This window comes from Astatotilapia calliptera, chromosome 13, assembly GCF_964374335.1.
Source record: "Astatotilapia calliptera chromosome 13, fAstCal68.1, whole genome shotgun sequence".
Lineage (NCBI taxonomy): Eukaryota > Metazoa > Chordata > Actinopteri > Cichliformes > Cichlidae > Astatotilapia > Astatotilapia calliptera.
The window spans coordinates 24,860,964-25,149,321 of NC_137434.1; the positions used below are offsets into that span (position 1 = coordinate 24,860,964).

At 39.0% G+C, this 288,358-nt stretch overlaps 10 protein-coding genes across 15 annotated transcripts in view; 5 read left to right on the forward strand and 5 right to left on the reverse strand.

The window, feature by feature from the left end:
- Positions 1-1,309, forward strand: part of cgasa (cyclic GMP-AMP synthase a) — a 4,884-nt gene extending 3,575 nt beyond the window's left edge. The window contains exon 5 of the mRNA XM_026189477.2: positions 478-1,309. Within this exon, the coding sequence (XP_026045262.2) occupies positions 478-823 (346 nt within the window). The 3' untranslated portion in view covers positions 824-1,309. The remainder of the gene's footprint in view (positions 1-477) is intronic.
- A 600-nt stretch (positions 1,310-1,909) lies between these two features.
- Positions 1,910-16,414, reverse strand: ddx43 (DEAD (Asp-Glu-Ala-Asp) box polypeptide 43). The gene is made up of 17 exons (XM_026189476.2): positions 16,026-16,414; positions 15,767-15,822; positions 14,061-14,178; positions 12,569-12,736; positions 12,176-12,257; positions 10,777-10,936; positions 6,703-6,821; positions 6,428-6,538; positions 6,197-6,338; positions 5,174-5,274; positions 4,881-4,968; positions 4,030-4,157; positions 3,789-3,898; positions 3,477-3,615; positions 3,310-3,397; positions 2,282-2,443; positions 1,910-2,170 (listed from the first exon to the last, which is right to left on the reverse strand). Exons 1-16 carry the CDS (start codon positions 16,342-16,344, stop codon positions 2,297-2,299), a joined length of 2,076 nt encoding a protein of 691 aa, XP_026045261.1. The 5' UTR covers positions 16,345-16,414; the 3' UTR covers positions 1,910-2,170; positions 2,282-2,296.
- A 241-nt stretch (positions 16,415-16,655) lies between these two features.
- On the reverse strand, positions 16,656-133,306 carry kcnq5a (potassium voltage-gated channel, KQT-like subfamily, member 5a). The gene is made up of 17 exons (XM_080288167.1): positions 132,529-133,306; positions 50,544-50,634; positions 46,759-46,885; positions 46,018-46,193; positions 44,717-44,842; positions 43,346-43,456; positions 43,092-43,187; positions 39,419-39,507; positions 37,252-37,278; positions 31,555-31,608; positions 29,222-29,463; positions 27,875-27,983; positions 23,686-23,817; positions 23,309-23,425; positions 21,904-22,008; positions 20,770-20,896; positions 16,656-20,544 (listed from the first exon to the last, which is right to left on the reverse strand). Exons 1-17 carry the CDS (start codon positions 132,867-132,869, stop codon positions 19,459-19,461), a joined length of 3,156 nt encoding a protein of 1,051 aa, XP_080144293.1. The 5' UTR covers positions 132,870-133,306; the 3' UTR covers positions 16,656-19,458.
- Positions 133,307-136,644: 3,338 nt separating this feature from the next.
- On the forward strand, positions 136,645-147,577 carry cnrip1b (cannabinoid receptor interacting protein 1b). 4 transcript variants are annotated; one of them, XM_080287871.1, is made up of 3 exons: positions 136,645-137,218; positions 138,522-138,666; positions 141,160-141,963. In XM_080287871.1, exons 1-3 carry the CDS (start codon positions 137,040-137,042, stop codon positions 141,577-141,579), a joined length of 744 nt encoding a protein of 247 aa, XP_080143997.1. In that variant the 5' UTR covers positions 136,645-137,039; the 3' UTR covers positions 141,580-141,963. The 4 variants fall into 4 exon arrangements, with proteins under 4 accessions (XP_080143997.1, XP_026046925.1, XP_080143999.1 ...); XM_026191140.2 differs by lacking the exon at positions 141,160-141,963 and adding an exon at positions 146,074-147,577 and having other exon boundaries at positions 136,663-137,218; XM_080287873.1 differs by lacking the exon at positions 141,160-141,963 and adding an exon at positions 146,074-147,577 and having other exon boundaries at positions 136,663-137,218; positions 138,522-138,654.
- Positions 147,578-148,812: 1,235 nt separating this feature from the next.
- On the forward strand, positions 148,813-179,729 carry LOC113034593 (calcineurin subunit B type 1). Of its 2 annotated transcripts, XM_026189284.2 has the most exons (6): positions 148,813-149,093; positions 163,202-163,241; positions 173,807-173,983; positions 175,180-175,239; positions 175,640-175,824; positions 177,355-179,729. In XM_026189284.2, the coding sequence occupies exons 1-6, from the start codon at positions 149,091-149,093 to the stop codon at positions 177,400-177,402; spliced, it is 513 nt and encodes a 170-aa protein (XP_026045069.1). In that variant the 5' UTR covers positions 148,813-149,090; the 3' UTR covers positions 177,403-179,729. The 2 variants fall into 2 exon arrangements, with proteins under 2 accessions (XP_026045069.1, XP_026045071.1); XM_026189286.2 differs by lacking the exons at positions 148,813-149,093; positions 163,202-163,241 and adding an exon at positions 172,979-173,096.
- A 170-nt stretch (positions 179,730-179,899) lies between these two features.
- Positions 179,900-183,734, reverse strand: pno1 (partner of NOB1 homolog). The gene is made up of 8 exons (XM_026189283.2): positions 183,597-183,734; positions 183,093-183,407; positions 182,187-182,333; positions 181,992-182,075; positions 181,605-181,665; positions 181,348-181,465; positions 180,771-180,841; positions 179,900-180,158 (listed from the first exon to the last, which is right to left on the reverse strand). The coding sequence occupies exons 2-8, from the start codon at positions 183,288-183,290 to the stop codon at positions 180,091-180,093; spliced, it is 747 nt and encodes a 248-aa protein (XP_026045068.1). The 5' UTR covers positions 183,291-183,407; positions 183,597-183,734; the 3' UTR covers positions 179,900-180,090.
- On the forward strand, positions 183,665-191,069 carry dnaaf10 (dynein axonemal assembly factor 10). The gene is made up of 8 exons (XM_026189282.2): positions 183,665-183,850; positions 184,820-184,920; positions 185,162-185,292; positions 185,409-185,510; positions 186,345-186,460; positions 186,947-187,081; positions 190,065-190,162; positions 190,257-191,069. The coding sequence occupies exons 1-8, from the start codon at positions 183,665-183,667 to the stop codon at positions 190,462-190,464; spliced, it is 1,077 nt and encodes a 358-aa protein (XP_026045067.1). The 3' UTR covers positions 190,465-191,069.
- A 281-nt stretch (positions 191,070-191,350) lies between these two features.
- LOC113034590 (uncharacterized) lies at positions 191,351-202,196 on the reverse strand. Its single transcript, XM_080288327.1, has 16 exons — positions 202,045-202,196; positions 201,719-201,860; positions 200,109-200,189; positions 199,739-199,853; positions 197,841-198,016; positions 197,272-197,493; positions 196,619-196,812; positions 196,327-196,449; positions 195,856-195,993; positions 195,395-195,644; positions 195,060-195,261; positions 193,821-194,055; positions 193,418-193,542; positions 192,919-193,070; positions 192,136-192,358; positions 191,351-191,543 (listed from the first exon to the last, which is right to left on the reverse strand). The coding sequence occupies exons 1-16, from the start codon at positions 202,194-202,196 to the stop codon at positions 191,404-191,406; spliced, it is 2,670 nt and encodes an 889-aa protein (XP_080144453.1). The 3' UTR covers positions 191,351-191,403.
- Positions 198,103-204,910, reverse strand: LOC145419559 (putative membrane protein Bcell_0381). 2 transcript variants are annotated; one of them, XR_013900851.1, is made up of 10 exons: positions 203,953-204,910; positions 203,667-203,874; positions 203,255-203,421; positions 202,403-202,774; positions 202,045-202,175; positions 201,694-201,860; positions 200,813-201,004; positions 200,552-200,637; positions 200,109-200,189; positions 198,103-199,853 (listed from the first exon to the last, which is right to left on the reverse strand). XR_013900851.1 is itself a non-coding variant. In XM_080287564.1 (4 exons), the coding sequence occupies exons 1-4, from the start codon at positions 204,109-204,111 to the stop codon at positions 202,727-202,729; spliced, it is 582 nt and encodes a 193-aa protein (XP_080143690.1). In that variant the 5' UTR covers positions 204,112-204,910; the 3' UTR covers positions 202,386-202,726. The 2 variants fall into 2 exon arrangements, 1 of the variants encoding a protein (XP_080143690.1); XM_080287564.1 differs by lacking the exons at positions 198,103-199,853; positions 200,109-200,189; positions 200,552-200,637; ... (1 more) ...; positions 201,694-201,860; positions 202,045-202,175 and having other exon boundaries at positions 202,386-202,774.
- c1d (C1D nuclear receptor corepressor) lies at positions 204,510-207,160 on the forward strand. The gene is made up of 5 exons (XM_026191114.2): positions 204,510-204,647; positions 204,900-205,029; positions 206,097-206,163; positions 206,326-206,381; positions 206,470-207,160. The coding sequence occupies exons 2-5, from the start codon at positions 204,904-204,906 to the stop codon at positions 206,659-206,661; spliced, it is 441 nt and encodes a 146-aa protein (XP_026046899.2). The 5' UTR covers positions 204,510-204,647; positions 204,900-204,903; the 3' UTR covers positions 206,662-207,160.
- The last annotated feature ends 81,198 nt before the right edge of the window (positions 207,161-288,358 follow it).

A 288,358-nucleotide genomic window follows, 5' to 3' on the forward strand; every position in this document is an offset into this window, starting at 1 on the left:
CCAGCGTCATCATCATTGCAGCTTTTTGTGTTATCGATGCTTTTGTTGAAAACTGGGGGCCTCATAGGTTTAGTGTCGGCAGACTCTGTAGTCGTTCACTGCTCCTAAATACAGTTCTATTACAGGTTTGCTTTTTGTCACAAATGCAGCTGACATGCCCGCATTTCCATGGTGATAAGGGTGCGCTACAGAGTCGTGTGTTAAACAAAGCATCGAAGCAAAGATTTTTTTTTTATTATTCAATTGCTGGATGAATCATTGCAGCTCTATATTAAACACAAACACACCCCTATATCTCCATCTCTAGACACTTATATCCATCCATTTCTATGCACATATACCTCTCTCTCAACTCAAGAAAGTAAGCAGACTGAAGAAAATGTTTGATATGTTTAAGGATTTCTTACCTAATGTCATGTTGTGAAAGTTTAATTATCCAAGGTCCCAAAATCTCTGTATCTTTCTCCTTGCACACAGAAAGTCCTGTCTGAAACTCCTAAAGCACCTGCTACATCTGCTGAAGGAAAGGGATTCTTCATTTGACAAGTTTTGCTCTTATCATGCCAAAACTACACTCTTACATGCCTGTTGCTTGCGAACTGATGACAACAAGTGGAGAGTCTCAGACCTGAGCGACTGTTTCCAGGTGCTCCTGCAGGACTTTGAAGGTTACTTGGAAAATGGTCAACTATGCAACTTTTTCATTCCAAGTCAGAACCTGTTCTCTGGTATTAGAGTTTGCAAAGGTCTGTCCGATGCTATCAGGGAGGAACGCCGGAAAGGCTTTCCTATTTTTAGGGAACAACTTAAAAATGGAAATTAATTAATGCACATCTGGACTCGTGATTTTTGTAAGTCCTATAGTGTCTTGATGCATGCTCAATCAAATGCTGCATCCAAATAAACAGAATCAACTTTTTTGGGAAGTCCCATTGTGTTTACAATGCCTCAAATAAGCACAGGCAATCCAGCAACTATGCAAATAGTTTGTTTTACCGATTTCATTGCTTTAGTTTTAGTTATCTTATTTCCCCTTAATCATATCTGTACAGTTGAAACTTTAATTTGCAGCTTTGAGTTTTGATGTGATTTTGTTGTTTTCTGGTTTGCAACCCATTTGTAAGAAATGTTACTCGTAAATTGAGATTTAGGAGAACAATAACACAAGTACTAATATACTTTTCTTATTACATGTTTCTTTATTATATTCTGACTGAATCCTTAAATGTATCGCTTTATATGGTCAATGAAAAGGTGATGTCGTTTGCTGATTAATAGCTGACATATTAAAAACACATTACATTTGTAAGCTTTGTTAACTGACTTTTACTTTATTGTGAAGCCAGACGATACCTCTTATTTGTAAAATATATACACCTTAGAATGGCATCTTAACTGGGGCTGAAAAAAAACGTAGTGATTGAGGACAATAAACGCACAATTTTTCAGCTTGCTTACAACAAGTGCTGACAGGCTCAGTTTTTGCACTTCTATTTTAGATTTAGCCATCAGACTGGCATAACATAGCTGACTCATTAAGTTTTGAAATACACATTTTTATAGGAATGAACAGCAGTGTTTGTGCTTAGATTTTCTTATAAATCAGATCTCCAAGTAAACTGATGTGGTCAGCAGACTAAACATCTTGAGCAAGTAAAGCAGACAAGCTGTTGAGCTTAACGCAAACCATCACTTCCTGTTTGACAATTTTTTTTTCCAAAAGACCTGACTTTTCTCTTTTTCCATGATATTATTATTTCCCCCCCAAATTATGAGCATTTACCCCCAACAGTGTCCATGTAATTTTTGACCATTAATATAGGCAATTAAGAAAGTAGATTCAATTATTACCACAATTCTATGGTTAAGTTCTAAAGGAAGAAGCCATTAATGCATGCACAACATGTCATTTCTTTTTAAGATAACAATTTATTAAACTTTCCACAACCAAGAGATAACACAAAATATTCTGAATGATAACAGACAGAAAAGTTTATGGCAGAGAAAAATGTGCATTTTAAAGTCTTTTAAGAGAAGAAAACAATTAGGTGAAAGTTGCCAAATGATCATAGATATAATCCAGCAAGCAAACCTTTCAATAACAGAAAATAAAGAACTAAAATGCACATTAAAAAGAAATAACACAGGTAGATTGAGACCTTGCTCCAGCCTGTGGAGAAAAGGATAAGAAAATGAACATTCTCATAACCATGTGAAATACAGTAATTTGACTGTTAATTCCTGTCAGAGTAAGGTGGAGGAACATGGCGGGAAAACTTACATGGAGAGCTCTGTATTAGAACCCCCAGTTTTGGCCGCGGTCTGTTCCACCATTTCTTCTCCCTCCTCCTCGCCCCTGTCCTCCCCTTGGATTGGACATTTCCTTCTCTTTCTTGTGCTTTTGATACCTTTCTGCCATAAGCAACAGCTCCTCTGGGATATCCTGCAAAAGGATTTGTTAAGACTATCAGTTTTTAGCTGGAGGGAATTTGGATGGAAGTCTTTGATAAGGTTCCTTATTACTCCGTATCAAAAGGCTCATTATGATGGGAATCCTCCTGTGTGTTGGAGAAACTGTGGACACCAACGAGCACATCACACCCATATTATGTGGGACTGTTCTTTGCTACGGACCTACTGGAAAGACATTCATGGTACATTACAAGGCATTTTTGACTGTACATTCCCTTTGGACATGAAGACAATCTTTTTTGGTTGTATACCGCAGAACTGGTCTAAAAATGATACATGTCTGTTAAGAGCTTTACTTGTTGCAAGTAAGAAAGGTATAACTAAGAAATGGTCCTTGCAAGATATACTGACCTTGTCATTATGGTGGGAAATTACGCTAGAGATTTATAGGATGGAGGAGGTAACAGCTTATGTCAATGACAGGGTGGGTTGGTTCCATTTGTGTTGGGATAAGTGGGTCCTATATGCCAATACCCATAAGCCGAATCTTCTTTTCAAAGCTTGAAACCACCAACCTAGCTAACTGGTCACTCCCGACTGTTTTTTCTTTTTTTTTTTCCCCTTCTCTTTTTTCTTTTTCTTTCATTTTGTTTTGTTTTTCCCTTGTAAATTGTGTTGATTAATGCCTGTAATCACCTTCGGGAAGTAATAGTTTAGAAATAAAGAATTAAAAAAAAAAAAAAAAAAAAAAAAAGACTATCAGTTTGTCAGCTGTATTATAATATAAGTACACATGCACAGAATTCTCAGGAATTATGTTACATTTTGAAGGAGAAAAAAAAAAGTCTACTCAATCAAAAGTGTATTTATGTCAACACAAAATATGTTTTTGCCAACCTGTCCTGCTCGCTCCATGATGGGAATTAGCTCAGGTGCCATTCTCCAGTTCTCTCTTGTCACCAGGGTCACAGCAGCACCTGAACGTCTGAAACGAAACATGCATCAACATCACAAGCTAGCACAAGCACAGCCTGGCAGTAAAGTCTGCATGCACACTCTCTTACCCTGCTCTGCCAGTGCGACCTACACGATGAACATATTCCTCGATGTTACGTGGGAAGTCAAAGTTGAAGACGTGTGTTACGTCATGGACATCCAACCCTCGAGATGCCAAATCTGTGGCCACGAGGATACGAACTCGACCTGGAAAAAGATACAACACTTAATCTGTCATAACTTCAATCCAACAGCCATTATTTGTGGTAGTCTTTAGTTTAAAATAAGACCACCAGCTACACACAAAAATGTGTTTCCATTTTCTCTGCTAGTGCCATGCAGACTATTTTTCAAAGCACTTTTCCCTTCACGTTACATACCGTTTTTAAAGTCCTTGAGAGCTTCTTCACGGTCACACTGTTCACGGTCACCATGGAGACTCTGCACAGCCAAACCTTGAAGGCACATATCACTGGACAGGTCATCAACTCTGATGTTGAACAAAAATGGAAACGAGCAAAACAAAGGACAAGCGATTAAAGTGGGTACCAATGCTGATGTGTGTTTATCCAAATGTAACAGTGGTGAACAGCCACAACTATGAACCAACTCCGCACTTACGCAAGCTTCTTGCCAACAAAGATGATTACTTTTTCCTCCGGTTGCATGTTTCTGATGAAGTCAAACAGATACGACTTTTTCTCCTCTTCGCGAACAATCAGCACTGTTTGCTGCACCGTGTTAACAGCCTGACAAGAATAGAAACACAGGAAGCATGTAAACAGAATCCAAACGGGCATACGCTATTTAGAACTTTAAAGTAAATAACATGTCTGCCAAGAATAAATGAACAAATTCTCAACTGTCAGACATGCAAAAGTCAGACAGAAACCATCTCTCCAGTATCCAGCTAACTTTTAGTTTTTAAGTCACTAAACAACCATGTGAAATACAGTAGTTTGATTGTTGTTAATTCATCCTTCTTACCTATCCTAGCTGTATTTATTTATACTCCAGAAAGAACCATGAGGTCCAGTTCAAAGCTAATGTTAACCATTCCACGGTCTAAACTTAAATCCTGTGGCAACAGAGGCTTCTCCATGGTAGGTCCCAGACTCTGGAATAGTCTGCCTCTAAATATTAGTGCTGTGCAAACCCTGGAACATTGTAAATCTTTACTGAGGATACATTTTTATGGACTGTCTTTAGCACATGTTGACCCAAGAATTTTGTTTTAACAGCCTTAGTCATTGTTGTTTTAGTTATTTGTATTGTATTATTCTTTCTTTTATATTTTTATTTCATCATTGTTGTGCATTTTACTTATTTCAATTGCATTTTAGTTTGTGAAGGATGAGCTGTTGTAAATGTGCCATATAAATAAACTTATACTTGACGACCTTATGGTGGGACAATATACAAAAAAAATAGTCAGGACATTTAAATCACTGATTGGATTCATTTCTACTTACAGCCAAGTCCAGGGTGCCCACATAAACCATCATGGGATTCTTTAGGTAGGATTTGGCCAGTCGTCTCACACCTGTGGGCCAAGTTGCACTGAAACATGAGAAATAACGGGCATAGAAAGGTTGTTTTAATTTCCATACATACATTATATTCTACAACTCTGGATGAACACCAACCAATACTTGATGGTTTTCATGTTTAAAGTCAACCATTTAAATGCACTTGTTCCTGAATTGGATGTGTTGTGTGTTCATGTGGTCAGTTTCATCATTAACTGATGGCAAATTGTTTATACCTGGTCATGACAGTCTGTCGATCTGGACGGATGTCCAGAAGAATCTTCATAATTTGGGGTTCAAAGCCCATATCTAACATACGGTCAGCCTCGTCCAGCACCTTTTTAAAAGAGCAGTTACTAAAGACAGCGCATCTCGTTTTCACCACACACACACAACATGAGTACGCCAAATATACAAAATAAAACCCACCTACTATGCACCATGTGTCAGCAGCCAGTAGATTACATGTTTACAAGCCTCAAGTATACAAGTATAATTTTCTGGGCCCAAAAAAAGCCTGGTTGATTATGGTGTAAACCAGCGGTCCCCAAGCTTTTTTGCGCCACGGACCGGTTTATGCCCGACAATATTTTCACAGACCGGCCTTTAAGGTGTCGCGGATAAATACAACAAAATAAAACTAATACCAGTACTGAAAAAAAGAAGATTTATTCATAACACACGTGAAAAGACCCAGGAAAACTGACTTGACGATAAAAAAATAATGCTAAAAACCGATAAAAACCCTGAAAACCATACATTTCACCCCTGAGCCTCAACTCTCGTGGCCCGGTACCGGTCCGAGGCCCGGGGGTTGGGGACCAATGGTGTACACTGCTAGTTTAATCTATAAGACTATGGCACAAATTACTAGAAACTTATACATTATAATATAAATCCATCCATTGTACGTGCAAGTATGCCTACTAGAAAGGGATACTTTAAGTCTATGAGAAATCAAATTTCACAAACAACAGTTTATCTGCATACAGACAGCTCTGATTTTACCTTCTTCTTAATTTGATAATCCTTTCGCTGGCTGCAGATTAGAAAAGTTAAAACACATTGGTAATTTTAGATTTAGTTTTAGATGTGGATCCTTGCTATGACCTGCGCAGATATTTCTACACCTATTGTTTACGCATTTAATTAGGCTTCCTGTCAAATGCTACAAGAACACTTTCATGGGCTTTTTTTCTACACTGTGGACCAACACAAGCTTTGAGGAAAGCAAACATGCATAGACATAAAGAGCTGACCAAGTAGGTTATGGAGCGGAGGTTGATGAGCTCATTCATCTGTAGGTCATTGAGGCGGCCGGGTGTAGCAATCACGATGTCCACGCCATCCCTCACTAGGTTGATCTGGCCTCTCCTATCACCTCCACCATAGATACAGATACTGAGAGAGATGCAGAAGGAACAGTCGTTATCATGCCCTCTCTACATCACATGATCATTGATTTTAATTTATTTTTAGTGACTTATGACCTTTTGTAACCCTTATAGCGGTACTTGTTGCACTCTGCTTCAATCTGCAGGGCCAGCTCTCTGGTAGGAGTTAGCACTAACATGCCTGGACCATCCCGCTCAGCTCTAGGTCTACTCAAAGGACAAAAAGATAAAGATTTAATAGAGGAAGAGGCAAAATTATTGTAGGTATCCTCTTCTGAAAGGAATTGAACAAAACAGCGCTATCTATTATTTGAGAACGTGGCGCCAGTTACACTCAGATTGTGCTAAAAATAAGGTTTTTCTACACTCACACAGGCTGCCCATCCATGTGGATGAACCCCGGCAGCAGGTAGGCCAGTGTTTTCCCTGTTCCAGTCTGAGCGATGGCTATCAGGTCCTCGCCACTCAGTAGCACTGGCCACGCTTGAGACTGAAGAAATATTAAAAACTATATTTTAAAAAGTCATCATCATATATAACTCCACATCTGGTATAAGACTAACTTTAATGTTAGCATGTGAGAAATAAAATAAATAAATAAAGATTACCCAAAATCTTTTATATGGAGACTATGCAAGAACAAAAACAACATTTTTTATGATATATATAAAAAAAAATGATACGTTTTAAAATATGTGTTTAGGTTAGTCGCATGTTAGAAACCTCCTGTTGAAGAGACAGAAACTGTTTATTCTGCAACTGAAAAAAACTCCAAGAACATATTGAAGCAAGTATGTATTTGTCATTACTGCAACATCATGTCAGCAGGCTTGTGCTTACATTGTTGTGCAGTGTGGAGCTATAAATAGTGATTCATTGTACAGAACTGGTTGTTCCACTACATGTAATATTGCTTTCAATCTGACCAGATTCCTACTGTGAAATGAAAGTTAAATCTGGAAATGAAAGTTAAACTTTGAAAGAGAGATGGTGTTTCATTTCCCTATGCAGCATACCATCATGAATTCTGATGTGACCCAAGTATGAAAAGAAAGTACTCCATGGCGTAGGTTCAGTGTGAAGGGCGGGAAATGTTTTATTACTGTTAATAAAATTATTTATAGCTCATCTTGCCCAGTGCTTAGGGTAAGATTGAGTTTCTGTCTGTGCCACTGCAAGGACTTTACCCTGATACTGTAAATAAAATTAAACTGAATCACCTGTGGTGGATGAGAACAGATAACGAAATCAGTCTCTAGTGCATTCTGTGTTTATCCTTTTATTAAACGGTTACTGGCTCAGTGGCTTGCTCTCTATTTCTGCTGCCATCCCAACTACTTGCTCATTTCCATTCTCTACATCTTCCGTTGTAATAAAAATGAAATCCAGCATGACAGAGCTCACTGTAATTACATTTTGCTTATTTTATTGCGGTATACTCTTTGTTGCTTTCGTTCTGCTACGTGTACCCGAGATGTGGTAATACACAAATTTCCCCATGTTTGGATAATTTAAATCTTATCATACATTAGGTGCTCAGTCACTGAAGGATGCTTCAGGCATGTGAGAAGCAGGGTAATGTCAAAACCTCTCATTATTTATGTTTACTTTGAACAGTTTCTTTAAATTTTGATTAAAAACCCAAATATTGTCTGTTCCAAAACAAGTAACAACCTACACGGGATGCTCTAGTCACCACTGGTTGATTTTACAAATGCAGATTTAACTTTTTTCAATTAAAGATATTTGTGACCTTGAAACAACAAGCTAAACATTTCTGAGGGCCTCCGGATGTCTGGAGTTTTGATCTCCTCCATACCTGCTTCATGCCCTGGAGGACGGGGCTATGGCGGCCCACACCCTCTAACAGGTCATTACATGTAGGAATCTTTTAAAAACAAGCGCGTCCATGCTCACAGGTGTACACACGGGTGCTCACACACACACACACACACAAACTACACCCTTTTTGGATCCTACCTTAAAGCACACTGTGCGCTGTCGATCTTACGTGCTGCACAATAATGTTTTACATTTAGTATTTACTGTTATATTGCCATAGATCATCATGATGTTGTTTATTCTATTGCTCTAGTCTTCTTCTGCTTGTTTTCTTTTTTTCTCAACAGGTGATCCAGGAAAAGAGGGGGAAAAAAAAAAAAAGGGGGTGATGAAGCAGATTTTCATTGTCTTTTCTCTCTCTCTTTTCTCCTTTTTCTTTCCCTCTCCTTCTGTTAACTTTCTTCTGAACTTTTCTTCTTGTTTTTCTTTCCCGTCCCGAGTCCAGTCTGGCCTGATTACAATAACTTAGAATAAAAATAACTAATAAAGATCAAATAAACTATGACAATCAAGTGGGCCAGTATAGCAAAAGGCCCACTTGGGAAAGTAAATCTGTTGGGCATTTTTCTTGGCCTTCAGACAATAATTCTGATTGCTACAGTGCCAGACAGGACACACACACACACACACAAAAAAAAAAAAAAAAAAGCATACAGCTTTAAGTGTTTAAGGTATGTGCTAACTAAAAGCAAAGACAAGATGATAGTTTATTAAATTTTTAATGAAATTTGCAGATTGTTTCAGTGGAGTTTAATAAACTCAGTCCTCTGCTCCTTGCTCGCTCAAATATAACAGTACACTGGAGTAAATTCTCTAACATCTCACACTTCTGTTTAATCAGTTTTCGGTTTGACGTTTATTCAGCTGTGTAAAAACTATAACTTTAATCTGAGCCAAACCAATTTACTCATTTTTAAGTTATCCGAGTGACTTATATATCATGTTTAACCTGAGTAGCGAAAGACTGCGGGGTCTGTGTTCGCTGTTCTTTCCGGCTCTAGTGAGCCTTGACCTCCCGGTCAGCTTGTCTCCGAAAATGTCGGAGGACTTTTGCAAATATGCGATGTCTTGATAGATTGAACAGACATTTGAAGTAAACACAACTACATTCTCGCCTGAAAATATCTTAAGTTTATTTTGTGACGCAGAAAGGGTAATATTAAAACTAAGTAGCTGCCGCCATTGCTGGAAACTGGAATTGGCTGAGCTGCGTTAATTCTGGGATGAGCTGGGCCACAAAGGATACACCCGACCAGTCTTTGAAATCTGGGGAAAAGTAGGACGCATTTGCCATTTTGAAGAGTCTTTGAATTTGGACAGCCTTCATCACATCGCTGTCACGTAATCGCCCTTTTAATGTGGCCTACGAAGGATGCAGCCCCTGAATTTGGACACAGCTACGATACCGGAGACTGCTTCTTCTTTGGCGTTTAAGGTCAGCTGCCATCCTTGTACATGCATTGCTGCCATCTTCTGTTTCAGTCTTAAATCCTACTATCCTACTGGGGCGATCGTGGCTCAAGAGTTGGCAGTTCGGCTCGGACAGTCTTGGTCGTTGTGTCCTTGGGCAAGACACTTCACCCGTTGCCTACTGGTGGTGGTCAGAGGGCCCGGTGGCGCCAGTGTCCGGCAGCCTCGTCTCTGTCAGTGTGCCCCAGGGTGGCTTTGGCTACAATGTAGCTTGCCATCACCAGTGTGTGAATGTGTGTGTGAATGGGTGAATGACTGAATGTAAGTGTAAAGCGCTTTGGGGTCCTTAGGGACTAAGTAAAGTGCTATACAAATACAGGCCATTTACCATTTACTTATTCCTGCGTCTTTCAGGATCTTAGAAAGCTTCAAACGATGCGTCGACTATTAAATTAGTCGTCAACGATTTTGATAGTTGACTAATCGTGGCAGCCCTGTTATATAGCAACTTCAGTTAGTGAGAAACTGGAAGTAAAACTTAGAATTACGTTTAACACAGTGAAAACCTTTAAAAATGAAAAGATTAGATCAAGGAACTCAATGAAAGTTGTATTGTGTGTGTGCGGAGAGAAAAAATGCAATTAGGGTTTTTTTCCCCCCCCTTCTTAAAAAAAATAAAAAGAAAAGAAAACTACACATGATGCCACCTACAACCGATTTTCAGTTCTGCTTCTTGGAAAGACTACAACAGTTACTGGCTCAGTTCCAAGAATTTATAATAAAATAGGCTGAGTTCCTGTTAAAGCTGACACTAAAGTCAAACACTGGATTTACCCACAGCAGAAACAGGGCATGTCACTACAGGTGCATATGTCATTGCAACACACACACTAACAGATTTGAAAGTTTTTGTTCCCAAACCCACCTACAACACATTTACACAACATATAAGGTAAAGAATCTCCCTGTTTTACCAAGAAACATTTTACACATAAAACAAACTAAAATATTTGGTTTTACACACATCTGAGAATTCCAACAGAGAGATTTGTGCTAATTCAGATTCATCTGATTTGGCACAGTCAAAATATTTATCATTACAACTTATTAATAAGTTTATAAGTTTAAATATGGTTAAACTCATAAAAAACAAACAAACAAAAACAAAAACTGCTATGGTGCCACGATCATACCTGGATGGGGGTTGGTTTGGTGAAGCCAACCCGGTCAATGTTTTCCATGATCTCTGGATAAAGCTCAAAGGCCTCAAGAAATGTGCGACAGGGATTGGGAATTTGCCGTTTCTCTTCTTCCTCGTTCAGGTCATCCACAAAGATATTGTTGTTCTCCTTCCTGAGGAAAAGGTGTAAACAAACATGAAAACAGATTCAAAGTACCAAGTACCATGCTAAACGCAGATGAATACCATGTGTTTGGTTCCAGGTTAAATATCAGAAACATGACAATAAATTGAATAACTGTGTATTTTTTTCCATCCTCTTTTAAAAGGTGATCAATTGTCAGTGTCAAATTTATGCCATTAGATAAAAAGCACATACAAAAATAAAAGCACAGACATTAAGGGGAAGGTGCTCCAAATTCAAAATGTACCAAATATAAAAACGCCAAGAAAGTCAGAGTGGGAGACTCCACTCAATCAAGGGCAGACTTTAGAAAGAGAATGATCACAGGCACAACCCATAAAGCCAGAGAGCAGAGTTCTAAAAAGTAGTTATTTAGATAAACCCACCACATACCCTTCTTGCTGAGGAAAAACAGTCCAACAAAAGTAATGTTACAGCAGTTTTTGGATGAAAAATCCAACCACTCGGAGACTGTCCGTCTGTATTTGAACTAGGGATGTGCGCGAGTAGTCAACTAATTGTTGCTAATGTCACCAGTGGCTACCAGACGTACTAGTCGTTTAATGTAACTGTCAACATTTTAATTGATGCCCAAATGCTGGTAAATTGTTGAGTCTTAAATTTTATGGAGCCACCTGCCACCAGGTGGAGCACTGTTGTTGAGAAATGCCACAGCTCTGTTAATCTCTGGGCCTTGCTCATGAGTGAGCGGAGCCGGGGATCAGAGGGATTGGTGCTGACCAGATGGCTTCAGTGATGCAAACGCTGTCTGTTACGGTGAAGAGAAACCTAAGTGTAAAAGCAAAGCTCTCGATTTGCTGGTCGATCTACCCTACCTACCCTCACCTATGGTCACGAGCTCTGGGTATTGACCAGAAGAACCGAAAGAATGAGATCATGGATACAAGCAGCAGAAATGAGCTTTGTTCTCAAGTTACGGCATTCATAAGATTTTCAGAAAACCTAACCTCTGACCTTAAGGTCAAGGTCACTGAGATACTCAAGATTTTAGTAGAAAGACTTCTGCTATAAATTGAGTTATCACATTCACAAACTTAAGGTATTGTTGTCAGCATGGTAACCTAAGTCTTTTATGGCTGGTGTTATAACATCACGAAAAGCACAGAGGAGATCTTCCTTTCTGAACTGGCTTAAATTTTGTTTATACATGTAAAACCCTGTCATATGGAAGTACATGGGCATATGACCAAGAACCACTAAGATTTACCTCCATTCACCAACTTCCTCTGCTGTAAGCACGGCCACACTCGGTGCCTCAGTGTAAAACTTCTTTTTGATAGGTGGGATGTCTGAAGAAAGCAAAAATATCACAAAATAAGTTTAGCTTTGGATAATTATATTTGCAAATTTATGTTTACATATTTGAGGGTAACTTAGCATTAATAAACTGTACGATTTTAGCCATTTTATAGGTATGGCACATGTGCATGGGGTTCACAATTTCCATCCCCAACACCAAAAAAAACAAAAGTCTTTAACTTTAGCGCACGGTTTAATTTCTAATCAATTATCCTACAATAATGCCAAATTAAGCTATATCAATAGCTAAATAGTTTTGAATAAGAAGTCATGTGCCCTTTTGACAAATATGATCACTTACCCTTCCACTTGAGCTCCTTATACTTCTCCTTGTTCTCCCGGATGGCGTCCCAGTCTATGGATGGACGGTCCTGGACAACATTTGCAGCCTGCAATTCAGCAGTAGACCAGACAGAGCCATTCTTTTCCCCTCCACATCTTCCTCCATACTCTTGTCCTCTGCGAGAACCTGAGAAGAAAATCCATATTTTCATAGTCATTCACTAAGAATCAAAAATTCATATCATTCATTTCAAACAGTTAACAGATCATCTGCAGAGGATTGGCTTATTTGGAAAGTTTCAGTCAGGTTTCAGAGCCCATCACAGCACAGAAACAGCTTTAGTGAAAGTTACAAGTGATCTTCTTATGGCCTCTGACAGTGGACTCATCTCTGTGCTTGTCCTGCTAGACCTCAGTGCAGCGTTCGTTACTGTTGACCATAATATTATATTAGAACGATTAGAGCACGCTGCAGGTATTACAGGTCTAATAGATGCCAATTTGTTCATCTAAATGGAGTCCTCTTCGCACACTAAGGTTAATTATGGAGTTCCACAGGGTTCAGTGCTAGGACCAATTCTGTTTACATTATAAATGCTTCCCTTAGGCAGTATCATCAGAAGACATAGCAAACATTTTCACTTTACATTTTATCCATGAAGCCAGATAACACACCTCAAATAGTTCAACTGCAGGAATGTCTTAAAGACATATAGACCTGAATGGCCTCTAATTTTCTGCTTTTAAATTCAGATAAAACTGAGGTTATTGTACTCAGCCCTGAAAATCTTAGAGATATGGTATCTAACCAAATTCTTACTCTGGATGGCATTAACTTGGCCTCCAGTAACACTGTGAGGAAGCTTGGAGTCAAGCCAGAGGTTTCTTCCTGTTAAAAGGGAGTTTTCCTTCCCGATGTCACCAAAGTGCTTGCTCATAGGGGGTCATATGATTTTTTGTATGTAGTATTGTAGGGTATACCTTACAATGTAAAGCGCCTGTTAGGTGACTGTTGTTGTGATTTGGCGCTGTATAAATAAAACTGAATTGAATTGAATGCAGTGCAGTAATGAAATGTGATACAACTGCGTATCAGCAAAAGTCAGAACCTTATGTAGCAATCTATGGGACAAAAGCTCAGGTATACATAACATCTTGCTTCAACTGACACAGGCTTCTTATTTAGGTACAACTCTCACTATGAGCAAAATAAAGGTGGAATTAAATGCTGTGAAGGAGATATTCAGATTTATGTTAATCTCAGAAATATAAAGGTTGGGTCAGACAGAAAGCAAAACAAATTCTTGTCCACTGTATTAACTTAAAATGGCTCTAATTTACAATAAAAAAAAGTATATTATGTAGTATTTGTACTAAAAACAATTTCCTTTTTTGGTGAATTAAAAAAAATGTTAGTGGAAAAAATATTAACCAAGAATCCCAAGGAAAATTGTTTTGAAAACATCATCATTTTCTAAAAGAAAAGAAATTCAAATAAATAAATTTCACACCATTACAATATTGGGAGTTGCCCTCTGCCACCAAGTCTTCGATCATCTCTTTGGCCTTCTGCTGTGCTGCAGTGGACCCAAAAATGACTACCTCACCTTCATAACCTCCCTTGTTTATCTGAAAACACAAACAGAATAGTAACAAAGACGGTATAAGGATAAAATCTTACATATTTCCTGTGCACTGAATTAGTTCTGATATTCACATTTTTAGTAAATTTGGCTGCGGGATTTTAAACTTCTCACTCGTTCTAAAAATACTACCATTTTGACTCATCTTCCCAATAAGTTTTCAATATATTTTGTGTTCAAGCCTTTTAGAAACAGAGCTAAAAACTATATCTTTTATCATTTACAGTCAGTACCAGAAGTTACCATTGGATAGCAACTTTGATGGTTTGATGGCATTTTAAACTTCATGCACTCAGATTATAAGTGTTTCTAACACTTATAATCTAGCATCTATAATCTGAGATTTGAAAATACACATGGGGGACAAAATATTAAGAACATTTTAAAATATATTGCAGTTCTGAACACCACACACACACACACACACACACACACACACACACACACACACCATAATACAATTTTTAAGACCACTTTACCGATATTTGGCAATTTAAAATGCCTTTCCCCACCTTTCAGAGCCATGACATATTTCCCTGAATATCATTCATCTTCTTGTTTACACTCTGCTTGAATCAGCTGGTTGTTGATCATTACTAACAGAGAAGATAAACAGTACCCTCTGGTGGACAAACTATGAAACATCACTGATAACATGGTTGAAGGGCATTTCTCCTGTCTTTTCTAAAATGTTTTGATTTACTGGTTTTCATAATGCAGATAGCAACAGACTGGTAAATAGCCAATATCAGCTGATACTATCAATGGAAATCTAAATCTTTTAGGCATGTAACCTAAATAATAAAGTAGAATGATCATTTTTTAAGTTAAAAATGAGCAAAAAAATGTACACGTTTTCCCAATTTATGGCAGAACTTTATTGGATTTTAAAGGTATGGGCCCACCACACACAAACTGGTAGGTGGAAGTTGGCAACTACAATATTCCCTCAGTCTGCTTTCTTGTTCCTTCCCCAAGCCAGGTAAACCCATTTAAAGAAAACCTCAGGAAAAGGTTGACAAATCTATATTTCAGCAGTTCACTCTGAGCATGCTGACATTTTGCTCAAGCTTATGCCGAATTTGAGCTTGTTAGCGAACATGTTGAGAATAGGCTGGTAAACCTGAGATTGGCCCAATTTTTTACATAAGTTTTGAGTGTGTGCTTTGCTTCTTACTTCGGGTGTTCAGTTTTAGAAGGGAGTTTGATTTAGCGCCACAAAGGAATTTCTTAGGAAATAGGAAAGAGGAAACGCATTGTTGCCCAGGCACAGCATTGTTTGCCCTAACACCTCTCCCAACACACAAGCACCCAAGAACCCAAACGTGATACAATGAATTCATAAGAATTGGAAAAGGGGAGGGGACAGAGTGGAAAGGGAATGAAGGGAAAAGATAAGTTAATGAGAATCCATTCAAGGCTCAAAATTGTGTTTGTCATCAGGGCATTATCAAGTCCAAGTTAAATAACCATATCTAAACAAATTAAAAGTTCAAGCAGTTTTTGTTTTTCGCTTCTAAACTGTGATTTCCCATGATTTGTTGTACTAGTTTAACACAACATCACCAACTTGCCTTAATTCTTGCGCCAGATTTCTCTTGAAGTTCACGGATTGTGGCTCCTCCACGACCTTTTAACAGAATAAAATGTGTTTTAGAGTCTAAACCTGCAGAACCTCCAGGGTATAGGCCAACCTCATCACCTACACAGCTTCTTCGCGCGGACCCATCAAATCTAAGCTAACGCTAACAACACAACTAAATGCAGCTTTGCTAAGACTGTGAAAGACTTGTTACTGTAAATTTCATCTCCGCATTAATTCTGACAGCGTACCTATTACTCTTCCAATTGAAGTAGTTTCCACTGTGATAGTCAGAGGCCGGGAAGACTCTTCTTTGCTAAACGTCGTCTGTCGTCCGGGGTCTCCACGATCACTTCCACCTCCCCACTTGTTGACCTCGGGACCCGGGCCGCTACGATTAGCTCTCCTCTCCCTTGGGGCTCCAAATTTGGTTCCATTTTTCACACCGAAAACAACATTTTCCCTTTGACGGTCATTACATGAAAATTTCCAATCGGCCGAAGCCGGTTTTGTAGCAGGTTTGTAGATAGCAACTCCGTCCTGGTCGTACTCATCCTCCCAATCAGACATTTTAAGCTTGGCTACCCAACAGCTACCTACGCACTACTTCAGTAAGCGCAATTAACGGTCGAACAGTGAATTCGCGGACGGCGCCGCGTTAACGTCCTTCCCGAAAAGTTAGTTTTTCTAAAACTTTTTCATAAATTTACATCAGACGTAGAAAATTGTGAAATTTCAGATAAAAAGAATGCCTAAGAAATATCCATTTGTTAATTACCCTACCGTTTAGAGAGTTGAAGGCTATAGATTCACAATGTTCCTTTGTCTTCTTATAAATAAGATTAAGAATTTCCACCAAAAAAGACACAAAAACAAAAAAGTTCAGATAACCTGTACTTTATTAATGAATAATAAAATTCTTTGCATTTCTCATCCAGAGAACATAGTGTGCACTTTAATAAATTAATTTCAAAGAAATAATAAAGTTAACATTATCAAGCTTTAAGGCCAGTTGTGTAATAAATTATCGTTCAAGCAATACAGAAATGGTATTATTAGCCATCAAAGCCATATAAAGTCTGTGACCAAGGCGACATAACTTAAGTGAACTGGATGCCCAACTGAAAAGCAGGAGTTTGACTTCAACTATACAATATGCATAGTCTGTAGGCAAACGAGGCCTTTATAGCTCCGTGAAGAAGAAGAAAATAATAGGAGGATTCTCAAGCAATATACCGACAGCAAAAATAGGCATGTTTTCTTTGGGAGGGGGAGGGCAACAATTGCAGTTTTTAAGGTTGTCCCATCTGTGTTTGGTGTTTTGCTTCATTGTTGCTTATGGATTTGGCCTGTTCTCATTTTTAACAAAGCTCAATCAATAGCTACAACTCAAATCTATGTCAATATTACATAAGCATAAACTACAATGTCACATTTCCAGGTCAATCTCAACAGAAACACACTGTGCTTTCATGATGACAATATATTTTATCATACCAGAACAACTTCTGCATGGTCTATAAAACACTTTAAAATCAGTCTACAAGTGTTAGCAGTTGTCATTTGTCAGAAGATAATACTCGCTATATTCTTTTATAGGATGTTAATATTCTAAGAAATGCACTTAACTCTCTGGGGATATAACAGAAAAAATGATGAATAAAAGGACACGAATAGCACAAACAATACATTTTAAGACTTCTGTGACAACATACAAAACAAATCAAAATGACTAACAAAAATGAAGATGGCTGACATAGTTTTTGTGCATAATTCTCATTTAAACACCAGTCAACCTATCTAAAAGAAAGAAAGGCAGCAATACAAACACTGTTTATTAAGACACTTTCAAGACACCAGTTTTTCAAAAATCTAACACTGAAAACATACAAGCCTCTACATCTCCTTAAAGATTAAATGTACCATAATATAAACGGTCCACTTTAGTCATTTTCGAGATAGTGACAATAAAACCCAGAATGGTTAAATATTCTAATTAGGACTGAGGTGAGTGAGGATGAAGTGCGTACCAACATCCTGGTGAAAAGAGTCCTTATATAAGCCACATATAATCTCAATCTAAGATCAGTCTTCATCAGAGAAGTCACAGAAAATATCAATGAGGTTTTTCTAGTTTGATCACAACGAATGGCCTTTAAATGTTGTAGTTTTGTCATAAAATAGTAAGTGGGTTATCCACATAAGTAGCAACAGAGGTTTTAACTTCTATCAAATTAGTTCAGATAATATTGATCATGTAGGCAGACTTTGTTCGTACCGTTTTGTTAAAAGTTTGGAGCAAACATTATTTTGACATGCAGATGGAGGTCTGAGTCACCAGGAAATGCATGAGCACTTTTGAATTACAGCTTAGACATGCAGCATCTCATGCTTGGCTGAGAAAGCCCACTTAAAAGTCTACCACAGTTCAATATTCAAAACAGCTGCATCCAACTTACTGGGCTACTATCCAAACCAAGTGGGAGAAATTCCAACACTTGTTTTAAGTCAGTGCTGATAGGACATTTCTTCCCATTAGGTCTGCTGCATTCAAATTTAGTTACAGTTTGCTGACAGATTAGACCAACAATCCAACCACATCAACATTAACAAACACTTCAGCAATTGTAGGAAATGAAGAAAACGAGATTTCTGTAGTCTGCACACATGCAACCCTGGTTCAACCTTTAAGTTTTTATACTTCAGCTGTTTTTCTCACACCAGGCCTCACCCTTTATTCCCTTTATTTATATTTCGTTTTTCAAACTGTCCATGTAGTGATATGTATGAAAGCATAGAGTAAGTAAAAGATGAAATTTTAAGTTGCCAAAGACAGACAGTGAACTAGCAGAGTGAGTGACTCTCTGCTTCTTCCAAGAAAAGTTCTTAGTCAGTCTCAGCTCTTTGTCATGTTGGCCTTTCTTAGAGTAGTAGTAGTTATTGTTAATGGTCACAACTGTCAGAGTGTAAAAGAGTTCGGCGGATGTGCATGTACATGTGATTGCTGGTTTCACCACGTGCGTAGAAGCTGACCAATGAGTTAGAGTGAAGTAGTTCTGGCTGTGAGACAGTTATTCAGCATTCTTCTTCCATTATCCTTTAATTTGTAAAGTGAAAAGTTAGACTCGAAACTGGGTTTGCTGCTGAGTCAGACTCAGCAAAAATGTAAAATTGTTGGACAGTAACCGTTTCTCACAATGCGCCCCATTATTTGATTGGCATCTACAGCTTTTCCAACAAGTCTGGATCTAGAAATAAAATTAGGATTCCTTCCAAGATTCCTCTTCAAATTAAGCATCTTTTTCTTTAATTTATGATAGTAAATATGAAAAACTTGGTCATTTTTGTATAAAAACAAAATATTGTTTTTCCAGTAAGGTTATTTTCATTTTTGTGTATTGATTGTATATTTTGTCTTACATGAGTATGGCCACTTGCATACATACGTGTACATTCATTTACTGTATAGGCTGTAGTAATTTTAGTACCCTATGAAAAGTGTGTATGCAACTGGGAATAAAAGTGTTAGACAAAATATCAAAACATTGTTCATATAGAAAGGATTTATTTGTAAAACTTGCAACATAATCTGTTTACTGCCCTGTAAAAATATTTTAAAAAGTGGCTTCACCCACAGTGGTGTTTACATACAGTATGGAAATGTGTGTCTGTCAGTAAGTGTGGTTATGCCAGCTGTATGTGTGAGGACTGACTGAGAAACTCTGACTTTCCTTTTGGGTGAGGTGCAGCCTCCTCCACAGTCTTTAAAAGGTCTGAGGTGCTGCTTCCAGGTCCCTGTGACAGGAAGTCGAAATGTTCCTCTGATGTTTGTAATTTGCACTCTCTAATAAAGAGTTTTGTATCATCCCAGTTGTTAAGATCATCATGGGCAGTGCTGCGTTCGCTACCATTGCTGCTGCTGCTGTTGTTGAGTGCAGAGGAGAGACCAGGGGCACGGTTGGTCAAAGGTTGACTGAGGTTCTGCACAGAGATCGACTTCCCAAGACCACCTTCCCAGTCTGAAGCCCTCCCATCTGGGCTCGAAGAGAGAAGCAGCAAGGGCTTCACCTCAAGGCTCATGTGCCTCCTCCAGACCCCCTCAGCTTTCAAGCCAGGCTTCTCCCGCAGCTGAACCGTTCCCTGGCCAAAGGCTGCCTCGTTGTCACCTTCTTGGTCAGAATCCACACCGCATCCTACAACAACAGAGGGGCCAGAGCTTTCCTCGTCCACTGCCACTCCATCTGTCAGATCATCTGAGATCGGGTCAGCAGGGCATCGGAGGTGAGAGGGATGTACCATAGGGGGGAGTTGAAGAGTGAAATTCCCCGTCGAGGAAGGTGGGGGCGGCAGATCAGGGAAGTGTGCTTTTTTCGGGGTACCATTGGTGGTGACCAAAGTTGGATAAGGGCTATCAGGGGGCAGCAGAGGTGATGGGGAGAGCGAGGCTGTGGATGGTGGATAGGATGGAGGGGCTGAGTCCGGAGGAGCATCATCATCAGCTGGTGCCAGTATGAGCCGCAAGCCTCTCGGGTTGGGATTGAGAGAACGACGCATGCCGCCACTGTTGTGTCCTCCGCTTCCAACAGGCTCACCTCCCTGATGGGAGGGAAGATCCCTGCCAATGATTGAGGTCGGGTAGTCCGAGTTATGATGCTGGTTCTCCAGCTCAAACAGGGGGAGGGAGGAGAGGGTGAGTGCTGAGGGGCCTTTCTGTAGGACTTGGCGGTAAATATCCAGCAAAGAGTCCAGCTTTGATTCAATGGAAGTTACCTAGGCACAAAAGAAAAGAGAATAAGAACCAAGGCTGAAAGAGCTGAATACTATTCTGTAAATTTTCTGGGGGTTTCCAATACAGATAAATTGATACTGTTAAAAGCAAAATTTCACAGGTATTGGTCAAGAGCCCAAACAAATCACCAACAATGTGAGGTAATAAAAGTTTATGAATGCATTTTACATGCATTCTGTGTTCCTTTTTTTTTTTCTTAAACCCACCTGCCTCTCCACCTTACACACACGTCCAAGCATGCTCATGCCCTCTAGGGAGTCTCCATCTGGGTGCAGTTTGTCCCTCATTTTTTTATCCACAGGAATCTGGCCTTTTCCCAAGATCTGATCCACCCTGAGATACACACATACATTAGGATTATTATACTAGAAAATAATGACGTTGTAATATAAGAAGGCATCCCTGCTGTATTTCAGGTTATCTGCAGTCAGACAACAAACCTAAAGCAACGGAAGGCTAAGGTTAGGGTTAGTAAAAAAAAACCCACACATGGCTTGAGTGAATTAGTGCTATAGTATAAAAACAACTATGGAAAAAAAGGAGGAAAATCTATGGGAAACTCAATTTTAGGATCGGATGTAATACATTTTGTAGCAGTTTGTTTGTGTTTGCATTTTTTATTTATTTTTATTGAATATAAAGCATATTTAATAAAAAAAAAAGAAGCTCTGAGTGAGCTGCTTCTTGCAGTGCTTGATTTAAATTATTGTCAGATTATGTCAGAGTATTCATTCAATGGCTGTCTTTGTTCTCTGACAGTTAATTATGTTCAGTTAGTGAAGTTAATTTCCATACTTTGAGTTCCAAAGTAATGCACAGGTGCCTGTTTTCACTCAGGAAAAAATAAAAAGCACATCCAAACCGCACACAACTGCATACAAATCAGCAGCATTCACATACAATAATGTTTCCACTCTCTGATGAAAGGAGAAAGAATGAAGTGTGGAAATACAGATGAGATCTAATGTGATGTCAGACAGCTGTGTTTGGGTTTGTTTGCATTTACTTCAAATATTTATGTGTCAGACACGGTTAATAAAAACCTTACCATGTGGATGGAGTTTAACATATTAAAATCATCAAGTTTTGGGTTAAAATAAGGAATTGAATTGTACTGGAATTTAATTTGCCTTTCAGTTATTGTCAAAACCTTCTGGTATTAAGTACATGTTCTACTGTAAACTCCAACCATCTGGTTCTGCGGGAAGGTTAATACATTTCAGATATTTTATATCTGCTCGCAGTAACCCGATTGCCACTGCTATAGCACTTATTAGCAGCTATGGCTGCATGTGGCAGGATTTTAAAGTCTAAAATTAAATTAAGTGAAATAGAATAACCCTGAGCCAGAAAGCTTCTTCATGTGGTTGCTGTAATAATAGTGTAGTGCAGGAGAGGACATATTCCTTGGCTGGGTGCGACCAGAGTCTGCTGCACTGGCCAGTCTGGAGATAGGAAAAAAACTGGATCAGGCACTTCTCTCTGACTTAACACCATGAAGCTTTAAGCACAGGTACATAAATGAACAGATACACACAGAGGTGAAGGATGGCATTTTCAAATGAATGATTTTTTGTTTATGAGGCCGCCTAATGCCGACTGAAACACAGGTCGACTGGCAAAAAATAGTATTTCTCTACAAGGTGATTCCTAAAATGCTTTTAGTCAAAAACATGGCATGTTTCAGCATGCTGTGCAGTGTGTCCTGCAATTAAGGAAACTGGACAGATAGAGGACAAAAGAAGAAGCGGTAGGCCTAAAACCATATCTACTGCAGAAGAACAACATTTAAATGTCTATCATTAACAAATAGGAAAAAAAACTGTACAAAGACCTGACACAGAACTCAAGATTTGCATCGAGCCCTTCAGTTAATCCAGCTATTGTTTGATGTTGCCTCATCAAAACCTATCTCAGTAGAAGGGTGGTAGTCAATAAGCCATTGCTAAGGAAGGGAAAAAGGGAGAAAGCAAGAACTGGTGTTATTGAGTGATGAATCCAAATGAGAAAAGTTTGATTCAAATTGTCAGCGGTCTATACTGAGGAGGTCAGGAGAGAAGAAAACACTGACTGTACACCTATTTATAAATAACGTGGTGGAGGCTCTGTCTTGATTTGGGGCTGCATTTCAGGCACTGGTGTTGGGGATCTTATCAAAACTAAATTACAAATGCAGATGAGTACCATCAGATTTTAATCCACTGTGCAATACCATGCGGAAAGCAATGGCTCAATTCATCAGCTTGACGATGATCCCAAACACACTGCTAATGCAGTCAAAGCATACCTGAAAAGAAAACCACGCACCATCATAGACTGTAGGATCATCTGGACAGAGAATAGAACTAAAGGCAGCCAACATCCAAAGAAGAGATTTGTAATGTCCTTCAAGAATCTGGAAAACTATTCCTGAAGACTGCTTTAAGAAAATACTAGAAAGTTCACCTAGAAGACTTCAGTCTGTGCTGAAGAATAACGGTGGTCATAGTAATGTGTGGCATGAAGCTATGTGTATGCCATTTTGACAGACTTTTCACCTAGAAGGCCTGTGTTTTCTATGTGTCCACTTATTAAGTCAGTGAAATGATTACTGCACCAAGATTGCTTCAAGTATTAAGATAAGTTATATTTGTACATTTGGCTGAATTAGTTCAAATACATCTAAGCATATGCAAATTCAAACTGGCTGGCAAAGTTAGTAGGGAAGCGTTTGGCAGAAGGATCAGAAAAGGGGGTGAGTCTAACCCCGGTGTCGACCGTTTCCTGCTGGTCTGGCTGTAATATAAATGCAGGGAGGGAGAGGAAAAGGTCTTTCCACGGCTGCGCAAAGGCCTTGGAGGAGGACCCACTACAGAGTCTAGTCTGGGAGAGAGAGGGAACACACATCTACACATATGTATTTAGTTTGGAAAAGAAATATGTACTTAAAAGAATGTTAAAGTTTAAAGTTAATTTATAATGATTTTCTGTGACGTGCTATATAACCTATAGCGTTAGCTCGAATTGCAGCAAAATCAACACATAGCAGCTCAGGTTATTGATACATCTATAAATTCCTTGATTTTGAAAGCAGGAACACAGAAATCTGTCAATATCAATCAATGTGCATGCCGTTTCCTGACCTGGTCTGAAGGCTCTTGATGCGACAGAGCATATCCAGGTGACCTGCAGAGTACTGCTCAATCACGTCCTTCACATCATACGGACGCAGCGTCTCCTTAAACTTCTTCTTTGCTACGTGGAACTTCATGATCCTATACATGCAAAAGACAAATACACACACAGTGATTGCTGGGAGTCAATTTAAGTGAAATCTAGGGTGTAATTACTAAACACCACCATTAGGTGGCAGCAGTAAGTTTGAGAAAACCTACAGAGAGGTTCTTGTGCTTCACTGTTGATCTTTTCTTTTTGGAGTGTAACAAAGATAACACAAAATTTCAAATACTTTCTGAAGTATCTGATGGAAAACCAGTGCGTAATGGCGAATTTGTGAAACCTGAGTGTAATTTTCTTTCTCCTTTTATTTGGTGAACAGAGCCGCTGCTGAGTAATAATATTGATCCAGGTAAGGAGATCTATGCCTCTTGGTTCATTTAGAGTCCCCAGTGGTTTCTGGTAGTTTCCCACTGCCTATTTTTCTCACTGCCTAAATGGAAGCAGCAGTGACAGATGACCCTGTGTAATAACAGCCCTGACAGAGGAGGGGGTCTCCAGCCCTCAACCCGACACCCTGGGAAAACCCTGGGATCTGGCTGCCCATGGAGAATGGCCTGCTGAGTGTGCAGACCAGCCAGGGTTAGGTGGCAGCAGCATAGCTCGTAGATGGGAGTTTATCTGTGCAACTGTATGTAGATCTAGAAAGAGATGATGATGGTGATAGAGGGGTTTAATAAGCTTCATTATACAAAAGGATGATATAAAGTCTTTGCATGTAAACCCCTAAACTTGACAATAATCCAGATCAGATAAAAGAATGATTGAGTGGATACTGTTACTGAACTATCAAAAGGTTGACAGAATGATTTCATTCGCTTAAAGAGTGGATTACAAAAAGATTCCACTCAAACTGTTACATAACTGACTACTCTCCATTAGGCCACAACGATAAAATCTGGTAAATGAAAAATCTGACATAGAAAGAATACAATTGAGTTTAAGATCAATTGTAAGATACCTCAGAAATGCATAAACAAACTTATAGCAAATGCCTGGAGAAACAAATGTGAGGTTCTAAAGGGGTTGTAAGTATACTTACAACCCCTTTAACCATTTATATTAAGTGCATGTGCTTATTTTTCCATAATTCTATATAAAGATGACAACTGAACAGAAGGAAAACAAACAAAAAAAAAGCATGGAACAAAATGCAGGGATACTAGCAGTGGCAACAACTATTTGAAGATGGAAAACTGAAAATCATAATTTGGCTTTTTATCTTGTATCAATAATTCAGAGCTTTTATTAAGGGCATGCCAGGGGTTTCAGGTTTTCACACATGATTCATTGTCTTTTTATTACTGAACTATTATTGAACCCCTGCCTTAAAAAGCTGATAAATGTAAATTGTTTTAATGGTTTTTAAATGCTGAATTTATCCAGTTTTTACCTCGTCAACAATCTGTCTCTTTATTATATGGAAACAATCGAATTCATGATCTATAAAATTGAGGCAGCAAAATTTTAATTCTTAGTAAACCATAGAAAATATAGAAACTACAGCTAAGTAGGCCATTTAAAAAATACTTCATTCATATATGAAATTAGACATTTGCACAATGAAAAAAGGTGAGAAGAAGCGGTGGAGTGAGAGAGTCATCTGGTGCCAGTAGGATAAACACTTGTTCACAGGGTGCCGGTGCCAGTGAAAGAGAGCAGGCTCAGCTAGAACACATCTACACACTATATTCATGCACTATAGCAGTCATAAATACGGGTCAGTGCCGTCACATTACCAGTTGATTGGGAAGAAACTCTTGACTTTAGAGAGCACAGGAGAGGTAAAACTACTAAGATAAAAAATAAATATGTGATCAATAGCAGTATTATTAGTTCCAACATGCAGGACATATATGTAAAAGTAGACAATAAATCTACTCAACAATTTAGTTGGATTGCTGATAAAGGGTAATCTCAAACTTCATTTCAATAAACCATTATCTTTTATAACCAATTATAAATAATGGGTTTTATTATTAGCACAAACACTTTAGTTAGTCTGATTAAAAGGACTAATTTAGCATTTTGGAAAATATTCTCACTTGCATAATTGTTAAAATTAGTACAATTTAGCATTTAGCAAAGAAAAATACTAATAACATCATCCTCTTTAATTTTAGTTATTATTACCGTTACAGTTTCAGCACCAGCAGCTTGTTACACACCAAGTGTAGACTTTGGAAACCTGGTGCTTCTGTGCAAGAAACTGCAGGAACATTTTCTGGCATGTCTTGCTTCAGAAGCCAAAAAGAGCTCATTTGCCACTTTTTCATCAACAGCAAAAAAAAAAAAAAAAAAAAAAAAAATACAGCTTAAGTAAGGGTCAGCCAAATAGCATCACCAAATCCCTACTAATTGATTTTCCCTGAAATTGCTTAACATTCGATTTGAACTTGATTTTTTCCTATGCCTGCTTCTGAGAACTACTGGTATAATATTCTGAAGTCTACTAATTAGTTGACTGTTGGTCTGCTGGCGGGTGTATATGTGGTAGTATATAAAGAGTTTCAGCGTTCTGCTCTATTCGTAGTTTAATCAAATATTTCTGTTAGGTTTAGACTTTCTGATTTATTTTCTAGTGCTTCAGAATTATTTGGCACAGGGTTAGATCTTTGCATGTTGTCCTTGTACCTGTACTGCTTCTCTCCAGCTACCCCAGCGTCCCTCAGCTTCTCTGCTGGTTAAGTTAACTGGCAATTATAAATTGCATTTTCTCTTCACTTATATTTAACTTCCTATTTTTCACCTGGTTTTCTGTTCCCCACCTGCAGAGGTTCTGCAACCAACCAAAGACTCTACTCCCCACAGTTTAAGAACCACTGGTATAATATATTGCAGCCTGTAATTTAGCTAGCTATTTGTCTGTTGGCTGCTCTTTAAAGTGCATATATTAGACTAATCAGAGTTTCATGGTTTTGTTGAATTGGTTCAGACCGTTCTCATCCCCAAGGCCTCAATTAAAGCTGTTTTGTTAAAAGCTTACGTGGCTTATTAAGTCAGAAGGTGTCCTTTTGGTGGGTTGTGCTCTTATGGCATTAGTGAGATGGGGCTGTCACTCCCAACTCATCAGCAGGTTTGCCAGGAGCATATTTTAAACCAAACCCCAATCTTTTACTGAATTTAGTTTTCAGTGCCTAAGCCTAACCAACAGATGACAGTGAAAGTAACATGTAAAAAAAAGCTAATGAGAAAAGCACAAAGGTCCCAAAAGGAAATCTGTGAGATCCTCTTTCCTTACAAACATGCAGCTGTCACTGCCTCCTAATCCTGACTTTGTAAGGACCATTATCTATGGTGACACTGACACAGCTGATTCTAACGCACTAAGACTCATGTATACTGCAGAGGCACAAAGACATCTCAAAAAATGGAATTATATTATACCCAGGGATCCAAATGTGCGACGTGCAACATCACTGCAATCTCCTACCCCTAACAAAATGATGTTTCCATTATTGCTGCTTTGAACTAGAGCTTAGAAATAGTTGTAGTTTCAGGGTTAAGAGTATATGATAGAAGATAAAGGTAGCCCACCTGACACCACAGATGGTTTGTGCACTGCTTTTAAAAAAGGCCTAAATTTGAAATTGTAATTTTGTTGCCATTTTTTAACTAGACAGCAAGACAACAAGTGGGTAGAGCTCGGGAGTTATCATCTTCACATTTACCAAAATATGTGATTTATTTTATCAATCTTGCCATCCAGTTCTCTAAAAAGCAATTATATATCTAAAGTGTTAAACAACAAATGAAAACAAAAGCTGTGAAAAGTGAGACGTGACTGAGTTTTGGCACCTAATGTGAGTGAAGAGGATAATGGATAAAAGCACGATTTTGGAAAGCTAACTGCAGAAGTGACCTCCCTATCTGTCTTATTTTCGTAATAGTACTCCCTATTTTCGACATTGTAAGAAAATTCAATAAAATCTTCTTGAGTGTGACTGCATATTAGCATCTGAATGTGTTTTTGCTGGTTCTTTCTTCTTCAAAAAAGAATTGCTCGCCCAAAGTCTTCAAGCAGTTTGGTGATTTGGGGTTGATTTTGATTACCTCATAAAGCACTCATAAAGTTTATTTGGAGCAGGACCTCACCTGACAGCTCTGATGACAGCCTTGAGAGGTGCTGATAGATCCTCCACAGTAACATCGCAGTGGCACCCTCGCTCATCAAAGGATTCCTCTGTGGTCATGCCTGTGTCCACTGAAAGAAACAGAGTGTTGAGTCATCAATAAATGTTGCTCTGCTGAAAGCATCTGCAGTCTTGAAACTCAAAAACCTTTTGCAACTTTCTGCAAGCTGGAAGAGAAAAGAGTCTGTGAGAATGTTTCCGAATGATACTATTTTGACTTTTAGGAGGTGAAAATCTATATTGTGTTTGGGATATTTAAGACAGGAACAAAGAAACTGACATATTTTTGCCACCTCCGCGATATAAGATGGAAGAGGAGGGTGTATATCCTTGATACTACCGATAACAATTAGAGTGGGAGATGTGGACCTGAAGAGGACTAAATAAGCATTATAAAATCATCAATTTCAAAATTCTATGGAACCTCAAGTTATAGCATTCACAAGATTTTCAGAAAACTTGACCTCTGAACTTAATCTAAAGGTCAAGGTCACTGAGATTCGAACTTGTCCAAAATTTTTAACAGATACACCTGTGGTATAAATTTGAAGCTGCTATGCTGCTTTGTTCTCGAGCTATCACATTCACAAACTTGGGTGTGGGTGGATGAGAAACCCTGGCTTGTAATTCAGTCAGGTTGTGGTCAGGACTCTGTGCAGGCCAGCCAAGTTCTTCCACACCAAACTCGCTCATCCATGTCTTTATGGACTTTGCTTTGCTCTGCTTGTTAGAACAGGATGCGACCATCATAAATGGTTACCACAAAGTTGGCAACATAAAATTGGCAAAAAATGACAACAAATTAAACTGGACATAGCAATAACAAATAATCAGCTATATTAACAATGAATTGTAATGTATGGATTTCCTTAACCAAATTTTTACCAAACTATAATTAACCACAGGGCAAAATGTTTGTTTGAGGAAATGAACAACCTTGGCACAGGAACGATGGCATAGAAACTTGGAAGAATGGATTCCACTAAATCTCTTCTAATCATATAAGTCTGAGTGCAAATGTCACACAGTCAGTTAAAAGACTGAACCTGAAAGGAGGCAGGGCAGTGATCCAAAACATATCTCGAACTACTTCACAAATTTAGGGGTAAGATAACTGGGTTTTCAAATGTGCTACAATACTGTTGAATTTATTTTACTTAACTTTTTTGGGTTATATTTAAGGTAATGTCTTGAAAGGTGTAACTCCACAGGGCATTTTACATATACTCCCATATTTCTTCCATATTTCTCTGAAAGTGTCATTTGTCAGATATTGGTTTGGTTGGTTACAGTAACATTACAAGCTCACCATCTGGGACAGCTGTACGAGGCTGGCTCTTCAACCTCAGAGACGGCCTAAACCGGGTCCGATCATTGAAGCTCCAGCTCTTCTGCACTTTGGCAGGGCTGCCGCCCATCAGTTCTGTGCTGCCCACCATCTCGTTGCCAGGGGAACAGCGTTGGCGGTCATTCATGGACGTCTGCCGACTCTTCATACTCTGACCACGAGGGCTCGCCATGCGGACCCGTTCCTTAAAGCTCAACTTCTGACTGCATGGAGGGAGAGAAGACAAGAGAGAGAGAAAATAGCAGAGGAGCAGAGAAGATGACAGCGGATATGGTGAGAAACATTCATATCAGTAGAAAGGAAAGAGGTAATATAGTAGGAAAGTAGGAAAGATGTGCGAGAGAAAAGACACGGGGGGGGGGGGGGGGGGTAGGAGGGACAGAAAGAATGATCAGATATAGAGAGGAAAAAGTGAAGAATGTGAGTTAAGGATTGAAGTGACAAAGAAAGAGCTTATGTGTGACACAGATTGGGGTTCAGAGAGAGACACTAGGAGAGAGACAAAAAGGGGATGCTGTCAACACCTATTTCCCCTCAGAGAGTGAGAAGAGTTCAGAGCTCAGACAAAGGGCACTGTTCTGTCTTTTCCTTTAGACCAAACATCATCCATCCAACTGACATGCCCAAAACACCAGAACAGTGCCAGACTGCCTACCAAGCCACCAAAAACAAACCCTCAGTGATCCTGAGGTGTTGTAATCGTCATTCGCAGCTGAAGCATAGTAACATTACCGTCATCACCACGGTCATTTTTAATCGACATTAAACAAATGACACCATTATTGAGAAAAAGCCTCTAAAATTTCTAGATGGTGCTTGATCTTTTATGTTTTTGGACAAAATCTTAATTTAGATTTTATTTTCTTTACTTGCAAAAAGAACAAGATTTTTCCAAGACGAATGTTGTTGCCAAATCGCTTCCAGCATGGTAATTAATAGTCACAGGTAAGTCTACTAAAACCAGTATCAAAAGGTTAATCATTAATGAGGTTTTTTGAAGCATATAACTGTTTAATGTAGTTATTTATGATCACATTTTCACTTTTATTTCTATTAAATCAAACAAACTTGGTCTTCCTCTATCACCCCAATTTTTGTCAGGCTAAATAAATACCTAATGATATCACAAACATTTAAAAATGACAAACAAAAATGAAATTCATGACATAATGTTCACATCTTTGGAAACCTTTAAGGGGCTGCTGGGTATGCAGAAAGTTCAAAATCAATGAGATGCACTGCAGCAAACTATTACTGTATGCTTCTTGGGCAAATTGATCAGCATGCAATGCAGCAGATCGATGAGAGAGATGCAAAGCTCCAGCACAATTTCCATGCCAAAAAAAATCATCTTTTTGTTCAGACCACAGTATCTCACCTGAGATTCAGTGATCAATTTACCAATTTATCTACTATTGTTTCTTGAAACTTACAGACCTGTGCAATATTACCATTCCTTTCTCTTACTTGTGTAGCAACACAATTCAGTGCTGCAATGCACAAGCTAAAACTATAAATTATCACTGAGCAATACAGTAACGATGTGATATTATACACGTACTGTTATTAATAAACAGAAATAAAAATCCAATATTGTGGACTGAGACAAATAGTTGGAGAGAAATAGATCTTTTTGTGTTATCATAGTTTCCATCATTGATTGGCATAATGATTTAAATGGGAGGTACAGCAGTAATGTAACAGTGACGTTAACAGTAAATATAGAAGAGCTACATATATGCTGTTGAGAGATAATTTAGGATAACAAGCCCAGATCCATGATTTCCTTATTTTATTAAAGTGTCTCCCTGAGAAACTAGTATAAATATCCATAATTTGCAATTAAATGAAATCAAATTAGGAAAGAGTCGTGACAAGCAGCATGCCATAATGTCAGTTTATTGAATCCTTTTAAGAACAAAAGGGGTTTCAACATGCAATTTGTTTACTGCTGCAATTTTTTTCCTTAATCATATTAAGGAAAAAAAAAAATTGGTATTGCTTTTGAAAATAGTACCTTGTAAAACAAAGTCTACTTCTGCAATGACTTTAGGTGGAATTCCCTTTAATTTTTAATGCAGTAACAAAGACTTGTTTGGGATAGACAGGCAGCAATAGTCAAAGAGACAAATTCCTTTATGGGATAAAAAAATAACCGGGTAAGGAAGCACTGTAAGAAGGCAGTTAAGTGGGGTTCTCTTTGTTCTCCTCCATGCCATTAGTCATTCATTCTCACAAGTTACTCTAAGGGCTAAGGGCAGGGCAGAGAGGATGCTGGGTAGTACTGTAGGTACCTCCTATATTTCCGAGAATACCTTCTGAAGAGCCTTCCATTACTTAGACCCTTACTAGAGCACAAGGGACAGATGAATGAAATGGAGGGAAAGGGATGGAGAAGAAAGGGATAAATAAGGGAGGATATTAAACCTGGAGCAGATTTCAGCTCACAGTGGAGAAATTCTCTACAGTCAATATTGATGCACAGCAAACACAGGGGCAGGGGATATAATTCAAAGAGGGATGGGAATGGGTATAACCACCTGTACTCAGTTTTCCCTCACTTTTGGGAAGACAAACATATTTACAGTACAAATCCAACAAATTTCCTGTCGGTGCCATTGTTGTTGGATCCCTGAGCTGCAGAGCTGGAGTCAGACTGGACATTTATCAGAATTTAAACTGACAGTTTATTAGTACAAAGTATGTCCAACTGAATCTATGTGCAAATACTGCATCCAATACAAGCAAACCAAATCCATATGTTCTGTCTCCTCTCCTCCGTTGTCTAAAACTTTAAATTAAAAGCTGCCATGCTTGCCAGTTTATTTGGCCCAGTTTGAAGTGAATGCTGGTTTTTCAACAGTGTTGTGGAATAAATAAATATTTTCACATGAACAGTGTCATTGCAAAGAAATGTTTTCTTATCAGGAAGGAGGTGAGTCGGCTAGAGATATAATTTCACACTTAAATGATGAGAAATAGTTCTCTGGTTAAAAATAGACAAAGGAAATGTTAGAAAAAAGACAAATTCTTTGGAAGTCTACCTACTACTATCAGTGGGATTGAGTTATACTTCACTGCACATGGAGGTATGAACACACACACACACACACTCTCACACACACCTGTCTATACGCATAACCTAATGATTAAACCGCCGTTAATCTTTATTTCATGTTTCTTTTCACTGCCAATATCCAGCACACTTATGCTCAGCATGATGCCTGCTGTAGCACTTTGTGGTGCGCCTAATGTTTACTACTGCTGGTGTTTACAAGTCTGCTTACACAAAAACCACCAGCCGTTTACCACGGCACCTACCGCCGCCAAACAGCCACAGTTGGCAGTCTGTAAAACCACTAATAACAGAGAGTGTTATGAGTTCCCTTGGTGGAGGAGAACATTTAGAAGAGAAGCAGTGTCATAAAAGTGTGCATAATTATGATTAAACGAGTGTAAATTGTTTCTAAGAAAGGAAAACCTAATTAAACACAGTCTTTTAAACAGAAGGATTTCTGGGGAATTAATGTTGTTGTGAAAGCAACAAAGCCTAATTAAATGCTATTTTGTTTAAGGATGAGAAGCACATTTGCTTGTGTGTTTGACTGAGAGTGTAAACTGTTTTTTTTATATACGTATGTGTGGTGGTGTTTTAAGTTTAAATGCCTTAAAAAGCTGCTGTCTCAACATAAGGTCCCCAAATGTTGCCAAAGAAGTGCTGCACTGTAAAAATTATACTAGCATAATTAAACTCACAAATCTTTCTCTGTCTTTTTCCCCTCTCTGAAATCCTCTATCTCCCCTCTCCTCCCTCTTTTTCAACTTTGGTCTGTCTCTTCTAGACTTGTGTTTGATGAGTTATATAAATACAATCCCAATGGAAAATGTGCGTCATGGTACAGACATGGTACAGGCTCCTGTGTTTGAAGAAGGGTGTGCGTTCATATGCACACACACACACACACACACACACACACACACACACACACACACACACACACACACACACACACACGCAGACACACGGCAAAGACAATCACCATCACAGTTTATGAACTGAGATAGAAAATTGAGGTAAAAAAAATTGAAAGAAAAAACATTCTGTTGTTTCACAAGATTGTTTGAAAGTAGCACTTGTTTGCTGAGCAATTGCTCATAATTAAAAAATTGTCTCCATTACCACACTTCTGCCTACCTGACTTTTAAATTCTGCACAGTCTCTGCACCATATGTGTGCCTGCATGTCTGTATGTGTGTGTGTGTGTGTGTGTGTACCATGTTTACATATCTTTATGGGGACCAAAACTTGAATACTACTACACTTGTGGGGACCAACAGTCCCTTATGGGGACAAAATGCACGTCCCCATGAGTTTGAAGGCATTTTTGAGACTCAAAATGTGGTTTTACAGTTGTTCTCAAATGCTAAAACACAAAAGCCAATCCTCTAAACCAGGGGTGGGCAACTCCAGGCCTCGAGGGCCGGTGTCCCTGCAAGTTTTAGATGTGTCCTTGAACCAACACAGCTGATTTAAATGGCTAAATTAGCTCCTCAACATGTCCTGAAGTTCTCCAGAGGCCTGGTAACGAACTAATCATGTGATTCAGGTGTGTTGACCCAAGGTGAGATCTAAAACCTGCAGGACACCGGCCCTCGAGGCCTGGAATTGCCCACCCCTGCTCTAAACCAAATGACCGGTTGTCTAAACACATTTACTAAATCTAGCCATCATTTACCAATATCATAAACACATGTCACATGAAGACACAAGTCACAGAACACAATCCTCCGTCGTCATAAATCTAAACACATCTTGCCTTGCTAAAACACAAGTTGCAAAAGAACTCTGCTCATCTTCTCAAATGAAAGCTCATGTGATGCAACATGCTTGCCACAGTCAGCAATATTTGAACACAATGAACAGACCTGGCGTGACGTCATTCATTACACACAACGACTCAAAATTGAAGACACCTGTTGCTAATGCTGTGACCACATGTATAAAAGCAAGTTCAGAGTGCACAGTATGCCGAAGATTCCAAACACACAATGGATGAAGGCAGAGTCAGGGAAGAGGAAGTCGATGCAGAGGAGGGAGAAGAGCTGGCCCTGGAAGAAGAGGAGCAGGCCAACGAGGAAGAGGAGCAGGCCAACGAGGAAGAGGAGCAGGCCAACGAGAAAGAGGAGGAGGCCAACATGGGAGAGGAGAACGTCCAGGAGGGAGTGCAAGACAACCTCGCACCATCATTACGGACGAGATGCGAGCAACAGTCATTGACCGTGTCATTGTCCATGGCATGACAATGGCTGAAGCAGGACTAAGAGTCCGTCCGAACCTGAGTAGGTTCACCGTGGCCACCATTATCAGGGCATTCAGACAACACAACAGGTATTGTACTCGTTTGCTTTCTTTGTCACAATAAAGTTTTACAAACCTGTGAAAGTAGTCTATTGGTTTCAAATCAGTTGTGACTGTATTGTAACACATGCCAATTGACAACACATGTTTCTTTCTTTAGAGTTGAAAGAATGCCACATAGAGGTGGGAGGGTTGCCATATTTACAGCAGCACAAGAAACCCTCATTGTGGATATGGTTCGTGGGAACAACCTCATCAGACTCCGGGAGATCAGAGACAAAGTCATTGCCGATAATGTCAACTTTGAGAGCATTGACGATGTCAGCTTGGCCACAATAGACCGAGTTGTCTGGTGCAAAAAGACGCGGATGAAGCAGGTCTATAGGGTTCCCTTTGAGCGCAACTCTGCGCGACACAAAGACCTACGTTACGAGTATGTGCAAGTAAGTATCCATGTTCACAGTACAGTTAGTGGACATACTGTGTTGCTCAGTGGCCTACATTACTTCTGGACAATACTGTGCTACCTGATTGACTGTTGTTCTGAACACCTGTGCACTTTCACATTTTCACAGAGGATATTACAGTTGGACGTGATGACCAGACCTCATGAGTACCTCTTCCTGGATGAGGCTGGCTTCAACCTGCAGAAACAAAGGCAAAGAGGCCGTAACATCATTGGCCAAAGAGCCATCACTGAGGTCCCTGGCCAACGGGGGGTAATATTACCCTTTGTGCGGCCATGGGTTTGGAGGGGCGTGTCCACCGGCATGCTGTCCTTGGGTCTTACAACACCCAACGTCTCCTCACCTTCCTAGAAGAGCTAAAAGACATCCTCCTGGACCGCCAACAAGACCATCCTGGGCCCGCACATCACATTTATGTGATCATTTGGGACAATGTCCGCTTCCACAGAACAAACCAAATCAGAGAGTGGTTCACCACCAACAGTGACCACTTTTTAAACGTCTGTCTGCCACCATACTCCCCTTTCCTGAACCGTATAGAGGAGTTCTTCTCATCGTGGAGATGGAAGGTTTATGACAGACAACCATACACAAGAGAGAACCTAAGGGCAATGGAGCTGGCCTGTGTTGACATCCCAGCGGAGGCCTTCCAAGGATGGATTTGCCATTCCAGGGCGTTTTTCCCGCGGTGCCTGGCAAGAGACAATATAGCCTGCGATGTGGATGAGGTGATGTGGCCCGATGCAGCACAGCGACATGATGCCGCACAGTGATTGTGGTGTGTGTGGTGTGACTAACTTCACACCCTGATCATGTTTTCAGGAGTATTGTTGTTTGCAATAGATTCTTTTTGTGTTACAGTAGTGTACGTACATGCAGGATTTTCTATAGATTTATACTCTTCATATGAAACTCACAAATCTAAATGCCTAATCCTCTGCAGAGATCTATGACGATCCGTTACTGTATGGTTTCTAAAAATATGTAATTATGAAACAAAGAACCTTCTCACAAATTGAGCATTGTGTTTTCAATTGTTTTGCTGTAGTGTGTAATGATGTGTATATTGTTTACATTTTTGAAAGCTTCAAGCTGCTCTTTTGGTGTGAAAGTTTGAGTTTTGCAGTGGAAAGGTGTGGTTGTGTTTATGTAGCTTTAGAAAAGGGTGTTGTGTTTAGACATTGGGGAACATGGTGGAAACATTTGAAATGTGTTTTAGCATTTGAGAAAAACCATAGTGTCATGGTTACAATTAGGTTATGGTTAGGTTAGAGTTAGGCATTCATTTCTGATGGTTAGGGTATGCAGGTAGGGAAAGCATTATGGCAATAAGATGTTCCGACTAAGAAATGAAAACAAGATTGTGTGTGTGTTTCGAAACCTGTCATTCAGTCTATTTCAAATTTGCTAAGTATATCGCCTGGGCCCTGAGGAATTTCAGTGTCTGTTGTTGTTTGAATTGAATTGATATACCTTTATTAGTCCCACAAGGGGAAATTTCATATTGTTGGGTTGAGTGCTAGTCTCATTTGTGACCTCTTAATTATGTCACTGTTTTAGTTCAAATCAATGAACTGCAATATATTAGCAGAATTTCCTAACAGTGAAAATAAGTAAAGGGTGACACTGCACATCTGGTTTTCTTTTATCAGAACAAATCAGCCTTGATAATCATTAACTGTCCACTATTGCTCATTACCCTTTTTATGTTGTATCGTAACACTGCAGCACAGCCTCTCTCTTTTTGAACAGTTTTTCTCCTCTCCAATTCATCTGGGCAATATTGTACATTTAGCATATGTCAAATCAAAACTATGGCTAGATTCTGTTAAGTAATGTGAGGGCAAATAAGGGTTCAGTCATTCCATAAATCAATAAAGAAACCAAGAAACTGAGCCTTTTGTCTCTGCCCTTTGATGTCAGCTGCAATCTGCAATAAATGTCACTAAACAAAAAAACCATCCATTTCTTATTTGTCAACACAATCAAATGACAAACGAACTAAGACTGGAGTAAACAACCAGCTAATCCAGATAAGAGCAGAAATCAGTCTATAAAATGTGTAAGTCATTAAACAATCGTCTAAATAATCGAACAATTGTATCACATGTTAAGTTGTTTACGTGTTTGTGTCTTTGTCAGTATGAGCTGAGAGTCATACAAACCTGTAAGTAGCCTCGCCCTGCTCTTTCCTTTAAGGGTTAGTGGGGAAAAGAGGAGAAAAAGGGAGAGAAATCAGTAACCCAGCAGATTAAATGAGGATTGTAAAGATGTTGCCATTAATGGATATGGGAAGCATCAAGCCAAAAGGAGGCAAAAGGAAATAAATTTGAGTCCAATGGTTTAATTACTTTCATCACATGCAAGCAGCCATGCACCACAAGGCTAAATGTTAGGTAAAGGATAGACATGGAAATCAGAAAAGTACAGTCATGGTTTTTTAGGACTCTATGAAGTCCTGAGAAAAAACAAAGTACACCCTCACTGCTTCTACAGTAACTAAGAGGATAAGTAGCAGCCAGGTGCATGTGACTAACTGATCATCAGTAAGTGTGACCACCTCTATAAAAGAAGTATTTTGGCAGTTTCCTGATCTGGATCATTCAGCTACATGTTAACACAATGCCACAATCTTCTCAAGAGTAGATTTCAAAGCAAATTCAGCGCAGAGTTAGACCCTGCAATGATCAGCAAAAATACGCACAAAAAAGAGCTACATGTCAGACTCTACAGGCCTCAGTAAGCATGTTAAGTTACAAAAAACAGCTAAAAATCGATGGCTTATTTAAAGTGTTGCCAGAGGAAAGCCTCTTCTCTGTGAAAACATTACAACACCATGGTTTAGCTTTGCAAAGTTGCATCTTAACAAACCAAAAGACTTAAACAATTTAATTTGGAAAGACTAGGCTAAAGTGGAGCTGTTTGGCCATAATGCGAAGTGCCATGTTTGCAATAATCAAACAGCATATTACCACAAATACGTCGTACCAACTGTCAAGCATGATAGTGACCATGGCAACTTGCACTCATTGAGTTGACCATAAAGTATACCAAAGTATTCTTGAGTGAAACATGAGGATATCTGTCTGACAGATAAAGCTTACCCTAAACTGGGACACGCACCAGTGCAATGATGCCAAGCACAAAGTAAATCTATGAAATAGAAAACAATCAAGGTGCAGTCAAAGTCCACACTTCAACGTGAATGAATGATTCAATTCACATAGCGCCAAATCCCAACAACTGTCACCTGAAGGATTTTTAAACAAATGTCCACAAACCTCACAAACTGAAAAATTCTGAAAAACATGTGAGAGGCAGATGTGAATAGAAAATGATTAACTTAAGTTACTGTTTCTGAAGGTGGTTCTCTGAATCATGGGGTGTACTTTTTTTTAACAGGATTGCATACAGTCGTGTGGAACCTTTCCCCCCCCCCACAAGACTGGTTGTATACTGGCACAGCTTCAAAAATGCAGGACAAAACAAATATTAGTACATCGCAAAACTCACTCATATTCATGCCAGCTCAATATTTCTGTCTGACTTGCTGAAAGTAATGTGCTAATTTTACCCAGGCTGAATTCATAGTTTAATTAAACATCAAGTCAGCTAGAATTTGAATTAATAGCATCTCATAATCTTTGGCATCTTTTAAATTTGTGCTACAGTCCAAAAAATTAAAAAAGTACTTTCTTTCTTTTTAATGTTGAAATGACCTTTGCCTGCATTTTCTTTTAACCTGTCTGGCAGGCATTTTCAGCACTAAATATTTACAAAATGTACTCAATAGTGAAAGTTATGCCATCAGCAAAACATTCCAGAGTTTGGTATGCTTATGAAAAAAAGAACGTTACAATGATTCATAACAATGAGTTATGCAATGAAACAGCAGCCAAGGTTACACCAGAGGAGGTGAACACACACCAGGTGAGGAGGAAAAGATGAGAAGGAGGGCTGAGCAGCAGAGGCCATGATTGTAAGTCTGTAAGTTGTTACCTACTTGGCGGGGCTGCAGGTATGCAACGCCTTCAAATGAGGCTTCCAGGTAGCAATGGAAACCGAGTTCTCATCAGCAGCATAACTACGCCAGACACACTACGTGCAGAGTCAACAGGATAAATAAAGTAATGATAAATCGAACAATAAATGGAGCAAAAAAGGGGTGAGGGAGGATCATATAGGTTGGGTAGGAAGTGAGAGAAGAAAAGTGAGGAGGGAAAAAGAAAAACCTGATTAGTTTTCGGGGGGAGTGTTGATGCGGTGCGGTTGGGGGATGTTGAAGGGAGGTGGGGCAGTGATGGTGGTGGTGCTGGTGGAGGGGATACATGCCTGAGGGGGGGGAGAGCGCTTTGGTAGTGGTGCCAGGTGGCTCTGAGGTAGGGACGAGCACCGTCGGTGGAGTACATACGCCAAGCTGCCTGGGTGGGGGAGGAGCAGAGATGGACAAGACACAAACACATTCACATGTGCACACGCACGAACACACAGAAATGACACAAACTTGGTGAGGAAAAATAGACTGAGGTTTATGTGAAAACGTAACTTCCAGTTTAAAAGCCTGTAACCACCTGGCAGATATTGTGGAGGTTGTCCGTACAGACATGAAGAGTAAATTGTGTCATTTACAGTCACTGTAGTTAATTTGACATAGTTTCTCAAAGATATGAACAAAAGTGTGAAACCAGTGTTCTAATGCTATTCCATATTAACTTCTACTTAGGCAAGGAGTTTTTAAACTTTTGTCAAAGCAATGCTAAACTACAGAGACAGAGTGCAATCTGTTATATATGTCTAAAACATATCTGTATAAAATGCAAACATGGGCTGAAATGCTAACAAAAAGCATCAGGTTTGCTGGATTTCACAATATCAAAGGATTATTTTAGCACCATATGGCTATTAGCTGTAGGAAATCTAATGCTAGCTGGCCTAAGAAATATAATAAAATTAAAAATATCTTGGAGGCCTACCTTGGAGGAATATACCAGATTGTATTTGACCTATCAGTGAGAAATGTGCCTTCTACCTACATAAGCATGTTGACTCTCAGTTTTCCTATTTTTGCTTTTAATATGGTCTTTATAAAGGTTCAGTCATTCCTGTATTTATTTTTTTTAATTTCAGCAGCTTTTAAAAAACATTTGGGTTTCTTTAACCCGTCGTAATACTTTCACACAAACATCTGCTCTTAGGCATTTATCAGTTTATTGCTGGCAGATGGAAGTGACAAGGAGACACAGCCGCCTAATACAAAGAGTGTGGAGAGCCGTGAATTGTTTTCCTTTTAGCTGTGCATGGATTTAATTGCTCTTTGTCGCTATGGTGATTGTACATCAGAAATTAAATGGCTTCTTGGCATTTAGATAGATAGATATAATTTTATTTCGAACATGCAAATATAATTGAAATAACAGCAGAAAAAACAAAAAACAAAACTTAAAAATCATCAAGTTTTCATGTATATATCTATGTCTACAAAATATATGTGCTTTTAGTTTAGCATTTAGGCTAAACTAAAAGATTAGGACACCTTCTAAATTCAGTGCAGGAGAAATATTAAGTGCAACAGACTGTTTAAATTTATCTATGGAAATCGCGTGTTTGCTGGTAAAGTTATCAGCAAGTTGTAACAGTGGGGCAGGATGAGACATCAGTGTGTTTAGGGTGTTTGTCAGAGCCAGTGATGGACACAAAGTACTCTTTATACATCATCTTATTTAACTGAGCCGGTCATACAGTCTTCTATGCCAGATTAACAGTGAACCTAATTCAAAAGTAATAACTGATGAGGCCACAAGCTGTGTGCCACCTATCTTTTAAAGGTTGCTTCCTTTACATCGTCAACCATAATTTACTTGCAGCTGACTCAGCCTCCTCAAACTTGCCAGGTATGGTTACAAGATTTCAGACATGACTTGGAAAACCCAAATATAAACACTTCACACAGACAGGATGGAAAATTAACACTGACCACCTGCCAAACGCTAGTCAGTTTTGGCTGCTGATTATTATGTGGACAGTTTTTTATCATTTATAGATTCAATCTTGTTCTGAAAATTACACAAAAAGTTATTTGGCAAAACGACCATGACAGATGTTGAAATTTCGAATTGACCAGCTGTGAAGGCTTGAGGACAGTAGTAATATTCTGTTATGCACACACAGAAAATAGCGATTAAAAGCAGGGAGAGCTGCGTGAGATGAGGGGAGTGAAGCGACAGAGTAATGACGCCGTCCACATATTTAACACTTCACAGGTGCTTCCAAGTTTCCTTTTACCTGTTGAGGAAAATGTTATGAACTTGGCAGATAACAGACAGTGACCAGATACTTGATACACAGCCAGTAAAAGAGGAACAAGACCAACACACTGGATTAATTGTTCACTTAGTGGGTTATTAAGGATCAGTTGGGCTCCAACTGGATTTCGTCTATGCTAACAACAGATATTTATACATAACAAGGAGATCAAACAAAACATTGGTTTGATTTAATGAATTATTCATATAAATATTTATGAAAACTTTACCCATATCATCCGACTACTTATTTGGAAGGGAAAAGCACCCATACCATGTGTGCGCATACAGTGAGAATAAAGTGGATCCATAATGCTATGTATAAATTATTTACTCATTTATTTTCATCAGGAAGATGCTGTCAAACAGATGGCAAAGTATCTAAGAAATTGTATCTTAATGTTACCATTAATTATTCACTAAAACACATGATATGCACCGACATATGCTCTATTTAGAACATAAAGAAATTACAACGGCATTCCCTGAGCTATCAGGTTGATATTAAGACCAGACTGCTGCATGTGACCAACAGTGAAGTTTAGTTTCCATTGTTTGTATGCTTTAGATTTCCTTTGGTTTAGTTTGATTGACATATTTACATTACTATGAGATAGTTCTTTACAAGCATGACAATGATCGCTCGGTTGCTTCGTCAAACGACTGACAGCGGATATGGGACAATGAGGGAAGAAAATGCAAGACTTCTTGGCCGCATTTGTAGATATCCTTGGAAAGGGAAAGATCTTGTCAGGCTACTATGACAGTCTAGAAACCCCTTCATTAAGAAACAGATGCAAATGATGACAGACAGTTTGGGTAACAATTTAGATTTCCAGATTTCCACTTCCAAATATGCAGTTTTAAAACTGGGTCAGCAGTAGAGTTTTGGATTTAAAGTGTGAGGAAGTTTTTGTCTAGCTGTGTCTAACAGTTGGCGAACTTGATACTATCATATTATCATAACTGATACAGATTAGAACAACATTCGAAACAGCAGCGTGAGACTCAGACGTTCGAGTTTGGATTCTATTACTGACCGGAAAATTTCAGAAAGTAGTGCAAGGTAGTTCGTAAGATAGGAGAAGGTAGACAGAACAGACAAACGCCTACACAAAAACAAACACATGCAGTCTCACAAATACATGCAAAAAAGAGACACACACACATTTAGCTGCGCACTTCAGGGAACACACTCCACAGCAGATATTTATTGTTCATTAGCAAGCAATGCAGCTGGTCTTGTCTATTACAATAAGTGATAGTTTGAAGGAGCGTCCGCCCAGGGAATGATCGCCATGGAAACGGCTCATAAATCCCAGCAGTGTGTGTTGCAGTTGGACCTGAGAGTCGGCAGTGTGCCTCACACACTGTTAGTCATCACCAACTACACCTTGACAAGGCCGAGAAGAGCATAATACACACATACACACACACACTCACATTAAGTACGCTCTTAATGAAACACCCCTACAGTAATAGAAGTGATGCACACCTGCACTTCAACAAAGGGTAAAGAGTGGACACACTCATGCTTTTATTTAAAAACAGGCAAAACGGACGTGAACTACGCACAAATCCATGAACATTTTCACATAAAGGGAATTTTTTTTTCTATTCACACTGGTACTCAGCTGCTTCTACTGAAAAAAAACATCAGTCGAGGTGAGGTGTGTTTGTTCTCTGCATGTCTGAGTATCTACCTGGATGAGGCTGGCAGCTGGGTTCCTCCTTTTTTCAAAGTGCTTTTGTCGATGCTGCTCCTGCACCTTCAGGGCAAAGCCTGAACCTAGGATGCCCTATGTGGAGAAAACAAAGACACACACTGAGTTTAAACTTGAAGAAAATTCACCATAGAGAAAATAAAGCACCTGCTCTTATTTGTGTAATATGTACAGATTATTTTGAAGAAATACAGAAAGTGTAATCAGTCATTGCGCCACGATGTTTTACTCACAGCTGGCAGGGCAAAGAAGGAGATCCCCAGCAGAGCAAAACACGCTGATAATAACCGCCCCGTCCACGTCTGTGGGGTCTTGTCACCGTAGCCAATAGTTGTAAGGGTGATCTGAAAGTTCAGAGGACACTACTCAAATAATCATAGCCAACATCATTTTATTTATACAATTTAACTCACAGGATGAAGGAAATTATATTTTTGCACACTGAAATAAAAGAGACTCAACGCTTTCATATACACAACAGATATGAACATCAAAGCATGCATCACATTCACAGTATTGTAAAAGCGTACAAGTACAAGTAGAGACTGAGATGTGCACGTTTATGTACTGTCTGCTTTTTGGTTTTACTTCCTCAAATTTAACTGATATTCTTACAAAGACTGAAAAGTGCACAGAAGCAGTTCACATTATTTTATTACATTTAACAAAAACATCTTGCCTTCAAGGTACCACATTCCTATCTACATGGCTATAGTATTATTTGTTAAACTTCATTTCAAATGAATTTCCAAATATAAGTGATATTAATAATTTTTATAATCTTCAATAACCGGTAAAGACAAGAGTTAATTACTTTCAAACAAATTTCTCAAATGCACTTATTAAACAGAATTAAAGAACACCAACATCTGCTGAATGGCACGCTGTGCATCTCCCAAATGTTCATATTTTTCCAACCAGGGAATAAAAGATTAATCAGTGTGAAGGAAAATATCCTCAGCATTTCGAAAGCTGTGTGAAATGCAGGTTCTAAATCTGTGAAACTGGCTTCTGGATCTCTGTTTTTTCACCTTAAAATTAAATGTATCTAAACTTGAGCTTTTAGCAAGTATAATACTACAGTTTTTAGTGTCTACCAGACAGAATCTTCTCCAAGGTCGCAGCATGTGTCATTCCCACAAGCCGAATAGGCCAGTCGCACCTGGCCGCAGGAGAAAATTGACTTTATTGATTGGGCCGTTTCTTGTTTGTGTGTTGTCTGTGTCCATATTTTCAAAGGAGGAAACAGTGCGGTATAGCCAGCCAAGTGTGAATTTAAAGACCATTCTTCCTTGTTTTTGTATTGCAGGTGTCATTAAGGTCACAGACAAACTATGAAAAGAAATATGTCACTGCTGCAAGATCAGAGCGACAAAAGTTTTCTTTATTTTTTGCATGTGAAAAAATTATGATGGGTTTGGAATATTTTAAGAGTTAAGAGTTCATTTTAAGAGTTAATACAAATGATTCAGCTGTCATTCAATTAAGTTATGGTTATTTTAGCTGAGACTTCAGGATGTCACAAACAGGACTAAAATAATTTTAACCGGCTGTGTTTTACAGCATGCCGTGTGCCAGGTTAGTGTGCATCTCCATGTGCTCACCGTGCCCCACCACAGAGCATCAGCGTAGGTGGCAAACTCCTTGTTGAATTCTTTCTCCACCAGATAGACCAAGAAGGAGGAGAAGATCAACACCAGAAACCCTATATACCAGGCAGTCACCAGCTCCTGCAAGAAATACAGATAAAAGATCTTTATATTTTCATAAAGATGATTTCTAACCTTGTGCTGCAAACATGGTGAAAGATATTGATTGATTTTTTCTTTTGAATATAATCGCTCCCTATTGAGATTTTCACCACTCCACATAAGTCAATAAGTAACATTATTATCTTTTCCCCACTTTTCAACTTGGTTTGTGGTATGGAGAAAAAAAACAATATTTTTCAATGAAAATTTGGTCAATTTAAAGTTCACTGCACCAACAGTGAATACAGTACAAAATAAATATGAACATAAATGCATAAACAAGACGGATGGTCACAATATCAGGAGTACATGCAACTGGCAAATAAAAGAAATTACATCTGCATATAATATATCAATCAGAACAGTAATAGCATACTTTATAAAGTACCTGTGAAAATGGTGATTAAAAACTAGCACTAACAGATTGTCAGGTGCCATATAACAACTCAACAACATTGCATTGATGCTATTTTAAATAAATGTGACAGTTTCCAATTAGCTCAGTTTGCTGATGTAAAATCTCACTGCAAGTTTCAAGTCTTACAGAAGGATGTTGGCTTTGAAATGATTTTTTTTTTTTTTTTTTAACAAGGTTTACGGAAATGGCGACAGGCTGCTCACATTAAATCAAAAGTGGCCCTGACGAACTGCTCTGCTGCCCTTTTAAGCAGGTGAGACTGCAGCTTTATTGGAGTAGGTACTGGGGCCAGTCCAAAGAGCAGCTCAGCAGTAGAACGAGCAAGTAAAATGTCCAGTCACATTTTAGACTTCTTTGACAGCTAAAGTTACTTAATGCTTTCAAGCTTTTAAGTTAAGGTTTGTGTAAACAGTCATTCCAGTAAGTCTGATACAAAGTAGTTTAAAGCCAGCTCCACTTCAGCCGCAGAAACAGTCATAGGTTTATTTCTGTATTTGAAATAATTTAGATGATTAATTACATTTTGTATACTATATTCGTTTAATTAACATACAACAGTGATTTGTAATACACAATAAAAGAGGTGGGTTGTTAGCAAATGTAGCAACACACACCATTAGCAAACCTACAAAATCAGGCCACCTAGTGATCTAGACAAACACACACAGATCCAAACACCTCTCTATATGTTTAGTTGTAGATAGACTCCTGAAATGACTGTTAAAAAAAGCCCTACCTTACTATGTGCGTAAACTACAGATCCAAGCAGTTTCCAGGTCCCTCCCCTACGGTCCATGCGCACCATGCGCAGGATCTGAAGGAAGCGAAGGCTACGCAGCGCAGATGTGGCAAAGATGTTACCCTGGCTACCAGCTGAAACCACAGCAACTGAGGCGATAAGTACGATGATGTCTGGGGAGTAAAAGAGGGAAATTAAAGGTCATGGGTTTCACAATATTAGTAACAGGAACTGTGGTTGACTCACCTACTTTCTAAATCCATCCAACCTGCCATCCGTCACCTTTAAAACAGCTACTTATTCGCTAGAAGCTGTTGTTTTCCTTTTATTTACATGTTTACATAAGTCTTTGTTTGTCATTAAATCTACAGCTTTAAGATATCATACGTATTTTGTCTCACTGAATTTCCCGAGAATATTGACGTCTTCCTTGCTTGAACACCAAAGTAAGAACTGAGAACTGCAGTCTTTTAAAAATGTGTGTTTTTATGTTCTACGCATAGCTGTGACAGTGGTAACTGTACCTGTAGTAACTAAGGGAAGACAAGTTTTATCAACATTGTTGCAACAAAAGTATAACTTCCTACTTATGAACCTGTTTATATAAGAAACTATATGTAACATCACAGGAAAGATATTAAAAGAACGCTATACAAACACAATTAAACTGTTTGGAGTTGTGAATGGCTGCATCCATAAATTGTACAGTTACATAGCAACATCTTCACACAGACCTACCTATGACACAAAACGGTTTTCTGGCAAAGCGGAGACGTCCCTGCCAGCCTCGATAGCGGCAACAACAGCCAGCACTCCATATTCGGATGATGTACTCCAGGCCAAACACTACAATCATCACAAACTCCTGCAGGATGCATACACAATAATTCACACACTTGAACCTTGTAGCATCATAAAAATAGTCAAACACCACAATCATCACAAACTCTCGCAGGACGCACACACAATAGTTCACGCTTGAACCTCGTAGCATCATAAAGATAGACTTAAAAAGTTATTCTTTCAATAGCTTTTTTCAAAAAGTCAAAAAGGTAAATCTGTAAAAAAAAAAAAACAATCATCACTTACACTATAATCACTGTATATTTATGCATTTTAATGAGGGTAATTTAAAGTCACTACATGAAACAAGTTGATGTTCCTGACAGGAAAAGAAAAGGTGCAGTTAACAACATTGTTAATGACTGTTTACCATTAAGGTGAGCCAGGCCCTTGTTTGTTTGTTTTTTTCCCCATAATGCAGACTGATTCACTATTCAGACTTACAGTGATAATTCAGTGTTACAAGGCCATTAACACGGTTAATGGCTAAACTTGTGCTTTTCTTGCTTTGGTAGTAAAGATGTCTGTAATAAGAAAGACAACTTTACTGCAGATACTTTGACTCATCATAACAGGGAAAGCCTGTTTAAAGTCTACAGTGCTTCGTTTTTTGTTTTTTGTTTTTTCCAGATAAGCGACTAACAGCTGGACTAAAGCCTGCCAAAATATTTGTTTTCAAAATACTTGTTTTCATGCTGATAATTAGCCACAATTATAACAATTCTTTGAAAATATAAACTTTACTTTGGAGAATGTGGCCAATGTACTGGTCCATGTCCACATTAATGCTACAGGAGATGCTCAGCCATGGAAACCCATGATATGATGCTCCTAGTGCATTTTTTGTGTTGCTGTAAATGCCAGAGGTTTTGAAATTTCCAGTTAATGAGTCTTCAGAGCATTGGGACTTGGCGACCCTGCTCTGTAACTTCATGGCCGAGTTGCCCTGGTTCCATCAAGGCTTTAACTTTGCAATTATACCATTTCATTTGATCGTGGAATATCTAGGAGGGAGGAACCTTCACAAACTGATTATTATTGATCTGATTATTAATATCTTATTACAGTACCATGCTCCAATACTGAGCTCTTTTAAAAGATCCATTCTTTCACAAATTTTTGTAAAGGCAGACTGCATTGCTAGGTGTGTGATTCTAATCACCTTTGGGACTGTAAACAATTGAATTCAAAGATTAAGAGGTGTGGCCAAACACTTTTTTCAACATACAGGGTGGGCCATTTATATGGATACACCGTAATAACATGGGATTGGTTGGTGATATTAAAGTCCTGTTTTTGGCACATTAGTATATGTGAGGGGGCAAACTCCTCAAGATGGGTGGTGACCATGGTGGCCATTTAGAAGTCGGCCATCTTGCATACAACTTCAATTCAATAAGAGGAGGGCCATGTGACTCATCAAACTTATTGGTAATGTCACAAGAAAAACAATGGTGTTCTTGGTTTCAATGTAACTTTATTCTTTCATGAGTTATTTACAAGTTTCTCTTTGTTCACAGCCATTGACATGTCGAAGAGGTTAACACCTGAGGAATGGATCGAAATTGTGTTGATATCTGGTGAACGTAGTAACCGGGTCATTGCAGCAGATTTCAACGCAAGACACCCTACGAGACCACCCATCTCCCATGCTACAGTCAGCAAACTGCTTGCTAAGTTTCGTGAAACTGGACGCAAGAAAAACTGTCACTAATGAAGAAACATCAGTGGCTGTCCTAGCTTCCTTCAGCAAGAGCCCACAGCGTAGCACTCGCCGCATGTCACTGGAGAGTGGCATTAGTCGAACATCCCTTTAGCGGATATTAGCTACTCACAAATGGCACCCTTACAAACTCCAGCTACTGCAGCATCTCAACGAGGATGACCCAGATCGGCGCACAGAATTTGCAGAATGGGCAAAACAAAAATTGGAACAGGACCCTCAGTTCACGCAGAAGATCTTATTCAGTGATGAGGCAAACTTTTATGTGAATGGTGAAGTTAACAAACAAAACCACCGCTATTGGTCTGACACTAACCCACATGGATGGATCCCTCCAAGACTGTTGGAACAACAAAAGTGATGGTTTGGTGTGGTATATGGGGTACAACGATAATGGGTCCATTCTTCATCAATGGAAATCTCAAGGCCACTGGATATTTGAAATTGCTACATGATGTGTTTCCCTCTTTATGCACTGAAGCTGGCACGTTCCCTGAGTTTTTCCAGCAAGATGGTGCACCACCACATTATGGGTGCCAGGTCCGAGCATTCCCAGATGAACAGTTTCCTGGAAAGTGGATTGGTCGTCGTGGGCCAGTTGAATGGCCCTCAAGGTCTCCCGATCTGACCCCCTTAGACTTTAATCTTTGGGGTCATCTGAAGGCAATTGTCTATGGTGTCAAGATACGAGATGTGCAGCACCTGAAACTACGGATACTGGATGCCTGTGCTGGCATTTCTCCTGCGGTGTTGCTATCAGTGTGTGAAGAGTGGGAGAAGAGGGTTGCATTGACAATCCAACACAATGGGCAGCACATTGAACACATTTTATAAGTGGTCAGAAACTTGTAAATAACTCATGAAAGAATAAAGTTACGTTGAAACCAAGCACACCATTGGTTTTCTTGTGACATTACCAGTAAGTTTGATGTGTCACATGGCCCTCTTCCTATTGAAAAAACAAAAGTTGTATCCAAGATGGCCGACTTCTAAATGGCCACCATGGTCACCACCCATCTTGAGGAGTTTGCCCCTTCACATATACTAATGTGCCAAAAACAGGACTTTAATGTCACCAACCATTCCCATGTTATTACGGTGTATCCATATAAATGGCCCACCCTGTAGAGTATCTTGCTGTTAAGAACTTTGACATATGAAACATAAAGTCATAGTCAGCTTTTAGCTAAAATCTAAAGAGATGAACCAATAAAGGTTAAAAAAGTGACAAAACTCCAGAAGGTCACTGTGCTTACATAAAAGTGTTATAAAGTAATTACTCAGTATAACAGAGTAAGCCAACAGGATACCCCATGTTAATCAGTGAGCTTTACAAGGATTTAGAAAGTCTGCTTTTCAAATGTATGCTAACCTTAGCTATCTGCTTTCCTTTCACTTTTCTCGTGCAAGTCTCATAACTGGAAATAACTGTTCCTTTAAAAAATCGGACCAAATCCAAATAATAGGAAGAAAAAATACTGTATGCCACTACAGCTCCACTAACAAAAAGTAGTTATATAATATTGGTTATACTGTGTATAATGGTACACTGTGTGATCTGTCAGTCATCCACAGTGAGCTTCACCATGAGCACTTCATGAATATCTCTGCTGTGCAAAAAGTAAAACTGTTTTGTGTTATTTTTGCAATATCTTTTATTTTTTCATCACTATCTTAGCTGACAGATTTGTTTTCTGCTCAAGCATGTCCAAGGTACACACTGTTAAAACTGGCTGATTTAACAAACTGATTTAGACACACACACACACACACACACACACACACACACACACACACACACACACACACACAGTTATTTTACTGCATGACTTTATCATAAAATCATATAATGTAAACCCACCTATTGAGTCCAACTATTTGTATGAGTGTGTGTGTCTGTGCATGTATGTGTCAGTGCAGGTGCATTTGTGTGTGGTTGTTTTCTTGTGTGTCCTACCAGGATGAGCAGGCAGTGCGATGAGAACTCCTGGTGAGCAGGGATGGTGGAAAACACAGAGAGAACTAGACATCCGAATACCAGGATAAACCTTTGAAGACAAAACAAACACACACACACACACACACACACACACACACACACACACACACACACACACACACACACACACACGCACACGCACACGCACACGCACACACACACACATATTAATACAAAACATATATGTGTGTAATAAAGGTGATTTAGATCGTCGTAAAGGTTTAGACTCGTTAGCTCAGGGATTCTCTGGAAGTGATTATTTTCCCCCCACCAGGCTACAATCTGGATTTAAACTGTTAAGAGCCTTATTAGTTTCTGACGAAACAATGTTTACAGCTTCAGCATCTTTTATTTTATTACAGCACTGTAATTTAGTGAATGGAGGGAAGGCAAATAAATGGTTATCACAGTAACAATAAGGCCTCAAAAGATTGTAAATACATTCTGTTGTTGACTAGTTATCCTAGGGTTATCCTTTAAAGGGGAGCCATTATATTAATTTCCAGCTTAATATATTTATTACTCTACTAGAGCAGGTTGGCGTGATTTCCTGTTTGAAATGAGCTGTTTCTTCCTTCTTCAATGATCCTTATCTGGTCTACAATGGCCCTTCAGTTCATTTCAAAGCCCTTTCTGGATGGATGTAAACTGCATTTCGTTGCCTTGTACTTGTGACGTGTGCAATGACAATAAAGTTGAATTCTATTCTGTTCTAATTCTATTCCGTTGTGATCTTATCTTAGTTATTGATCTTAGTTATCTTAGTTAGTGATCTATCTTAGATATATCTACTCTCACTTGTATCATGCAGAGCCAAGAATACAAAAATTGTGTGAAACTGAGCATCTAGAGCTCGCTGGTTCATAGAGATTATATAGACACTGAGCTTAGTATTTATATTTCACAGGAAAAAACCCACACAGAAACAAATAAAAAGCTAAAATATCAATATAAAGGGGGGTCACTGGAAAATCTGTATGTCAGAGCTGATATCCCACAATCTGTATGTCAATCCAAAACTGAATCCAGTCGTGAATAAAAGTATTTTGTAATTTCTTCTTTTTCTTCTTCTTCTTCTTCTTTTGGATGCTCCCTTTAGGGGTCGCCACGGCGTATCATCTGCGTCCATCTCACTCTATCCCTAGCATCCTCCCCTGCCACACCAACTTTCTGCACATCCTTGTAATTTGATTTCTGATCGTTACTGTAAAGCTTGAGTCATAATCAGAGTGGAACTGTGGGGTATGGATCTGGAATAACTCTAACGTACTCAGAGTAAAAGCTCCAATTTCTAATGCGTTGTTTCAAATGACAATATAGACTCAAACTACATCACTGGTGCCTGCAAGGAAACCACTCAGTCTCTTGTACAGTAAGTCATATGGCAACTTGGTTAATGAGCAAATACAAATTAAAATTCACAAGGCCGCTTCCAGGCAACATATGCACCGACTAGCAGTCCCAGCCTACTGTTCTTCAGAGTAACTCTGAACTGTTTTTGTTTTTTTCCAAGACGCCATCTGTCTTTCTGATATTTATGTGTTTATGGTCTCATTCCCACAGATTTTTTTAAAGGTTTCTTTTCCAGTCTTATTCCCTTTCTCATTTTCGGGACCCTCGCTCTTACTTGTCTCTTTAATATACCAAATTGTTTACTGGTCCCTCCCACACTGTTTCCCTCCTCACCTCCCATCCTCCAACTGTAATCTCTCCTTCCTTCAGCCTTCTGTTTCTCTGGACGCATTTTATTTTCTCTCTTCTGGCTTCCTTGTATAATTGATGTCAGGATTTATTTTCCATGGGATCCACAAGGAATATGAAAAGTGAGGTGAATGCTCATGTGTGTACCTGGCTGCATGCTTCACAGCAGCAGAGGACTGATGGTTCGAACTTCCAGCACACATCTGTATCTGATACTGGCTCCTTGTCTAATAGCTCTTTACTGTCATGCAGACAGACAGCATGAAGAGCACATTTAAAAACAGCATCCAGTTGTGATAGAGAAGTTTGTGTGTTGTTGGTGTGTCTGTGTGTGTAACCACAGATCGTCAGGATAACTTGTTAAGAAGTATTTAGTATTTATTTATTTATTGTCATTGTCAAGAACAATGAAATTGCGTTTGGGGCTTCCATACAACCCAAAAAAAAGAAGAAAATAATAAATACCCCTTAAAACCCAAGTGTACATATTTAACCCAGTGTGACTCCAATGCAATAAGACAATCCTTAGCAATAATGTTCGTAGAAATTCAGACAAAGACCTGAGAAACATGACAAAATACAACAATGCAACCCATTCAATATTATTGTACTGTGAGATATGATATCAGATATGATAGTTATCTATTTAAGAAAGAGGGGGGGGGGCAGGAGGGGGAAGAGAATAAAGATATGATGCACCAATGCAGACCAGTTCATTGCTATTAAGAAGTTGGATATGGTTATTGTCCGTGAGAGGGGGGCAGAGAGTTCAGGAGCCTCACAGCCTGTGGATACAGGCTGTTGGCCAGTCTGGATGTTCTGGCCTGTATAGACCTGTACCTTCTCCCTGAGGGCAGCAGATGGAAAAGGTGGCGCGCAGGGTGATGTTGGTCCCGCAGGATACTGTGCACCCTCCTCAGACAGTGAGTGGGGAAGATATTACTGATCTCTGGCAGAAAAGTAAAAAACCAGGCATAGGTAATCCTTTAGACCTGGTCTGAAACAGGTCAGGTTTTAACATGACTTTCCTAATGATTTTTGTTAGGCGTTAGCAGTTTGGGAAGTGTCCAAGCTTGCGGTGGATCATTTCTATCTCTCTGCTCCACCTCGTTCACTGCAGTGACAACACACTCCCAGGCAATGTGTTTGGTTTTGTTTGCCAACCCACTAATTTGACCACTAAAAATGATGTGCTGACTGGCTTTAATCAGTCAGCTTATCTTTGAAAAAATGTGCTTTTCCTGTTAGGATCATGACCATTCCTAACTCAGTCCAATTCCATTTAAGAAACTAGATGGCAGGTTATGTCATTGTATCAGGACCAATCAGGACTGAGGACTCTCCCATAAAGGAAACCTACCTGTGGTTAGACTCTCACTCTCTCCTTGCTGATGACTATTTGGCATACCTGGGGTGCCGCTCTTGAGCAATTCTTTTGTTTTTAAAAGGTTTGTGGTGGGAGACAGAGGACTAGGTAATTTTCACATGTAGGTTCTTTTCTGTTAGACACAACCTAATGGTCTCTTTCCACATTTTGTACAATCTTGAATAATTTTCTTCACTTTCACAAGGACTCAAAATTATTGTGGCTGTCCCGTTACTCCCTCCGTCCAACCAGGGGTCATAACAGTGGCTGTCAAGACGCCACAATTACATTAAAACTTGACTGAAAATGAGTAACTACATGTCTTATAGAATGATGAACCCAAATGTGAACTTTTGGTTCAAATAAATATGCCTGGAGGAGATCAGTAGAGCTGGCTACAACAGTGTAAACAAAATTATGTTTTTATGAATGCAGTAAAGGATCGTCACATTTTGATCCACCATGTAATACTATTTAGAAAATATCTGCTTGGCAACAGCATCATCAATGATCCCAAACATAATGGCAGTGCAGTAACAGCATAATGATGGAAGAACACACAGTGGAGCACTATCAGTCATGAACTGCCAAGAGCAGTGAGGGATCATGATGACAGCACAAGATGCAGCAAAGATTCAAAGAAGAGATTTGGACTGTCCGTCAAGACGCCTGGAGAAGTACTCCTGAAGACTACAAAAACACTTTCTGTAAAAGCAGTGTGGGATGTTCCAGATCTCTTGTTTATGGAAGAGACCAGATCAACTTCCCTTAAATGATTGGATGGATGCATTTATGTATATGTACTTCTACCACTCCTCTCCTGTCTCATTTATGTTTACTTTATGGAGCAAAATATATCCTAGCTTGTAACACATCCTTCAAGTGTGGCTATTTAAAGAATTCTCCCTCTAATGTTGCAGCACAACATGTTTTTTCATTGCTAGAATGCTATGAATGCTTGTTTCTTTAAATTATTTATTTATTTAGGCTGGTGAGTCCTGAATTTCAGCAGGAAATTATGAATATGAAGACAAAAGAGTTTCTGAATCATGTGCACTGGTTTCAACATTTTAGAAGGTAATATCGCAGAAGTTGGCTTGTAACTTCAGAGGTAAGCAGTAGTGCTCTTCTTTGTCTTGCGATCTAGCTGACCTTTCAGCCAATCTGACACCTTTTGGAAACACAGATAGCTTCACTAAACACGCCACTCTGAAAATTGACTTACAAAAGTTTTTCAGAGATACCTAGAGTCTGCATGCAGTGGTGTATATGTAGGCCTTATTCCACACACTACGTTTTAGAAACATAAAAATGCATCACTAGCACATTAATTGCGTGTTTGCATTGGTACTCTTTGTAAGAGCATGTAATTTTAGAAGCAATGACATGTACAAATTATACTGTGATGTGATTTGAAATTGGTTAAAGAATTTTTCTCCAAAATTTCTTGACTTAATAAAGTGAAGCCTGGCTAAATTTCAGTGTCCAAATGTAATTTCTAAGGCTATTTTGTATTAGACAATTGCATATTTTCAAGATGTTTTTATTTTTCATCCTCATGTTTCAAGTATATTTTCTTTCTAATAACATTTCAGTACCAGGCTTTTAGTGAATAAATAAAATGAATGAACGGTTTAGTGTACTGTGTGAAAATAGAGCAATGAGAGACCTTGATTACAGCCTTTGGCAAAATCAGAGTGAATAGCTCCTGCAATTTACAATCGGGGACTATATGAATAACTTTGGAAACACACGTTATTATTCTTTGATGTTTATAACAACACAAGCAGAGGCATTCTCGATGAACGCTCCACGCTATATTTACAATGGCAGCAGTTTTCATTTTTGAGGAGAGGAGATGCAAAGATCACCCATCACATCAGACAGCTCTTTACCATTTGGTGGACAGGTACTGGATCTGTGATTTCAGTCATCAGATGATTATTGTTTAGACATGCTGATGAGAAGAAGGCATGACTGCGGGTTTCTGAGTCAACCGTGTGATTATGAATAATGAAAAAAGTCTAATGAACTCTCGGCTTTCTGTGTTTAAAAGTGGCATAATTTTACATCACTCATCTGAAATCAGCATAGTATCAACATTGCTTTAAGCATCCAGGAACAGTGTGTGTTTTCCATCTGTTGCATCTCTTGTCGGACATCGGTTGATGATGAAATTATTCAGTGGATGCAGGCAGACATGACGAACAAGGAAGAACTGATGAGAGATATAGTTGATAACAGTTCCTTGGTGAATTTGCCACTTTTTAAAAATAGCTGCACAAATAAAGTAGAAGTGCTGAGATCTGTGTAGCTCATTCTGAGAAAGCTGAGTGTGCAGAAACAAGTATGTATTCAGTACAAGTATCTCAAGCAAGGCTCTCTATTAAATATATTTTTAGTTTTCGTTAAGGCTATTGAGAAAATGCTGATACTATTGCGAATAACTTATAAAACAGATGTTTCACTTGCTGGGCCCACGTCCTTATTTTATGTTTGACAGCAATTGGTAGATAAAGGTTAAGATAAAGATAAAGGCTTGGACATGAATTGAGCTGATGTTTGGGGAAGGCCTTGAAGCTGACTGGCAGTGGCTCCCGGGCCGATCCTCATGTATTAAATAGAAGTGAAGAAGTTAAAGAATTAAAAAGGGCAGGGAGGGTGGGGCACGTAAACGAGAACGAACAGCTTGTAGAATTGGGGGAACATATATAGATGAGAACTGGAAGGAGCGTGTTTGGAGGTGTGGGCCTGCTCCTGAAATTCAAATACTTTATCTCCAAATGTTTAACAACACATTGTGAAAAACAGATCCAGTGGTTTTAAAGCAGCTACTTGTCTCAAATTATATAATTAAATTAAAAAACTTGTGATCCTGACTTTGAGAATTTAATAGATGTTGGCAGTTGACTAGCAATGCTGAAACTTGTCCTTGCTTGAAGTCATCTTCATGTAAGTGTTTGGAAAGACATATTTTTAGCATTTGCAAAATGCTCCATCGTATGGCATTTCTTGTAAAGATTGAACAGTATGCCTCTGTGTTTAGTATGAAGACTTTAATGTTACTGGCTCAGTTTAAACTAAAGAATTAGACGTGATGATACATATTTGCATAAGTACAAGTTTTCCATCACCTCATAGCTCAATATCCAACTCAGGCACAAAAGCAATATTAATTAATATCAATATTAACCTAACGGGCGATTTGTGTGTCGTCTCATATATGGTTCATATAGTTGTTGTTGCTAAAAACGTTGCTGTTTACTGACATTAGCACCAAATGTTTAGAGTCCATTCAATTTCACAGTGTTCCTCTTCAGAACATTTGTGGTGGATGTCCCAGTTTGTTAAATGTCAGCCAACTTTGTTTATTAGGTTGCTCTACTGCATGCTGGCCAACTTCTGCATCACATTGTCAGACCAACATGTGGTTAAGTTGGTGCTTGACACTCTCAGTAGAGGACTGCAGGTTTGATAGTTTGCCCCCCTTGGTGCATATGACACAGACTTATTTACTGCTGATGAACATCTGAGGAACTGCACTACTGTACACACACACACACACACACACACACACACACACACACACACACACACACACACACACACACACACACACACACACACACTCCTCCACAAGGTGACAAGCTGGCAATAATGCCAAAAAAGCCAGGAGAGTGAGGTGAGTATGTGAGTAATCAGTTCCCTGGAGATTTGCAGCCTGGACTCCCAGGGCGGTTTCATTACAAACATGAGATCTTAAAATAGAAACAAGGTAAGTAGGCTACAACAGGAAACAAACAGTAGCTGCACAGCAGTTTCCAATTTGATGACTTTTAAAAGTTGTTCCTTCTTGACAATGTGTGTATAGCAAAATTTAAAGCTACACAATTTGTTATTTCTTCCAAATATGTACCTCCAACTTTACAGGTAACTAGAAGGATTTCAACTGATTTATTTGTGGGAAATTACTTTCCCACTTTCAGATTCATGTGTAAAGTAAACTAAATTTCTGATATCATCAGTGCAAAAAGTTATAAACTGATACGAACAAAGCAGATATAGTCTTGACACTGGAGAGAGGACCACTTGACTTTTCTCTTTTCTGTGGATAATAATTTGTCTCTGACTGGACATGGAAAGTGGAAGAAGGTTTAAAGTCATCAAGCAGCTTATGGTAAGATGTGTGCATCTGTGTGTGAAGCACAGATATGTTTGTGAGATGTAAAAGCTTGCAGTATGCACATACTAACATGATACGGTTGGTTTAAACAAGTGTGGGGAGCAGCCAAGTAAGAGAGCACGCATGATGTTTTTATAATTAAATAAGAATCTGAGCATGGATGGAGAAAGCGTGGTGTGTTTCTGTGTCTCTGAGTGTGTGTGAGAGAGAGAGACAGACTGGGTACGTGAGAGGTCAAGGTTTTCCACACAATGCTGTCTGGTATCATTATCTATTTCCTTCTTTCTTTTTGTGCCAGCCATGCATACCCTTTCAATCAAGGGAGTGGAACCAGAGGGGAAAAGATTGAAATGGAGAGAAAAAGACAAACTGAGAGAGCTGACGAGACTACTCACTTTGGAGAAGTACATGATGTTCCTCATAATGTGTCAAGTTAACAAAACAAAAGAAACAGAAACAAGAAACAAAAGAGCAGCAGAGAACTCGGTGGTGGATTAAAGGGGAAATACTGACTCCCACAAATCAAAATGATTGAACAATATAGGAGTTAGTTCAGCAGGTTCTCCTGGATGAAAGCAGCAGGGCTAGTTGTGGCTGTAATGGGAAGACACAGCTCAAGCTATAAATACTATATATCCAAATAAGAAAGTCCTGGTTAATCGGTATATCTCTAATGAAACAAGACAGGGAGATAGAGATGAAGGTAAGGGGAGCAACTCTTTCTTTTCAGTCTTTTTGTCTGCCCAATCTCTTACTTTCTCTCTGGACCTACTGTGGACCTCTCAGGTGTCACTGAATGATATCACACACACACACACACACACACACACACACACACACACACACACACACACACACACACACACACACACACACACACACACACACCGGTAGATAAAGAGCCAAAAGAGATGACAGAAAGAGATGAAAAAGCAAGATGAGGGAAAGAAGGAGGCATAGTCAGAAAGAAAGACGGAGCCAGGGTGATTCTTTGCCAGCAGTCTATTAGTTAATCCCTGTGTTTATCCAGTCGAGTGCAGTATCTTACCTGATGATGGCAGTGATAAAACATACGGTTTTATTTCTAAGCAACTACCTGACCAAACACAGCCGGGCCAAGGACATGGCGCTGCACGGCTCTACAAGCCTGTGAAAGAGTTGCAAGGCTTTCTCCATCGAGCCTTTCTCCACTAAAAGAAAAACGCAAGAAGATGTAATAGTCGATCTTTAAATCTCAGAAGTCAAATATATAGGTGGATGGAACATACCATCTCATGTCAGGAAGTATAAGAAAGGCCTAATACAAGGGCATGAACCAAGCTTGAAGTGTAATATTCAATTCAATCGATCTACAAAGTATGTAACTTTTAATCCTGAGCTGATAGATTTAAGGGTCACATGTTCTAATATGACTCAAATAATATGTAGGAAATAAACCCTAGAAGACTTCTCAGTGATCTGTTTTGTCTTCTTTAAATGTTGCTGAACTGAACAGCCTCCAAACAATGATAGACTCTATATACAGAACTAAAGAGCACGGACTCCGGTTGCAAATAACACCACTAGTCCAAGAATGCCCTGCTAATTTCCGGGATATTTTGGCTTTACTTCTGTACAGTGGGAGGCTGCATCGTGATGCATCGTCCATCTTTATATACAGTCTGTGGGGACGACACACTCCAGCTGCATCTGCGTGCGTCATTTAATGCCAGTAACGTCAGTGACATAAAGACCTACGAGGCAATGGAGATAAACTGCTCAGCATGTGCCAGTTCACAGAGAAAATTTGATAAACCTCCCACAGTGGGCACAGCAGATGCTTTGACTGAGGAGATTTTATATTACACACACACACATCCATCTATACACATATGCAGTTTTTTTTTTATCACCTCATTTTTTATTCGACAGAAATACTTCTAATATAAGACTTTTATATAATAATCATATCATATTCATATTATTTCTTTAGACATAGAGAGCTGCACCAATGTCATAAAACAGAAGGAAGCTATTATTAGCATAAAATGATTGTTTATGGAAAGAGAATTGGCAAAGCCGTGTGGGTAGAGGTGTTATTTAGTTTTTGCTTTCTGTATTGATTTGACTTAGCGCACAAGTTTAGAAACAGATTTAGAGATGTCTCAACAAATTCACAACATCAATCCAAACTTTTTGTGCAAAAGGGAATTAAAGGTAACTGCACAGTTCAGATCTGCGACATCTAAATTTGGTATGTCTGAGCATCCCTCTTCACCGGTTTACCAGTGGATTAACGTGCCACATCGCCACATCTAGAAGCCGTGTTACTGCAGCAAAGAGAGACAGACAGAAAGACTTCAGAGACGGGCGCAGAGAGCAAGAAAGAGCCGGACAGAAGCCAATTTTCCATGATGTGGGATGCACTGAAGATGGGTGACTGGTGCGAGAATACTCGGAAAGCTTTCAGTGCGTGCGTGCGTATGTGTGTTTTCGTTAACTAGACACAGACTGACACATTGTTGAAGAAAGCCAACAGCTAACGGGGTTCATAAAAAATACTGGCTTATACACACACACACACACACACACACACACAGAGACACACACACACACAATACACGAGATTCCTATCAGCACCCATTTCAGCATTTAAACCACTCCAAAACTCCCGTTCACAATGCTGTGAAGCAGATGTCAGAGGCAGACAGTGAACCAGAGACCAAAGGAGAGTTCAAAAAGGAGAGAACGGTAGACAAGTTTATGTGACAAAACTGTATCCTGCATTGAAAATCATATATATATATTTATTTATTTTAAACTATTTGTTTCTCTTGAACACACAGCCTCATAAACAAGAGTGATGTCCCTACACTGACAGAGTGGGAAAGGGAAGGGGTTCAGCTTCTGTGTTTGATTTCCCTTGGACTTCGAATCAAAAGCTTTTTATCATTTGATTTCTCAGAAATCAGAGCGCACATAAACACAGGCTTATCCAAACCTCTGAGGCAAGGAAATTAGAAGCACAAATCTGCAGTTGCTGTGTAGATAAAGACTCTGAATTATCTATTTTACAATAATATCTTTGCTGGCTGTATAGATTGAGTAGATACACTTTCCTCTTTCTTGCTGTGTTCTAAAGACAGACACTTGGCTTAGCCAGCTGCATTATGCACGTTATGACAGAAAATATCACACCTTTATGTATTTGGAAATCCACCGGGCTCAGTGGGTAGCTTTCTTTAATGCCACTTGATTATGTGCAGCATGTGCATGAAGGCTCATTACTCACACCCAGCTAGCTGAGCCCAAAGAGGACTATGATTGATCAAGTACAGGGCCTGTGCAGCTTAAATGAGCTCAGTTAAGCCAGGACTACAATATGGTTTGTCAGGAATTAAGTCTGGCTTTTTGTCTTGCAGTTTTGAATCTTGGCATTTTATGTAACTCATTTCAACAGCACATTTACTTCCTTTGTTTCTTAGACAGGACTGCAATTTAAATTTTATGACTAAAAGTTTAGTTTGACTGAGTTCATTTTTTTTCTCTTTAGCATTGTAAAACACTTTTTTGTTGCATTTGTACTTACACAATAGGCAGTAACAGGCCTTGTTGAATTTTACGTATTTATAATCACAGGATATTGTGTAGCGAAAAACAGGGCTGAGTCTAGCTTGCTATGTTTGAGGGTGCAGCTAAAATAAACCCTAGGCAACCTGGATGAGACAAAGACAGGAGGTCAGAGCAGACAACTTTGGTCCCTGTTCAGATGTTCTCGTCTATTTTTAAAAATACGAGTCCTGATGAAAATAAGCGTAATAGACAAGCCATCTGAACTAAATTAAAAATAGTACCCACAGGCTTTAGAATAGAAGTCACTGCAGGAATCAACAGTTACCCATATCAGTTTGTGCTAATCAGCACAAAAACAGCTACAACAGGTAAAATGGAAATACAGTGAAATTTAGACACAGATCAAAAAAGTTGCTTGAGTTAACTGAAGTAGATCATGCTTTTGTGTATGTGCTTCTTTTGTTTCTATGTTTGTTTTTATTGCATCTCTGTGCCACATCTCTCTCTGCAGTGGGAAACTCTGGAGGTGGCAGTAAGCTGCTCACCCAATCAGACATTTGCAATCATTCTTGTGATTTTTCTGTTGCCTTTTCATATTTATTTATTTATTTTTTTACCTTTGATTTAGTAGGCAGAATGCCCTGTTTGAGTGGGTTGAGTCTTGCCCTGTCCGTAGAACAGGCTTATGTGGAAATGTGAAGAAAAATGCACTGATTGAAAATCCATCCATTCGCTTCCGCTTCTCCTTTTCAGGGTCGCGGGGGGCGCTGGAGCCTATCCCAGCTGTCATAGGGCGAGAGGCGGGGTACACCCTGGACAGGTCACCAGTCTGTCGCAGGGCCAACACACAGGGACAGACAACCATTCGCACTCACATTCATTCACACATTCACACCTAGTGGCAATTTGGATTTTCCAATTAACCTATCCCCACAAGCTGCATGTCTTTGGACGGTGGGAGGAAGCCGGAGTACCCGGAGGGAACCCACGCAAACACGGGGAGAACATGCAAACTCCACACAGAAAGACCCCGGCCTGATGTTGGAATTGAACTCAGGACCTTCTTGCTGTGCGGCAACAGTGCTAACCACCGTGCCACCGTGCTGCCTGAATGAAAATCTAATAGTATATTTTTCTCCATCAGTCTTAATCCATTTAAAACTGTTTTTTAAATACTGTAGCAGTGCAAAGCTATAACAGTAAAGTAAACAAATGTGTATAAAGTACAGAAGTGTAGCCATGTTAAAGCCAAGTTAGAGTCTGAAATATTTATACTTTTAAGGTACTTACTGGAGAATTTTATTTATATAATGTGTCAGGATACTAAGTGAGAAAGTTTGAGCCTCTGGCAAGGCTCAGTTCAACTCAGGGGCCTAATACCTAAGGTCCTCGAGCATGAGATACATTTTCATCAGTGCATATGTTAACTGAAAACTACGTCTTAAATCTGTATTCACCTTCAAAATACTGTATTTCTTGTAGTATATCACAAAACCTCTTTATGAAGAAGATGAGTCTATGTTTGGTTTTAAAGGCTTAGAAATTAACAGCTCAGATGACTGACTGATAATTGAACAGTTTACTTGCATGATGAGCAAATTAAAAAGAACACAGAACAAATAAAATCAAAGCATGAAACATGCCAAAAATTGTTTGCAAAAGCACTGCTGCTCTGGAACTTTGGAACGGTGAATAAGGGAATTATTAGAGAAGTAAATCTGGGCTGTTGAATTGCTTTGGTGGAGTCAGCTCATTAGGTCAACAGATGGCCGACTGGTTCCCTTAGCACAGACATAGTGAAAACCGAACTGGAGAAGCTGACTCAGCGCAACTTATGTCAGTACAAGTGTGAGAGTTTGTACTTTATGTACACACTGCTTATAGCTTTTTGAGTTGAGTGAGTGTGCTTATGCATGCATATTTGCTATCATTTTTACACTCGGTCCAAGCACATATCCAGTGTGTCAAACACATGTATCAGCCCACACAGCTCCATCTGTTCTGCTGTCTAGGCTGCAGGTTTTGAACATTAGGCGTTTTGAGTATGGGTTTCTGTTTACTTTTTTTTGTCTTCAGTGTCTGTGAAGGTTGATGTAAAAGCTCAAGAATGATGATATGCCTTTGTGAAAACACCTAAAAAGATGTCTGCTGTCACACATTTATATAAGCGTAAGGTTCGTTATGAGGAGGCTAAACAAAAAGAATCATAACAGATAAAGAACATTTTGCTACTAAATGTCTTCATCTTTCCTGTCGTTTCTACGGTATATTTTACTGATGAGTTGAACAGTTTACTGCGATATCTCAAATTTCTGAGATTTTGCTTTCTACTTTTGCTGCTGCTTGTGATTCACTAGAGATGTGCTCCAGTTAATGCCAGTAAAATTCAATTCCTGGGTTTTTTACTCTTTTTTTGATTAGAAATTCTTAGAGGCACCACACAAATTCTTGAACCAAAATAAAAACAGAGCAAAATGATGGGTAGATACTGCACCATTGCATGGTTTCTTATGAACCACCTCCTATGATAATTACATTTTCATCCTCATTAATATGACTACACCTTTTATTTCACATGCTAGAACAGATATCATGATGATGATAAGTAGTCAGTGCCATGGCTGAGCATTGTAGTGTATCAATTCTCTCAACACTCTCAAAAGCAGATTCAGAAAGTCGGGGTTTTATACATTAAACCTATAGAACGATGGTAAATAAAGGCCTTCTATTTTATTCTAACTTCTAGTGCAAGATTTATTAAACTTTACCAACAGATTATTAGCTGTTTCATAACTTGCTCAAGCTTAAGGCTCATGTTATGTGTCACTATTTTGATTGCAACACCTTAAATAACAAACAAATACCTGCCCATGGTACAGTAGTGGTTGATCTGATTGTGCTGCTGGCAAATTCATAAACGTAACCACAATGAGAAAAGTTAAAAAAGTGGTGTTAGATGTTGTTTATATAAATAGATAGATAAATCTGAGATTAAGGAACCATGTAAACCATGGATTCTCTAAAAAATAAGAATTCCACTGCACTGATTAGCACTGTTTACATGTGCTGTGGTTTAGATACATATGTCTATAACTTGCACCTGACAAAAATGCATAAATTGAGATGCTGGAAAAACGTCTGATTTTGTATCCTGGACTAATTTTGCATGACTTGAAATCACATGGCTGCAAGTATGTTCATAATGTAGACAACGTTAAACTTTTTGTGTATTCTCTAAATACAATAAAATTTATGTTACAGGCTAATGTGTCAGTGTAATAGTGTAATACTGATGCTGTAAATCTCACAATTTGGAGATGTCAGAAATGTGCAACATTTGCTAAAACATCATGAAATAAAAATTAGATGTTTTATAAGGTATTATATGTGAATAAATGATACAAATTGGTCATTTTAACCCATTGGTAGGTGGTTGCTAGGCAACATGATTAAGTTGTGATATCTGATATAGGTAAGAATCTTCAGGGACCAATCTTTCAGTGCCAATTTCAGTGTCTCAACTCCTGTTTTTGTGGGAGTTTGTGGGCAAACAAACAGATTTGACATAACACGGTAATATTATCATTGTGATACATGGCCACATTACAATAATAGTAATAGTAATCCATCTTGTCATTGTGTCACACAGTCTTGCTGACATTCAAGTCAAGGTAAGTGGTGGAAGGGCGAGAGCAGATATAGACCTGGTCCAATTTGCATTTTCACACTTGTTTCCTTTTGTACTGGAGGCCCAGGTTTATAGTTAAACATAAGCCATTTGTACATAAGGCTTTAGTTTTACTGGAGAAACTTCAAAATGTATTATTTTGATGAACAGAAATAAAAATGCTCAACATAAATTTCTCATTTCACAAAAATGTATGTGAATGTTTCAAGCACAAATAATACCCGACAACGTCAGCAAACCTTTCAATATGAATACAGGCATTAATATTTTATTATGCCAATGCGGAAATCTGTGTGTTTTACAGATGACTTAAAGTGAAAAGTATTATTGAGACATGGGTATAAAAGAGAAGATAAAAAGGGCTTTTTAAAGAAGGAGAGAGTCAAAAAGGAACATGTGAGCAAGCAAGTGAGACTACAAAGGAACAAAAGCCAAAAAAAAAGGCAGAAGGCTATTTCCCCTATTTCCAGTCTGGATGAAATGGGACGTAGCCAGCCTACAGGCAAGTAAAAAAAAACAATCAGCTATAACTCCTGTTATTGTCTTCTCTCTCTCTCTCCTTTTCAAACAAACCATTTGGGACTAGTTTTACTACTTTTGTCCCCATATTCAGCGAAGAAAACATGTGGGGTGTTACGTTAAATCTAGTATCATATCATACTGTATTTAAACTTGTCATTTTTTTACATCTTGATAAATAGAGCCGACTTTTATAGATCACCACTTTTGGATTAAAACAAATCAACACTTTCCACTACTGCAGTAAAGTTGAGAAAGTTTTGCACGCAGTGATCCCGTTTTTGTCCCAGATTCATTTTTATGATTCATTTCATAAATGCTACTGTTTTACTGGTAACAACATACTAATCCTTTAACGCTATATAAAACTATACTCTTTAATTTGCAATATTTCTGTGCCTACACACGGCACATTTATGCAAAGCCAAACACATTCCCCATTAAAAATTAACAACTAAATACTAATGACAACAGCTAAAAATGAATAAAGATGTGCAGATCTGCTTATTAGTAATACACCATTTACTTACTGGTTAATGGAAAAGTCAATCAACAGAGAATAAAACAGCAACATTTGGCTGTTTTCCAGCAGTTAATACACGAAAACTTAAGGTAAAAAAAATCAATAGATTAATTAGCCATGAAATACAGGAAGTGCAGAATTATTAGGCAAGTTGTATTTTTGAGGAATAATTTTATTATTGAACAACAACCATGTTCTCAATGAACCCAAAAAACTCATTAATATCAAAGCTGAATGTTTGTGGAAGTAGTTTTTAGTTTGTTTTTAGTTTTAGCTATTTTAGGGGGATATCTGTGTGTGCAGGTGACTATTACTGTGCATAATTATTAGGCAACTTAACAAAAAACAAATATTTACCCATTTCAATTATTTATTTTTACCAGTGACACCAATATAACATCTCCACATTCACAAATATACATTTCTGACATTCAAAAACAAAACAAAAACAAATCAGCGACCAATATAGCCACCTTTCTTTGCAAGGACACTCAAAAGCCTGCCATCCATGGATTCTGTCAGTGTTTTGATCTGTTCACCATCAACATTGCGTGCAGCAGCAACCACAGCCTCCCAGACACTGTTCAGAGAGGTGTACTGTTTTCCCTCCTTGTAAATCTCACATTTGATGATGGACCACAGGTTCTCAATGGGGTTCAGATCAGGTGAACAAGGAGGCCATGTCATTAGTTTTTCTTCTTTTATACCCTTTCTTGCCAGCCACGCTGTGGAGTACTTGGACGCGTGTGATGGAGCATTGTCCTGCATAAAAATCATGTTTTTCTTGAAGGATGCAGACTTCTTCCTGTACCACTGCTTGAAGAAGGTGTCTTCCAGAAACTGGCAGTAGGACTGGGAGTTGAGCTTGACTCCATCCTCAACCCGAAAAGGCCCCACAAGCTCATCTTTGATGATACCAGCCCAAACCAGTACTCCACCTCCACCTTGCTGGCGTCTGAGTCGGACTGGAGCTCTCTGCCCTTTACCAATCCAGCCACGGGCCCATCCATCTGGCCCATCAAGACTCACTCTCATTTCATCAGTTCATAAAACCTTAGAAAAACCAGTCTTGAGATATTTCTTGGCCCAGTCTTGACGTTTCAGCTTGTGTGTCTTGTTCAGTGGTGGTCGTCTTTCAGCGTTTCTTACCTTGGCCATGTCTCTGAGTATTGCACACCTTGTGCTTTTGGGCACTCCAGTGATGTTGCAGCTCTGAAATATGGCCAAACTGGTGGCAAGTGGCATATTGGCAGCTGCATGCTTGACTTTTCTCAGTTCATGGGCAGTTATTTTGCACCTTGGTTTTTCCACACGTTTCTTGCGACCCTGTTGACTATTTTGAATGAAACGCTTGATTGTTCGATGATCACGCTTCAGAAGCTTTGCAATTTTGAGACTGCTGCATCCCTCTGCAAGATATCTCACTATTTTTGACTTTTCTGAGCCTGTCAAGTCCTTCTTTTGACCCATTTTGCCAAAGGAAAGGAAGTTGCCTAATAATTATGCACACCTGATATAGGGTGTTGATGTCATTAGTAGAGATGGCACGATACCACTTTTTTATGTCCGATACCGATACCGATATCATAAATTTGGATATCTGCCGATACCGATATGAATCCGATACAGTGTTTTTTAATCAACAAAACTGTTTTTTAAATATCTTGCTGCATTTTGTATAAGTTCATACTCAAGTTTAAAACAACAACTACACTAAAGCTATTCTGTTATACCTGTATGCAAAAAAAAATATTTCATAGTTCAGCAATACTGATCAATCTAATAAACTTAAACCTACACCATCCTCCCTATTCTGGTATTTTAAAGAGTACTTAGCATAAATATTAAGCAACCTAACTAATAGGGTTCCAACTCCCAGCAACAACAAAAATAAATAAATAAAAAATAGGGAACCACCCCTCACGCTCCACCTCATGATGCTTAATCGACGTAATCAACCTTAATTTGATGCAGTGTGGAAAAAAAATGCACAGAAATCAATTATTTTTCAAGAAATATTAAATAGATTCAACATCTTTCTTCAACAAAATTGCAGACTGCACAGATGGTACCTTCCCAAAGGAAAAAGTACTATAGCTTACTAGGGTATATTAGACTTAACAGTTACTATATGCAGTAATGGACTTCTATACATTTTACATCAGATTAAAACTTTGGGTGTAAGATTCAGATAAATATTAAATAATTAAAAGCGAGACATTTTAAATGAGAATAAGAAAGAAAAGTATGTCTTTGTGCCCCCTTTTCCCTGTTAATGCCCTGTCGGCCCCCCTGGCTAAACTTTGCTAGATGCGCCCCTGCACAGTTACCAGCGTCAGCTATGTAGAAAAAGATCCTCGAGTAGAAAGTAATATTAAATACATTCTAACAACAGCTGATCAAGCTTAAACGTGCTGCTGTTGTTCAGCCGCTGGTTTCCTCTTTCTGGTGCAAAGTGGGCCAAAAGCAAACAAGAGACACGGACTCGCGACAGAAAAGCCGATCAGCTGATCATTAAGCAGTTTCATGATTGAAGTAGCAGCCGGAGAGCGAGAGGCAGTCGCTCGTTAAACTTAACGCAGGAATGCTTTACATTCAGAGATGGACTTACACACTTGCTTTACTTCTCTCGGGGATAACTTTGTCGGAGATGAAATGCCGGGTTGCTAGCGAAGCTCCACATGCTATCCAGACCACCGACAGGTCCCGCATGCCACAGCCGCTCTATCACGTGATGCATACTGCTCCGACGTGCTAACGTTCTGAGGTGAGTTACGGCGTGTTGCAAGTTTTGTGAGGTGCTTTCGTGATATTTAATGGATCGGATTACATTTTTTTATTTTTCTCCGATATCCGATCCAGTAATTTAGGTCAGTATCGGACCGATACCGATACGTAATATCGGATCGGTCCATCTCTAGTCATTAGACCACACCCCTTCTCATTGCAGAGATGCACATCACCTAATATGATTAATTGGTAGTAGGCTTTCGAGCCTATACAGCTTGGAGTAAGACAACATGCATGAAGAGGATGATGTGGACAAAATTCTCATTTGCCTAATAATTCTGCACTCCCTGTATTAACAATGGAATAGCAACTTGCCAAGTAAAGATTTTTAAGCTATTTTTGAAAGAAATTGCGTCAGTCAACAGTGTCTGGTGTATCTATTGGATCATTCTTGGCTGCAGTACTGGGTTCTTCCCATTTTTCCTTTGGGATCTCTAAAAAAAGAAGCATTTAAGTCTTTTAATGTGCACGGGTAATTTATAACGTGTGACGTTATGTATTTCCTTTCTTTGTTTTGTTTTTTTTGCATTTAAAATGGAAAGTCTATGGAAATCAAAAGAAATAAAACCAGTGAAATGAGTCCTAACATTTTAACTTTTATCTATTACACAAGAGTGCTATCTTATACCTCTCACAGAGAAAGTGAAATGGAAGAACTAATGAGGGGGAGGGAATGAAATACTGCCTACCATTAGTGACATGAGTATTAGATAAGAGGGATGAAGTGTAAAAACCTCGGTTTCCTGTGCATACTTGACTGTCTTTGGGCTCCATATATCTGTGTTGCTAGTAAAATACAGGCTGGCAGGTTGTGCTGACTGCGGGACTCTGATTTGTACAGGGTCACTGCAAGAGGCACTACGAGGTAAAATACGACATTTTTACAAGTTGGCTTGAAACTTGCTCCAGTACTGCAGCGGAAGAGTGTGGAAAGCATGTGTACATGCAGACGCACATGTTAAGGCAGTGGCTCCCAAACATTTTCTGCAGGGCCCTCCTTTTTGTGGTTAGAAATCATTTCAAGGCCCCACAAAGAAATGCGCTCTATTTGTTTGGAAACTCCTACAGATTTGTTTGGAAGCGTCACTGCATTTAATACAAAAGTCCAACTTCAGTGTGAAACATTATTTAGAATATAAAATGACAAAAAAAGACACTTTTACTGGGAAATCCGTGGCATTGGGATAAAACACCTGAACTCACCACACTAGCGCGCTGCCAAAACTTGTGCTTTCAAAGAAGTGGTCACAATTGCTAATCAAGTGCATTTGATTAGCAGCACTTGGTTTCAACTTACCCTCTTAATTCCTATGGGAACACTAAGTGTACACTTCCTTTTTTCAGAGGATTGCACATAATACTAGGAAAACTTTGTTTTTCCCATGACTGTGTGTAGGTGCTAAATGATGGTGTGGTGAAGAGACTGACAGATAAAATATGAAATTAAAGAATTATGGTGAAATGGGAGCTGTAAGATACCTCATTTTAACCAGAAGAAATGCAGAAATTCCATCAGCCAAGAAGAACTGGAATTCTGGGAATGTCCTAATCAGCCAAGCTGATGGCCTCCAGATAAGATGGATAATCAGTGATGGGGACAAATGGCTGTTTGCTGATAGAAGGAGATTGGAGAAATGTGTACCGGAATGACACCCATTTAAGCAGATCAAAAGCTCCGGCTGGGAACCCTCAGACTGCTGTTTGATGTCTGATTGGTGGGGAAATTGTGGGCATTCCAATGTGCATGTACGTTTGTGTATGATGTGTGTAACATATTTGTTTATGATTGAAGGCGGGGTATCAGTGAGATGTGTTTGCATTTTTTTGTGCACAAATGTGTAACGAATGTGTATAAACTGCTCAGCACGCCGCATCTGTTTCTATCCTGTCTCCCTGTGCGGTAGCCTGCATGAGCTTTATCTGCATATTAATGCTTCACATCTTGTCTAACAATGAGTAGATAACTATTATTTGTACATTTATATTATTCGTATGAATATTCTCTTTAATCATTTGTTTATAGGTTTTTGATTTCTAACTATACAACTATACAATTAAATGTAACAAACTTGCTGTCAAGCCAAAATATTTGTGGAAATAGGATAACATTTTAAAAGAAAAAAAATGATTCTGAATATATTATATAAATGTAGTAAAGTAAAAATAGTGCCAATTCTTGTCATGAAGGTTTTTTTTGACTATTTGGAGCAGATTTAAAGATGCAAGAATGAAGAGCCACGTACATCTTTTGATGTACTTTATGGTATTTATCTCTCTATCTCTCTTGCTCTTTACATAAACAAATGGACAATGATTCCAATATTGTAAATACTAGTAATTGCTAGTAAGTTTTAGACTTCAAGCTAGATGTGGAGCTATGAATGATGATAATAGGTTCCCTTTAAACAAATTCACAGTCATGTGTTGCACACACTAAAGAAGTGAAAAATCCTAAGAAAATATTTTATAGTCAAGGTTGCCGAAAATCAAGATTGTACAAATGTGGAAGCCTTTAAAATTCAAATGAAGGTATTCATAATCTAACTCTGCACTTTTCTGTTTAAATCACTCAATAATTCAAATAACTGTGCTGTTTTTATGAAATACACGTTTGTTTGTAGAACACAGGAATGTCGATGGAGCACTTTAGTTTTGACCTTTGGTTCATGAACAATTATTGTCTGTGATGTTGAAATGTGAGCGGTGAATCTACAGTGAATATAAAACGAGTACAACAAGTCGAATAAGACAGTTTTTGTGGATGCTGCATCGTCCTGGCTGGGTGTTCAGTCTCCTCTCTTTCACCACACACACACAAACACACACACACACACACACACACACACACACACACACACACACACACACACACACACACACACACACACACACACACCTCCTACCCAGTTCCACAGTCCTGTGTCAGATCCCAATCATTATTTCAGCTGATTGCATGTCAATTCCCATCAAGCGCAGCCCGCGAGGCTCTTGCTCACCCTGATTAACGCTAACCAACACACAGTGCAATGTCTTCAGTATGTATCTTTTTCCCATCAGTTCCTTCCCTAACAGCTGTCTGCTTTTCTTACTTTCTTTTATTGCTCTATTTTGTCCTCTTGCTACTTTCTCCCAAGCTTCTCCTGTCCTACGTTTCCCTTTGTTTACTTATTTCTTTCTTTTGTTATGCTCATCTTCTTCTTAGTAATTATTACCACATTAACAGTTTCCTGTGTAGTTTGACCACAAATACTTTAAATACTTTAAGTTAAGGAAAACAGACACAGCATTAAGTTGACACATAAAATATGACATGACTTACTTGAACTTTTTTATATTGATGACAAAAAAAGAATAGTAGAAAGAAAAGGAATGAGAAAGACGATTGACGTTCTGATGAAAAGCAAATGCTGCCAGTTAGAATCAGTCGCACCACCGTGAAAGGGTGCTTCAATCCAAGTATTCAAAAAAAGGTGAACGCTTTGTTTATGTAATCACTCAGACATAGCAGTAGCTAGCAGACAGACCAGTGTATTGCAACAAATTTGATTTAGAATATGTTTTTTGAAGGCCTCATTAGTTCAAACTGTCTTGGCTCCCCAATTTTCAGAAAGTATTGAGTAGTCTGTAGCTGTAATAGTAATGTAGCTTCGCTGAATAGCCTTGAAATGCCAACAATGGCGCAAGATTAGAAAAGTAGCAGGTGAAAATTGTTTTCTGGAGAGTTATCCCATGCAGGTTTTAAGAGAAATAGTAGGTGTGAATGTTTTTATTGGAAGAAAAGCTTTAGTATGATCACTCACAGTGGCAAAATGATTTTTGCGCTGTTCTAGTGCGTTATGAGAAACTGTTGTGCTTACAATACAAATAAAGGGCTGGAAAGACACCTTGTGAGAAAAGGTGCATAAATATGCATCCATAATTTACTATTGTTAAAACAAATGACATAGCTGAGGCACTGCTATAGCGCAGTGTTTGAGTTGAGGAACCGTTGAGGAAAGCCTACTGCAGAGTCGCAGGTCTGTGTCTGCCGCAGGCCCTTTCCTGCATGTTGTTCCCCTTGATTTCTCTCCCATCTTTTAGGCTATTATAAGTCTACACTTATACTGATTTTTACATTATGGGACTTTTGGCATTATTAATTGCACACTGCAGATGGGGGAATATCGTCCTATAAATACACCCCTTGCTGCAAATCTAACAATGCTACACAGTGGTGTTATCTGCTTTCAATCTACAACTTGAATTAGTTCGTCCTCATATTGGTGGGATGCCATGTGGCCATGCAGTTACAAAGAATGCAACGCAGTATGAGCTAGTGAAAACGGTCCCACTGTATATAAAAGATGGACATGGCCACTGTGACATCACCTGCTGGTTAATGAAATCCTGCTGCGAAGGCTCAAGCTGAGCTTTTTCACTGTTGCCATTTTGGTACAAGACAAGACAAGCGAGGGCTGGATCTGACTGTGAAATCGAGTCACACTGTAAGCACATTGCACATGTTTATCCTCCTTCCTAACTGTAAAAGGAAGTTCATGTTTTATTTGATAGTGTAGCATGGGCCTGAGATATGATGCTGTTATAAGGTACAGTGAGTAAAGAACAGCTAAAAACAAGTAATTTTAGCCGTTTGTTAGGAGGTTTCTAGTCAACATGATGATGGCATAATATATGATATCAATAAGAAGCATCAGGAGTCTACGATGTACTTGTGTACCAAGTTTGGCTGCTCAGCTCCTGATTGTGCAAGAGGAGTTGGCAGACAACGAAACAAACACAGTCAGATTTTGTATATTATAATAAGATGACCTGAAACTAGCAGCTATGTAGTGAATCCATATGTAGTCTATATTTTCCCTGAGCTGACTAATGTAAGTCCAAAAAAGCCCCAAAAAAATACGTATTAAAATTTCCAGTGTCAAAACTTTAGATGTTTCATGCAATGGACTATGAGAAAAAAAGAACATTTAAAGGCATTTAAAAAAATAAAAACAAATAAACAAGCTCTGTAAAAATGTACATACAACATCACAAAATGTGTAACCAGCAGGTTCATTAGACACTGTTGCTGGGGTTCTGCAGAAACACTCACACAGACTATTGTGGCTGCATGCTTTCACACTTGTGTTTCTGATTTAAGCTGTGCCCAGCTGTTGTATATTGACAAGACTGCAGCCAACAGTGTGCGTCTGTGCGTGTGTGTCCAGGACTGCTAGCTATTTCCTGAGCTGTCTGTCATGATAGCAAGTGCAGCTGCCTTTCTCCATGCTTCTATATAATAGAAATGACTGACATTTGACTGCTGACTCCTGCGTACATGAGTGTGTATTTGTGGGAGTTTTAACTGGGACAATAAGGAATTATGTGTAGCACTAATGAGCATTTGCTGCAGCTACCATTACCCACTCTAATGTGTTCCCCTTTTTGCCATTTCACATGAACACTGGTTTGCTTCAATTTCCTAATTATCTAATTTATACCATCTTACAACTAATGCAGTATTACTGGAGGGTGGCACCACACACATTTAATATAATCATTTATCTTCTCCTGCAAAAAAAAAAGAAAGAAAAGGAAAAATAGCCGTGAAAGAATATTAAAGAAGCGCTGAAAGTTTGATGACTGATTTTTCTTTCTACAAGGGATTCAGCTGGTTTTATTCAAACAAAGTCTGCTTGCATAATTTCTTCAATGTGACACAGGCAATAAAGGTTTAAGCAAAACTGGCAACAGATTTAGAGATATGCAAGTTTATCTGTCCTAATATTATGCAGATCTCAAACTGGGGATGTCATTATTTGCTGCTTTATTTAAATACAGATGGGTTTGGGGGGAAATTCTTCACTGAGTAAACTTAGTTGTTCTTAATGTTGGATTATATTGTTTACAGAGGTAAATAGTAAGAAAGATATTCTTAAAGTTTTTTTGAGATTACTTAACAGAAATGTTGTAAATTTTAATTTTTGTCTGCACCTATATTTTATCAACTGAGAGGAGTACAAAGAAGTGAAAACGTGAAGGTCAGAGATAAAAACTCATCTTGTTTCTCCTCACCTCAAGCCTCATTTCCTGATCTGACAGACAAAAACATGCACAAACAAGCGTACTTATTCCTGACATTTTTGCAAATATTTAGTGTCAGCAGATTAGACAAGTTGCCTTCACGTCTCCAGACAGCTGACAACGAGCCAACTACGCAACAACAAGTCGCTATAAGCTAACAGTATGCCAGCTAATGTTAGGTTCAAGTGCCCTAAAAGTCTTTCCTTCTGATGAACGCTTTGATTGCACTCCCTCATTTATTTAATATAGTCAACAAAGTTCAACAAAGTTAGACCCACTTACAAGAAAGTTCCACTAACGTCACATAACAGCAGCGCTTACTGTTCAAGATATCCTCAACACCTCAGTAAGGCTACGTTCACACTGCAGGCAAAAGCGCATCAAATCCGATTTTTTTGACCCTATGCGACCCATATCCGATCATGGTATGACAGTGTGAACGGCACAAATCCGATATTTTCAAATCCGATCTGGGTCACTTTCGTATGTGGTCCTGAATCCGATACATATCCGATGTTTCAGAAAGCGACTGCTGTGTGAACGGTCAAGTCGCATTAAATCCGTCTTTTACGTCACTGACACAAGACAGACGCCAATTATCAGCACCGGAGAAGCGGCCGATAAGACATCGCGAACGCTTCCTGGCCACCCGGTGAAACTGCTGGGAAGACAGCGTTGGAGAAACGTGAACATTTTATTTGTACTGTATAATCTGCAGATTCTGACAGAAATCTGCAACTATCCTTTGAAGCACCGCTCCTCTCTAAAACAGCAATAAGGACAATTATTAGGTTATTTACATTATTATGTAAATAACAAAATAACTTAAAGCAAAAATTGGGAAACGTGAAGTCCGAAGTCTTTATATTAAGGGCCATCAGTCAAACAATATTGTTTGCTCTGGGTCTAAACAGAGCGCGTTGTGTGACATCTTCTTTTGCACATGCGGGCCGCTTTGAGCGTTCACACTAGAGCTCGTTTGCTGTCGCATTTTATTTGTAGTGTGAACGAGCAGACAAAAAATTCGGATTTGATCAAAAAATCGGAATTGAGCATTAAGACCTGCAGTGTGAACGTAGCCTTTGATTGTCATCAGACAGAAGTGAGCTTCACTGACTCATCAAATCTTCTCACAAACCTTTTACAGCCTCTTTCAGAGTAAATAGATGTGGACACCAACTGAGGTAAACAGCGGACCGACAGCCTACACTCACTACTGATGAACGCCTGAGAGCAGCTACTTGAATCGCGATGTGTAAGAAGACAGAATTCAGACTGCAATCTGCTAACATCTACCGGAGATCATTTAAACACTGTAACTTTAAACGACTGTGCTGGTCTTGCCTGATGCCAACTTCACAAAGTTTATCTCATTTTGGAGTTTAAGTTTCTCCTGGTTGCACTTTACCATCCAATTTACCGCATCCCACACTTTTTCAGCTTGCTAGCATCATCATCAGTGACTCGTGACCTATCACACACTACTGTGTGTTTTTTTTAAAACAACAAATGCGACCTTGACCTTCAGCACAGTTTGATTGAAGACCGTTTAGTTCAGTGGTTCCCAAACTTTTTTTGCTAGGCCCCCCTTTGTTTTACAAGAAAAATGTTGCCCCCCCCTCCCGCGCGCACGCACAAACACATCCTCCAACCACACACACCCATATTTTGCTCCATTGCGGTTTATTTCACACCTCAAACATTTAGTAAACAATTAAGCAAATACAAGTAATCTGCAATAATTACAGGTAGTGAGAAAATAAACTACTAACTCTTTTACGCTACGTCCACACCTACACGGGTATTTTTGAAAACGCAGCTGTTTCGTCCACACGTAAACGGCGTTTCGAATAACCGAAAACTGAGATTTTTTAAATCTCCTTTTTTGCGTTTACGTGTGGACAAGGAATACAGAGTTCGTCACGCAACGTCAAAGGGATGTGCCTTTTTTCACGTCACGCTGTGCGCCACGTTATTGTTTACATTGAGATAATTGCAGAATGGCAGATAGAGACAAAATACTGTTAATCTGACTATCTGCAGGTTTTACACACTTACATATACACACGCAGTTACTGTTCCTCCACTTACAAAGGCAGATGCGTCACGGTGTGATTATTTTACATGTAGTTGTTTTTTTTTCCTGTGTAATAATTTTCAACATTGCTATCAATACATTTTTCAAAAAATGCCTCTCTGTGCAAAATGGGTTTAAAAGCATAAACAGCTGTGGGATACTGTTTGTCCGTGATTTAGACAGGGGGAACAAATCGTGGCAATATCAGCCTGATATTATTTGTATCCCGCTGTAACTTTACTGTATAAAGAGCTAACATCTCCAAAATGTCAGGAGTAGTTAGTCATTACAACAAGTGTTTGTGAACTAAAAATCAAGAATGTGGGATACTGTTTGTCTGTCATTTGGAGAGCCCAGCGCGTGCTCCCGACGCAGGGGAAACCAATTCTGCAGGGGAGACCTACCTCGGCACTTGTGCAGGTGAAACCAAAGAGAAGATATGCTTCACCATATTTTCTAGTCTTTGGGTTGGAAGGAAGTTGGTTTGGAAACATATTCAGCAATGCTTCACCTCCCGCTTTGCGTTTGTGTGGGAGCCTCGTGCTAGCAGTGTCCAACTGTTGTTTAGTTTTGTTTGTTTTTTTTCCCTTTTCATACCACACCCCCCCCCCCCCCCCCCCCCCCTGCAATGGCTCTGCGCCCCCCCTAGGGGGTGGGCCCCACACTTTGGGAAGGTGTGGTTTAGTTGATCATATGTGTAAGTTTGACTACATTCTGCCCAATACGGCAGGAGGAGAAGCACATCTTGTGAAAATGCAGTGAACAGACGGATGACAGATGTCTAGCCATAAGCTCATTGGTCTTTCAGCTGGATGAGCCAACAAATGTCTAAATTATGACCCTCCACGATTGCTTGTGTATTTCATTTCAGTGTTGGAACACAGCTATAGAAATCTGTGATATGGAAGGTTATATTCCAACATAAAGAGATTACCAGACATTTTAATTGCTATTACAGTTAAAACATACAGCTACTGCATTTGCTAATTTTATCTGTCTTTGAACTTCATGTTCAGTTATTTAAACGCTTCAGGCTGAGTTATCTAACAAAAAGAGAGAAAAAAACCCAACCATCTCTCAGTTTTTAATATGAGGCCCTTTTGGCTAAAATAACCTTTTTTAAAAGCAAAACTTGGATTGTTCCAAGAGATTTCCAAAAGAAACAAGAGACAGAGAGGGAAGGAAAGTACATGTCTGCGTATGTGTGTGTTTGTCTGTGTGTGTCTGTACTGAACTGCTCAGCAGTAAAGAAAGTTAAAGTCTGAGAAGAACACAGAGTGAAAGCAGCACATACTGTGTTTCCATGCATTTGCACAAGTCAGTGTGAGTGTGAGTTAGGGTGGTTTGATCTTGTGTTGGAGTGTGTAAAGAGATTTTCCATCCATTAATGTGGCCACACACACACACACACACACACACACACACACACACACACACACACACACACACACACACACACACACACACACACACACACAAAGAGTGAGTTATGCACAGCTCAGGGGAAGTCACTATAAGATCCATGACTTTTTAGATAAAGACAGTTTTGGTAGTTTTGTTTCTTCAAACCAACACAGTCAATTGTAAATCAAACAGTCAAGATGTTACTGAAATGCAGACTTTTAAGGAGGAATTTTACAATATTTTCTACAATAAGTTCATAATCTGTCCATCAAATTATGGTCCTGACTGTAACTCAACTTTTTAAATACTGTTCCAAATGTATCTGTATTATGTCCCACATTTAGACACTTTTGGTTTTTCAGTGAGTGAGTAATATGTGTGTATATTAGCTCCTCATCTACTCATCATTTTTCTAAAGTGGATTTGTGCCAGTATGTCTGCTGATAATACAGCATGCAGCATATTTGAAATTAGTTTAATATGTTTCCCTAAGATTGCAAAAAATGTAATTTGATCCAAGAAAACATTTTTTCCATCTGGTTAACTTCACAACTTCTCAAGCTGCCAGTGTGCCCTACTCCACTAATTACAACCATGAGAAAAAAAACTCACAGACTAATTAGTGTTGCCACACTGCTAGTTCAAGCTTTGGGAGCTCAATTAACAAATTTCAGTGAAAAAGAAAAGTTTTGATTTTATTTCATTACTGATACAAAGTAGTGTGAATTTCTTTTTTTTTCAAAATTTGTGGATAGTTTTTGAAATGTGACCTCATTTTCAGTAACACATAATTAATCATGCAAAAAAATTGCACTCATTGCTGACTACTAACAATCACTATGTGACGATTGTGATGCAATTTTTCCTCACTTTTTTCCATGTGTCCATCTGTTGGTTTGTTCTAGCCCTAACCTGAGCAACGGCAGAGGTTTTTTTTTATGTTGGTTGATTTGTTTGTTTGTTTATCTGCCAGTTTTTATGAAACTTAATAGAAATGGTGAGCATTGTGTTACCAGCAATTGTTTTCCCAATCAGTGTATTTAACTAAACATGTAGATATGTGTAAAAGTGTGAAGTCTGAGTGGTGCACAGTGTGTGTGGATGAGTGTAGGTGTATGTAGGTGTATGTAGGGTGTTACATAAGGAGGAGAGGACAAAATAACCTAACAAACCAGCAGGATCATGAGTAAGTGGCAGCTATCCAGAGAGAGAGAGAGACTGAGAGCAGACTAAAAGAGCAGAGGGGTTTAACACAAAGGAAGTTCAACACAGCCAAGCTTTTGTAGCATCAGTTGGCTCGGCAAAACCTAAAACTCCAGTTGGGGATAAAAGGTATCACAACGGCAGCTATCAACTTTCGCTGATAGGTCGGGCTTTTTGCTTCACATAAGAACGGCCATTTCACATGTCAAATGACTCTTCTTCTGCGCAAAATGATCCCCATAAGTGGAGCCTACTCTAATCACAAATGTAATCAGATGATGATAATGATGGGAAAATAGTGATAAAGATCTATAAAGAACATAAAAAATTAAACCAGTAAAATGCGTCAATACGTTTCAAGTGCACTCTCAGTGCTGATGTTTATCTTTAACACACCAGCTATTATACATTACAGTCTTTAATCTGTATATATATATATATATATATATATATATATATATATATATATATATATATATATATATATATTTTTTTTTTTTTTTTTTTTTTTTTTAAAGGGAATTTTAATTGGTTGAACAGGTATTCTTGGTGTGTGTTCGGTGTTCTACTACCTCCAATTCCAGCAGAATCAGCTGCAGATGTTCCTCTGATAATACGACACACAGTTTGCTCTTCATTCAGTGGTTTTGGTTATAAAATGTACTCCTTGACATTCCCACCTCTCAGGTGCAGCCACTCACAGCCCACCCAGGCTGTTGTTGAAAGTAAACCGAGAGGAGGAGGAATGATGATGATTTTACCACTTGCTAGATGTGGAATTGTTAGAGGTCTCTCATTGCCCTATTATTTTGTTTAATGAGCGTTACATAAAAATATATCAAGAAAATGCCAAAATTTTGCTTTTTTAATTTCTCAGTTTGTAATGTGATACATGCACATATGGATAAAGGTGGATTAGAAAACCTGGGGTAAAAAGAGCCAGTTTGTAACCAGCTTCATGAAACCACTTCTACAGAACTGCTAACCTAACCTTACTGAAGCCTGATAACATGAAGAGAAACTGACTGAACCCATCTTTTTTTTAACATACAGGCTGAAAATTTGATTAATGCTAAAATAAACATGAATTGAATAGGACCTCGGTGGTCCCTGCTTTGTATTACCTAAGCTCCGCCTTTCAATGTAAATGTATAAATTAGACCTCTTTTTTTGGTTCCTGGAAAAAAACTGAGCAAAATTCCTTAAATCTAAAGTAAATGTAATCACTGTTTCCCTGGAGGCATCTAATCTGCGCAGTGAATGTTTAATCATGGCTGTATGATGTGACTGTAAGCTGCCTACAGCCTTGTAGCGGAAAAGAGCACTACGTAATGGAATATTAGGGGGTCTCATGTCTGACTTACTACTGTAGCTGTGTTTCATCTCTTGCTAAAACACACACACAAACACTGTAGTGGTGTCTGCAAGCTGCTTGTGGTCTGGACAGCATCACAGGCTGCGGTCAACACTGCAGTGTCTGGGTTATACACAGTTTACACTTGTCTTCAAACACACACATACACATGCAAAAACACACACACATACTGACACCAAATTCAAACTGTCGCCATGTAACAGAGCAAAGGTTTGTTTTACAGTCTTCGAGGGCAAGTAAAAATTCACTTTTTTGATGTAGCTTTAAATTACTAATTCAACACGGAGCATCTTATAATCTGTGCAAATTACAGTTATAAAACCCTGATTCAGATGACTTCAATTCATACTGTATATGTTATTTTTCCAAATATAGCCATGAACATGTGAATAAAACCAGTGTAACTGTATAACTTGGTGGTTTTTGTTACTTCTGCAGTAAACTAGCCACCCTGCATTTTACCTTATGACAGCGGGGATAGGCTCCATCCATCAGCACCTTTGTATGTATGTATGGACGTGGATGTGTGGAAGAATTGATTTTCTTTTTCATAGAGCGGTATGAGTGTTTGTACACAGTTGTTGCACCAGGCTGTTCTCCTACTTCACTTCAATGCCATTGCACTGTTTTCATTTGACAGGTACAAAAGCAAGATTAAAAAGTTTTAGACTTAAGTTTCCAGTTCTGCACATCCAAGTACTCAGATTATTCATCTCCTATTCTTTATGAAGTACTCTTTACCTTAATGAGTAAAAGTTACTGTGAAATGTCTTCAAACATTTTAGAGAGAATTTTGAAAGAATCACAACTGTTGATCAAAAAGTACACGTCGACAAAGTCTTGGAATTATCCCTCAATTCTTCAACATTTACTTTTAAGTAGCCAGACTTTCTTATAATCTTGTACTGTACTGTGGTATAGACAACTTAAAATGTGATGTCCACATATGTGGATGCCAGGTCCTAGGGGGTTAAAATCCAGCCCTTGTACTGGAAAAACGTTTATTTATTAATTAGTTTGCTAAGTTAATTAGTTTGTGGGGATAGGTTAATTGGATAATCCAAATTGCCACTAGGTGTGAATGTGCGAGTGAATGTGAGTATGAATGGTTGTCTGTCCTTGTGTGTTAGCCCTGCGACAGACTGGCGACCTGTCCAGGGTGTACCCCGCCTCTCGCCCTATGACAGCTGGGATTGGCTCCAGCACCCCCCGTGACCCTGAAAAGGATCAGCGGTAGCGAACGGATGGATGGATAGTTTGCTAAGCCATTTAACACCTACCTATGACTCATTGAAACATAAAAAGGCACCTAACTCACGGCATGAACAAATGTTCTAACTGCACATAGAAGACAACTTAGCAAAGATTTTTTATACTATCATTTGTTTTCTTTAGTTGAATCTACAAAATCTACAAGTAGCTATTGGCAGAAAATCCTGTCGCTGTCATGGTGTGCAGTGTGTCCTTAAAAAAGCTTGAGGAAACTGGACAAGTGGAGAACAAAAGAAAGAGTGGGTCTGGCCCTTCTGTTGATTCAGCTACTGTTTGCTGAAGCCTCATCTGAAAACAGTCCCAGTGAAAATGTGGCTGCAAAGAAGCTATTCTCAGGGATGGGAAACAGTGAGTATGCCAAATTACACAAGAACTGGATGGAAAATCAGTGGTAACAGATGTTATACAGAGTGTCTACAGCGATCTATAAAACATGGTGGAAGCTCTGTCATGGAACAAAAGGCAGCCAACAACCAAGGAAGAGCTTTGGAATGTTCTTCAAGAAGCTTGGACCACTATTCCTGAAGACTATTTAAAGAAAGCACAAAAAGCTCAGACTGTGTTATATCACCTTGTTAGAATTGTCCAAACTCTATTTTTTCCTTATACACAATTTAAGGAATTAGGGGTTGATCAAGACTTTTGCACACCGCTGTAAATAAAAATTCAAACCATGCAGTTCTCGCAAAGTAGACGATTACCTCTACTCCAAGTTGCTTTTATAGATAGCCTCAAGTGGCCATTCAAGGAACTGTACTTTTCGGTTAGCGCTAGCTAGGAACCCGACTTCCACACTTGGAGCAGCTGTAACTCAGGAGGATCATCTACAAATTGAACGTGGTTCTGTGGCTCCCTTAGTTCATTAAAGTATCCTTGAGTAAGATGCTGAACACCAAATTATCCCAGATTTGCAACTGTTTTGTAAGGTAAAACAAGGAACCAATTATAAGAAAAATATACAATTTTTAAAAATTGTATTATTTGACAGTGTGGGTCTAAGTATGCATGCCCTGCAGTAGCCTAGGGGAGCTCTATCCAGGGTATGCTCTGTCTCCTGCCCTAAGACAGCTGAGATACTGTGGTCTATAGATAGTGACCGTTAGAGTAACCAGAGGATGACAAACGGCGGCACAAATCAGGACCAGTATCTGTTGTGTATCCAGCTGAGACAGGAATTCCTCTACAATCACTGCAAATTACACATGCCTGTGTGGGGTAAAAAACATTGAGAAACCAGGAGACAGAAAAAGAAAGACTGTGCATGAAATGAGTGAAAGGTCCTATTTATCTATCTCTCTGTCTAGACAAGGTATGGTGGTAAAGACTCTTTTGGTTTGAAGGGTCTCTTTATCAGTCCTCACAAATGTCAAACTATATTAAAAACACTCCCAGCAGCATTGTGTACGTCTTTCTGTGTTCCTGTGTGAGTTTCCTGTTGTGAAAATGTCCTAACCACCTGCTTGTATAACAGTCTGAGGGCTGTCTTGCCTCTTAAGCAGTATCTCAGCGGCTTCTTTGGAGGTATCAGTCGCTTCACACTAAGTGTATGCAACAGGCAGGGTGTGGTAGTGTAAAGGATATACCTTCTTTTTTTAACTGCCCTACATTCTCTCTGTCTGCACATGCGCACACGCACACACACACACACACACACACACACACACACACACACACACACACACACACACACACACACACACACACACACACACAATGCTGTCTTCATGTGAATAATGAGCAGAAATTTTGTTTGATCTTTGACCCTCGAACTTTTGTCTCTATGCTGGCTCATAGCTCCTCTTCCCTTGAAGATTTGCGTGTGTGTGTGTGTGTGTGTGTGTGTGTGTGTGTGTGCCTAAGTGCTCGTTTCTCCCACAGCATCTGGAACATATTCCGACTTCACCACCGTTTATGGTAGAACCATCACCAGCAGGATGCATGGACATCTTCGGAACTCCCGGCCCCCAGCTCTCTGCTTTTAAGAGCTACTGAAAGAGAGGCCCTGCTCAGGGAACAGCAGGACAAACTGTGCCCCACAGATGCATCCAGTCATGGCCCTATTTACCAACTTTCATGGCTAGAAATGACATGGCGCTGGGGGGGACACTAAACCTTATGGAGCATGCAGGTCCTCAGAGTCAGATGGAAAAAGTATTGACCTGGTAAAGTTAATCTGCTTTTAAGTGTGATAATGAAGTCCACGCCCACGTCTTATATATCTTCATGCCTAGTTTGTTTGGGATTACGGATTGTAATGTCACTGCACAGTAGTCACTAGAAGAAAAGCTCAGATTTGCCAACAAGTGTTCACTGTGCTACATAAATTCTTCAAGTAAATGGACATAAAATGAAACTAAATGTACCCGGAAAAGCCGCAAAGCTTGTTTGTAGTCATGTCAAAGTACTTGTTAGAACACAGTGAAGCACTTTTAAAGCACTTGTAAAGTGGTGTAAACATCATAAGTCTTTGGTAATTGTTGCCATGGGAAAATTAAAAAAGTACAGGAGAGGCTTGACATAGCGGAACAGGCTGGAGCGTAGACACACAGGCTCTAACTCAGTGTGTAGTTAAACAGTGAACGTCAAAGCTGGATGATGTTTCATTTAATTACATGTAGTGTTGCTTACCGAGCGTTCCTGATTTATCCTGTTCAGCCTGTATATGAGTCTTGAGTTAGTTGTGCAGGTATAGGAATTTTACACTGTAAAGTATTTGGCTACTACTATATTAAATACTGTGTACTGTTAATATTATACTGTAGTAATGTGCAAAAGTTTTGAGCCAATTTCCATTTCTTTATATTTTGCTAGAAAAATGAGAAGAAAAAAAACATACAAACATACACGGGAATAGAGTATATAAAGCAAACAAAAAAATGAGTTTTTATAACAAGTTTGAAAGTTAGCATATGGTATGATCACATTAAATTCTTCAACACAGCCTAAACTCAACATTTCTCGTCATTTCTTTAAGTAGTCTTGAGGAATAGTTCCCCATTCAATACTTCGTAAGACCTGTTGCCACTGATTTTCAGTAAAGTTTTTGCATAACTTAGCCTACTTCACTAAAAATCACTAAAAAACACTAAAAAACGAGAAAGTCACTTTGGATTTCAGCATGGAGGTGAGCAGCTAAGAAAAAAAAGAGACTACAAAATATTCAGTGATTAAAACTAAATGAAATAAATTCCCCTCAACAAAAATAAGCACAAATATATTAATACATATTTTTTCCAGTCTGAACCTCTTTTTGTTTTGCTACATGATTTAGAGAATTTATGGAGAGACGAAGATGTTATGAAATCCAGACAACTAACTTTATCAACATGAATTTGGAAAATAGCTCAAAATAAATTTGGTTTGTTTGTCTTTGAATCCAAAAAGCAGCAAGCACTCAGAGTTACCAGGGTGTGCCTGTGGCTTTTTGTAAACCAAACAAATAGACCACCCTGAGACAACACTACAGCAGTTAAATGCTGCAGGTCCCTTTTCGAAATAGCCTGTATTGAGAGCAAAGCACTCAGGTTTGAGGTTTTGCTTAGCTATTTTCAGTATTTTATGGACTTATTTGTTTATTTCTAGCTGTGGTCTCCAATGAACTCGAGATAACCCCTTTGGCAATGAAGCACTAAATGCAAAGCTTTGTCTTGTCAACAAGTCTGTTTGGATACTTTTCTTTTGCAGATTGGGCTTATTAAACTTTAACACTTCCAAGGAACAAGAGAGTCTGTCAGGGAAAGGCAGAAGGAGGATGCCGGGTTGTGTCTGTGCTGGAGTCAAAAATTTACATGAAATTAAATCGACTAAAGATGTTTTCTTTACACTCAGTGATCTAGTGTCCTGCCCTTTTCATTTTTATATTTGGGCAAGGTTTTAAAATTGACTTACAATTACGAGAACTCTTCTGTTCACATACTATAACGGGAATAAGAAGAGATGACAAAATGTGACGTAATGTGCTATATTATACTGCTATCTCTTAGCAGAAATAACATTTTGAAGTGGTTATTGGGGAGTTAGAAAACATGTTGCCTGTGAATGATGTGTCTGCCTTTCAGGCAGAGCCCATCATCCCTTATTTCTCCTCAGTTGACAAGAAACATCTCAATCCACAGCTTCTAAGCTGTGGTCTAAAATTGGTGGAGTAGCAGTTTGACACTGTCATCAGTAAGGCTTTGCTGACTGCATGGCTACAAAGTTTGTTCACAACAGTTAGATGGCAACCCCCATATTTATATACACTACTATAGAAAAGTCTTGAGCCAACACTCATTTCTTTATACTGGGAAAAGGGTGTAGTGATTTATTGAAACATGTTCTAACATATACAGCAAATGCAGCAGGAAGACACAGCATATAAGGCAAAAACAGCATTTGTACAATTAATGCAAACAAAACAAGCTTGTAGTGGCCACCTTTATTCTTAAACACAGCCTTAATTCTACTAGGCAAGCTTTCTTGTAATTTCTTTAAGTAGCCTTCGGGAAAAGTTCTGCAGGATTCTTAGAGGACATCTCAAAGCTCTTCTTTGGCTATTGGCTTCCTTTTGTTCCATGACAGAGAGACTCCATCATGTTTTACAGATGGTTATAGACACTCACCGGACTGACACCTTCTTATCTTCAGTCCAGTTCTTATGTAATTTGGCATACCTTAACCTTTTCTTCCTATTCCCTCTTTTTAAAGAATAGCTTCTTGACAGCCACCCTTCCACTAAGACCATTTCTGATTAGTTTTAGGCAAACAGTAGATTGACTGAAGGGCCAGATGAATCTAATTTTTTTCCCATTTCTTAAGAACATGACTGTCAGATATTACTTTCTTTTTAAGCCTGACACTTCTTCTTTTGTCCTCCAGCTTCCTCAAACTTTTTTAACTGCACACTGCACACCATTCCAAGTGCAAACATTCCCAATTTTTAGCTGGAAGTTTTTTGGGAATCACCTTGCTGGTGCTAAAGAACTCTTTTATGCCTATAAAAGACATTATTTTTGGCATTTTTCAGTCGTTGGAAGCAAATTTTGTATTTTTATAAAAGGTAACAAAGTGCCCAAAGATTTTCTTTTGTCTGGAAACAGTACTTAGAGGATGAACCAGTGCTGTTCAACCATTCAAGCATAAATGGTTAATGGGTTAGTACTGAGAGGCCTAAAAGAAAAACAAAATCACAAGAAATTGTGGCTCCCTGGAAGCAAAATAAAAAGAACGGAGAGGCGGCCCTGTATTGACAGAATAGCTGTCACCTGTAAATATTAACAGTGTGACCCAGTCCCTGTAGTATTTAAACATCCAGATGTAGTTACTTAAAAGCATCCGTCACACCTGAGAAATCCCAATTTCATTCATTCCATATGTTCTTACACTATGGTGCTAGGATACTAGATTGGAATTTAAATAATATCATGGCTTCAGAGCCCGCTCAGATCCCAGCTTTTTGAAAAAAGTCGGTGCTATATGAGTCACAGACTGATATGTGAAGGTGTGACTCATTTTATTAAGGCTGCAAATATCATGTGTTTCTCAGAGACAGATGCTGCCGCTGGTTTTCACAGAAAAAGCCTCTGTTCTTTCTGCTCTGCAGTGCCAGTTTATCAAAATGGTACTAACCGAGGAAATAGCTGGAGTGAGCAAAATGATAAAGATTACTCACCCACTTTTGTGTTATTCCAAAATGTGAAAATTTGTTGTAATTGAGCCTGTACAGGACATGGCCTAAATACATAATTTTTCTGCTGAGAAATATTGTATTGCACACTGTCAACAAGCCTGTGGAGTGTGACTGGTGATCTCGTTCAAAAGAGAAATCCACAAGGTTCCTAACTTCTGCTTTAACTTTAGTATAAACTATCTTTGTTGTTGAACTAAATTAGAAGCATAATGAACTAACCAGAGAAGCCTCAGCCTTTCAAACACCATTGTGATTTCTGTTGACGTTCTCCTTCATCGAGCATTAAATGGCACTTTCGCCAATTTCAGTGCCACATCAGTGACGTGTCCTACTAGCAAGACTAAGAGGCAGTGAGCTCAACTCAATGCTGACTCATCAATGTACAATTTCTAGCATTTTTTAAATTTACATTCCTGCTGAAGAGATGGCAGACGAACATTTTCAGTTTCGGGCATTTTGAGCTGATTAACTGGAACATTCACTAAAGACATATCGTGCAGTGTACATTTCTTGTTGTGTAAAATGCTGAAGGTAGGACTGCAGGAAGGTCTTACAATGAATGAGTGTAGGGAGATGGCTGAAAGAAAATGGCTCGCCAGTGAGCTCACGTTCTAACCTTCAAGAAGGTAGATGGATTGACATTTACATATTGTTCTTCTGGTCTAATCCACCACTAGAACTTTGCTTTTATACAATACATAGTGTATAGGACTTTTCCTACAACACACACTCACTCAGGCACAGCATTTGGGGATTATTTGTGGTTTATTGCAATGATTTGCAAATCTGAAAAACCCAAATTTTATTGACAAAGAACACAAACGCTACTTAACAATCCTGGGTCTTCTTTATGATGCACTGAATGTTTTCAGCTGGTGAAAGACCTGAACTGCAGAACGTTCAGTTAAACACCTGGACTCTACTACTGCAAAGCCACGTGGCTGTCGTGGATGCAGTATGCTGTTTAACATTGTCTTGCTGAAATGTACAAGGTTTTCCCTTGAAAGAACATTATGAAGATAAGTACAGATGTTGCTCTAAAGCCAACATATGTTAAAAAACAAAAATCCTCTGATTTGTCTAAATAGAGAGAAATCAAATTAATGCCATGCCCGGGAAACTGCTCACAGACAGCCATTTCTGGAAGTGATCCTGAGCCCATGCAGTGATCTCCATGACAAAGTCATGCCTCTTTTTGATGCAGTGCTGCCTGAGGACCCAAAGATTGGGGGCATCCAGTACTGATTTTTTTTACACAGAGAAATTTCTGCACATTCTCTGAATTTTTTAACAATATTATTTATTATAGATAATGAGATAATTAAAGTCAATTTTACATTAAGCTACGTAAATATGAAATGATTCCACAGTTTATAAACACAGTATTTTGCAGGTTGTTGAACCTCTGATCACCTTTAGTTCAGAAAATTGTCTCTCTAAGGGTTCTTCTCACACCTGCTGCGTGAAAAAAATTGAACTTGTACAGGCGTGAGCGTGGTAATCACGCTTGAGTGCAGATCAAAACAACTACGTCGAGCCCTTTAGGAAGAAGGGGTCTTATTATGAATGTGATCCGAGCCACCTACCAGGTCTATTCTGCAAGTTTGAGCTAAATACCTTCCTGTAGCCAGGTATGCTTTGCATTCTGGGATGCAGCAGTATACCACAGATGTGTAGCACACAAACTGTCAGGTTAACATCTATCCATGAAATTTTATGTAAATTCTCCATGTTATTTTCTAGGCCAGAGCGCAACATCTTCTGTCTATATTTACTTTTACTGCTCCAGTCCCAGAGACATCTGACCAATAAGCAGATTAATTATTCTCACATGTCGTGATACAAATGTATCACGTGTAATAATAATACTTTTCTATGCGATTAAACAAACTATAGGTGTGAAAAACCTCTAAAATCCTCTTTTTAAACTTGAATCATGTTACTGGTCTGTTGCCAGTTGACGTAATTAGTCGTAAGATTCTATTCTATTCAATTTTATTTATACAGCACCAAATCACAACAACAGTTGCCTCAAGGGGCTTTATATTGTAAGGTAGACCCTACAAAAATACATACAGAGAAAAAAATCCCAAATCACATGACCCCCTATGAGCCAGCACTTTGGCAACAGTGGGAATAAAGATGTCATTAGATATTTTCTATCTTCAATAAAAAATATAATTTAAGTGCAAGTTTTCTTTTTACAGTTTAATTGGTGTTTTATATTTTGTCTATATTCAAAAATTATTTTATCTGTAGTTAGAAAAATGCACAAAACACTTTCCAGGGCATGACAGGAATCCAGTGAAAAATGTTTATAGGTCTACTATCCCCTCAAAAGAAAAACTCAGAAGCAGTGACTCACTGTGTCCATTCTCAGTTAATATGTATTTATGTAGAGCTGAGTGGCCAAGATCAATTGAAATCCATTATTCTGGGTGACGTAATCCTAAAACAAAACTGATACAGTCCTACAGAACTTTTTTAGCCCTAATGTGTAATTTCCTGCACACAGCCTTGGAACTAGCGAATCTACCTCGACGTGCTGTTGGTGAAGCTTCTTCTGTTTTTAGAAAAGATATACAAGCAATATCATATGACAAGCTAACATAATTAGCACTAGCCAGCGCTGAGGGTGGGTAATAATTTGTAGCCTGTTATTTCCTCCTCTGTGAGTGAGTAGTTATGTCTTCTATGAACTACTCTCTGCCGCCTGACTCACGGAGATGGATTCATGGCAGCAGCTGCTCTAAGATTTCAGCCATCAGTGCACTCACACATACTGAAACACACCAAATGTAAACACATACAAAACCTTAGTCTCCAGAGATACACACAGGCGAGACTGGATTGGTATGTACAAGCACACGATGTAAAGGATTATCCCTTAGAAAATCTATTTCTAAAATAACCTCTAATGGCTCTTTTTTCCTTGGCAGCTACTTTGTGAAATTGTTTTTTTCTCCTCTCCACTATTCAAATATTAAATTAGAAACCACATTCAAGCAAATACACAGTACATACACATAAAGCATACACACAAGTGAAATCATTCAGTTAATGTCTATCTGACTCAACACTTTTTCTTGATGTACTGAGCAAAAAAAACAAAAAAACATGAGAAATAAAAAAAGACTGAATGAGAAATTCAATAAGGAGCTCTTTTCTTCTCCAGCCAGCTGGCCTTCATTTGTCTCAGCAGCTCACACTCATTTATCATCACAACCAAAGTGACAGGGAACTCCCCTTATGTTCTGTCTCCCAAAATCGATATGCCCTCTTCATAATGGCAAACAATGTACTCTTCTTAGTTTCCCCCATACTCATTCATGATAATCATAGCATGATGTCAGTCAAGAGAACAACAGACATGACCGCATCAAACATTTACATCACTAACTTCCCCGTCATAACTTTGAAACAAAAACAAATCAACAACAGACTGACGAAACAAGATGTTTTTATGAAATTACTCTTGCACCAAGGGTCAGAAGATGTCCAGTAACAGAGAGTAACGTGTGCTATGTGTAGGAAATGCAAGTAACTATCACAGATTCTCTGTAGACTGCAATGAACAGACTACATTGGTTTTATTTCCATATTCACACCCAGTTATAGATCACCAGAATGAACAAAGGGTAATAAAGTTTTGAGCCATATTGTTCCATCATAACATTGGAGAAAATGATGAATGGCACAAGCATAATTTCACATTTTCACAAAACACAACATTTATCTCAGTCACCACTGATAAAACCTAAAGGGGTTATATATTTGTATATATAACAGGTGATCTATTAATGGTAGCAAAATGTTTTCTATTGTCATACTTTTTGTCATAATTCTTCATTTTTCTCTTTGGCATTTCTACTCATTTCATTCTCTCCATCCTGCAGAGGATTTTCCTTACTGGATGTATTTATAGCTGGTATTCCTGTCAGAGTTGAGCTCTGAATATGACAGTCACTGTGGATCAGATCAAGTTACATATAAATTCATGTGGACTGACATGTTTTTGGAATCGTTCAAACTGAACAAATCCTCCAACTTAAAATCTCATATAGTTTCTTTTTTATTCTACCTGCTGATACAGCTTATACAGAAGTGTACCAGCAGCAGGAGATACATATAAAACTGTTAAAAACTCCACTTCTAAAAGAAAAAAATATTAATAGCAGCAATCTGGCCTCCCTGTGTCTCATCAGCTCATGGTCATACATCATCAAACTGCAGCGATTGCTCATCAGCACAAACAATTAAAATGATGGGAACAACCTTTGTGTTCTACTACTAAAAATAAATACTATCCTTCTTCCTTTTTGCTTATTCCAAACTTCATTTCTGTCAAACCGAACAGGAACTTAAACGCTTGTGTAGGTCTTTTTTCCTGCTTTCTCCAAAAGCTCTCCAAAGCTCTTCAATGCTGTGTTTTGTTCTCTTCTTTGTTAAGATGATCCCACATTGCTTCAGTAATGTTCAGGCTCATTCTCTCGGCCAGTCCATGACTCATAGCGAATGATTGTGTGTTTTTCTATTCATGTATGTTTTTACTGCACTGGTAGTGTGTTTGAGATCATAGCTGCTTTGCAGATAATTTTGCATTGTGGATTGAAATATTTCTGTCCTTTTCTGCATTTGTGATTTTATCAATTTTTACGAGATCCACAACAACACTGGCTGGAATGTGGCCCCAAACCATAATAGAGCCCCTGCCGTGTTTTAAAGATTGATATAGTTAGTTTTCTGCTTTTCTCCTGATCTCCTCTGTAGATACTGATGAGGACCAAAACTGTAAAAGCTCATCAAGCCGTCAGTCCAGTTCTTGTGTAATTTTGCATAGCTCAGCATTTTCTCCCTGTTCTTCCTTAAGAATGGCTTTTGGTGGCCATCCTTCCACTGAGACCATTTGTCATGAGACTTTTGCAATTAGTCTCCGGTTCTGTGTCAGGTCTTTTCTGGATGTGTCAAAAGAAAAACTTGGAAAAATCTTCGTAAAGCCTGGAGAACGATTTCTCAAGACCACTTTAAAAATAAATATAAAGCCTGACTACTTGAAATCCCACAAGAAAAGAAGTAAGGGGTGACTCAAGAGTTTTTGCACAGCACTAAATATAGAAGTGCAGCTTATGGAGGTGCAAGTTATGGAGTGGTTATTGCTAACACTGATTACTGACTGGACCCTAAAACCTCTCCACAAAGACAGAGTTTGCAGCTGTGTGACAACTTTCTGATGTTTGGTAAGTAACTCCTTATCACATTTCTAATCTAGCCTCATATTCGTGTGCTTTTTTCCAGGATGCCGTGAAGAAAAAACCTTCAAAACGAACCTCAAATCAATTCAGTTTAAGACATTCGCTCAGCTTTTGCTTTAGTTTGAAATTTTAATTATACTGTCAGTATTTGGTTAGGTTTAAGCCCTACAACTATCTGGGGAGTGATAGACAGTAAATGTAACCGTGATTAAGTTAAGGATTTGTGGTTAAGGGTTTTGAAATTAAAAAAACACATTAAAATTCAAACTCATCACATTCATTTTAGACATTTGGGGGCTCTTAGCGTCACTCTGCCCTGCACAATTAAAAAATGTGCAGAAAGGACATCCACTTCATTACATATTAAACCCTGTTATTCCTGACCAAGTATCAGTATGTGAGAACTTGGGAGTGAGAAACAATTATGAGACCTAATTTGAAATGCTCTTTGTCCCATCTCCCTCCCCTAACCCCCAGCCGGTTGTGGCAGATGGCCGTGCCTCTCTGAGCTTGGTTGTGCTTCAGTGTTCTTCCTCTTAAAAGGAAGTTTTTCCTTCCCACTGTTGCCAAATACTTGCTCATAGGGGGTCATCTCATTTTTGGGGTTTTGTATTGAAATGTCTTTACCTTATAATATATAGTGCCTTGAGGTGACTGTCATTGTGATTTGTTGATATATAAATAAAGCTGAATTGAATTGAATGGTTTGCACTGTCGCCTCACAGCAAGAAGTTCTTAGGCTCAAATCCACCGGACAGCTGGGGCCCTCCTGTGTGGCGTTTGCATGTTCTCCCCAGATACCCTGGCTTCCTCCCACAGTCCAAAGATGTGTGTAAGGTTAACTGGTGATTCTAGGTGTGAAGGTGAGAGTGAATTGTCTGTCTCTCTTTGGCAACCTGCCCTGGGTGTACCCCGCCTGTTGACAGCTATGACAGCTGGGGCTCCAGCCCCACTGCAGCCCTGTGTTGGATAACTGGAAAAAAACATGGAATTCAATATAAAACAACATACCTCACCTGTGTTGTTATTTCATTGTTCAGGAGTACCATGCTATTAGAATTACATTTTGTTTATTTCTTTGTTCTAACAGTGGGAGAAACTGAAACCCTAAAAAAAACTTGCACAAGAACCCAGGACATGGTTCCTCTAAGGCATCAGTGCTGCCACAGTAAGTTATTAGAGAATTATAACACTGAGGTTTTTATAGATGACTTGATATTTGCATTGGTGCTAAAACAAATTCCACCTTCAACACTCTCAAACTTGGGATCAGACAATCTGTGCCCTACCTACACTCCTAACAACATCTCTAATATTCTGGTGCCAAACTCAAAATACCAGTATCTGAGTACTTGCTATGAGTCCCTCTTTTTGCCTTTACTAATTAATGTTTCTTTTTTTTCAATGAGCAGCTTTTTCTTTGTCCACTTTAGGAGCACACCTTTCACTTTATTAAAAGCACCTTATCTGGCACTTTATTTAGCATCGCATCGAAGAACATACGCACACAAGAAGTTTATAATATGAATGAATATTTATTGTGTATTTTAAAATTAGTTGGCAGCCTTTGTTCTAGGTCCTGCACAGCTGCTCCTCATCAAGAAATGTGGTGGTTGTGAAGTGGAAAGGTTGTGGTTGAGAGCAAATAAAGTGAAAGGTAAGTGTAAGGGAGTGTGGGGAATCTTTTCTGCTTGGTTTTTTGGTGTTTTTACAATCATGGGTATGCTGTAAGGATAAAGTGTAAAATATTTATTAATATGAAAATGTAAAATGTATTTATGTATTTATCTATTGAAAATGATGTATTGTATAATGTGGTGGAAGGTTGTGATTTGAGAACTCACCTGTTATGGAATAATGGTTTAGTATTTAAGGCTGCTGGTTGTCATTAGATGCAGTGAATTGTTTTGTGAGGAGAGCTATACTGTGAATAAATGCCTCGTTCCACTATACTTGTCTTGGTCTGCCTCACTGTAAATCCAGCCACAAGAGGCCATCCTGTTACACTGTCCCTTAATTAGAATTTCCCAACAGTTAAGAGAAATAGAGATTTATTTTTAGTTTAAAATATTTTTGATCATAAGCATTTAACTTTAACAGTTTTTATGATACTTATATGGCATTTAGCATTATGACCCAACAGAGAGGACACTGCACAGTGGGGAATCACTGTTCTATCTAATTATTATAAACCTCCCGCACAGTAGTTGAAACTAAGAGCTAACTGTGATCATTAACATCGCAGCACATTTCTTTGTATCTGAGTAATTTACATGATTCCTGAGATGCTGACAATTTTACTGTATGTGTATTCAAGGATTATAACAGCAGGGATGCAGTTGCACACACTTACTAATTATCTAATTCACACACTATGCAAACCCCATATAAATGGGCATGCGCTCAAAGTCAGACAGTCTGATAAAAATGCATACTCACACTGTACATGACAAAGTGCAGAACAAACAATAGCCTTTCTCCCAAGAGTGAGGGTGAGAAATGATTGAGTGCATGGTCTTTCTGTTGGCCCAAACACAACTAAATTGCATCAGTCAAAGGTCAATGCTGAACCCTGACATTGTCTGTTCATGCTTAAAACATCTATAAACATCCATAATGCTGTTGGTATAAGGACAGGCTTAGTGGGGCAGGACAAACATCAGCCTCCACCATGTGAGACTGTATCCCTCACTTCTTAACTACAATGCCAACTATTCTAAGCTACTGTAAAACACAGCAAGAATCAGACAGTTTGGTTAGTTTGAAAAGCTGTAAAACTCTAGTAAAAAGAATTATGAGCCTCTGAGAATTTTTACACGCTTCAGCTCAGATTTTTTTTCCACTGATAAAAGTAAAGACAGTGACAAAAAAGTGAGCAGAAGAAGAGATATGAAGGAGAAAAGCACAAGACTGGAAAATGTAAATCTGCATCAGAAAGCATGAAGGAATGATGCAAAGATGTACGTATAGTATAGTACGATAGTATTCTGCAAAGACAAATGCACACACTGCTACACAAAGGCGTCATGCTCATTCAGGTAGGAAGAAAAGAAATGAAGAGGAAACAAAGCAAAAAAAAAAGAGATAGAAGAGGGCGGACAACAGCAGTGTCACGTGAACGTGAGCTCACAGACTGTTGCCTGGTGCACCCATTGTCCAGTGGGTAAATATAACAGAGTAGCCAAATTACGCCATATTTGTCACTGCCACCATAACGGGCTTAATGATATTTACAGGTTTCAGACGAGTGCACGTGCTGATTTCATGAGAAATCCGCATACACTTAGCTAGCAGTGTATTGATCAGTAGCCAGTGCCTTCATATGGTGCAGATGAAAAGGACTGGTTGAGAGAATCCCATAGAGACAGGATGTTATTTCTGGACTCCATATCAGTCAGCTCTCTCTTCCTGGTGACTGCAATATTAAAGGGAGGCAGGCAACTGGTGGCATGAAAAATGTACGGCATCATTAGGAATGACCAACGGCTCCACAGAAGGGAGAGAGAGGGGTAGGAGGATAAAGCTGGATCTTTACACACTGTAATTTTGCAGCACTCTGGGATATTACTGCTATGCTGTATTATTCTGTCTTTTGTCAGTTTGTACTTTTTTGTAAGACGTTTAAAACATCAGAACACATTGCACTTGTCACAGCAAACGTGCAGTTTAATTTTATATTTATTTATACACAGAACAAAATAGCGACTAAGGCACTGTCTACATTGACGACATGGTGGTACACCTGTATCTAGAGGACAAGTACCAAATACTTCTAAATGTAGACACAGGTTACAATTTGACGCAAGAGTCACAAAACACCACCATTCCACATCAAGCGGTTCAACCATGCATAACAGCCTTCTCTTACTTTTGGTGCCAACAGCAAAATCCAGCTCTTTATTCAGATGCCAGTAGTCATACACAATAAATGCAATGATGAAGCAAAAAATTCCAAAGAAGAAGCAATCAAAAGGCAAACAACATGAATGGGCACTTATTCAACAATCGGACTATTAGGAACCCAGGCAAATAAGGAGTGATAAATGTGGAAAAACAGACTAGGTCTGCAAAAGCCCAGAAGAATGTTGGAGAGGATTACCAAAAAAAGTGACAAGTCAACGTGGCGACTGAAAAGTGAACAGCTGGTATACCTGAACTAACTGAACTGACTAATGTGCAAGCAAGACAAGTAAGGACTGCAAAATAAAACAGGAAATGATGCAAACTCAGAACCATCACAATACTGAGCTTTTCAATCTTCAACACGTATGTCTATCATAAAAAAAATAGTTCCATAATGCTGAACCTGAGCACTAATAACTCCTCCATTAAATCTTGATTACAGCACAGCACTTCACTGACAGTTTGTTTTTTCCCGTATATGAAGGATTGCGCTTCGGTAATTATGCATTTAGCAACAGATATAATCTCTGTTACAGCTACAGCATCAATAATCATCTTTTTCATAAGATTAAAAGGCAATTTTTGATTTGAAAATGAACTAATTTCCCAGTAAATTATCTATTCGGCAAACACAGCCTGTGTTAACGATGCCTCTATGAATGCTTTGCTAGAGCAAAAACTGTCCAAGCGACAGAGTGCAGACTGCATTGACATTTGTGAGAGCACAGTCGTTAGTGGACAGCTGTAAAGTCAGGCAGATATACTGCATATTAGGACAATTAATTCACTGAAACAATGGCCAGTCAAGAGAGTAAAGCGGTAGGCTCTAAATGTCTTCTGTATAAGTGCTACAAATACATTATGCTGTATAATTCCTGCTTGCTCAATGAACTATAGGTAAGGTGCAACAAAAACAATTTAACATCTTTAACTTTGAAATAAAAGAAGTGGGATGCAAAGTGTGAGGCTGCCATTGTCCCAAAGAGGACCCATCAAATTTTCATGATTATTACAAAGGTACAAGTGTGTCAGCCTTTCCCCAGCAAGACATCAGCCAGCAAAAATATTATTTGCTCTGCAGACATCCAATTAAAAGCCATAATGACGTTTGGGACTGGAGTAGGTAGCAAAGGTTGCTCTAACACATAACCTGCTTGACTCAATTAAAACAAAAGCCTGTTTATTGTGGTTACTTTTGACTGGTGTGAAAGCAATTATAACTTGGTATGGATTAAACAACCTGACAGATGCAACATGCAACCAAGGTTTCAGTTGGTGGTTTGTAATTTCAGCATGAATTTGAAAGTTATACTGTTGTTAAATCCATCTGCTACTTTTACTGTTTTCAAAAGTCATCCAACAGCCTATAGAAACAAAATGTCATCTCTTATGTTGAAGATAAATTAGCAATGGACTGGTGTCCTATCCCGGGTGTAGTCTGCTTTTCACCAACAAATTTCAGCTGGGATAGGCTCCACCCCACCTTTTCCCCTTGCTGGACAAGCAGTTATGATGATAGATGGATTGAAATACACATGAGCATCACGATGCAGGATTTTCTCTGATACCAGAAGGATTTACTGAGCTTGCTCAAAAAAACTCGAGTTAAACATTGTGACACAGTAACATTCACCCATTATTTAATAGTGCAATTATTAACTGACCCTTTTCTGTCTGTAAATCATGACCTAAACAGATAACCAACCTACAGCCTCAACTAGTATGATTTGGATTTTTCCATGAACTCTCTGTTAATAGTGACAACATGACTGAGGACATTATGAGTTGCTGCATGACTTAATGGCAGTCACAAGATTAGATTTCCACTTGTGGGTCTATTTATGATTGATATAACAGGAATTCATGTGACCAAAAAGAAAACATGACTAAGTGGTAGGCATTGTTAATTTATCTAGTTGGTTCAGAGCAAATTAACTGGTGTAGAAGGACCCTAATGTAAGCCAAACAGATACTCAGTGAAGTGCCCACCTGGCAGATGCAGGGATAGGTTGCCAGAAGAAATTGATTTTCCAGAAAGAAATGCAGCAGAGACCCTCCCCACTCCTGGTACTTTGCTGCATAACAGGCACTTCCTGAGTTACCATCATGTTAGTAATGGGCATAAATAACAAGAAGCAGAATTGTCCAGTATGGATATTGCTCACTGGCATGACAGGTTAACTGGGCTACTGCTTATATGCTATATCACTCATACAGGTAATATCTCAGTAGCATATTAGGACTCAGTCTTGAAATTCCTAGTTTAAGGACCAGTGTTAATGCATGCTTCACAGAGACTAATGACTGACTGAGAAGAGAAACCACAGTGAAATCCATGCAGTTTTCATTTTCACAGCTGAGATTGGGTCATTACTGCACACATACTGTGAAGAGGAGATTGACTGTGTATCCATGTGTGTTTGTGAAAAATTTGCCAAACCTGCCATGAGTGTACACTAGTATCTTATTATTACAGAGTCGGGAAACTATAAAGCCACTGTACAATATGTGAGACATTGAATATGTAATTCTGTGATACTACAAGGCAGAACAGTGTAGCAGATGCGAAAATGCAATTAACATTTAAATAAGGGACTGTGAAGGTCAGAAACAAACTCAGCTCAAGATGATGAATCTGGACTCCATTTAATGAGTGAAAAGAGTGTTCTCAGGCTCGCACTGGTACGCTTACACACAACAATCAGCTATACAAATGAATGTCTTCCATAAATTTTTTAGAGTTGCCAAAGATGCATGTCTTTGGATTGCTAGGGTGAAGCCAAAGTACATGTATAGAATCCATATAGGCATAACTCACAGCAAAAAAGGCTCCAGATTATCCAGATGACCAGCAAGTTTGTACCATAAACTTTGACGACAGAGTGAACAGCTGCACCATCATTCTGTTCCATAGCAAACACAACTAAGCTGACATATTATATATTCAACTATACACATTCACTGATAAATGCATGAAAAGTACAGCCAGGCAGACAACAGCACTCTTGCAAGGTGACAGTGGAATATTACAGTCTCCAGCAACACTCTTGAGTGCATGACAGTAAATAGTGCAATCGGGATATAGCTCTTCGAAAAGAAAGGTAAGATGGTGGTGCACAGTCATTTGTGGTTACAACAACCACAATGTTCACTTGTGTCATTGAAGAACCTCATAGTATGGTTGAGTGGGGTCCTTCGAAATAGCAGAGGCTGTGTGGATGCAGTGTGACTGGGAGATGAAGAGGTGGATAGATCCCTATGATGTATATATGAAATATATGCCCTGCAGGGCATATATTTACTAGGGGTGCAACGATACTCGTATCGATATTGAACCGTTCGATATGGTGCTTTCGGTTCGGTACACATATGTATCGAACAATACAAAATTTGTAATTTATTTTATCAACTTTCCTTCTGACGATGCTGTCTGTGTTGAGCGCTCAGTGAATCTGCGTTCGACTACTCCGCCTAGGCTGCACTGTCGAGCGCAGATCCACTGAGCGTTCAAAACAGACAGCATCGTCAGAAGGAAGAGCGCAGGGCAAGCTAGCAAGACAGAAGTTAAGCTCTCCTTGCAACATGGCAAATTGAACCTCTCCACCCTCATTCAGATCTGGCGTTTGGAATTATTTTGGTTTTCATGTGACGTATGACCCTGAAGGTAAGCGCGTCATGGACTAAAGTAAAACAGTATGTTGGATGTGCCATGCAATGCTCAATTACATTGGTGGGAACTAGTGTGTTAACGCAGTCAGTTGATTCATGTCCTACACAGTTCTTACAAGTTCATAGAAATTTCTGTTCAATTAGAACCAAGTATTTGAGTTGATGATTGTAATTTTTATACAATGTTGTAATTTGTTTTTCAACACTTTTTTGATTAATGTTTTGTTTCCTTTACAATATTATACTTTAATATATAATATTGTAAAGGAAACAAAACAGGAAACAAAACATCAATCAAAAAATTGCTCTCTTTTTTATTCGGGCTACTTACATTTATTTTGGGCTACCAAAAACTGAAGAGTCCCTGCCCGAAGGGCTACCAGGGATTTTGAAATTTTGAGAGCCCTGAGATATATTTATTTTTTAAATTACTTTTGTTTCAGCAACATTAAATTTAAAAACTGTACTTTTGAGTTAAAATATATATTTATAATTTTAATAAATGACAAATTAAAAAGGCATGAACATTTTTTTTGTATCGAAAAAATATCGAACCGTGACACCAAAGTATCGAACCGAACCGAACCGTGAATTTTGTGTATCGTTGCACCCCTAATATTTACATCTATGGATTGTTTATTCGGGTCTGAATCAGTTGATAAAATATGTCACTACGAGCCATGAAAGAATGTTCCCCCCAGTCATTGGCCAGAAGTATCTTGGCAAGACAAATAAAAGTAAATAATGGAAGAAGGAGCTGTATACTGTATACTTGGATCGAGGTTAGATAACATTCTTGTCATTCTCATATTCTCTGAACCTGGAGATCCTTTGGAAATGAGCCAAGATCATTTCCCACAAAGGGTCTCGGTGAGGTTGTTTTGGTCGCGCCCGGGTGTGATTACCATGTTCACATCTGCCCAAATGAACCATACAAAGAGGGAAAACAAAACAGAGTTCACTATAAATAGAACTGAAAAGAAATTACACTGCTCTCTGACTGATGGACTGACGACTGCAGCCTGGCAGGGAGTGTCTTCAGGTTTTTATGAAGTGCAGGGATTGTTGTGTTGGCAAACCAGGTGACGTCATTGGAGATCTGATCAGGACAAGATTTTACTTTACTACTTTATCTTAGAATATTTTTATCCTCACCTATGGTTTTGTACGCAGCATTTTCTGTTTTGGACTCTGTTTTCTGTTCGATATTTTCCATTTGGCGTTGTTGTAGTTTTCAGTTTGGACATTACCTTTGTCTCGGTTGTGTTTTCATTCTGATCTTGTTAGTTATTGAGGTTTTCCTGTCCTCCTGTGTTCCCCATACCTAATCTGTGTTTCTGCGATATCTTCTGTGTCAGTTTTGTCTTTGCGTTTACTTTGGGCCGACAAGCTCATGAGTCTTAGTCTCTGTCTCAGTGTTAGTTTCCTGTTTTATCATGATAGTCTCTTGTCTCGCATGTGTTGTGTTTAAATTTGCTTCCCTCTTGGTTGTTAATTGATTCTGTTCACGTGTGCCTTGGTTTCCCCAGTTGAGTCTCTTTCCCTGATTACCTTGTGTGTATTCAAGCTCTCAGTTTTCCTTAATTCTTTGTTGTGTTGTACTATTTGTCTGCCTAAGCGTTTGCCTTGTCTATTACCTGCTTTGGGTTATTTTTTAGCCCTGCTTCCTTCAGCTATCTGGATTTGCTGCCTCACATAATAAAGTTTGGTTTTTGTTTATTATATCCTGTCTCGGAGTCTGCATTTTGGGTCCAGATTTCCATAACCACGACACCTAAAATGAAAAATTCATATACAGAAAGAGATTTTGAAGTTGTACTCTCATTTAGAAATGACAAATAATTATGTCGTTTATGCCCTAATTGCATTATAATAGTACGTCTCCCCCTCCTTCTGACATACTCAACATTACTCTCTGGGGCCACGAGGAAAAACAGAATGATGGATGCTGGTACTTGAGGAACACACAAACAGAAGAGGATTGCGAGGTATTTGTTAAAACAGCTGGAGGCAGGAAGTGTAACCCAATAAGCAGAGTTTAGAATGAACAAATCAACTCAGATCCTCAGGTACAACACAAAATACACTCAGCTCTTTTGCTGCCTGCACAGTCTCACATCTCTACTGCAGTTACAGATTGTTTGTTCTGCTGTACTTTTTGTACTGTAATGTGCAAAGAAAAGAGCAGGGAAATAAAAGCGTTGACGTAACCAAGTATTCTCTCCTCTCAGGGTTTTGAGGAGGAAATCAAGTGTTCTGAACTGAGAAATGACACAGCACACCTCAGTGCTTTGCTCTACCTGTCAGTCTACACACAAATGCCTAGGGGTCCATCATGCTGTTATTTGCTTCATATTCAGTCACACCAACAAGTTCAAATAATGCACCATAAACTAGGTCAGTGCAGTAATTACATGACTGAGAGCTATTTATATGAGCATTTTACTACAGTTATGCTTAGAACTACACTTTTTGCAGTTTTGGCATTTTAGTTCCTGAAACCTAATCAAACCTAAGCATAACATCTTATCTTATTCAAAGTAACTGCAGCAACAAGATGCATGATGGAGAACTATGACATTCAAAGAATGCCAATGCAGAGCATTGATAGAAGATTTTCAAAACACCAAAGAAGCTGGTTCTCCTGCATCTTTGTCACAAAGCGCCAGCCAAACCACGAGATATAAAAGACATCAGTCATCCTTTCTCCGAATCACTTGTCTAATCTAGGGTTGGGATGAAACCATACTGTTTCATCTGTTTGATGATGGCAGGTATAGTCATCTATCCATTCATTTTCTTATTTAATTCAGGGCAGCGGATGGATGCAGGGACTCAACCTTGGGGGGGGGAGCCTATCACAGTGGTGGCAGGTATAGCTACCCATAATATGCAGGAGGATTGTAGGATGTAGTGAAGTGCACTTATTTTTCTTGATGTATCTTATTCTGTATCTAAAACATGAATTGAAGTATTGCATTTTTAAGTGCCCTGTTGGGATGAACCAGAGATATTAATGGCATTGAACTGTGTGATTCTATAACAATTTGCACATGAGTAATAGAAATATAGCCTTTGGGGCTGAAAGCTTTTCAACTCATTTTGGGGCCAAGTTCTCCAAACTTTTAAAGTAATTTCTTTAATCAGATTTGCCCAAGAACATTTACAAGGAGATTTTTATTTTCAAGTGTTAACGTTATGACTTCCTGTCCATTTATTTAGATGGTGCATTGATTTCCTTAGCCTGATATAAATGCCTGGCTGTTTTACTAAGATGGCAGCCTAGTGGTAAGACTTTCATCTATAAGGACTGCAGACTTCTTTCTCTGGCTCTTAGTTTACCCTGTATTCCACTTCAGCTCAGCAAGCAGATATAGTCTTGTAGAACACAGAGCACTAAAGATACTTCTGCAGCTTTGTATTGAAAAAAAAAATCACTAAACATTTCTATAAAGAGAAGAGAAGCACTGATATGCACACCATTAGTCAGTGCTGCTTGGTTTGGTTTTTCAAGAGTGGCACAGGAGTTGAGTCATTATGGTATATACTGTACAGTAAGTTCTGAGCTGCGTGGGAGCACCAGGGATCAGACTCAGAGAATGAATTCACTCACACTTCAAGGCTAAATCCCCTTTCCAATATTACAGGGATTTATCATGTGAGCTGCAGAAAGTGTTGGGAAAAATTTCACTGAGGTAAACAGTGCTGAGTGCTGGAATAAAGTACTGGAGTTTCAACTGCCTTTTCATTTTTATTGATTAAGTAGCTCTGTATTTGTTTGGTTCAGTCTGATCCACTGTATATTCTAAAATGAGCATTAACTTATTGAGAATGTTTAACATGTACATTCAGAATAGATGGAGTGCAGGTCACTACAACTCTGCCATGTCCACGTCACAGTGCAGTTTATTTACAGAAGAAGATTATAAGGAGGAAGAAAAGGGAGACAAAGAAGACATTCACTGGTCAAAAGTCTCTCTTACTTGAAGCACTAATTATAAAATAATTACGAAAGCTTTGTATGATAGAAGCGTATGATGTCTACAGAAAAGTAGACAGAAAATTCAAAATGAACCCTGAACATATGTGTTTTTCCTACTAAACAGTGTATTTTCTAATTGTAGAATTAAGCATGTATGGTGGACTAAATATACATTTCAGGTTTCAGCAATTAAGTGAAATCAACTTACAACTTGTAAATAAATCATTGCATTGTTTTTATTTACATTTTACACAGTGTCCAAGCTGTTTTCGGAGTTAGGATTGTATATTGAAGTTTAGTATACTTTATAAAACAGAATTATTTGGGGTTATATGGAAGGATACATACTAGACTATTTCTTAGTCAGGTACAGTGACTTTCTTGAGGCTTCTTGTCACTCTCTGCAAGAAAGCCTTCACACATATTTCCTCCATCTTTAATAAGCCTTTTGCACCTTAAATACCGCCACAGAATTGCTTTTGTCTTGCCACCATTTGTTCCCCAACAATCAAGCTTTTCACAGCCCATGGTTGTACTCTGCTAGGCGGCTCAGCTGGGGCTCAGATCAGCAGATTTCCTGTAAGAAATAATCTTCTCTCAGAAGTGATTTCATATCTAATTGCTTTTATTGACTCAACAGCTCTGAACTGGTGGCTGCCTCATTGGCTTCCTGAGTAAAAGCATCAGGCATAGAAGGAAAGAAGAAAGATGGATTTGCTGGTGTCATCAGAGTGGCTGGCAAGTAAGACTTTGTGGCTAGATGATCTGATTGACTGTTTCAGACCTTGGCACTGCATGGCAACACTGAAAAACAATCTAAAGCGGATATTAATTTTGAAAAGTTTCAAAATCTTTTAAAAGGTTTAATATTTAATGGGAAAAAAGTTGACATTTGTTTAGCGTCTTCTAATTTATTTAAGTAACTACGAAGTAGCATGGAGCAGCTTGGTTGTGTTGTAAATGTCTTGGCCACTTGAAATTAATAAGCTAAAAAAAACTTAAGCTTACACACAGTCCATGTGTGTTTACTGGCAAGTGCATTGATCTTTTGTTCGTTTGCTCTGTTTTTAAGCATCTACACAGACCTCACTCAGCAGGCCAAGTGGTGATCAATTGAACTGCCCCTCTTGAAATGGGTTTGTCATCACCATGGAAATGGCTAAGGCACAGGGGGAGTTTAAGCTGGACAAGCTGTGAGTTAGAAAAAGAGATAAAAGGAAGAAGTGTTCATCTTTGATATCTGCAAGAAATAATGAGTGTGCAAGACAGCCAAGTGAGTCATTTACAATAAATCTGGTCAAGCCTTAGTAAATTCTGCTTTGCCAGTGTAAGTAGCCATGAGCAATCATGACAGAGGACCTTTAACCATCAATATGATTAATAGTGCATGCAAGCATAAAAGTACATAGGGCACAAAGCCCATTTGTACTGAAATATAAACTTCACCTAATGTGAAATTCCCATACCTACAAAATGCTAAATACCCACACCCCTAACTGGTTGCAGCAGATGGCTTTCTATTCCTGAGCTTGGCTCTGCTGGAGGTTTCTCCCTGTTAAAATGTAGGTTTTCCTTCCCACTGTTGTGAAATACTTGCTAATAGAGGGTTGTCTGATTGTTGGGGTTTCTCTGCATTAACGTAGGGTCTTTACCTTACAGTATTAAACCTGTTGAGATGACTGCTATATAAATAAAACTAAAATTAAAAATAAATTTGTTCTACCAGCAAATATGTATTGGATGCAAGTACCTCAACCCTGTGATATATGGGGTACATAGAGATTGGCACACCTTTAAATACAATCACCTCTAAAATTTCCACCTTGTCACTTTTTAAAAAATTGATTATGTCTTGATTTAATACATATTTATTATCGTTAGCTTTTCACACTTACCTTTAAATTATCCCCCCTCTGTTCTTCCCTGTGAACTTTTTGTTGAAGTTCTCCTGTTAATAAGACTAATGCGGGAGTGTGATGTTTCTTCTGGTGTTTTCTTAACGTGTGGCCTTCCTCCTTTCAAAGTCAATTGATGCTCATTTCTCCAACCTAGACAATGATTTTTTTTTAAATTGTGCTTTAGTGATACAGTTATGGTCGGAAGTTTCCAGACATTAATGATGGGCATAAATGTCATCATAATTAGAGCTTTTCATGTTTTCTGTTTTTCCAGGATGAATGATTTTATAGCAAGAAAAGTATACATAAAGGCTCAAATATAATCATACACTCATTTAAGTATTTTAATAAATGCTGCTGAAGGTTCTGAATGTCTTTTAATTTGAAAAGGCGTATTAAGTTCTTGTCAGTCATCATGATTGACTACAACTGTAGTTTCTCTTTGCGAGCATAAAAAGGATTTGTTTGATAGTGCTCATTAGTTTGGCCAATACAGTCAACAATGGGAAAGTTCAAGTAACTCAGAAAAGATTTACAATGGGGAGTTGCAGATTTACACAAGTTGGGAAGAACTCCTGGAGTCATTTCTAAACAACTGCAGCTTCCAAGATCGCCAGTTCAAACAATTGTATTTAAGTACAAGTTATTCTAATGTGTCACCACTTTTCTAAAGTCTGGAAGAAGAACCGAACTATCACTCCCAGATGAGAGGAAATTGGCTAGGATGTTCAGGAATAACCCAGGAACCACCCCGGATCAAGTCTTCCATGAACTAGAAACAGCTGTCTATATTGAAGCAAGTTTTAAATCACCACTGAGAGCAAGAAAATTGACACCTTCAGACTTGGCTGAAATTTGCAGCTGCCACATGGAGAAGCCAAATGCCTTCTGAAGACTACTTCTATGCTCAGATCAAACTAAGGTTAAGTTATTTGTGGTGGTAGCATCATCATTATCAGGGGCTGTTTTGCTGCCACTGGTACTGGTACATTGCACAAGGTGGATGGAATAATGAAAACAGAGAACTACATCCAAGTTCTTCAACTCCATCTCAGATCAATAGCTAGACAGCTGAATCTACGACACAGTTAAATGTTCCAACAGGACAATGATCCCAAACGCACATTACAGTTGGGTTGGCATTTAAAAAAGCAAGGTGACATTAAGCTTCTGACATGGCCTTCCCAAAGCTCCAACCTCAACCCTAATGAAAATGTGGGGACTACTCTAAAAAGCAATTCCGAGTGGTCAAATATCCAGTTAAGATTATGCCAGACGCTTGTCAATGGCTGCCAAGAGCACCTGACTGAGATGCAATTTACTAAGGATTGTTTAGCCAAATATTAGTGGGATGTACGGGATATTTGAGCTTGTGTGAATTAGAAAAACTCTTCAAACTTAAAATGTTAAAGATGCTGTACAATCTAGAGAAAGAGCAGGTCAAAGAAATCATTAAAAGCCCCAAAATAGGGGAAATATTTTTACCCGGTGGGGTTTGACACAAATGTGCTGCAATCGTTGAGAAGGAGGGGTGTTTTTACCAAAAAACTGGGGGTACAGTTACATCAAGCCACTCAACACCCTCCAGCTCCCCCGCCCATCCACGACGCCATCAATACGTTTTGATCTCCGCCACTCATCTACTTCCAATTACAGAAAAGGATTAAAGGCCAGCTGTATTTCTGAATGGTGGTGTTTTTGTTTTGCTTTGTAGCATTGGACTCACTGCTTTTCTTAATTATGAATAATAAAAGTGATTCATAATGGAAAAAGCATTACAACTTCACACGCACACAGAAACTGAGTCAATCACACACACGCACACACTGGCTGCCAGAGACGTCAAGTTAAAAGAGCATTTCTTGGCCAGCAAACGCTATTTTCCAGCAATTATTTCAAGATCGATGGAATAAAAAATGTTTTTCTTATTTCTGTTAATGCTTCCCAACACTTTTGTCACTGAGACAGTAAGAAAGCCATTATAAAAAGATATACTAGCACAGTACCTCCCACTGTGTCATAGACAAACACTCATTCGGTTTAAAGACTGCATTGAGCCTTGTCGTTGCATGAGAGAACATCTGTGTCACTGTTGTGGTAACAGTGATAGTAAAACTTCTATCCTCTTTCATATTTCTCCAACGACCTCTCATAAATAAGATGAGCATGAACTCTGAAATGCAGATTGGATTCTGTCAAAAAGAATCATGCGAACATTGCGTGCACCTCCTATGTTCTTTTTGGTCATTATTAGTTTTGTTGGAAATAATTAGTCACACTAGTAAACAAAAGTATTTAAAATGTTCTTTTGCCTTTCAACAAAAGTAATACAGGTTTTAATTCACTGACAAATACACACTGTTTGTAATATACTGAGAAACTAGCAATTAGGTGCACTGTGTTACCTAACTGGTTTGAGTGGAAAACACTCCTAGGGATACTTTGATACAGTATAAAACAGCTTTTTTGTTAGTTATCTTTTATATCTATGGTAGCTGCTGTAGCTGACTACAGTAGTCATCCTCTGAAGGGGAAAACTGCAAACCTTTCAGATCCCTTTCAGGCTTATAGAGCATTTTAGAGAGTTTGATTCTTAAATGATTTTTGCTACAGTGCCAGCAGTAGAGAGCCTATTATCCCCTCACTTTTAGCCTCTCTCCCACATTCTCAAAGTTGCAGATCACTACCTGTTTCTATTACTTCTGGACACTCTAAACTTTTGTCGTTTTTTCCACAATCTTCTTGATGAGACAAGAAAGCTAAAATTCGAGTCCTTTGCATTACTTCTGATTTAGTTTCTGTACCACTAATAGAGATAAAATACAGTAAGATGTGTCTTACTGTGCTTACCTCGTTAAATTTCCAGCACTGACAAAAAACTGCATATGTGGAGGTAATTCGATATATGTGGACATCTTTGCTTGTTTGAGAAATACGATATGTGAAATTAAAATGTGACTATTGTCGCTTGTAGTTGTAAATAGCATTTGATCACTATCAAAAGTGTTAAGGAGACAGATTTCAAATAGAAAGAGAGTTAAAAGCAACCAACACTTTGAAAAGCAGCTTCTCTGTTGAACAAAGTGTGAAAAAACACTAAAAAATCTTCTAGTTTTCTGCCTGTATGCTTTGGACAAATAACACTAAACCTCTTCATTTCCTCGTGTTTTAGAGAAGAAAGAAATTGCATATGCTGCTGGCTCACCTACGTGAACACAAAATGAGGGGGAAAAAAGTGATGCAAGCGGATAATGATAACAGAGCAGACGCGAGGAAGGATATGATAAGTGACTGCATCAAAGGAAGAGGAAAAGCAGATGACGTTAGCAAACACTCCAGATATTGCGAGGTGGCTCCTGATGATTTTATATTACCGTAAGCTTATGAGTTTATGATCCAGAAGTGATGACTTGGACAGTCTATATCTGCTGGCTGGAGCGGAGCCGAGGTCTAGAGCAGGTCTTGTGTTTAGTGTCTGTCCTAATTTCTTTAATGTGGCCATGTCTACTCTCAGTGCACCATTTACCTTAGAAACCCTCGGTCATAACTTATCCGCTGGCCTCCCCAAAATATGTCGTCTTCCCTTCCTCGCCTCCTCCTTTCTTTACTTAAGAAGGTTAGGAGACAGAGGGGAGAGAAGACATTTGTCACTTGACTTGTCATGGTGAAGAAGCTCCACACTCAGTCACAGTTTGCATATCGTCGCATTGGCGTATACGTGCGTGTTCCTGGTTCTGCGAGTATGGAAAATTTATAGTAGCTAAAGATTTTGGACCAGGAATCTTTGTGCGATAACTACTTTGTGTGTGCAGGGTTCAGTACTTGTAAGATTATGGTTGTGGATCTCTCTGCAGAAGTGTGACCCAACTATGAGTGTTCAAGCTGCATGGATGTGCACTTTTTTCCCTTCATATATTCATACACAGCTGAGCTTCAAGGTGAATGAGATCTGTGCATCCCCAAGCACAATATTTGCTGCTCCAATATCTCTGCAGACCGGGGTCAGTGTTAGCCCTACTGCATTATGAGTTCCTTATTGGTTTTAAGAATGGGAATATAAACTTTGCACAGAAAATTGCACCACAGAGAAGCCTTTAGTTTCCAAAAAGGACCCGACAATGCAAGGTTTTACATCTACAGATAAGTGCCAGGAAGCCTAACTCCTTTTCAAAAACAAAACTGAGTCTAAATAAACATGTTTTCTGCACATATTAGCCCATTTTTCCACAACTCTGTCCTTTGGCAGCTTCTCATGTTGTTATTTGGTTTAGCAGTTATTCAGAAGATCTATTGATTTTAGTCAAATGTTCCAAACTTTCGTGGTTCCAGGTTTAGTTTTATTTAATGCTAGGGCTCGAAATGATCTTTTCCTTTCCTAAAGAGAACATTTTGTTTCTCTTGCTTTGATCTTGTGAAGCGGGAAGCCCTTTTAGGGGGAACTTTTTTTGATATAACACGTCTCTATTGTGTATTGGAATATAAACACTTGATTTGTACCACTAAATATGTTTTAACTTCCACAGTAGGAAACTGGCAGCAGGCCTCACATTAGAGGATGGAGCCATTTTCCTTTCACTGTTGCTTTACAGTCCATGCTTTGCTTCTGCATGTTTTACAGTCCTGGTTCTTCCACATTTTGTCAGGCTGGCTGGCATGCATGCTATTTCTTTTCTCCTGCCATATGTGCAACTTCAGCTTCAGCTTGTTTTCTGATCATACTAGTGCCCACACATCATGTTACACCCAAAATATCACACAAGTAACTACATTTGGAGTCAAGGATGGGTGCACAAAATAGGAAGTGTTCGCCCACATATCCACACTAGAAGTCGGATATTAACTGCCATCCACATTTACTAGCAAACAACTTAAAAGTTCTTGTAATCTTTAGTCATAATCCTGTAGTTATGATTTAGAGACACTTGCAGTACTTGCAGTATGTGCTTTAAATAAACTGCTGTAGCTGTATCCCCTGTATTTTCCCAGTGTGATTAAGTATATCAGTTCACCAACAGCACAAAAAGGCCAATATAGTAGTAAATTTAAAGGATCAGATAGATAATACCATTTTTCCAAAAAACAACAACAAGAAAAGAAACCTAATTTTGAGCTCATCTCAAGTGGTTATTTTGAGATTTTTGTCTCCACCCCAGATAAAGGAAGTTAAATGGGATTTCATGATATCCAAAGCACTAACATTTAAAAAGGAGTTTGTCTTTTGGGAAATAAAATCTTTAATAAGCACTTTAAGTGACACAGGCTCTTCACATAGCTTAGCAAACAAGTATTACTGGCAAACTCACTACTAACGCGTGACAGGGCAGAGAAATTTCTTTTATATTTTTCTGTTCTGTGCTGTTCTTGTCTCTGTTATTTCGCTCTCAGGTCTGTGCTTTATTTCACTGACTAAAGAAGAGAATAGAGACCTTTTAAATAACTAGAATATCACCTGTCAGTTAGTAGGCCCATTAGCTTGGTTGACAATATGTCCAAAAAACTCATTCATTTTATTGCCTCAATTGTCATACATGTGAATAAATTATACCTCCTCTGTGGAACACTTCCTTTCCCAGAAGTGGATGGTGCAATACAATGAATAAGCTACAGAAAGACTCTTGGTCAGTGATACAAACATGAGTCACTAATGTTTTCCAACGACAAAAGTTCCTTTGAAATGAAGAGATTGTACTAGAATGTTAACTTCTTGCAACATTTCAGCATCATGTACACACCTGCTAGTAGTTATTATTCTTTTTTTGTGCATAAAATGATGAAACTAGCCCATCTACGAGTACACAAGCAAGGATGGCTGTGTCATGAAAGGCATCCAGCATAAAATCTTTACCAAATCGAATATTTGGATCAATGAGAATTTGATTTTAATATTGGATTGATTGACGACGGCCACTAGTAGAAACAATGCTACAGAAAAGGATGCAAGGCATGGGGGGGGGCATGTTCTGCTGTGGCGAGCACTAACCTTAGAAGCCAGAAGAAGACAAAAGACGGAGGAAAGTTATGAAACTGAAAGGTTTGCTGATTTTCTTGAGTATATGCCATGATTACCTTTTAAATCCTCTAAAACTGACGCCTAAAGAGGCTTTTTCAGAGTAACATTCAGCTCGGCTGTCACACACAAGTGCAGTTTTTTTTTTTAAGCAATACTGTGCTCTAGCAGTCATTCCTCTGAAAATCCATTAGACTCAACAGCTGATATCCATCAGCAGCGCTTATTCTAAGTAATAGAAAACACCTGTGCAGACAAAGGCAGGATAATACTGGACACCTTCTAACGAATATGATGGCCTTATAACCTACAAAGACTGAGAACATAAAGGTCTACGTTACATGTAAAAGAAAGCATAATAGCACCACCGTAAATCCATTATGGTGGTGCTATTATGTACTGCATCTGTAATGTGTAGGAAGCAGAAGAGAGAGAGAGAGAGAGAATAGGGGGGATTGATTGAACTGGGAGCTGGGTGCAGAGTGTCATCTTTGGCCTTTGGTCTTATAAACAGCCTCATGCAGAATTGAATGTAGTTGACATTTAGCAAGTGTACAACACAGGCTCACAAATATCCCTTGTGGTTAACTACTCTCACGATCACCCTATCACATGGATGCAGTGCTTTCTATTGCTTTATTGGATTTATTGATGTAAATAATTAAAAGAAAATCGAAAAAATTGGCTAAAGCAGTATAAAAAAGGGCAATATTCAGTTTTACAGAAAATCATGAACCTATAATGGCAATCTTTTTACACAATATCAGTTTCTCAGTTTAAATGTTACGGTTATCATTAATACTAGTAAAACACGATATCCCTAATCTGAAAGGTTGGTTTCTTACATGCAGCTTTGTTGAGTAATGCGTAGATAAGCTCAGGGCTGCACAACATGTGTGGAAAACAGCACGTGTGAGTAACAGTGACATGAAACAGATAAGATTAACCCTTGTGTTCCTGTTTTTATTAGCCATAAAAGATTATGTACAAATACTTAACAGATGTTAACAGATGTTTGCATTGGTTGGAATTTATCTCAATTCCAACCAATGCAGACCATATATATATATTTAATATTTGTAATTTACCAATGTTAGAGCACAACAGTGCCACTAGTTTTTTGTTATAAAATGTGTTTTTTTTTTAAAGAGTGAAATCAATCATAACTAAAAGTAGTTGTTTTTTTTTATCTTGAACAAACATAAATGAAAGGTCTCTCATTACTATTGATGTTTACTTCTTTTAACTTAGAAATTGAACAGATTCATATCAGCAACACTCAAAGAATAGCCTATTCATGCCACCCTATAAAAACACACAAGGGACCTGAAACCGAATTTAGATCATTTCCCAATCAGGACACTTTTCTAGGTGGCAGCTATGATCAAAGGCTAAAATTTAGATTTGATCTCCTGCACTAAAATATCCACCCTTTGTGTTGGCCCTTGTTGCACTATGTTGGCAACTATGTGGGATGCTTCATTCCTTGGGCACGAAGGCCCATTCAGACCATTCACTTTTTACTGACACCCATAGTTCTCCCTTGTTGGCTACTGGCAGGCTTGTCATGGAGGTGACTGATGGTCAGACTCATTCTTGTATTCACAATCACTGTCAGACTCTGAGTTGATGGTGCTTTAGCTCACCTGGCTGAATAGGTTACTTATGCACTTTTAGACTTCTCACTGCTAGAGCCTGAGTTTGAATCTGTTTCAGACAATTTCCTGCTTGTCATTCCCGTTCACTCTCACCCTGCCTTCCTGTCTACACAGTATTATCCATGTTCTAAAACCCCTTCCTCCCTATCATCTTCTAAATCTTCTCTCTCATGTAAAATGTTATCATTTTTTCAAGTATAGAATTTTGTCAAGCTATTTATTTGTTGTAGTCCACCTGTTGATTTCCAGTGTGACAAAATATAGTGGTTCCTGCAAGACTGAGATTAAAATATGCAGAAATGTGGGAGCAAGCAGGTGGAAGTGCAGATTTTGGAAATGTTGGAAACAGGAATAGCACGAACAGAAAGACAAAAAGAGAAGATGCATGCAGGAACACATATACAAACAACAAAAAGCATGAAGGGACACAGCAGCTCTACACTTATGGCCCATGGGTACAGTGGACCTGAATGCCACATGTAATATAATCTGCAGGGTATTAAAAAGTTACAAATGTGGAGCTGAAAAAGTGCATTTGCATAAGTTCTTCACAGACGATAAGTCATAGGCAATGATTCTGAGATTGAAATAATAATTAATTGTGTAATTTTTCTTTGGTAAACACTGAAAACAGCAGACCTGAACGTCACACAGCGGTTAATTATAAAACAGTACTGATTACTCACATACATGTCTCACTTCCTACAAAATCCCCATTCCACTACACTTCATTCAGAGTAGAAATGGAGAACTCCATTACTTGACAAGCGAATGTAAATATACTCTACAAGTATATTTCTAAGTTTAAAATTTGCCACAGTACGGCTTTGTGAAGAGATTTAGATGATCCAATTCAAACTGTATGCACACGCACAGCGAAGGAGAGAGAGTCAGAGAGAAAAGGCGAGCTGGCCGATCCACATATATTGTCACACACGTCTACTCAGTCTACTTGCATAGATCAACACACAACTGCACTAACCAGTCAACTGGGTCTACTTTAGCTTAATCGAATGGTAAAAGGCTCTGTCTCTCTTCGTTTCTCTCTCGCACAGTCATGGTAAAAAGGTGTGATGTTATCCAAACAGCCAGCTGTCTTGTTGTGTCAGGATGGCTGTTCTGTTGGCTGCAGGCCTGGGAGAGGGCTTACTTAGATAAAACAGACACTCACTCTACATTAGACTGACTCCCGTCAATGGCCTAGACCCAACACATGCAAAAGCACACACACAATGACTGTGAGGACACTCACCAGCATACACCCAATAACCCTAACCCACTTATGTAACAACAACTAAATGCTTAACTCTTCCCCTAACCTTAACCTAAGTCTAACCTGACTGTACAACCGCGTCTGTCCTCATGCACGCCAGTGCAGACACATCCACAGTACAATGGTGTCCGATTCAGAGTCGCTGAATCTGAAGTTACAGGAAGCTTCACACACATGCATTCACAGGGGCATTCTCTTATTTTGGATTCAAACACTTTGTCCAGACATAAAAACACACAAGCACATTTCATTCTGTGCAAAATAAGTAGCTGGATTTTTGTCAGAGCTAGGTCGCCAGGGGCAACGTGCTTTAGGGGGGAAATGTAGTTTTGTGGAGTCATGTGGTAGAGTGGTTTGAGATACCCAGGCAGGTCTTTGTTTGCCTCCGAGCCCTTGCTGAACACTAAAGTAGACAGTGTTTGCAGTTGGGATCCTGAGGTTCTGCAACCTGGCAGAGGAAATCAGAAGCAGAAGCAAACCCTCCTTTATCATCCTTTTTTAATATAACTAGCAAAACTGTTTCAGACTTGTTGCGGTTAAAAGTTGAGGATTTTGAACGAAACAGCTTCAGTTACTCTTAATATGGAACCATTAGAAATCCAATAGGAACACATAAGTTACAAGAAAAGACAGAATGGCAACAACTGCATTATGTATGTGGTACGGCTGAAATCATCGTCAGCTATTTAGATTGTTATACATATCATTCATGTTTTATGTAAATATTGATCAGCCTATAAATCATATGTCAAAATAGCTTAATTACTACTAAACATGACTTTGAGCAGTGTTTAAAACTACACATTTACACAGTCACTAAAAGAGGAACGGGCGCGGCTTTACAAATTTTGTTTTAAACTGTAAACATAGAAACTATGATGAAAATTACTGAAAAAACAAGGCAATCTTTTTGTCACGGTCCCTGTGTCTGCCCGGTCCACACAGCTCTCTCTTGCATCGCTCTGCATGGGCGGAGCTCACCGTGGGTTCCCGCCTTTGGCCCGCGCACCTGTGACTAATCACTCACCTGTGGCTCATCCGGTTTTCCGGCCACTACTTAAAGCAGTGTCTCAGAGCTTCTCGTTGCTGGATTATTGAGTAAAACACATTAGTGTAAATCCCAGCTTTGTGATCTTCTGCGTTTCTTCGTGGTTTCCTGGTTGTAACTTTCTCGTCTCCTTGTATATACATTCCCCGGACCCGTCCTGTAACCCTTCAGTCCTGGATGTCTGAGCGTGAGTATACAGAAGTCTGGCGTGACAAGTGTGGAGTGGATTTTCCCCCAGAGTGGTGATCGTTGTGCAAGTGGGAAGAACCTGTTTTCCTGAACCTTCCCGTGGATCCTCGGAACCCCTGGATCCCCCCCTCACTTGTATTTATTGCACCTGGTGTCTGTAAATAAAGAACTGTTTTTATTATATTCTCAGCCTATGTTTGAGTCCAACCTGCCTGCCTTGACAGTTCTCAAAGGAATGATGTCCACACCTCATTTAAGGTTTACTTAAATTACAGTACTTCCATCTTTAATATACAGGCTATGGCTCAGTGGCAACACATGTTTTTGACTGTGTTTTGTATAAAGCAATTTGCAACTTGAGCTTTAAAAGTGATTTAGAACTAAAGATTATTATTATTATTGGAAATGAAGGATCCACCCATCCTCCTTATTCACTTACACAAACACTAAAATGTAAATAAGCATTGATTTGGAGAGGAAACCATGATTAGGAATAGCGTTTCACCACGCTATTATACCCAAATGTCCACACACTTGAGCCTAAAACCCATCTCTTTCTCAATCATTATGATTATCAAACTTTTTTTAATCAGTTATAACAAGTTCCAAAAAATCTTATGTGTCACCTAATCTTTCAGCTTTTTCTTCATGAGATCATCATTTTCATTAGTAATAATAATAATAATGGATTGGATTTATATAGCGCTTTTCAAGGCACCCAAAGCACTTTATAATGCCATTATTCATTCACTCTCACATTCACACACTGGTGGAGGCAAGCTACGGTTGTAGCCACAGCTGTAAATATGACTGTAAATATGGCTGACAGAGGTTCAGATACAGGTACAAATGTGCACGTGCAAGAGAGTGTTTTTACCCACCCCCCCTCAAAAAAAAAAGAAAAAAAAAGAAAAGAAATAGGAAAGAAGACCAGGAGCAAGAAAGAAAGAAAGACTCTAACAGACCTCTAACAGAAAATAGATCAATCTGTGACCTAAATCAGCCTCTGCTGGTACCTGCTGGACCTGCAACAACATTAATCAAAACTACAAAACTCTCCTAAACATTTATTTCATTTATGATAAAACTAAACAGTGTTATTGTGGGGGAGGGCTGGGGGTTGTGGTAACATATGCAAATACCTCCCGAACAGAAAACACAGCAGGGTTCATCCTAAGCTACAAGGGAAGCAAAATATAGCTTATGGAAAACACTTTACATTGACTTTATATATAAATCTAGTTTGACAAATTGTGCGGGAACAAAAGAACAACTGAGCACATGATTAGTTGTCAAGGTATTTTAATATACAAAGGCAAATTAAAGTATCTTCCATAAGTTAAATATTGTTTGTTTTATTTACTTAAAAAATGAATACCCTTCCTGAAATAACTCCGAATGGAATTTGTGTCTGCTTGTTAGATGAATGCGTAAACCACTGCACTGTGGAGACACCAAAATCTAATAATGAATGAATTTCATTGTTTGCTTGCACAAATCCGTTTATGTTCACACACTCGAGATTCTTGTCTCCAGCAGCTGTTAAAATAATTAAACCAATCACTGAGTTGCTTAACCACGTGCTCAAAATCACTTGTTGAATGCACAGCAAATTCTGTCACTCTATCACTAAATGTTTCAACGAATTACACCAAACATAATTACCTTAAATGAAGTGAAGAAAGCGAGTGCTGTTTCAGGCACAAAACACCTGCCTTCTGCCACACAACAACTTCTATTCAGCTCAGCGATTATTCAACACAGATTGTGCTTTAAGGCACTGTATTTAAGCCATCAGTATTCTCTCTTCTTCATCAGTATGCTGCTGCACAGCTCACATACGTACTATTAGTTTATGTTCCCCGCGGTGGAAATCATTATTGTCACTCCTCAGTCCCTGCTGAGCTGACCTTTATGCATCCATGTGATTGTGTAGGGATTGATAGGTGAGAGGCCCAAAGCCAAATATCAACTCGACGTATTTTTGTCCATTCCTCACTTATAGTCACATCTATCAGCTGGCTAGGTGAAATCAGATTGGTGTTCTTTCAATTTCTGGTGAAACAAACCATAGCGGACAACCAATGTGCCGTCCGTATAGATCATGCAATAGTCTGTTTGGGTGTCAAAGTGAATCTACACGTATCAGAGCTGCTGTCCCTCATCTGTTAACCTAGAGCCAATCCCTTATGTAATCCCCCACTTTGAACCCCTCCATCCCTCCTACAGTTACACTGTCCCCATACACCACCGTGCACTACCTTTAAACACTTCTCTGTGACTCCTGACTTCCCAAGCACCCTAAAAATACTCACCAGACAAAGATGATGGACAGTACTCATTTCCTATGGTGAACACAAGTCATGTTCTGGTTCAGGCTTTTAATAAAATAAATGAATCAAGCTTGTCTCAGTCAGTTGCACAAACACTTGAGATTCTTTACTCTGAGCACTTAAAAGGGCAGGCATGGACTGAGGCATCCAAGAGGATGGGGGATGGGGGGCTTAAATGAAGTCAAAATGTTGCAGGAACACCATTTATCTATTTCCTTCTTTAAAGAACATTTTCTATGTCAATGTCCAAAGGAAAACCAAAATAAACACGTAGTACAGATGGACAAACGTGTGATATGACTGCTGATAACAGATTGTGAAAGTCTGACTTCTGTCTTGAGAGGGAAGCTCTTGCTGCTTCTGTCTCTAATGGAAGAATTGTAATGACTTCACACAATAAGCAAAGCCAAATCACACGCCTACTCACATTAGCTCTGTGTCTTCAGGGAAAGTGAGAGAGCGGAAATAAAAATGAGCATAAATAATGCTGGGTTTATTTTGTACTCATGTCGCATTTCTGTGACATGCCTCTTTGCTCCTCAACCCATCCATCTCTTTTTCTTAGTCGTCTATAGCAGTTGGAATACTAACACTCAAGAGGTTAACCCGTCATGAACTCAAAAAAGACCTGAAACACCTGCAGTCACTCTAGTTTGCATAAAATACAGTAGATTTAACGTATTGTTTCAAATGTATTGTTGTTTCCAGATGTGGTGTTTTATTCCATTTCTGATGTAATCCAGTTACATGATGTAACTAAAACTTTTTTTTTCCAAATCCCACTTTTATTCGAGTATGGGAAATAAGGTAAATAATCTGTATGAATAATAGATAAATCCATACAATACATACAATTCTATTAATCTACATCAATTTTACTTTGGCTCTTTCTCGCTCTCTATTCATATATATATATATATATATATAAATATATATATATATATATATATATATATATATATATATATATACATACATACATATATACTGTTTATATTGCAATAAAACTGGTGTGTTCTTTGTTCAGAATCCTGCATTTGTGGAGTCATTTCACCTGGCTGCTAACACAAATTCACATGTATCTGAGTCTTTAAGGTACCTCAGCCTCAGAGATTCTGAGAATTTATTTTTAACAATAGCACATGAACAAATTTAATTACATACTGTGGTTATAAACAGAAACACTTTACAGAGCTTTTTCCCCAGCTCTGGAAAAAACTGTCTGTAAACTACAGCACAGCAAAATTTACGCCACCATGTGCAATCTGCGATCTTGAAGCCTTTGAAATGTTTGCTTTGAAGATGTGAACCAGGTCTGCCCACTTGCAGTCAGCTGCTGTTAATGGTGATAAATTTGCAAAAATTGCAAATTTGCAAAATTTGCAAATTTATTCCTGTCTTTAAAGAAAGAACTTTACACTAAATAGAAATTCACATTGACTGCTTACATTCTGAGTCCAGCCTGGATCGCATAGATTTGAAACAGAAATTCAGAAATCCCTCTACAAATTGTAGATGTTGCAGAATGGCAATTTGACTGCAAAATGGCATAGGCAACCTTGCTTTTACATTATGGAAATTAAACCAGAATACAACCAGCTGGCCACCAAGTCCTCTGCTGCACAGACACATGTGAGTGGGTTCGTCAGTGCAGAATGACTGATTGTAATCTGTTGACAATCTGTTTAGAAATAAAACAGCAACTTGCCTCTGTCTCAGAGTGACTACTGTCAGTCTGCAATAGTGTGACAGGTTGCCTCCCACCAGGGGACCTGTGCAACTGCCATGCAATCAAATGTGGTTCCCCAATGTCTGGGTGACCAGCTGTTCACTGCAGCCACTTGTAATTAGTCACCAAAAGCATATGCAAATAAATAAATAATTTAGCGCTGCCCTGTTTTCCCTCTAGTGAAGCTATTAATTAATTGTTTTTCAACCTGGAAAATATCATATGGCTAGCTTCAGTGCTTAAGACACAACAAGAACTTAAAAATGTAGGGAAAAAGACATCAACATAGCCAAGCACCAAGTTTCAAACTTGCCCTGTGTGCTCTGAGGGCCTGTAACTTGACAAATTTTAATAGTGAAATTTTTGCAGGCTTCACTAAAGTTATTGTCTGAATCAGCTGATATTAACAATCTAACCCAGTGTAACTGAAGTTGTTAGCAGAACATTAGAAGCTAAATTTTAAATCAACTGGCAAGCATATTATGTGTTCAGCTCAGGATAAAAAACATAAAAAACATATCATGGAAATACAAAACAGTTCCCAACCAGACTGCGATATCTTCATTTTGCTTGTTTAGTTTTATTGAAAGGCCAGAATACAAGCAGATTAGTACAGCTACGTACAACAAGTCCATCAAGGGCAATTAACTAGCAGATATTTTATTGACATATCACTGTCTTGTCATTCAGTGAAATTCCTGCTTGCTCTTCACCTTTTCTTTTCTCAGCCAAACCCTCCTTCTTTTTCTCTACTCTTCCATGTCTCTGTTTCAACTTTCAGCACTTTCTTCCAATTCTAATTATTTGTCTGTGATGGCAAAGTCCCACGTGAAACAAAGAAAGACATGAAGCAGGCACCTGTTATTCTTTCTCGAGGGAAACTTACCAATATGGGTGAGCTAATACTGTTCTGTCTGAATCAGTGTGTCACCACTGAAAAATGTGTATGACTACACTGATAAATTATTCACAGTATGTGTTGGCTTGAGCTGGCTCTTATGTTTTTGCCACAATATACTTTATGTGTATATATGATCATAAAAAGTGCACAGACAAGACTGAACTGCCTGACATACGCAGAAAACCTACTGAAATATTCACACATTGGCCCTCATGGCTATACTCCTATGCACAACTCATAATTCTTGTTTTGACTTTCAGGGGCACAAAGAAAGGAGTCACTGAGGGGAAAAGCATTGAGCCCCCTGTGTGTGAAGGGGAAAAGTGAATAGTACATGTGTGAAGGGACCCTCACTCAAGCAGAACCTGTCTGACAAAGTGAAGTAGACTAAAAGATTTCAAAAAACAGAACATTATGGCACAATCTAAAGAAACTGTTGTAAAACAAAGTAATTGACATCTATCTATGGAAAGGGTTACAGAGCCAGCAAACCACAGTGAGAGCCTCTACCTATTAATGTAGAAAGCTTTGAACAGTGGTGAACCTTCCCAGGTGGAGACCAGCATAGCAAAACTACTCCAAGAGTGCATCAACGACTTATTCAGGAAGTCACAAAAGAACCCAGAACAGCATGTACAGGGAGTGCAGAATTATTAGGCAAATGAGTACTTTGTCCACATCATCCTCTTCATGCATGTTGTCTTACTCCAAGCTGTATAGGCTCGAAAGCCTACTACCAATTAAGCATATTAGGTGATGTGCAACTCTGTAATGAGAAGGGGTGTGGTCTAATGACATCAACACCCTATATCAGGTGTGCATAATTATTAGGCAACATCCTTTCCTTTGGCAAAATGGGTCAAAAGAAGGACTTGACAGGCTCAGAAAAGTCAAAAATAGTGAGATATCTTGCAGAGGGATGCAGCAGTCTCAAAATTGCAAAGCTTCTGAAGCGTGATCATCGAACAATCAAGCGTTTCATTCAAAATAGTCAACAGGGTCGCAAGAAGCGTGTGGAAAAACCAAGGCGCAAAATAACTGCCCATGAACTGAGAAAAGTCAAGCATGCAGCTGCCAAGATGCCACTTGCCACCAGTTTGGCCATATTTCAGAGCTGCAACATCACTGGAGTGCCCAAAAGCACAAGGTGTGCAATACTCAGAGACATGGCCAAGGTAAGAAAGGCTGAAAGACGACCACCACTGAACAAGACACACAAGCTGAAACGTCAAGACTGGGCCAAGAAATATTTCAAGACTGGTTTTTCTAAGGTTTTATGGACTGATGAAATGAGAGGGAGTCTTGATGGGCCAGATGGATGGGCCCGTGGCTGGATTGGTAAAGGGCAGAGAGCTCCAGTCCGACTCAGACGCCAGCAAGGTGGAGGTGGAGTACTGGTTTGGGCTGGTATCATCAAAGATGAGCTTGTGGGGCCTTTTCGGGTTGAGGATGGAGTCAAGCTCAACTCCCAGTCCTACTGCCAGTTTCTGGAAGACACCTTCTTCAAGCAGTGGTACAGGAAGAAGTCTGCATCCTTCAAGAAAAACATGATTTTCATGCAGGACAATGCTCCATCACACGCATCCAAGTACTCCACAGCGTGGCTGGCAAGAAAGGGTATAAAAGAAGAAAAACTAATGACATGGCCACCTTGTTCACCTGATCTGAACCCCATTGAGAACCTGTGGTCCATCATCAAATGTCAGATTTACAAGGAGGGAAAACAGTACACCTCTCTGAACAGTGTCTGGGAGGCTGTGGTTGCTGCTGCACGCAATGTTGATGGTGAACAGATCAAAACACTGACAGAATCCATGGATGGCAGGCTTTTGAGTGTCCTTGCAAAGAAAGGTGGCTATATTGGTCGCTGATTTGTTTTTGTTTTGTTTTTGAATGTCAGAAATGTATATTTGTGAATGTGGAGATGTTATATTGGTGTCACTGATTTGTTTTTTGTTAAGTTGCCTAATAATTATGCACAGTAATAGTCACCTGCACACACAGATATCCCCCTAAAATAGCTAAAACTAAAAACAAACTAAAAACGACTTCCAAAAACATTCAGCTTTGATATTAATGAGTTTTTTGGGTTCATTGAGAACATGGTTGTTGTTCAATAATAAAATTATTCCTCAAAAATACAACTTGCCTAATAATTCTGCACTCCCTGTAAAGAACTGCAGGCCTCACTTGTCTCAGTTAAGGTCAGTGTTCACGATTCAACAATGTGAAGGACACTGGGTAAAAGGCGGAAACCAGTGTTGACCAAAAAGAACACAAAGGCTTGTTTCACATTTGCCAAGACTTTCAGGAAAATGTTCTGTGGATGGTTTGTGTCCCATTACATATAAAACTAACACAGCACTTATTATTTTTAAAGTCACACCCACAGTCAAAAGGGTGGCGCAACCAACTGATAGATGTAGAGGGCACTTACTTTTTCACATAGTGCCGGTTAGGTTTGGATAACTTTAAATCATAATTGGAAAACTGCATTTTGTATTTGCTCTTCGTCTAATGTATATATATTTTGATGATGTGAAACATGCAATAGTGACTAAAAACTAAGAAATGAGAAAGGGAAAAACTAAACTTTAAACTTTCTAGACCACCAAAAGATAGGGATGCAGATTCATATTACAATCATATATTAAAACAATAATTTCTGCAAATACACTTATAGGTGTCCTTGCAGAAAGTTAAATTAGTAGATCAATACCATGTTTATGCATGTGCATATGGAGTTCAGTTTTCAGTTTTCAGTTTTATTTGTCATATGCAAGTTAGCACAGGGTCAAAATTGCAATGAAATGTGTTTGACGAGCAGCAGTCACTCAGCAGCATGATACAGTAGGAGAAAATATAATAAAATAAAATAAAATAATAAAGAAAATAGAAAAATAGTAATAGTTCACGGCGGTCAATGACTTCCTAAATCTAATTATAATAACTTTATACAGAATGCATATTACATACTTTGCATACTAAATCATTCTAATGGCACGGGTGCATTTTTAGTGACGTAGGTGCATGTGTGCACATGAGCGTAACATGGATGATTGTGTATTTGTGAGAGTGCTTTTGAGCCATGTTCTCATTAAAAGAGTTGACAGGGTAATGTCCGAGTTGTGTGCGACAGGGGAATGAGGCTGGTGTAATGTGTGCCCAACTGAGGTGCACTCTGTGTGGGCAAGAGGACCAACAAGCTCAGCCTGTCTCCATCCATCAGTGCTGCAGTCTGCTCTGCAAAGTGGCACCTCCGCTGATGTACGAGAGGACTGCTGGATGACTAACGAGCAGACATACATTGATTTGGACACACACACACACACACGCTCTCGCAAAAAGACTAACCGACACATAGTGCATTCCTACTCATATGGTCACACACATACACACTCTATTCTCCTCCTATTCACTCTGTTGCTTCTTTATATCCATGTCACACATATGAAACTCAGACATACAAGTATGCACTTTAAAAGAAATGCAATTTTTTTCTCACTCCAGGTCTTTCTCTCCCAACCTATTCAAAACACATACACACACCTGAAATACACACTTGCTGTCTGACCTGCTTGAATGTCACAGTATATTTATCACTGCAATCCCTTCTGATCTTCTTCTCACCAGTGAGCTCTGACTGATGTAGACGACTTGTTCCCTGATGACACTAACATCAAAGTCTGATTCATCAAATCGCTCCACTCTGGCACAGACTAATTAGCTCACTTCTTTCTTTCTTTTTTTTAAACACATTTGCAAGCGTGATTAACACAGGAAGACTGAGGAGAATATGTGGTGGGTGTAAATAAACCGATGGTCATGGGAATCATTACATACTCTTTGCAGTCAGAAGACGTGAAATGCTCTGGGTTACAAGTGCAGTAAGAGTGTAAGAAAGTATGTGTTTATTTATAAAGTGTCTTTCACCGACGCCCGGTTACAAATCACTGTACACAAAATAGAGTCAAATAAATAAGTTAATTAAATGCCATAAAAGCAATACAAAAACAAGTTATCATGCAGAATAGTGGGCGTCGATGGGGAAAAAGGTTTTTTTTGATGATCCATTGTGTGTCAGGAGTGATTCTTCGCGTATTAATCATCAGTTTAAATAACAAACTATTCTCATTTCTCCCTACATTTTATTGCAACTCATTCCTGATGCATTGAGGTGGATCGAATATCAGCAGTTAGCTAGACTGTTAAATCTGGGGATTCAGGAATAGTACTGTCAGGTGCTATTTATCTATTATCTAACACATACGCTGTTAGAGGATTGTTGATTAAAAAGATGATAGGCATCTTATTATGAAATAATGAATACTGCAGTGCCTGTGAATCAAACTTTAAGATGGCTTGGAAACAGGTCTTTGTTGTAGCTGAGTGACATCACAACAACATAAAACTATAACGTGTTACTCTAACTGCTGACACACTGAATTTTATGCAACTAGATTTTATGATGCTGAATAAAAATTAAACTTTTCAAACAGATGTTATGAAGAGTAAGGAACCACTTATATGTGGACCACTATAGGTCCAACACTGACATATATCTCTAAGAAGCTTAAAGAGTTTCTTTTTTTTATCGAATTTGTTCATTTTGAGGGGAAATCAGTGTGTGGTATATAAGTAAATCTGTCTGTTATTTACTTACTTCAAAACTGACTCCACCAGATCGACACTCATCTCAAATGTCCGTATGATACACTTCCAAGTCGGATATTAGCAGGAGACAGTGAAGCATAGAAAAGCCAAAAGGGGAGAAAAAGTTTGTTACAGTGCATTAGTTACTTTAGAAAGCTTAGGATTTAATTGATAACCACATCACCGGGTGAAAAGGTGTCTTTTCTATAGCTCCATTTGGGCCTAACTCCTAAATATGTTCTTTGAATTGTTAAAATGGGAAATGTTTAAAATTGTTCAAATAATTTGTAAATCTGTTGTTGACATGACCTTCACAAAGTTATTACTTCTTTGCTATCCATCTTTCACTGTGTTTGCAAATCTTGCATAAAGGCCAGTATCCAACTGTCTAGACAGGATGCTGGTGCTGTTTCTTTTTCACTCTTTGAAATCACACTTCACAGCCAGATGTTACCTTTCTTTTACAACACACTGAGTCGACAAAAAACTGCCTATATGTGTTTTCATGCATAAAAAACAAAACTTAAATCCCTCCCACATCACCACTTCCTTTATGTGATAACAGTTGGTTTTTTGTTTGTTTGTTTGTTTGTTTGTTATCTTCTCTTGCCTCCTCTTCATTCCTCTTTTCATTGGGCCCTGAAAGACAGACAGCCAACTTGTGACCTGGACACACAATGTGTCTGTGATATGTTACATTACCCAGTGATGACCAAGTACCCGCTCACACACATACACCAAACATCTTTAATAGGGTAGCAACTCTGTATCTACTCATGCAAACACCGGATGGCATCCTGACAGTATTTATACAGTCACCCACATACGCACGTCCCTCCTTCTGTTCACCCTATCAAATAGATCCTTTTGCATCTTCCAGCATTTTCCACTGGGTGCTGGCCAACCACCTCCTTCCTACCTGGAAGCAAGAGGGAACCTAAACACAGAGACCCTTTTATATGCTCAGGTGTCTCAAATGTCACCATGATCTCAGGAGACAAAGAGCAGCCTCTTCGGGATTCCTTTTAAGTTCTTCAAATCTGAGCGCAATTTTTTTTTTGATCAGTGCACCTGCAGTTTCATGAGTGAGAAAATACCCTCTGAGTACAATAACTGTTTGAGATTACATATATTATATAAAATTCATGTTTGATGATTATTGTATTAAAGATTCTAAAGGACTTTTCCAATACAAAAATCTTTAAGGTCTAACCACAATGTACTTCTAAAGGAGGATTACAAAGACTAAGACAAAGACAAGTGTTGAATTCTTCTTAATTTCTACAGAGGAACAATATTCCACAATATATGCATGTTGAACACTAAGTTACTAGATATTTATTATTTTATAAGTAATTATTTTTTAGCATCATAAATAGCCAGCAACTACAATTCCTCTGTCCAGCCTTGGGTTGCATAATAAGACATTGTGTTGAATCAGTAACTACACTGGTATTTCTTTTGCATCTGCTACACTCCACTCACTGCCTATGTGCTGACAACCAAACTTGGACATGGTAGGTCTGAGTAGGCAGTGCACTGATACCACAAGGGGAAAAAAACAGAAATCAACATGAGATGATTAAGAAGTCATCCAAAAAAAGTCAGTGATAAGTAGAAAATCTTTCTGTCTTTTTGTTATGCCTGGATGGGTTCTCTCTGCATAATATGGCTTACTCTAACAGTCCAAAGGCATATTTGCTACATTAAATGGTGGCAGACAAATTAACTGTAGGTCTGAAAGGCATGTCTGCCTTCACTACATCCACACAACCTCCTCGGAAGTCTTCCTCTTTTTCTCCTGTCTGGCAGCTCCATATTCAACAACCTTTGTCAAATATATCCACTACACCTCCTCTTCACATGTCCAAACTGTCTCTACACCACCTTGCTAACTTTGTCTCCAGACTGCTCAACTTGAGCTGTCCCTCTGATACACTCATCCTGGTGAGTCCCAATGTAAATCTTACAACCTTCGACTCTGCCACTTCCAGCTCCACCTCATGTCGTTCTGTTTGTGCCACCGTCTCCAAAACATATATTATAGCAGGTCTCACTGCCATCTTGTAAACTTTCCTTTTCACTCTCGCCGCTATAATTCTGTCATGGTTTAACACAAGTAGGTAGCCAAAAATGCTGAGATATGTACTAACCTTCTGCAGATAACATTAAAAGTTAATTTACAAACCACACACACAAAACAGAAACCTAAAACTGCAAGGTTTATGATGGATGGATGGATGGATGGATGGATGGAAGGAAGGAAGGAAGGAAGGAAGGAAGGAAGGAACAGAAATTGCACCGCCTTGCAGCAACAGCTTCCTCCAGCTGGACAATGTACTCCACTGTGTATCAAAAACATCCCAGAAACTGATCGCAAACATGACAAAGACCCCACGGATGGTTTTGACTTCCAAATTCCCCACATCCAAAGGTGATCAAACATCCCCAAGTCCAAGCCATGTAATCGCTACACCCTACCCAGTGCCTATAGGATATGTCTGCAAATGGTGGGGTGTCTCATGCTGCCTCAAGAAAAGATCAAGCTTTTTTGGCGACACAGGAGAAACAATAATATTAAAGTCAGGTTTACATTGGTAGACCAATGTATATCACATACAACATTTAATGATTTTTTTTTGTCCATTATAGTAAATATTACATTGCATTAAAAGTGTCCCAGTTCCAGTTAAAGTCAACAGTTAACGCATAAGCGACTCAGTACAAGCCAGTCTGGTTGAAAGATAAAGTGGGACAGAGGTTGGTCATTAGAGAAGGTGTCCATCCACCTGGCAAATCATCAGGCGATGTTGACATTTTACCTGTCAGCAGACCAAAATGACCCTGGAATCAATTGCTGTTGCACTCACACCATGTGTGACTCATTCAATCTCACACAAACTCTGAAGCGTTTCTGCAACTCGTTTTCAGACACGAAAACAAAAACATGGATGCTTGTATCATCTTAAACTCACACAAGAAAAATGAATAAATAGATCTGAAAAAAATAGGTAAGACATTACTTTCATACACACTAAAACACATGCACAGGAAGGAATCATCTTTTGAGTATAGAACACAAATGCAGACTGTGGCTGGAACCCATTTTAGCAAATGTGATTAGCCCAACACACGCCATCTCATTAAGAGATTGAATCTTAATGCCAGCAGTGTTTCAGTGTGGGAGCATTATTTGGAAAGAAATAAGCCCAGATGCTTATCAGTGTCTTGATATCTGCAGCCCATCAGCAGATATCAGGAGCACATCAGGGATTCCTAAGGAGTGTAGTATACATACTTATAATTCAAATACCTACACACACCATTCAGCTGTTTTCCTACGCATCTGTACGGTGTGGATCTACACACACACACACACACACACACACATGCACACGCACACACAGCAGCATCTGTTTCAACATAAGTGCTTACTAATTAAACGATCAAAGGAACTTTTCTTTTATAAATCATGCGCTTTGTGCTGTTTGTGTGTTGGTTCATCACTTACCACGTGTGAATGTGTTTGTGAGTAACACATGTGTGAAGCCATGCGATTCTAAGTTTGTGAAGCCATACATCTACATCACACTGTGGACAAGTTGCAGCGAGATGCTGCATTTACACACTAGCTTTCATTTGTGGTCTAGATGGATCAAAACTATCCGCATTTGAAGAGTTTGCAATAGAAGATGTGATTTGCTATATTCAAAGTTTAACTTCAGTTACGCGTGAAGATTCATTAATTCAGATTTTTTTTTTTTAGATCAGTGACTTAAGTTTATGTATGTGTTGCTCAAAGGCTTCAAAGGTTTCTTGGGTAACAGAGCAACAAGTTAATGACCCCGGACAAACTACACATGAGAAGAGATCTAAAAACTGACTAACACCAGAAGTGGTGGCGGCAATTAGAGAATCTGACATTCAGATGGGCGTTGTACAGTAAGACACTTTTAAGATCACCGAACTCATGCACATTTCTACTCATTTTGTTGCTGTATTGCCTGATGCTGTTGTCTGTCTAGCTAAAATGTCTGTGTGCTTGCCTGCAGCTTTATATATATATATATATTTATATATATATATTTGTTTTTTTTAATCACCAATGCACAGACCCAGTGGGGGGTAAACTTAGGCCTGATAGACTGCTGCGCTTCCAATACACTAACGGAAACCGTGAAGAATAAGTGCAATTTTTTGTGGCTAGAAATTCAATTTGCACAAAAGTACTTCCATTATTTCAAAATCATCAGGCCTACCTCTAAATCAACGAAACGCTATTCTAATCAGGAACCATACATTTATTTTGACTCTTCACGACAAAAATTTGCAGTATTCTAATGCATCTACCTCTTTTTACACCTGCTTTTTTTTTACAATAAGTAAATTAAATCTGTAATTTAACCTACTTTTGCCCCTGTCTTTTGCTTTGTTAGGTTTCTGTTTTCTTTCTCCACCACTGGACATTAAAACACATGTTTTCTGACACGGAGGAGTATTTTTTTTCCAAAGCTCTCTTCATCTCACTTAAGCAAATTGTTTGAGGCTTTTAAATCATTTCATACGTGCAGCTGATCCAAAACTACTAAAGTGTGGGAGGCTGCAGTCGTGAGTAGATGTAACAACTTAACCCCTGCGACCTCAGCTGTCCTGCCTGTGCAAATAAAACGTCAGCATCCGGCTGTGGAGCCCCTCCTCTGACAGCTCCTCTTCCTTCTCTTCACACGGGACTTGACTGGCACAAGGAATGGATCCAGTGTTTTAATCTGTACCCATAACCATGCTGACACTGGTATGTGTGTGAACGAGTTGCATAGGTTTACTGCATAGCCTGTGTTTAACAGAGAGAATCAAAAGCCACCACAGCAGACAGTGAAATAAGAGCTACTTCCAGAAACCCTTGCTTAATCAGTGCACCAACACCACCTACACACTTCTACTGACAGGTGATCTGCACACCAAAAAGGGAAAAGCAGAGACGAATTTTTGAGGGTTGTCACTGTATATGAGTGCTCAAAAAGCTTTCTCTAAAAATATGACCACAACTGTTGGATGTGGATAATAGATACAGTTTACAGTACGTGTGTGTCATGTTGATAAACATCCTAGGATTCGTAAGAGCAATAGAACAACAAATTGTGATAGTTTAGCTAGATCTTGACAGCTATGAGCAAGAAAAGCTTTGCTTGAATGTTAGCAATAATCCATGGCTAATGGAAACTGCATGAAGAAAGAGGAAGCTGGATGCTATTTTTTTTTTAATCAGAAATTTTGATCATGAAGCATTTTCACACCAGAAAAATAACCAAAAAGGAAGAAAAAACAAGCTGTGGTCAGTAGAGGACTGGTTTGAATTTAAGAACTGCAACATGTCAGCTTTAAAATTGTCCCTTCAGGGCTTTTCCCAGTGCCACTCTCTGTAGAAAGAAGTGATGAAAGAACCAAGATCATGCAAGGGAGCAGCAGTTATTACATTTTTCCATTTTCAGCTGACAGTCTGCTGCTCATCTTAAAGAGCTCAAAAACTGCTGGAGCTACCAATAATGTCCTGGAGGATAGTAGCATTGCACTGTGTCTGCTTTTTCTGAACACTAGCACACATGCTTGTTATATTCTAACCTTTTCAGCTTTGTGTTCTTAGTCTTTTCTGCACACCTGGAGCAACAGGTGGTCACATTCAAAAAGTAACATATTCATTCCATTTAAATGTATCAACAACTGGCATAAGACCTTCAAGATAAATAAGGTTAAATCAAAAAGTGTTTACATGATTTTTTGACATGTTGGATGTTTAGAGGAAGATGCAAACATCTTCCATAGAGAAGAAGAAACCACAGAGAGTGATATATAAATGTATCATGACCCAAACTGATCATTATCATCAGCAGAAAAATCAATACAAATTTTGATATCTTGTGTGTTCACTTTTATCCCTGCCTAACAAAATATTTTACTGATTCAGCTTTCAGAGGTGGGGAACTCCTATTCAATCGGAAAGCATAAACATGAGATTCTAAACGACTTGTAGTGTTTAGTTCTGTGCTGCACAAGCATAAGTACTCACACAAAAGCGTGGTAAACAAAAGCCCATTCCCTCGGTCTTTCCAAAACGTTGTAGAGGTAATTCTGGAGCCGCCGGTAGCGTGCGTTTCTGCGGTTGCTCTGCGCGCTGTAGGTCAGCGGCTTCCCCAGCAGACTCAGGCGGGCGCCCTGTTTCCTCTCCGCTCCCACCGCACCTGCCGCGGCTGGAGACAGGAGACCGTCCCCGACACCCACAACGTTATTCATAGTCTGCCGTCCGCACTCCACATCTTTTAGTGGGTAGTCCTGCCCCCGACGTCCAGTCGAGGTCTTTAGCCAGATCCCGCTGCCGCCGCTTTCGTCGCCGGTATGACTTCGCGGCATGGCATAACTAGCGCAAGCGTGGAGTGCGCTGGGAGACCGGCAGGCATTCACGTGTGGCCAAGTGCTTTTGGGCCAGAGGGTGTGTGGCTACTTTGACTTTCACTACACACTAAGTACAACAAAGCAGTGGATGAAGAGTTAAATAACTAATCTATTGGCTGAACAGTTTCACGGTCTGGCTTGAACACTTTGGCCATCTGCGCGAAGCTGAAGAAGAGTTGGGTTATGAAGGTGTGGATCCATCGATACATTTGACGGGGGGGAGGGTTCTCCCACACTCTCTTTGTTACTCAACTCACTCTCACGCCGGTTTGGCTCTTTCTGGCAAAGTGTGTGAAGCCTGCCGGTGCTCTGCTAGTCATGGTGCTCTTTTACGCATCAGACGGGAAGGGCGCAGCACCACCCGCGCCACGAGATTATTAGATGTCGTAAATCTGGACTTGAACGATAGCAGATTTTCAATCTGGGTGATAAATGTTAACCGAAGAAACGTCAAGAGAGATATATATGCACCGATGACGCAGATTTTACGCAGGTGATGAAACTGCCCAATAACCCCCCAAAGAGTGATCACTGTGCTTGGTTTATGTAAGAAAATGCATCAAATAGCAAAATAAAGATACCTTATCTACAGCTAATAACATAGTTTCTTTGAAACGCTTCTACAAAGAAAGAAAGTCCCTCTGGGGGTAAGACTTTCAGAGGAAGTTAACTATGAAGTAGTAGCCTGTAAAGGGAAATACTAAAGAGTGTACAAGGATTAACCTACACACATATGCCTAAATAAAACTTGAATGACTGCTTACACTTAAAGGAGAATGAACAGCACATTAACATTATTACATACTAGGAGAAACAGAGTTTACAGTAAACAGAACTGGACTCAGCAGCTGTAGACAAGATGGTCCGCTCGGTCCAAAACTATTTCCGCCCAAAACAGAATATGCTTTGCTGGTAACAGCTGCGTCACGCTCTTCCCTACTGACCGATCACGTGACCCGTGGAGAACTACTGCCTTATTTTCCACCTTTACTGGATACATCCAGTTAAATGTACACGATGTGTTCTCGAAAAAAAAACATGAATTAGGCTTGAATTTAAGAGCTGTAATTAATTATTTATTTAATTGCTTGCTTGCCATAATAACTTAAACAACTTCGGTAGCCCTGAAGCTGAATGGTTTTTTACTCTAAACCTTCTATCTGATCACTTTTCACTAACTTCTTTTGTATTTAATTACAACTAAGTATTTTCAGGCCCAACTTAACAGCTTTTGTATTAGTAATAGTTGTAGAAGTGATGGCCATCAGTTTCCACCACGTTAGCTAGAAAAACAATACAGTTATTATTCGCGTACATGGCTTGTTCCAGTTCCAATCCAAGCCTGACCTCTAGTGGTCAATCATAGGACGTACGGGGGTTACCCACTTCATGGCCTGCGCCACAGCGTCTATCTAGACCAGGGGTAGGCAACTCCAGGCCTCGAGTGCCGGTGTCCTGGAGGTTTTAGATGTGTCCATTATCCATCACAGCTTATTTAAAGGGCTAAATGACTCCTCAGCATTTCTTGAAGTTCTCCAGAGGCCTGGTAATGAACTAATCATTTAATTCAGGTGTGTTAACCCAGCGTGCGATCTAAAACCTGCAGGACACCGGCACTCGAGGCCTGGAATTGCCTACCCCTGATCTAGACGTTCTTGAATTTTCTCATGAATATTTCCATTTTATCGTGGTTTTGACTTTTGATTGATTTGATTGAGCATACATGAAGACATTTTCTTTCTTTCTTTCTCTCTGGTTTATCCCTATCAGTTAAAGTGTTTTATTCATATTTATTTTTTGATATAAATCATGGCTGGAGGAATGATTTAAAAAGAGGAAAATGTAATTTCATGTTCAATTTTTTATGAATATACACTACAGGTCAAACGTTTTAGAACACCTAAATTTTTCCAGTTATTTATTGCAATTCCAGTCGTAAAAACCCATGAATGGATAGCTTGAAATGGTACAAAGGTAAGTGGTGAACTGGCAAAGGTTAAAAAAAGGGTAAGTTTACCCAAAAGTGAAAAATAATGTACATTTTCAGAATTATACAAAAAAGGCCTTTTTCGGGGGACACATAATGGGTTAACAATTTAAAGCTGTTCTGCAGCAATAGACGTTGATCAAGCCTTAAAAGCTGGTCTACTAATTCCTACAGGTGTTCCAACTTTTCTGGATTACTTACAAGCGCCTCTGTCTGCATAAAAGCAGTGTTGGAACATACTGTGGTACCATAGCCTCGTGAGCATCAGCTGAACAGTATTGTACTGCAGAAAGTTGTGTGTTGCTACCAAAATGGCGAGAAAAAGACAATCAACAATGGAAGAGAGACAAAACATCATAACATTTAAAAATGTAGGTCAGTCCTACAGAGAAATTGCAAAGAATCTCAAGGCGTCAGTGAGTACAGTTTCCTTCACCATCAAAAGGCACTCAGAAAATGGGGCAAACTCTGACAGGAAGAGGTCTGGCAGACCCAAAGCCACAACTGAATCAGGGGACAAGTTTCTAGGAGTTAACAGCTTGCGTGATAGGGGGCTCAACAGCTTCAAGCATAGCTTAATAGTGGTCGTAATAAGCAAGTCTCAGTTTTAACTACAGAGAAGACTTCGAGCTGCAGGTTTGACAGGATGAGTTGCAGCAAGAAAGCCATTCCTAAGATGCCAGAATAAGACAAAGAGGCTTGTCTGGGCCATGAAAGACTGGAAGAAGGTATTATGGACTGATGAAACAAAATTTGAAATCTTCAGTTCATCACACAGGATCTTTGTACACCATTGAGTAGGCGACAGGATGGTTCCACAGTGTGTGGCATCAACTGTCAAACATGCAGGAGGAAGTGTGATGGTCTGGGGCTGTTTTATTGGATCCAGGGTCAATGACTTGTACAGCGTGAGAGGCACCCTGAACCAAAACAGCTACCACAGCATTCTGCAGCGGCATGCAACACTCTCTGGTCGGCCCCTAGTTGGTCAGGGGTTCATCCTACAGCAAGATAATGATCCACAACATAAGTCCAAGCTATGCCAGAAACTTACTTAGGAAAAAAGAACAAGACAGTAAGCTTGAAAGTATGGAGTGGCCAGCATAGTCTCTCCCATCGAGCTGGTCTTGGGACGAACTGGAAAGAAGAGTGAAAGCAAAGCAACCTACATGTGCCCCACATTTATGGTAATCTCTGCAACAGATATGAGAAGAGCTTTCGATTTTTATTGTAATGTGCCACCGGGGTGTTCAGCTGTTATATCTGCCAAAGGTGGCTACTTGAGTCAAAGGTTTAGAATAAAGTTTGGTTTCTAAATTGATTCCATGATTTCTTTTTTAACTCTTATTGCTTATTTGTACTATGCTTTCATTTCAGAGCTCAATGAGACATTAAACTGCATAATTTTCAATAAAAACCTGAAAAAATTGGGGTTTTCTAGTGTATATAGATAACACTTCTCTTTTCAATAAATAGATTCGAAATTACTGCCAGCTAGACTAATGCTGTTTACTGTACACTGACTAATTTCAGTCATTCGGCTCTGTGAACAGAATTTGAGACCAGGTTTGTTTCTTCGTGCATTTGGGGGGTTAAAATTCAAACTGCTTCATTTTAAGGGTTTTTGTGACGATGTGTCACTTTCGACGCCTAACCCAAGGAGAGCTGTGCGCGGTGTTAAGAGTATTCAAGGATTAATCGGTCCTTTGAGGATCACTTTAAGTGCTCCGCTGTCTTAACTGGCACGACTTCAGGACCAAGGACAGCGAGACACAAATTTTACATTGGTCGATGACAACGTAGATATACATAGATATAAAGAGAGAGAATAGATGACCTATTATACTAGCAGCATTGGTTGTGTTGCAAGCAAACAGTGACGATAGGTGAGAGAGCGATCGAGAGGATGGTGGCTATAGTCGGTGATAGAGTGTGTATAGAGAGAGAGGGGGAGAGAGACAGTGCAACGGTTGGGATTAGGTTTATATTCTGGAGGTTGGACGGGATTACGCAGCGCAATTCCCCGTGCTGCGCGGTGCTCTCTGGGATTCACCACACGGCATTTCTCAGTTTCCACGAACTGATCGACGATCCCTCCCACACCCCGCGGTCCTCCTGAGATACACTAGCTATATGGAAACATGGCCAACGTTCCGCAGATCGTGAAAATTGGGATTTCACTGAAGATGCTTCCTAACAACACAGCCGTGTACTTCAAATCCGACGGGACCCGGTTCGGACAGACCCGAACCATCAAGCTTCTGACCGGGTCGAAGTACAAAATCGAGGTGGTTGTTAAACCAGGAGCGGTCGAGGCCACGTAGGTAGCCCATGTGGATTTTCCTGACCAGGTCATAACCCAACCAAACTGCTAGGAAACCTATTAATCCAGGGAGGCAAATATCACGTCCAGATCACCATATTCTAAATCTATATTCTATTTTTGGAAACGCAAAGATCATTTCATTTATCAAAGAGCGTCGCTGACATATTTTCAGGCATTCAGATAAACGTTATTGGAGGATGGCGATAAAAGCTCAGAAAGCCTTTCAAATAATGAAGATTTTTCCTTCTGTCTGATTTGCTATTTTTGATGATATTTTCCCTTTAAATAATTATTTCTATAGCGACCTGTGGGGTTGTATGACGTTGTTTTACGAATATTTTATTAATCCTCCCTGAATTTACTAAATATTGGGACTTCTTTGTCGTATTGTTTGTTTCTGATTTAATGTATTTCCCATTTAAAGCGAAATAGCCTGCACCACTGCTTTTCTGCTTCATCTGCACTGAGAGTAATTAGATACATGTCTTTGTTGTAACTGACCAAGGATAAGGCAGACGCACTGATACCACTGACTTTAGCAGATATGCTGAAGAGAAGGCAAGTGCAGATTTTAAACCTGCAGTCGATTACAACGATGTTCTGATGGTCTCTGTATTTTAGGCTTGATTTTGATTTTCAAGCCTAAAATACAGAGAGCCTAAAACAACACACCCCTTTTCCTCTTTTAAGTAGCTTTCAATAATAATAATAATAATAATAATAATAATAATAATAATAATAATAACTGAATTAGAAGCAAGCCTTGCTGGAGCGCTCAACGGGGTAAAGAGACTGTTTCCAAGTTCAACGTTCAAAAGTTGGATTTTACGTGGAGCACATAAAGGCAGCATAAACCCCAACTGGCTGCACGTCAAATCCCCCGCAGATTAGGACTCCAGTGTTTGGGCTTTGTGGCACCGCCCTCCTGGGATTTGCCTACAATTCATGATTATGTAATGTGAGTTGTCGTACTCGCATCTCCCAATAAGGATTAGCGTCGGATATTTAACTACCAGGATGTAAAAACATCACTGAAGGAGCACTCCAATATAAAACTAGGTCACACACGCAGTGATGCATAGGTGGTGTTGAACTGAATGTGGGGCAAGCCAGTGAAGCCCAGCTGTAGCCCTATTTCACCAACTGATTTGTCAACACAAGGCTCTCTCTCTCTCTCTCTCTTCCTCTGATTTTCTCTCTCCCTCCCTCTTTGTGTAAAACTATTTTCATTCATGCATTTCATACCTTTGCTGTTTTGTGATGATTCTATTTTTGCTGTGTGATCTGGTCAATGCAGGTCAATGAGCGTGGGTGGGGTGACCTTCCCCCTGGAGCAGCAGTCTAAAGACCCACAGTCTGTGGTCTATACTGGCCTGTACGACACAGAAGGTGTGGCACATACCAAAAGTGGAGAGAGGCAACCAGTTCAGGTCAGCATACAGGTATGGATACACTGTGCACAGCACAGAGGTGGAAGAACTGTTCTCGTGTGTTTAGGAATTATGTTTTGATATGAGCTGGTAAAGAAACCTGATGAAGAGCTTCCCTGTTCCCAGTAAGCTCTTTAAAAAAAATTCTAATTCTTTAACGATGGTTTTATCATTCATGTATCTTCAATTTGGATTTTGGTTCTCTTGATTGACTTTTTATCAGTTTTGCAAGTCATGTTTACAGTTCCACTCATTTTAAGACGTTAAACATGGTAGTGTTTTGTGTTTTTCATTGTAGCAACCAAGGCCCTTTTTGGCTCCAGAAATAACCAGATCATCTATTTATTCTTAATCTGGATGCATTTAGACTACTTACCTGGTCTTCTTAATATATCTCTAGATCCTCCACCAGCTTTGTTGTGTCATATCTTACAATTACTTCAACATAATAATAACTGTGGCACACATTTTTACTGAAAATAGGAATAAATGGGATGGAGACAGATTAAAATCAAAACCTGCTGATAGAAAGATTTGGTCTTCACCAGCCCTTTAATCACCAAGTGATCTCATCTGTGTTCAGCCACTTCACCTCATCTATATCTGTGTTTCATAATGTTCTTATAATCCTGAGATTAATGTCAAGTGATGGTCTTACCATGCCTGTTTATGTTGTCATGGTTCTGGTTCTGGCAGTGTTTCTATGGTTACAGAGTATCTTGATAGCCTCATTTTTTTTATCCAAGGTTACCAGGTAGATGATGAATGTTTCGAGGGTGGAAATATAACCTATTTAGGGTTTCAACTCTGCTCTGTCTTCCAGTGAACAGTAAAAATATCAAGTATTGAATTTCCTGGAGCCCATGGTGATGTTTTATTCTTAATCAGCTTTGCGAAACCCAGAAATGTCTCTAATGTTCTAACACAGGTGGCTAAGAAATAAACCCAAAAAGGTTAACAGTGACTGCGGTCAGTTGTGTGTTAACAGAGTTTGTTAATACACTTGGATTAAGATTGGAACTTAACACTGAACTAATAGAAGTAATTCTGTCAAACTTTCTACTATGTTTTATGCAAATGAGGACCCAGATGAAGGACACATGAGGCAGGAATACACCAAAATCCCAGTTTAATGCTAAGCTGATTCAAACTCACAATAAGCCAAACGGAGAAATCAGGAATCCAAGAATACAGATGGACTGACAATTTACACAGGACAAACATATTCATGTGTGTGTGGGTGTGTGGGTGTGCAGAGAGTAATTGAATAGACAAGACTAATTAAAGAAGGAAAGACAATCACAATGGAGGGAAAGCAACCTCATGATATACAGTGAGTCTCAGCTGGTATGTCCTTGATTCCTTTCCTTGCGTTCTCAAGTCTTAGGTCCTCTTATGCCTGAGGGAGAAACACGACATGTGAGGAGTTGAGGCATTTAATCAAAAAGAAACATTATGTTAAAGTGATTTTAATCGGTGATGTGTGGCACAGCTGCATCACCGGTCCATTGATTTGTGATAGCCTGATACAGTATTTTATGAGCGTAGGAGTACCTAAGACTACTTTTATATTTACACCTACATTTAAGCATATTCACAACTTATATATTATATATTTATATCATATCTCAGTATTTGTGTAATATTACTGTTGTGATCAGAAGGCTATATATATTCATCATGGTCATGAATGTCATGTTAATTTTGAACTTTTAATTACTTTTTCCAGGGTGGATTGATTGTAAAGCATATGTCTTTAATGACTTCAAAAAAACAACAATTAGATGCACAAGTTTAATCATCTCTGTCCTTTTCTCACTCCACATGCCACTGCCATTCTTGTTAATAGCCATCGATTACTGTAATTTACTTCTTTTCGGTCTTACTCTAAAATCCATCCACAAGCTCCAACGCATCCAGAACTCTGCTGCCCATATTATCACCAGGACCCCTTCTATCCATCACATCACTCTTGTCCTGCAGCAGCTTCATTGGCTCCTGGTCAAATATCGCATCAATTTCAAAATACTTTTGTATACGCTTAAGGCAATTCATCATCTCTCCCTTCCATATCTCTCTGATTTGGTTCAGATCACCATCCCATCTCGGTGTCTCAGATCTTCTTCTTCTCTTTCTCTCTCTGTCCCCTCTCCCCGTCTTGCCCATCTTTCCACCATGGGGAGCAGGGCTTTCAGTTGGTCTGCTCCTCGACTCTGGAATTCCCTACTTCCTGATTAAGGAAATATCACTTTCTTCTCTCTTTAAGTCTAGACTCAAAACTCACTTGTTCAAATTTGCTTATCCCACATAACCTTTCTACTCTGCTATTTTAAATTTGTTTTATGTGTTGTGCTGTGTACAGTGTCCTTAAGTGTTCTGAAAGGCGCTTTCAAATAAAATGTATTATTATTATTATTATTATAAGTTTGAATTTATTTATATATTCTGTAATCCACACAGAGTCAAAAGTATATATATAAATTCTTCTCTTGTGTCCTCTACCAGAGGCCTGGGAGCTTGAGGGTACTGCGCAGTATCTTAGCTGTTCCCAGGACTGCGCTCTTCTGGACAGAGATCTTGGATGTTGTTCCTGGGATCTGCTGGAGCCACCCACCTAGCTTGGGAGTCACTGCACCTAGTGCTCCGATTACCACTAGGACCACTGTTACCTTCACCCTCCACATCTTCTCGAGCTCTTCTCTGAGCCCTTGGTACTTCTCAAGTTTCTTGTGTTCCTTCTTCCTGATGTTGCTGTTATTCTGTATCGCTACACCTATCACTATGGCCATCTTCTTCTGCTTTCTGCTTGTCTACCACCACTATGTCTGGTTGGTTTGCCGCCACCATTTTGTACGTCTGTATCTGGAAGTCCCACAAGATCTTAGCTCGGCCACTCTCCACCAAGATCTATCTCAATTTTGGTAGCCATAAACAAGATCCTGGCATTATTATGGCTGGATATTTGACCACTGTTTGTGACAGAGTTGGTAGAGTTCATTTAAACTGGTTTGTTTGCTGACATGGACTGAGCTTTGATGTGTGTTTCCAGTTATTGTCCTGCTGGAACACCCAACTCTGTCTAAGTTTCAACCATCTAGCTGTTGATTTGAGGCAAGGTTGAAGAATTTGGAAGCAGGTCTCCTCCTTCTTTATTCCATCAATTTTGTGCAATGTACCAGTAATAATGGCAGCAAACGGCCCCCAGATCATGATGTTACCACCACTGTGTTTGACGGTTGCTACAGTGTTCTTAGGTTTGAAATCCTCATCTTTATTCCTCAGAACATACCTCTTCTCACTGCGGCCAAAGTAGCTCAATCTTTATTTTGTCCTATCAAAAACTTTTTTCCAGAAGGCAATCCGCTTGTCCATATAGGCTGAAGGTGTTGGATTTTCAATTAAATTTCAAGGGGCAGGTCTGTACCCTCTCGCTCCACAGTGACATAAAACTTTTCACTGTGAACAGTGATGCTGGTTTTCCAGCAGTTTGCAGTTCATGGCAGGCTTGAGCCTTGGTAGTAGGGGAGAGCGGGGTAAGTTGTCACACTTTTCACACTGACTAACTTTTACTGAGCACCATACATCACAACGTAATAAATGTTTCACCAAATGAAAGAAGGAAGTCTCGGGCACATATGATGTATTCATTACATTTTCATATCTTATCTCATTACGGAGTTGTAGACTGTTGAATGGAGAATGTGCACTTGTGACAATTTGCCCCATCGGCAGGTAAGTTGTCACACTAGATTATCTTAAAATAAGAACACAAATACTTAATTGTGATTATTGATTTTAATTGTTAAATTCAAACCAAAACTGGAAATTTGAACAATTATGCCAAGAGAATTTGGAAAAAAACAATTATTTCAATCCAATACACATTTTAATCAAAACATTAAGTAGAAAGAAAACTTTAGTTTGAACTTTAAACTCAAATGTTCTCTGGCTTGCACATAAATCCATCATAACTGAATGGAATGCTGCAAATAACTTGCTTTAATTAACATGTTTATCCTCTGAACAAAACAGATGCCCTATTTCTGATTAATCAGACTCAACTTCAGAGTCACAATTCTGGCACACATAAATTGCCTGGCCTGAGGTGCAAGCATCATGGGCCCATTTGTTGCATTTTATGCATTTTACCCAGGTCTCTTTTGGACGACTGTTTGAAAATGGCTCCACACAGACAAGGCAGAAGCACTCTTCATCATCTGATGATGACTCTTGAATTATTTTTCTTCTTTTAGCTGCGTTGTTCTTCATAGGTCCAGATGTTTTCCCCCCTCGCGTCCCTCTCTTTTGAAACAGCTTTTTGCTAGATTCAGCCTTATTCTTTTCTTTTTCTAGTTGCTGCTTCACTGGCGTGTCGGTTAGAATTGCTGATTTGCGTCGTTTTCTTCCTTTGCTGGATGGTTTTCGGCGGCCAGCTTTTGGATATGGCCGGATGTCCTCTGGAGTTGGTAGTCTGCTGTCAGTAATTGCAGTGCTGGGTAAGGGTGAGCTCGTGATAGAGATGGTGCTGGAGCTTGGCAGTTCAGAGTTGGTGCTGGGGCCTAGCAGTGCAGAGTTGGTGCTGGGGCCTGGCAGTGCAGAGGTAGTGCTGGGGCCTGGCAGGGCAGGGTCCGGAATAGGGCGATCTGTGACGTAGGATGGTGCAAACTCGGCTTCCAGAAATACATTTCTGTTGTAAGGTTGAATCCCAGCCACCCTAAAACCAGCCTGAATGTTCAATGGGGTTGCAGCCAGAGGATATGCAATTGCCACAATCCCAGGAATGTCATAAATAGACATTGTCTTCCCAGGGTTGTTCCTCATCCAGGCATCACACGTGCTGTTGATGTGCCTCTTTAGTGGCCCGTAGACAGACCTGTCTAATGGTTGGAGCCGATGTGAGCAGTGGGGTGGGAATGACAGCATGATTATGCCATTTTCTTTGGCATAATTGAGTCCATCAATGGACAGATGAGACTCGTGGTTGTCCAAAAGGAGTAAACAGGGCTTCTCCTTTGAACACTTTGTATGTTCATTGAAATGTTGCAGGAAGTCAACAAAGTGTGTGTCTTTCATCCATCCAGAGGAATTTGCCCCTCCTTTGCTGCCGGGTGGCCCGTTGATCAGGAAATGGTTACGGAAGTGGACACGCGGGAAAATAAAGTATGGAGGTAAACTATTCCCTATGGCTGAGACAGCACAGGCCAGTGTGACAAGGGTTCCCCTTTCAGCAGAGGTCAATGACCCTACTTGTTTGAATCCACGTCTGGCCAACACTTTGTCTGGTTTATGTACAGTGGTGACCCCAGTTTCATCAACATTCCAAATGTCTCCTGGTCCAAACTCATATTTGCATAACACTTTCTCCAAGTTGTCAAAGAAAGCATTGACATTCTCTCTGTTGAAGCTACTTGCCCTGGCAAGGCTAGTTGCTTCTGGCTTTCTCAGTGACAATGTTGTATGCCGCTTTAAAAAGCCTGTAAACCACTCTTTGCTGGCCTTTTCTTTTTCTGCCCACAAAGGCACAAACTTCAGTTCGTGTGCCACAGCAAACTGGTAGGCAAGCTTTCTGACCTCACTTGGTGACAGACCAAAATAAATGTCAGCTGACCTAGTAATATACTCAACAAGCTGCTTTTCCAAATCAGGGGAAAAAATCTTCCTTGGCGTTGTATAACCAACCATTGTTGTTGGCATGGCTGTCTGACTTTCAATTTCTTCTCTGGTAATCTTTTGACAATACCGAGTTAGAGTACGGTAATTTATGTCAAAATCCTTTGCTGTACTTCTGATTGATTTGTTCTGCATCTTTACCTGCCTGACTGCCTTTAACATAATGTCAGGTGGTGTTCTGCCACGCTCTGTCTTTCGTTGATAATTTCGAACCATCTTACTTTCTTCCTTCCTTCCTTAATTCCTGCCTCTCCTTCCTTTCTTCAAAAACCTTATTGCAAATACAAATGAATTACAATATCACAATTTTTTGGAGCATTTATTTGTATTGGGGCAAGTTGTCACATGTGACGACTTGCCCCAAAGTTAATGAGACAACTTGCCCCAAACTGACATTTATGCTAATTTTGGCTAAATGTCAGGGTTAGCTCAACATAGCACATCAGCTGAAGTATCAAAAGACACGTTAATGTCTCCTCTATTTTGTGTAAAATAATAATTTGTAACATCTATACCTAACAAAGTTGTACTGAAGAAAATTTAAAGTGATTTATTTTTCCTTTTAGGTCAAAAAAATAAAAAAGATGTGCTCACCTCAGATTAGAGCAGTCTTGACCACATGTGAACAGGAGGTTGACTATAGAAGAAGAAGTCACACAAAGTGGCTATTTCATTTTTGAGATAGAGCCTCTAGTGTTGGAGTTATGAACAGTGTGACAACTTACCCGTGTGACAACTTACCCCGCTCTCCCCTAGTTCCTGAACATCTCAGTCAACTTCCTCTCATCTCAGGGTGACAGTTTTGGGTATTGGCAAAGTAGTGACAAATCCAACTAAGTTTTAATATATAGAATTGTTTCAACAGGTGATCTTGGACTCTCAAATGGAATCGCAAATCTCAAGAAGACCTTCTTTCTTAGACTTCAGTGAGCTCCATGGACTATCCCATTGTTTTGAATATCCAGTGAGTGCTGTCAAACAAATAGTTTTTATGCTGGCAAATAAGAAGTTAATCGGCCTTAGCCTTTGCCAAGTTAAGACAGTTTAACTTAACAGGTTAAAGTGATAACTTAAAGAACCGTCAGCACCCCATGTATATATTTTATCACATGCACTGCCCACTCAGTCACAGCTTTTCATGCACCATGGATAAAAACACTTCCCTGAAGATTCACTTTGTATCTTTAATCGCAGCTTCTCCAGCATCCTCCGCTTTCCTTGCTCAAGTTCCATTTTAGAAAGTGTGACATCATTGAAGATGGTACATTTTTCTTTCAGCAAGCAGCACTACATAGATTTTTATGGCAATGAGAACACCTAATGCTAAGATTTTACATGAAAATACATTAATATATATTAATAAATTTAAAGTTTCTGGTTTTCTGGCAGTAAAATGAAATATAAATACATTATGAAATACTGTGTTATTTGTGTCTACATACATTTATATGTGTGACCCATCTGTTGAGTTCACACGCTGAGGCCTATGGGATGATCTGGTGTGTGTGTTTGGAAGTGTGTGTGTGTGTGTGCGTGTGCGTGTGCGTGTGCCTGTGTGTGCATCCATCTGTGCTGTCAGTATGCTCCCTTTTCACTGCATCTTCAAATGATTTTACACATGATGCAACAGGAGTCTGTGCCTTTATAGAGAGAGTACCCATGCATGTTCCAGTCTACCACACTGCATGTGCTCTACATCATTGTGTGCGCCAGTGTATGCACACAGTGGTACATCTGCTTCTGCTTCAGTTCACAGAGGCGGGAATGTTTGAAACGGTGTGGCAGGTGAAGTACTACAACTACAACAAGAGGGATCACTGCCAGTGGGGAAACAGCTTCAACAGCATTGAATACGAATGCAAACCCAACGACACGCGTACGCTCATGTGGGTCAACAAGGAGATGTTTGTGTGATGGTCTGAAAGATTTTTTAAATCATCTGCATGTTGTTTTGAAATGAAGACAATTCTGTGGCAGGATTTCCCTCCATTATGCCCTCAAGAATGTGTTCAGGCTCCTGCTAATTCATTTCTAATGGTTTGAAATATAAAATGCAGTGATGTTTCCAGTCTTTTCGCATTTATTGAGGCTAAAATTAAATGAAGTTTTATGAGGCAAATATTTTTTTTCACATGCAGTTTTTTTGTGACATCTGGTAAACCCCAAGTGTGACAAGAGTTACATGTATGTACATTGGTGTATGTGTGTGAGAGTGCCTGTGTGTTTAGTTACAGTATCTGTTTACATATGGTGCTTGTACAGACGTGCATGTACTTTGAAGCTACTGAACGTCTACAGAGAGTTTCATTTCAAAATCCAAACTTTCCACAAAAGGAAACACAGAGCATTCTAGTGTGGTTAAAGAAATTCTTCAGACATGCCTAAAAATGAATTACATCATTCTCTGTCTGATTTAACAAGTGCAGTAATTTATACAAGAATCAAAACAACTGTTTCTGTCACTGTAATATAAATTTAGAATTCAGTTCGGTTCAATTGAATTCAGCTTCATTTATGCTGTGCCAAGGCTGAAGGCTGTTCTTATTATCCAAACAGCTGTTTTGTTGGTGCTGTTGCCATTTTAAGTCATTATTGACTGCTTCTATGCAAACTTTGGTTAGTTGTTGTTACCCAAAATCATAACTGTCTTGTTTGATAAATGTTTTCAGCCCATATCATTTTGCAATGGATTGCACTTGTGAGTCTTGTGAGTCAGCAACCATGAAATTATCGAAACTTTGCTGTCACACTTCGAGTGATTTTTAAAATAGTCCCAATTTTGGAATGAAACCCTCAGGGTAGTGTTGTGGATCACTGTGTTTTATCATTTGTGTAATACAGTGTGGCAAATAGGAGTTTTGGATTTGGGTGAAGTTGTGCCCCTGTCTAGTGTATGTTTATTCTCTCTACCTCTAACAGTGGTCCTTGCCACGGATATTTGTGCATAAAGACAAATAATTTATTTGGAATATTTGGACCATTTTGTTCTATTTAATGTGGTAAATATATGATATTTTAAAAAATGTATTTTTGTACAGTGAGTGGACCATGTGAAATGTTTTTACGTTACTGTGTGTACTTTGTAGAAATGACAACTATTTTCAATTAAATACTTTACTTACCTATGCAAGAAATTGGTGTCAAATGTGATGTTAAAATTTTTCTGTGGTGAAGTTTATATTCAGTATTGTTCTGACCTTTTTTGTGATAGTGTTGACTGTTTACATTGTAGACATTAAAATGAAAAATCTTTTTGCGTGGCACACTCATTCTGTGCTATGTTTAAGATTAGGAATAAAACTTTGTTATGCAGCAATAAGCTTATGTTGCTGGTGGGGAGCGGGGGGGCTTTGCTTAATGGACGGAGCATTTCTTCTCCAATCTTCTCTTTTCACTTTCAGTGTGTTTTTCCCACTGTCACTAAGTGCTTCGTCATAGAAGTTTGTGTTATTATTGGTGTTTCTTTCTAAAACTGTAGGGTCTTTACCTTACAATATAATAGACCTTGAGGTGAATGTTGTCGTGAATTGGCGCTGTATACATTTTTAAAAAATGGAATGGAATTAGGAACAAACAAAGAATCCATGCACATCCTCCGAAAAAAGTATAGTACAGAAGAAAATGGCTGACACAAAGGAAACCATACTGCAGAATCACATTATGTGCATACTCGCACAAAACATATTGCTGTTGTTTGGGTCATGTTTATAGGTGATTTATTAAGGCGTTTGGGGATAAATACAAGGATAAGACAATCTAGAAACAAGCACATTGTCAAAAAGAAGAATTTTGCATAAACAACATGAAATCATAGACCCATTCTGTCTTGTATAAGTGGTTCAGACTATTGGTGGTGTAAATGTGAGGGGGTATTTTCTTGGGATACCTTGGGCTCCGTAGGACCACTAAGCCTTATTTAAACACCACACTCTACCTGAGTATTACTGCTGACCATGTCCATCCCTTAATGACTACAGTGCACCCATCTTTTGACATCTTGCTGCTTCCAGCATGATAATGTACCATGTCACAAAGGTAAAATCACCTCAGACTATTTTTTTTAATGTGAAATTAAGTTTGGTATGCTTATCTGGTCTTCACACTCACCAGCTCTCAATCCAGTATTGCACATTTGGCAAGTGGTGAAACAGCAGGTGCATATCAAGGAGATTCAGTAGGTGAATCTGCAGCAACTGTGTGAAGCTACCGTGTCAATATGGAACACAATCGCCGAGGAATAATTCAAGCACTTTAGGGCATTATAGCAAAAATGAACTCCATGTAAAACTTGGATATACTGAGGTTCAGGAGACGAAGGCTAGATTGGCCACTTCTTGTAGTACAGTCATAAAGCCAGTTGGGGGAGCACGTGCACAAACTTGTACTCGAAGCAGGAATACAAATAAATAAATAAATCGATAGACCCAGCAGTTCCCGGATGTACAGTACTGCTGCACCTCCCCCCCTTCGACTCTTCTCTCCTCCCCTCCGCCACCGCCTGCTTGTCAAACCGAACCTCCTCCTCCGCTTACTGTCCCCTCCCAGCGGGTCTCCCTCCCTTCAGCCACTGCAGTGAAAGCCTCGGTGAAGGAGAGAGAAACGGTTAAGAGATCCTGAACCTGGGTGTAAAGCCAGGACGAGAGCCGAGAACACCTACAGCGTATTTTTCTTGTATTTCTCGCCACAGCTCGGCGGCCTGCTGACTTCTGCTGTTGTAACCTCCTTTTCCGTTCACATCGCTTGGATTTCATCATCCGACCTGCAAGATGGTAAGCAGCAACGACTCTTATTTTCAACCTCCGCCGACTGGTGAACACACCAGTGGACAGGCCTGTGCTTTAATGTGTCGAATATAGCTCAGTTTTGACAGGTTCTCGCTCGTAGCGAGCGTTCCGCTTTGAGTGAACGGTCGAAAAAACGTAGAGCTGTGGCGAGAAGGAAACGCTTTTCTCACCCACTTTTGGCTCCCTGTCGCGCTCTCTGTGCAATACCCCAGGGCTGACAGTAGCCTGCAGCTTGTGGCCCAGATATTTCTTATCCCTTCTCGACATAGCCTACACTCTTATTAGCAACTAGGCCTGTGCAAATGAGTTTTCGAAACAAAAATACACGCTTATTAAGCCTAGGCTGGCGACTATTTGTGGCACATTTCACACAGCAGACAGGAAAATGTAACGGCTGCTTATGTTAGGTCTTTGCTCCTACTATATCGCACTGCATTCAAATATATAACATCCATCTCGGTGTGTTTTCTAGATAGCATGGCGCTGTGTTGATGGTTGCAACATTGTTTCGTCTGAGCCACTAAACTGTGATAAGTGCAATAATCGGCCGAGGCTACATTTGTATCATTTCTACCTGTGGTTGTAGAGGAGGCTTCCATAGTAGGCCACAGGCTTGTTCCTGCAACACACACTTCATACGATTGTTTGGTGTACGTGTGTGCCTATACATCGAGGGATATATATATATATATATATATATATATATATATATATATATATATATATATATATATATATATATATATATATATATATATATGACTTGCTTCTAAAAACTGTAACCCAAATGCTTTTTACAGTAGGGTTGTTAAACATGTGGCCCGAGGACCAAAAGCAGCCAACTAGAGGGTCCAATTCCACCCACCGGATAGCTTTGCAAAGACATTAATTACTCTCTTTATTTCAATAAAATGCACTGCAGTTCTTGGTCTGGCGACGTGATGCCAGCATTACTACACAGGAGAAATCATGTATGCAAAATAGTGGAAGTATTTTTAGATATAGCCAAATTTTTACAATTGTAAATGCATAAAATGCTATTTTTTTTCGTCTATTTACAAAAACTGGACATGTAAGAGTTTTGTGCCTATTTTAGATCCACTGTGATCTGTGAATTGTAATGTACATGTAATGACGGTTGGACCTGCCAAATATAGTAAAATGGATGTGTTGAAATTCATTTGTTTTTACGTATTTATCTTAATTACACCTTCATTTTACAATTGATGGTTCATCGAATGTGAAAAAATGAACATTTGAAGAAGCTGCTTGTAGTTCTTTGCACTTATAAAAGAGAGGAGACATTTAAAGGGGTGTTTTTCATACAGGCTATTATGCAATAGTTTTACTGGTCTGGCCCACTTGAGATCAGATTGGGCCCATGAAAAAAAGTGAGTATGACGCCTCTGCTTTACAGAGCAATTATAAACTTAAGAATGATTAAATTAATTCCTATTTTAATAAGAGAAGTAGTTAATTAGTAGTAGTAGTAGTAGTACATAAGTAAATAAATTGTGTAAGCATAGGCTGATATAGGGAAAGAGGAGGCTAAGGGGGATGAAGGTGGGTCCTTCGATGGCTTTGAAAAATCCAGATTGGGGACAATAACTGAAAATGCTTCGTTGTCTTCAGGTTGAGGTAAGTACCAGGAATAAAGAGCAGTGATTGGTCATTAAATAGGCTGACCTTTGCATATTCAAGGCTAAGCCCCATATATAACCTCTAACCCAAATGTTGTCCCAAAAGCCTCATGTACACTACAGAATGACTGCAGACCGTATTTATTGACAGTTCACCCATGATATAAAATAAGCAGTATCAACCACATCAACACTAGCTATTGGTCTTATTTATAATCTGTCTAGGGAGGGAGAATTTCCTGTTTTCTTGTTGCCTGGAAAAGGAAAAATTAAAATATTAATTCTTAATTGGGTTATACTAACAACATGCTAACATGTTAGTTCATGCTAACACTTATGACATCTAAAAAGTAAACGGTTATTAGAAACAGTGTTAACATTTTCTTTATCTTTTTCTTCTATAAAATGTTAACCAAAGTCAGATAGTTTGTCATGACTTGGCTATTATTAGACCTTTTTCCCCCCCCCTTCTTTAATCTGTGTTATGCATATTGACTTAGAAAATTCAATCTTGGGAAGGCTATTGTGTAAGTACATTCCCATTTGCCACTGCATTGCTACTTGACGTAGTATGTACTCACCAGGTGCATATTCTTCCTGATAATCAAGATTAGAGAAGCAAAACCTCACTTCTGTATATTCTAGCTGATGTAAAATCACCAATTCTACAACCTCTTTTCACTAAGGCGGTATGAGGGTTGGTCCGGAGCCAGTGCTTAATCTCGAAGCAATTTGTCACATAATGACAGCAGGATCTCGCCATTAGAACTTTGTCAAGGCGGTATCAACACTTTTGCAGCTTTACAACTGAGAACTACTCGTGTCAAACACTAGAGGTGGGATTATTGTGACCAAGTAAAACTTTGTGACCATGTTGATGCCAGTGTCTAATGTAATTTAAAAAAGAGGGAAAAAAGCAGAGATTTGGTATGACTGTGAATTCAGAGCGGTGTATAAGCCAATGAAGTCATTCCTGCTCTCATTTTGTCTGCAATTTTCATGTTGTCATGTTGAGACTCTGCATTTATACACATCATTGTAAACAGCAGTCGCTGTTTATAGATTGCATTTGCATGCAGAAGCTTTGGTTTGAATATGACCGTGTTGCACATGTTTAGTTTAATTAAGCATGCATTTATAATAATCCTGGCTGTATGACCGCAACAGTGTTTAAAAAAAAAAAAAAAAAGAAGATTGTAAACACCTGGTGTATATCATGCCCATGGATATTTGTAAAATGTTTATTCAGCAAAATTTTTTATTTTGTGTTTTTTATTTGTAGTGCTGCGGTCTAGGTAACAAACCACAAAAACAACATTGTGCGTATGTAGACATCTCATTCACTGGTTTTGCTGCTCGTTCTTCTTCTCATTGAAAACACAAGAGGTGTGATTGCGGTGGTTTGAGTCCCTTGCTTGCAAGTACATAAAAGGAACTGTTGTCCAGTCTGTTGGTAGAGTTATTGCTGTTTCTTTTTTTATTGTAAAGAAATAAATGAAATTTCCTGATCTGACACTTCACCAGCCCGGGCCTAGGAACATGTTTGCATTATTGCAAAGAGGATATTTGGAAACTGGGTTATTAGAAGTGAGTGTTACTCATACAATTGCTAAACAACTCTAAGGGGCCTACATCATCCCTGACTTTAATTCTGCATAAATTAGCGCAGAAAATTTGCATCTGTAAATAGAAAGGAATTCATAAATCACACACAAAAACCAGCTATTAAGAGCAGCATCTCATTACTTGGGGGCAGCAGTAACTGGGGGGTTCTTTACTTTGTCAGAGGAAACATTTTTTCCTGTGTATGCTTACCTTGTTAGATTTGCCCTGCAGCAATCTCAACTATCAGACCGTGGATTGTCAGGACATGCACGTCCTGCAGGCACTGTGGCAACCTATGGCTTGTCAGATGTATTCTTCTCAGCCGCAAGGAGAGGTTGGGGGCAGGGACGCGCAGTTGCTTAAGCATGTAGTGGAATGATCTGATGCTAAGGGGACCATATGCTGCCTAGCAATCAAGCGCCACCCACATAAGGATTGAGCTGTAGCTAATGTAAAAGAGATAAAAGCCACAGTGAACCACCAACAGAAGTGATGATCAACACTACGTGATCCACACAGCACTTCCAACCAGCCCACTCAATCTGGATTTATTCTCCTCACTGGCCATTGCATCTCTGCAGAATCCATGGCTTGCACTGGAGCCAGCAGTCACCAGCATAAGCTAAACTAGTCAGTTTCTTCAATAAACACCTATTTGTTTGGAAATCTATGTGCACAGTGAAAAGAAAAGTTTATTATCATTCAGAACTTACCTCTATAACCATTGGTAGGAACTTGATGCTCAGTGGATTTGTGGTACTAGAAACAGTTCAATAGAGCTTAAAGGTCAGATTTTTTTTTTTTTTGTTGACTTACAGAGGGTGGTCAGTATGATAACTTTACTCTTGGCAAGAATCTATAGCTGATTGATGGCTTTGGGGATGATTTTTAAATCACATTTACCTCATCAGCATTCAAGGCATCAAAAGTACTACATTTAATTAACCTCTAAAAGCATATTTTGCACACTGTCAGTGGTAATAATGGAACCAACAGTATGGGGCTTCATTAACTAATAGCTACTGTCTTCAGCATTTTATCTGCCCTGAAACAATTTACCTGCAGTGGTCCATAGGTTTAGCGCATTAATGTAATCTCCTGTTGCTGGCTGAAATGATGATTTTGGTTGCCTAACCCCAATACCTACTCTTCACGAATGTGATGGAGAAAAATGATTGAAATCCTTAATAAACTGCTGCAATATATAAAAAAGGAACATCATTTGCTTTTAGGTCTTGTAACTTACTTGCATTGATACTCCTGCTGAGGCTACCGTTGAGGCTAGAGTTGCCTCCTGAATGAATCCTCACAGAAGTAGTATTTGTTAGTTTAAACTAAAATGCTACGTTTTTAAGATTTTGAAATTATTCATTCAGTAGCAATTCTAAGAATATATGAATCATACTTCAGTGTAGCCAGAAATAACCTTGCATCTCATTTAATACTACATGCTTTGTTATGTGAAACTCCAGGCAGGTCAGACGGTAAATGAAAAATATATGTAGCCACCTGTCACCCATCAACTGTATGCACTATGGCTTTGAACCCAAGAGTGTGGCATTTTGTCTGTACATGGGGCGTGATGAGCAAATGAAAAAAACTGATAACTCTCACGATTATATGGTAGCAACTTTTCCGTTATCTGGTAGGTATTATACTTTTGCGTGATGTGATGTTCTTCACTAATTGCAGAGCTAGCCTTAATCATGCCATGCTTTGTCATCTATTTGACACCTTGATTTACAAAAATAAATATAAATAAGAAAGAAAGATGTTTTTCAGTATTTGGCAAATACAGTGTAGTTTTATCTCCACTGTGTTAATTCATAAGAAGATTTAGGCATTGTTAGTTTACATAGAATTATGAGGCTTTCAAAACCCTCAGAAGACAGGCCCAAACCAAGGATAGAAATGGCTGAGAGGATTAGCCCTGCTGGAGTTCCTTCAGGCTGCTGAGATTGTGGTAATTATTTTCATATTTGCACTTGACTCCTAAATCTTGTACAGATCCTCACCACATTTGCAGACAGCCACACGCATCCATGGAGAAACACACACACACATTCTCATAAAAGCAAGGATAGATGCAAACACGGCAACCAAGACAATATTGCAAAACACGATTACAAAGGTGAGAGATGATGGAGATGAGCAGAAGAATAATTGAGTGCCTCTTCAAACAGACAAATGGATTCAAACTAGCAATGGTTTATTTTAATTCTGGTCTATGTAACTGAGCCTCTTTTTTGTTTCTTTGTTTTTTGGGTGTTTTTCTTTTCTTCTTAAGAGATCATTCTCAGTCAGTTGGTTATTAGCCTGGATTTTGCCTGCTGTACAAAGTTAGGCTAAAAAAATAAGGGTTAGAAGTCTATTTAAAAAGCAGTCTGAAAGCACAGCTCAGCTCAGCTCTGCTCTCTGCTGTGAGACTTGGTAATGTTTATCACAAAGCTCGGCTATATGGTAAGCTTCATACTTACAGACACATTTGTGCGGAGGAGGGGAGTCTTGTGATCCCTGAACTAACCAAATAAGCAGAGCAGAAAGAAAATGCGCAACAAATAAACTGACAGCTCTGCACACACACAACACACTTTTTCCACCTCAAGATTAATGGATCAGTAACTTAAATTGTGTGGAAACGTAATTCAGACACACCAAACCATACACACACAGATGCCTTTACATGGAATGCTGTTTTAATTGATTCCCTGTGTCCACATCCACACAGTGCACATAGCAGTTCTTTGCTTTTGAGCGTTCTGGGTTTGTGAACAGTAATTTTGCTTCTCACAAGTTCCCATAGATCTTAAAGACAACATCAGTTGCATATTTTTATCTAGCCAACATCCCCACTCCTAACGTACTGAGGCCTTTAAGCTCCATAACAAAGAGAAGGTGTTAGAGAACAGTCGCGGGTGGGGACCATTGTAACGTTGCATGAACTGGACCTCTATTGTTTTTCTTGTAGGGCGGCAATCATGGTATACTACTTCTTACACTGAAACTTTGTTAGTTAATTCAATTCAATTTTATTTATATAGCGCCAAATCACAACAAAAGTCGCCTCAAGGCGCTTCATAGATACAGAGAAAAACTCAACAATCATATGACCCCCTATGAGCAAGCACTTTGGCGACAGTGGGAAGGAAAAACTCCCTTTTAACAGGAAGAAACCTCCGGCAGAACCAGGCTCAGGGAGGGGCGGCCATCTGCTCCGACCGGTTGGGGTGAGAGAAGGAAGACAGGATAAAAGACATGCTGTGGAAGAGAGACAGAGGTTAATAACAGATATGATTCAATGCAGAGAGGTCTATTAATACATAGTTAATCACCCATGTCTGCATACGCTTTAGTGGCTATGTCTTGGTGACATAACTTCTTACTCATTGGTGTTGCTAAACTTAACCTTTACCCTAACCATAACCGCAGGTGTGTTAATTTAAAGAAAAAAAAGGGGTTTCCTTTAAGTACTGGGCAAACGGATTGCCTCGTACACATGTAGCCTGCAAGCTAACGATAATTAAAGGGAAATAAATGGGCACTAGGTAGAGTGTCAGTCCAGATTTCATCCTTAGCCACGAAGGTCTAATACATAAATACTCAAAGCAGAGAATTAAAGCCAAATCAGGGATCTTTAATACTTGAAAGCATTCATTTTCAGGGCAGCCTTTGTGTTGCCTTGAAATGTGATAATAGCTGCTGTGATTTCAGACTCACATTGGTGGCCAAGCCAAAGACTCAAAGCAATTCTGATTACATTATCTGCTGAAAGTGTCATCAGCAGGGAGAGGGTGCAGTTTACCCTAAGGAATCGTAAGAAGCCAGAGAAAGAAGCTCACATATATTGTCTTGTATTCAGTAGGATTTTCAGATTTTTTTTTTCTTGCATTTGGAGTTACTTTAATGAGCAATAACTGATTATTAATGCATACTATTGACTGTCTTTCGCTTGTACTGTTTCAGTGTTATGCATTATGAATGTATAACTAAGAGTGATAATGTTTTCATCTAAATTAAAAACAACCTAGGCAAGAAGTATCGATTGGTCCAGTTTGTCTCTTAGTCTAACGTTTGTGGTGTTATGCACAATATCTCATGCACCACCGTTAGGATTCAGCGAGTGATGTGTGCCTCTGCTTTGTTCCTGCATTTTCTACGCTATGCTAATTTGCCTAGAGCACACACTGCAGTGTTGATTAATTTTTAGGATTTATGCAAGTCATCGCTTCATTCCAGCATGTTCTACATTGGGCTCGCTGCACTCAGGGCACCTCAGTGCAAGTGTGTACGTGAGTGTTACAACTCTGATTTAATCACAGTAGAAAAATGTGAAAGTTTTTCGTATCAATGATATCATTTTGTTTTATTGTTATTTATGTAAAACGAGGAACTGATTTCTTGTCAGAAGTATTATTTTTCGATCATTTGAGCAGGGAAGTGAATGACTAGTGTCACAGCCTCATGCTGCTGCTGTCCTTTTGACAGAAGGTTTGAAATCCCAACCCTCACAAAGGCTTATTGCAGATGGTTCTATGTGGAAATCTGCATACAGTTTTAGTTTTGTGACTGTCTTATTGTGGCCCACCCTCACCTTCTGTTTTCAAGGCTCAATTTCATAGATTTTTGGGGGGCAGCATCGGTCCATTTTTTGCTTTTAAATTTCTTGGCTGGCTTTTATTGCACTTTAAGTTACAAATTGTCATCAGCTCCATTAACATTATCTTCACCTGTTTCTCCTCTGCTCTGTGCACACACACAAAAAATTCATCCTTTATTTAGCAATGAAAAAAAATTTTTTTTAGATCTTATATCTATAGAGGGAGGGCAGCCAATAGTAAATAAAACATTGGAACCTCTGCTGTACTGTTCACCTGTTTATGACTTCATATGACTAAGTTTTCTGCCTTTTAGAGTAAATTAGAAATGCAGTTTCTCGCTCACTATGCACCTTCTTATTGTTTCAATTTGTTATGAGAATATATTCTCACATCTTGCCAAAGCCTGAAAAAAGTCCTCCAAGTCTTTAGGCCCATGTATTGAATTCGTCACTCACTGATGTTATTACTGGGCCCTGTGGGTCTGTAATTGGCCAGATTCTTGTGCCGGTCATTTCTTTGCGACTCAACCGGCCGTGATGCCAAGCTCTTCATTATACAGAATGTGTTTTGTGCGCTGAGGCCTAATTGATTCTGAATGAATCATGCATTATAAATGAGCCAACACTAGTCTTTCTCTTGTGCCTGTGTTCTGGTCTGTGTATGTAAGATGCTTTTTCATTTCACGTATCACCCTCCCCTTTTCTGATTTTTTTTTTTTTATATTCATCCATCTGGTATCCATCATGAGTATTTATGGCTGAACAAGAGCTGCCAAAGTGGTTTATTACAGAAGACATGACAAGAGTTACTCCTGACCCCAGGAGGTAGGCCTTAGTAAGTAAACCTGTAATCCTCAAAACCAAATCTTCTTTGCAGTAAGTCTATTTACCTCCAGAGACCCTATAGCTAACACTGAACTGAGAGTGGCTGTTAGGGATGTAGTTAGAAGTATGCTCCTCAAACATTTGCACACCATTTTGTTGAGGTAGTTATTACAAAGTCTGCTTTTTTCATTATTTGTTTTGTTTTAGAGAGGCTTCCTAAATGTCAAAAATGACATAAAAATGTTATCTGTTAATCCGTTTTGGTCCATTTGGCTCTAAAAGATTTACAAGATTTAAAAGCCATGAACAAAAAAGTGACCTGTTCTGTTTAACCTGGATCATCTTTAGTTTTGTCATAGCTGTTTGTTAAGTCTCATGGCAGGTAGAGGAAGCACTGAGAACCTGTCCTTGAACTCGAAGACATTTGCTCAAGGCCTTCAGTTTCAAATGCTGTTGAAATTTTTAAGCAAGTCATCACATTTCTGTAAAGCTATGCTATTCTGTAGCTGAGTGAGCGCTATATAGGGGAGCAAACAAAAGGACTTTTCCCTACAGGATCAATAAAGTATCACATTGTCACTATTACAGAGCCACACAGGCAATGGGACACCCAACCTCAGTAATGGTGGAGTCATGCGCTACGCATTGGAATTCAATCCCTTAAACTGGCAGCACCCAGCCATTGCCAACTTGTTCCAGAGAGAAAAACCATGTCAACCTCTAATCATAACTGACTCCACTCTGATAGGGTGTCAAATGCTAAGGCGTTCTCCTGGCTAATCCTGTGTCACCTCTTTCTCCTCACTGCTCTTAAAATACCTCAACTTCTGTGAGGTAAGTCTGCTGTTACACAGCAGCACAACAACAACCTGGTGTATGACATAACTGGCTCTAGTTTGTGTGTTGTTGTTTTTTTCCTCTCTAATCAATATGAATAATGTGAGTAAATTATGAGTAGTGCTAATAATATGAGTACTACTTTAATATTTGTCCTGGCAACCAATTGTGAGATCTAATATACATTCATGCTTCAGCATAGTTAAAGCTCTGTTTTGCTGTCAGATGTAAAAATAATGCCTATGTATCCTCAAGATCAAAAACGGTAGGATTCTTTTCGGCAGTTCATTTACATTACATTTACCAGTGTCAGTGTCTTGTGCTGAATCACTGACAGTTACCACACAGTGCGCCGTAGTTAGATTTCTGTCTGAGATTATTGGAAAACATCCTTGCGTCATTGAAACAGGCGATGATAACATCACAAGATCAAGGCAACTGCAGTTTTTAGAGCCAGGTGCCACAGTTCTCTACTGACTGCAAGGTCCCGAGGCACGATAGATGTTGCCCAGTTCCTGCCTGATGGTAAGATAGTAAATGGACTTTTTTTAAAAAGAAAAATTCACCCAATCACACATACATTCATACAACTGCTTTTTTTTCTGTACCTAAGATCAAATTCAGACATCTACTGTATTTTATTTTAATCTTTTTTAATCAAATTTATTTTAATCTAATATGTTGAATATGAAATGGTTCTAATGGTCACCTTATACAGCGTTGATACACTAGTTGTGGGTTAATACTACCACCTTAGTGCCCATACAGGCCAGCCTCCCCACACTCACAGTGTTGTCTTTTTATTGTTAAGTCATAAAATAGCCTAGTTCTGTTCATCTTTTAACACTTAGAAATTTCCGCCCTCTGTGCTGTGGCAGTACTTTTGTCCTGGCTATCAGAAATGGCATTGAATATTGAATTGTTTCAGATATTATTAGATTTTTTTTATGTAGTGATCTAGTTTGCATTTGAATAGACTACCCATAATAAAAATTCATAATTTCAACTGTTTGAGACCGCATTTGCATTTATATTGTTGGCAATCTTATTAAGTTGGGATCAGATCTCACAGGAAAGAAGTGTTTCTTTGACTTCCTGTAGAAACAAAAAGCTGATGGAAACAGTCCGACTTTACTGCAGCTCTTTGTCTCCACCCCCTGTTGGTGCCACCTGCTCTCATCCACTTTACAGGCGAGGTGGGGTCTGCCTGGAAAGTGTCCCTACTGCTCTTTTTTTGTCAGACTTTAGTGGAAAGGACATGGACCACCACTCACTGAATTATTTTTATTTATTTTTTTACTGCTATTCATGGAATTTGAAAGATTCTGACTGAGTGGTACCATCAGAAAAGAAAGATCACATAGCGTTGTAGGTCGAGTTTGGCCTTCTTTGATGGAACTGTAGGACATTTGTGGCAACGTGGGCCGTGTAGCTGTCAGCTGCATGTTCCCAACTGATTAACCTTACCTCTCTGCTTCAGAGACTCCTCATTTGTTCTCTCTGCCAGAAATCATATTTGGGCTGAGTCGACACTTCACTGTTGGATAAGATGGGATGCGCATGTGGCTGCAGCCAATGCCACACACTGCCATGCAGAAGAGCCAGGGACTGCGGGGTTTTCTGGATGGCATTGTTCTTTTGAATATTTAATGCAGTGCGTGATTCATGACTTTGTTTTTGTTTTTTGTTTTTTAATAATTTTTTGGGGCTTCAGTTAAACATTACAAATTCAGTGCTAAGTCGTGTTTTTGCTATAATGTAGAATAGTAAAGATTGCAATTTGTGTACAAAAAACTTTACATGGCCTTTGGTGTACTGTTTGAAATGCCTTTCTTTGCATTATCTGGTAAGCAAAATCTTAAACAACAGTTAAAGATCACGGGTATCACGAGAGTGTGTCTCAACTTGTTAACGCAGGCTTTCTTGGCCAAATCTATTTTCATTATTCTCTGGTAATAAATGTTCATTTTTTTTTCTTTTCAGCTGTAATGCAAAACATGTAGAAGATATTTATTCATTTTCTGTATCATCCATAAGTTCCTTTGGTACAGTGACACACAAAGTTTGCATTGAAGACATTTGTATATAGCGATGTGATCTTAGGTAGCTTTATTGCACCCCTTCATTTGGTTTTATATATTTGAACCACATTTGAAGAAGTTCAAATATATAAAGCCTGTTCCCTCTGCTGAGGATCTGTCTCACTAAAATAATTGTGCTGCTAATGACCAGGTGAAGCGGAGCTCTTCTTTGTGACACTGAAAACACTGAAAACTCTGACTTTAGGCTCTAAACTATTTCACCCCCTTCATATGAACCCCCATAACACTTCTGTGTGACAATGGACGCCCCTCAGTCTTAGTGCTTTTGGATCTATCATCGGCATTTGACATGGTTGACCATAATATCTTATTAGCGAGACTTGAGCACACTGTAGGCATCAAGGGCGCTGCCCTGGATTGGTTTAAATCCTATCTCTCCAATCGGCTCTCTACGGTACATCTGGCTACATCCTCTTCCTCGGCTGTACCTGTTTGCTGTGGTGTCCCCCAGGGATCTGTGCTGGGCCCTACCCTTTTCTCATTATACTTGCTTCCTTTAAGTGCCATCTTTGAGAAATACCATATTGCTTATCACTATTATGCAGATGATATCCAGCTCTATTTTGAGCTAAACGACGATCTTGCTCTGTCTCTGAATAGCCTCCGAGAATGCATGTCTGAGGCCAAGAAGTGGTTGTTGTCGAATTCTCTTATCCTTAATGAGAAGAAAACTGAGATTATGATTTTTGGTAGTAATGCCCTTCGTGCCAAACTCCGGGATGCCTTTGTTTTCTTAGTTGTTCTCTCTCTGATACTGTCAGGAATCTGGGTGTCTTATTTGACAGCTCCTTTTCACTTGACAAACAAGTGTCTGCTGTTGTCAGATCTAGTTTTTACCAGCTTCGTCTTATCTCTAAGGCTAGGCGCTATATCCCGCATAAAGATCTCGAAAAGCTCATCCACGCCTTTGTAACGTCGAGGCTAGACTATTGTAATTCACTTTATTGTGGTCTCCACTCTTCTCTTTTACAGAGATTACAGACAGTTCAGAATGCTGCAGCTCGCATTCTAACCAAAACCAGCAAGTTTGCCCACATTACTCCTGTCCTTGCCGATCTGCACTGGTTGCCTGTCAAATATCGTATTCAATTTAAAATTTTGTTGTTTACTTTTAAAATTACTAACAACACTGCACCCAGCTACCTTAAGGACCTTTTAAACCCTTATGCTCCTGCTAGGGCTTTAAGGTCATCGTCACAGTTACTGCTGGCTCAGCCCAGATCTCGACTTAAGACTAGAGGTGATCGATCGTTTGCTCTTGTTGCACCTGTGCTGTGGAACAATCTCCCGATTGGCATCCGGGCATCTGATTCTATTCATTCTTTTAAATCACAGCTTAAAACATATCTTTTTAAACTTGCCTTCTCCACCTTTTAATTGCTGGTTTGTTTGTTTGTTTGTTTGTTTGGTTGCTGTGACCTATTGACCTCTTGTATTAATTCCCTCCTATCTTTCTATTGGTGTCTTTTATTATGGTGGTACAGCTTTTATCTATGAACATAACTCGTTATTTTTTATTTTTTTATCCGTTATCAATGTTTGAACCTTTTATTGTTTTATGTAAAGCACTTTGGTATGCCCAAGGCTTTTAAATGTGCTCTATAAATAAAGATTGTTGTTGTTGTTGTTGACGACTCTGGGTCTAATAGCACTGACTATAATTTACTAAATTAACTTCATGTTTTAAACAGCTGAGGAATGTTATGTTTATGGACTAATGTACAACGAGAAGGGATTTTGCCAGTGCCGTGGCCTCCTGCTGCTCTTCAAAAAAAGACTGTAAGCTTAAGCAAATTTTGAGTTGACTTCACTTTTCAAATATAGAGGCTACAGGACATCGTTTACAGTGTCTATGGTTCCAATCCATTACTTTGAATTTAACAATAAAGCCATTCATTTTCAGTCTTGATTCTGGATCTTGGCAAGATGAGCTGGCAAGATCGGTTACGCTTCCATCTCTTTTTTTCTTTTTCTTTTTTCTGGAATTCCTGGAATTCTTTGTGTTAGATTAAATACACAAATCAAATATAAACGCATAATAATGTCCTGTTGGCCGCACTATTACTGTCACTGATAAAATGTGGTATGAAAATGAATCCTGTACCTAACAAAAATCACGTGGCCTTATTGTGTGTTGTCTTTCCTCGTAGGTGACATTGTTTGTTTGATCAACAAGGAAGCAGTCTGTTTTGTAGAAAAGTATTTGTACATGTCTGTGCTGCGCTAACTTTTAATTAGTACACATATGCTGAAGAGTTTTCATACTCTTATTAATAAATAAAAAAAGAAGAAGTTCAGAATTAGACTGTGCAGATTGACTGGATCCTATTGGCCATCTCAGAAACTGCTGCAGTCTGGGGTCTTTAAATACATTTAACTGATATGAGTGAACTTGTTACTGTTATTGCACATAATTTAAAATATTTGTGCTTTTGTGATATTTTATTACAACCTAAACTGAACGTTCTGCCTTTCTTCTTTCTTCAGGGAAATGAAGCCAGTTACCCCCTGGAGATGTGCTCACACTGTAAGTAGCTTAAATCTTTGCTTGATCTAATTGTACAAAACTTAGTTTACTAAAAAAACGTAAAAAGAAAATACTTATTTTGATACGTTTTCTGGGCTTTTTGACATGACTAGTAAATAACCAATATTTTGATGACTCTCCAGTAAGGAGACAGTGTTCATTTGGTGTAAAGGGTAAAAATCAGTACTACAAATTGGGTTTAACATCCAGTTTACAGAATTTGAATGTCCTCTGATAAAATGCCATTCATTGAATGTCTGGTGTTTCTGCTGATCTGACTTCCTCTGGGTTCCTTTGGGTTAAAAATCTTTATAATTAAAAATCTCTTACAGTATTATTTTAACTACATCATATCTTAGCTGCTTTTTATGATTTATCATGCATAAGTGCTGAAATGGTGAAGACATTGTCTTGAAATCAGTCTCTTATGCTCTTTTTACATCTACAAGATGTCTGCCTGGTAGACAGACATATTCAGGTTTATGAGCTCAAGAGGAGGAGGAGAGCTGAAGATATGACTCACATTTCTTCTTTGCTGGCCTCCTTCACCTTCCCTACCTGATGATGCACATCCACACAAGCTCATACTGCTTTGTGTTGTTGAAAAGTCCTCAGAGATGCAGATTTCTCACCAGCTCTCTTTGGTGCAAACTGCACATTTTTACACCTGCTAAAAGGGTGCGCTGCTGGATGTGTTTAATGAGTGCTGAGACTGTGACAGGTCCCTCGTAGTTTAGGGGTACTGCTGTTTAGATTGACCTTCAGACAAGAACAATCATTTTTGCATCAGGATTACCGAGGCTGTTGTGAGTTTTGGTGTCACAGTGTAAAAAAAGTCTTGTATGAGGCAGAATTGGATTAAAATAAACTTCTTCTCCACAACTATTATTGTATGTTATAATCTTGATCAAACCAGGTGAAGCAGAGATGGGATGGAGAGATATAGGAAGGGCAGGAATTTTAGTAGTAGTAGTTTTTCTGCAGGTTTTTTCATATTCAAGGAACATGCACAGGGATTTTATTAATTTGCAAGTATTGCAGCTGGGGATGACTTTGCAAAAACAGACGATTTGCTTGCTTTATGTTTAAGTTGCAAATTATGAGTTAATTTGTTTTAAAGTTAATTTGCTATTTTATTATAATTATATTTGCATAGCATGCTTACCATGACAAACATACGCATAAAAATATTCAAAATGACATTTTGAATATTTTTTATATTTTTAATGCCACAGTGCGTGTGGACTGTGGCTTTTCCATACTTAGACTGTCCTACTGTAACATTGTGGGGAACGGGACCTTGGCCTGCCGGGCCTTCCAGCCATTCCTTCCCCAGGATTATACCACCATAATGAGGGAGATGAATTTTGGCTGATGCATGACCCTGTAATGAACCCATAAAGGAACTCTGTATTCAGTCCAGGATATTAACAGCTTCCCTGTCCTTGTCTTTGTCTCTCTTTAGCTACATTTTTCCTGGTCACCACTGTCTAATTGTCTTTCACCTTCTCTTTAAATGTTATCAATCCTATTTGCTGTTTGTTTTTAAATGCGTTACTTAGGCATCAAATACAAACACTGACAAGAAATGCCAAATTGAGAATGCAATACCCGGATGTGTTTCTCCTATTGCTCCGATGGCTCCATTTGTGTCATGGTTACACAGACATGAGCCAAAATTAAACTTGGGTGACCTCCCACATTTAAGGCCTGTTCTAGATCTGACCATATGCATACATCAGTGATATAGCAATGATTGAGTACAGCTAGCTAGCTACTGCTTGTTTCAGCCAAAAACATTTTAGGTGGGACGTGTATATAAGTGCTTCCTAGATCACCAAAATCTGTGTGACCAACTGTCAGTTCAAAGTAATTAGTAATGACAAAACTGTTTTATATGTGTACAGATACACATAATATGCAGACATGTGGGAATTTAGGAAAGAGAATGATGATTTCCTCCTATATATTAGGCATTGTTTTTTTTTTATTATTATTATTATTATGTTAGAATATATTTGCTTCTGTTATTATTGTAAAATTTGCTATCCAACTTATTTCTTAGTTCAGGATCCTTCTATTTTTCCTTTTTATTTGTTATTTTATTTTTTCCTCTCTCGGTCCTTCACTCGCTGTCTTCTCTCTGTCTCACCCTGCACTGACAGAGCAGCTGTTCAGCTCATCAAGTGCTTGGACAGGCAGGCACTTGACTGGCTGCTAAGAAATTAGCTCTGGCCCTCTGGTCAGAGAAATTCATCCTGCTGCACCTTTACTGCCCCACCGTGAGACTGATGCCCGCTCACTCGCACCTGCCATCAGACACTTTCTAACTCTGTTTGTGTGGAACATCAACATGAATTTTTCTCCATGTGTCGCACTGATAAGATGGATTGTGAAATCGGGTCACGTTCCATGCACAATCCCACTCGCCCCTCCCTGGCCACATTGATCAAAACTCGCCCTGCAACATGAGAAGCAGGGCTAGTCGAAGAAAAATGCACCTCTTGTATTTGAAGGCTTGTGTTAACTGAGTTTTTTGTTGAAATGCCACATGAAGAAAGTACAGCAACATTAATAGGGACTCTGGCTGACCTAAAGGGCTCGAGTCAAGTGAACAGTAGATGTCAGTAATTATGGGAATAATTGTGCCATCTAGCATGTGGCTTCGACTTGCTGCTAATCATTTAGCCTACTTTGCAGACATTACTGAGATATTTGTGTGTTGCATTTCAGCCTGACATGATTTTTGTCTCTATTTTCTGTGCTGGAGGATGAATTTCTGAAAGGCCTGTAGCCTCTTTTCAATGCAGTGTCTCACCACTGCTGGCTTAAGCGAGCTTAGATCAGGCAGAATTTAATGGCCTACTTGTAACAGTGTGCAGTGTGTAATTAGACAAACCACACGGACACACACCTCCTCACACATCCTTTTGCAGTACACTCTGCTAAAGTATATGCACGCGCCCACTCTGTTCCGCCACTCTGTTCACCCCACACACACACACACATAACCATGAAACCCCCCTCAACGCTTCATGCTCTCAGAGAAACGCAGCAGCGAGTTTGAAACCATTGCAGGTCTGTCTGCAGCCGCCAAAAATAAATGGCGGGCGACTTGCTGGAGTTCCTTGTTGCTAGGGGTTTCCCTGAGGGTGGGAGCCTGAGCCTCTGTCGGTGGGGGGTAGTGGGGTGAGTTGGGGGTTTTCTCATGACAGAACGGCTATAAATAAACACCATCAATGCTTTGCCCTGTCCTCGTCCTCAGTTTGGTTCATGCAGGCAAGCTGTACATTGTTGGTGCAGCCAGATAAATCAGCCTAATGCACAGAGTGCTGCAGCTCTCAGCTGTATAGCCTTCTCACACCTGCTGTCTAAATGAGATAAGACTAACGCAGTGTGAGAGAAACACTGTATTTTTTTTTTGTGTGTGCTTTTTTTTTTTTTATTTAGTGCAAAAATTGGACTAAATTTTTAAAATTTTGACAGATAAACCAGAAGTCTTGCCTACTGCCTACTCCATCACACTGCTTTAAACTGGCTGCTGTGCTCAAATTTTAGTCTAAACGCAACCTGAGTTGAATTACATTTAGCTGACCACATGGGTGTTGACATAGGAGTGAGTAACTGTGCATATCAGCTAACTTTCTCAGAGCCAACATTTTGCATGTAAATCAAAGGTTTAGCACATATGTAATAAATGGTTGCTATTTATGTAATAAATGCAATGTTATGTATCTAATTAGAGAAACTGAAACAATGTCAGTGAGAGCTCCCTAACTGGGAATTCTGCGGTATTAAAATACAGTACACGTGTGCACAGAGATTGAGAGGGAGGTAAACAAATGTGAAGAGTAACAGTTGGCAGCACTTCTGCAACATAGAGGGAGCTAATACATTTTCAAACAGGGAGGAAAATCCTGTGTTTGAATTTTGACAGTCTGTCCTAAGAAACAGCTTGTGACATCCTGCATGTGGCTTTAACTTCAACCTTACAACTGATCACATCACCCACCAAAATGCTGCCAGGCTGTATACGTCATGCAACACCGCTCAATCAAAAATGACAGAGAGGGTTTTTCATCCATATGGCCCCTCCCTGTTTAAAAGGCAGGATAGCAGATATGAAATATGGTCTTGATCAAGAGAATTTGTTACTGCGTCTGTAGTATTGGGCATGCAATGCAGGAGGATCGTCAGAATTCAAGCGGAATTTTTGTTTTTTTCGCCTTCCCCACCCAATGTTACCTTCCCATGAGTTTAAAACTCCCAATCTCTAGATTGGTCTGCAGTCCTGTTATCCCTTCAGCAGTAATCTTGTCTTTCAATATGTTCTCTGGATTTTACACCCTCGTTGGCTCACAACAGCCCCTTATTGGGGGACAGTGTGATATTTCATCCAGTGTCGAGTGTTATTATTGAGCTGTGCATGCGACCTTTTCATATTTGCGAACCCTCACACCTCACCTTGTGTGCCTTGACAGCTGTATATGGCAGAATGTGCACTGTGATCCTCACTAACATGTCAACTGAATTTTCACTCTGCATCCCTCCCCTGCCCCGTTTGCCTCGTTTCAGGTTAGCTGCGTTAATGGAGTCACATGTCTCCATTAATGTGCAGGGTGAGCCGTTTTTAGGGCCGAGCATGCTTAAGAGGACACACTCATTAGTGATATTTTGGGAACATTGTGTTTTTTATAATTAAACAAAAATGGGGTGGAGAAGCCAGTCGCACTTAGCAGATTTCCATTTCACACAGCTGTGCCGCTGTCTGACTGCTATCTTGTTACAGTTAGGTAGAGCATTTAGTTTGTGATCAGACCAACCTTTTGTGCAGCTACTCTGATAGACAGTTTCATATAAAAAGTACCCTTTGTTGCTTTAGATTTATTCTTTTATCGGCTGAATTTGCATTTTCAGATGACTCGTGATATGCGCGCTGTGAATTTAACAATGTTTGACACGCACAAATACACACATACCTCAAGAATGCCACTAACCGTACAGGAGGCCATGGAGGACGAGCTGTGTGCTGTAGACCAGAAGGAGGACCATTTGGCCGACCTTAGCAGATTTATTTATTTTTTGTTAAGTAATGCTTATGTATGTTAGCCTCCTGTGTGCCCTCAAAGGCTGATGACATCTACATATGCATGTGTTTTCATGCATACACCTCCCGAACAATTATTTAAATATTCGTGTGTGTGTGTGTCTGTTTGTGTGTCTGTGTGTGGGCTACTTTAGGGGGCTAACGGGTTCCAGTTGCCTAGTAACACAGTTAAGGGTGCATACAGCGTTTATGGAAGTAAGTGTGTGTGTGCTGTGTGGTGGAGTATATGAGATTATCATAATCATCTCACAGTTACATTGGGTCTCCCTCAGAGATGCTCATTAGCAAAGCAGTGTGAGGATCCTCTGTGACTATGGAGACCTCAGAAAAGCATTTTTCTTTACATAGGAAAACATTTTTGATAATATTTCAGTTAAACTTCCTTTACATGAAAATGCATCCAACAGTATATTATTCTGCTCGAAATAAATGTAAAGGTAAGCACAGACGTGTCATTTTCAAACCATCCCTATCAATTTCTGTAAAGTGTAAAAATGCCATAGTGAAATCATCTTGTTGTCAAAGGTGTGCTGTATATGAACTAATGTATAAAGTAATCTACTAGACACTGTCATCATAGCAAACATGTAGCTCCACTACACCTTAATCCACAGCAGATGTACGTGTTTGAATGCGAGTTTTCAACATCACCCACCTTGTTGTGTTTCTCTGCTGCCAAAGACAGGCTTTAACATGCAGGTCTGATGTTGGGCTTAGATGCATGACTCTTTCTTTTCCCTATACAACCAAAGGTCGCGAAGAAGGCAAGTGAATAGCAAAAGTGAAGGTTGAAGGTTTTATCACACGCTTTAATAGCCAGTCGCTCAACAGCATCCTGTTTTGTGTGAAATCGAGTAAGATGTGCCAACCCATTCAGGAAATGTATGGTGTATTATCTTATCTCAATCGTTTATTCTGCAACATTACTTCTCACTTTTCTCGTTGATGGTAATTACAGGTGTTGTTGCAATTTAAAAAAAATAAATAAATAAAATCCAAGAACATTTCATCTTATCATGGTGGCTCTCACACCTAGGACGCTTTCCCATCCAGCGTGGTCATTTCAGGCTGGATGTGACCACTGCCAGTCACAGTTTGTTCCAGCCTTTTTGGGAATCAGTTGTTGTTGCTGTCGTACGCAAACTATGCCTCATTTGCAGCTAGATTTGGTACACATCATTGTGCCACATTTTAAGGTTTTTAGCTTCTGTAATGGAGAGAGGCTGTTTGTAAAGCTCAGAAATTCAACTTTCTTCACTGCGCTCACTTTTAATCATACTAGAATGAGTTTGTGTAAGAACATGAGATAAGAATAGTTAAATTGACGAACCTTGTTTGTTTGTTCATCAGCTGCTAAACCTCCAGCTCCCATATGATTTCAGGAATCTACCACTTGACCATAGCAGATGGACCCATATGTTGGATAAGTCAAACCAATATGTTTTTACATTTTTAATTTTGGCTCTGTAGGTTCCCCTCTGTGTGTGAATCTAGCAGACATGGGGCTTGTTGGTGTGACACTGGAAAAGGAAGGCCGATGTCCTTGCTTCCATGAATAATACATGGACCTACTCACTCGGCAGGTCCTGACAGCAACAAGGGATCTGGATCCAGTGTTAAGATGTTCCCTGCTTAGCGGCTGCGCCAAAGTTTATGTGTTGTAAATGTCACAGTACTTTTTCATCAGAACTGCATCCAGCTTATCCTACTAACCTGACTTTGTAGCACAAAACGGAACTTAAACAGAGACAGGGAGTTACTTTGAGGTTACGGTTTTGTGAACGGTTTTTCCTTGTCCTTACAAAGCTGAGTATGGAATTCTGAGGCAAGTAATTATTATTCTTTTTATTGAGGTCCTCCTTTTGCCTTCAGAACTGCCTTAAATGGCATAGATTCAACTGCATCACACAGTTGCTGCAAAGTTTTAGTTCTTCTTTGCACATGACTAACGACCGGAGGCGCCTTTCAGTGTGACACCAGCCTTTGGAACAGTGTGCCACTACAAATACAACTAGTTGATTCTGTGGACCCTTTTAAAAAGCAGATTGTTTAACAAGATTTCTGTTAAGAATAGGAATGGGAATCGAGAACCGGTTCTCTACAAGAGCCAATTCCCAGTAGTTCAATTTCTTGGAATTGTTAGTTTGAGTGCCTAACGATCCTTTTTATTGGTTCCACCTCCACTTGCACTGTAGTCAGCTGATTTCTGTTTGTGTGCCAAAGGAGGAAAATAGTGGCAGAGTCTGCAGCGTGGATATGGCCATTATGTTTATTTTTATTGCACAAAAGGATGAGAGAGTGGTGTGCAAACTTTATCCAGGATGGAAACGGCTGCATTATGTACACATAACTTTGGCTCTTTGCACGCAGAGAGCATGCTAACACTGAGCTAGATAAGACCCCAGTATGATGTTAAAGCTGAGTGAATTCTGACCCCAGCCCAGCAGCCAGACCCTGAACTTCAAGAGATGACAAACTAATGAGCAGTCAGGCTGCAGCCTGCACCTGTAAACATACCTGTTCTTTTATCGTAGAGAAAATAAAGCATTTGTAGTGTTGTTTTTGTGCGATGATTTTTTTTTTTTTTTTTTTAAATTGATGTGTTTAAATTTTCATGCAGATTCAACACTCCCTACTTCACCCATCATTAAACTCTAAAATTGACAGTCTGATATTTGGTGACAAGTGCTCTGTATTTTTAAAGTTACTGATGAACTAATAGAGAGGGCTGCCCGGAGTTATTCTTTGCTATTGGTTTTGATCTAATTTGGAGAACGTGGAGTGTTCAAGATCTATTGGATGTGTGTCAGAAGTATCTATACTAAGATTTAACACCCTGAAAAAAGACCTGTCCGGCTGTGTGACAGATTATCTCAAACATGGCTTTGATTTACCGTACTAACACAATATGGTGCCTATCTGTAGCATTGATACCCCTTCACGGGCTAAATGGTTATGAGCTAAGATGGTGTCATCTGCTGGGCACAGGAAACAGGAGGCCGCTGATAAGGAAGTGTTTTGTGTCGCAGGACAGCCGTGTGCTCGCCTCTGATAACTCGTGCCTGGTAGACACAGACACCCTGTGGTCTTTATCAGCTTGTGAATGTGTTCTTGTGTGTAGATTTGTCATATCGGGAACATATAAGTGAAGTGAACCGCTGACCTCTCATTAGAAATAAATCTGGGTTTTCAGATGTCGTGGATATTTGATGCAGACTAACGTCTTGATTTGTTAAACAGGGGAAAATCAGAGTGGCTTTGACATCATTAATTTAAATGTACACATACTTACACAGCACATGGATAGTTTATTAACAGTGTAATAGTAAAGATGCTGAAAGCTGTAATGAGATTGCTCACGATTAATTGGCACAACTGACTAATTAATTGATCTGCTTATTGTTCCAGCTTTGTAGTACACCATATGGCAAGCATATTGCACTGTGCTTTGGAGACGGCCTTTATTTGGAGACATTCTAAGTGCTTTGAATGGATTTGTACATATTTTTAGTCTCCTGGGAAATTTGACATGCGATTTTATATTTTATTTCCAAGGACCAATGAACAGAGTTCTGTAGTTGAGTCATTTACAATATACAATGTTGTTACTGTTCTCTCAGTGCCCTTTGAATTTTATTGGCTTGAAGGTGCTATAAAAATTCAATTTGTGATCATGTGACTGTCATGTGCTTTATTATTAGAAAGAACACAGAATCACTAACGGTCAATAGAGGAGCATTAAATCAAAACTTATTGGCTCACGGTGTTGGTCTAGATGAATTTTTTCATTTATCATGATGATGAGATACACATGCTGCAGGGACCCATAAAGAATATTTATAAAGTGGATTTCAACAGTGTATTGTTTTTCTTCACGTAAAGCTTTGCTTGCAACCAGCAGTGGCTGCTGCTGTGGTCATGTCCTTTCCAACTTTCTCAATCTGTCTTTCTCTCACTCCTTTATTCCTCCCCTACTCCTCCACCACACTCGCACTCTGATTAGTCATCGAGCTGATGTAGCACAGCGTGTTCGAGCTCTGAAACCCAAAACACAACCCACACCCGTCTCTCTCCGTCTCTCTCTTTGCATCGTATAATAGAAAGCGGAACAATAGGATAACATCCTGTAAGAATCCAGACATTCACATGTGCATTTAGAGCTTCGTAGCCAAAATATGAGATGTGTATGTTCCCTACATTGCGTCAGTTTGAATGCTGGTTCTTACTCTTCTGATGACAGTTGTATCTTTAGTGGTTATTACATTTCACTAACTGTGCTCACATCAAGAATTACAAGAAATTCCAACTGTAACTCCTTACAGTTACCACCACAAAGCTTGTTCTTCCTAAGTCGATCTTATCTTTGCCATTTAACTAAACTGGATGGCCTTGTGGAGGAAATTAAACCTGATCGTGACTAGAATAAGTTCATAACCTTTGTCACACCTCTTGATTGTGACTCTTCCTTCTGTTAGCTGTTTGTGAAGTTTAATAGACACCCTGTGCCATTTAGCACTCATATTAAAGTGGGTAAAGTAGTAGTAGTTTGTGGTTGGCCAGTATGATCACCTGACTCTCTGTGAATGAGCTTATATAGTAATTAACAACTGGATTTGTGATTGCTTGTGGATTACTACTACCATTGCTCAGTATACTGGCCGGGGAGTGGAGACTATTTCTCATGGCAAGGGAAGAAAAGATCCACCAGACCCCTTATGATAAAAAAGCACAAGTAGACAACAAAGGCTGTAAGTTATATTTATGTACTCGTCTCTGTGTCGCTCTTCTGATAACTCCTCTGTTACTCCCTCCTCCACTCTTTCTTGTCAGCTCTCATTTCTCTGCCTTTTACTCATTTTTTAAAAAACATCTACATCCATGGCAGTGTTTTCAGAGCAGGAGCAGTTTGCTTCATGTTAGGTTTGCTACCAAATGGAGCTTTGTTTTGTAGTTGCATCTATTTCAGGTATGGCTAGAAAAGAGCAGAACAAATTGTACCATGCTTACTGTGGGTCTGCAGCTAGTAGCAGGTAGTCCAGGCCTCTGCAGGCTAGAAGTAGTGTCCTTGACCTAGTTACAAGTGGTGACCATCAAAATCTATGACTACATTTCATGCGGAGATTTATAATGATATTTATTTGGTAGCATAAATATCCTCTGACTTAGTGTTTTTGTGTGTTTGATTTATTGCTCTTTGTTTGGTTTTGTTTGCTCAGTCTTGGGCTAATGTTGTTGCAGGTGCACAGTGCACTATGCATTTGTCATTGTCACTTTTTAGCTGTTTTTTCCCCTCATGCTCTTGTATAGAACTTGGGCCTGTCAGGCACTTGACACGTGCACACTTGTGGTTGTTTGCTCATAATTTTCATTATCTAACAAGATAGAAAATGCCATCAGCTAAATGTCTTGAAAGACAATGTCTCACCCATGTCTTCTCTTGCTTTTTCTTTTTGTCCAGTCGATGCTGATGAGATTAAGAGGCTAGGGAAGAGGTTTAAGAAACTCGACCTAGATAACTCTGGCTCACTCAGCGTGGAGGAGTTCATGTCGCTGCCAGAGCTGCAACAGAACCCACTGGTGCAAAGGGTTATCGACATATTCGACACAGATGGGAATGGAGAAGTGGACTTTAAAGGTATGCAATAAAGCTGTCTGCTTGTGGGGATTTGACTAACAGTAAAAAAAATCCTTTACACATTTGTGACTTCAGCAACAAACCTGGTTCTTAAGTGGAAGTTTGCTTTGCTTTCATTCTTCTAGTTTACTCATGGTTTAAGTATTACTCTCATACCTAAACACATGGAATCAATAGATACTGCCTGCTACAGGGGGCCTGGTGTGCAGTGAGCCAAAAAAAGCAACAACATAGGAGGAGACGTGCTGCAAATTCATTTTTGATAGTGACTATTCATATTTCACCATTATGTAAAGCAGTAGCATCCAGGCTTCCTAAAGATATGTGCGAAATAGCCTACAGTACATAGCTTGGGTCAGCCAGTACAATAACTAAGAGTAATACCACTGCAAATATGGCACACATTGTAGTATTTCTTTGAAGAAATACTACAATGTGTGCCATATTATGTGCCACATCTAAAAAAAACAAAACAAGACTGAATAAAGTTCCTTGAATCCAACAAGCTCATTCAGCTCCTCTCCGTCTTGTAGAATCCAGCATCCTGTTCCACTAATAAGACCTGTTGCTGGTTTTCAATGCTAAAACCATTTATTTTATTTTGTTTCCAGTCCATTAAAATATTCTGCCACCTGCTTTTAAGGTCATTTGCATTTCAATGGGGCACAAAGTCCACATTCTGAACATGTCATTCACACATGATGGGGAATTGCCCCTATTGCATAAAGATAAGGATTGCTTTTATTGGTCTGCATGTTTACAAATGTGCCACTATCTTGGAAATTCAGTCATAGTGCAGGCTTAAAAATAGCCCAGGTTCGATATCTGTGGACTTTGCAACCTGGACATTCTTCTGTACAGTAGTAACACTTTCCACAAAAAAAGAAAAAAAAAAACATATATAGAGAGAGAGTTAATGAAAAGAATTATCATCATAAAGTTCAAGTTTAACAAATGAACAGTTCAGAACAGTGTATGTCTTTGTCTATAAATGAGCTCTTCTGTGTTTTGATAATAAACTTGATGTTGTTATGCTTCTGTATTGTGTAAGTTTTTCTTAATATACTATTTAAAGAGCAAATTCCATAAAATCGAGATGTTTCTAAAATGCCATGTTGAAGTCAGGACTGTGTGGGAAGCCTGGTTTAGCTGTAAACCTACAGCACTGATTGTTGTTCTGTTCTCTTTTCTCACAGAGTTTATCGAGGGTGTTTCACAGTTCAGCGTTAAGGGGGACAAAGAGCAGAAGCTTCGATGTAAGTAAAGCTGCTTCTTCGCTTAAGTCACATGTAGCCATGGGTAGTAGAACAAGTTTCTTATCCTCAAGCACATCCATTTGTTTTGTTGCTTTGGGAGTAAAACCAGTCAGGGGCTTTGTCCCCTGTGACTCCCCTCTTCTGTTTGTCTCACGTCACCTTGCTGCTGCAACACAAATTCCCTTGGGGTAGTATGTCCTTTATAGTGCACAGTGTTAACCTTTTGGGTCACCTTTCATGAGCTAGTCAAGTTTTCTTTTTTAAAAAAAGGGAAAAAAAACAACCATTTAAATATTAAAGAAGAGTTAAAGACTATATATAATAAAGGCTGATTGGTTTAGACTTCCAACTACCTGTGCTTCTGCTCCCTCCCCTCCCCATGCCACTCCCTGCACCACAGTTGCTTTTAGGATCTATGACATGGACAAGGATGGCTACATCTCCAATGGCGAGCTCTTCCAGGTTCTGAAGATGATGGTAGGCAACAACCTGAAGGACACGCAGCTCCAGCAGATCGTGGACAAGACCATTATCAATGCAGACAAGGACGGAGACGGCAGGATATCCTTTGAAGAGTTCTGTGCAGTAAGTCAAAGCCCTCCTGGGGTATTTTGGGGTGGTGACATTTGTGCTGATGCAGCCTAGTATGTTGGAAGCAAATGTCAAAGGGGCGGAAAACTCTGGAAACACAAACACTTTTTGCTTAGGCTCAACGGCATTGGGTTTCAGTTTCACACTTCCTTGTTGAAATGTGGTGTCAAGGGCTGTAAACATAGCCTGGTGTGTACTTACGGCATTTGTAGGAGGATCTGTGTCATCCAGCAAATTTAAGGTCGGCAGTGATGAGCGTTATTTGGTTTGTAAAAGCGCTGACCCAGATCAATATTCTCATTGCTGTCGTACTGATATGCATAAACTAACTAGAAAGTATGTGGCTGTAATTATCTAATTTAAGATCACAGATGCAAATGAAGTTCTCTCAATACAATTAGTGTCATCTTGTTGAAAAGTGTGATACACCGACTCGTCTGTTGTCGGACCCCAGTGGAAATGGCTTTGCTCTGAGACATATTCTAAAATGAAAGACTCCACTTCCAACTGACAGACATGAGCCCCACATTTGACAGCTATATCTCTGGAGCCATGAACTAAAATGGCTCTGTCCTCGTGGGAGTGTATTTTCAGAGTGGTGCAGGAGAGTATTAGATCAGTTTTTTTTTTTTTTCTTACCGAAGCAGTGCAGCTCAAACACTTCAAGGTTCAAGGAAAAGGCTCCATGACATGATTTTATTCTTGCTTTGTAGTATTAGCAACACTGTTGTGTAAAAGTAACAACGGAAGAGAAAGTGTGTAAAAATAAGAGAATAAATTTAGTAGATTTTCTCAGGATGCCGTTGATCCCATTGTTACATTTCGGCATTTCCACAGCAGTGTTACAGCGAGAACTTGTTGTTGATGCGGTCACTCATAGTGAAACTGACATGCTTGTTGATGGTTATGTGGTGAATGAAACGTTACCAATATGAAATCACTTTACAATGAGGTGAAGGCCGTATATTCACAGGTAATGTACAGTAATCTGTTTACCCTCTGAACCAACATGTTTATTTTTAGTCAGTTAAAAATACACTGAGTTGTTTTCTCAGTATATAAGGTCATAACAGGTTACCTTTTAATGGCAGTAATAAAAAGATGACAACTTTTTAAAAATAGCAGTACCAAACATTGGTGTTCTTCTATTGTGCAGGTCAAAATGTTTTTAAGGGGCCGTCTTGTTTGGGCATGGGTGCCTTAACCTGAGACGGATTCTGTTGCAGGTCTCTTCCTGGTAAAAGGGAGTTCTTCCTTTCCACTCTTGCCACATGTTGTTCATCAGAGATGATTGATTGTTAGCTTCTTCTCTAATACTTTTGGCTTTTTACTGTTGAACGTAGCACATATCAAAATTTATTCATAAATTTTGCATATAAATATAAAGCTCGGGTGCTGTTGTTGTGAATTGGCACTTTATAAAGAAAACTAAACTATGTGAACTTTAATGCTTACCTCCACAGCACTAACAGCACTCTATTAAAGATTTTCTTTTCTATTCCTTCCTTTCGCACTTTCATCCAGGTGGTTGGTGGCCTCGATATACACAAAAAGATGGTGGTGGATGTGTGAGCGCTCTCCGCTTGCTGAATCCCCCCCTTTGTCCTCGACTCTCGCTTTCTCCACCATCTCTGAAGATCTGCTCAAGACGTCCGGCAAAACGCTCTCTGTGTAAATCAATGGAAGTATTCGCTCTCTTTCTCTCTTTTTTTTTCTTTCTTTTCTCTCTCTTTCTCTCTCTCTGTGAAGCCACTTTTTCTTTTTGAGAAAAAACAAAACAAAACACAGGCCTCGTGAAGCCAACTTTGAAGTGTTATTGAACTGTAAATCCTCTCAATAACCCGGTCGTAGCACTTTAAGAGACTGAAGGACATCTATTTGTAATTCGCAAGAGCGTCTCCGGTTTTGGATGAGGGGGGGGAAGGGGATGCGGTGAAGAGGCTGGTTGGCTTGTTCATATTTCATCCTTTCATTTTCTTTTTTTCTTTTTGTTAATTGTTATTTTTGATATTTATTTTTTGTTCTTGTTTTTTATAAAGAAGAAAAAAAATACAAGTATATCTATGGTTGTCTCGTGAGGGGAAGTGTGTAGTGTATTAACACTTGACTTGCAGCACAACTAGAAAGTGTAGGGTATGAAGTGCCAACCAGAACATATCCAGAAAACCAGTCCAAGTTATTACCCATCATCACAGCAGTCATTCATGCCAGACAAATGGGCTCGTGACGCTTCCAACTGCTCGACTACGAGTCATATTAGAAGCAAATCAAAATAATTTTTTTTTTTTGTTCTCCATTTTAGCTCACGCACGCAGTTTTGCAGACCGGTAAAGCTTCCAGTCACTCCTAGGAAAGCAACTCCAGTTTTATTTTCCTTTCTTTTTTTGTATTAAGAGTGGTAGTTTTATTTATACTTAAGAATGTGTTTATATTGTTGGAGATAATCGTTGTTTCCTGTTATAAAATTATAGATAGAAAAATTAATGCCAAGAAAATGTCTTTTGAAAAATAATTTGTGGCTGCAAACTGATACATGGTTTACTCTTGTGAAGCATTTTGCATAGAGCAGTGTGCATCTTTAAGACAATCTCCAATGCAAAGATTAGCTCTGCACTCACACTGACTAATGAATGATGGTGGAATCATTAGTATTTCAAGACTTTAATGTTAGGAACAGAGGCTGGACGGACTTGGCTTAGAACTGAGAGTGAATAATGGTGAGATTACAATTTGTGCAAGGACATAGCAATTTAAGAGACTTATCTGCAGGCAGCGTGTTTTTTTTTTTTTTGTTTTTTTTGTTAACCAGTATGTGTATATTAGGTAATCAAAGTGTGCTCAGCTTATTTAACCGTAAGTGGAGATGGCTTTGCCTCTGCTTAACAATGAGCCCTTCTGAATACGTCTCAGTACAGCACAGGATGGGTCAGTTTTCTTCAGCGCAACACAAACACTTAAAATCTTAACATGTTGGCATAACGAGTGTGCAATGGGTAGACTGTAAATTGTAGTTTTTTGTTTTTTTTCTTTGAACGTGTACATTTCAAAAGTTGGCTTCTTCTCCCACTTTTTTTTCTGTCACAATCAATTCATTTTCTCACCCTCTGACCTACTAACAGGGAGAAAAAAACATAACTTCAGCCAGATTTTTATTTTCTAGGGAAAATGCTTCCTACTGCAAACAGCAATGGGATAGCTTTGGTTTTGCTTTTGGAGGTCAACTGCTGGTTTGAACAACAGTTTTCAGTCAAGAGATGTGCATCTGGAGTGCTCTATTTTTCCCCTATCCCAAAGCTCTGCACGGCTTGGGCCTCCCTGTGCTTGCATGACATGGAAGTATATTTTTTGTTGTGCATGTAGATCAATTTTTTGAAATAATCCTCTTGTTTACACATGGATGGTGATGTTAATATATTTAAGAATTTAATGGTATACAATATGGATGTTGCCAAACTTTGGTAAATGTACACATATTATGAGAGGTAATCCAACTGAACTGAACTACATGTAACTTTTTGTATTTTACCCGGGTCAGCGAGATGCTTCGATTCCAGTAAAAGTTGCATATCTGATCCTGTCTCAAACTGCCACACACTGTACTCAGCTTAAAGGGGAAAATTTGATGTTTTTTTTTTTTTCCTTTTGTATATAAGTATTTGTTAAATGCAGTTCTGGCTCTCTGTTCTCTGTATAGTTCAGACCGCGCTTTAGTTTGTAAGTGCTACTTTTCTCTGAGGGACTTGGGTTCTTTTTAGTTTGTGTGGGGATATGAGAAGATTTAAGTTTGAGAACCTTTTTTTTTCCTTTTTCTGCATGCTGCATCTTATGCTGTGGGACTGTTGGAAACTTGATACTGTATGAAAAATAAAATTTAAATAAACTTTGAAATGTTGAAAGTATTCTATTTGACTGTCCTTTTTTTATTATTATTATTTTAAACCTGACCAAGATGTGACTGACTAGACTTGTATCTTCATTCACCAGGAAAGAAGAGTACACACATGCTTCGTTTAGTTTTTTTTTTTTTTTTAAACACATTTGCACAAACACGTACTTTCAGATATCCATATTCCCTTAATGCACGTATCATAATTTTATTAATCATATTTGATACCAGCTGATTCAGAAACCACGAGATTACAGAAGAACCCGAGGTATTAGTCCAAAGGGCAGTGACGGTCTCAACACAGATCCCACATAGGAATTCCACCAGCCAATAGGGGAAGAGAAATACATATGGTAACCAATCAGGCTTCAGGTTTAGAATCTCTCTGCAGTCCTGCTAGCCACCACTCGGATGTTGCCATAGACCTTTGAAGGTGGACTTCCTGTAGGGGCAAAAGGGATTTAAAGGTCACTTCTCAGCACTAATGTGTAAACAAAGAGTTCAATTCCAAATATGGTTAATGCTAGATTCGATGGATTTGCTGTCAGGTGACTGATGCTCTGAACACTGGAAAAGGCTGCACAGCAGTTAAATAGGTTTGTTCAGGACTTGGCTAAACTGTTTGTTCAATGTTTTAGGGTTTTTCTTTAAGCTGACTGTCAGCTTATAAAAAAAAAAAAAGTAAGAAATTCGATTTTTGCACTCCTTACGGAAAACATTAAGTGTTATAACAGGTCTTTTTAAACACCTGATTCAGAAAAATGGCTTCATTCCAATGCTTTATTGCCTAGCCTCTTTTAATTTAGGCACTTTTACTGCTGCATTTAAGTATATATCAAAATTGAAATCCATAAAAGGATTCACAGGGGAGTCTTATAATCTAAATTTCAATGTTTAAATGAGTACCTCAAAGTGAATAAATTAGTACTTGTACTTCTCCAGGAGTAACGGTATTTGAGACAGCAGAGTGTCCAACCAGCTCATCCAATAAAGCACCACCTCAATAGCATCAACCACATGATATACTGTGCTATAAAAACAATGCTCGTCTTACCTAAGATCAAGTTGCATATCGCTGTCCGGGCCATCTTGATATTCTGGAAAGATCCTAATACGTGAACTTTTCTGTAGACAGACAAAGCAGAGTGTTCGCAGTTTCAATGAACAATGAATACAAGGCACATAACTAGAAAACATACTGCAGGTATGGATGTATGCGAAAGGTTGTTTATATTGTCTTTAGAGTACCCACAAAAACATCTGCGTGAAGAGGAAAATAGCATTTGTGTGACAAAAACTGTTAGTAAGTAATATATGATAGTATGTTTATGCACTTATTAACAAACCAAATCAGGCCAGTTTATTTTATTTTTTTAAGTTTAATCCCAAAGAAGTAAAGCTCTTCTTTACAGAGTTTCTTTGCAAGATCTGTATTGAACTCCAATACTTATCATGACTAAAACAATGCAAGAGAAAAAATCCCAATCTAAATGTTTGATTAATGCTGCAGTGAAACCGTATCAACTTCAAAAAGGTGGCTAAAGAAAATTAATGAGGGATTAAGAAGCAAATGATGTGAAAAATTAATTAGTAATTTTACTGTAGCATATCAAAATAGTGGATTTACTCACGTGTCTGCAAGCACAATGCGAGTCTTTGTGACATTTTCAATGGTGAATTTGGTTTTTCCTCCCTTCCCTGCTATTCTTCCAATAGCTCTGGATAAGTGGTCTCCCTTCAGAGGTTTCACTGCCAAAACATGGGAGAACAATTAAATAGATCTCGAGAGGTTGAACATTGTATTCTTCATGCAGCAGGGAAAGAGAACTGGTAAGAAATTATGACGACTCTAACAGCAGCCACAAGTGCTACGGAGGTGGAAACTCACCGTCTGTGACATCAAAGCTTTCAAGGAAGAGCTCATCTAATCTAATGAGAGCCAGAGCATCCTGAGGGGAGAGAGTGTGAATGTTACATCACGAGTGACAATCCAGCAAGGCTCAAAATTAACAATAAAATACTGTGACAGCTTCTAAAGATAATTTACACATTTAGACAAAGCAAAAACAACTACAAGTCACTTTATGGAGGCTACTGACAGGGAGGAAACTTTTATTGTATTAACAATAGATTATTTAACTACACTGAGCTGAAGTAAGTTTCAGTCAAGTGTCTCTACTACTGTGCCAAAACTTGACTTTTGGCTTGACAAATACACATTCAGTACAAAAGCAGTCAGGCAGAATTAAAACATGCAGAAAACTCATGTACTTACTTCAACCTGAAATCCAAGAACAAATGCTTTAACAAAATCAGCTGCTCTTTGGAGTGAGGTGATGTCCTGTGTTTCTTTACATGTCTGAAAGAAAGAAGGCATATTAGTCATATCAGAGATGAAATACTGTATATAAGCATTGTAATAAATAGGCTCACCAAATCACCGAAGTCTACATGAACAGGAGAAGCTTACCTTGATTTCAACATTCCTTGTTTTGAGGTTGAATCTAACTTGAAGTTGTAGGTTCTCTACAATAGGAGTGAAAATCTTCAGCCAGTTATCTTTCAGCGGTGTGTATCTGTGAGCTGGAACTGGGATTTTGCGCATCTCATCTGATCCCTTAAAAAAAACAAACAAACACAAAGAACATTTCTGATCATACGGTGTAATGTTAGCAAAACTACTCTATGACATTTGGTTAGGATTTATCAGAAAACATCTTTGCTTTGTAACCCGAACTCAAAGCAATGCTGCAACTAATGTAACATGTTTACGATTGTTTAATGTGGTGACTTTTTTTCCACTTAACTGTCTGATCTTTAAATCATCAGGAAACAGTGAAAAAAATGTCATCATAACAGAAACCACTAATCCACAACAGAAGTAGAAAGAGAGATTGCAGAGTACATATAAACAGCAACCCCGGGTTTCTATTGTGCCTGACGGTGCATTTAATTACTGAAACATTCATATGCACGCTTAATTTCAAAGTTTCTAATTAATCCTCTGAGTACTGGACTGATATTAACCACGAGTAATTTATGCGTTTTGTTTTCCTAACTGTATTTTTGCTTTAGTAGACAGTGCTTTAAACAGTCAGAGTACTGTGAAATCATAAGTATTATAATAACAGTCACGACCTAAACACAGTATTTGTTGTGTATTTGAATATTCTACTTGGGCAACCACACTACCACAACAGCAGCTTTATTTAGTGTATTCACATGACTACACCGCGCGTGCGCATAATAGTTAATGGTTTGGTCGGGGAAGCTACTTTGTAAACATGACAAATAACATTAAATGTACAGTTATTGGTATTTATTTGACAAAACCGAGAGAATACACAGAGTCTATATATGCACGTGGTGTAGTTACCCGTAATTTGTCTCCTGAAATGGGCGGAAATTGCGGTCGTTTGCTTGCCACGGGCTCCTCTGTGTCCATGCTCGCTCCATCTTGTTCACGTTTTCGCTTCTGAGACTTTTTTGACTTAACCTTTGTGAAAGAATCGGCGTCATCTTTGTTCTCAATGGGTACTACAGAGTCCGGGACTGGGTTTTTGTCGGTGTCCATCTCGAAAAAAGTTTTTAAAATCAGACTTTGAGTAGAAACCTAAGCAGACTGTGAACGGAGACGCGTGAGCATGTCCTCGTGGGACGAAAAGGACCCAAACAGCCACATCAACGACGCCTGTAGATTGAGAGGTAACAAAATTATTTTATTATAACTATCTATGATGTCTCTAGTTGTCTTTAGAATTGAATGCAAGCTGTTTATATATTTTTGCATATGATTTTTGTACCAATGTACATAGATATTTTATTGAAAGATACGCATTTTGTCAGGCATCTGTTAAGGCAGCCGCTCGCTCAGCTGTACCTAGTTTGTTTTGGAAGAGAGCGACAGTTGTCTAGTTTTTCACGCCGATATCAGTGTTTCTTATAAAAATGTCATCGCCGCTGTCCAAGCCTCAGATTATTACGCATATTCAGAAGAGTTTGAACTATACGGTTTTTGACAGTAAATGGATTCCCTGCAGCGCGAAGTTTGTCTGTCTGGGAAACTTTCCTAGTGGAACCGGAGTGATTCAAATATATGAAGTTCACCAAGGCGAGGCTCAGCTCATAAAGGAGGTACATTAACGTTCTACTCTTGTGGGCCTTTGTTCCTTTCTTTTCTATCAGATATTTCATACAAACGGCGTACAGAGCTAGCTAGCCCGTCGAAGAGTTCTAGAAAAGTCTGGCAAGGGTGTTTCCATGACAACAATTTGAAGGCAGCCCGTTCATTATTGTTCTACTGTAGATTATCCTATAGTTGGCATACTTTATCCAGATTATACTTAAAAAGCAAATACTACAGCATCACTTGCAACGATTAAAAGATTGCTACGCTGTCACCAGTGTATCGTACTACAAACAAAACTTACTGTTGTAGTTTTGCGCCATGGGATGTGTGCCAGGCATCAAGATACAGATAAAGGAGAGTAAACGTAACAAAACGTGTATAAACATGATTCTTTTATACTTATCTTGCCTGTTTGTTTCAAGTGTAGGTCATTTTGCTGCTAAAGCTTGAATCAAGAGTGCCTACATGATACAGTGCTGTGAAAAAGTATTTGCCCTATTCCCAATTTCTTATGTTCTTGCATATTTGTCACGCATGTTTCAAATGATCAAGCAAATGTTAGTATAAGACAAGAACGTCTTAGTTAAGGTCAGTGTTCATGATTCAATGATAAGAAAGAGAATCGGTAAAAATGGCATCTATGGGAGAGTTCCGTAGTGAAAACCACTGCTGACCAAAATGAACACAAAGGGCCATCTCACGTTAGCTAAAAAAACAAGAAAACAATCAAACATGGTGATGTGATGGTCTGGGGCTGTTTTGCTGCTTTTGGCCTGGACGACTTGAATTAATAGGTTCAACCAGAAAATCCTAAAGGAGAATGCCTGACTGTCAGTTTATGCCCTGAAGCTCAAGCTCACTTGGATTATGAAAATACATTTTCACTGCACTCCTTCCACACTGCTTTTCCATTATATGCTGAATTGTCCCATTCACGAAACTAAACAAACTCTTACCTCTGTGATATGTTTCAGGTAGAGAAACCTAAAGCTATAAAATGTGGAACATTTGGGGCCACGTCTCTTCAGCAAAGACACATAGCAACAGGGGATTTTGATGGAAATCTCAATATATGGTATTGTATACACCAATTGTAACTGTTGTGCCTGTAATAGCAAGAATCAAACTGGGAAAGCAAGGTTTAAATTCTATTTTTAACCAAAAAACACTTGTTGTGTTAATTGTAGATCTTATATTCAAATCCCAAAGACAGTTATAATTGGAATGGAATAGAAAAAATGTAATGGAAATGTTATTTTAAAAATCTGTTACGTCGACATTAGACTTATTCAGTACTGATGTCCTGTGGTTCACAGGAATCTAGAGACCCCGGATGTGCCCGTATATGCTGTAAAGGCCCACAAAGAGATCGTGAATAGTATTGATGGTGTTGGTGGTCTGGGGATTGGTGATGGTGCGCCTGAGATCGTTACTGGAAGCAGAGATGGTAAGAGCATTTAAAAAACAAACAAACTAGATTGTAATTACTTTTCAGTGCAATGATAGTGGGAAAGTAAAGTACACGAAAATAAGACTAGATCCTACATGATTGTATTTTAATAGGTACAGTCAAGGTGTGGGATCCCAGACAGAAGGATTCCCCTGTAGCCAACATGGAGCCAATGGAAGGAGAAACCAAGAGGGACTGCTGGACTGTTGCTTTTGGTTTGTAAAATATTCTTCAGAAACTAAGTTGATAGTGCTGGTGCTTCCCCTACTTCCATGGTGTGCAGAAAAGAACATAAGGTCTGAAGAGGTTAAGGCTCCTGCAATAGTTGTGGTAGTATAAAGGACACTGTTACAGCTTGTGCCCCTTAACAGGGTCCTCACAGAACATTATTTTCTTGAGGACCGAAGTACCAACATCCACAAGTAAAGTTTAAAAACATGCTCTCCACTTTATCTGTATCCACAGAGACAGGACTGTAATGCATTTTTGATAGTGATAAGAACTGATACAGTCATAGGTTATATTAATTCTAAGAAGCAGTAAAAAAATATTTATCATATATTCTATTGTGTACAATTTGAGGGATTTCTTTATACTTAGTAAAGGGGATTATTTCTCTGAATTTTAAACAGCAGAACAAAGCCCAAATTCCAGCTAGTCCCTTGGTCAAAGGTACAATGTCAGGAGAGAGTATTCAAACTCCAGAGAGAAGCACCCTGTTCTGGGTCAGACAAAGGACACTCTGTGAAGCAACAATGCTAACCTATCAGCCACCATAAATAAAGCTGCTGTAATGCACTGCACATAACCGATAAGACATGACAAACAAAACTTTTGTTTTTGTTTGTTTTTCATGTATACTTTTTTAAGAACATCCTGATCCATGCCCTCCAAACACAAAAGGTGCAAACAGATGGTACAGTGGAAAAAAAAAAAGCACATGAGCATGAACACCTATGGAAATGCAGCCATAAACCTATGTTGTGCCTTTGTGTTTGTTTTCAATGATCTTTCCCAGGCTTAAAATATCCTTTACATTTACATTTCAGGTCATGCCTTTAATGATCAGGACCGCTGTGTTTGTGCTGGATATGACAATGGTGACATCAAACTCTTCGATCTGCGGAATATGTCTCTACGGTGGGAAACGAACATTAAAAATGGGGTGAGGTGAAAGAAAAAATTGTCAGTATGTGGCATATATACATTTTCTACTTTTTTTTCTGATTCAACCAAACATGAATCAAAATAGTTAAAGCTAATGCTTTTTTTAAGGGTTGAATTCTTTTGGCACATAATATTTCCTTTGCACAAATAACAGATTTTGAACTATAATGCAGACAAAAACTGTGTGAAATGTGGAGACAGAACTGAAAATGACTTCCCACATCATTTACACTGCACATAAAACAACAGGGCAGTCTGAGGTGAATACTTCCTCACATGCCATAAGCAGTACAAAGAATTGCTCTGATTTTATTACATGGCTGTCTCTTTCATTCAGTTCCTTTTGTGTATAAACCTGCCAGAAGTCATTATGCCAAGTTCAACACATTCTACTGCATGGTAAAATCATTTGTGATGGAGCTTTGCCATGTGGTAAATATCCAGGGAGTGACTCATTTCTATTATTTTTTTTTTTCTTGACTAGGTATGTTGTGTGGAGTTTGACAGGAAAGACATCAACATGAACAAGCTGGTGGCCACTTCACTGGAGGGAAAATTCCACGTTTTTGACATGAGGACCCAGCACCCTACCAAAGGCTTCGCCTCGGTTTCTGAAAAGGTAATTAACCTGGGTGGAGTGACTCAGATGGATGTTTGGCTGCTATGTACGGGGAAAATGTCAAAAGGCTATTAGAACTATTATTGTTATTGTTACATTTGTGTGGTATAGAAAGAAATGGGGGCAAACGGCAATTTGACCGTTTTTATAGCTGGAAGTGTTTGGGGTCATGTTTGTCTAACTACCTTTGTGTAACCGGCCCGAAAAATGAGACTGGGCATGTTAGGGAAGAGATGTGTGGCTTTCTGTGGGAAAACGCTGGAAAAACTACACTTAAACCAGGATTAGTGCACGGCCAGCTTTCCAAGTGTTAGCTAGGCCCAGGAAATCCAGGGGCCTGGCTTTCTAAATATTTGTCCAGTTCTTCTGAGCAATCAACAGTTGGCACACCAGTGTCTCCAACCATGAGTCATAAGGTTCCACCAAGAATTTCAGACTAAAATACAACATGGACTTTACAAGGTTCAAGGTTCTTTATTCGTCACATGCATAGTTATACAAGTATAACGCACAGTGAAATGTAACCTGACATTTCACTGACACGCCCTTCGACTTGTGCAAGGGGGGGGGGGGGGACATTTTTTTATATATATATATATATATATATATATATATATATATATATATATACCGTATTTCCCGGACTACAAAGCGCACCTGAATATTAGCCGCACAAGCTAAAATCAGGGGAAAATCCTGTTTTGTACATACATTAGCCGCACCTGACTAAAAGCCGCAGGTGTTTCAATGTTGACTTATCATATGTAAGAGAATATGCACAAAGTGAATTGTCAGGAAAGAGATGGCTGTTTGGAGACACACCCCTTTTATTAATATTTTGAAAAACAAGTTATGGGTACATATTTGCACATGTAGTACATAACAGTAACCTACAGCACACCAGAAAAATAGATTCGGACTACCTTTTAGGCTCAGGTGCAGTGACACAGCTTTAACAAGAAGAAAAGTCAGTCATTCACCATCTTTCTCTTCTTCCTGCGCTCTAAAACCACCAAAGTCCTCTTCTCCAATGTCGGAAACGAACAGGCTCAGGATGGCTTCGTCATCCACTCTCCGCTTCTCTCCTTCGTTATCACTTTCAAAACCAAAGAAATCCTCGTTGTCAGTGTCAGAGTCGAACACCCTCAGAAGGGCCGTGGCGGTGTCCTCCTCTCCATCATGCAGCAGTCCAGCCCTTCAAAATCCGTTGGTGATCGTGGATGTTTTCGCACTTTTCCACGCTGTCAGAATCCACCGGTGGAGTTGGGCATAACTTGCTTTTCGCAAGTTTATCGCCGCTCATCATCCACGCCTCCCGCTGAATGCGTAGCGCTACTTTGAAGTTTGTTTTTCGCGCTACTTCGTACGGCACTACGTTGCCTGGCGGACGGACATGTGACTAACATACCACTCTTGAACCCCGATCCTTCCGCCAGGCAACGTAGTGCCGTACAACAGCGGAACAAACAAAACAAATCGTCTTACGATATCACAAAAATCATGGAAAATCCATAGAAAAGCCGCACCTGACTAAAAGCCGCAGGGTTCAAAGCTTGTGCAAAAAGTAGCGGCTTATAGCCCGACAATTACGGTATATATACATACATACATATACACACACACACTCTCACTCTCACTCATTAGGTGAATGTGCAGTAGTAGCATGTATGCAGCAAGCAGGTGAATTCTGTACATTAAGTGAATTAAATAAGAATAGACAATCTGACTATTTTACAAAATAGACAAAATGAACATATATAAAATTAAAGGAATTTGAAATGTACATTGTGCCGGTGGGTTTAGAGTGTCTAGAAGAGAGTCCTGTCTCAGTCACTTATAGATGATGTGAGAGGGCGGGTGTGTGTGTTTAGGGCCTGGATGGCTTGGGGATAGATGCTCCTCTGGAGTCTCTCTGTCCTTGCCCGGATGATGCGGAACCTTCTACCGGATTGCAGAAGTTGGAACAGTGTGTTGCCAGGATGGGACGGGTCCTTCAGTATCTGTGCTGCTTTAGTCCGGCATCTCCTGGTGTAGGTGTCCTGAAGCGGGGGGAGACCAATCCTGCAGCAGCGTTCTGCTGTACTGAAGAGCTTTTTGGTCCTTAACACAGCTGTTCCCAAACCAGGATGTGATGTTCTGTGTGAGGATGCTCTCCACAACGCCTGTATAGAAAATCCTGAGGATCTCAGGAGAGACCCTAAACTTCCTCAGTTGTCGTAGGTGGTACAGGCGCTGCTTAGCCTTCTTGGTCTGGAGCTGAATGTAGGCAGACCATGTCAGGTCTGAGGAGATGTGGACACCGAGATACTTGAAGGACTGCACCCTCTCCACTGGAGCACCATTGATGATAATGGGCTTGTAGTCTCTGTGCTGACTCCTTCTGAAGTCCACCACCAGCTCCTTGGTCTTGCCAAGGTTCAGCTGGAGATGGTTGTCCTGGCACCATGATGCCAGATTCTTCACTTCATCCATGTAGGCCGCCTCATCGTTGTTGGAGATGGCGCCATTAATATCATGGTATTGATGGTTATTATAGTCAAAATTTCAGTCATTTTCAAAGCATCAAGAGCAGCCTCTTTCACGTGGATTCCGAGGTTTTTCTGTTTCGCTTTTTAATGTCCTTTCGTATGTCTAGATATTTTGTGTGTTTTAATGCAAAATATTTTTTGGTGGAGATACTTCGCATATGCAAAACAAAAGCTTTTTCAAATTCAGTTTGTCCAGCTGAAGCAAGGAAAATGAAGCATTTTTGGCAATGGAAGCAAGGGAAAGATGCAATGTCAGAGATCGGACTATTCCACTGATGATATAAATTTAACTTGTGTTTTGAATTTAAGTCTATACCAAAGAAGAGTCAAAACAGGAACCTCTAAAAACAGCACAAGTCACACTTTGTGACTGTTATCAGTCTAAAGTGGTTGAAAGGTTTTCTTTACAGTCTTTCGGTACACTTTATGTACTAAACATGACTCTTCTGTTTTAGGCTCATAAGTCGACCATTTGGCAGGTGAGACATTTGCCTCAGAACAGAGACATCTTTATGACCACAGGAGGAGCCGGCAACCTACATCTATGGAAATAGTAAGTAACCAGTCAAGTCAGTCAACAGACACCATGTTCTTTCCTGTAAACTGTAAACTAACCATAATTTTTTGTGTTTTGATGTCATTTCCAGTGAGTATCCTGCTCAGAGATGCAAGAAAGACTCTGATGGTGTTGACGTAGGTGTAGCTGGATCTGTCAACCTCTTACAGAATGTCACTCTGTCTACTCAGCCAATTGCCAGCCTGGACTGGAGCCCAGACAAGCAGGGCCTGTGTGTGTGTTCGGGTTTTGACCAGTCTGTCCGTGTACTTATTGTCACTAAACTCAACATAGTTTAACAACTGCACTGCATAAAAGACTTTTTGTGATCTGTGCAGCCTAATATGGGAAAAACAAAAAACAAACAAGTATCTGTAGTGCTGCACCACCCGTGTGTAAGTCACAGGCTTAATGATGAGTAGTCTTTTAGTAGAAGACACCAATTTTCTACTGCAAGTCCTGGAGACTGCTCATGTCCATTTCAATCAATACTCCTTTAAAAAGTATTTTAGATTAACTGGGAAACTTGAGTTTGGCCATTTCTTCCCCCTATGTTAAATGATATCCCTAAAAAATGTGTATTGTCTGGCTGAGCCCTGCAGATGATATTATCCTTTACTGCAGAGAAGTATCCCTGTAACGCAATTATACATTTCCTGTAAAGTCTCTATGTGGATGGAAAAATAACTGTAGCCTCTGGCTTGGAATTACTGTGGGATCAAGATTTATTTTCTCTCATCAATTTCTGTTTTTGTAGGAGGAAACTGAAACGTTTTCCGTTGTTGCACTGTCAGTGAACATTGTTGTAGTTCACTTTTGTCTATTGTTTAAGTTGTGGCTTTTGACATGACATTTTTAAGAGGTGTTTTTCCTAATTAAATCTGTATTTGAATAAAAAAAAAAAGATTTCTCAGTTGCTTTAACCAAATACAAATGGCTTATTTCATACTGCAGTAGTAATTGTAGTCAAGATAAGTAGTTTTGTTTATGAACACACAAAGGCCCAAACACAGTTGCACATCACCCCTTTGATTTGCATGCTACTATAAGTGTTAGTGTGTCCCATTTCTTTTGAGGACAACATTAATGGTCAATTACACTTTGAAATTAAATATGGGGGGCCATTTAAAAGGCTAGATGGTGAATACCCTACCATATGCAGCAGCCAGGGAGAAGAGACTAGAATTAAACTCAAGACTCCGAATTTATTACATCAACACAGCAAACAATCAAAAACATCATATCCAGCACTTGAACTTGAAGAAGTTCTGCAGATCCTCATCATCCTCTTGTCTGTTGTGGATCCCCGCGTAGACGGTCTTTAGCAGCTTGGTCTTAGACTTTCCATCCAAAATGTGAATGTAATTCTCTATGCAACCTGCAAACACAACCACAGATTTGCATAACAAAATTAGTTCACTCACACTGACAAAAATATTGTAGCATGTCATATTGTCTGGGTGTGTCTGACAAAATATTAAATATCTTTATATAACTACATTATATCCTGACTTGCCCTGTGGCCACAGTTTATTTGACAGCAGTCACCATATATGTATTACTATTTAGTATGCAATATGCCATCTATCTGTCAATCACACCAGCTGAATGTGATACATCTCTATAAATAACACGACATGGCATGTCACATGGGTCTGGCGGCATGATTTCAGTACAACACATTTGGTAAATATAGTCCAGCTGCCTATAAAGAAAATCATGGTAAACCAGTATTTTTTTTGCACCTAAAAATGTATCTGTAGCTGGCAATCTTAATAAGCAACACTCACACTTTATAGGTAGATGCTCCCCATGTCCATTCAAAATCATTAAAAAGTTATTTAACTAGACATTTTGTTTAAACTCTAAAGGTTTCTGTAAATAACTTTTTACTGTTCAAGTCTGACTTTTTCCAAAGCTAATACCACGTGTTTATAGTATTTATAATAATAATAATAAAAAGTAATCACTTAGGCCCATGACTTTGCCATAAGCTATGAGGCTGGGGCCAAGCTGTGGGTGGTCGTACTGCTCCTCAGACATCAGCATGCGCACAATCTCTCCTGTGATGAAGGCATCCTCGAAGTTTTGCTCAGCCACAGGCTTCAAAGGGAATTTGCAGTATACATCCAAAGCAGCCTGAGGGTCGGATGGCTCCAGCAGCTGCGCAAGCTCGATGTAGGCATCATGGATCTAAACAGTCAGTTCATTAATCATATTTGATCTGCACTGCATTAAACCAGATAAACACCAAGAGCATGAGACTCTTTGAAAATATATAAACTACAACTTTTAGAGGTTTTCTAAATATCGAAGACATGTAATGGGAAATCTTTTTCCTAAATGTTCTTGAATGACTATATTCACTGTACATGAGATGTATGAAAGTATTTACTCAGAAATCTCAGCTAAATTTGAATCAAATGATCAAATAATGACATTTTATTAGTTCTATATGAATCTCTCCCTCATATTTTGAATGTCTTGAATTATACTGCACATTTTCTTCAAACATAATTGAGATCTTTTTTTCAGGCAAAGATTTATGAACAAAGGGTAACCGCTTTCAAGTCTTGAGCACGAGACTTTAAAATCTGAATATATATAGTTTAATTTTCTAGTCCAACAGCAGAACATGTGGCTATTCCACAGAGTTGGTGGGAGAAAGAACATGTTAATAAAATCCTTACTTAATGTGACTATTGTGAAACTTTGGGAAACGCTTTAAAATGCAAATATAAAAGATAACTGACCTCTGGTGCCATTGCGATGACCTCTTGGTATAGCTGTTTTGCTTGGTCCTGGGTGTTTGAAGATCGCGAGTAAGCTCGAGCCAGACCCAGTCTTGCTGCATGAGATCTGCGGTTCATCAGACTGGACTCATGGATTTTGTCTGTCACAGCAACTGAACAGAGATTGTTTTGAATCCCACATTGTACCCATTTAATGTTCTTGGAAACCAAAATCCTTAAGTAAAGAAAATTTGTATATTTATGACAGTGGTGCTAAACAACTAATGTCAAATCATCTGCATTTCAAGTAATCAATACCACTGTTTTGCATGTTATACCTTCAGTTAAGCAGCATTATATTTGAACTTCTTAAACAGAAAAATGTATAAGCCCTCTTTTATCATCAAGATTTAGATTTTTTCTGTGTAGTTTTTTTTTTTTATTGTAGCTTGCAAAACCTGTTCACACCTCACCAAGAAAGGATTTTCAGTTTCCCAGACTTGCCTCTGTAATGCCTTACCCTCAGCTTTCCTCAAAGTATCAGAGAAACTGTCCTGTTTAGACTTGTTGAGCGGGAGCTGAGGTTTAGTGTTATGACCAGAAAGTTTCACCCTATCTGGCTTGGCAGCTGCTCCAGAACTCCCCCTACAGGAGAGAAAGCATAATACAGGCACTCTAAAAACTTATTTAATATTCAAGTGAAAAGTCTGTTTTTTCGTTAGTTTGGTTGTTTGTTGTTGTTTTGTCTTTTCATATAGCAGACCCAGAGTCATAAATGGTAAAAGGCTGTTTTTGCTTCATACGTAGGAAGCAAGGCAAAGCTATACAGGCTATAAATCCATAGGAAATCATTCATGCTATGACAATGGGAAAGGGAAAACCATCTAAACCATGTATCTACAAACACCTTTCTCAGTACAAACCTGGCTGCAGGGGTTTTGGCTGGATTCCGGACAGCCTTCCCTCCCCTGGTGGGAGCTGGAGCTGGTGCTTTGGTTACAGCTACTGCTACACACCTAGAACCTCCCCTGCTCTGCTGCACTCCTCTTTTTGCCAATTTGATGTCACAAGTCTCCTTTACACCAGCTGGTTGGGTGATGGACTGCTTGGCAGCTTCCTTAGTTTTAACCTCCACCTTTTCCTGCCACCACTTTTGTTCTGAGCAAACAGGTAATGGTGAGGAAAAGTTAAATTCCAAAAAGGCTACATTAAAAATGTGTTAAAAACACCAGCCTATTGGAAGAAATAACAGAACATTCATTGAAACACAATCATCAGTTTGATAGAAAGTAATAATTCTGGCATGAAATACAAGCACAAGACATGGAATATAAAAGTTACATGACCACCAGAGATGTCAATGAAGTATGTTTGCTAGAGAATATCAGGTCCTTTTCATTCATTATCCTAACATATGCTTTCTTGCATCCCCTCTCCTCCCATAGCATGGAAATTGTTTCCTAAAGACCATCACAGGAGATCTTCCAGTTCCGTAAATGTACCTGAAGGACATGAGGGGCTATGATTACCATTTTGGGGGTTCTATGAAACAGGTTTATGACACTGACCTTTCCATAAATTAAAATATTTAAAACGAATTCTATATGACTAAAATCAACACTGGCAATAATGCCACTAAAATTAAGATACATTAATCAATGAACATATCTTATGAGAAAAAAGACAAGAAATTATAATATTAGAAGTTCTGTGGACATTCATATCATTCAGTGATGCAGCTGTGAACCTTCTTAAGTAACTAACATAACTTGAGACCGACACTATGGAGGCAAGGATTTTTCATTTGGCAGCTTTGATTCTTGCATCTTGGCATCGCTTCCTCTCATCTCTCTCACATCCTTGCTGGGAGCAAGAAATGCAAGTGAAGGAAGTGAGGAGGCACATTAGCATAATGAAAAGGACCCATGGTGTTGCCAGCAGCCTACGGTGGTGACCTTCCTCCCACTTGTAAGGTGGAGGAAGCTGGTTCATCTGGCTGGGGTCAGGCCTACAATTCTGCTTTATTTTTATGTAGTTTTCTACACATTACAGGTAAACCAGCTTTATTTACCTCACAAGTGAAAAGAAGTGCACCACTGCAAGCTGCTGGGAAAACCATCTTCTCTGGAAAAGCTCACTTTAGTTAATGTACAGAGACTCACTGGTCAGCTGTTCAGGTGGCTCTCCAATCTGAGTCTTGAGTTCCAGCTCAATGCTGGCCTGGAGGCTGAGAAAGGCATCACTTATAGCTTCCTTTGACCTTTCTGAATTTGGGTTATTGTCGTACTGAGCCAGCTGTGCCAGACCCAAGAGACAAAGGGCATGGCTGTCACGCGGTGTGGTTACTACTGCAAGGTGGCACGTCTTCATGCACCAGCAGTAAAGAAACCGGAAGAGAAAAAAAGTCTGAATTATGTCACGCGAAACACTCTTGGATATTAACAGTCACTCTATGGATTAGGTACCCTGCACTCGTAAAAAAGAAAGCTCAACATACCCTTTCCTGCATGTCAAGAAGTTCCTGACAGGGAGTGATAGAGGTGTGACGTATTAGAGCTGTGAGGGCCTGGCATCTTTTTGCCACCAGAGACTGCCTCTCAATGCCAGTCTTAGCCTGGCATTCACTCTGCTGGGTCAGCCTCTGCAGCAGGGCAAAGTGAGCATCCAGCAGCACCCACTCCAGCTGCCTGCTCACCTCACCACGACGTACACACTGACTCACACTCTGGGCACTCAGCATTGCCACACTGAAGCAGTCCAGCACAGAGACAAGAAGACAGTGTTTTTATGTAGTGGTTAAAACAGCTAAACTGGCTTCTACTCTTAAATGACAGGACTTTTCTTTGGATCGCACATTCACTGCTGAGATGAGTGAGACAGCTCGTTAGAGCCGATATCCACTGCAAACCCCGAATAATAAAACCAGCAAAAAATAAAAACTCCCAAAGTTTTGCATACATATGATAGACCTGTTCAGCACTCATGGCCTTTGGGCATAATGTGCTTCTCTGCTGCAGTTGCCCCAGAGTAAGAAGGCCACGTAGGAACTGTGTGTTGCGGCTGGACAGAGGGTCCGATAGATCCTGCTCCTCCCAGCTGTAAACAAAATCCTAAAATATATGGCAGTACAAGCACGAAGCAGCCATTATAACTCTATAGATGACACAACTTAAAGTGTATCAATGTGCTTCTGTAGATGATAGTGGTCTCTTTCAATCAGTTACCTCTCCTTTCAACAGGCTTAAACAGAACAAGCTGGTATATTATTGTTGCTGTCATGGCCTCACACTCTCCCTCTCTCACTGAATATATCCACCTCCACCTCCACCACACACACACACACACACACACACACACACACACACACACACACACACACACACACACACACACACACACACACACACACACACACACACACACACACACCTCTTGCTGCAGCGCTGGCTGATAAAGTGCTCCAGTCCCTGTTGTAAGAACAAAGCAGCCTCCTTCTCTGCATCCTCAGAGGCTTTCTGTTCCTGCAGTAGCAGACCCAGGCCTGCGAAGAATCTGGAAAAAAGAAAGGCAGCACACATTGAAGAGCTCTGATCTAGTTTTTAGATGTTTAGAATCTAGACCCAGTTTACCCTGTTTAACAGTCTAATCTTAGAAAGGTTATATGATAGAGGGCTTATCATGGAGTGAGAATTTAAGAAGGAGAATAAGGGCTTTTTCAAACCTGCTCTTACACAGCCACAGAAAGGATGCGCATATTTTAACCTTCGCTTCCCTTTCCCTCCCTTGCAGCAGCAGCAGCCTTCCTGCATGGAGGCTGTACTCCCAGCTTTCTGGGCACAGAGACCAGGCATCCAGGTACTTCAGAAGGGCTCGGTGGATATAGCTCTCTTTATCCTGCATAGTTGCACTGATGTCCTGCAACCACCAAGTCCAAGTTTATTGATGATAAGTAACAGTCATAGATGCTTAGACTAAAAACAACCATACAGAACAATATCTATATTTACCATGGTAGTGAATGCAGAACGGAAGTATCTGGAACAATACTGATTTCTATAACTAGCAATGAAAAACATCAAGATCTTCAGCTGAATAAAATTCAGCTCTGTGACGACTTAAGTGTGTTTGAAGAGCCTGTGGAAATGTTAACAGTAATATTCTGAGATGCTGAACTGAATATTGTTTACAAAAGGGTTAGGGTGGTTTTACATTCTAACAGATCACTCATAAGTCAAAGAGAAGTTGTACTGATGTTAGGAAGACGGCGATAGTCTGTCTGTACTGGCCCCTCACTAATCTTTTTCATCACTATCAGATAAAACAGTTTCCTCAAGCAATAGAAGCAGAGGTACTGACAGCATATGACACAATTACCTTGCCAGTTTTCTTAGAAAGCCAGATGTAGAGAGTCTGAACATAGTCTGCTTTGCTGGACTGTCCCTGCTCTTTGAGCAGATGATACTCTTTATCCAGAGCCTGCAGCTGGTTCTCTACTGTGGGTGTTCCAAGGAAACCGTGCAGTTTACACACAGCCAAGATGTCATCCTGATGTGCTGTTGATTTGGCATCACTTAATTCATCTCTCTCTTTGTCAGCCTTTGAGTTGAAACATGCGAGGTTCATTAGCTTTCAACTCAAAAATCAACAAGACAACTGATTTACAATAAACTGGCAAAAAAGTACTATTTTTATATTTTCTGAAAGCTTTGTCACATTTCATAAACTTCCACATGCTTATGAATAATGAAAGTGTGTACTGCAACATCAAAGCAATGTTGTTAACTGACATTTCAGCTGTAATTGACCATATATTTTAATTTAAAATTAGCATGTTATTTACTATGCAATTCTGATTAAAATAACCTTCAGTAATTTTTTTCATTGTTTTAATACAACTAATATGCTGCATAGAGAGCTTTTATTTGTGTATAATAGTACCACACCTTCCTCTGTAGGCTGTACATCTCTGTAGCGTAATGGTGCTCCTCCAGCACGAGACCCAGCTGGAAGTGAAGCCTGGCATCTCTGGAGTTAAGTCTGATAGCTGATGCATAGTGGACAGCAGCCTGCTCCAGGCTATGCAGAGGAGACTGGCCATCTTCATGGTGCAACAGGTCTCCTGTGGAAATGGGAAAAATAAAACACTGTTTTGTGGTACACATCTGACAGAGAGACCAGAGGATTTGCATATATATAGATTATATAGTACTGGCAAACAACATTTTTCATCGCCGCAGGATGACATTACATTTAAGAGTTTTAAAGACCCATTTAAAACCCCCTTCAGTTCAAATGTAAGATCAAACCAAACTTACAATAGACTTCCTATCTACAATTTTACCATAAGTGTGTCTAGTTTAAGTATTTGGTTGAGCTTAAGAACACTGTCTAAATGTGTTTATTAATGTGAGAAGAATAAAATGCTGTTGGCTGTTGTTACCACTAGCAATTTTATTGATCTTACACATATAAACATAGCTTGAAGTATTTAGAGAAACTGATTTAATCAGTACACAGCATGCGTCATGAATATTGGCTTTAGTTTCGAATTTTATTAAGTAATTAAGCCCTTTATAATCCGCTGACTTGAATTTAACTATTTTTGTAATTCTTTGGATTGTATTTGGTGGCATGCTCAAAACGCTGTCAGCAACCAGCAGCAGTGTAAACCTGATGATCGTGTTTTGTTCCAGGAATTATAAAGAATTCAGCACGTATCATGTCACTTAGTAGTACTTAGTAGTAGCAGTAATAAAATTCATATGGAAGTAAATCTTAGTACAGCAATTTTGACTCTCCAATTTAATACATTTCATTCCAACTGTATTGAGTATCAGAAAAATAAAAAAAACTTGGATAAGGTATTGTGTGCTTTGTGAAGTGAGCTCATTTTGAACAGTTTATTAAAGGACAGTTTCATCCAAGCATGAATACTTCACAGCACAATGCATAATGAAAACTAAACAGACTCTCCCATCTAGCTGCCTTCTCTTTACCGAGTACTGGATGCGCCTTTTGCATGAAATATTGAAAGAGAGTATCTTCCCTTGGCAAGTGCGTCCTTTTTCTGTCCAAGTGCACTGATGTCAAGCTTTTAATTGGTTATATTCCCTGGTACATTACATAATCCAACAAGCAGACCCATTCAGCATTTGCTGTTTTATAACTGATATATGCTACATAGCAGAAAAGTCATTTTAGCTGATGAAATTTTTGAGTCTGACAGAAGCATTGAGCTAATGTTAATGTGCAACAAACAGTGTCTTAAAAATGAAAACGTTTCACCAGGCCACATGAAAAATGAAAGGTCAAAAATCAACACTTTTTACTAACAACCCTCATGACACTCATTCTCATTTTGATACTTTTCAGTCACAAAAAAATTAGCAAGGCAAAGATAGCTGAGAAAACATGAGCACAAACTTGAGTGTGAGTGTCTGGCATGTCAAATAAAAGAGAACGCTTCAGAAGTAGCCACTTAGCAGCCTGTTTTCATGTATTTTTTATTAGCTTTAAGCTGAGCTGTGTTGTCAAGGTAAGGCAAGGAAAAAGTCCCTTTGCTCCAGAGTATTTTTAAATAATCAGTAAATAGCCTGTTTAAAAATAAAGGCAACTACAGACATTCGGCATTAGGGCAGATGGAAATTTGGACAGACTAGTCAGCACTTTATAAAAAGTAACAGGTGAAAAAATGCATTTGGGTTTTTTTTCTGACTTTCTAGTTTGTATTATAATAGCTTTACACTCTTGTCTGACCCACATTTTGTTTTGGATCACCATCTTACAATGCAGCATAATAATTCACAAAGTGTTAAAATGTAGGCGTGAAAGTGCTACATGCCTGGCTTTGGCAGATGTTGCCTGTAGAGTTTCAGGTGCTCCTGGGCCAAAGCACACAACTTGTCAACACTGTCCCTTGCTGCTGTCATTTGTAGTCTTTTCTCCCGGTTACGAATCTGTAGTAGAAAATAGCCCAAGCAGGAAAGCTTAAACAGATACAGTAGGAGTAGTGATATGAGCCATATTATAACTTATACTTTTCATTTGATTAAGTGGGTAAACTATAAAGGTCCTCGATTTCCCACATTCACTACAAGATAGAACTATGGCAATAAGTAATTTTAGGTTTTTAGGTTTGCTGTGTATCATCAACATCAGTCAGAATATTAACTAACTGGACACTGAAAGGAATATCCAGTACAGCTTATTACCTCACAGGTGTGTTTGGTCTCTGTCTCCAGACATTTGGCTGATTCAAAGTGCTTCTTATACCAATCTGTCTCTGTTACATCCTAAAAGAAATAGTATCCTGATTATATCACAAATAAAGATTTTATAAAGTGCCTTTACCAGGTTCCATTGATAAAGCTTCGAACTGGACTGACAAGGTGGCTGTGCTGAATATACAGAACTGGGTTTGTCATTCTAGCAATGGTAAAATAACAATTACTGAAATGTAAAAATTATACATGGTTAATAAAAACTACTATTTTATTGACTCGTTCACCATAAACGTGGTCATTATTTTTACTATGGAATTCAAACTTGCGTTTACTCACAGTTAAATGGAGCACTGTCTTGTAAATAAAGGATAAACAGTGTCAAAGTCAGCGATTCTGGCAATGGAGGTTACTGCTTAATCTTTTACACTGACCTTTGCATCTAGGTCCCCAGTGGGTTTATGTAAACAGTCCAGAATGTGTGACCCAAGCTCAGACAGTTTCATCGTAGTGTCACACCCTTTGTTTAAAAGGGGAAAAAAGCTCATTAGAGGTGGACCGGGATGGATTTAGCTGTCAGGTTATTTAACAAATCTGTAGAATTGCTCCCCATGCAACCTCCCCCTAGGCAATGTGTCCAAACTAGCAATTAGTTGACTCGATGAAAGCATGCTCCTGCACTCTCGATATTTTACCTGCATCTTTATTCAAAAATGTCTTTCAGTCCATCTGTCCCTTCGGGTGCAAAAGGCTTGATAGGCTGAGATACTGGGCGGGTGTTTCTGGGTCTTTTTGTTATGGTCGTATCTTTCTAATCGATCTTTGTCTGTGGCTGCTTCTAAACACGTTTTCTTCTACTTCTCTTCATCACAGTTTGCTTCAAAGTTCTGTTAAGGGGCATTTATAAAGCATATTAAGGTTGAAATGTTGTATATAAATAAAACTGCCATTTGCAATTGAAGGACATTTTCCTTCACTGCTATGAGAATGACAGATGATCAGTTATGTATGTCTTTTAAGCCATATTGTGATATTTATCTTGGAAGATGCTATATAAATACAATTTTACTTTATTTGTACTTTTACCTAAATTAAACAATTTAAGAGAAGCCTTGATTATTTAGAAATACACACCTGAGTAAGCAAGCCAGATCTTCTGAACATAAAGGCCTGATATAAAATCCAGCCTTTGTCCCATGACAGTTAGTGGCACAAGGTTTTAGTTAAGTAATAATACCCCCTGTCATTAGAGTAACATGATCGTTGTCTACAGTATTACATCATGTTACATGATAGTATAGCTTGTGTAATCACTTCTGCTAAGAGGTAAGATACCTGTCAACAATGTAGCTGTAAGCATTTTCTATAGGTGTGGAAATAATGAAGTAACTCAAAGAATCCATATTAGGGCAGTGGCTTCATTTGTTATTCATTGATGTGACATTCATTGTACTAGAAGTTCAGGAATCTACTAGCTCTCTTTAAGAACAACACAACCTCCTCCTATCTGAACATCCAGAATAAGAACATCCACTCTTGCCAGTAGCTTTAAACTAATATGTTTGAAATGCTTCACCTCTGTGAAAAAAGAAACACTTGACCAAGGCAGCTGACATCTTCTTGTCAAGGTCCAGTTCAATAACCTTCCAGCCGTCTCCAAGAGGACAGTCACTAAGTGGGTCAACTTTTGACCTTCGGGCAAGCATCTCAATATAAGGCCTTGAGAAGATGCTCTTTGGTTCACTACAATTTAGCAAAATAACAAATGTGTGAAAGGTGATTTGCTAAATATTATACTATTTTTTTATATAAAGGAAACACATCATTCATTTGCAAATTAATATTCAGCATGAACCAAAGGATAAGTAATGGATGTGACTATTGGCGAATATGTTTTGCAATATGTGTGAGTTGTTTCAAGACTTACCTGTGATTGATAGACAAAGGCCTGTAGAAAGCACTTAGCGATACTGGGCATTCATACTCCAGCTGCTGCTTCACATCAGTGAAAGTCACAGGCACAGGAAGCAGCTCTCGAGTCACCAACACTTTGTACACCTGAAAAGGTGAGAAGGTCATTAGGTATATAAAGCTAACTACTCCCTTACTGACAAAAGGTTACCACAGATAAATGTATGGGTACAAAGCAGATGGATCCACTCATGTGCAGGAGTTATTAGGATGTACTAGCAGAGGATGTACTTCCTGAGGCAGCTGAAGAAATTCAACCTGCCAACACGGACGATGATGCAATTCTACATCGCAATCATCGAGTCCATCCTCACCTCCTCCATCACCGTGTGGTACGCTGGAGCCACTATCAGGGACAAACAGAGACTGCAGCGTGTTGTGCGCTCTGCTGAGAAGGTGATTGGCTGCAGACTCCCATCTCTGCAGGACCTGTACACCTCCAGGACACTGCGGCGTGCAGCTCGGATCTCAGCTGACCCTTCTCACCCTGGACACAGTCTGTTTGACCTGCTACCCTCAGGCAGGATGCTCCGGTCCATTCGCACCAGAACCTCTCGCCATAAGAACAGTTTCTTCCCCTCTGCTGTTGGTCACATGAACAATAACCGTATGACTGTTCCCAACACTAGCTCATGACCCTACGCTGTGTTCACTGCATGATTCCATGTTTTGGCACTGATCACCACCTGCACAAAAACCAAAGAAAGAAACAAAAAAAGCAACATTTTACAACTTCTTTCTACGTAGCACTTTTAATTCTTATTCTCATGTATATATCTCATGTATATCTCATGCATATATCTTTCTACGTAGCACTTTTAATTCTTATTCTTACTTTTATTTTTTCATGTCTATTTAAGCGCAATTTATGACAGCATGTTTGCACTGAAGCACCGCAGCAATTTCCTAATGTTGTAAACCTGCTCAACATTTGGCAATAAAACTCTTTCTGATTCTGATTCTGATTAGGGCTCCAACAGAGACCTTTAAAAAGACTCAAATTCCTAATAAGTTTCATTACACAGAAGCAAAAGCTATGCTAAAAGCTTGTGAAGTTTAAAAATTAAGAAAACGATATGTTATCAGGTGGATAATGATGAGTTTCAAAGCATTTCAAAGCTAGGATGCATATATAAAGTTTGACCACTATCCATGTCTTATTATACCTGTGAAACACTGCCATCTGGTGAACAGACTGAAATCTCCACCACTGTGTCTCCAAAATTCAGAGGGACTGGTTCCGAGCTGCTCACCCCATTTACTGTAACTTTAATGCGTCTGTCAGGCACCTCAGGAAGGAGTGTCACTGAATTACAACAAAAGGGAACAGTATCTGGAGGCAAAAAACCCCAGAAAAGCACATAACAATTTATTTTGTAAACTGAGAAATACTGCAAACCTTTTATGTCTCTGCATTTTTAAATAATATTCACTTACAAAGTAGCATATTTATACATACATTTACATACATGTGTACTGCTGCGGCTGCTTTTGTGTATCAATTGAAATAGAAAACAAAACAAAGAATTATACATTTCACATACAACTTCTTGTTTAACACAGATAGGCTGTACTCACTATTGTATTCAAAAACGTTGGAGCAAAACGCGGGGTGAAGTGAAATATCTCCTTCCAAAGCCAGGTTACTGAGCTCTGCGATCTTTGCTGACAGTTTGGTGATTTCCACACTGTATTTCTTTATGGTGCCATCCTCAGCTACCACCTCGATTCCTACTCTGTTCAACCCATCTTTCAGTGTAATCGTGTTAGACCTATCACCAAAGAGCTGAAATAGACATCACAAGGCTAAATTAGATGCGAAAGAGACTTGAATTGAGAAATAGAAGGCATAAAGCTTGCTCACAATACTATATGAAGCCCCACAATCGCTTGTCATCACGTCCAGTGTCACTTCGTTGACGCTGCTCTCCACAGTCACTTTGTAGTCTGTGACTTCAGGTGTGAACGATGGACGGAGCTTCCCAGCAGAAACACAGAGCTTCTCTAAATCACAGTTATCCATGATGACTCGGGCGTCTTCTTTATAGCTTGCTTGGGTTGAGCTACAACAGTCCCAAAACACAGCACTTAAACTGCTGTCCCATCCCAGCGCGCTCAGTTTTATTTACCACACTGACGCCCCACGTTACCACAGTAACATGACCACTTCTGTTGTATTTAGATATTAAGTTACTACTACATATGAGTATTTTAAATACATTTGGGCATTTAATAGGAATGAAAACAACAGCTGATACTTAAATAAGTTTTTCGTTTAGACCCTTTTTTAAAAAATTGTGCCATAAGTCAATAATAAGGAGCGTCGATTTAGAGAATACACACGGTTACACAAAAACGGATATTGTTATTAAACAAAATATAGAAAACTGCAAATAAAATTGTTATCACGCTGAAAATTTTTTTTAGCTAACGATAACTAGCTGTTCCACTCATCCCAACGGCAGACGGCAGTAGAGGAGCGAAGAGGAAAACGAAGACGACTAGGTCACAGTTTTAACGTCATTTCCTGTCGGCTAAAGCGTGTTGTCTGCTAACAGGGTAAATATGTGATTTTGTTTTGTTAGATTTAATTTACAGTGATCCCGTTTTGCTATTAAATCAGTAATTAGTAACTTACATCTATCCCTTTTGTCACTTTCCTCAGCTTATCTAAACGTTAGTTTGGTTTCCTGTTAGCATTGTATGCTAGCTCTCTCCCTGGACATATTGCTATTGTTTTTCTGTTCTTCTAATGAAAAATAGTCCTATAGGAAAGTTACACGACGTTGTAATTATTCAATTATTTTACAGAAATATGGCCGCAGAGGACTACCCTCACGAGATAGATGAACAGCTCACGGGCTTCGACTCGTCAGTGACTTCAGTTAAAACCATCTTGGAGCAGTTGATGTCGATGCCTAGAAATGACCTGCTGCAAAAGGTAGGCCTAATACTATTATACACATCGGGTACTGTGGTCTTTTTGTTGGCTTAGATTTGTTCTTGTGCGTACCTACTATCTGTATACACTCGTGCACTCACCGGCCACTTTGTTAGAAACACATGGTCAGATACTTGGTAACAGATTATTTAATGTGCCAATAGCTCAATCAATTTAGGAACGTGAACATGGTCAAGAAAAACAACTGAGATGGGGATGAAACATGGTCTTAGTATTTCAGAAAATTGCGGATCTTCTGGGATTTTCCATCACAATCATTTCTATGGTTTACATACAATGGTCTAAAAAAGAGAAAATATCCAGTGATTGTCTGTTCTCTGGGTGAAAATGTCATGTTAATGCCAGATGTTAGAGGAGAATGGCCAGACTGCCACAGGCTCATAAGAAGACAACAGTAAGGGTATGCAGAAGAGCATCTCTGAACACACAACACATTGAACATGGCAGCTGATGGGTGACAGCAACAGAAGACAACAACAGAAGTGCCGGCCTACTTAAGTATTGTTGCTGACCATGTCTTTTCCTTTATGACCTCAGTGTATGCATCGTCTGATAGCTGCTTCCAGCAGTGTAACACTCCATGTCCGTAAATCATCTCAAACTGGTTTCTTGCCATGACTATTAGTTCACTGTACTCAGATGACCTCCATCGTCACCAGATCTCAGTGAAACAGATTGTCTTTGGGATGTGGTGGAACAGGAGATTCACCTCATGGATGTACAGCTGACATAGCGGCACCAGCTGTGTGATGCTATCATATCAATATGGACCAGAACTCTGAGCAATGTTTCCACCTCCCTGTTAAATCTATGCTATGAAGAATTAAGGCACTTCTGGGGGCAAAGGATGTCAAAACCCAATGCTAGGAAGATGTACCTAATAAAGTGGCTAGTGTGTTTATATTTATTTTCTTTTATAGAGCAAAATTTTATTCAGTGAAACAATACTGCATTGAATATGTTACAAATACATTTAATGAAAAAAGTGATACTAATCTGTCGTATGCAGGAGGCTATAAATAAAATACAATTTGGTTCATTAACAGTTGGATCCTCTGGATCAAGCCAAGCTGGATCTGATGTCTGCCTACACCCTTAATTCATTATTCTGGAGTGAGTTTTTTCCCTATTTTGTCTAATCTTTATATCTTGTTGAATATAGATAAATTTAGCGAAAGCATACTGAAGAGACAAATACATTACAACTTTTCCATACATGGATGTCATTTTGTGTGGAAAGTGTGGACATGTGGCTTTATTTTTTATCTTACTCAGTGTACTTGGTAACACAAGGGATAAATCCCAGAGAACATGGAATCAAACAGGAATTGGTATGTGCCATCTATCTCTGACTTATTATTTGCTCACATGGATTCATATGTATTGTCTAATTCCTCAGTAACCATCCTGTTGTTTCAGGAGCGAATAAGGACATATATGAACAGAGTGAAAGAGATCACAGAGAAGAAAAAAGCTGCCCGTGTGGATAAGGGAGCTGCTGCACGCTTCGTCCGGAGTGCTCTTTATGATCCTGATGATAAGGATTCTAAAAAAAAAGCAGCAAGCACATCTTCAGAAACTCCTCCATCAAAGCGTTCAAAGCAGAAATGAAATAAAGAAGAAGCTGCAGAGTATGTCAAAGTGCAAAAGATCACGACCTTTAAGGGTGATGAACACTGGGGTAAAACATTTTGGTCATAAGCCACATTTGAAGGCTAAGGTTGTCTGATCAACAATTACACAAGACAGCTAAACAGAACAATCCATCATCAGGATCATAGCTTGGAGTCGTGTAAATTTTCATGGTTGACCCGCAGCAGTCTGCAAATGTGTTTGACAAGCAAAAGACTGTAGTTGCTACGTTTGACACGTCGTCTCAGGGCAGTCTCACATACTTTTGGATCTTGATGCTAACAGCTGCTCTAGGTTTGAAACATGTTGTAATGTTCTTGTAATGTTGCGCTGGTCTAAATCTTTGTATTTTGAAAGTGATTCTAGGAATCAAAGTTTCATTTTTATTTTTTTTTTAAACAAATGCAATGTTTTGAACATCATCAAGAAAATGGTTTTGTGAGTATAATGCCTTTAGCATAAAAATATTCACCAAAAATACAGTGTTTAAATTATTTTCTTTTATACAGTTTATTGTCAGCATGGTGCTGAAATGTGTAATAGTGTCACATTTCAGGAAGCAAGTGCAGGATGTGAGCCTTCTGCTCAGCTGTCTGTTTCCTCTGGTCGATCTGAGAGAGCGTGGTGGTTATATAAATTGACCGTATGATACACTGCTGATCTATCTAAGGCAGTGGTCGGCAATTAATTTTCCTAAAGGGCCACATGAGAAGCTAGGATTATTGTTGAGGGCCGCACCATTGAGCTTACAGAAAGCTAAAATTAATACTGAGCAGAATTGAGTTCATCTTAATATTAATTTTCTCTTTTTGAAGGCTTATTGTTGTTTTTGTTTCTTGATAGTCTTCCTCAATAGTCCTTCTTTTAAGATGAGATAAGATAAACCTTTATTAGTCCCAAATTTGTTGTGTCACAGCAGAAAGTGGACAGTTCAAAGTTACAGCAGCAAAAATAATGAAATAGAATGAGATAAAAGAATAACATGCTATATAAAATAGAATAAAATACTATGTTGTCAAAAAAAATTACACTTATTGGTATTGCGTGTGTGTCTGCACGTGTTTGGTCAACTCAATGTTTGGTCTCTGTTGTGGAGTCTGACAGCCGATGGAAGGAAAGACCTGCAAAATCTGTCTGTCCCACATCATGGGTACCGCAGTCTGCCACTGAAGGAACTGCTCAGTGCTGTCACAGTCTCCTGCATGGGGTGGGAGATTGCATCCAACAGGGATGACAGCTTAGCCACCATTCTCCTGTCACTCACCACCTCCACTGGGTCCAGAGGGCATCCTAGAACAGCCTGTTCAGTCTCTTTCTGTCTCCAGCAGACCACACCGTGAAATATGGCTGAGGCTACCACAGAGTCATAGAAGGTCTTCAGGAGTGGGCCCTTGACTCCAAAAGACCTGAGCTTCTACAGCAGATACAGCCTGCTCTGCCCTTTCCTGTACAGGGCATTTGAGTTGTGAGTCCAATCCAGTTTATTGTTCTGATGAACACCATTCAAAAAGCTTCTTCAGTTCTAAAAGCTGATCGGTAGTATATAACCTCTACTGTTGTTCTAATGAAGGTGGTTTCAACATGCCTGTGACTCACAAGTACGTCCAGATTGTTCAACTGCCCTCGACTCCCATTCACTTTAGATCAGTGGTCCCCAGCCCCCGGCCCAGTCTGTGAGTCGTTTGGTAACAGGCCGCAAGAGTTGAGGCTCAGGTGTGAAATTTGTGGTTTTCAGAGTTTTTACTGTTATTTTTTTAATCGTTTTCATCCTTAACTCCGTTTCCCTGGGTCTTTTCCCGTGTGTTATGAATAAATCCCCCTTTTTTTTTTTTTGTGTACCGGTACTGGTTTTATTTTGTTGTATTTATCCGTGATATCTTAAAGGCCGGTCTGTGAAAATATTGTTGGACATAAACTGGTCCGTTAAGCACAAAAGGTTGGGGATCGCTGCTTTAGATGACTGTGACCCAGGTGAATGAGAATCTATACAGACAATCCAAACATCTCAACAGTAAGTAGTGAAAAAGTCAATAAAACCAGCAATTTATATTACAGAACCATGCAACAAAGCAATAATTAAGCCAGTCTTTACAGGCAGAATATCACATGTAACCCAAACTGATTTCCTTCTGACGAAAAATACAGTTTTTACTTTCATTTAAAAACTTTCAGCACTAATAATGAGAGTTAAAAACATGCAAATATTTTTAAAATTCATTTCTTGAATGAAACACTTTTAACACTGACATACTAAAAACCCATATGTTTGTGTTTCACCTTCTTGGTCAAAGTAAACAATACTGTAGAGCTCATTTCATTAGAATAATAGGACAAAAAAAGGGTGAAACTGCATTGTACTAAATAACACTCAAGCAGAGGAATATTTAATTCACGATAGCAACTTGTATCGGCCCTCACGTCGGTCAAACTGGTGACCTTTTGATTACAAAGTGGCCTTTGTAACCATAGCAAACAGTGTTGTAGTTGGATGGCTGCATGGTATAAGCATAGGCTGTAATGAGACTCCCCCTTATAAAAACCAATGTCACATTTGATAAAGGCACCCATATAGCTTCCTTTTTCTAATTCCCTCTGGACAGCCGAGATCTTAATCTTAATGTACCCTCGAGTCACTGCATCCCTCTAATCAAGCTCAGGAAACAGCGAGGCAGTGAGTTAGATTCTAAGGAATGTATCATTTCATTCTTTTCATCATCTTTCCTTTTCTCATCCTCCCTACAGCAGCGTCCAAAAATGACATTTGTTTAGCCAAAGCCTCCTACTCCATTTTTTTTAAAGTTTTTCCACCAAGTTGTTGTTTCAAACTCTGTTCAAAGACATGTGTCAAACTTTGCCTGATGAACAGCCCCGTCTGCATATTGGAAAAATATGGATTTTTCTGCTTTTTCCCCTCTCTGTTATGTTCGCCTTCAAATGCCCTCTTCCACACATGTGCTGAGTATAAAGGAGTTAGGTCACAGTGCGAGCAAATTTGAACAAACAAACTCTCATGTTGAAATTGTGAGCCCTAACTCGTTCCAAACCCTGATTTGTCCCGCGGTTGTTTATTTATGCTGTTTGTGAGCAGCTTGCGGTGAGGAAGTTTATATTACGTGGAGTGAAAGGCATCAGACCAAATGACCTCTTCAGGCAAGATGGCGTTAGAGGCAGCCTTTGTTGCAAACACTGTCTCCTAAAAGGATGGAGTCTGCTGACAAAAGACTGTGTTAACCTGCTTTAAATCACAGAGTTTGAGCTGGATTGTCAGTTACAAGATGTTATAAATAGGCTACACTATGATTACAGTGCTGAAATCCAGAAGCCTCAAATAATGTCTATGTAATCACTAGCCAGACTTTTTATTGCATTGCCTCTAATATCCTGGAATTTATCATTTGTGTCTCATCAGATACATTCGGGGTGTCTTATCTATTCTTTAGAGAAGTCATAAGTTTTTCCTGGGGCACAAGAGAAAATGTATTTCTTCACTTTCACCTCTCTTTTCTTGTATTTGGTGCTTTTCAGCCCAGTATAAAGTACTCATATTTTGAGAAAGGGAATGTTAAAAAAATGAGGAAGAAGTGAACATTGTTTTGGTCATGTGTTCTAGTTCGAGAATGGAAATTCGGGAATATTTTTTTTCTTTTTTTTTGCCTTTAAAGCACCACGCTGCAGATAAACAATGAAAAGCACTGACAAAATGAGATCCAGAGTTTATTCTTGACCTAAAATCATCTTACCACAAGGTCCAATTTAGTAGCTGTTCTGGAGCTTTCAATCACATCGCATTTCCTTTATCCGAAGAAGGGCTTGCTGTCCGCGTTAAATGCTGAGATTCAAATTTACAATTGGGATGATATATACAGAGTATGTTTTTAGTAATTTGAATTGGAGGTTAAATTGTATGTGCATGCATGCCAAAAAAAGAATCAGTCTCAGATGGGCACAGGTGCCTGATTGAAAACCAAAAGGGTTTGTTTAAAAATGCTATAATTCACAAAAACACAATTATGTTGCATTTCATAAGGCTGAATGTGAAAACCTTTAAAATCCCAAAGTGCATCACCTACACAGACCTGGAAAGTCATTTCATTGCAGCCTGTGTTGCAGAGAATGATGGGGCATATAAGCCCACTAGGACAAGCTTTCTCTGGAATAGCTGGGTGAAATGTCAGTGAATGTGAGAGAAGGATTGCATCTATTGCCGCTTTATTCCATCTGACACACCACAAATTCCATCCAGTCATTTGTGCCACTTTCTGTTCACCTCAGACCTGATGACAGAGCCGCTGATTAATCGTGATAACAATGTTTTTGTTTTAGCTAGCCCCCCAGCACAGAGACAAATTGCTTTTTTTCAAGTGTCAGAAGGTGAGACAGTTCAGACCACCAAACTGTCCAGCAGAGAGTGGGGTCAGTTCCTTCTATTCTATTTCTTTAAGTTCTGTTAATCCTCTCTACTGCTGAAATAACCAAAAAATAATTCATTTCCCTTTAAAAGCTAATAACACGCTTCTGGTCAGAACACCTACTGAACTTGTGAACTTGCTATTTCCTTACCTAATGTTTCCATCTAAACTCAATATATTTCATTTGTCATTAGAAACTATAGTACAGTTTTGTGGAGAAGCATTAATAGGCAAACTGTCAATGCTAAATCTGGTTTCCATTCATTTCTCTTGAATTTTTCGAAATGTGACACAAAAACAGCAGTAGTACTTGGACAATTTCATCAAGGACGCAAATTCATGATTTACCTTTCTTCACTTCTTTGTGTCTATCTACACTTTCCTTCTCTGTACATCCCAGCGGGATTTAGCCATATGATACTGTGACGCCATAGAAACCAAGGCCTTGAAATCCTCTCGCTAAACACATCACATCACCATCACACTTCATTGTGTTTCCATCCTTAAAATGACGTTACTCCTGCCAATGAAGAGAAAAAACTCTCCCCAGAAATACCCCTCATTTACTGAGTTGGGGTTGGCCTGTCATCTGTCAGGTTAAAATGAACTATTAGGTTTTCTTTGTGAGTAAATGTTGTCTTTTCTCCCAAACCAAGTCAAAGTGGCATCTGTGATTGTACTGAGAAGTTCCAACGTTTGAATGTTTCTAAATGTGAAATAGGAAATTGCTTTCAATGACCTTTTAATAGATAAATAAAGTTTTGAAAATGAAACAGTCTTATTAAACTGGGCTTATTTATTGTCTTTTTCACATGTGCAGACCAGGCTTAAGATGAAGTCAGTGTGCTGCAGACTCTGTGGCCATTTGAAGACCTCATCTATTACTGTGTCCCAATGTTTACCTCTGGCATGGACCTCTTTTTAGGAGGCGGAATGTATCACCCCATATGGCTGCAATGTGAAATCGGGGTTTTTCCCCTTTAAACCATGGCCTTCCGATGCATAAAGCCTCAGGATAACCGTCCAGCCATCAAAGAGCTGAACGCGAAACCATCTCTGAATCCTTTGCACACAAGCACGCATGAACGTGCGCACAGTCTCACACACACAAACGCACATACAGAAGGAGTTAGGCAGCTGCAAGCATGCTGTGAAAGCAGGAAAACACTGACTGTTACACATGTTGAGAGACGTACAAAAGCACACAGAAAATGGATTGCATGTGCATATATGTACACTCAGAGTTGATTGGAGGTGTGTAATGGATTGGATCCCCTCGTAATTCCTGGGATAGCGTTGTCTTCTAGATCCATACAGAGGCGGATGAGACCACAGCTGTTTGGACATAAATTTCCAGAGGAATGCCTTAAGTCTGAGCCTTCAGCATAAAGAGCATGACTGAAGATTCCTCTGCACATGACAAGTGATCACCCTAAGGATTTTTATTTTGTAGCAGCCATGTACAAGGTCACTGAATCCATTGTGTCTGTTCTTGTTTAGTACTAGTGCACAGTGTTACATGTGAAGCCAGCTACCTTTGCAGGATGAGGTGAGTCACAGGTTGATGGTATTAGCGTGCAGACGGGAGCAGGTCTCCTCTGTTGTATATAAGACTCAAACAGCTGGGGCAGGGTGGAGAGCAGCTGGCCAGTCTCATATAAAAAATATGAATTTCACTCTCCTCTCTATACAGTAGCTAATCCTGGAGTCATATAATCATACAGGCTTGTAGGTTTACAGGAATATTTGGGGTAGATTTGGTTGCATGCGGCTTGTAAGTGATTTTGCTTTGCCAACTAGGAAAAGTTTAAGTATTGTTTCTCCTTGGATCATATGTCTTTATTAGTTGATATTGCAGGGCCACATTTGCCACAGCTTTCACTCTGCTTTCCTTTTAAGACACTGTAAAATTTGCTGTGATAACAATATCATGTATGAGTCACTCTTCTTAAATTCATGTGGGTTATTCACAAGCTGTTTTTAGTGTGCTCAGCACTTTTAAAACTAGTTGAACGTTCATTTTTTGGCGTATGTCAAATTAAAGACCCTGCTGGCATCTAAGTCCCGTGGATTTCTAGACTTACATCCAGATACGGCTCTTATAAAGATTGAAGTGAACAGCATTTTGTTTTCATCTTTCATGCATGCACTATGATCTTGAACAGAAAACTAAACTGAATAATATTTTCCTCACACTGGGGAAATATCCACATGCTTGTCCAAGTTACAAAATCATCTCTGCACTTGCTGCATTTTATAATGCCTCTGTGCAAACAAACACCACAACAGCAACATCTCTTGTTCCTCCTAAGTCTTCCTCGAAAGAAACACACCTGCTGGATATGAACAGCTAGAGAGTCCGCTCTCCTTCGCGCACGCTATAGTTTCCTCTTTGCCTCAATAAAATAATGGGGTTTATAGCACATCAATAACCCCTCTCATCCCGCTTCGCTTGTACATTCAGAGGCGAGGTTTACAGCTACTGTGGGGCGGAAGGCTGCAGGCCTGATGTGAGAGCCTGGGGCTAACGGTAGCACCGGGTACTGTAAAGTGATGAAGGGCCCCCACTTTTACGATGATGTGAATGATGTAGCCTGAGAGAGTAAAAAAGCTTGTGAGAGCAGCAGTCTGTCCATTTACTGTACTTGACTGGACTGCTGTAAAAAGAGGAGCTTGTATGTTGTGCTGCTTAATATTTACACCAAGTTTAAGTCTTTTTGCAGATGATGTCAGCACAGAATTAGAATGTAACCTAAACCATTAAGTTAGCTACATTTTAAGAGCTATTTTTTGTTGATTTAACCTTTGTTAAAAACATCAACCCCACACCTGTTGTATACAATTTTTATCTGTCCAATTAAGAGGAGATGGGACCGGTGAGATATACTGACTTTATTGCCACACCTGTCCGTACAAGATTCACAAATATGAGCTCTGTGAGTTGCAAACCTGCAATAAGCACACATGATAACAACGCAACATTAGATTAGAGGAAAATTATTTTTTAAAATACCAAAACAAATGATTATTTGAGGATTCCTTTGAGTCATTTAGCTTTTTATTCTGGAAAACACATATCTATGATATCGTAGTAGTGATATATTTAAAAACTGAATGCATACTTTGTATTTTCATAGCAACATTGCTTGGCTGTATGCATTTATGAAAAGATCCAACTACTAGCCCTATAAATCCAGGTGTATCCTATTTGATAGATCAGTGTTTGCGAATTGAAAATGTCAATATATTGTACAATACATTTTCACGCAATAAATTAAAAACAATGCAGGATTTAGCAAAATATGATAGAAATGAAACTCATATAAGCAAATTAATATTTATTTATTTTTTTTAAAAACGCTTCATTTTCACAAAATTAAAAATTTCCAGTAATTATTTCGTGCTACAGGCTTTTAACATGCTACACAAATCCTTCAGTCTTCTTCTATGAATCATCACGTTGTTTATTTGTTTTTTGAAGAGACAAAAAAAAATAACGTTTACATTTGATTTAATTTGACTAAACTGTTTCCCCCCATATAAGCTGACTGTAAAGCCACTTGGGAGTCTCAGACGGGGCACTCTTTACTTTAAGTCCCCCAAAACAGCCACAGGGGGGCAGTCAAACACAGCAGTACAACCCCGTCCTCTAGTCCGGCTTGAGTGGCAAGCTGAGGTTTGCTTTTCTTCCCACCACAGAGCAGATCAGAGAAGATTAGCCCTCGCTTGGCCAGTAATCACCCTTATCACACAAGAAAACGACAACAATACTGGGAGTTTAATGACAGAAGTAATTGTTGTGGAAGTCCCGCGTTATGCTGCGGTGGTGTGATGAATGACATCCGCAATGCACCGTGCTGTGAGGAGATTGCTGCTGCATGTTGTTATTTAAACCCATTTGTTATGGTTGCAACTTCCCTCCAGGGTTGTTTAGCTAAGAGAAGTTTTTTTTTCTAATTAAAAGAAAAAAGTTTTGATTATTGATGAATTGTGATTTTATGGGAGGATTTCTGAAGGTGGTCTGCATGCGTTCTCGTGCTTTTCCTACTTCTTTAACATACACAGACTACACAGTTTACATTTTAACTGTGAAAGAAAAACTAGTGTTTGCAGACATAAGCGGGAACATAATGATCTTTAATCCGCCACAATTTCATAGATAAAACGTAACGTGTATTCAAAGTGCTTTTGTATTTGCTGACTACACTTTACCCTTAGTTGTCTGTTCTGCATGGACAGTATAATCAAAATGCATTGAATAGAAACTGAAAACATGAATGACTGTTGATATAAGACTTTCAGTTAAAGTCCAATCGCATAAATCCCCTAACAGTGAATGTAAAAGGAAAAATGGATGTCCTACGTTCCACTAGCTGCAGGCAGTAGGGGTTAATCATGATCTAATACACAGCCACTGCATGCTTGGATTGACATCAATTGGCTGTTTTTTCTGTAGCTCTGCGTGCATATCCATGTAATTGTGTGTGTGTGTGTTTGTGTTTAAAGTACTTGATTGTATCTGCACTGGTGTGCCTGATTGTGTGTTCTCTAAGTGGAGTGCTTTTACTTGTTTTACTGTAGCTGTATTGGTGTTAATGTCGGTCTGTATACATGCACGTGTGTGACAGAGATTAGCTCTTTTCAGGGACGGTTTGGTATGCTTCATACTGAGACAGCTGCAGTCTAGACTGTCATTCTCGCATCACTTCGGGCTTTAAAGACAAACAAGGAGGATATGCAACCTCATCTGATAAGAGGGGTGGTAAGAAGATCTGCTGATGACTTTTCCAAACTAGCATGAAAAGGCAGCCTTGGTGTGTGATACAGAAAAGTTGTTGGGCAGGCGATGATTGAAATGCAAGAGCTGTGCATAGAAGTGAAGCTCATGCTTAGTTTTTGTTTACACAATATGATCTCTTTTACTTTTTTGGCAACTTGATTTGCATCAGAAAACTTGACACTGTACTGGATTTTAAGAAAAATCTTCACAAACAAACTGATTTTTTTTTTTTATTTGATCATTGAAGGCTCTGAGAAACTTTCCAGAGCAGCCAGAATAGGAAATGCCAGACCTAAGTCAGAGGCCTGCTCTATCCTATTATGGCAAATCGAAGCAGAATGTGTCATTAGCTAAACGAGTGCTAGTTTCTCCTCTCAAAACAGCAGACAGAGGGCAGCCTCTGTCCCGAACACTCTAGTCTTCAAAGGCCCCCATTATACTTCAATGGAGGGTAAACAGTGGCTCCCAAAAATGACGGTCTCCAGAGTTTAAAGCAACATCGTTTATCACCCCTGCCAGCCGGTGCAGGTGTGACCCCATTCCTATGCCCTCACTGAGAGCGCAGACCGGTGGGAAAGTATACCTTTGTGTGTGTGCATGCATGTGTGATCATGTGAATGTAATTTGTATCTTCTCCTTCTCTTCATCAGGTTCACTTTATGCACAATCTGTGCTCTCAGTTTGGTAGTGTGCATGTGACTTCCTACATTGTCTCTCATATTCTGTGCTCTGTTCTTTTCTTTCCTCCAAACATTCTGTGAAACATATGTTGGAAGAAGAGCTGCTAGGTGTGCTTCATTTTGATGGAGAATGCATTACTGAACTTCAGGAGCTTGCTTTATCTTGATATAATGCTGACATTTATCAAACTTAATAATGCTACACGTGGCACCTGAAATTTATTATTGAGTGGTAAAATATTTTTGCAGGATTTGGATTCTCAATAGCTATTAGAATCAGTATTCCATGATGTCAGTTTGTTTGAGGCTTTGGTCTTTGCCAGGTTAAGGAAAGTAGGGAGTATCAAGTTCATGCAGGGTTTTTGCCAGTGACCTGAGTTTCCACATATTCCTGTGCTTGTGATTTCAACTTTTTAAAACACTTTATTTCAGTGTTTCGAGGAGACATTTGTTTAGGTTTAGGTCTTCCAGGGTTGTTTTTGATCTAACAGAGAGTGTGACTAGTTCACATTTGCCAACTGAATTGCAGAAACATGCAAACGCAGCAGCGAGTCGGATCTGTTCTGACTGGAAAATGATGTCCAGTGGAACACAAACGCCATGGAGAATGCCGTGATAGCCACTTTATACGTCCCTGCAAGGATCATTTGCATATCTTTAAAGAAAGACATCATGAAAAAATAATGAATTTAAATTTTAATTTATGTTCTTTTTTCATATTTTCTGTTATTTTTCTGTTACATTTGTTTGACACATATGTTTACTTTTTGTTTGTTGTTTCAGCGTCACTCCTGCTTTTCCAATGTGACTGTCTGCCAGGCTTTTAAATTGAAAGAGCGAGACAGAGAGAAAGAGAAAGAAAGAGAGAGAGTCTGACAATCTATCAAAAGTCAACTAAGCATGTACAGCACGGCTGATAAACATCAACCCTACATTCATGAAGTTTTATGTGTTCACACCTGGGACCAGCTCTGCACAGCCTCTACTTTCAGACACAGCTTTACAGGAGCAGTTGACTTTGAAACATTTGGCGTTTACAGACCTCGCTTTGGATAATTCTGATCCATTCATTGTGGCCATCGTTTAGCCTTGAAAACTTGGCCGTGGCTAACTATAATGAAAGTTGGACAAGTTTTCATTATAGTTATACCTCATTTACCACCATTTGCAACTAAAATTATATCTTTGCAATTATTTTTCTTTTCAACAATCAGCGTCTGTTAACCTTAACATTTGCACAGGAAATGTTTGTTTAAGCATTCTAAATGGCAGCTATTTCAAGGAAGTGCTACTCATTCACCTTCTTTAGCCACATTTTCCAAGATAGTCCAAGGAGTGTGCTGGTGACACCGCGGCCAAAGTGCTTCTTCTGTAACGTCTCAAATGCATGTGTGCTAGCCAGCTGACCACAAGTGATCCTGTCTTTATCTGTGTATGGGTGCTTTATCAAATGCACGCTCTTAGTTTAGTTTAATTAACACAAAGCATGTGAGCAGATCCTATTGGGGTCAAGGTGATTGAGCTGACTGGGCAGGTGGAAAATCAATGAGATTGGCTCGCACAGAGCAGATCGACCACTAATCAAACATGGACACTATTGATTGACATGTTTACAGTGGAAGTCTGTTTAACACGAGGTTCATGTGTCGGATACACATTAAGTCAGCTCTGCTTGGACACAGTATCTATGTTTAGTTTTCAAATACTGATTAAAGATTTGTTATTCCATTTTGTCGAGATAAACCAAAGGAGTGAGGTGTTAGGGAAAAAAACAAAGTGTATGTGATTTGTCTGGGTGTCAGAATAGTTTAGAATAGTAGTGAATATCGTTATGATTTTATATTAGTAAAACATAGATACACAGACTCCAAGCTATGAAGTCACCCAGTGCTCACCATGACCACCAATCTGATCATCTTCAGAATTCACAAGCCTTCAAGGAAAGACGAACCCGGTGATGCAAAATTGTGTCATTTTTCATCATTTTACTTTGCTGCTCAGATCAAATATGAGCTGCAGCAAAAACACCTGAACTTTTCATGCATGCCTTAGGCATCGTAAAGGAGACACAGAAGATAAGGTAGTATGGGAGAGTGAGGCAACAGGCGGAGACGAAGCAAGGAATTAGAGACAGAGAGAGACAAGGGGAGACCGACTAGGGAGTAGATTAAGTAGCCTTGAAAAGACTGGCTTCCCCACACACATAAACCCCCTGTGAAAACACAAGCTAATTATTAAGAAAACAAAGAGTGAACTGCAACGACGTGCCAACGCACACAGATCCCCGGCAGAGTAATTGTGCGTAAGCTATTTGGGCTGAAAACAGCACAATTTGGTGCTCTTCCCCAGCACAGCCGAGCAGAATGAACAACAGCTGTTCCTTGGGATGGGGTTTGAAAACAAGCTCAAGGATGGATTCTCTTTCTTCTTCTGTTTTTTGTTTCTTTTTACTGTGAATCAGCAGGGTCCGATGATAGACAATAGCCATTAGAATGCTTTTAAATTCAATTATTTCAAAACACTGACAAAATAAGTAGACTCTGCTGATGTATTTTGTGGGATTTCTGCTTCATTTTCCTCTGCTAGCATGCTAATGCTACAGTAACCAGAGGTCATTAACAGAAAACAGTTATTCTGCTATAAAGGGATCCTATCATCAACGTGAACGGCCAAAGCTCATAAAAGCTTGGCTTCATAACACTGCCATCACTGCCAGTGCAGATCTGAACTTGGACAGGGTTAGCAGGAGTTGAAAAAATTCTCAGTGTTTTTGAATAGGCCCTGAATGTTTCTGTATTGCCTTCTTTCATGCATGATTAAGTTATACAATCTAAGAGGCTTTTTGCGCGTCCCCTGTGCTTTTCCAATCTTACACAGTATCAAAATGATCTCTGTCTTACACAGCTGAGCATATTACTTCCAATCTCACTCTGCATTTTAAGCGTTAGGGGAAGTGTCACTGGGAATTTGATAATGCTCAGCAGTGCAGTGAATGCCTTGGTGGAGAGCCATGTTTTGAATTGGTTCTGAAGCTGCAGCCTTAACCTTAGCAAGACGCCAAGTGCGTGGTTCCATTTGATTTCTGATGGAGTCAAAACAATTGATGTCAGCTCATGAGAAATGGTGGTAATAGTGAGTCAAAGAGTCATTGTTTCTATTATGTGACCGGGCTTGCTTGAGTTAGCATGCGGAAAGCTGGTGGTGGTGAAATTAGTTCCGGTACAGTTATTGGAGTGTTTTTAGTGTACGTCTTGTTGTTTTACCTGTCATGGCGTCTGTCTCTGTGAAGCACTTTGATGCCTGCCCATTTTTTAAAATGTATTTTGAGGGAATTTTACAAAGTTTGATATGACAGTGATTGATGATGACAGAAGATTTAATACTGCATCAAGGGGTCATCCGTAGGCTGCCGGAGGGAGATTTTAAATGACAGTTATGGTTGTGCAACTGTCTGCCTCTCACTTTTCTACACACACCAGGTCTCTATGTGTCCTAATGGAAACTATGCAAGACTGCTAAGTTGTATGTGTGTGTGCATTGTGATGTCTGTGTATGTTGGAAAGAGAGGAGCACTAACACACTGTTTTCTTAGAGACCTGTAATCTCCAGACACTGCGCTTTCCACCCAAACATGCTCTGTTGGTTTAGGTTGCATGCATGTGCAGAAGTCATGCAGACAGTTACACACATAGACTTAATGGCACATGCACACATGTATGCCCAAGCACAGAGAAACACACATTTATTTGACAAGCATTAGCACGCTTTCATTTATGCACACATATGCACACACCCATAAGCACTTTTAAGCATGCACACTTTCTGGCCCCATATAACTCTGATTATATGAGCTATGGCAACAATTAGATATAATAGGCAAAGATAATTACAGCAATTTTTATACTTACGGGAATGATTAAACGCCAGCAAAATATGCAGTGAATTATGTTTTAAGTAGCATGTGGCGTTTTGTTTGTGTGTTTTATCCGAGCGTGTGTTTTCTTTATCATCTCAAGTGTCAGTCAAAGAAACAAAGTCTGCCAATTACTCTCAGCTTTATGGACAGATAAAAGTAGTTTTGGATAAGCTTTTGCAAATTATGTGTAAATCAAGATGCAAAATCCCCATGTTCTCACTATATTAGACTTTATAGAGTAATTTTATAAAGTTGTTCTAGTTCTCACTTTATTTAAGGACTTTTCATCAATTATGCAAAGAGACTTGCAAAAAAATGACGGCCTTAAGCCAGATGAAATAAAACAAAATCTTTGTACTTTCAAAATAAGTCATAAATGACCCTTTTTTAAAATTAGAAGCCATGCTGTGTTTGTTTTTAACTGGAAACGGAGGAAAAAAGCAGAATTACCTTGTTTATTAAACAAATACAAATGCTGGTTATAAAACTTGCAACACCTACTAAAAAGAATTAGGTGTTGCACAAAATACGTTTTTTTGCTAAAAAGCAGATATTTAAATAATTAAATGTCTGGTTTATTGTAATATGAAAAACAAATCCAGGATTTGATCACATGCAGATTTTGTCTGAGATAATCTGAATTGAATCATAAAATCAAAAATCAAGAAAACCAACATTTTATCTAATCGTGTTCTTTGATCCGTTGTATCTTCTATGGAATCGGGTAAGACACCATACTTACACAATAGTGATGCATTGGCAAAGCGTGTCAGCCCAAACCCCACCACACTTCAAGGCCAACAACAGGAGAGTGGGTTAATAATTTATGGATGAGGGTGTAAGACCACCCAAAGACTGGGGCCTCTCACAGCTGCTTACTGTGATCACATGAGAGAACATACACATGCACACACCTGCACTGATACAAATGTGTGTTTTGAGATATGCACATGCATGTACCAGAAACAGTAGCAGCATGTAGTAATTAACATAACATTCTCGGTACCATTTTTCTATCTTGGTGGCTAATAGGCTGGAACTGATACAACAGTGTAAGACTATAGTATGAATAGAGACTTAATAGGGAGTTAAAGAACATATATAATGTATTTCTTTTGTAAAGACATTTTGATTTGTTATAGTGAAAAGCAAGATTGAATTGAATTATTGAATTACTAATTAGGGACGTATTCCAGAACTATAAAGCATACCTGTAAAGAGTCGTTGTCTGTATCACCAAAAAGCTAAAACAATGAACAAACAAAACTTTCAATTATAGAATTAATAGGTAAGTTTAAATATTAATTAGAAAAGGATTACACCGACCTCCCAAATAAAGAAAATAGCTTTTTATTGACCTGTTGAACAGTATTGCTATATTTAACATGATGTAATTCATAATAAAATCCAGTCTCCGTTACAATAATGTTATATAACACACGCCTTGTCTGCGTGGTCTTGGCTAAGCATTTGATACTCGGCTCAGGCCCTGTGAGTCAGTTTTATCAAAGCACTTCTACTCAAACATTTTGTTAAGAGTCAAGCTCAGATTAGCCGACTTGTGTGTGGAAAAAGCATATTATCCATTAAGAGTTGTAAAGCAGCACCCAGCCCACTCCTACAGCCTACTTACCAAAGCACAGATTCAAAAAACATCCTTGAATAGACATGTAATCTGTAAGTCTCATGCACACAGATATGCTTATGCTCACGTTTCACCTGGCACACACACACACAGACACGTACACAGCTACAACCAGAGGTAAGTTTCTGATCACTGGACCTGCTATGGAAAAGATAGCTCTGCTGGCCCATGAAAAAAAGGCTCATCTCTGTATTGTGGAATCCAATCGCTCTTGTAGTGAAAGAATCCCCCAGACAGTTCACCTGCTTCTTTTCATGCCGGCAGTTCCTGCAGACGAAGGATCATATCTGCCGGGAGAGGGACGGGGATTAACTTTTCCAAAAGAAAAGACAAGGACTGGCAGTTTAGATGACTCTTTTCTTGAAAACCAACTCGCTTTGGCTTCAGGCACCCTTCTCATCCTCTTATCCTCTTCTATTCTATCGCTTCCATCTTCTCTCCCTTAGGCTGCATTGAAGGAGACCAAAAAAAACCAACATGTAATTGGAGTGAGTCTGTGTCTGTGCAGGTGTGTGAGGAAGCATATGTTGCCTGTGTGGAGCTATTATTACCTCATATTTTTATTTATTTATTTTTGGTATGTCCGCATTTATGGAAGTGCATTGAATGTGCATTTCGGCAAAAACTCTTATATGCCTGTGTGGTTCAGGTCTAGGGCTTCTTTGATCCTTTAAGAGCCTGGTGAGATAGGAGCTGTAATATCTGCCAGTGCTGCGTTCTGTGAAAGGTCACTGGGGAGGTGGAGGTGCAGAGAGGGGCCGGGCCTGTTGTTTCCTCTGGGCCAGACTTCACTCTTTACAGCATGTCTACTTCTCTTTTACAACTCCACCAAGACTGGAGCGGCTCTATGCCTGAGGTGGCACACCAGGGGAAACATGTCAATGCTCTGTAGTGTTGCTGGAACTGGGTTACAAAGTGATGGATCAGAGGAATAGGTTTATTGTGCACTGTGGGGTTTGTTTAGCTTGTGAGCCCACTCCTCCTTCACCTTTGTGGGTTTCGCTGTTTCACTATCATATTCCAATATCACTGACTGTGATTGCTCGTTATTGGCAGGGATGAGTGCCTTTTCGCAATTTCAAATAGTCAGTAAACACTGCACCTGCTGGGAAAATGTAAATGTCTTTTTTCTGTTTTCGTTGGGGTTCTCGCTTCTTTGTTGGTTTCTCCCCTTTCACTATAAAATGTCTTTTACTTGCTTTAAAACAAGTAAAAGACATTGAAGTTGGAGGCGAGCCATTTCTGAGTTTTAAAAATGTTCTATGTCTCACAAAAACGTTTTCTATAGATATCACTTTGATTTAAAAATGATGTCTGTAAAAATGAAGTCCTGCTCAGTGGAAAGAAATGATATCTTTTAAATCAAAAAAAGCTTTTCTTTACACATCTAAGACTCTGCATTGTTTTAGTGAAATATCTGGCTCACTTCCAGCAGACCAATTCAGGTTTTTTTCTCTTATTGAATTTCACGCAGGAGCGATATCATAACCACGGAAAACTGACTGTTACCTAGAGGGCTCAGATGAACTCATTCATCCGTGATACAGTGACTCACACACGTCTCCTCTGCCTGTGTCTCACTTTAACTTCATCTCTTCATCTTTGTGGCTGTCGAGCGCTCTGCTAGGCTTTGGCTTTTTTTTTCTAAAGGCCTGTCCAATGTTTTATATTTAGAAACAAAGTTTATTCACATAAACACAAGTACATTACTTTCTATTACAGTTTGCAAAGCCTCCTTTTCACTTCAAATTTTATTCTTGCAAGTCTCACTGCTCTTACTCCCAGTCGGTTTTTCTATCTGTTCGATACTTCAAAAATAAGTCAGAACACCTCCCTTCCATCTGATGCCTGTTTGTCTCTCCTGAAATGATATCCAGACAAATTCCAGTTTGCGCTTGATGAAAAGGGGCCCATATTACCCCTTTTAAAACACATTTGTTGTACAAATCAGAATTAGTAGATATGTGCTTGTGCATTTTCATTGTATATTTACAAAACACACACACACACACACACACACACACACACACACACACACACACACACACACACACACACACACACACACACACACACACACACACACACACACACACAGGATACTTATACATATTTTAGATACATATTTTAACTGCTAATTAATTGAAATATCCAATCAACCAATCACATGGCAATCAGTGAATTTAGGCATGTAAAGACAATCTGCTGTAGTTCAAACTGAGCATCAGAATGGGGGGGAGAAAGGAGATTTAAATGATTTTAAAAGTGGAATAGTTATTTGGGCTGGACAAGCTGGTTTGAGTATTTCAGAAACTGCTAATTTATCTCTTTTTACTCTTTGAGTAAAAAAAAATGCCCAATTGATACCAGAAGTCAGAGGGGAATCGCAAGAGCTGATTTTAGCTGACAGGAAGCCAGGAGCAACTGAAATAACCACTCATTACAACCGGGGTATGCAGAGACCATCTATGAACACACAACACACTGAAGCTTGAAGCAGACAGGCTACAGTAGCAGAAGATGACACTGGTTTCCTCTCCATACAGTATCAAATAGAAACAGGAATTTTAGGCTATATTTCACATATGCATTGTATAAGAGAAGATCTGGATTGATGACTCATGAAGATTCAGATGCTAGGGCCAGAATGTGGTGTAAACAATATGGTATGATTGATTTTTTAAAATTGGCTAGTTCTGTATTTTAATTTGCACATTGTGTATTCGGCTGATTATTCAGCATAACTGATATTTGAGCAGCGATGAGTGCTTTTCCCCCCCTTTACCTTACTAAGGCAAACTGCATGCATGTTTTAAGCTTTTCTACTTTTATGGATTTTTATGTGGCACAATTTTCTATTTGAATTGAATATTGCTGGAACACTTTTTCCATGTAAACTGTTACTTTAATCTGAGTGAGTAATATTGCTGTTTTCTGGTTGTGTTTGCAAAAATGTGGCAAGACTATGTGAAAGTATGTGGTAATGTGCTGTGCAATGTGATTAAACCGCTGTGTGTGTTTTCTATGAGCTGTGACCACGCATACTTGTGTATTTCCCACGTACTAAAAGCGATTAATCTCAATATAGTTAGAAAGTTTAAAGCCCAGCTTATCTTCACGCTTCTCTGTCACTCATCACACACAAGAGGGAGTTTATTTTCGCATTGCTGCGCTCAGATTAGTTTAAACTGTGTAAGCTGAAGAGCGACTGTAGCTTTGTTGGGGAGTGTAATATATCTGGGTCTTTGACCTCGAACAGATAATAGTAAACACACGAGGATTGTGTGTCTCAAAATGTATTCTGCAATCATGAAACCATGGCTGACCAACACAAGCACTTGTTTACAGATGCACTTGTTTAGAGGTACTCAAGGTCTGCCTTGAGGTTTAAGGGAATTTGCAGTGTCAGCATGTTGTGATTGTGCTGTCACAAAAGTGCTGAAAGTCAAGTTAACTATTATTTTTATTTCCCTTACTTCATTTTTTTTAAACCTGTACAGTAGAATTACAATCTGTAATGCAAAAGAGAAAAATAAAGTTTTTTACGCAAATATAAATAATGATGGGCCCATGATGTCAAAAGAAATAATAATTGCAATTATGACTATTTGTACAGTATTTATAAATTTCGTTGCTAAAGTGAACTTTCTGTTAAATAAAAGTTAAAATTATATCATGTGCAAAATCTATTTGTGCCTTTGTTAAGAGAGAGCAGAGTGAGTACTATTGAAAGTCTACTTATTTGCAGTTATTTGTGAAATGTTTACTGTGTATTAATATCTAAGGTGATGCATGTGACATTTCTGAAGGGAAACCTCTGAGTATGCACACACAGGAGATCTTTGCCCACATCACGTCTAACTGAAATCTATCTTAGCCCACTCCTGGCTCTTCACAGGAAGCTGTCATCTGCCTCTTTCATGCTAAATGATGACAGACAGAGCAGCTTGCCATAGCCTTGCTTAATATCCCTCTTCAAGCCTTGGGTTTCAACCTGTTTAAGGTGTTCTTGTTACACTTTTTTCTGCTGGGTATGCAGACAAATGCCGACGGCCTGTTCTTATGTATCACAAATGTTTCTAATTCACACACAACCATAAGAAGACAAAGACTATAATAAGTTCAGCAGAACTGATAGAAATAGACTTGGTCAAAATAGACCGGGTTTGAGTCAGCGTTATTTAACCACTTGCTTTTTTGTTTGGTTATTTGTTTGTTTTACATAATGACAGGTTCCTTGCACCAGTCTTATTTTGCAGCTGAGCATGACTTGCTTCGTCACCGCTGTTTGCCATGTTTTTTAAGACACTCTAGCACTACAGGTTAGAATGAATAGCAACTAAAGTAACTGTAGCTCTCTCCAAACAAAGCATGCACGTCAATATCCAAAGAGAAGTAAAAATATCAGCATACACTCTTGTCCAATAATTGCCCTCTTGCAGGGACTTAATCATTTCTTGGGGAAGCTCTACAGCTCTCCACGATTACTTTGTTTTTGCGCCTCTGCCTCAAAGTAAGACCAAACATGGTTACATGGAGTCAAAAATCTGGCCTGTCACAGTTCTATCAATGTGACGTTACTCCAAAATAAGGCTGAAAGCGGAGGTTTGCAATAATCATAATTACTGAGGGACTTAGGAGGCTAAGCCATACTGTTATCCTGAGATAAATTCTAATCAGGCAGTGTTTGATGTTGGCCACACATATCATTATTAAGCATACGTGTGTGTATGAGTTCAGTCGTTAAAAATTCATCAGAGAGCGTCATTGTTTTTGGAGGACTACATATGGGATAATTAGAGCAATAGTTTATATCTACATAAACAACTGCCTTCTGGTGCAGAGGGACTCGGCTTTAATGTCAAACAGACAGGGACAGAGGCATTGTGGGTGTATGCGTGTCTTTCTGCTTGTCAGTTAGTGCCAGATGACCGTACGTGTAGTATGCGAGCACATGTGTGTGTTTGAAATGTGAAACAGGCAATGTCAGTGCAGGCATTTAAATGCATGTATGTGTGTTTTGTAATGAATGTGTGTTAGGTGTGTGTGTGTGTGTGGGTGTGTGTGTGGGTGGGGGGCGGGGGTGGTGCCATGTTAAATGTGAAACAGACAGTGGCAATGCCTCAGTGTCACAGAGGGAAAGGCGTGACCATCTAAACTGCCCCCTAGAGAACATGGGAATCCATCCCCAGCCACCACTTACTGTGTGTGTGTGTGTGTGTGTGTGTGTGTGTGTGTGTGTGTGTGTGTGTGTGTGTGTGTGTGTGTGTGTGTGTGTGTGTGTGTGTGTGAAAAGGTCAGGTGATATGATTGCTTTAGTGTAACACCAGTTGGATTCTTAACTTAAGAACAAATATGATTTCATGTCATCTGTTTTCTTTTTTTGTTTGTTTTTTTAAATAAATCATATGTTGTCCTGGATGTTGAACATTTACAACAATCATTTAAATCTGAAACGCAGTAATTACTATAATTCCCATACAATGAATACTTTAGGTGGAAAATACTTTGACTATGTTTTTCCCCCTTTGTACTTGTACCTGTACTCTGATCTGATCTGTTTTAAGCTAATCCTGTCAGATGGTTCAAAACTGCTCAATGAATCCTTTCTGTGATGGAGACTGGTGAAGGATGGTAAAAAAAAATAAAAATAGACCGCTTGGTACGAAGACAGCTGTGTTATATAAATGCTTAATAATGTCATTCTGTGTTTCAAGATTTAGATATTTAAAATAGGAAAGGAGAGAAGAACAGCATGTAGGAAATGGACCAGGTCTCTGCAGTATCCTTTTGGGTTATGGGTTACCTACTTAACCCAGTGAGCTATATTGGTGCTTTCAAGCATTATCAAGCTGTCACAATCCTGGGTCTTTCACCCAGCATTTTAAATTTGGTTACCGTCTCCTGATTCTTTTGCAGTAAGAGATGCTTCAAGTTCAAGCTTTGTACTGTTTAGTCTTGAGTTTAGTTCTTCCTTGCACCTCTGAGTTATTTGTGTTCTCAGTTCATGGTTCAGTTTTTTGTCTTTTGTTTCTGTGTCAAGCTTGTCTGTAAGTCTCTGTGTTCTTACTTCTTTTATTTTGGTAGTCCGTTGTCCTGTGTGCGTTGTGTTCAGTTTTGCTTCCCCCTCTTTAGTCTGGTTTTGGCTGGTACATCTCGCTCTACGTTAGACTGCTTTTCTTATTATTATCTGAGAGGATCTTGATGGTGTGGATCCTTTTAAAAAGCAGTTAACAACGATTTTGATTTCTGTTAAGAATTTTTTTTATTAAAGTATTATTTATTTATTTTAAAGCTACCTGTTTATTTGACTGTTTCAATGAATCTTTTCATCGACTATTGACACGTAATGTTTGTGCTTGTTTTAATCTTTTGTGTACAGCTCTTTGTGACCGCTTGGCTGTAAAAAGAGCTTAATAAATAAACATTAGTTACCTCACTTACTTACTTAGTGACAGCTGTGTTCCCACCTGTGGCCTGTTCCCTTGTTATCTTCTGCATGCATGTATCATCTCAGTCTTCCCCTCTCCTTTTGTTGTATTCTCCTTTTTGCTGTGTGCTCTGTGTGTTCCATGTTCCTCAGGTTGAATGTAGTTTGAACTTAATTCTTGAGTTCTTGATTTTTGCCTCATCAAATTGTTTTTTATTACTTATTGTCAGAGGTGGCCAGTACAAATACTTCGTTACTGTACTTAAGAACAATTTTCAGGTATCTGTACTTTACTTGAGTATTTTTTTGTTTCTGAATACTTGTTACTTTTACTCCTACATTTTTAAAGAAATTAGTGTATCTTCTACTCCTTACATTTTCAGAACAGGCTTGTTACTTTTGCTCTAACACATTTGTTGGGAGTTATTATTTCCTCACTATGAGTAAACACATGAATGGTAATCCTGTTACCATTAATCACCAAGAGATAAAAAAGAGATTATGTGTGCCAAGGTCAGGAGTTAAAAGTGAGGTGGTAGTTTTTTTTGTTTGTTTTGTTTTGTTTTTTTGCCATAACACCGGAACGACTGCAGATGTCCTTACGTTGCGGTTGAAGCGGTACTTCAGCATCTAGCTAGCTCTACAAAAGAGGAACGAACATAAAGTGAGTGACTTTTTTCAAGTGTCCGGTAATTTCAAATGCAGTGTTTCCATCAGCTCAACAAACATCAGCCAACACACAAACTGTTTGTCTCACAGTGTGTTGCTAGCTAAAGGTCTGTACTTTAGCTAGCTGCTGTACTTCACAGAGAGATAAAAGAAAAAGCGCTAACTTGACTCAGAGATGGAGGAAGATAAGAAAGGCAGGACAGGAGAGGAAGAAGAGAGTTTAGATTTAAAGGTAAGGATGCTCAGTGGTGTTTGATAAACTGATTATGTAAAGCTTACATCTAAGTCCTTGTGTTTTTAAATCAGATATTGGGTCTGTACATGTGACATTACGTCATATTGTGAAACATGCTGCAAAACAAACTGAGGTAGACTAACTATGTTATTTAAAGGCTGCCTGAAAATCCTCTGCAGGTTAGTGCAGGATAAACAGGTTAGTTTGCTGTACTGTGATGGACTTAAAGTAAAGAACAGTGTGTGACTGGTGCACAGCAGCTGTGGCTTCATTGTCAGAGTAAGCTTACATCAAGAGTAGAAGAAATTCAAATGATCTTTAGCTGATGATGCTGAGATCCATTCACTGAATTCCACTTTTATACCACCTTTGCACCATCTAGAAAAAAGTCAAACAGTTTACTGTCAGTGTAGAGAATGGAAATCAGCCAGGGCAGCTCATGAAACATCTGCTGACATCTGGTTGAATTAACTTGTGTACATCCACAAAGAGCAGCAGGTCAGCTGATCACAACCTGAACACTAAGAAAATCTACTCAAGCTCGCAGTGGAAATTATTGTCAGTTGTGATTCTTTTCCCCACGCTGAGCCATTACAACCAATTTTAGAGTCCCCCCACCTGCTGAATCCAATTTTAGCCCCTGACTGTACACGCTGTCCCATTTAGGGGCAATGTCACCCTCTACAATGTAGGCAAAAGAAAATAGATATATATTTTTTAATTTTCTTCTTTTTTTCCAGATTCAAGCTGAGTATAATTAGGATTTTAAAAAAGTTAAAGTTTATATTCCAATCTACTGATATTATTTAGTTTTTATGTTTTTGCACTGATGTAACCGAAGCCTTGTCATCTCGTCTCTCTGTAATCTGCACTGGATAAAGCAGAGATAACAATAAAGTTTACTTTGACTTTACTTGACTTATTTTCTCATTATGTCAATATAGCACAGGATTCAGTTAGCTTCACACAAAAAGAGCTACTTTGTACTTTCTTACTTTGAGTACATTTCAGAGCCTGTCCTTTTTCACTTTTACTTGAGTAAAGAAGTCGAATCAGTACTTTAGCTTTTACTTGAGTAGTTTTTAACAGTAGTATTGGTACTTCTACTTAAGTACTTTGTACTTTTCTTTAATTCAGCAATAAAGCTGCTTTTCAGTTTTACCTTTGTGAGTTAAGTCTTGCATTTGGGTCCTACTTTGCCCGCCACGCAGCGAACCCTGATACGCCCTGCAGTATCATCCAAAATGATTCCCGACCTCTTTAATGTATTTCTCTCTGATTTCGCCATGGAGGCAGTTTCACTGTAATGTTTTGCAGTATTTTATCAAGATCTATTGGAGAAATCCTAAATGGCGAGGTACACAGCACAGTGAAACATAATCACACCCTGCTCGTCAGTTATGCATACATGTGACTTTGTCCCCAAAATGAAACCAAGTTGAAGGGCTGCTGTTTTGACACATTGGACGATGAGTCACAATGAAAGCAGTCCCATGATCTTGAGGAGAGCAGGCAGTAATAAATCAGATTTTTTTTTTAATCTTTACGGACGGCATAGCAGAACTTTACGATCATGTCACATCTTATATTTCCTTTTAATGTGTTTGTGTCTCCAGTAGATGAAGGATTAGATCTTATTTTGGCTTGTTAACCTTGGGTATAACTCATTTGTTAGATACCAAACAAGAGAACAGACTCAGGGATACAGTCGAGTTTGCAAATTCATTCCCTGGATTGCTTTTTTATTATATTGGGTTTTAGTAGTAACACCATGCTTCCTTTCCTGTAAATTTAATCTGTAACCACTTCTGCCCTTCAAACTTTTTTGTTGTGTTACAAAGTTGTATATGGTACACGATGGGTATTCCTATATTGTGCATACGTGTGGAAGTTTATGTTTGCACATTTCCATATCTTTAAGAGTTTCCTGCTTATGTATTGCGGTTTTGCATTCTAGGTTTTGTTTGGCTTACAGTCTTACGCTGCATTCAAAGATCTGCTGGACTGCTTCATGTAGTTTTTGGCGGTTTTGGCAATGCAGTTGTGCACAAGTGTCAGTATGTATGTATGTAAGAGTGTGTGGCCTAGGAATGCATTGACATTTACGCTTGCCATCACATCCACAAACACTTCCCCAGGCCTTTTAATCAGTTTCGCACTGGCCTGCATGAAATGGTGAAACACAAGTGTACCTTTTTCTTCTTGGGAAAATCCCTCCACTGTCGCATTGTGCTTATAACAGCGAGTTTGCAAAAATGTGTACACAATAGGCAGGGGCTGTGTGTCTTTGCATCATCAATCTTCCGTGCATGCTTTGTTTATAGGCGGCAACTTGACCACTACAAATTAGATTAAAACTGGGAAAGTGAGCAAAAGACAAAGGAGGGGTCGAATTGCTGCACTTCAGACGATAAATCAGGGCAAAAGTAGAGCTTTCATTTTGTCGTAAACTTCGACAGCAATGCGGTCTTGGGGTGAATGCATGTAGTTCATCCATTTTTATTATGTTGCCATATTCTTTATTTGTCTCTCACACCCCACACTTTATGTTCTCAGCAATATTTCATTTGCTACCCTGACTCCCTTGTTATTCTAGTCCTGTCCTTCTGACTTTCATGTATTCTCAAACAATAGTTCCCAGAATAAAGTACAATAATTTATTTTTTTGGGGGGAGTCATAAAATTTTTTAAATATCCCGCGGTATGTCACGGCATGTTTGCATTTTTAACTTTAATGTGAAAGGGAATTAAATAATTTGGCTCAATATAAAGTGGTTTCTCTTTACATCGTCAGTGTCTCCCTTTTGCCACATATTCATTTTATGACATTAACCCGCTGCAGACAGCTACTTCTTGCACAGGGCTGTTGAATAGGGTTATTGTGGCTAGTGAATGCAGTTGCAACCAAAAATCCAGATATTTCTCTCAAAAGTAGGAAGAGACTAAATCATTGTGCTGTATTTCTTGTTTGTATGTGTTGCACGACATTCTAAAGCCGCTGCCACAGATTTCATACCTGCATTTCCATTCATTTCCATGAAAATTAGTTTAGCAATGAAACACTGAAAACTTCAAACATAAAGTGTCAAGAAGATATCAGCAGATCAGATCATCACAGTCTGTTTTCTGTCGCTTCCTACAAGCAGAATGAGTGGAAGCTTCCTCTCCAAAGAGCCTCAGGCATACCTGCCTCACCCAGAGTCAGACCATATACACGTAGAGTGGAAGTAAGGAGATGGATGATCTTTGCCTTGAGAATGTGAGGTGAGACAGAGGAAGCTAATCTGAGAGATAAAAGGCAGTGCGACTACATACCTATTATTATCTTAAAATATGTTTAGTTTTCAAACAGTTAAAATAGTTTTAGTAATGGCAAACATGCAATAGATCTACAGTAGATCTACCCGGCTGATATTCATGCAAAGTACAGGGTGGGCCATTTATATGGATACACCATAATAACATGGGAATGGTTGGTGACATTAAAGTCCTGTTTGTGGCACATTAGTATATGTGAAGGGGCAAACTCCTCAAGATGGGTGGTGACCATGGTGGCCATTTAGAAGTCGGCCATCTTGGATACAACTTTTGTTTTTTCAATAGGAAGAGGGCCATGTGACGCATCAAACTTATTGGTAATGTCACAAAAAAAAAAAACAATGGTGTGCTTGGTTTCAACGTAACTTTATTCTTTCATGAGTTATTTACAAGTTTCTGACCACTTATAAAATGTGTTCAATGTGCTGCCCATTGTGTTGGATTGTCAATGCAACCCTCTTCTCCCACTCTTCACACACTGATAGCAACACCGCAGGAGAAATGCCAGCACAGGCATCCAGTATCCGTAGTTTCAGGTGCTGCACATCTCGTATCTTGACACCATAGACAATTGCCTTCAGATGACCCCAAAGATTAAAGTCTAAGGGGGTCAGATCGGGAGACCTTGAGGGCCATTCAACTGGCCCACGACGACCAATCCACTTTCCAGGAAACTGTTCATCTGGGAATGCTCGGACCTGGCACCCATAATGTGGTGGTGCACCATCTTGCTGGAAAAACTCAGGGAATGTGCCAGCTTCAGTGCATAAAGAGGGAAACACATCATGTAGCAATTTCAAATATCCAGTGGCCTTGAGATTTCCATTGATGAAGAATGGACCCATTATCGTTGTACCCCATATACCACACCAAACCATCACTTTTGTTGTTCCAACAGTCTTGGAGGGATCCATCCAATGTGGGTTAGTGTCAGACCAATAGCGGTGGTTTTGTTTGTTAACTTCACCATTCACATAAAAGTTTGCCTCATCACTGAACAAGATCTTCTGCGTGAACTGAGGGTCCTGTTCCAATTTTTGTTTTGCCCATTCTGCAAATTCTGTGCGCCGATCTGGGTCATCCTCGTTGAGATGCTGCAGTAGCTGGAGTTTGTAAGGGTGCCATTTGTGAGTATAGCTAATATCCGCCGAAGGGATGTTCGACTAATGCCACTCTCCAGTGACATGCGGCGAGTGCTACGCTGTGGGCTCTTGCTGAATGAAGCTAGGACAGCCACTGATGTTTCTTCATTAGTGACAGTTTTCTTGCGTCCACATTTTGGCAAATCCAACACTGAACCAGTTTCACGAAACTTAGCAAGCAGTTTGCTAACGGTAGCATGGGAGATGGGTGGTCTCGTAGGGTGTCTTGCATTGAAATCTGCTGCAATGACCCGGTTACTGTGTTCACCAGATATCAACACAATTTCGGTCCGCTCCTCACGTGTTAACCTCTTCGACATGTCAATGGCTGTGAACAAAGAGAAACTTGTAAATAACTCATGAAAGAATAAAGTTACGTTGAAACCAAGAACACCATTGTTTTTCCAAGATGTATCCAAGATGGCCGACTTCTAAATGGCCACCATGGTCACCACCCATCTTGAGGAGTTTGCCCCTTTGTGCCACATATACTAATGTGCCACAAACAGGACTTTAATGTCACCAACCATTCCCATTTTATTATGGTGTATCCATATAAATGGCCCACCCTGTACATATAATGTTAACACCAAAGAGTCTGTACTCGCTGCCATTTTGCACACATATGCACACCCCCCTGCCTGGTTATGGTGATGATTCAAGCAAAGAGTTTTCATGCCAGAGGGAACACTAACCCTCACCAGCTGGCCACCCCGGCACCACTCAGGTCATCTGCCTATTCACACGCACACTGGCTCACAGCCTCAGGCATACACATGCATGAGCATGCAGCAAGCAGGCGAACAGATATATACAGTGTGTCTGACCAACATTATGACATATGGAAATGCAGTGCATATACACCCATACCTTTACTCACATACTTTCCTACAATATCCAGACTCTATATATTAACATCAGAATAATGCACTTTTTGAGTAGCAGTGGTGAAATGAGTGTGGTGCTTTGCTGCTCTCCTTCTGGGAGACTAAAGGCCGCTAGGGAATTATGAATGGCCAAATGGCTGCTGGTAACAACCACCACACTGTCAGCATTCAAACCTTTGGGACTTCATTATTTGTAATAACACAGCATTGTAAATATATTGGGTCTAAATGGGGACTTTGCTCTTGTTTAGCTTCTCCACCCTTTATTCAGTTGAATAAACCAGCAGGGATACAGCGTTCAATAGAGCAGCATTATTATTTTTTCATTGTAGAGATAATTTACAGCAATAACTTTAAATCCTGTAAAACTGGAAATAGAAAGAGAATGATCTGGTAAAAGGAGCTATTGCAATTATCTTTTTCATCAAAAGGGTTTTAAAAAAATGTATATTTGCTGTGGATACGAGTTAAAAACATATTTCACATCAACAAGTTCTGAAATATTTACACTAACAAAACATGACTGGTAAAAGTCAGTTTGGGCCACAGTAAACTGAAAAGCAAAGACCTGTTTGGACCTGTTTTCACACAAAAACTCAGTTCCCAGAAAAGACATTTTCCAAAGTTGTCCTTTCTCACACAACAGGTGATAGACTGTGTGCTATTAATGGGAGAGATGCCTAACTCAAACAGAAAGGAGACAGGACATTCCCTCACTAGCTGTGAATGAAGAAGGAAGACATTACGCACATGTAATATCAAATCAGACTGTGCCAAACATATAAGTTCTCACACATTCAAGGTCGAAATGTATGCAAAACTACAAACATATGCTGACAATATTCTACAGAGAGAATAGAGAGACAGTTGAAACTTACAGTTCATAACTGGAGTGCGACAGCATTGTGTTTTTGCTGCTGACCACAAAGGCACTTTGGTCAGCAGCCCTGTTCTCTGAGCTCTTTTCTTTGCTTGTTTCTGTCTGCCTCTTGAATGTTAGCTTCAGCTTTAGAATTAGTTAAAATGCCAAATACAATATAAATACGGGAACCTGTGTCAGTTCCACAGTGACACACATGGTACAAGTAAAATCGACCTCACATGCAGTATGAAGTTTCACTTTGGTGAACTGCACTATACATTTTACTGACCGCTTTTCTCTTCATCCTGAAACACTGTTTTGACTATGCAAAACAATGAGTGAAATTCAAGCACCACATAAGTCATATAAAACCAAAGAGCTGGTTTCTCTGCAATGCTCTTCTCTCTGTTTTGGTTCCAAGTGTGGCCAGAGTTCTGGGTCTGATTTCAATCTCCAGATACTTTTGCAGTGGCCGGGGCTTTCAATGTCAGGGGAAAAAAGCGAAATACTGTAGAAAAAAACACTGCGAGACGTAATCAGATATGCCATATGACATTTTCTTCCTCCAAACTCAAAGCACTAGCTCTCTGACACACAGACGCAAAGAAATGTGCTCACGTGCATACGTTTGGATGCAGACACAGTGTGCTCAGCAGTCTCACACAAAGCATATGTAGACATGTGCACAATAACACACAACTGCTTTCACTGTCTGCCTGTCTACCAGAAAGTCATAGCCCTTTTCCGGAGACAATCCTTCACTGTTTCCTCCAGTCTCCTAATTGGCTTTACCCAGACCCAGCCCACAGACTTGAGTCAGAAACAATTAAAAACTCCATTTATATTCCTGCAGTGAGCACATGAGCTCCCACAGCGGGTGACTACACACATCAGCCCTCATCATCTGTGTGGGATTTTAAACTTCAGGCTGTTTTCTCTATTTATTTGAACATGGCCAAACTTGAAAGGTTCGTGCACTGAACAGAGAAACGCTCTTTTTGATCACACGAGTAATCTGTAGCTCGTCCAGCGTTGCCTTTTCAAATAAATATCTGATTCAGAAAATATTAGCTTTTTGAGAGGCCTGTTTATTGTTTAAGCTTTCTGAGGCTTAAATAGTAAGAAAACACTTTGGCTTTTTCTCGCCGTCAAAAGCCAGGGATTTCAAAAGGCGGTCTGACAGATGTAATAACCATTTTATAAATAAACAATCTCCATTCTCCATCACGCCGAACTGGCCAGTGGTGGTGCTTTTGGGACAGGTTTGCCCTAGCAGCCAATTTTAGAACATACCACAAGTGTATAAATGACAAAATACTAAGAAAAGAAAATACGTGAACTAGCAAATCTCTGTCTCACCCATGTAACCAAACCCAGAATACTGTTGTAGATTTTTATCAGTCCCCATTTGGTTTTTATTTGTAATGTGGGCAGCGGATTCTGGTTTAACGACAGGCATGGATCAAAAATAGGATGTGGCATCATTTGATTTAGAGATTCAAGTTTAAGCTGTCAGCATTACACCAGTGATAGTGATCAGAGTCTTTGCTGTACTTTCATGATCTGGTCTTGTCACTTTGTAAAACGCAACCTGAGGCGCGGGGCAGATCGAGGTGCATTGGCAGTCGAAAGACAAGGAAGTGATACCTGATCGTACTCTATGTCAAAATATATTATCATCAACATCGATGCCTCGGAAGAGGATATTCACTTGACAGCATCACTTACCCCGTATTACTTTTAGTGCCGTTGTAGGATATCTGACTCCTGAATGGATTATAATCAAAGATGCTCACTGCTGCTATGGTTTCTTCAATAACTAGAAAAAAAGTATCTATACAGACCACATAGACAGTGCATGCAAGATACACAAAATGCAAGCTCAATAAGAGTTAGCAAAAGAACTTTGCTAGAGATAAAGTAAGGTTGCTGTTTGTGGCTGTGCATGTGTGGCTATAATATATGAGGTGTTTGTAGAGATGAGCCTTGCATGCCAGGAGCCACAGCAGGTGCAGCACATCTCTGGAGTGCTGTGTCCTAGTATGTCCTGGGTGGGTGGTTGGGTGGGAGGTATCTTTCCCCCCCACATCATCTCATCTTTCTCCACCTCTCCTCCCTGTTGATATAAATAAAAACAGACAACTCACCACAAAGCAGCAGGGGTCCTCGGTAGAAAAAGAGGCAAGTTATCCGGTGAGGGGCATGAGTGGATTATGAGGAAGCAGTTTGACTTTCTCTGTGGTTGTCCAAGGGCGCTTGTGCAGTGCAAAAGGCAGTCATTTTGATTAGGCATTATTAGGGTTTATATGTTTTATATTACTTCGATTGCAAATGCTTTCATATTTGTTTCCTAGCTTAAATAATTAGAATTGGTTTGGGAATGTTCATGGTTGGCAGGACATTTTGGAGTCAAACTTGTGGTGGTTCTTATGGTATCCACTAATTTTCTTTAGCTGATTTCTGTGTTTCAATTTCACTGTCGTCATTGTTACTGTTAGCCTTCATTTTTCAGCATCTTCATGTTTCAGTGTCGCTGTTTTTTTCTCTCTCTCTCTCTCATTGGGTTATTTCCTATTTTATTTCAAAGGTTAGTTTTTTCAAGTTTCTTGTTGTGTTTTTACTTCCTGTTTTTTTGTCTTTACCTTTTTAGTGATTTTAGATTTATCGTTTCCACCTGTGTCTCATTTCCATGTAGGTCTCATTACTCCTCTGTATCTATATAGAGTCCTGTCATTGGCTTAGTCAGATTTTCTATTTGCCCTTCACTGTTCATCAAACCTTGCGAATACTTGTTTTCTGTTCGTGGGTTTGTGGATTAGCAGTAATTCACCTGTGTGTACAAAATAGCCACATCAATCAGTTTTTTGATAAACATATATGTGTTGTTAAAGTGAAAATAGTATAGTCAGGGCAGGAGGTTGTGGTGGCTCCCTTATGTTTCTGCAGGAAGCTCACCTTTCCTTCACCTGCTTTGCTTGGTCACTGTGAGTTTTGGCCCAAGTGCTAAACTATAGGAACCTATCTGGTATATGGCTATAGTGTTCATGTTTCCAAGTAAGGAACCACAGACCGTATAAAAGACGGGTGTTGCCACCACAAGGACGCACACTGCGTTTCAACTCTGCATTTTAAAGCCCGATCTTTTGTGTTTCAGTCGCCGTTGTATTGAATATTTGAGTTAGAAGGGTGGATGGATTGCTAAGTTATCTGCTAATGCTATCTAGCTTACCAACGACGGACACATATCAGCTAATTAGTATTAAGTAAGGAATTAATACCACTTTAGAATTTCACTCACTGAAGTTTGTACCACAAGGTATAATATTAGTGAGATAATCCATTAAAATGTCCCCAAAATAACCAAAAACAACACACACAGATGTCCAGTTTAATAACTTGAAGTAGTAGATGAGGCCTAGTGGATGCTAGTTGGCTAATCTGGCACCTGTTGATCAATATAGCCACACTGCTAAGTCGTTTATTCAGGTAGTTTAATTAATTTTAAGAATCACAATATTCAGAGCAGTTAGAAGTGGGGAAACAATGTATAGAGGCCGAAGCTGTAGTTTGTATAATTGTCTGTAAATATGAAACAAGTTTTAAGATGGGAGTTTATGGAGATCGACTACTTTCTGGAGGCAATCTCAAGTGGAAGAACTACATGCTTTTGCAACTTCTGCACTGGTGATATTTTTCAGTGCCCCTTGTGGAGAACCAGCACACAATGACAAAAAATTATTAAAGCAGTCGGGAGAACTGCACTGCCTAAACTCATCAGAGTCACGTACACATCACATGTAACATCAATAACAACATTTTTTCTTTTTTGCTTTATGATAAGGTTGCCAAAATGACATGTTTGTGCTTTAAAGGTTTACTTGCTAAAGTAAGAAGGGGAATTATTTCGTATTAAACATTACTGACTTTATTTAGTTGATTAAAATAATGTACTTTTTGTGTGTTAAGAAATTAAACCTTTGAAAAAAAAATGAAGACATCCCGCTTTGCCATTGGGAGTCCTGTTATGAACTGCTGGAGAGTATCAAAATCCCCCTTCTCCAGTCCTCCATTTCACATATATCTTCACCATCTCTATTTCTCTTGTCTGTTCCTCTTCCACCCCCACACCTTATTTTCCCTCCTTTTCCTTCCCTACACCCTCCGCAGTCTCCTTCAGTAATGGATTACATGTCTCCACTCAGCCTTTCCTGTCCTCAGTGAATCATGGGGCTGAAGCCAAGGGTGGACTTGAGGGTTAGGTGGGAACACCAGCAAACCAAGGGGAAACTCTAGATATTGGGTTACTGTGTTCTTAACTTCAGATATGATGTAGTGAGTGTGAGTATGGGTGCGTAGTGGGGCCTTTCAATGTCCCACACATTCATCGCAGCATGAGATTGGTGGGGAAGTATGGGATAAATCTGCAGTGAGAGGGAGGAACAGACAAGAGGGTGATGGCGGAATGATTCAAGAAGGAGACACCAGAGCTGCTACTATATATCTTACAGACTGTAAGCACATTTGTGCTCTGTACTGACTTTCAATCCATTTTGCATGAAACAAGTCCTGTTATCCACTTGCCAAGTCTTGGAATATCATCATTATCTACTGGATTGTGTGTCTTTTTAAACCAGTGGATTTCACTCAACTTAAATTTCACACATTACACTAAATGTAATAATGACTCTAAAACCTGAAAGGCTGAAGCAGTGCTGAAGAATCCATGTCATGAAATTGTTTCTGTTGCTTGCATATCTTCAACATCAGCAATGTCATGTGATAATTATTTGCTTTGTCTGTGCAGTTTTATGTCTGCAGTATTTGTCCGGGACAGCAGGACTTTGTTGGCTTTGCTCCTTTTTTGGCTTTGGCTCCTGTACATGTCAGCCCCAAAGCTAGATGCAGCAATGGATTTTTTGGGCGGCTGTAAAATACTATTACGGTGGAGTGAGGACAGCACTGAAAGCACAGCATAGCTGTAGTTCATCGACTAACATCTTAACTCCTCTTTTTTATCCCTGTAAATCAGGCTAGTCAGCGGCTTAAGTGCCTGACACTGCCAAGGGACGCACCATTCAGACATTGTTGAGAAGGTGGGGGGGATGACTGAGCGAGTTGAGAAGACAGAGTTGTTCCATTACACAAAATACCCGTACTGAACTTGCTATGAGGTAATGTGCAACATGAAGTCTTTAATTTTCCACTGGATCACAGCACTATTTTGCTTCAACACCATCTGCAATGTGGCAGCAACCCAACTCTATAAAAGATTTTATATAAATAAATCTTGTTGTTTGGACTGAATCTAAGACTAAGAAGTCTCATAAATTTATATTACAAAGTTAAATATATATATGTTCTTATTGTTTAAGTTCATTTTTGTTTGTTTATCTTGACACTTTTTTTGATAAGAGGCCAGCCGTTTTTTCAGGTTGTTATTAGTCTTTACTACAGTTAGATCCATTTAGAAATACACAGTATTGCACAGGCAGCAGGATGGTACAATGGTTAGCGCTGTTGTCTCACAGCAAGAAGGTCCTGGGTTTAACGACACCATCATGGGTCTTTCTGTGTGGAGTTTGCAGGCACTCCGGGTTCCTCCCACAGTCCAAAGACATGCAGTTGTTGGGGATTCGTTTAAATGGTGATTCTAAATTGCCCATAAGTGTGAATGGTTGTCTGTCTTTTTTGTGTTAGACTGGCGACCAGTCCAGGGTGTACCCTGACTCTCACCCTCAGACACCTGGGATTGACTCCAGCCTCCCTCCCGCAACCCTGAATTGGAAAGGTGGAAGAGAATGGACGGACAGTATTAACATACTTTCAGAAGCTTTAGTAGTTGAAGTAACAGTTTTCTGTATTTGTTCAGTCTCTCATATCATTGTGGTGGAATTTTGGCCCCATGCTTGTTAGCAAGAGTTCATTTATATTTGAGGGTTTGATGCACAGATTTCTTTAATGCTCGGCCACAGTATTTCAGCTGAATAGAGACGTGGGCTCTCACAGCATCATCCCATCACCTTGAATCTTTCGTTTTTGAGCCATTCTATTGTAGATCTGCACATGTGCTTGGGACCATTGTCCTGCTACATGACACAATTTCAAAAAGGTTTTAGCAGCCAGACAGACGGCCTCACATTTGACTTTAGAATACTTTGGTATACAGAGGAGTTCATTAGCAACTCTTGTGACTGTGGCTGCAAAAGAAATCACCGCTTCCCCACCACCATGCTCGACAGCTGAGGTGTTTGTGCTGGTATGCTGTATTTGTTTTTTGTGAAATGAGGCTCTATGCATTGTGTCTAAACATGTCCATTTTGGTCTTAAGTATCCAAAGGATATTGTTGCAGAAATGTTGCGGTTTGTTCGAGTGTAATTATGCAAACTAAGCTGTGCTGCTGTTTTAGAGTCAGCAGGCTGTCTGCTGGCAACCCTTCCAAACAACCCATACATGTTCAGTCTTTTTCTGGTTGTACTGTCATGAATTTTAAGATTTAACATGCTAAATGAGGCCTGTAGAGTCTGAGCTGTAGCTCTTTTTTGCCTTTTCAGGAAACCCACAGCTCACGGATGTTTTGTCAGATTTGATTATATTTAGAGGTACAAGCCAAAACTGACTTTATTATCAGCGTGCTTGAAATGATGTATAGGATCAAAGTAACGCAGTGTTCAACCAGCTTAAGTTTGAGAGTCATTATTTTTGACCCTGTTCTAAGCACTTAGTTTTTATCAGTATAAAGATTTTGTTATTCAGTTCTTTTCTTCAGACAGAAATAATACTTTGCAGTGCACTGAATTCAGCATGCTGGCTCATGGCCTCTGCTGAGTGGATATCCATCAATATTTTTCATATACAACCCTCTTTCCAAATAAGCTGGGATGCCAAATCAAATGAAAATTAAAACAGGATGCAGTGATTTGCAAATTGTTTTAACCCCAGATTTATTTGAAAGTCTTAAAAGTTCCAGAAACACCGTCTGGGCAGCTTCATTTAAGGACTGAGGCAAAGTGGAAAACTGTCCTGTGTCTGACCAAATGAATTTTGAAGTTCTTTATGGAAATCACAGACGCTGCATCCCTCAGGCTAAAACGATAACATTATCCAGCTTCTTATCAGTCCACAAAACAGTTTCCATGATGGTATTGGGGTTCATTAGCGCGCACACAGTATACTGCTGCTTTGTGAGTGGGGAAAAGAAAAGAGGTAATGTGTCATACTTTCTCTGTGTTGAAGTTACTACCATTAGGGCTGAGGTACAGGCATTGCCTTTCCAAAGATCTTTTAAACCTTCCAGTATAACTGTTGAATAAATCCAGGTGATATGAGATGTGTGTTGCTTGTAGTTTTGGTGCTTTAATTCCCGCTGTTAAATGTATGTGAATGGATGTCTTTTATAGTGATTTGCATACCGAATAGTAGAAGGGTGGATAGTTTTACTCCACATTTTTTCAACACACCCAGTCATTTTCTGACAGCCAGATCGCGCACCCACCCAGGTAACCTTCTCGTTTAATTTGGCTGCTTGCATAATTCATCATGAGTTTGTCTGACTTATCCACTTCATGAAGGTTGTCGGCCATCCCGCTTAGAATTATGAAAACTCACCACATTCCTTCCCAACTTCAAATGGTCAGAAACCGTCTACAGTGCCAAAATCTCTGAAACACCCAGCCCTTAATGAACTCACATATGACTCCCCACTATTTATTACCTGTGGAAAACATGAAATAATTAGTTGACTTTCACAGCGTTGGGGGCTGTGGTCTTTTCATCAGAGAGGTATGAGAGGTTGCATCAGTTGATTGTGCCCTTTAGCTATGATAAAGCTCCACTTCTCTTTAAAAATGATGGAGCCTGGTAATGGAGTGTACAGTGTGAGTAGTGGCTGTCATTACATAATACACTCCCTTATTATTTTTATTATACTCTCCAGATCCCAAAGCAGAATTTCTTGATGTGCAGAAGTTCAAGCATATACAAGTATACGTCAGAGTACTTTTAGAGGAGAAATAACAAATGAAAACCAAGTAAACATTATAAATGTTTCTTTTATTATGCATGAAATGTATCTCTTGCCATATTGATACTCAATGGAATATTAAGTAAATTAAGTATTATTTTTATTACAAATTTCCTTCATAGAGTTGACATAACTAAAGGCAAACACAGTAACAAAAAGACAAAAATTAAAACTCCCTTATTATAATTTAAACACAAAGACATCAGAAAGAAACAGAAAGGCAGTAAAACCCTAAGAATTTCAAGATATGCTTTATGAATGCTGAAAAGTTTCCTCATATTATTATTATTAGTATTGGTATTTAGGCTGAAAAGCAGTGTTGAGCACAAAGATCAAGTGTGAGAAATAAACTGGAGGTGCGTTCACAGCCATTACTGTACAACGAGAGGTCGTCTGAAGTTTTTTCAGTTGCTTTGGAAGGCTATAAAATGGATGCTAATGAATTGTGCTTTCCAACTTTGCTTTCTCTTGCAAAGCGTGCTGCGCCTTTACAAGGCAAAGACTCATTTTTGTTCTTTCATTTCCTGGATTAACTGGACTGCTTATTAAAGTGTTGGCTTGATGTCAGTGACTCTGTAAAATAAAAGAAATCAACTAGATTGAGACATCTGTCCTCTACAAAATGAGCAAATAAAACGTCTTTATCCAAATTGTTTACGCCACTCTTTGAAATTAAATGTTCGTATCATGGAAATACACTGAAAGAAGTAGAACTCACCAGATGTATCTGAGTAATTCGTGACACATTTTAAAGAATAAAAAGGAATATTGACCTTGGAGTCCTGAGAGCTCTGTGCCTGACATTCTCAAACATGACTCAGAGAAGAATTAAGTAGCCCATTTTAGGTTTTTGGGATTCCCCTTTAACCACCATGGCCATCATACTGTTTTATTGTGAAGAATGGGCAGTGTGTAAAGCCCCGATGTTTCCTATATGCTGGAACTGGTTAACCACACAGATGTGCGGTAAATGAGGTGTAGAAAGAAGAAACCCCCATGTCCCTCTCTCCCTTATTTTCATCTCTGAAATATTAGATTCGTCTTCCCTTCTTGCGTTTGAAAAACCTTGGGTTTCTTTTGTGTTCTTCACTGTCCACGTTTAGAGCAGCTCAGTCATTTTGATTTGTACCAAACACACAAACCTGCAGTTGGTAATTATGCATAATTGCAAAGATCCACAAAAGGATTTCCTAATAATAGTGCATACATGTTTTGTCAGGTTTATTGCTATATTTATGTGTGACTGAGTATTTCAAGTCCAGATTTTGGCAAATGGAAGGCTGTGAATACCTGGAATGAAAATTGCATTATATCAGAAATTAGTATGACTTCACTGAAGAAAAACTTAGAACAGTGAAAAGTTGCCAGACAAGCGTTATTTTCCACAACCTGGGTTTATACTAATTACTTATTAGTATTTTCACCCAGCTTCTTTATGTGACCATTCATTTGCATGATTTGTGTTTTCCACTCCTAACCACTTGTTGCATGCAATATTAGTGGTCATCAGTGAATGATTCCTTAGGATAACCACGTTAAGTGGAATAAATGCAAAATTAAACATAAACATGACCTAATACTTTTATTCTAAAATCTGTTTGCACTAACAAAATGTGCTTTATGGAACAAGCATGTTAGATTATTGTTAATCTTTTCATCAACAATTTCAAAAATGTTCAAAACCAGCTTTTCTCATCAGTCCTCTCTGCACCGGCCAAAAGTCTGCTTCAGACTTTCAAGGTTTAACATAGAGGCGATAAAAGTTTCCAATGTTCTGGTATGAGTGTGAATGCTATTTGATTGAAACAAGGTGGCATGCACTTGATTTAACCCCTGAAAGGCATGTCTGTCCAAATTCTCTCCTAATTTGACTAATCAGAGTCTGGCCTGTCACAGTGACCTCCAAAGCCAGAACAGCCTGAGAAATATGTGCCTTGACTGGCCTAATGACATTTTACACGTAATAAACTTGCTCTTGGACACCATTTACCACTACAGGGAGCTGGTCTGAATTTGACATGACTTTTACAAGGCCCAGGGTAACAGCCTTTCTTTAAACTGTTTTCGCCTCGGGTGGAAGTTATAGTTGGTGGTGCATTGTATACATCTGATGGGTAGTTGATGATGAAGATATATATATGTGGTGTCACATTTTTCATGTACTGTAAGGAGAAGGTGAAGCTGAGAATAATACTGGGTAGAGTTTTATTTTGTTTTGTTTTCAAATGAACTGTTTTAATCTTATGGCATTTGATAACTATGCTCCTTATTTTCCTTCATAACCTGGAAGTAGTGACCGCGTCAGTCATGCTCATTAGTCAAAGATTGCTAACGTTCCTTATCACTTCTATGTTTAAATCTGGAGGAAAAGTCTAATTTTGTGATTTAATCTGGTAATACAGGTGCATACATAGAAATTTTTCCCGGTGCAGCATTAACTGTAATAATGATTGCAGCATTTACTAACTGTAATAATGATCCTAATGACAAAGAGCATAAAAATGACAGACAGAGAAAGAGAGAAAGAGTGAAAGTGACAGAGGGAAAGGAACGAGTGCACAGGAAAATTGACCCCCCAAAAAGCTGCCATTGTAGATGATGAATTCCTCCCTAATCGAAACAGTTTGCCCAGTCGCCCAGCTGGGCTTCATGTGCTTTTGATTACTCTCCGCCATTTAGTTCCACAAAATTACATGCTGCCTAATGGCCTTTTAATGGTTATAGGTTTCTCTGCTCTTTAATGAGCCTGCACCAGTTGGTTGCTAATGCCCTATGGAAATTTGGCAAACGTCCAGTGTGGTTAAGTATATTTCCCTCCAGTTTACAACTTTGTTGTGTGAAATCACAAACAAGGAGGCTGGTGTGAAATGTGGAAATGCTGCTCTTGCTTCTCCTGTTGGGTTGTTTTGCTTTATTGTGGAGCAGCTCCATAATTGTGTTATTAGGCATTTGATTGTTTGCACTCTTATGCTTCCTATAATTTTTCCGAGGTGATAATGTGGCAAATGTTCAGTCTTTGCACACATTTGCAACTCACACATTCAGTTTGGTCAAACAACGCAGCATGCTGAGATAATTCAACGGTAAACAACAGATTAAGACACACGGGAACAGTAAGCATAGCTCGTGTCTCAACTTTTTAACAAGACATGTAAACAGTGGGAGGCTCCCAGGAACCAACGCGTGTCAAGTGATCAAGGTGACAGAGTTCACCCTCTGAACTGACCGTAATCATCGCCACAGTCATTACTGATGTGTTTGTGTAATTTTATCTATGCGGCGCGTCTGTTTTTGTGTCCTCGTGCACGCGTACATGTATCTATGTGTGTGTTGGTGCCTTAATGGGGACATTAGCAGCTGCTTTTTGATGAGGCCCTGTTTACTGGACCTAATTAAGCAGAAAACGGCCACACATATCCCCTGCTAAAGTAGGACCCCCAAACAGATGGCCTGAGGCCGTCTGACACCTTGCCTGTCCTGGATACTCAGCAGCTAAATACAAAAGAAAACAAAACACACACAAATAGTAAAATGTCATCATCGTCTAATTTGTCATACCGTTTTAGAAGAAGCTCTATTCATCTTCCTCTTTGCTTTCATTGTATTGTTTCAAATGTGGCCAGATAATGACATAAAGTAATGCAAAAGTAGACTATGTTAACACTTTGCTCTACTTTTTCAACATTTCTGCTTTTCTCCTTAGCGAGCAAAATCCTCTGTCTCCTAAAACAAAAAAAAAGAAAAAAAATGTGCAAAACTGCAGTTCCTTGAATGGCCACCGGCTCCAAAAGGAAGTCAATCCCCACATACTGTCCAACTTTACAACAAAAAGCATAGATGTTGACAGCTGGGTGTCTGTAGCTAATTTCTCCCTTCATAACAGGGTGCTTTTTAAAATATATATCTTTCAAGTATTTTGAAGTTTTCTAGAAAAAAAAAGTAAATAAATAAATAAATAAAAGTAGCCACTTTTACCAGTTAATGTGAAAAGAGGATGCTGTTTTTTTAATTTTTTTTAAAAACAGCCTTTTTGCAAATATATACCCGCCAACATCCAAGTTGTACATGTTTGTCTAATCTTACCCAAGTTGCCAGGCTTTCTATGATATGAACCACAGGCATACTAGGTACATACTAAATAAATTAGCTGCCGTCTCCTGCTTAAACATTTCAACTGTCTTTACTCAGAAGATGGTGTAAAAAGTGAGGCTTCAAAAACACATGAGATTAAATAACTGAGTTGGTGCGTGCAACTCTTCAGGTGTGTCTAATAGGGAGTTTTTGACTTAGCTGGAAAGATATCAATCGTTGCAGGCTTCAGGAAGTAATCGCTCATATTTGAAAGGTAAAAACAAACAACACATCTGTCAAACTCTAGGCAAGTTAGAGTCATTTTCATTAAAAAATTTCTGAGCTAAAATTGATGAAATTGATTAGAACTTGTTGTCAGTGGTTGTAAAAATGAGATCAGTTCTACAAATACCAATACCATCTACAAAGTGCAACACTAGAAAAGTTGAGATATTACAGAACAGGTTTGAATGGAGTTGAGAGATGAATATTTCCAATATACTTTGCTATGAAATCTTTGGCAACATTGTTCTTTTATAAATTTTACTAGACGAAAATTAGATACAGGTCTTCTGAATTTTACTTTAGTTACAGAAGCTACAAACTTTTTTCAGGCAACTGATGAAGTGACGGGCTGTGTGAAGAAATGTATAAGATATGTAAGGATTTTTCAGCAATTTGAATCATAGTAAGTGTGGTACTAAAGTCCCAGGAAAAAGCTGAAAATCATGAAGAGGACTGTGGAATAGAGGACTTTTTGCATATTTTTACTCAAAAGTTGTGTGGCTGAACTTCTGTTTTTTGTCTCACACTCACCTCTTGGGGCTATTACCCTCTTCATGCTCCTATTAAGAACTTGACAGGTCTTGTGCAAAAACATTCTGCCTAGTTGCCTCAAGGAAAAACTCTGGGATACGTCTTCCGCTTTGTTATTCCAATACTGCTTTACCTGTCTGGAGTCTGACAGAGGCTTACCTGAGGGAATGTGCAGGACTTCTCCTGACACTAAACGGATCACAGAAGCAGCTCACTACATGCCTCGCTGATGAAGGCATCACCACATAGCTATGCAAAGGGAGAGATGAATCCCCGGACCGCAGGCACTGTCATGTTTTAAGAAGTTTTAACTATTACAACGTTGTTCTGAAAGGCACTCGTGGAGTCTTCGGGTATTTTGTTTAGAGCACTACCAGCTGCTCTACTTCAATTATCTACCACTGTGTAGCAATTACTATAAAAGTTACTACTTCACTACTACTGACTTTATGAGGCAGGTGTTGCTGGTACAGAAGATCAGGTGCTGTAGCTAAAACTAAATAATCTCCATGTCTGCAAGTTTGACTGTTATGGCACATAGACTTAGAGTTTTATACATTATGTGAGTTTTACTTGGTGTTAATGATTACTAAGGATTATTTTGTGTTTGAAACATTAAAATTTTTTATGCCCTTGAGAGGTTACATGTAAAACGTTATTTGGACTGTCCTTACATTGTATCACTGCTTTCAGGATGGTGTTCTCTGGAACTCCAACTGTGACTATGATTGCACTGTTTGTGTGCTAGCTTAAATGTGTGTGTTTGTGTGTGTGTGTGTGTGTGTGTGTGTGTGTGTGTGTGTGTGTGTGTGTGTGTGTGTGTGTGTGTGTGTGTTGGTGGGAGGTAGAGTAGTACTCTAGAGGGCAGCATGAGACCATGCAGGATCTGTGGCAGCTCTGTAATTTTTTGCAATTGGTTGGTAAATGGATGGTTAAGTGTGGAGTTGAGTGTTTTTATTGTACTGTGGCTTTATTAACTAGACATAGATATAGCCCTACAAAGACAACAGTTTAAAAAAGCAAGAAAAAAAGACCTGCAAAGAGACAGAAGCTAGTTATCAGGGGTGGATGATGTAATTGTGAGAATTTATTGATGGAAAAAATGTAATTTGATTAAAGATGTAAAATAAAGACTCCTAAACATCTAAATAATTTATATTGATAATTTGTACAATATGTATATTATGACATACAGTATCCCAGAGAAATCCAAGCATGATTTGTAATAAAAAAGGTCTAGCCTGGTCCATGAAACCCACATTCATACAGTTCTACAGCATGTTGAGAATAAAAGCTGAACCTCTATTACGGGATTGTCTGCTGTCATCACAGTCCCAGAGTAGACTGAGGATGGCTCGAAACCTGACTCTGCTGTTTGTGAGTCCAGGGACGAACAAGCAGGATCAGTGTAGGAATGACAAGGCCGCCGAACATTGTGAACCCGCACAAACAGTCTTTGAGCCTGTATCCCCTGCCGACAACATGCTATGTTTTAACATTATGTTCCTTTACTGTGTGCGCATCATCAATCACTATATCAAAGAGCAATGGAATGACATCGGGTGATACAGTATAAGGCCATGTCAGTAGCCTCCTGTCAGTTAAATTAAGGAGGCATATGAAGTTAATGGCACATAGTCACATGATTGTTTTAACATGGCCTGCTGGGGGCCACTGGGCAGCTATTGTTTTGGAATTTAAGGGAACACTATTTTGAGTATGTGTACCATCTGCTTAATTACTCATGGTGGTGAGTGAAGCGACATTACTGATTGCCGGTTCACTGTAAACTGGCAAAATACTGCATGCTCCAGTTGTATAAATATAATATAAACACTCCCCATTTTGCACCAGACCTCTCACAAGTGCAAAGATACCAACATAACTGATTATATTTGGGAGAAAAATAGATCAATGACACATGTGGAGAAAATGGCCAGGGTTTGGCAAACGCCGTGGCCATAAACAGGGTGATCAGTGTGTAAATGTCACCAGTCTTGGGAGCTGCAGAGAGCTTTTAATTTGCTAGCTTTTATTACCTATCAGAGAGACAAGATGCCTGTCATGTGCTGCCAAATCCACTCTACATGTCTAAATGGCCCTTGACCTTTTATACTTGAGTTTACAGCATGGAAAACCTAGCCACACAGCCCATACAGAGACAGTATACAGTAGCCCATATAACTTAGCATATCATAAATTTATGCCCTGTCAAAGGCTAATCTGAGGTGCTGTTAAACAACTTAATGTAAGTTCGGAGCCAAAATAAAATGCTTTTGGCACACAGTCTCACAGAGAAAATCTTATGCCTTTAGAGGCTATGTATGTGAGTGTGCTTCACTAAACTTAAATATTTCTGTGCTCTATGTAGAAAGTGCTCGAACATGATGATCAAGGAAAAATAAAACAGTTTAATATTCCCTACATATATAAAACCAGGAATACAGCTATAAAAGTGGTAGACATATTGTCACAACAAGGATATCAAAAAGCCTTTTTTCACTCTCACTGTTGTGTACACACATATTCCACACTGACATACTGTATGTAGTTAAAATGAATGGAAAATGGTGGATTAATAGTGTGGAATTGGATGTAGTCCCTGCTGAGAATCTATTACCGTCAAAGTCAAGCAACACACACAATCTTCAATTCATTTTAGAGGCACAAATTGAGAAGAGTCAAGCAGAACAATGAAATTATGTCATATATTTATTCACACACGCACGCACGTTAGGCATATCAATAAAAAGCATAAAAGACAGATTTAATTTCAAGAGCATCAGTACAAAGCAGCAAATGTCTTGGATACACTTTAGATTACGTCCGGGCTTTCATATTGAATAATAGATCTAAGCAGCTCTAAACTGTACTCTTTTTTTTTCTTTTTCGATTTGATTTGATAAGTTGCCTAGCTAAATTTAGTAGCATGTAATCAAATCTTGCTAATCTTGTTCCATAGTCGTAGATGAGCTTCCATCTTATGACCACTAAGCTTTCATCTTGTGATTGTAAAGCTAATATTAGTTTTCTGTGTTAACAGCGTACTTTTGGCTGCAGAAGCTCAAATTAGGGCATTGGTTTGGCTTAAATTAAAAAGTATTAAAGCTAATTAAGGTTGTTAGTAAACATTACTGTTCACTGTGACGATGTTAAAGCTTGCACAGATTGTGATTCTTATCACAAAAGATAAAATTAACCTGTGCTTCTTTGTAGCAGAATACATTTTATGCCGTTCCAACGAGCACATCTGAAAGTAGACGCATAGTGTTTAAAAACGGCACCTTGACTTTTAACAGTGCCTCCCTTTTTAGCAAGATACTTTCCATGGTGACCTAATGGGCTGAATGCTGTTTGTCTGAATCACTCCTTTCAGTTAGAGGGGACATTAACAGCTAATGCTATCCCGTACTTAACTGTGCAGGAGGTAATGAAACCTTGAGATCACAACACTCCCTCTGCAGTTAAAGCTCCAACATGGCTGCCAGGCTATCACCGTATACCCTTGGAGGAAATCTAGACAGTGTGAAACATCAGTGTCTCATTCTCTGCTCACACATGGCAGGTTTAAACTTCATCATCATGGACTTCACTGGGAGTTGGTGTGTTGGGCAGTGGGTTCCACCATGCCAGTAAGTGTAGCGGGTAGACTCACATTCTTTTTCCAGCACATGGAGCTGTAAAGTTGAATAGTGACAGTAACGTCACAGTGGTCTAATAAAACTTTACAGAGCACATATTGCAAGCAGGAAAAGGGAACAAGTATAGCAATTACATAACAGAAACATATGCACTTCAAATCTTAGATTTATCTCCATCTAGTAGTGTTAAAAGGCCAGCTGAAACTAGTCAGCGCTCTTTGATCATCTAGTGAGTTAACGGTTAGACCACACAAGTATGTGCTCATAAATATATACTTAGCTGGTCAGGAGTCAATTAAAATTTAGAACATGACAAGATACACCTCCTGATACTTTCTGGCACAAACAAACTCCTCAGTCTGTTTAACTACGAATTCAGCACATGATCAGCATGGAGGCAACTTTAGTCAATGTTTTTACAATCTAAATATATATAAAATAATGAAAAACTAGCATTATTCTATTATAGTATGATCAAATGAACACTTATAAAACCAGTAACCACAAATTTGAGTAATCTGGATGGGAAGATCAATGTAATGCTGCACATGTTATTAATAAGAACGAAAAGCAGATAAACAATAGTCAAACAATTACAAGTCTGAAAAAAGCTTCAGCAGATGAGGATTAGAGGATCTCAATGCAATGAAATCTTTCTGTGAAACATTTTAATTTGTTCTACCTACACATTTGGGGATTAAACTTCATAATGAACTGATTAGAAAACACTTGATAAAGTACCTGTGGTACGCTGGTCAAGTCAACTTATTTATGAGCAGATTTAAAAGCAAGCAAAGTGCCGTAGAACTAAAAGAATACAACAATTGGACGAATTCAACAGCACAATACAGAAAACAGACAGATAAGGAAAAAAAACATTTCAGGACTCAGTCTAGTTTAAATCCCAAGGAGTAAAAATGATTTTTCAAATGGATTTTGAAGAAGTCGGGTCAAGGTCCAAATTTGAAGAGGCTGACTGATCTAAACCTTTAGTTGGAGCTACAACAAAGCCCCGATCTCCACTGTGCTTTAATCTGCTTACAACCACAATCAATACTGAACAAAAGTCTGGAGGCACCCATCATTTCTTTATATTTTGCTATTCAAATGAGAAAAAAGTGTAGCAGTTTACTGAAACATTAGCAAACATACATGGAAATACATTATATTACACAAAAACGTTTCTAGTGTGAGCATTTTTAACCAGCTTGAAAGTCAAGTTTTAGTATGCCTTCATTCTTAAAGACAACCCCAATTCTCTTAGGCCAATTTCTTTAAGTAGTCTCCAGGCTTCCATGTCCCAAAGCACTTCTTTGGTTGCTGGCTGCCTTTTGGTCCATTCTCTATCAAGATGATCCCACACTGCTCCAAAAATACTGAGGTCTAGACTCTGGGAATTTTCCAGAAGGTATTGAACAGAGGATCAAAAATCCAACACTTTTGACAAGATCTCTGAAATCACTGGCTAAAATCCAGTTCCAAACCATGACAGTGCTTCCACCATGTTTTAGAGATGGCTGCAGACATTCACTATTGTACCACTCTCCTGACCTTATTATTTATTATCCATAATATTTAAGATGTTTTGAACCAAAAATGTCAAATTTGGATTTCTATAAGACCTCTTTCCACAATGTAAGTCCAACTGTTATGTAATTTGACATATTTCAGCTTTTTCCCTCCTCTTTCCTTTCCTTAGGAATGGCTCCTTGACCTTCTCATAGGACCATTTCTCACAGGGTTTTAGTGAACAGTAGCTAGATCAACTGAAGGAGTAACTGTGTCTCTAAAACCAGAAAATGACTTTCAGAATCTATTTATCTGCTACAGATAGTTTTGTTGTTCTCCCACTTCTTTTGTCCATTTGTTTCCTCAGATTTTGCAATGACACAGTGCATGCTATGCTGAGCTATGCCACTTTTTTTGAGCTAATGAATATTTGGGAATCACCTCAATGTGCACAAATACAATTTTTGGCTGTCAAACTGTTTTGGGAAATTTGTGTTGATTCAGCTACAGAAATGGGATAAAATATGTGTTTTGCAGCATGCTAAAAAATGGTTCATTGCTAAATTGTCTGTTATGTGTAGACAGTACACTGATTTATCCCTTGAGTTAGGAGCTGTTGTGCATAAAAGATTCATAGGTCAGTGTTAAGTGGCTTAACAGAAAAATGGTCAGGTGTGAGGACTGCACTGAAACTGAGTGAAAAAGTAGCCAATGTCCAGAGGCTTCTTGAATGAGTGATGCACAGTATTGTACCTGTGGTAGTGAACACCCCAAAAACATTACTTATAGCTAATACTTTGTTTCGATCCATACAGATATAATCTACCAAGCCGCCTACATATGTTGGCAGATTCAAACTGTAAAATTAAAGAGGGTTTCATTTCATCTTAGCCCTGCTGGCTCAGCACTTTCACTGGTCAGAGGAGGCGTTAAAGAGGGAAGGCAAATCTGTGCTGGCGTGAGTTACATGAGCTCTGATACTTAGTGTGGCTGAGGATTTTGATATAAGTAGGAGCAGAGTGATGCAGGTTAAACGGTGATGACTCTGGATGGATTTGTGACACAGCAAATAGCTGTTTATGTCCTCTTTAAACATTTTAAGATTTCAACTACTTTCGTGGGTTGTATGTAAAATCTATCAGCATCTGTTCCTCGTTTTTGGAATGAGGACATTTTAAAAGCATTTTTAACCTTTATATTTAAACTATATTACACCCACAATTTCGATGGTTGTAGAAATTGGAGCTCCTGGAGAAACCTCACGCAAACACAGTTGTGCAAACCTCATGTAGTGTGATCGTAGACTGCTTATTTGTCGTTCCTAGATTTTTCAAAATTGAATGGGAGGCAGAGCCGTTGGCTATCAGGCTATGGATCCAGCTCCCAGTTTGGATTTAGGAGACAGATTCCATCTCTACTCTTAAGATTAGGCTGAAACTTTTTCATTACTCATTGCTCTTCACTTTGTGAGTTCATACACCACTACTGTATATAATAACAAAGATTTTTTAACTTTGGCTCTTTGTTTTATAGTTTGCTTTTTGTCCTGTTTCTCTTTGCTCTTTTCTCTTTCCCCTAACCCTCAACCAGTCATGGTGGACTGCTGCCCCTTTCCTGAGCCTGGTTCTGTCTGAGGGAGCAACCAAGTGCTTGCTCACAGAAGATCGTGTGATTGCTTTTTTTGTCTTTTGTTTTCTAATGTTGTGGGGTTTTACCTTACATTAAAAATGACTTGGCATGACTGTTGTTGTGAGTTGGTGCTGTATAAATGAAATTGAATTAAAGTAAAGTATATATATATATATATAGATAGATAGATAGATAGATAGATAGATAGATAGATAGATAGATAGATAGATAGATAGATAGATAGATAGATAGATATTGCTTTTTTTATATGTGTAATCTTGTAATCCTATTGGTTTATGCTAGAATTAGCAATATGATCGGTGTTATGATATGCTAAAGTGTTCAAATATTTTCATGTTTTTATTCCCCGTGGTTACTGCTGACCACACTCAAAACTAAACAAACAAAAAAAAAACCAACTTTAGTTAAAAATGTATGTAGCTCCTAACAAACAGACTGTTTTACACTAAAGTGTGGAACTCCTTTAACCAAAAGTCATCAAAAAGCATACTCAAAAAATTAAATGAAATCTAACACACAATAGTGTATTTTGGGAGGTTAATGGCTCGAGTTGAGTCACTTCAGTGTTTTAGAATCAAAAACAGTTTCTTTGGAGTTACTTAACTGGGTGGAACCAGTTGACATCACTTTTTTAAGTAAATCAAGTAAATCCAAAAGAACATCTTTTAGTGCGCAGTATTCCACTAATATAACACATATGACTCAAGTAATTCTTAAAAAAAACACTCATTTGTTCTATAATCCTTGAAAAGGGGATTCTTTAAAATCAAAATTATTGAGATTTTCTTTTCCCTCTTTCCTGTTTTTGAGCGCTCAGTCAAAATATTCCTAAAATTTTATTCATTTTGATGTGACTGTTTGCAGTCCTCTTAGACTTCTCACTGGACTTCTCTAAATTCCTATTAGTTTGTTCAGTACAGTCGACCAGTGACAAGAAAATGTATTGCATGCTTGCCGTGCTTCACATATTACAAATATTACCTGTGAATAGTAATGGATCATGTGCCAGCTGGGTTACTAACTTACAAGTAACTATACAATAAACACACTGAATCTGTATTGTTTTATATGTATAACAAAAACACAACTTTACTTAAAATCATTAAAAAACAGTTTAAATACTCTAAGTATTAGAAGACACACGGTGTAACGTGCCAGTTTGCCATATCAACTGTCGGCTGAATAAAGGCACCTTCAGCAGTTTCAACACTATGTACTGTACTTTGGTTTGAGGCATCAGCAAGACAGGTGGCAGGAAGTTATTTCAATAATTGGTAGTAATATCATCAGCTCCCACTCCTGACACACTTAAACACAGACGCACACACGCTGATAACTGCTCACAGGGTGTCAGTGTATCTCAGCATGCAGTTTGGATGTCTAAAATAGACCCCAGCACAGCTGGGGCTGCACGAATAGGAGGAGGAGCAGATTACTAACTAGTTTCTGTTTGCAAATACTCATACCAAAGCTGTCTTATGTGGTTTTCATGCTCCATGTGCTGTCTCCCTAGACTGATTCATGCAGAACCATGCTTTAAGTTCCCTAGCAGAGATCAAGGGCAGATGCTGGCCCACTGATCAAGGGCAAAAGTTGGCATTCATTGTGTGCTTGAGAATGTTGCACCTGTCTAATAGTTATGCACATGCTTTTCATTTGATCTGCATGTGCTATTGTTACAAGTTGCTGAAACGCTTATTGAGGCAGTTAATTTCCTTGCCATCTAATGAAGGACGTGGAACTGACTTTTTTTTTTGCTGCCAGAGCATCACATGGGGGGGAACATTGTAAATGAGCAACTGGCTGTCTAAAGGTAAATAATAATAATTTTAGGTCTTATTTGTGCAAACCTAACGCTTCTAGTTTAACCATAAAAATATATTTTGCAAAAATGTATCCATCTCGGGAAGTAAAAGTTTAAGCCACAGCGTTGAAAATACATCTATGAACTGCTAAAAGTTACATAAATATTTAAGAAAATCTATTGCCTAAATTTGCTTCCTCCATTCATTCAAGCGATAAACTAAAACAAAAGTCTGTTATTATCGCCTGTTGGAATAGTTCCTCATTTCCTGTTGAGAATTCCAGCATTCCCACTCTGCTTCTTAAAAGGAGCTTTTAATCACCGAGCTAAACATCTCATCGCTTTATTACTTTAACCCAGCGAGAGTGGGGTGAAAAAGATTTTTAACACTTTACATTTTCCACTACAGATGTGGTTTATTTTAGTGAGTGACTTCAACAAAGGAGACATTTTGTTTGAGTTCGAGAAATTACAATGGAACAATTAAAATAAATCTTGAGGTGAACTTCCATTAACCTCGGCTTGGTTTGGGTTTCAGCGCTCTGGTCCCCAAGGATGAAGGCCTTCATTTGATTTATATCATCCTCCCCTTTGCCTGAACTAAAAGAAGGGGAAATAGTTTCACCGAGAACTCGGCTGTGTAAAACCCCTCCCATTTTCTGATGGGTACTTTTTGGTCTGCTTCGAAACTTCCATTAGTTGGGCAGTAAATCTGAGATCATGGCTGTTTTGGGATTTTTTTCTCAGTTTTTTTGGTTGCTTTTTTGTTATTTTAATAAACCAAATAAAATAAGAATTTAGTTTAAATTTTAGGACTGGACTTTTTTTTTCAGTTTTGCTTTAAAAATACTATTTTTTAAGCTATAATATTTTCTTTAATTAATAATGCTCTGGTGTGAAAATGTAAAAACATGACATGACAAGTAAAATTTAAAAAAAAAGGCTACAGAAACTAATCTCTAAACAATACAAAAACACAAAATACTGTGCAGTAATTTAGTTTTCTTTATGACTTTTTGGAAACATGGAACTGTAAAGAGGCATTGTGATGGTTATTCCAGTTATTAGACTTTATTTGTGGTGAATGTGTGAGGCACTATCCAGTGTAGCTAGTAATGGGCTGACATGACCAAGATGTCTGTAGCAATTAATCACACTTATTAGGCACGATGAACTGCTCGCCAAGCTAGCTGTTAAAATGTTGAACACAGCTGCAGTCGTGTGTGAGCAAGCAGCAGGCTGATATCTTGCTATATCTCAAGGGGAAAATGCCATTAAATTCAGGGTATATAGATGAGGACATGCAGGTATATGTTACAGTAATAAAGAATTCAGGTTTAGAAGGTACAGCAGAAGCAGACGAAGAATATTTTTTGCAATAACGATTGGTTTATATCACAGATATAACATGAAAATATGAAAATTGGAAAATGAAAAATATTTGCCAGCACTTTCTTGTAAATCAGCACTTAAGTCAGTGCTGCAAAACCAGTGACTCCAAGCTCACATGTACAGACTGGACATACTAATTGCTGATCAAGCAAGCCACTGATTAAATGGTAAAATGTAGTAGTATATATAATAATGGTATAATAAAAGTAATAAACACACAACGTTCCAGCTATTGAAGTAAAATCTGCAGGAACATGTCGTGATGATTCTCTGTAAGAGAAGTTTAAAACAAATGTCAAACTGAGACGTTAAAGTTTAAAAGTCTAAAGGGTAAATGTAAAATGAAGTTCATCTAGTCTTTTATATGTCTGTATCAGTATTTAAATCAAGTGTGTTTATGTTTCGAAGGACACATTGATGTGGTCAGAGACAAGTCTTTTGGGAAGTTGGCTCCTGTGATTGCCGTCTGCTGATGTAAACTCTGTTCTGTCGGTTCATGTTTCAACCCAGAGGGCCAAAGAAGCAGGTCTGTGCCGAAACTTATAAACACTCGCATGCCGACCCACAGTGTGGAGGAGCGTACCTCTTCAAACACAAACATGGAACAACATGCACAGATCCAAACGCCTGTGAATGCACTCTTTATGTGCTGTAGAGTCACAAGGTTAGTTCATCAGAGTCGGTCATTAATTCTGAAGGCTGAACAATACATAAATTAGTGTGTTTCCATCAGACATTACAGTTTATTTAAACTGATTTAACAGTTTTAATATTGTGGAGTTCCTGATGTAGCAATTTGTGATTTTAATTATATGTTTTATGGGCTGTTTCCACCTACTGTGTATCAAAGTGCCAACACATTTGTAAGTTGTAGGGTTTTTCCCACCAGTCATGCATCTCTAACTTGACACCTGATTCAACCATAGCATTCAAACACGAATTCCTTTTATTAATCTCTTATATCTGAACATTGTGTTGATCCAGTGCTTTGATCACTTTTGAAAACTTTTCCAAAAAACCTTCATTAATAAATCTTCCGCGTCAACAGCGCTTTCTCTTTCTGCTTTAGCCAGAGTGTCACGTTATCACATGTAAAGCTTTGTTTAAGTTTTGTTTTTTCCAAGATAATGTATGGGCATGTTTCTGTATTCCTCCATTTCTCTCTCTGTGTTTATCTAACTCTCTTCCTTTGTCATGCTGTGTGCACGTACAGTATGTGCGTGTGAATGAGTAAGGCACAGGTGCAGCTGAGGAGTATAGTGTAACGAGGTGCCCCACGGGCAGAGGATCGGGATTGTGTTTCAACACTTTCCGTCAAAGATGCAAATAAGGCAATGAATCAACATTTCCTGCAGTGCATCCCCTTTATCTTTGATCAACCTCCTGGCTTTTCTTTCACTGACACATGCAAATTTGCATACACATTTGCACCACTGCTACAAGCAATAATAATAACACTCCCAGAAAACTGATGCAGCTGCTACTGTTAATCAATAATTTCCTTTCCCGTGTGAGGTGTTGTGTGTAGTTAAGTAAGTTACATCCGCTGAGATCATGCAGAATCAACAGTAGTGAATTCTGCAGTTAAAAATAAATAAATAAAATAAGGCTGTGTAATATATAATATATAGTGGGAATGAACCCTTTTGCCTTCAACATGCCTCCAGATTTTACTAGCTCAGCCTAGTTGTTGACATTTTTATTAGTCGTGGCCACTGTGGTTATCTTTTCGTAAATCAAGTGTATAAGGAAAAAAGAAAGCTCTGCATGGCTGCACAGCTCTGATTCAACAGGTGCAGCAAGTAGTAAAAAAACAAAAAGTCATGATGCCAGATATTGAGCAAAAAATAAATAAAACAGTCTGACAGTCAGGATGATCCCGCTGAAAGTGCTAAATAAATTGATTTTATTTTACTTTTAGAAGATCCCACCTCTCATAGTTTTCCCTGGACCACTTAATATCTATCAAGATTATCAAGATTGTGTTTTTAACAAACATCAGTTATCTCCCCAAATTAGGGGTGGGTTTTGATAATCAATTTATCGATTAAAATCGATTCTGGCTTGGATAACGTGATATCGATTCATTAAAATCCTGAATCGATTTTTTAATCTAAATTAATTTTGCCCAAAATGCCAGAATCTCAGGTTAATCCACACAAAAGCTAAAACAGTAAATGAGAGCAGGTACACGGATTCTGCACAAAGACGTAAACACAAAGCGGATCAGAATCAGTGAGATGTCGCCTTTCTCACCCGACAGCACGGACACGGTCGGGGCTGAAAGCCGACATCTCGCTGATTCTGATGTTTCGGCGGGTCACGATTTATGTTTACGCCCTTTTTGCGCTGATTCTAAAGCTGTTAGTTTTATCTCTCTCCAAACAATATTGACCGAACCAGCAGCAAAAGAAGATCCAAACTACGCTTCACATAAACATCGTCATGAATTCCCTCTGACTTTTGCTGTTTTGCTTCCACCACGATAAAATCCCACTTCATGCACAGCTCTTTCTCTCTCTCGCTCTCTCTGTATAGAACAGTTTCCCATCTAAAAATCTGTTTTTTGCATTATTCGCTTGCTTGTTATGCACAAGTCTACTGTTGTTTACAGCGCTGTTTTTTTCCCTTTTACTTAGAAAACCTAATTTCTGTCGTTCAATAGGCTACTGAACAAATTTAAACTTTTTAAAATTATACAAAATGCAAAACACTTAGCTGTGTCTCTGATAAAACCCCTGTAACTTCAGAGATAATGTTCATATGTTGATTAATGGTTTTCTTTCGTTTTTGATGTACTGCAGAATATTTTTATAAAATCCCGGACAGGAAAATCACCTTCATGTTTTTCTGTGTTTTATCTTCAGCTACTTTGACACAAAGGTATCTGCTGTGATGCTCACACCTTTGAAAAAGTCTTGCGAGTGTTGAATCGAATCGAATCGTGGATCGAATCGATTCGGGACCTTGTGAATCGGAATCAAATCATTCTAGAAATCAGTGACGATACCCAGCCCTACCCCAAATATAATGTTATGTTAATGATTTACCATTGGACAGTGGAGGAGTAGCTAAATCAAAATGTTTCCTGTGAATAATTTGCATCATACTGAGCAAACAGGTATACTGGCTCAATGTCAACTTAAATTCTTCATATTGTATTAATTTGTGTCTTTTCTCAATACTGGTTTTTATTAATTGGCTCTTTCTTTCTAAACTGTGCGGTTTATTAACCAACATATTTTTTTACTAATGATACCACAGTTACCACCATTGCTCCTACTTCTGCATGTCTTTTGGCTATCCGCTACCTCTGTTACTTGTGTGTCACATGTGGTGTATGTGTGCTTGCATGACTTGTCATGTGAGAAAGAAAATATGCAGATATGATTTACAGTCTGCTCTTGGCTCCTGAAACATGTGTCACGTACAACATGCCGCTCATACCCTAAAGTGTGGATATGTGTATAGTGTTTAAGACACCTGATGGGAAACCATGCAAGGACTCTATTATATCTTACTGTGTGGCAGACTCACAGAGTCATTACTGTACGAGTCTTTACTATAAGTGAAAAAAGAATTTGAAATGGCTCCGTAGCAAAGTTCGTTAGGTTGTGTGGTGGTTGGAGTAATAGCCTCCTGTCCTGTTGTATTATTGTTGCTCCCTTCAGGGTTTAATGTGTGATGTACACCCAAAAATACTCCACAACATAGCTGCATTTTCAAACAGTTGAGGGGAAAAAAGGAAGCTTAATTTAAAGCATGCATTTTTGTATATTGGTGCATTTATTTGATTTACAGCTGATCCCTGAATGCTATGCGTCTGATGCTTTTTGGAGGGAAGTAAGTGGACAGAGAGCAGAGGGAAATTTAGTGGCTTGAGCTTGGGTGCTTAAGCGCCTATCTCTCGTTTATCACAGGCAGTCTGGGCGCAGCAGTCACAGAAAGTGTCTCCACTCACATTTAGCAACACAATTTACCTTTGCCACTTTGCATGCAGAGTCTATTTGTCACTTTAATCTGGGTGCTGTGCATTTATCTTTCTTCAGTCACTTTAATGCATATGGCGGTTGGCTGAGGCAGTGTGTCAACTCATGGCTGCATCAGGGCTCTAACGAGAATTAGAGGCAGATTTTTCACTAAGATACATGAGTTCACATTCACATTTGCACAAACTCACATACTGACCATTTCACAGATACTATCATAGACATGGAATCATATACAGTACATAAACTTGTGAGACACAGTAATAACTTTTATCTAATACATTCCTGGTGGAGAAGGGCAACATAGTACTTTTATGTTAATGTCACAGCAAAATACCTTCATATGCATAAATATAAACCAGACTGTTACATATGCATCATATACACACATATCTATAACAGCATACCAGACAATATAGGACATTTGAGATCTGCTGTAAGCAGGAAGAAAATATTCAACTTAAAAAATGTTTAAATGTCAGCATATTTTATTCAAAATTACATTGTGATTATATTTACCTACAAATACTTAGAGGTAGGTACACAAGAATAAGAGGGTAACAAGTAAAATATGCAATGCACAAGTAATTTTAGGAAGTACAATGTATAACTTAAGTATTGCAAAACTCCAGGTATTTTACAGGAAATGAGACTAATTGTTCTAGAACATCCATCTTGCACCTCAACATAATAAATATGAAATAAAGTAATGTGTGTAAAAAAAAAAAAAATGTAAAAAGGCAAGATTAATTCACTCCATGATAGTTAGCTAGTGGTGGACCACATCATGAAGTGTTACCAATAATTAAGCAAAGATTTCTGATTATTATTTCCTGCATGTTACATTTAAATGCTTGCATCAGTTTTAACGAATGCGATTTTACAGATTAAGTCTCAAAATTAATTACAATATTTAATAACAATAACAAACCAAAAATTGGGGAAAATTGATGGATAATAAAAATGAAGTGTTGTTACTTTGTAATGCACTAAAAAAAATTTCCATCTTCATTGAGGATGTGAAAAAATATCCACTTATCAGTAAAATGCCAGATGTCATGATGTTAGATAAGATTTGAATAATACGAATGTCTTTTGCCAAAACATGTAAAATATTAACAGATTTCCCATTTTTTTAAAACAAATTTCAATCCTTAAAGTCCACCACCTTGTGTTCCAGAAGGATGTAAGGCCATCTGAATCCAGGTCAGCCTGCTCCACTGATAATGCTGTCTCCTTCTCTTTGATTTCCTGTCTGGGACAAGGAGTCATGGACCATTTTCGCCAGCCGTTCAGTCATATAAATCAACCAAGCCCAGACAGTGGGACTAACATTAGACAGCCCTTTTCCGCAAAGCGCCAGGAGTAGTTACAGCAGAAAAAATCATGTGATTTGGGGTTAAAGGATGCTGCTGTAAATTTGGTGAATCTGCCTCTCTTGGTTTATGAAAGTCACAAGGAAGCTAAAAGCAAGACAGTCACGGAAAAGAAAACATGCTTTCATTTATCTTTGTTTCAGCGGTCAAAAGCAAAGAAAGCACAAAGTCAAATCTATAATTCTATTCTAACCATAATCTTTTTTTTATCCTAGTATGTTTGTGCATTAATAGTTTGGATGCGTTCCTTCAAGTGTTGATTGATTTGTTCATCCTAGCCTCTATCAGCGGTCATTTTGGGCAGGTGCAGAAGTGGACCAGAGCAGCTGCTATGGAATCGAGGGAGAGAAAGAGAAGGCAAGAGAAGAGGAAAGAGAGAAGTTTCTTCTGACTTGCTGCCATGTCATGTAGTTCTCCCATAAATCTCTGTCCCATAGAGAGGGAGGGGGGGGGGGGGGGGTGAGAAAGCAGCTTGCGTTTGCATTTCATTCGCACGGGTTTCTCTCCATTCTGCCCTTCCTCCCCTCCCCTAGCGCTGTTTATTTTCAGCCCTCCACATACTCCGAAGGCCTGAGAAGTAATTATTTCATAAAGTTACACCTCTGCTGTCACAGATGACCACAGTTGGCCAGCACTTAAAAAGCCTGAGCTAATGATTAATGTTTGAAGGCAGGCAGCCAGGGAAAATCACGGCCTACCTCAATTTGTAGAAATACCTTCTGCATGACAAATAGATGGAAGGGGCACCAAGGGCATCAGACGCAGAAAAGCGTTACATATCCTGTTATTATCATATAAGGAAAATGTATTAATTCCCATAGTTTTATATATAAATGTATCTTTTTTTCTGAGACTTGTGCATTCACCTGCCTCGCAACATACTGAAGTAATAGCAGACCGTGAAAATGTTTCTCATTTTGTGTGAACTTTTGGGATCTAAGACTTTGTAGACGTTGAGACCTGTTGTTGATCTTTACTCTTTCCTGAAACAGCAGTGACTTCTGAAATAGTTTTTATAAGAATAAAAAATTTGCTTGTCCTATATTTTCCAAGTTATGCTTTTGCTTGTCCTAAAATCAGCATACCTCTTTGTTTACAATGCTGCATCTTTAACGTTCAGTAAAATCCCATCCTACGCTTGTAGTCAGTTTAATTTGACTCAGGCCAAGAGGATTGAAAGAAAGCTTTAGATCATGGGTAATTTTTCAAAAGAGGGAAAGCATCCAGTGAGCTGCAGCTATCTGGGTTGGGTATCTTTTAAGCACTTACCTAAGTATTGTTGCTGACCATGTCCACCTCTTTATGACTACAGGGTTTCCATCTTCTGGAGCTGCTTCCAGCAGGATAGTGTCACAAAGCTCAGATTATCTGAAACTGGTTTCTTGAACATGACAATGAGTTCACTACTCAAACGGTCTCCACAGTTACCAGATCTCAATCCAATAAAGCACTGTTGAGATGAGGTGGGATGGTAGATTTGCATCATGCAACTGCAGCAACTGGTGGTGCTGATGAGCCAAAATCTCTGAGGAATATTCCCAGCATTCCAGGAATGTTTCCTCATTACATGTATGACATAAACAATTAAGGCCCTTCTGAAGGCCAAAGGGAGTCCAAAGTGACAGATCTGGACTTTGTGAAACTGTCTTCTAGCAACTATCACTCAGGCTCATCAGGTTTCATGTACACTATATCAATAACAGGAGTATAAAAGGTTTGATGCAGTGGTATTGTAAGTAGAGATTAAATGCAAGTCCAGTTGAGTGTATTTTAGCACATCCTTCACTTTTTGCGGTTTTTGCTTTAAATCCATATATCCATGGATTATTTGTGGGGCAGGGAGAGAGATTATGGCTGGATGTCTGTGAGATCTGATATAGCAGTGTGCATACATATAAATGCTGTAAATATATATACACATATATATACTGTATATGCAACTGTAGATACAGTAAACCTATACAGACGCACACACCATCAGACACCTATCTATCAGCAGTGCATGTCAGGATATGTTCAAGACCATAAAAGTATAGGGACACAAGGGCGTAGTCAAGCCTGTCATGATTTTCAGAAGTTATAAATAGAGGAAAAGCCAGTAAACATTTATGGAATGGCCGTAAATCGCCTGCAGCGTAAACGTTTTACAATAACTTGTGTTATCCTCGCAATGTCATTTGAATGCCCTTTAGTGGTGCGGCCATTACTCATCCAGACCCCTCTGTGGTTTCAACCCGTGCTGCCATTGGTCGGCTCCGGGGTCCTCCAATGAGAAAACTCGATTTGGGTGGGAGTAACATCCGCTAGGCCCTTGCTGTCCACTCAGTGACATCGTGATGCATAACCATTAATCTAGGGTTGAAGTGTGAAATGAAGGGGAAAGAAAATGTTATCATCTCTTAAAAATATCTGTGGGTGCGAGTGTTTGTGTGTTTGTGCAAGTGTGATTTACTGATAAATTATATGACCCTTCATTTGAAATATTCTTCTACCCATACACTATGAAGTGAATTTAAAATTAGTATTGACTGTAATATTTTATTGCTAGGTAAGTGAATAAGTAGGTAAACTATACATAAAATGCACATTTAAACACGGTTCTGTACAAAATATGTATATTTTTAAATATGCACAGCACACACCACACAATGTGTTTTCTAAATCCTAGTTTCTAAACATGCTATGTGTTCAGTCAGCAGCAAAGCATGATGGGATTCTTCTTTAGCCTCTTTGCTGGTCCTGAGCAGTGATGGAGTGTGTTATGTTTTAAAAGCTAATTAGCGTCACTAGCAGTATCAGGAGCCATCAATCTCAGGCTCAGTAAATAACCAAAATGGACCAAATAACCGAGTTTGGCTGATGATAGTGGATGTAGCCTTTGTAACTAATGGTGGTCATTAACCTCTCAATGGCTAAATAATAGCATCTTAATTAATTTGATTCAAAGGGAAAGTTTGTAATAGAATTTAATTATATTAATGGGGGGGAGGCCACAAGGTGGACAACAAGAGAACTGGTAAACAGATACATGGACACAAACTCAGATGTGATTACATTCTTCATGTCGTTTGCATGTGTGTGGCTATATGTGCAATTTTACCTGTGTTTGTGCATGTACATACACTCACATGCAGACACATAGCACTCTTTAGATTTATGTCACGCCTGGCTGGCAATTTGTCAGCATAGAGGCTTTAAGGAATTCATAGAGACTTCAAAGTTGATGTTAACTTTAAGTCAAACAACTTCACAAAGCCGATTGTCCCCCCTCAGCCCACATTTCCAACCTCTTTTAATTAAAAACAATTTATAATCAGTCACAACATTTAAGTGACTGAAGCTCATTGTTTTATTACACGCCAACCTTATGTCAAAAAGCCTTTTTTTCAGAGAATTTTTTAAACATTTTGATTTGTTTTTTATTTGTAAATATAAAATTAGGTAAAATAAACGAATAAAACTAGTAAATTAAGTACATTAAGATTGTTGCTTTGGTTAAAATACACCCTTTTAACAATGTTATTAATGGCTTAAAGACATAGGTGACATGGATGGAGACATGGGTGCTCAAGTGCCCCCAAATTTTATCAGAACATCTCTAAAAATAACTACTAAAAGTATTAATAATATCATATTCTAGTATTATTTTGTGGAATTATATTGAAATGGTGTATTTTAATAAGTTATCCATTGACGTGAAAGAATGAAAACATGTTTCATGTCCTGTCTTCTGTGCGCTCACACAGAAGCAGACACTTTATAAGTCACAGCATTGTGACTTATAAAGTGTCATCACTTGTCATCAACAATAAGACTTTTGATGCTGTGACAGAAAGAAGATAAAGAGGTAAATTTAATGACACAAATCAGTGATGCAGATTTAAAACACACCTTAACTGAAATACAGCAAAAGTTCAAACTGTTCTGATAATGCGGGGACAATGCTGTGACTCATAAGGTGTCTGCTAATTTTTATTTGTTCTCTAAAAACAGTCAACAACATTAGCTAATGTATCTTAAATCACTAGAGATGATTAGTTAATTTTAACCTTCTGGTCCACTTGTCTGCTGGTATATTGCGAGTTGCCAGCCAAGGAGCTGATGTGCTTTAATGTTTTAGTGTTTGGTGACATAGAGTCACCTGGATCTGTAGCAGTCTGTATTCAGTTTGAATATTGCTATAAACTGATATAGCTCAGTTTGTGACTTAGATGTGTATCTTCTGTACAGCAAGGGGTTTCAGACTGTATTCCAGTGGAAACGAATATTACCCCACTTCTTGCTCCATTTTTAACCTCTGTATAAAATGTTCGTAATCACTATGGTCTCAATTGCTATTTTAAAGTATTCTTCAATAGATCATTATGTTCATTTTGGAAATTTTGATCTCATTTAGAGTACAGTAGATTAAAAAAACACAAGGCATGCTTCAGGGTGTGGCTACATTGTGATTAACAAGTCATTACCATATGAATGTGAATAGTGTCCTTAGGTTTTTATTCAGATCATCCTATCCCTAGTACATGGAGCAGGATGATGACTCTGAAAATGCAAGACTTCAATCTTCAAAGTTGAGTTTCAGAAATGAATGTGTGATATCAGAGTAGACAGATTCATCCTAAATATGTGTGTTTTGTTTAAGGCTTTTCAAGCACAAGTAAACCGTTGTTTCCAACAATTTCCGATGTAATACAGGCGTTAAAGCACAACAGGCTCTTTGCGTAGTCTGTCATGTGTCACATAAACGAGTATGACTGTAAAATAAAATAATAAGGCACAGTTTGGATTTTATCAAGCAAAATATTTTTGTAGCCTGAAAACACCACAGTCTTCCTCGGTCTTTAATTTTGCTTTGCTTTTTTTGGGGTGGAAATGGCAACTTTTGTGCACCGAATGGCGATTATTGTAAAATAGGCCTCATTGCTGAAAGCCTACACATGGCTGTTCCCTGTTCACGCAGGGCACATAAAGCACAATCAGAAATTTTCATTCCTGTTTAGGTGATGCTTCTATTCGAGGTGATTTGCTGTAACACTCACAGTGGATTAAAGCCTATCTACAAGCAGAAAAAATCGAAAATTTTACAACCACCGCCTGCTGTGGTTTACTATTCCTGTCGCTCTGCTGCCGAACAGATAAAATGTCCTAATTCAGTAAATTCAGCCTCAGTCCACACATACTAAACCTTACAGATCCTGATTAACTTTCTATATCTGTGGCTGTCTCGCTCTCCTTTTACTCTTTTTTATACCCTCTTCATCTTCTTTCGTCTAATTCTACTTTTCCCTGCTTATAGCCCTCCTCTCCTCTCTTTTATCCTCCTCTTTCTCCTCCTCATCCTCTCCTTCTTCTCCGGATATAAGTACAGCCAGATCTATTACCAAGCCCTGCGGATATACTGAGACAAAATGAGAGACTTTGATTTTCTAATACCATTAGACTATATATAAGTGAGTGTGCGTGTGTGTGTGTGTTTGGGTGGGGGAGTGTGGAGAGCCGATGGAGGACTCAATAAGAGAAGAAGAGCTGAGATTTATTAGTGGGACACAAGTCCAAAATCAATCAGGTGATTGAATCAGGATATTATTGGTCGTAAATTAGAGTTGTTTATGTCAGAAAGGGGAAGGAGGAGAGTGGAGGAAGAGGCTGAGTGCGGAACAAGCAACAGCAAGGTAAGCTAGTTGGTGAGCTTATCTGATTCTTTATGTCATGACCAATACATGGCCCCAGTCGTTAGCCTCGCTGGAATGCCTTTTTCAGCAATACGGTCTTTTATAGTCTATGAGAAGTATAGTGCGTACTTTCTTATCCTGGTTCATTTTATTTTCAATGTTAACATTAATCCTTGTCTAAATACGTAATGAAAAAATGAAATTAAAAAATTAATAAATGTGAACTAAACTCAGTATATGGATAGCTAAATGATACAGAGACTAAATGAGCCTAAATATAATTGAAAAAACAACATTTCAAGTACCACAGCTGGTTTTACCTTTTTTTTTAGAACACAAACACCATTCTTGGAAATTAATAGCATCTCTGGCTAATAATACAATCAATATTAAAACATATCAATATTCTTATTATTCTATAAACCATGTTTCACCCAGCTCAAAAATTTACAGATCAATAAAACACATCTAAATTATACAATCATAGCATTTCAAGACTATAGATGGTTAAAAAGATATATCTGGTTTGTTCAACTCAGATCACTTAAAGCCTCTATGCAAGTCAAAACTCTATTGGAAGATATTTTGTGATATGGTACAATGTCAACATGGCTAAAACACAGGGTGTAATGAGTTGAGAGCGTTGGTTCTGGTGAACACAGATTGAAGCACGTGAAGTGTACACATAATATACTCTATAAGGAGCTTGCCTATAGCTTTGAAGTTTTGTTAGTCAAGTGAGACTATGTTCCCATGAAAAAGAGAAATGCCCAGGACTCCCAACACAGTTCACAGTTGAAACAACATCTAATAAAAAAGAAGAGGGGTGATATAAAGATAAGGCCTCGTAAATATAAACGGGCCAAGAGGCTGATAAAGACAGAGAGAGAGAGAGATGGAGGCTGAACCTGAGAGGAGCACATAATAACATGGGGACCCTGCAGAAGAGATGAATGTCCAAACAGGAAAGCTGGCTTTCCACCTGGAATTAACATGAATCCAGATTGTGTCTGGATCTGATGTACTTTAGGTAGAATATATTTAAACCTGGCTTTTTAACATATACACTAACACATGATTTTGTTTCCCTCACCAAAACACAGATTATGCGATCACTTCCCCACACAATATTAAAACTACATGCTTCCTGACTGAATAATTGTGTTACATGATACATAATCATGTAAACATGTTTCCCCACAGCTGGAACAAACCGATCCACATGTACACAAATTGTATTCGTTTTAGGCGAGCATATCTGTTTGGATTATCGTTTGTGTATTTGTATCTACTCATGATCACAATTCAGTGATCTTTTACTCATTTGACTCTGTAAAAGACACACAACAAAAAATCACATGGTTGTTTTGTACTCAAGGGAGCCTAAACACATCGGTTTAGAATAAGCCTAAATTTATCCAGTTTATTTACTTTTTCCAAATGTTTGCTTCAGTGTGCGGTGATGTTAAGTCTAACCTGTTACCACTATTAGCACTATTATAAAACAAAGCACAAACAAGTAGAGCTGTGTTAATAAGTGAAGGTGTCAGCTTGAGTGGGAACTCACCTCAAAAACAGATATGCTTGTTCAAATAAAGAGTTGGTCGCACTGTGGTAGTATTACAGAAATCCAAACCAGTAAAAATCTGGCTGCCATTATTTTACCTGTTCATATCCAAAGTTGCCTTCTGTGCTTCACATACATTTTTAATCTCTAAACTTTCTGACACTTTTTTAGTGAATTTACTTGCAAACCCTGCCATCTGGTACTCACATATAACATCCACAGTGTTTGCAAATAGTCCTTGAACCAGCTCTGGGTCTCATTTAGAAATTCCCATGTCAGCATCTCCCAGATGTTGGGAAAAAAAATCATCTTTTTCTTCATCATTACAGAAAAACATTTCTTCAATAGCTTTTGAACCCTTGTATGCTTTTCCATTTTTCCTAATCCACTTTCTCTGTCCTTCCCGGACTTCCTGTTAAGTCTTTACTTTTTCTAATGTTTGCTTGTTTTCCTCTACCACATCATCATGTTTTTCAGCATTGAAATCCACCATTTCTACTCCCCCGCAGTTCCTGTTTTTGTAAGCACGCCTGGTCATTTGATGGCCAGATGTTTCAATGAAATGAAAGTAGATTTTTGGTCCCTGGGATGTTATATGTGCTGGGACTTAACTTTAGGTTATCTTCACATTTTACAGATCAACACGTCACATACATTTTAGGACAGAATAGAATAGAATAGAATAGAATAGAATAGAATAGAATAGAATAGAATGACACTTAACTGTCACTGTATACACATAATGAAATTATGCACACCAACTGTGCAGGAATGAAATATAAATAATAAGACAGCCACATATATCAGCCACAACATTAAATCCACTGACAGGTGAAGTGAGTTACACTAATTATACAGTCACACTGCACCTGTGAGGAGGTGGGATATATTAATCAGCAAATCAAATGTTTTGGAAGTATGACAAGAAGTAAACATAATGATCAAAGCAATTTTGGAAATGATAAGACTGGGATAGCTTTAGGACTTAATTAGAACAACTCCAAGTTCAACATTTAATCTCAAAGTTCAAGGTCCTTAACACCTTAGTGTGGGCAGTTAATGTGTCTTATTGCACGTGGGGATGAAAAGCTATCAAGCAGTCTGAGTATCTGTGCCAACCACAGACCATTGTTTAAAAAAATGAAGAGAAATGAAGGACAATGGAGTTTTCTGTGTGTCTTTTACCTCATGTGGTCAGCCAAGGTGTGTGTGTGTGTGTGTGTGTGTGTGTGTGTGTGTGTGTGTGTGTGTGTGTGTGTGTGTGTGTGTGTGTTGTTACCTGGGGAATAGATAGCAGGATGCACTTTGAAAGAAGACAAGCTGACAGAGGCAGCGTGATGCTCTGAGTGATGTTCTGCTAGAAGACATAAGGTCCTTGCTCTCTTGTCATTCTTACTTTATTGTTCCTAATGACATACACTGCTTCATTGTAATCATATTAATTGAATCCTTCAAAAAAAAAAGGAAAGACTGCATACTACAGCACTCCAAAGTTTTTCTGAAATAGTTTGAGAAGCATGAAAACAAAGTTTACAGTGTTTAACTGTCCTCCAGATCCTCCGGATCTCAATCTAATTGAACATTTGTGTAGATATTCATGATAAGCAGTCAATTTTCATCCTCAAGGCATGAACTGTATTTTAGTGTGTAAGCCTTTATAAGTATGTTTTGGTGTCTAAACTTACTCAGCGAGTGAAAGCAGTGAAAAGTGAAAGCTAGACAAATCAGTCAATGAAACCAAAGAATAGTACCAAACACTGAGCTTTGTACATGAACCACAGTCTCTTGGCTGACAAATTCATGTGTTATTTATAAGAAGTGATCTGACATTTTTTAAAGTTTTAGATGGCTTAATAATATGTTACTGAAAAGTTCTGACATTCCTTTTTTTCCCTCTTTCTTCTTTCTTCTCCATAGCCTCATCTCACCCCGGGTCCTTAGTGCCTTCCATTCTCCCACAGTCTCTCCTCCCCCCTCATATCCCCCTCTGTCTCTTCTTTACTCTTTTCTTTCCTTGTCTGTTTTTGTGATCCACTTCTTTTCCCCTCCCTTCTTCATTTCCCTGCTCCCTTTTTTACCCTCCCTCTTTCTCCATCTGTAACCAGGCTTTATCAGTCACAGTAGGGTTATTTGTCTATCAGTTACAAGAGTGAGTCTTTGCCAAGAATGAGATAACAGTGGATGAAACCATGTGGCGGTCCTCTTTCCCTCTGACTCTCTCATCTTCCACTCTGCTTTGTCTGTTCTCTCTCCTTTAGCCTTCCTTATCTGGCCCCATTTCCTCTGTCTTCATCTTTGCTCCCTTTCCCCCTGTTTGCAACATTACACGCACATGCACACACACACACACACAGACACACAGACACACACACACATATTCCCTTCCCTCCTTCTCCCCTCTGTCTTCTGTTTGTGTTCATTAGCCCAGTGCAGCAGGCATGGATCTGGTTGAGGCCTGAACAGGAGAACACTGCTCTGGCATAGAGCCTGGCATTGACTGTGATCCTCTGTTACGCACATACAAGCGCACAAAAAAATGTGCACATATACTTGAGACATGCACGTGCAGGTTTTGAAGCTACAGACACTCCAGCACATACATGAAAAGAAACTCAGCCAGAAACACAAACATGCATGTAAGTACAGACACGTATGTGCAGACTTAAAACCTCCTTCGAAACCCGCATGCACACACACATACACACTTACACACATGCAGGCCTCTCATCCATCCATCTTAGCCCCTTGATTAGATTAGGCATTATTAATGGAGGGCCTGTGAGCTGAGCAGACAGCGGGGTCACACTGAGTTTAATTCCATTCTCAGATAACTTCATTTGGCCTGATGCGATTGTTATTGCCCCGGTGCTAGATGTTTATAGGAAACAATAGCCCCCATAACACATCCAGACATCCTATTTAAAGAGGGTCAGCCAGGGGCACTGGATACAGCAGCTCTTCTTCCTGCCACGCTGAGTCCGGTGTTGTGGCTGATTTAAGGGGTTGGCCATTTCCCATGCCAAGGAAAAAGAGGATTAAAAGGCATATTGAAATATATTACCTTTGCCGCGTAAGCATGAGCACCATAAATGCGCGCTTCTATGGCGTATGGATAGGCAAGCAAAAGAAAGGGAAGCGGTGCTGGAATTTTGCGATAATCCTCGGTATGGCTTTCAGCAGGCAGTAAATCTAGTTTTTATTGGTTTGTCACAGGGAGTTCTCTTACAAAGAATAAACATTAAGCATAGATGGCACAAATTTATTATGTGCGGTCGTCGACAGGGCGAATAAAGCTGTCGAAGGGGAGGCGACAGAGAGAAAAAGGGGAGATTGATATGCATGCCGCATCAGAGCAGAGAATGCAATTAAACTGGAAGTGTCGGATTTTCGTTCTGAACAGCACATACGTAGATAGAAGCATGCTCATCCAAGTGTGGGAAAAGATGATAGAACATACTCACTCTTTAGAAATCTAGTATTAGCAACCACACCGCTTGACCGCGGTTTTGAAGGGAGATGTACGGTGCCCTCAAAAACATCCAAAGGCAAAACCGACTTGTCTAGCTTACTGCTGAAAATTCACTTCCCCCCATTTAAGGCGAATGAGGGAAAGAGGTGGACATCAAATGAGCAGCTCTCTTTATTTCAAAACACAGACCACATTAATGGGAGCCGGGGTTTCACGTTGAAACATTACAGCCTGCGGAGCGCCATTCGTTGGTTTTCATTTAGAAATTTTTACACCATGTCACGTTAATGTTACGGCCACTGACTTTTCAGTCATCACCTCATCGCGGCTGAGGTAATGCCTTTTAGTATGAAACCAGGGGGTTGCAGGAAAAGAGCGAAAACAATGAAAAAAGACTGGAAGCTATCCAGGAGCTGTTAGAACAAAGCTTATCATGTATCATATTGCTGCTCCATATTCCTGTTAGTGTTAGCATGCTGCTGATGGACTGTCCTGTGCGGGTGAGTTGGTCAGTGCTGCAGCCAGAATGGAGGCCCCCGCAGATCCAGTTTCCCTGTGATGGATGGCTTTGGCTGGAAACTCGGTGGAGCTATGACCCTGTTGATTGCATGCATGTTTCATGGGGTGATGCCGTGGATTGTGGCTACAGCTCCCCTCTCACCCAAACCTACAGTGTCTACACTGGGCTTCCTCTTATTCCTTGATACTATCACAACTGCCTTAACGGCCAAGTGTGAGAAATCTGCAGCAATTCCTACTAACCTTCACAGCACAAACTGACATAATACCTTAATTATCATAATTTTGTTTTCTTAATTGTTTGCTTGATTAAGAAGGACTAAACAAGATGAGGTTCTATTGTTTGATATATAAGTATATGTAAGGTTTTGCACTTTTAGATTAGACTTGGATAATTAGCATGTTTTTGTACAAACTAACGGAAAAGAAAAACCTGTTTTCCTTTCTCTTATATCAAGACTGCATTACAAGTCACCAAGGAATGCAATTATCAAAACCACAGATCCCTTCGGAGGATCACATTTCCTTTATTTCATTAATGGCCATGTTTGACTGACTTTTTAAATAGACTTAAATTGCACAATAAGGAGGCTATGAGGGTAGAGGCTAGAATGGTGTGTTGTTCTTTGATATCCTGAACAGGTGCAAGTAAATAAGCCCACTTTAGCTCGTTCTGCATTTGTACATGATTAAAATAAACTGATTCTGGCTCTGAGATCCATGTGGTGGTACAGAAGGGAGAAAGGGAGTTCTAGTTTCTCCTCACACCTGGTGCTAGCTAGCAGCAGTGCCCAACCCTTCAAGCACTGCAGGAAAGCCGACTCACCGTGGACCGTACAAGCTGTTGGAAAACCCTAGGTGGCCATAAGGAGAACACAGTGTAATGTATCACACTGCTGGTGCTATTGGAACTGGAGGCGTGCTGGGCTTGCGGCAGACGGGAAGAAAGTTAATCACTGACTTAAGGGCTATTCTCAAAAGTTTTTTGTCCAATTTAAAAATGGAGGAAAACTTAACGGGGCAAAACATTTTCTCCACTGTGGCTTGAAAGGTTTTCCGTTCAATTATTATCAGAATCAAAATTTAAATGAGCAGATGAATCCTTAAAATTCAACTATTTTGTGCACTGAAGGTTCATCCTTTAGCTTGATGTAAAACAAATATTTCCTATGTACTTTTATGTCACTTAATGTGCTTTTTAACATTATATCAGTATAGTAAGTCCAGTAGTAGTCAACTTACAATTTTATTTTCAAGAGAAAAACAAAACTAGGTCTGTCCATCAATTCATTTTCCCAGTTCAGGGTCATTGGCAGGCTGGAGCCTATACTGGAGCATGCCCCTTGACAGGTCTATCACTCGACTAAGCACATAAACAAAAGTTAGATTGTTTGCATACTTTATAACATTAGAGTTTGTGTGGTGTAAGATCACTCACAGGCTAGTCTGCATTGTTGTTTGATACTGTCTACTTTCTACGTGCAATGTACCGTAATTGATGGTTGTATTCCAATCACGGGCCGTAAAGCTGTCATCATCAGTCTGGGCTGCCAGAGGTCGCTTCCTCACTTCTCCCTCTGTACTGCCTGTGGTTTGTGTGCAAAACAAACAGCCGATAACAACTAACCTTTGATAAAGGTTTTAAACTGAGAGGGAAGTCGATAATGACTTCTTCTAGGTTTATGGAATGATAGGTTACAGTGTGTGTACACTGTGGGGAGTGGGAGATGATCTCAACATGGCACTGATTACCAGTAGAGAAAGAGGACCCTGTTTGATTAGTGTGTGTGTGAGAACAGAGAGAGAAATGTCTTCATGTTCAAGGTAAGGCTTTTATTCAGTGACTACACAGCACTGTGGAGAGAGGTCTGGCTGTGTAAGGCTATTCAGCCTCTAAATCACTTGGCAAGCGTGCATGTCTTGTGAGTGTGCATGCCTGTGTTGTATTTATATTCCATATTTGTATTTATGTGCTATATAAATGTGAATAAAGTTTATAATGTGCATGCTGTAGTGCATGCCTGTGTCTGTGTGCATGAACTGTATATAGCTGTGCATGTTTGTGTGTATACGTGTTAGAGTGAGAAGCCTAATGCCTCTGTATTCATGGAGCTGAGGAGGAGCATCAGCCTAAGTGGCAGGAATGGTACATAATGGAGTGGCCATGCTGAGGTGAATAATTCATACCTGGATGGGAGCTCAGACGAGGATATCAAACATATTTATATATTCACATATTGCATGGCAGATGAAGGCTAAAATATGCTAGAGTGCTTTATTAGCTGCAAATCTATGTCACTAAAAGGCCTTTGTTTGAGTGAGATTAAAGGAGAGTTTGGTAGGATACTGAATACTTCTTTTCATCTTTTTTTAAAATCTTATACAGCTATGCACGGCCACTTGACTATATAACATATGATGCTTCTCAATTAGAAATATGATCTAGACATTTTTTAAACTTAAAATAATTACTTTTGCCATCGCAGAAATATGACCTCGGACTGTTGCTGAATGGCAGCTTTGGTCAGCATGTTATGTTATGCAGTTTTACAGATAGGTTTCCAAAATCTCCATGTTTTCATGCAACACTTTAGTCATTAGTTATTATTAATCTCTGGCTTTCTTCCACAGCTTGCCTTTTGTCCCGTTTCCCTCCTCTCATCCTGAACCAGTCTCCGTAGATGACTGCCCCTCTCTGATCATGGTTCTGCCGGAAGGTTTCGTCCTGTTAAAAGGGTGCTGTTTCCTCCCCATGTCGCTTAGTGCTTGTTTCCAGGCTGTAATCTGGTTGTTGGCATTTTCTGTTAAAGTAGGGTCTTTACCTCAAAATATAAAGTGGCTTCAGGTGACGTTGTGATAAATAAAACTGAATAGTCACACAAATGTACAGATTTATACAAAACTTATTGGATTAAAAAGGTTCCTGTTCGTTATTTGAAATTCTACAATTTCAAATCTAAAAATGTTGCTGTTATTCGTATTGATTTGAGTGGTACGGAAGCTTGTTAGCAAATATAAATTTTGAGATAATGACCTTAATTTTATTTTGTGTTTTGATGGCAGAAACAATTTTTCATTATAGACAAACTGCTGAGGCAGACATAATGAAATTACAGTGAAAAACACAGAAGACCCTTGCTGTCCACAGTTTGTGGACTTTCAATGCCTTTCTGATTCTGCCATTATCGTACTCTAGTAGTTTTTATTGCTTAACTTAAACTGACCAGCAAGCACTTAGAATGACGTTTTTAAAGTTGATTTTCAGATTGTCCATCTCTGTGCTTTGTCCTTGGGTAAGACATCTAAACACTTAACTTGCTCTTTGCAGCTCTGACCCCTCCAATTTAATGTGTTTATGTCTATCTGATGGGTATGTGGACAAACAAATTCCTAATTACCCACTGTGGAATAAGGTGATCAAGTGCTCTAAGAAAATCTTCACGTACACTTTAAGAATCTTTATAGGGACATGTAATGTGCAAATCCATTGCTTTGGAATGGAGGAAAAACAGCATTAGCCCAGAATGAGAAGGCATGAATATTGCATCAGAGCTTTGTTATGCTCAGCCTCTCGACTCTCTTAATGGTGCACTTTACCAACTAGCTATGTCCATTAAATGAGTGCGCTTAATGTGAGTGTGTGTGTATGTGTGTGCTCAGGGAAAATGTGTGTGTATGTGCATGTGTGTTGGGACCCTTTACTTATAAGTAATGTGGCATTTGCTTTCGCACTGCTTCAGTTTTATGAACACATTTGTGTACTTGGCTTGTGTGAAACCGATGCAATCTGTCCAAAAATGATGTAATAGCAAATTTTTAAACCTTAAACAAATTATCTTAAAACTTTATGGCTTCTATTGAATTCAGCAAAACTACAAATGCACCAAAAAAACAAACAAACAGAGAACCTGAGAAGGAAATGTTACATTTCAAGTCACCTGTGTGAAACGACACACAGTGAGCATCGACTGGACCTGCGAACGATCAATAATATAATTCCCACTGCTTATCTTCTGAGATAACGGTGATGGCTGTTTGTTCAACTTCTACAGTGACCTCTCCGATGTTGCTTCTCCTTTTTCCCCCCCCTTAAACTCTTTCCCCGTGATCAAGGTTGGGAAACTCAATACCCCCAATGCACTCTGTTTTCACCTGGTCGTCACGGTAACCCAAAAACACAAGGCGGTCATGAATGAAATTCCTGTGTGTCATCAATCACTGGCCAACAAAGACAGGATTGTTGTGGTCTTTGAGTGACGCGGGGGGAATGTGCTGGCTGAGGTGAGGCTGGAGGCTTTGTGCAGTCTGGACCGGCAGGCTCTGAGCTGAGACCTGGATGTTTACACTGCTCCCCTGATCTTGGCATCGATTCAGGTTCACTTGAGAAATAGAGAGACTGTAGACGAGAAAGACCCCAAGCTTTTGACATGAAATGACCGATGTTAATAATGCTGGGCATTAAGTAGTGATAAACCTTCAAGGAAACTGTGTGTTTTATATTTAACATTGTTAGAACAAAGTTCCTTTGGTCTGCAGAAATCTCTAGCTTCCACTGCGACATTCTGGCCTGTCTTCATGTTCTGCCACACCTATGAACGGCTCTTTGAAGCTAAAGACTTGGTTTTAGGGTTTGGGTAAAAATTACGTTTGGATTCAGAGTGGGTGGCCAAAGTTTACCTCTAATGTATAAGTTTAGAACAATGTCCTGGGGATTTCATTTAAAGTAAATGTCCTCATGAATGTGGATATACAAGAAAGTCTACTCTATGTGTGTGTACTTAAACACATGCAAATCCATAGGAACTGGAATGCAGTACGATAACATGCTTCAACATTATGACATGCAGGTAACGTAACACCCAAAAGCAACTGTGTATGTAGACATTTCCACAACATTTCTGTTTTTTTTTCTTTCTTTCTTTGTTTTCTTTAAGGTCTGTTTACCAGCAAGCAACCAAAGCCTATTCAACAGTTCAAAAATGACTGACCCATAGGACTCGGGTAACACACATTCTGCACATTCAGCTGCAGATATCTGTTAATAAAGATTTAATCTGTAAAACATCTAATCTTGCCACAGACTGATAGCTGCTGTAAATGTAATGCAAATGTTTGTGTTTTGAATGGAAATCTTTTCATTCATGCCATCACAGAAAGATGCTACACAGCGGGTGAAAAGTGACCCCAAAGGTGTACCCAGTGTGTTTAAATGTGACTTAACCAAACCTCAGTATGTTCTAAGGTGAGAATGTGCTGTATCGGCAGGTGTGATCGTTTGCCTAAGATAAAACTGTAAGCCCATAAGCTTCATTTTTACTTCAGACAACTTCCAATCCCTAAATCTCCTCCCTCAGTCTCATTACAGTGTCAACACTCAGGCTGCCCGTCTTTGCCTAATCATGCATCCATCCTAAACCCAGTCATTAGCATGTATGAATGATAAAAAGGCTATCAGGAAGAACGACCATGCGCCATAATCCCCCTCAGCGTCCTTGCTCTGTAACACTGGGAATCTGGTTGACATTTCTGCTGCTCATTGATCCATCTTGGCACATTTGGGTTCTGGCATGTCTGTGATCAAAGGAACAGTTTTCCTGGTTTAACAGTGACAACAGCAAAGAGTTTCTACTTTTATTATGTCAGTTCGTCCATTCACTACACATAACATGGTGGTAAAGATGAAGTGACGCCTCACAACAAGAAGGTTCCTCGTTTGAATCCCGACTGTGTGTGGAGTTTGGATGTTCTCCTTATGCCTCCACGGGTTTCCTCTTGGTACTCCTGCTTCTTCCCACAGTCCAAAGATATTTATGTTTGGTTAATTGGTGATTCTAAATCAGCCATTAATGTTAGGTAGATAAAGTGCTTTATGAGTGTATGGTTAAAATGTGACTTGTAGTCTAAAGCACTTTGAGTAGTCGGTAAGACTAGAAAAGTGCTATGTAAATTACATTACATTATCTGCCATGCTGATCAATACATGTATCTCTTATATCTTTCACCTGCCTGTAACTTGGATATTGCTTTTTATCTACTTACCTCCGGTACTACCTGATATTTATTGTCTTTTTATTGATTATACACTATTTTGTCTGTTTGTAATTTAGTTTAAAGTTTACCAGGAAACTCTTACAGCTGAGTTTGAGGATTAAACAAAAATGCTTTCATTAGTGAGCTTTAGATGAGCTTAAGGGTGGATTTTGGAAGTTTGGTCAGTGCTGCTTGGCTCAGACTTAATCCTAAACTAAGCTAATCATCCCCTTGATCTAACTCCAAAATTAACATACAGTCTTCAAAATCAAATTTAACTTCTTATATAACTTATATAACAAGAAAAACGAACACCATCGAGTGCACATTTCTTAAAATGTTGAAATGTTGCTTTAACTGAAAATTGGGTAACAATGACAAGGAATCTGACAATGTTAACAACCCACATGTGGATCATTTTCAACCTGCTCTGTCACTAACAGCTAATTACAAATACAACACAGAACCAGCTATACCTGCTATTTACAGTACAATGTAAAACACACACATTCACAGGGGCAGTATTAACATCACTGCAGAGTTGTCTTACAATAACAGTGACCTTTCCCCTTACAGTGGGTTGTTTTTCTAAAGCTTGTGGTCAATTTAAAGGCCCCATTTCCTCCATTTCCTTCATAATATCATGGCAAAGAATAGGGGTCAACACCTCCACTGTTTTTCTGCAATACCTGCTTAGCTGAACTTTGACACAAATGCCACACAATGCAGACACAGATTCCCACACTGATACATAAACACAGAGACTTTTCCCTATACTAAAACTTCATATAGTCAGGAGGAGCAGTGGCAAAATCCAGGAGCTCTTCTCCTTTCCTTCTGATTTACAGGAGCCAATATGTTCAAGTTTCCTTGTTTTCTCCACCGGGACGTCTAGCCCTGACAGTAAATCTCTCTCACCAATACTCCTCCATATGGCTGCATGAAAATTTCATTGTGGAGAGTCTGAGGCTAAAGGGCCTCAACAAGCATGTGTGTGAGAAAGAGAGAAGGGTTTCTGAGATGTGTTGATTTGGTCTTGGGTGGCATTTGTACTGGTGGGAGTTTGTTGTCATGTGGCTGCTGTCAGTATGTCTGAGTACTGTGATTGTGTTTACACCTGAACACAAGGTTTATAATTTATTGCAGTGCCATTTGTTGCCTTAAGGAACATTCGGTTTGCAAGATTTACTCTGAATTCTGCCCATCAAACGTAAAGTGATTTTTAGGGGATCACACATCACTTTTTATATTACACACTACAGGGTTAGGCTGTGTGTGTGTGTGTGTGTGTGTGTGTGTGTGTGTGTGTGTGTGTGTGTGTGTGTGTGTGTGTGTGTGTGTGTGTGTGTGTGTGTGTGTGTGTGTGTGTGTACTGCTTGACATTTTAATTTTCCAGATTTTTGGGGAACACTTCGTCATCTGTTTTGAGTTGAAAGAGAACATAAGATTGCAATCTACGTAGCATTCAGTCGCTAAGTAATTGCTGCGTTGTAGTTTGCGGGAATAATTAGCCCTCATGCAGTAACAAATTCAATTTACTGCGCAAAAAATCCTTCAGATGATGGTGGATAAAGTTTCAGCCACACAAAACTCAGCTGTATTTTTTTTATTATGTTCCAAAAATTATCTAAACTTCCCGGTATTTGTTGCAAGTGTTGAACTCCATCCATCTGGTTTTGCAAGCTGAGTAAAACAAACATTATTTGGAAATTCTACTCAGACTGTTGGGCTGCAACAGAATCACCTGGAGCTACTGAAAAAGGCAACGAGTTTAAACACGCTGTTAAGCCGTGGCTCAAACGATGCGATGTGGGCTAAAATCAAGAGTAAAATTTCATACATGGACGTACACGTTACTTGTGCAATCATCTCTGCTGCTGCAGACTTACTCTCAGGTCTTCAGGGATACAACCACACTAGAGGTCACTGTTGTAATTCCAAAGGAAAAGAGGATCAATAGCAAAAAATCAAAAGAGAAAAAAAAGAAATGGAATAAAAATGACATTATTCCTAATGAGGTTTTAATTCTTAAGTTGCTTACTTATTTAAATTAGTTGAATGTTACTGAATACACTATATGAGACTATATGAGTCACACTACATGTGACTGCTACTTTTCTTTTGATTTTATGACTATTACTCCCACAAAGAGAATTTTACTGTTGAGTAAACCTGTTAGCAGAACTTGTTTTGTGTGTTCATATTTTTTTAATCTGTTTGAAAAAAATAATATAAATTATTATTAAATTCATTTAAAATAGGTGCCATCTTCACTCTAAAAAACTTGTGCTCTTGTTTTGAGTCATTTGAGTTAGTTTAAGTCCGTCAGAGAGGGGAGAGAAAGCTCTTCAATATTTTAATGAATGTGGGCTAAATGTGATGCCACATGGCCTCATAAATATACAATGCACTTCTAATACACCCTTTTTCATCACACTGTGTGCTGATATGAGAGTGTGCCCATATGTCTGTGTCTGTGGATGTTTTGTGTTTTTATTCAACAGTACTGTTCCACTTTGTTTGGATAGCCATGCTGGCAAAAAAATGACAAGAAGATTTTATATTGTATCTGGATTTGTTTTCTTTAGTGATGCCCTAATTTTGCTTCCAATTTTTTTTACACTTTAAGAAACCACTGACAAGAAGTATTACACATCTTGAAATTGCAACTGGTTGTCTTTGAACTTTGAACACATCAACTGTGACTATTTAAGCACTCATTTAACAGCATATCTAAGACTCATTATAAAATGGAAAACAAGCACTTTGTCTTAAATCCCATATTTCTATACTTAAAGGGGATCATCACTTCACATTGCACAACACTTTGTAGACAGCAGACGTTGTAGACTCCAGTTGTTAATAGTTCGCCAGTAGTGGCCCCCCCACACCCTCTAGCAGATCATTACATGAAGGAACCTTTTAAAAAAACAAGCGCGTCCATGCTCACAGGTGTACACACGGGTGATCACACCCACAAACTGCACCCTTTTTGGCTTCTACCTCAAAGCACACTGTGTTCTGTTGATCTTATGTGCTGCACAATAATGTTTAATATTTAGTATTTACTGTCATATTCCCATATATCATTGTGATGTTGTTTATTCTATTACTCTTGTTCTCTTCTGCTTGTTTTCTTTTTTCTTTCTCAGCAGGTGATCCAGGTGATTGATATATGCATTTTTTTTTCTGCTCATTCTGTTGGTTTTTGTCTTTTGCCCTTCTCCCCCGTCACTCTTCTCAGCTGTTTCTCTTTCCCTCTTTCTTTCTCCCCTTCTTTCCCCCAGTCAAGTCTGTCCCGTATTCAGTAAATGAAAATAAAATAAACAATAAAAGGTGAATCAAATGGACCATTACGGCAAGGCTGGGATGGTCAATTTGGTAAAGCAAATCCGTTGGGCATCTTTCTTTGCCTTTAGACAACAATTCTGATGGCAAAAGAGCCAAACGGGACAGGCAAAAAAAAAAAAAAAAGTTCGCCAGTAGGAATGTCACCAGAATAATAGGTATGGTACGTATGGATTATAAAATTCTGAAAACACTACATTACTCATTCTTCTCAGTACTGTAAGTATTGTAGGCAGTGTATATACCAAGTATGATTGTCAAAAAATGTATACGTGATTACTGATACTAAAAATCACTATAAGACTGGAAACTTATTTGCAATAGTATTGATGCCAACAGTGCCAACCTGGCCTCATCCAGTTCACACAGCAGCACTGCAAACAGGCAAGGACACGTCCCCTCCCCTCACTAGCAGCCGAACACGCAGCAGCCCAACAAACTTAACGAAGAATCTCAAAGACTGACACCCAGGAGGAATTTCGTGAAGTCAGTAAAGCTCCCATTTCAACAACATTTAAGTAGTAGTAACTACTCCCTTGCCACAGAGTTTCCCCACGGGGTAGCATTGCATAATTGATTTGGCTATTATGCTATTTTTTGCTTCCTGGCACAACCACAAATGGGATTTGTGTCTTCAGCTGGAACTGAACCAGCGATCTTTCCCACTTTGCATCACTACTGGTTCTTTTGTCTGTCGTCACTTGAAGTCACTGAGTGTCATTTGGGGCTGTCTTTTCACCAAGTGTGGATGCCCCTGTACCCTCTATTATGTTAATGACTGTGGGACAGTGTATACTTAATGCCTTATAATCATACCAACGCTATCTAACTACTTAAACCTTATTTTTTAAGCATTTTAGGTAAATCCACACATTTTTTTTTGTTAATATATATGCTAAATTTGGCATGGCTAGTTGAAAATGTCCAGAAAAGACAGAAGCTAGCATGACAACACAGCCAAACACTGAGAAACATCATAAGTGCACAATTCACCATGTGCAAGTTGTGCAGATTGAGACACCACTACACTGTCAAAATTTATGTACTACACAAGTAAGTATGTAGTGTAGGAGTCTACTGCATGAAAGCATACTTAGCCAAGCATCTGAACCAAGGCATGCTGAGGGGCTTAAGTAAGCACAGTATCTTACAGGATGAAATCAGTGCATTTTAGTGGCAAATAAAAAAACAGAAAATGGCACAATTGTGATTCAGTTAATAATCTCACTAAGTGCACCTGATCTTCCCAACTTGCTCTACAGTTGAGCAGCATCCCTTCATACTGAATGCACTACATAAACTTTAAAATATTTTTGAATGTAGAGTGTACTAATGTAGCACAGAGTGATACATTGTGGGTTAACATCACATTAGCAAATGCTATGAGCCCAGTTTTTGAGAAACACAACAGGATGAGGGAAAATGTCCTATTCGCAAGTATATTGTTTAGCTGTGGAACATATGTATGAGGTTGGACTTGTAAAAGCTAAATATTAGACACTTTCTTTCTTCAGTGTTATTTCATTGTCATCAGTACCTGCTGCCATTACTTAAGTTTGTTTGACTGGCAAAGTTCACACAGGGGGCATCTCCAAGTAAACAGTGTCAGGTTACGTTACTGTTACGTCTCGACAGAACTGTCTGCTACCTCTAGCTAGTACTAGGTGTAGTTTGAGCGATGATCTGTTATATTTATGTGTGGTAAAACAGTAATGTGGTAACATGTAGTTAGCCTCGATTAGGGTAAAATATGTTCCATCTACTTTCATTGCAAGAATCTCGGCACATGCATATTGCTATATATTGCTGACCACACTCAGGGTATACACCTTATGAGTGAAAATAAGCAAAGCATTCTCTGAAACACTTTTAAAAATGACTGAAAATTGTGGAATAATGTTAAATGGAAAAGGTGAGGATTTTGTCATGCATTTATCCACAACTACAGGTATAAAAAATATACAGTACAACTACAGCAAAGCGGCTTTCTACTTCCAGTAGGGAGGCCTTTGCGCCAAATGAGTTGCTGCTTCTAGATAAACGACAATTCAGTTATTGTGAAAAAAGAAACGTCAATGGGATCTAATACTTTAGTTTATTGCACTTGATTGGATGTAATGGTTAAGGCGATTTATGTTAATGCTACAAAATTACTCTGTTCTGTTTTTTATACTGTTCAGTACACGTACATTTAAGGCAGACTGTTGTATCTTGTGTCTTTACAGCTTTGGTTTCCTGAGGACAATCCCTCAGTATTGGACCACCAATGCTTCCTAGATATTTTTCATAACAACCATGGTCAGGATTGGTTTTGCTCTTAGTATCATATGCCTCTTATTGTTGTGGTCTGATTTTGGTTTAAGAGGAAATGTTGGCAAACAGCTAAAGAAGAAAAAATGATGTGGTGGTATCCCCGAGGATCATTTTGAAACTTAATAGATAAGAGTAATAATTTTAAGCAATGGAAATCTGTCATTATGTTTTAGCAAAAAAAGAAAAAAAATCTATTGCTTTTGGCTGCTATGTTCAATTATTTCTTTAACAATGGTGACAATTTCCTTGCTGACCCAAAAATGTTGAATGAAAGAATATGAGAAAAATCAGAGTGCAGATCTCATGGAAACACACATGCCTTCATGCACACATAAAAGTGCACAAAGAAGCATGCACGGGCAAGCTTGCACACATTCAAATGTAGCTGTTGCGTGTGGATGAACACACACACACACACACATGTGCACGCGCACATACACACTGAGCTCAAGTTCTGTGCTTGATTGTCTTACCATCAGTCATTCTACCAAGTGGTAATTGAAAACATCTCCCCCAGCCCCTGGCACCCATTACAAATAAGACACACTGGGGCTTTCTCCACACAACACAAAGCATAATAACAAATAGAGGGAGAGCGACTAACAGAGAAAGAGAAGCATGCTGTAGTTTTTGGCACAACATGAAGAGAACACACTCCCAGTGATTGGTGGAGGGCCAAATCCATTTTTCCAAAAAGGGAAAAGAAGAAATATATGTTTCCCTGACAAACAGACGAAGCACTTGTCCCTGGCCGATTCATAAATCGTTATATTCTGAGCTCAAGTCTTTGGAAAGTCTATTAGTTCCGGGTGTCTTCTTATCCTCCGGTTTCTCTGAAATTTGAACATGAAGCACACAGAAAAGTCAACCAACACAGAGATGGACAAATGAAAAGAAACAGCCATAAAGCAAATAACTGATCTATAAATGCCTTCATAATCAGGCTCCTCGTATGCCCAGTGACCTTGTTGTTATAGTCAGAATTTGGGTTTTTTTAACACATGTAGGATCCAAAAGGAAATTAAGGTGTCCTTACATTATTCTTCATTTGGACCAACAGCTTTTTTGTTTGTTTAGTTTTAGGTTTCAACATGCGGAATTCCTGACCTGCAAAATTCACATTGAATAATAGCTAGGATCATTTTATCCTCAAAAATAAAAGAGCTTTAAATTAACAATTTATATTTTGTACCGTCTTTTGGTAATTTTTTATTCAGGTTTATGTTTTTATAAGCCCGTGAATGCTGTGGTGTCTTCATGCAACATATTTGTTCCTCTACAAATAAACTAAAAAAAAACATATTGTACAGTTCTTATATATGCTTCTATACAAGGCCATTCCAAGCACAGAAAAAAAGCATAGTTTTCTGTCATTTACCTTTAAATATCTTTTTAATCAAGCTCAGTCAGGGCTTTTTTTCATAATGTATCTTGTGAAAAGAGATGATAAGTCAGAGACCCATGATTGACAGTTTTAGATTAAAATCAGTGCAGTAGAACAGACATATCTGATTCT

Excerpts from the sequence above, each read along its gene's own strand:
- pno1 (XM_026189283.2), bottom strand. The coding sequence starts at position 183,290 with ATGGACACCGACAAAAACCCAGTCCCGGACTCTGTAGTACCCATTGAG. Across the intron at positions 182,076-182,186 it reads CAAGGAATGTTGAAATCAAG|ACATGTAAAGAAACACAGGA; the intron begins GTAAGCTTCTCC and ends TCTTTCTTTCAG. Across the intron at positions 181,666-181,991 it reads TTCTTGGATTTCAGGTTGAA|GATGCTCTGGCTCTCATTAG; the intron begins GTAAGTACATGA and ends CTCTCCCCTCAG.
- LOC113034593 (XM_026189286.2), top strand. The coding sequence starts at position 173,030 with ATGGCAAGGGAAGAAAAGATCCACCAGACCCCTTATGATAAAAAAGCA. Across the intron at positions 173,984-175,179 it reads TGGAGAAGTGGACTTTAAAG|AGTTTATCGAGGGTGTTTCA; the intron begins GTATGCAATAAA and ends CTTTTCTCACAG. Across the intron at positions 175,825-177,354 it reads CCTTTGAAGAGTTCTGTGCA|GTGGTTGGTGGCCTCGATAT; the intron begins GTAAGTCAAAGC and ends ACTTTCATCCAG.
- c1d (XM_026191114.2), top strand. The coding sequence starts at position 204,904 with ATGGCCGCAGAGGACTACCCTCACGAGATAGATGAACAGCTCACGGGC. Across the intron at positions 205,030-206,096 it reads GAAATGACCTGCTGCAAAAG|TTGGATCCTCTGGATCAAGC; the intron begins GTAGGCCTAATA and ends GTTCATTAACAG. Across the intron at positions 206,164-206,325 it reads CCTTAATTCATTATTCTGGA|TGTACTTGGTAACACAAGGG; the intron begins GTGAGTTTTTTC and ends TATCTTACTCAG.
- cnrip1b (XM_080287871.1), top strand. The coding sequence starts at position 137,040 with ATGGCCAACGTTCCGCAGATCGTGAAAATTGGGATTTCACTGAAGATG. Across the intron at positions 137,219-138,521 it reads CCAGGAGCGGTCGAGGCCAC|GTCAATGAGCGTGGGTGGGG; the intron begins GTAGGTAGCCCA and ends TGGTCAATGCAG. Across the intron at positions 138,667-141,159 it reads CAGTTCAGGTCAGCATACAG|AGGCCTGGGAGCTTGAGGGT; the intron begins GTATGGATACAC and ends GTCCTCTACCAG.
- dnaaf10 (XM_026189282.2), top strand. The coding sequence starts at position 183,665 with ATGTCATCGCCGCTGTCCAAGCCTCAGATTATTACGCATATTCAGAAG. Across the intron at positions 183,851-184,819 it reads AGGCTCAGCTCATAAAGGAG|GTAGAGAAACCTAAAGCTAT; the intron begins GTACATTAACGT and ends GATATGTTTCAG. Across the intron at positions 185,293-185,408 it reads CGTTACTGGAAGCAGAGATG|GTACAGTCAAGGTGTGGGAT; the intron begins GTAAGAGCATTT and ends GTATTTTAATAG.
- ddx43 (XM_026189476.2), bottom strand. The coding sequence starts at position 16,344 with ATGTCTGATTGGGAGGATGAGTACGACCAGGACGGAGTTGCTATCTAC. Across the intron at positions 10,937-12,175 it reads GAGGAAGTTGGTGAATGGAG|GAAGGAGAACAACAATATCT; the intron begins GTAAATCTTAGT and ends CCTTTTCCTCAG. Across the intron at positions 3,616-3,788 it reads TCTCAAGGACTTTAAAAACG|GTCGAGTTCGTATCCTCGTG; the intron begins GTATGTAACGTG and ends ATCTTTTTCCAG.
- LOC113034590 (XM_080288327.1), bottom strand. The coding sequence starts at position 202,196 with ATGACCTTCTCACCTTTTCAGGTGTACAAAGTGTTGGTGACTCGAGAG. Across the intron at positions 196,450-196,618 it reads CTGTGGCTGTGTAAGAGCAG|ATTCTTCGCAGGCCTGGGTC; the intron begins GTTTGAAAAAGC and ends TCTTTTTTCCAG. Across the intron at positions 193,543-193,820 it reads GCCAAAACCCCTGCAGCCAG|GGGGAGTTCTGGAGCAGCTG; the intron begins GTTTGTACTGAG and ends TCTCTCCTGTAG.
- LOC145419559 (XM_080287564.1), bottom strand. The coding sequence starts at position 204,111 with ATGGATAACTGTGATTTAGAGAAGCTCTGTGTTTCTGCTGGGAAGCTC. Across the intron at positions 203,875-203,952 it reads GTGGGGCTTCATATAGTATT|CTCTTTGGTGATAGGTCTAA; the intron begins GTGAGCAAGCTT and ends TGTCTATTTCAG. Across the intron at positions 202,775-203,254 it reads CAGATGGCAGTGTTTCACAG|GTGGTGATCAGTGCCAAAAC; the intron begins GTATAATAAGAC and ends GTTTTTGTGCAG.
- kcnq5a (XM_080288167.1), bottom strand. The coding sequence starts at position 132,869 with ATGCCGCGAAGTCATACCGGCGACGAAAGCGGCGGCAGCGGGATCTGG. Across the intron at positions 22,009-23,308 it reads AGGAAACGGTCGACACCGGG|ACTGGCCAGTGCAGCAGACT; the intron begins GTTAGACTCACC and ends TCCTATCTCCAG. Across the intron at positions 20,897-21,903 it reads AAGAAGCTTTCTGGCTCAGG|GGTGGATCAGATCTTGGGAA; the intron begins GTTATTCTATTT and ends TGTGTATCTCAG.